The sequence below is a fragment of the Parambassis ranga genome, chromosome 16 (assembly GCF_900634625.1).
Source record: "Parambassis ranga chromosome 16, fParRan2.1, whole genome shotgun sequence".
NCBI lineage: Eukaryota > Metazoa > Chordata > Actinopteri > Ambassidae > Parambassis > Parambassis ranga.
The window spans coordinates 14562128-14842868 of NC_041036.1; the positions used below are offsets into that span (position 1 = coordinate 14562128).

General features: G+C 42.5%; 23 protein-coding genes across 41 annotated transcripts; 3 read left to right on the forward strand and 20 right to left on the reverse strand.

Moving 5' to 3' along the window:
* Positions 1-2113: 2113 nt before the first annotated feature.
* LOC114449162 (uncharacterized) lies at positions 2114-9313 on the reverse strand. The gene is made up of 2 exons (XM_028426596.1): positions 3775-9313; positions 2114-3631 (listed from the first exon to the last, which is right to left on the reverse strand). Exons 1-2 carry the CDS (start codon positions 4463-4465, stop codon positions 2847-2849), a joined length of 1476 nt encoding a protein of 491 aa, XP_028282397.1. The 5' UTR covers positions 4466-9313; the 3' UTR covers positions 2114-2846.
* Positions 9314-14412: 5099 nt separating this feature from the next.
* On the forward strand, positions 14413-18263 carry LOC114448382 (neuronal pentraxin-1). The gene is made up of 6 exons (XM_028425298.1): positions 14413-14425; positions 14770-15548; positions 16241-16742; positions 16886-17139; positions 17541-17720; positions 17819-18263. Exons 1-6 carry the CDS (start codon positions 14413-14415, stop codon positions 18026-18028), a joined length of 1938 nt encoding a protein of 645 aa, XP_028281099.1. The 3' UTR covers positions 18029-18263.
* Positions 18264-19658: 1395 nt separating this feature from the next.
* On the reverse strand, positions 19659-26676 carry cyth2 (cytohesin 2). The gene is made up of 12 exons (XM_028426604.1): positions 26488-26676; positions 24896-25046; positions 24420-24486; positions 24226-24344; positions 24066-24146; positions 23733-23845; positions 23039-23187; positions 22850-22961; positions 22160-22236; positions 21960-22031; positions 21725-21879; positions 19659-21426 (listed from the first exon to the last, which is right to left on the reverse strand). The coding sequence occupies exons 1-12, from the start codon at positions 26552-26554 to the stop codon at positions 21339-21341; spliced, it is 1251 nt and encodes a 416-aa protein (XP_028282405.1). The 5' UTR covers positions 26555-26676; the 3' UTR covers positions 19659-21338.
* Positions 26677-27461: 785 nt separating this feature from the next.
* On the reverse strand, positions 27462-38396 carry sphk2 (sphingosine kinase 2). Its single transcript, XM_028426603.1, has 8 exons — positions 38318-38396; positions 35127-36671; positions 33240-33389; positions 33064-33158; positions 32846-32961; positions 31774-31977; positions 30048-31659; positions 27462-29712 (listed from the first exon to the last, which is right to left on the reverse strand). The coding sequence occupies exons 2-8, from the start codon at positions 35587-35589 to the stop codon at positions 29650-29652; spliced, it is 2703 nt and encodes a 900-aa protein (XP_028282404.1). The 5' UTR covers positions 35590-36671; positions 38318-38396; the 3' UTR covers positions 27462-29649.
* Positions 38397-38749: 353 nt separating this feature from the next.
* rpl18 (ribosomal protein L18) lies at positions 38750-42327 on the reverse strand. Its single transcript, XM_028425359.1, has 7 exons — positions 42218-42327; positions 41506-41592; positions 41280-41387; positions 40639-40737; positions 40416-40539; positions 39640-39709; positions 38750-38881 (listed from the first exon to the last, which is right to left on the reverse strand). Exons 1-7 carry the CDS (start codon positions 42218-42220, stop codon positions 38806-38808), a joined length of 567 nt encoding a protein of 188 aa, XP_028281160.1. The 5' UTR covers positions 42221-42327; the 3' UTR covers positions 38750-38805.
* Positions 42328-43590: 1263 nt separating this feature from the next.
* Positions 43591-47307, reverse strand: LOC114448384 (mpv17-like protein). The gene is made up of 6 exons (XM_028425301.1): positions 47272-47307; positions 46919-47106; positions 46244-46604; positions 43965-44035; positions 43841-43870; positions 43591-43725 (listed from the first exon to the last, which is right to left on the reverse strand). Exons 3-6 carry the CDS (start codon positions 46572-46574, stop codon positions 43591-43593), a joined length of 567 nt encoding a protein of 188 aa, XP_028281102.1. The 5' UTR covers positions 46575-46604; positions 46919-47106; positions 47272-47307.
* Positions 47308-51841: 4534 nt separating this feature from the next.
* Positions 51842-77864, reverse strand: myh14 (myosin, heavy chain 14, non-muscle). 5 transcript variants are annotated; one of them, XM_028425748.1, is made up of 46 exons: positions 77670-77864; positions 74659-74838; positions 73288-73494; positions 72380-72536; positions 71351-71378; positions 70500-70614; positions 69672-69719; positions 69350-69361; positions 68281-68373; positions 68115-68178; positions 67767-67865; positions 67499-67642; positions 67194-67408; positions 66957-67109; positions 66591-66764; positions 66181-66354; positions 65978-66092; positions 65627-65695; positions 64338-64543; positions 64084-64205; positions 63812-63881; positions 63557-63717; positions 62709-62817; positions 62296-62427; positions 61989-62195; positions 61742-61879; positions 61494-61617; positions 61164-61335; positions 60865-61077; positions 60634-60778; positions 60057-60263; positions 59815-59919; positions 59571-59723; positions 59234-59482; positions 59030-59143; positions 58849-58947; positions 58558-58770; positions 58313-58474; positions 58093-58221; positions 57909-57997; positions 57699-57822; positions 57402-57610; positions 57211-57319; positions 56523-56695; positions 56306-56329; positions 54752-54941 (listed from the first exon to the last, which is right to left on the reverse strand). In XM_028425748.1, the coding sequence occupies exons 2-46, from the start codon at positions 74821-74823 to the stop codon at positions 54752-54754; spliced, it is 6180 nt and encodes a 2059-aa protein (XP_028281549.1). In that variant the 5' UTR covers positions 74824-74838; positions 77670-77864. The 5 variants fall into 5 exon arrangements, with proteins under 5 accessions (XP_028281553.1, XP_028281550.1, XP_028281549.1 ...); XM_028425752.1 differs by lacking the exon at positions 65627-65695 and having other exon boundaries at positions 51842-54941; positions 77670-77863; XM_028425749.1 differs by lacking the exon at positions 77670-77864 and having other exon boundaries at positions 51842-54941; positions 74659-74823.
* A 3258-nt stretch (positions 77865-81122) lies between these two features.
* kcnj14 (potassium inwardly rectifying channel subfamily J member 14) lies at positions 81123-84114 on the reverse strand. Its single transcript, XM_028425753.1, has 3 exons — positions 83053-84114; positions 81730-82047; positions 81123-81350 (listed from the first exon to the last, which is right to left on the reverse strand). The coding sequence occupies exons 1-3, from the start codon at positions 84112-84114 to the stop codon at positions 81123-81125; spliced, it is 1608 nt and encodes a 535-aa protein (XP_028281554.1).
* A 14719-nt stretch (positions 84115-98833) lies between these two features.
* uts2r3 (urotensin-2 receptor 3) lies at positions 98834-101533 on the forward strand. The gene is made up of 2 exons (XM_028424633.1): positions 98834-99078; positions 100261-101533. Exon 2 carries the CDS (start codon positions 100316-100318, stop codon positions 101453-101455), a length of 1140 nt encoding a protein of 379 aa, XP_028280434.1. The 5' UTR covers positions 98834-99078; positions 100261-100315; the 3' UTR covers positions 101456-101533.
* A 5985-nt stretch (positions 101534-107518) lies between these two features.
* On the forward strand, positions 107519-113033 carry khdc4 (KH domain containing 4, pre-mRNA splicing factor). Of its 3 annotated transcripts, none has more exons than XR_003671885.1 (14): positions 107519-107662; positions 108087-108270; positions 108407-108535; positions 108625-108704; positions 108799-108851; positions 108948-109126; positions 109300-109511; positions 109638-109698; positions 109931-109991; positions 110108-110394; positions 110563-110706; positions 111188-111269; positions 111369-111454; positions 112330-112387. XR_003671885.1 is itself a non-coding variant. In XM_028424627.1 (14 exons), exons 1-14 carry the CDS (start codon positions 107634-107636, stop codon positions 112560-112562), a joined length of 1848 nt encoding a protein of 615 aa, XP_028280428.1. In that variant the 5' UTR covers positions 107519-107633; the 3' UTR covers positions 112563-113033. The 3 variants fall into 3 exon arrangements, 2 of the variants coding, with proteins under 2 accessions (XP_028280428.1, XP_028280429.1); XM_028424627.1 differs by having other exon boundaries at positions 111160-111269; positions 112330-113033; XM_028424628.1 differs by lacking the exon at positions 112330-112387 and having other exon boundaries at positions 111369-111511.
* A 266-nt stretch (positions 113034-113299) lies between these two features.
* LOC114448385 (NADH dehydrogenase [ubiquinone] flavoprotein 1, mitochondrial-like) lies at positions 113300-116847 on the reverse strand. The gene is made up of 11 exons (XM_028425302.1): positions 116807-116847; positions 115991-116183; positions 115380-115462; positions 115135-115305; positions 114860-115043; positions 114580-114769; positions 114243-114455; positions 113990-114156; positions 113823-113904; positions 113487-113632; positions 113300-113411 (listed from the first exon to the last, which is right to left on the reverse strand). Exons 1-11 carry the CDS (start codon positions 116845-116847, stop codon positions 113316-113318), a joined length of 1566 nt encoding a protein of 521 aa, XP_028281103.1. The 3' UTR covers positions 113300-113315.
* A 330-nt stretch (positions 116848-117177) lies between these two features.
* zbtb7b (zinc finger and BTB domain containing 7B) lies at positions 117178-135723 on the reverse strand. Of its 3 annotated transcripts, XM_028424632.1 has the most exons (5): positions 135234-135723; positions 135046-135136; positions 133359-133460; positions 120265-121325; positions 117178-120164 (listed from the first exon to the last, which is right to left on the reverse strand). In XM_028424632.1, exons 4-5 carry the CDS (start codon positions 121317-121319, stop codon positions 119534-119536), a joined length of 1686 nt encoding a protein of 561 aa, XP_028280433.1. In that variant the 5' UTR covers positions 121320-121325; positions 133359-133460; positions 135046-135136; positions 135234-135723; the 3' UTR covers positions 117178-119533. The 3 variants fall into 3 exon arrangements, with proteins under 3 accessions (XP_028280433.1, XP_028280432.1, XP_028280431.1); XM_028424631.1 differs by lacking the exon at positions 135046-135136; XM_028424630.1 differs by lacking the exons at positions 133359-133460; positions 135046-135136; positions 135234-135723 and adding an exon at positions 122758-123135.
* A 4577-nt stretch (positions 135724-140300) lies between these two features.
* On the reverse strand, positions 140301-151151 carry LOC114448543 (potassium/sodium hyperpolarization-activated cyclic nucleotide-gated channel 1). The gene is made up of 9 exons (XM_028425549.1): positions 150463-151151; positions 146097-146303; positions 145604-145817; positions 145260-145421; positions 144236-144454; positions 143514-143660; positions 143150-143390; positions 142848-143012; positions 140301-142684 (listed from the first exon to the last, which is right to left on the reverse strand). Exons 1-9 carry the CDS (start codon positions 151149-151151, stop codon positions 140301-140303), a joined length of 4428 nt encoding a protein of 1475 aa, XP_028281350.1.
* Positions 151152-153437: 2286 nt separating this feature from the next.
* On the reverse strand, positions 153438-163742 carry pklr (pyruvate kinase L/R). 3 transcript variants are annotated; one of them, XM_028424902.1, is made up of 12 exons: positions 163660-163742; positions 160457-160621; positions 159516-159607; positions 159278-159409; positions 158511-158697; positions 158078-158351; positions 157391-157541; positions 156654-156806; positions 156355-156521; positions 154615-154681; positions 153794-153908; positions 153438-153703 (listed from the first exon to the last, which is right to left on the reverse strand). In XM_028424902.1, exons 2-12 carry the CDS (start codon positions 160593-160595, stop codon positions 153597-153599), a joined length of 1584 nt encoding a protein of 527 aa, XP_028280703.1. In that variant the 5' UTR covers positions 160596-160621; positions 163660-163742; the 3' UTR covers positions 153438-153596. The 3 variants fall into 3 exon arrangements, 2 of the variants coding, with proteins under 2 accessions (XP_028280703.1, XP_028280702.1); XM_028424901.1 differs by lacking the exon at positions 163660-163742 and adding an exon at positions 162544-162658; XR_003671892.1 differs by lacking the exons at positions 153438-153703; positions 153794-153908; positions 154615-154681; positions 163660-163742 and adding exons at positions 154706-156122; positions 162544-162658 and having other exon boundaries at positions 156232-156521.
* Positions 163743-163834: 92 nt separating this feature from the next.
* Positions 163835-168101, reverse strand: cyp11c1 (cytochrome P450, family 11, subfamily C, polypeptide 1). Its single transcript, XM_028424900.1, is given in 9 exon segments — positions 163835-164019; positions 164248-164460; positions 164534-164612; positions 165187-165416; positions 165418-165608; positions 165689-165892; positions 167082-167296; positions 167548-167703; positions 167785-168101. Coding segments are annotated over 9 exon segments (1716 nt in total). The 3' UTR covers positions 163835-163908.
* Positions 168102-169097: 996 nt separating this feature from the next.
* Positions 169098-171280, reverse strand: LOC114448149 (complexin-3-like). The gene is made up of 4 exons (XM_028424903.1): positions 171189-171280; positions 170531-170919; positions 169983-170066; positions 169098-169325 (listed from the first exon to the last, which is right to left on the reverse strand). The coding sequence occupies exons 2-4, from the start codon at positions 170777-170779 to the stop codon at positions 169098-169100; spliced, it is 561 nt and encodes a 186-aa protein (XP_028280704.1). The 5' UTR covers positions 170780-170919; positions 171189-171280.
* A 4448-nt stretch (positions 171281-175728) lies between these two features.
* Positions 175729-180237, reverse strand: clk2b (CDC-like kinase 2b). Its single transcript, XM_028425364.1, has 11 exons — positions 179798-180237; positions 178817-178907; positions 178670-178736; positions 178466-178582; positions 178224-178390; positions 177584-177678; positions 177221-177350; positions 177060-177142; positions 176900-176979; positions 176741-176831; positions 175729-176661 (listed from the first exon to the last, which is right to left on the reverse strand). The coding sequence occupies exons 1-11, from the start codon at positions 179861-179863 to the stop codon at positions 176479-176481; spliced, it is 1170 nt and encodes a 389-aa protein (XP_028281165.1). The 5' UTR covers positions 179864-180237; the 3' UTR covers positions 175729-176478.
* Positions 180238-180748: 511 nt separating this feature from the next.
* On the reverse strand, positions 180749-186341 carry LOC114448386 (meiotic recombination protein REC8 homolog). The gene is made up of 17 exons (XM_028425303.1): positions 186286-186341; positions 185091-185159; positions 184874-185016; positions 184730-184805; positions 184534-184654; positions 184396-184459; positions 183743-183810; positions 183594-183672; positions 183394-183505; positions 183125-183308; positions 182719-182914; positions 182276-182442; positions 182146-182188; positions 181775-181859; positions 181615-181701; positions 181436-181530; positions 180749-180852 (listed from the first exon to the last, which is right to left on the reverse strand). The coding sequence occupies exons 1-17, from the start codon at positions 186339-186341 to the stop codon at positions 180749-180751; spliced, it is 1749 nt and encodes a 582-aa protein (XP_028281104.1).
* A 302-nt stretch (positions 186342-186643) lies between these two features.
* On the reverse strand, positions 186644-196108 carry setdb1b (SET domain bifurcated histone lysine methyltransferase 1b). Of its 2 annotated transcripts, none has more exons than XM_028426293.1 (25): positions 196003-196108; positions 194817-195020; positions 194503-194669; positions 194359-194402; positions 193893-194019; positions 193643-193813; positions 193354-193555; positions 193032-193105; positions 192732-192922; positions 192397-192526; positions 192074-192299; positions 191620-191733; positions 191217-191517; positions 190851-191112; positions 190077-190167; positions 189863-189979; positions 189586-189755; positions 189250-189474; positions 188983-189153; positions 188088-188218; positions 187894-187919; positions 187661-187779; positions 187317-187573; positions 187147-187235; positions 186644-186840 (listed from the first exon to the last, which is right to left on the reverse strand). In XM_028426293.1, the coding sequence occupies exons 1-25, from the start codon at positions 196017-196019 to the stop codon at positions 186723-186725; spliced, it is 3744 nt and encodes a 1247-aa protein (XP_028282094.1). In that variant the 5' UTR covers positions 196020-196108; the 3' UTR covers positions 186644-186722. The 2 variants fall into 2 exon arrangements, with proteins under 2 accessions (XP_028282094.1, XP_028282093.1); XM_028426292.1 differs by having other exon boundaries at positions 193893-194022.
* Positions 196109-198812: 2704 nt separating this feature from the next.
* Positions 198813-209190, reverse strand: arnt (aryl hydrocarbon receptor nuclear translocator). 6 transcript variants are annotated; one of them, XM_028426505.1, is made up of 21 exons: positions 208873-209190; positions 208203-208296; positions 208035-208076; positions 207878-207928; positions 207685-207732; positions 206845-207058; positions 206254-206467; positions 206019-206121; positions 205868-205933; positions 205684-205769; positions 205469-205545; positions 205071-205205; positions 204900-204974; positions 204138-204289; positions 203789-203911; positions 202427-202514; positions 201717-201907; positions 201138-201327; positions 200791-200965; positions 200577-200713; positions 198813-200495 (listed from the first exon to the last, which is right to left on the reverse strand). In XM_028426505.1, the coding sequence occupies exons 1-21, from the start codon at positions 208907-208909 to the stop codon at positions 200412-200414; spliced, it is 2382 nt and encodes a 793-aa protein (XP_028282306.1). In that variant the 5' UTR covers positions 208910-209190; the 3' UTR covers positions 198813-200411. The 6 variants fall into 6 exon arrangements, with proteins under 6 accessions (XP_028282306.1, XP_028282305.1, XP_028282308.1 ...); XM_028426504.1 differs by having other exon boundaries at positions 198817-200495; positions 200791-200968; XM_028426507.1 differs by lacking the exon at positions 208873-209190 and adding an exon at positions 208389-208762 and having other exon boundaries at positions 198817-200495; positions 200791-200968.
* A 279-nt stretch (positions 209191-209469) lies between these two features.
* cers2b (ceramide synthase 2b) lies at positions 209470-222521 on the reverse strand. 2 transcript variants are annotated; one of them, XM_028426510.1, is made up of 11 exons: positions 222094-222521; positions 216414-216587; positions 215787-215904; positions 215565-215683; positions 213514-213571; positions 213236-213286; positions 212653-212745; positions 212090-212218; positions 211488-211594; positions 211232-211385; positions 209470-211008 (listed from the first exon to the last, which is right to left on the reverse strand). In XM_028426510.1, exons 2-11 carry the CDS (start codon positions 216584-216586, stop codon positions 210847-210849), a joined length of 1164 nt encoding a protein of 387 aa, XP_028282311.1. In that variant the 5' UTR covers position 216587; positions 222094-222521; the 3' UTR covers positions 209470-210846. The 2 variants fall into 2 exon arrangements, with proteins under 2 accessions (XP_028282311.1, XP_028282312.1); XM_028426511.1 differs by lacking the exon at positions 222094-222521 and adding an exon at positions 220915-220932.
* A 2769-nt stretch (positions 222522-225290) lies between these two features.
* LOC114447861 (CUGBP Elav-like family member 3) lies at positions 225291-246672 on the reverse strand. Of its 2 annotated transcripts, none has more exons than XM_028424356.1 (15): positions 246124-246672; positions 245848-245877; positions 245203-245456; positions 243606-243688; positions 231402-231450; positions 230840-230968; positions 230660-230739; positions 230373-230528; positions 229808-229952; positions 229366-229512; positions 229213-229278; positions 228380-228481; positions 228127-228270; positions 227784-227947; positions 225291-225446 (listed from the first exon to the last, which is right to left on the reverse strand). In XM_028424356.1, the coding sequence occupies exons 3-14, from the start codon at positions 245345-245347 to the stop codon at positions 227820-227822; spliced, it is 1374 nt and encodes a 457-aa protein (XP_028280157.1). In that variant the 5' UTR covers positions 245348-245456; positions 245848-245877; positions 246124-246672; the 3' UTR covers positions 225291-225446; positions 227784-227819. The 2 variants fall into 2 exon arrangements, with proteins under 2 accessions (XP_028280157.1, XP_028280156.1); XM_028424355.1 differs by having other exon boundaries at positions 228380-228484.
* Positions 246673-248486: 1814 nt separating this feature from the next.
* On the reverse strand, positions 248487-274772 carry adamtsl4 (ADAMTS-like 4). Its single transcript, XM_028424354.1, has 17 exons — positions 274438-274772; positions 272949-273012; positions 270549-271132; positions 269087-269765; positions 259669-259771; positions 254933-255072; positions 254290-254494; positions 253740-253924; positions 252929-253097; positions 252208-252486; positions 251949-252078; positions 251625-251829; positions 251337-251510; positions 251065-251244; positions 250809-250988; positions 250579-250726; positions 248487-250493 (listed from the first exon to the last, which is right to left on the reverse strand). The coding sequence occupies exons 1-17, from the start codon at positions 274458-274460 to the stop codon at positions 250363-250365; spliced, it is 3579 nt and encodes a 1192-aa protein (XP_028280155.1). The 5' UTR covers positions 274461-274772; the 3' UTR covers positions 248487-250362.
* Positions 274773-280741: the final 5969 nt, after the last annotated feature.

Sequence of the window (280741 nt, forward strand, 5' to 3'; positions counted from 1 at the left end):
AGATGTACAACCCTCACACCAACACCTGGCACAACGTGTCCTCCATGATGACCCCCTGCCGCAACTTTGGCATCGAAGTAATTGAGGACCGGCTCTTTGTTGTTGGGGGCTACAGGGGCGATGCCGGCATCTCTAATGTTTTGTACTATGACAGTGACACGAATGAGTGGTCCCAGGCCTGCGACATAGACGTCGCCCGCTACTCTCTGAGCTGCTGTGTGCTTTCTGCTGTTCCCAACATGGCCGACTTCACCATCCCTCGTGATTAGTGATTTCTGCAAATCTTGTATAAATATGAATGAATGAATAAAACTGATGTAGCAATACTGTCACAGTACCTGGCCGTAAATGTATATCATCTGTTTATTCCACTCTTATGCAATCTGTGTCACGACCTGGTGTTTATTTATGGTTTTGTTTTCCTTGTTTTGGGTTTTTAGTTTAATCTGTGTTTAGTTATTGTTATTTTCCTGTAGTTCTGGTGTTTTGTTTCCCTGGGTTTGTGTTTAGTTAGTCTAGTCTTGTCTTGTGTTTCCTGTTTTACTTTGGTAGTCCTGTCCTCCCTGTGTATTGTCTTGTGTTTTACTTCCTGTGTTTTCCCTCCTTGTTGATTACGTGCCCTGCCCTCATGTGTGTCAATTGTGCCTCGTTGTCTTCCCTGGTCCCTTTGTATATAATTCAATTCAATTCAATTCAGTTTTATTTATATAGCGCATATTACAATCAGACATTGTCTCAAAGCGCTTCACAGGAACCCTCCTAAGAGCACTGTGGCAAGGAAAAACTCCCTTTAAGAGCAGGACCCGTCAGCTTAGTTTTGCCACGCAAAGTGTGATTTTTAGTTATTTATTTTGGACTCTGCTATTTTTTTGTATTGCTTTGCCCTCCTGGCTTCAAATAAAAGACTGTTTGGAATTTTTAACCACTTTGCATTCTGCACCTGTGTCCGCTCCTGTGACAAATCCCTGACAATCTGCATGTATGTTTTAGGCTCGCAGTTATGCTGTACACATCTGGATTACTAGACCTGTCCCATCCACCATACAGTATGGTACTGTTTGGGACCATGAGCTCTCTCTCACTTAGTGTCTGTCCTGTCTCCCTCTTCTTCTCCTCCTTTAGCTGTTACGTGCGGTGTAAAAGGAGGACCCAAACGCAGGTGAAGTTCAAGCAACTGAAGGCGAGCTTTATTCAAAAGCCAAGGTTAACTCAAACAATCTTCATCTGAAGACTAGGAAATAAGATTAAACTGAGACAAAGACTTGGACTAAGGAATGAAAAATAAAACAAACAAACAAACTTATCGATGAATAATCCATCCAGGAGGGATGGGAGGACGCGACGACAGGAGAGCCACAACACAGTAACAGCGAACAATGATCCGACAAAGACAAAGAAAAACACAAGGCTTAAATAAGGAGGACGAGACACAGGTGAACACAATCAGGGAGGAGCTGGTAATCAGGGAGAAGGCTAGAGGAGGAGAGAGGGAAGGACTGAGGAGCAGAGAACAGGAGGGAGGAGGAACTGCAGGGAAGACAAGAGGAGCAGAGAAAGAAAGAAACAAATCTCAAAATACTAATAAATAACAAAAAGGATAAACATATGAATACAAAACAAGGAACAAACACAGGATCATAACAGTACCTCCCCCTCAAGGGACGGCTCCCAGACGTCCCAAGAAAGAAAACCCAAAAGTCCAAACTGAGCCAGGAGGGAGGGGGGAGGTCTGAAGGAGGGACCAAACGGAAGCACCAGGGACTAAAGTATCCAAACTGGGCTGGGAGGGCGGGGGGAGGACTGGATTAGGGGTTAAACAAAAAAACACCAGGAGCAAAAGAAACAAAGTCACTAGGGTCCAAAACGCAAAAGTTCAGGGGAGGAAAACGAAGTTCAGGATGGCCTAGTATTGATTTTGTAATTTGTAGATTAAAAGTTCATCCCAAGATGAAGAATCACCAGACTCAGAGAAGGTTCAACCAAAGCTGAGCTTAGACTTGTTGAACAGAACCATTTTGTATACATGACTAATAAACTAATAAACTAATTTAAATCTCTTCATCCTCAGAGCAACTAAGAAGCCATAATGGACTTTCTATGGAGATGTGTGTTAGGTTCAAACCTTAAACATTTGTATTAGACAACCTGCACAAAAGAGACACAGAGAATTAGATATCTTTTTACTTGCAAGGAGAGTGACCAGAGACTGCTCAGTTACAATCTCTCCCGCGCCACTCTGAAGCAGCTCTGGGTTCTCCAAGCCTTTTATTAGTTGGGAACGCCCTAATACATAGTTTACTAAGGGACAAAGGGTTCATGCATCACAAATCTTAGTTTCGTTTTACGATGTCCTTGAACACCTTTAACAACTTCTGTGTGAATGTGTGTGTGTGTCATCTTCGGCCTTTGTTCTTTCTTCCAGTAAAGTGGTTAAACATTAAACATTCTATACATTAAACATTCTATGTGAAGGTCAGGGTTCAACTAAAGTAAGCATACCTTCAAACATAAACACTCATGTGGTTTAAGTTAACTCAAGTAGAAAACACTCAGGTGATTTAGGTTAACTCAAATAGAAGCATAAATCAACAGGGTAAATGCTACTACACACAGTAAGATACTTAAATCATTATGCACACATAAAGAGTAAGATGTAACTCATATAAACTCATAAAGAATCAAGTAAAAGTAGGATAACTTATGTACATTGATTCCAACATTTCCCTCCTGTTTATTCACTTTTACTGCTTTATGTTACATCCTTTAATGACCACTTCTGGTTAAGATTTTCGGTCACAAATTCATACATGCAGTATAAAATGGTACACTCAGAGGGATGGATCATCTCAGTCAGGTAGGAAGACAGCCATGTCTTCGTCATCGTCATCCTCATTCTCCTGTGGAGTTTCTACAACAAAAGGTAACAGAGCATACACTTCCCGCATCTCTGCTCTAACAGGTGCTATGGCGGTGGTTATCATTCTAGTGCACAATGCTCTAATGCAGGGAATGCAACAACATCCACATAAGGTGAGAATAGCGGCAAATACAGCGATAGACATGATGATGGACATCACCAATTGTTTATACTTGCCAAACATGTCTCCAAAACCGTTCCACAGCGATGTGTCCACTCCAGAATGGTCTTTCATCTTGCTGTTAAGGGATTTTAAGCCTTCCAGAGCCCTGGTAAGGCTGCCATCAGCTGCTGTGTTATTCGGAATGAATGTGCAGCATTGGTCCCCAAAGATGGAACAGACTTCACCTTTCTCTGCCAACAACATATCAACAGCAATACGATTTTGGAAAGCCATTAAAGAGGTAGCGGAAAGCTGCTCGTGAATAGCGGAGAAACCTTCTTCAGTTTTGTTTCCTAATTTCTGCACATTAAAGTGGATGTAGTTGATTCGGTCTACATTTTTATTAATAGTGCACCACCAACATAAAACAGATTCAAAACCTGCAGAAACTTGGTTTACCAGTTTATACTCATCTGGGACGCCCCTGGGTACTCCGATGCTGTCTATGTATGTCGGGTCATCACCCTGCCAAGACCTAGTGGATCTCCTTTTAGCTGTATGGATCCAATGATGAGGCATCACACTTTTAACATTCTCAACTAAATCTGTAGCTGAGAGATGAATGAGGGATACAGGCAGAATCAGTGTTACAGAAGCACACAGTCCTGTGGTTTTAGCTGGTAATACATCAAACAATCTGTCATCTCCACACCACCACCAGATGTCGTAATTTTGAACCATTCATCCGTCTCACCATCTTCCTCCTTAATGATGATTGTCTTTGTCCTTGGTTGGCTTCCTGCCACAACGAGTTTACCCTCCGTGTTGTTGAAAGTCGTGTCCTGTCCTGCACTCAGAAGGGAACATAATCGTAAAATCCAGCATGGATCACGACCTGATATCCAGGCACACAAGTATACTCGTCTACAGTTTTCTCTGTCTAAGAGTACATGTCCAGATTTGACCTTCAATGTTACACTGTCTTTAGTGACCATCAGAGTAGGAATGATTCTCTTAAATTCTTGGGCACACTCAGCCCATCCGTAGGAATTTGGAGCCCACTTCAGATCAGTAGATCTAAAAACTGTACCCCACGACCCGCTTTCAACCCTAGGTGACTTACCGTAGGGAGTACAATCAAGGTAAAATGTATGTCCGAAATAGTCTTTTGGCTGTGAACGATGAACTGCAGTCTGAAAGGCGGAACTAGGAATAACAATGGTCTGGCTCACAGCTACAGAGTTGTAACACAAAACTACTTCTGGGTTGAAGTCAGGTTGCTGATATTTTTCTGAGCATGGGTGTACAGGAACAAAGTCGATCGCTCTCTTTTCCTTAGCTGATAGTGTCTCATATCTTTCCCATAACAAGATTATAGTTATAGCAACGAGTCCGATTGCTCCTGCTACGGCTACCATCCTCTTATGTGCTGGGGTCAACACCATTTTTCAACACTCCTAAGACTCCTCCTAAATCACCTGCCCAGAGTGGTGGACAATCTTCACCGGGTTTGAGACGACAGCAACCTATGGTTACGGCCCCCTTTGTAGTCGGCCTTTGCTCTGGAGGTGCCTGTTTTGAGAAGTCACTAATCTACACCAAATACCACAGCACTAACACTACAATACAGAGGATGACAGCAACTGCATACGCTATAATCATAAAAGTTATTTTACTCATGTTTGATTATTTTCTTACAATGAGACAAATGAACCCAAGTACTCCTTTCTGCAACCTTCACTGCTGTGCCAGTTGTTAATAGTACCTGGTACGGGCCTTCCCACTTAGGTGAATGCCAATGTTTCCTCTTTATACTTTTTATCAGGACCCAGTCTCCTGGCTCTACTAGCTGGTCATCCTGTGGGAACATAGAGGATGTATCATCGTTATCGGTCTGATTAATCACCTCTTTTTGTTGCTCCAGCATTTTTCTCATGTAGTCAGCTAAAGTACTTTCATCATCAGTTTCCCACACATTTTTAAAGAAAGGCAATCTGTAAGGTCTGCCAAACAGAATTTCGTAAGGTGTTAGTCCATTTGTACTTGTAATGTTTATGTACAACTTTACTAAATCTAAGCATTTAGTCCATGGTCTGTTTGTCTCTTCCATACATTTCTTAAGTCTATTTTTTATTGTTCCATTCATTCTCTCTACCAAACCTGCGCTCTGTGGATGATAAGCACAATGGTGTTTTAGATCTATACAAAACATTTTGCCTATGTTAGAGATTAGTTGATTTACAAAATGAGAACATTATCACTGTAGATTTTTTCTGGAATCCCATAGCGAGGAATAATGTCCTTACACAAAGCTTTCGCTACCGTTAGTGCGTCTGGGTTTTTAGTAGGAAATAGTTCAATCCATTTTGAAAAAGAATCAATTATGACTAAACAGTATTTTTTACCTTCACTTTTGTTTAGTTCTATGAAATCCATGTGTATGTGCTGGAACGGATAATCAGGTTTTGGAAACTGTCCTCTTTTTGGTCTCAAATTGCCTTGAGCATTATGTTTTGCACATATCAAACATGCTCTGCAAAGATTTTTTGAATAGGAATTGAATCCATATGTTGTGTACTTTCTGGCCACCAAACTCAACATCCCCCCTGTGGAGACATGTGTTTGCCCATGGCTCCATATAGCGGCCCATTTATATAGATTTTTTGGTAGGATTGGTTTATTTTCTGGTCATGTGTATATTCCCTCTTTTAGTTGTGCCCCCTTTCGTTTCCACTGTTCCAGCTCTTGGTTGGGTGATTGTTGTTGCATATCACGTAGTATGTCATGGTTTAAGCTAGTGTCTGACATACTGAAAACATGGATTTCACCCTGCGCGGCTTCTTTTGCTGTTTTGTCTGCAAATGCATTTCCTCTAGAAATAGGATCAGTCCCGTTTGTGTGTGCTGCACATTTGCATATGGCTAATTGTTTCGGCAAATTTATAGCCTGTAGCAGTTCTGAGAGAAGTTTTGCATGTGTTACTGGTTTTCCTGTAGATGTTATCATGCCTCTATTTTTCCAATGTTGCGCAAATGTATGAGTTGTTGCATATGCGTATTGGCTGTCAGTGTAAATTGTTGCTATTTTGTCTTTCATTAAGTTACAAGCTTCAGTGAGAGCTACTACTTCTGCTGCTTGTGCAGAAAAATGTTGAGGGAGTGCCTCTGCTCTCAAAACCTTATCTTGTGTTACGACAGCATAGCCTGTCTTTGTTTTTCCTTTATCATCCTTTTTAGAAGAACCGTCAACAAACAGTGTGTGTCCCTGCTGTAAAGGAATATCCTTTAAGTCTGCTCTGCTCTTGGCTGTCTGTTCTGATAGAGATTCACAGTCATGAGGCTCCCCCTCCCCTTCCGTGGGCACGAGTGTAGCCGGGTTAAGTGCTGTGCACCGTTCTATTTTTAGATGTGGCTGTGAGAGTAAAATGGACATGCAGGATAAGTGTCTGGCCGGGGAGAGAAAAGTCATTTTGGTTTGCAATAATAGGGCAGACACAGCATGAGGGACTTTTAAAAGTAACGGATGAAAAAGTACAATGTCTGCACTTGAAATTACAGCTAATGACGCAGCGATCACTGCTCTCACGCAATGAGGCAATGCACATGCTACAGCATCCAACTTTGTCGAGTAGTAGGCAATTGGCCTGAGTTTATTTCCATGCATTTGTGTCAAAACTGAGGTCATGAAATATCCTTTACAATCTACCATTTGCACAAACTCCTTTTGGTAGTCTGGTAAGGCCAATGTGCAGCTGCTTACCATGGCCTGTTTTAAATTGCACAGAGCATTTTCAGCTTCAATTGTCCACTTAAGGCTGTCAGACATTTTCAATTCTTCCTTATACATCAAAGACTGTAATGGTGCAGTTAATTCTGCGTAATTCGGCACCCAACTTCGGCAATAATTAGTCAAACCTAAAAATGACATCATCTGCTTTTTTGTTAGTGGCTTGGGTGCTTGTAGAATTGCAGGATTGCTTCTGCAATCTCTCGCTATGTGGCCTTCCTTTCCGCATGACCAGCACGCTCTGGGGTTATCAGTTGAGCGTGACCTAAAACCTCCTCTGCCTCTGGCCCTACCGCGTCCGCGACCTCGACCTCTGGCTTGTTGATAAAACACAGCTGCCTCTTCTTCTTCCTGATAGAAAACCAACTCCTTTTTTCCTTTTTTGCTGCTAATGACTTTCTCCGCATGCAGGGCATGATTTACATACTCTGCGAGTGTTCCCCCGCTCATGCCTATATAATGACGATTTACCCACCCACTAATCTCTGGCAGGGAGCCTGAGTGTAAAGCGTTTTTTAGCTGTTGTTTATAAGCTCCATCATCAGCGTCATTCACCTCTAGACCACTGTGCGCTCTAAAAATTTTCTCCATCCTTACTCTGTACTCCTCAAACGGCTCCTCTGGCTTTTGTTTACACCTTCCAATTTCAGTGTAATTTGCTCTCCTTCTATATCTGTTTCTGATCCGGTCTAAAAGCGGATTCACATTTCCATTTAATTCCCTACTCTCAGGAGGATGAATCTGGTTTTGTGCATCAGTAGGGGAATAATTTCCTTTTATATAAAACCAGTCAGGACCTGTCAAGGTCATCCAAATTTGCTGAACTTCTGCTCCATTTAAATGATATGATTGTCGCAGATTTTCCATTTGTGTGATGCATTCCTCAACATCCTCCTTAGGGTGCGGAATCCCCTCAACTGCTTTTTTAACATCACTTTGAGTCCAAGTTCTGAATACTCTAATTACCTCTCTCTCACCCTCCTGGCCTGCGCGTGGATTAGGTAATTCTATTAGAGGGAAAACATCTGTGTCTCCTCTCTCTTGTGAGAAATCAGGTATTTTTGGTTTCGGAGAAAACATATTTTGTATTCCGGTTGTTAAGCCTTTTGACCAGTCTCCTACACTGCCTTGTGAACGGGTTAGCATCGTGTGTGGAGTTTCAAATACAGGAGGTGCGTAGCTGGGCTGTGAAATTTCATTTTCAAGAGGTGTGTATTTGGGCGGCCCCCCTGGTGGCCCCCCTGCTATGTGTGTGTCTGGAGCGGAGACTTCAGCCTGTTGTTGCAACAGCTGTCTAACCCCAGCATATGGCCCAATAAAATCATCATCCTCCTTCCTGTGAAACAGCAATGTCTGTTTCTCTCCTACACTGTCACTGCCTACTGTCCCTTTTCTCTTTTTCTCATCCCTCTCCCGTCTCGCCTTCCTCTCACCCTCCTCACGCTGTCCTGCTATTTTGATCCAGACCTGCGTGTGTTCATAACCTTCTTTTTTCAATTTATTTTTATCATCTTTACATTTGAGCCTAATTTTGAGTTGCAGGTCTTTTACATTAGTAGTTGATAGTTTACCATTAAAACTATACTTTTTTATCCAATGACCTAACGGTTCTATCGCGGCTTCATCTGCCTTTTGAACTATTTTCCAATCTTTACATGTTAACTCATCAATTAACTTTTGTCGGGTTTTGCTTTGCCCCTTCCCCATTTTGATCTAGATGTTGGATCCAGTGGGTCTTAATACCTGCTGTATTCTATCACTGGATTTCTTTCAACAAGATGGCAATCAATAACCTTTTGTGGTAAAACTCACTTCAACCTTTTCAGGTGGAGTTTTCTTGCCTACATGCATCCACAAAGGCTCACCATTTGAGTCTTGTTGTTTTATATGAAATATAATTACCTAGTGGTAATTATGTTTCCATTCACACATTCACTTTCACACCTTTTTGTTCGAACGTGCACTTCACTTTTTAACACAGGTGCCAAACAGGTTCCGCTGTCCTACGTAGAATTTAACTAGTCCTTTTAAACTAGGGGAGTCTACCCTCCTGCGGACTTTTTTACTTGACCTGATAGAGTCTAGAATTGTCAGGGTTTTATTCACTTTTTCACTTCTTCAACACACAGAGGATTTCACCATCCTCTTGTCAACACACAGAGGATTTCACCATCCTCTTGTACTTCTTATCTTTTACTGCGCGCGTCTTTCACACATTCCCCCTTTTTAAAGGAAATCTATACTCACACTCGTCTGTGTCTCCTGGACTTACCGTCAACCATCGGACCCCAGCCCACGAGGGAGGGACCAGTCCCGGAAAGGGTCTCAAGCAGTGGCCACTGTCTTTCTCTGGATCTCACCTCGTTCGCTGGGATCGTCAGGTATCTTGGAATCCGGCTCGAAGGACCAATTAAATGTTAGGTTCAAACCTTAAACATTTGTATTAGACAACCTGCACAAAAGAGACACAGAGAATTATATATCTTTTTACTTGCAAGGAGAGTGACCAGAGACTGCTCAGTTACAATCTCTCCCGCGCCACTCTGAAGCAGCTCTGCGTTCTCCAAGCCTTTTATTAGTTGGGAACGCCCTAATACATAGTTTACTAAGGGACAAAGGCTTCATGCATCACAAATCTTAGTTTCGTTTTACGATGTCCTTGAACACCTTTAACAACTTCTGTGTGAATGTGTGTGTGTGTCATCTTCGGCCTTTGTTCTTTCTTCCAGTAAAGTGGTTAAACATTAAACATTCTATACATTAAACATTCTATGTGAAGGTCAGGGTTCAACTAAAGTAAGCATACCTTCAAACATAAACACTCATGTGGTTTAAGTTAACTCAAGTAGAAAACACTCAGGTGATTTAGGTTAACTCAAATAGAAGCATAAATCAACAGGGTAAATGCTACTACACACAGTAAGATACTTAAATCATTATGCACACATAAAGAGTAAGATGTAACTCATATAAACTCATAAAGAATCAAGTAAAAGTAGGATAACTTATGTACATTGATTCCAACAATGTGCAAATTAGAGTTAAAACTGGTCTGAAAATACAAATGGTAAATATTTATAACATGTAAAGCACACCAGTGACCAAAAATACTTACTGCTTCCAGCTTATTCACATTTGTGTAATATATGTCTGAGGATTTCAACTTCTCTTTTTTATTCATGTTTTATAACTGTGTCATACTACACAAAATACATATTTGGGTTGCCTCTACATTGACTCATAATTGTGCTGTTTCCATAGAGGTGCAGGCTTGTATAATGCAGTGAAAACTGAGCCCACAGTGATTAAAAATATAACAAGAGTAAAAAAACGCCCAGAAACTGCTTTGGTTGAAATGTCTGAAAGGTTTCAGCCTTCTATTTCACATGCACCTCCTGTAGTAATGGATTTGTTTTATTGTACACATTTGATCTCACATTGAAAGATGAAATGCCATTCAGGTGAAATAAGACCTTTCAGGTTCAATGCCTTATCAAACAACACTTCCTTCCTTTAAAAACAGCTTCCTGTCTGCCACCTGCTGGCAACTTTTGAGACCTTTTTTTTTGCATTTTTGTAATTTTTATCTGTGTTTTTCCCCGAAGGCTGTCTCTCTCAGTCTGCGAGGACGGCCTCGCAAGAAGAAAGGCCGAGACAGCAAAGCCAGTCAGAATCCTGGATTGAGAGGATGAAGGTTAGTTTGGTCAAAAGGATCATAATAATGACATGTGGGATTTAATTCACCGTCATTATATGGATAATTCATTTATGTAAGCTGTATAAACTGTTGTGCCCTCTGTGTTTATTTAGATGCTAATAAAACTGTTAGTCAGACCTAGGAGCATGTGCTGCCAGTGGTTTAAAACCTGTGGATAAAATTTCTCTTCAGGGGCCCAGTGGGCTTCAACTTAAATTGAATTGACTTCAGAACAACCCAACCCCTGATCAGTACTGGATGGAGCTCCTCTTTGCGCCAGACTGGTCCTCAGATCAATATCTTAGAAAAAGGACCAAACCACTGCAACTTTTAACTTCCAAGCATAGACTATATAAAGATGGATGCCATAACTTAACATAGCTCCCCAAAACTGATGCCAGAACATCTGAATTGAACAGCTGGTGCAGTATGGGTGATAAACCTCGCCTCTTCCATGTTCGGCAGCAGCTAAAACGAAAGCCAAGCAGCTGGCTCAAAGAACTGGAGGTTAAACAGTGAAGTTGCAGCTTTACCTCTGGAGTACTACACAGACTCTGGTTCCAAGATGGCATCTTTTTCCAGCATGGCAGTGCTGCCATGCTGGAAAATCTGTAGTACTACATGTACTACATGTACTACAAATCTGTAGTTCATAAGCTAGATATTTTGGCCTCACATGTGTACAGTGGGCAGAGGTGGAACTGTGTTGTCCATCTGTATTTACACTCCATGATTCCAAGTTGCAAAACTTGATTACGCTGCACACATAGATAAACTCTATATAGAGTTTAACTATTAAGGGTAAAGCCACGGCTATTCATGAGGTGTGTTCACTCACCTGATCTTACTTCATCACTGCAGACCTTCATAACACAAGCAAAACTGAAACTTTCATCACTTTCATCAAAGCTGAATCAAAGTGCCATCAGTCAGAAGCTGTCTCTCCGCTTCTAAAGAAGTAAGGTGCCATCTCTTACTCCGTCCTCACTGTGTCCTCTGTGCTGTCAGTCAAAGCAGAGACATGTGCTCTGCGAGGTTTTGGGTCAGTAGGTTGAATGTCGGCGTCTCTGTGGTGTTGCATTCTTGGACCTGAGCTGAGCTGTTTATGCTCGCTCACTTCCTCTAAGTCAAACACGTGCCACCAGTGACCTATTAAACAATGAGTATTCACATCTATCACCTCTGCTATCTGATCACATCTTTATTTAACACTCTGAAAAGCAGATATGTGTCTGAGACTGATCTTGCACACAGGGGTTAAAATGTTTTACACAGTAACACACACAGTACATCGTTATTGACAGGGCAATATTTCAAAAAGATATGACAACAGCTGTATGATGATGTGTCCCTGTACCCTGTGAGCAACTATTTGCTCACAATATTCACATCCTGTTAAGACACTTCCAAGAACCTCAGGTCTGTTAATTGAGATGTACATGACGAGGTAGACGAGCCGACGTCACGCAGCCAAGGCTTGAACTTTACCCCCTCACCTTGTTCACCTCAGGATAATCCTGTGGCGGGTGTCAAAAGACAGGTTTGCTTTTTTCTTTTTTTAAACTTTATTCTCAACTGACAGCACTGCTTCTTAAATATGTGGCTTCCATTTTATCCTTATAACTGACACCAGTTCTAAAGTTCTGAAGAGAAAATGATGTTTTCAGATACTGCCTAGTTTGTTTGAAAGTAGTTTTTTTTCCACCACTAACTTTTTATTCCTGTTTATTGAGATGTTAGCAGCCATGCCTGGTATATGCCACATAATGTTGATGTAAGTATAAGTAGCAGGCGTGTGTGTGTATTTTCTTTGACCTTGAAGCAGCCATCTGCTGTCCTGCCGCTGCCTCTCTGGCTGCCAGGTAGACAAGGATTAATCAGGCCAATTACTCCTGTGCTGAAATCTAGGTGACCTGTGTTACGTGTGCAGGATGAGGTGAGACCAACATTTCTGTTTGATAGGAGGTCAAATTAACATAAAAAAATAATATGATGATGAGCAGTGGATTTTATGAATCATTGTTCTCTGAGAATTAGGACAAAGGTAAAGATAGTGAAGAGGTGAAGAGGCCAACAAGTGTGACAGGAAAAGAGGTGTGGCCTTCTGAGGAAAAAAAACATGGTGGAAGAAGAGGAGGAGAGAAAAGGGAGGCAGAGACAATGAAGGAGGGATAGAAAGAGTTGATCGCTCCTGGTGTAAATCTCTCAATCTGATCAGCGTGTGAGGAGCTGGACTGACGCACAGCGTGGAGGCACAAGCTCTAAAGGTAAGAACTCCACTGTTCATTTAACTTTAATGCAGGATCCCCACTGCCACAGTGGTACACATAGTGGTGCATGTGTCCATTTATTATTGTGCAAGAGCAGTGTGTGTTCAGTTATGTTCATGAAGTGTGCTGCTGTATGTACTGTAGAGATGCAAAAAATATGAATATAAAAACAAATCTATAAAGAAAACTTTACATATATTGCATTTGTTTTATTTTATAGTTTCATATAATTATGTTTGTGTTACATTTGAATGACTATACAATAGAAATTCAAAATATTGAAGCATAAAATGCTTGAAATGCATGAAAACTACAGCTCAGGAGTGGTGAATTAAAAAAAAAACCTTTTTGGAAATATGTTCACTTTTAATGATGTGGCTTAAGGAAGGGACTGCAGGGATCAGGCCATGATCAGACTGAAAATGAACCCATTCACTGCTTTAGTGGCATAATCAAAGACATTTAGTATTTTTATCCTAATAATTAATGCTTAATCTTAACAAAGTGTTACATAAATTACTTCTTATTTCTCTGTTAAACTGCCCTTTGTTTTGTCAAAATGTCTTAAACTGCCCATAAGGATAATGGGGTTGCCTGTGATCCTGTAACACGCTGCATTGATGTTAGTTTTCAGTGTCTGAAGGGACATTGTTTACTGCTGTTGTTTTGCTGAGCGCTTTATTTTGTCACAATGGGTTTTGAATTAGACTTATAAGTGCACTTGTCACTTGTTTAAGATGAGACTAATCTCACTACTTAAATATCCACCTTGACCATATGTTGTTTGGATGCTGCTCATCTCCACTGTTCACCCTGGATTACCACACACACACACACACAGGCGTGCTAGCCCACTTATCGCTGAGCACAACTGCTTGCAATTAGGTTAATTGAGTGACCTGTAGGTGGTGATAAACTTAAGGGTAAACAGTGGAGATTGGGTGTGACACTGTTCTGTCCCTCAACCATCTGTCTCTCCTTTAAGCCCTGTAAATCACATCAGCACCAGCAAAGACAGACGACTTATACTAGGTAGTAAAGACTCAACGGAAACATGTTGCAAAGTTTTTCTAAACTTAAACATAAGCATTTATTTTTCTTATTTTGTAAAACTATATATCCTTTTCTTTACAATCTGACTAAATTAAGTGGTCTGTCTCACATAAAACAAACTTATAATTGCCCTTTTCCACTTTGTTTCATTATTCATAAAACACAGTGAATCATGTATGAATTGTAAACACACACACTCATTGGAGAGGCTGGTCAGCACAAGCAACAGGTGGTCAGTGAGGTTTAGCTGCCACATCACGTGTGTGCCATTTCAAAATGCCGACCCTGTATAATGAAGGACATGTTACAGTTACAGAGCTGTCAGCCTCCCTCCACAGTACAGATACATACAGCCACATGGACTCACGTCAGTGTTACCATCCATCCATGATAATAGTATGGCGCTCTCTGTATCATTGAATATATCCTAGTCTTCTTTGTTGGGTTTGGAGGAAGCTAAAAATAATCATTTGTGACTGACATCAAAGCTGGTTGGCGTGAGTATTGTTGGCTGTCGCGGTCAGGATGTCACACACCTCTGATTTGGACTAATCCTTGTCTGGACAGGCTGTGGTAGTTTTGGCACATGGTTCTGCCATGTAGGGTCACTAGTCAGACATACAGCTGAGGCCAAAGACGTCATGTTGAGGTGTTCCACCATCATCACATCCGGCTGAGATAAAAAACATTATAGCCATAGCCAACAAACTGTTGACTTAAATCTTTTTGATGAAGTTGCATCACAAACACTGATCCACAGGACAGGCACTAATCAGTATATAATATTGTATTATTGTCATGTTTTGTCTTATAGCTTATATTCTACTTCATAGGTTCCAGAGAGGCGACGTGCCAGAAGAAACCAAGCTCCCTCACAGAAAAAGGAAACTATACGTTCACTTATGAGGGGACATTTTATGGAAGGAAGTTTGTGTTGTCTCAGTCCCTGATGCCTCCTTCACAACCACAAAGAAGTCAACCCAACCTTCAGCTAGGATCACACATTCTGAAGTGAAGCCTCTGCTCTTCTTGGAAGAACTGGGTTTGGAGATCATGAGAAACTCTCAGTCTCCACATCTGCTCCTGGTTCCTGTTGTGTTTGCTGTACTTTCCCTGTGCCTCTGCTCTGCATCTGGGTCTGACTACGACTATGGAGCTCACCCACGTTTTGTGTGCACCCCTATTCCTGTAGACACAGATCCTTCCTGCTTCCCAGGTGCAGGGGGATCAGCAGGGCCCGGTGGAACGAGCTACCAAAATGCACCTCCTGCCGGCTGGTGGGGGGCGAGTGAAGAGGCCAAAGCCACCATTCTACACCTTCGTGAGAGCCTTGTACGACAGAAGGAGACCATCTTGGACCAGAGGGAAACCATTAGAGAGCTGATGGCCAAACTCTCTCTGTGTGAGGGCCTTGGACGGGGTGTGTCGCCTCACGATGACCACCTCAGCACATCCTTGCCCTTGCACCACACAGGAGTGGCCAGTCACCACACATATGCTGACAACAGGCACCATAGCAACCAGCAGGGTCACCATGGAAACAGCAACTTCATACCAGACTCACCACACTATCCCTCTGTGGGGGGGCAACGATCTGATGGAGGGCACAGCAGCAACAACCAGGGGAAGGATAAACACGTGACACCAGGGGACTTCACATCGTCACCGGAGCAGATGGAGAGGATGCTGCAGGCACTGAAGGAGAGACTGGACAATCTGCAGGTGAGCAACAGCAAGACAGAAGTTTTTAATTTTTACATGCAAAACTATTGAAAAAGAGAAAGAAGTGAGAAAGAAGTCAGCTAATGAATGAGACAGAGGAAGGCTTCTGCCCATATATGGCGTTTCCTTTTCACAGTATTGCAGTCATCACCAGATTGTTTCTTGATGATTAAGTCCCAAAGCGGAAAGTCCACTAATCACTTAAGACAAAGGAACAATGAATTACTTAAGCACATAAAGCCACTCACTCCCTTGGCAAAAGAGTCACTCTGATGTCCCTGAGAGGGAACTTTTGAGGCTCAGAGGTGGAAGTCACAGATGTCAGTTTTTGTGCACTCACTCTCTCTCTCTCTCTCTCTTTCTCTCTGGCCTGGATTGTGACCACAGAGAGATGTCAGGAGCTGTGGAGTGTGTGAGGGGGGGTCTAAGATCAGCAGTAATTATCGTGATCTCCCTTGACAGACTTGTAATCAGGGCACGCACCAGGACAAAGCCTGGATTACCTGAAAGGAAGAGAAGCAGAGGCAGATAACAGGAAGACACAATGGGTGTGGGAGAAACACAAATGCAGATAACAAGAAAAGAATAGTTCATAAAATACTCTGAAGACAGACCAACACATGAGGCCAAACTGTACCAAAGCAGATACATTTGCCTAAATATTCCTCACTGTGTATTTCCATCTCCAACAGAAAAGGAACACGTCCATCGCATACTCCAGCTCTCTGAAGGAACTGCTGCAACGGAAAATTGATGCTCTGGAGCAGCAGCTGCATCATCGCACCGCCGCCCTCAGCAGTCCAAACATCCACCACGATGACCACAGCAACCACAGAGGCGATGGTGAGCACCATGACGAGCACCATGGCGACGATATGCATGACCAAAAAGAAGACCACAATGATGGACGTCATGACGACCACAGGGACAATGGCAGCCACACAGACCATGAGGACAGCCACAATGACGACCATCATGATGCAGACGGTCACGATGGCCATGGCCATCATGAGGAGGATGATGATGATGATGATGATGATGATGATGATGATGATGAAGAGGATGGAGATCACCACATTAATGAAGCAGACAGTCACAGTTACCTTCCACACACAGGATACAGAGCTCCAGGTGCACGGACGGGTTTCCACTCAAATAAACTGGAGATGATGTTCAATCAGCTGCACCACGCAGGTAAATCCTAATAGTCTCCTGTTTAGGAGTAGTTTCAGGAGTAGTTTTTTGTGGATGAAACACAAAAAAAACAAAACAAAACATTTACAGTTTGTGATGTGTTTAGTGGAGATCAGTGAATGATGTTATGCTTCCTTAAACAGGTTCCAACAGGAAGAAATCAAAGAGTCCTGATGGCTTCCAGATCAGTTTCCCAATGAGGACTAATTACATGTACGGACGGATGAAGAGGACCCTGCTGCAGGAGATCTTTGCCCTGACGCTATGTCTTTGGATAAAGGCTGGTGCAGGGCCTGGACTGGGAACACCATTTTCTTACTCTGCACCTGGACAAGCAAATGAGCTGGTGCTCATCGAGTGGGGCAACAACCCCTTAGAGCTGCTGATTGATGACAAGGTGAGGGAGAACAGAGAGCCCCGGCGGTCTTCTCAGAAATATGTGACTATATGAACAAATTAAGATTTTATTGAACTAATTTATGCTTTATTAACCCAGAGAAATAAGGCTCAAGTCCTTTGTTCTATGAGTATTAAATATATTACCTAAATATTAAATAATCATCACAGATAGGATATAAACCTGACTAACACATCTATATGCACAAGAAGAACTGGCATTACTGTGGTCTGACTTCCGGTGCTGCTGTGACATGTGTAAAGTTTTCAGTGGTCTTCAACACTTCCAGCCACCAGAGGGCAGTGAAACTGTGAAATTGTGTCAATTCTTAAGTAGCTTCTGTATTTAAATAATGTCACCAGACATCATATTTACATTTACTTTGTCCATCCTCTCCCCAGGCAGTGACGTTGCCTCTGTCTCTGACTGATGGGAAGTGGCACCATGTGTGTGTGACCTGGTCCACACGGGATGGACAATGGGAGGCCTACCAAGACGGAGTACAGCGAGGCTCTGGGGCAAATCTGTCCCCCTGGCACTCCATCAAACCTGGAGGGGTCTTCATCCTGGGACAGGAGCAGGTAACGTCAAATTGAGTCAAGTTTTTTTTCTACTGGTATGTGATCTTTATGTGTTTTAATGCGAGAAGTTTTTGATCGTCCTTGCTCTCACTCTTCAGGACACTCTGGGAGGCCGTTTTGATGCCACTCAATCATTTGTGGGTGAGATGTCAGACCTGCACATGTGGTCACACGTCCTCAGCGCCGCTGACATCTACAGCCTGGCCTCCTGTGGCAGCCACCTCAGAGGAGACGTCATCGCTTGGTCTGAAACCGAGGTGGATCTTCACGGAGGAGTCACTCGATATCCATTCGACCCCTGTCACTGAAGGGACAGGAGTTAACCGAGGAACTGGATCACATTAAGAATATTGATCATCTGATATGACTGACACTGAAGAACATTTTAACTTTGAGGATGATCACACTGTGGCTCCAGCCTCAGAGTCAATGCCTTCCATGAAACTTTTTCTAAACAATAAAAAGGATTAAAAAGTGGTCTTAGCAGTCTGGGCCTTAGTTACTGGCCATTGTAACAGTGAGTTAGTGTTTTACTAAAGAGGCCGACGCGGAATGTGACATATTGTCATGTTGTTAATAAGATGCTGTCAGGTCTGTGCTAATGTGAACAGGCCTTTCATGGAGCCTGTTGTGGCGAACTGTACATTGTTAGTTTGACTTCTAGATACAATTTCTACTCTGGATTCTCTTTTTAAGGTTTCCACGAAACATACAGCTAATTAACCAAAGAAACTGTAGAATTAAAAAGAAATCATGTTGCTTGTAATTTTATGAATCTATGTATTATAGTCGCTTCAGTTTGAGAGTGATAGTGAGAGTGTTTTGCAGCCTTTGCTGACTTAAAATTCTTTCTTGCCTCAATTTTGTACCAAAACAGGGCTTCTTTCAGCAACTGGAAAAGTTTAATACTTTTATATCTTGTTAATGAATGTTTGTACACACATCACTGACAGCACTCACTTTTTCAACGAATCAGTTTGTAGCCTCTGACTGGTATTTTGTGGAAGTCATTGCACTGTGGAAGAATCTGGCCTTGAATGTATGTTAAATATTGTACAGTATTTAATTTTAGTCTGTTTTTCTTTGAAATGTGTATGAATAAAAATGTTAAAGTTATGCATGGTGCTTTTCATTTATTATGCAGCTAGCAGACCTGCATGAGGTGAAGTGCTGCCCCACCTGTGTGGTAAAAGTCTACATTATTAATTTCTACAAACTATACTGGTAAGAAACATCACTACACTGTCCATGAGATTGAAAAGGACAGAAACACACAAGACGAAAAAGGTCTGTTGATGGAAGCTAGTTATTTTTGAATTAAAAAGTCATATAAAACAGCTGCATGTAAAGACAACCTATTTGAGCTTCAACCACTGAACAAAAGTGCAGTTTAAACAAAGTCAAATAAAATATTAAACAACACACATTCAACATGAATCATCTCTGTTTACCTTTTATTGTTACACAGTAGTTTACTGGCACCAGTGTATTGTGTTTCCTTTTGCTACATTTACAGATGATCTATCCATCTTCACCTCGCAGTAAATACAAAATAAATAAATACAAAATAAACATGTTTTCTGAAAGAGGTGGCTGTGGGGTGAAAGGAATCGGTAACACCCGTTTCATTCTGATGGTTTCAGTGTTCATTCGTTTTAATTTGAATTATTATTGTTTATTTTTGGCAACTTTGCACTTCAAGAATACCCAGAAGGTAAAGGCCTACATACAGTCCCTGTGAAGTATAGAAGCACAAAACATGGAAGTATTAAGCCAGGCCTTTGTTAGTATGATGAAAAGGCATTTTTACACATGTCTATATGTGATCCAATAGTAGGTCACAAAGAAAAGACTTCGTTCAGCTTAATGTAACATGAGATCAACAGATCGGTGACTGGAACTGACCAGGTGATGGTGTTTAGTGTTTTTACAGTTCATCCTTCAGCATATTGCGGGTTATTGAGGGAGCTAAAGAGTATGGTGATTCAGAGTAAAAGCATTTTCTCCAAAATGCTAAAACTGATAAAGTGCAGTAGACAAATACTTTTCCTACCATCTAAAAGGCCAATTCAATACCATGAGTTTATGAACCAAACATCAAGCAAATCTATCACTGTACACAAATCTAAATGGATTACTCATTCATTACATTGTTTTATAATGAATCAAGGGTTTATTAGTGCTCCTTGTCCTGCTGTTGGTTCTTATCAGCATAGTTTCCTCACACTTTAAAACTGAGCAGTCAGTGTGAGACAGATCTCTGCTTGTGCTTAACTCAGTCTGATAAAACTGTTGTTGAATCAGACTCTTAAATATTTTATCCTCAAAAGAAACAACAGTTCAATAATTCACCTAATGCATAATCAACTTCCATATTAAATGCAATTTTTCCAAGTCAACAGGGAACGCTAACACTTTTCAAATCAGTGCACTAGCATGATCGGCCACACATCGGCACCGACAACTGACGTTTCTGTTTGTCACATGCAGTAATACAGTAGCTCGTACAAAAATCTGATCCTAACAAAAGATAAAATTAAAAGAATAAATTAAATCATTTCTATGTATCGTAAACAAATATGCAAACATCTATATACAAAAAGTGTACATTGTAATGAGCTGCCTTTGTGACTTCTTGAGACTCACTATAGCGGACGGACCCAAACAGAGTTCCTATGGTGAGAGTAGTGTTAACAATGTGAGGCATGCTGTAACGTTACATCTGAGGGGACCTGATGGTGTTATTAACAACTTGGTAACAAAGCTTCCAGACCAGTACTATGATTTTCTACTCAGCTATTGCTCGAGCATGTTGAGGACATGCTAAGGAACATAGAACCTGTCTCAGTGAGCTGAAACAAGCTGGTTATTTGAGTCTCTGCAAACTCTGCAAGTAAAGCAACTTCAATAAAGCCTCAGTCAGTCATAATTGAAGGTTAACAGCTACGCTGGCAATAAAAATCCTGCCTTATTCTACAGTAATGATATTATTCTCATATAGTTGTGTAGTATGTGAATTTAAAACTGTACTATAGAAAGTAATGAGCTAGTCATTTGTTTGCATCCTCAAATGAATACAAAATCCTGTTAGTGTTTGAGTAGCAAATTCACATTTTCTCTGGGGTATGCACAATCAAGAAAGGCAATTTCTTATTCAGGCGGCATCATCACAGCTGTTGGCCACATTCACACCAATGCAGATGAATCCCAGAAAACTGCTTCGTTCCTGGGTTTTGAGGACACAGTATAAATTCTCTTAAAATCAGAGGCATACTCCAGCAGTCCTAAGCATTTATAAGTGTAGAGTATTGTTTTAAATGCTCAGCTCTGGTGTGAATGTGGCCTAACGCACTCACTTCACACTCCACTTAAATGCTCAACAAGAAAAGAGTGAAGTGAGAAGACGGTGCGCGTGGTGTGTAACAGCAGCAGTGTAAGAACCAAGAGAACAAGAGGCAGCCACAGGATGTGACTTCTCAAAAGTCTGGTAGACAGGAGAGTGAGGAGTCTTTGTATGATGGAAGAGAGGGCATTACAGGAAGAAGGGCGAACGAAACATATGAACAGGGCCAGGAATGAAGGGTGTAAAGGAAGACAGGCAGAGAACGAGTGGGTTATCTACTGCTGTTCTTCTTTCTTCTTCAGTGATATACGTTTTTTCCTGGCAGCAAGCATTTCATAGAAGGGGTCCACGCTCACAGCAGATCTACACAAGTGAAAGAAAAACACAATTTAGTGAGGAGAAATAAGTAAATGAACAAATAACTCAGAGCTCCTAGTGGGCCATTTCCATAAGGCCCCCATAAGGACTTGGTAACAAGAAAACTCGACATCTGAGAAAAGTGAAGAAGCTGCAGCCGTCATGCTTAAAACACTCCTTCATGTACCGGTGCCTACTCACAGGATGCTCATTGGTCTGGACCACCTGTAGTTCCCTCAGCCCATCACACACTACACTACACCTAACCCACAGACTTTATTCTAGTTTTTCCTCATTTACGTACTTGATGCTGTGGATCCACTCGTCCTTCTCCTCAGGTGTGGGAGCAGATATGCGGTACACCATGTGGTTTCCTTCCACTACTCTTCCATCAGCCTCTGTCTTGCATGCCTTGATCAGTTGACCGCGGTTGTTGGGAATGTACAGCTCAAAGCAGTTCTATTGTTAAGTAAGGAGAAGCACCGTGGGTAAATAATCACAGCATGCACTGATGGTGGGGTAGTAATATCTGTACTTACAGGTTTTCTTGGGTCCTCTACCTCACGGATGCTGAGGTTTTCTAAGGGAATGATACCTCGTGGCTCCTTATCCTGTCAGTGAAAAATGAAGATTTAGAGAAGCTTTCCGAGTCTTTTGCTTTGTGATCTATCCGTTTAATCAGTTTAAAGAAAGTAAGATTATGTGTGGTGTCTGCCAGCATCAGGAAATTGAGACTTACTGTAGTGTATTCAAAGTAATAAAGGCAGTTGTCTGTGAGAATGAACCATCGACGTTTCCAGGTTTTAACTCTTCCCCCTGAAACACAACAACAGGGACAACAATGTGTGACAGGAGAGCAAAACTAAGATTAAAGAGTAACTTAAACAGATGTTCCTCTACAATTAATAATTTCTACAACTTTAGAAATACTACAACTCTGTCTGTACATACCTCCTGAGAAAACAAGCAGCAGCAGTAGAGGGTGGAAATCGCAGGGAAGAAGCAGAGGCAAAAAGAACCAGAGGATTTAGAGACAGAGACAGGGAGGAGGAAGAGAAGGAGATTATATTAGTAACACACAGATCACAGGCCCCGCCATGCAACAGAAAACAATCCGGTTTTAAGACTGCCATTACACGAGAAAGGGCCTCTGGTTCAACATCATGCTATGGCAACATTTAAATGCCACAACACTATGAGCTGATTATTCCAGAAGAAGTGAAGAGGCAGTACACCTCAAAGACAGGAAGGCAGGTTCGTCATAGCACAGAGTCTTAGAAGAGAACAAAGGGCAATGGCAAACAAGACAAATCTCTTCTTTGTGTAAACTTCTGACTCACATACTGGATTTGTCAGTAAAAGATTGTAAAGATCAGTGTTAAAGCTGACATGAAGAGCAAAGGGAAAGGCCTCGCTGCTGTCCTCTCACCAAGTTTGAGAAGCCAGCCCTCTCTGTCAGGGTTGAAGAAGGTGTGCGTCAAGTCGTTGCCGTCATCTTCAGGGATTTTGAAGGGCTCATTTTTGATGCTTTCGTAGAGATTCTGAAAGAGAGAGGGAAAAATAATAAACTCACCATGAATCTCTGCATCTACAATAAGAAACGTGGAGTTGGTCGTACTCTGAGCAGCTCCTCCGGCAGGTCCCCACCCTCGTTGATGCCTCTGTTCATTGAGATGAAACGGTCAACTCCAGGTTTGTCCCTCACGTTGGGATTATGGAGGCTCGTGTTCAGCATGATTATGGCAAATGACAGTACGTAACAAGTGTCTGCAAACAGAAGAAGCATGGAAAAGGTTTCAGAAAAGCTTAATAAACTAAATTTAATTCTACTTGGCCATTCAAAAACATGCTTGTAGGGTTCTGTATGGAGCAGCTGCAGCAGAGCAGATTTCTGGTAGTGCATGTTTATTTTAATTTATTTAGAAATAATCCAATGCATGATGCACTAACTATTTTAGGCATTTCTGTTATCGCTCTTGGAACATTCCTAATTACATATATATGTACACATCACTTTTGTATGTTTAGCATGCTAAGACACTCAAACAATTAAATGAAATAGTAGGTTTTAGTGAAAATATGTCGCAACTCTTACATCAGGTCATTTCTGGTAAGGGGCTTTGTGAGAGTGCACAACTCCTGGCAAGTCACACTACTTTCTGTTTTTTTGTTCTGTAACAGGAACTGGAAGCACACATAAAACGGACCCTGCTGCAAAACAAAGCTCAATGCAAAGAAACTGCTGAAATCTAATATGATTCCAGATAACTGTCTTTAAAATCCAGAGTGTGTACACATGTCTTTATATTTACCAGTGCTCTGGAAGACACCAGGGTTGCAGTGGCAGTATCTTTGAGCAAAGGCCTCCATCATTCTGTCAATCTTTTGAGCTTCACCAGGCAAACGGAAACTCCACAGGAACTGTCTGCAGAAACAGGTCAAGACCAAGAGAACAAATTCTGCATCAACTAACAGCTACACCGTCAGTGCTGTTGCATAATTTTTTTCCTCCCCAACCTGAGGTGAAAATGGGAGAGGGACTTTCCATTGTTACAAGCTCTGCTCACAAGAGAATGCTTGGATGCGTTTCAACAGAGCTGTGTCCTTGGATCATAATAAAAAACAAAGCAACGTGGGCAGTTTACCTGAGGGCCTGGACAAGGTTAAGATCAGTGAACTCGTGGAGGTCAACAAAAGCCTGCAGCACTTTAATGTTGAAGTCATCCCTGTGGAACAACAACAGAGTTAAAATGGTCGATACTGGAAACTGAGAAAAGGGGCAGATGATGCTACAACAGCACGTACCTTTCCCCAAGGTAATCTCCTATAGCGGTCTTGTTGAGGCCTTCTCCTTTGTACAGGAACTGAGCGATGTCCTCTGGTGTGTGTCTAAGCAGCTCGTTCTCCACCAGAAACACAATGCCCTGCAGAGAGCAGAAAGAGTCAGTCACAACCCTGCAAATAAAGAGATAACAAATGTACAGCTACTGATTTATTACTTTTTTTGGGTCCATGTTGAATTTCTTCCTCCCCATTGCCACGTGCCGACTTTTCTGTAGAGTTTTACTGGAGGGAAGACAGAGCAGGAGTTAAGAATAAATCAGAGCTCTTTGTCAGTAACATGGATGGCAAACTATAACGTGTGCTAAAAACACAGAAGATGGGGAAATCCACCATTACAATCTGTATGCATTAGAATTGACCACATTATATATAGTAGATCCAGGTCTTTTGGATGTTCAATGCTAATTTGAAGGGTGCTCTCCACCTAAATAGATATAGTCAGTAACACATCCCCTCTTACACGTGGAATAAAAAGATAAATTACCATGTTAACCCATTTAATCATTGTGTTCTACAGATTTCTTTCATCACATGAATCCAGTTATCTGGAGTATAGTTTTAACTATAAATATAGTTTTAACGTGAGTCTCATAGACGATTTTTACAGTCCTAGTGTGCACATTCTTTTTACCTGCCCTCTGTGCTGGTCTCCAGTCCTTCTACCTCTAAAATCGCCTCTCTTAGCTCCTCCCTGAGCCTTTGGATCTCCTGCAGGAGGACGCCCTTCCTCCTGCGGATGTCCTCCAGCTCAGAGCGCTCTTCTGGGCTCAGGTCTACAGGGACTGCAAGGGAAGAGAAGAAGAATGATCCTATTACTGCTGCAGCTACAGATATACCAAGCAGTATGCCCAAACAATCCAAGTCGAGAGCAACAGTGGCATAAAAACATGTAGGAAAGTGCATTGTTTCTTAAATATCTGACAATAGAAAGGAGTAGAGGAAGTGGAAAGTAACAGCAACGATACGTCTTTGGGAGACGATGCCTCTTAACTCTAAATTAAAGTGTTCCTACATTTAAAGAAAGTGTGTGTGTTTCCCTATCCATCCTCCCAATCTGTTCAATCAAAAAATCAAATCCTTCATGATTTTTTAACCCATGCATGCTTCTTATAACATGTTAATTGTTGTACTTTTTATGTACGCACTAATCACCAAGGCAAATTCCTGGTATTGTGAAACCTCTTCACTTACATGGTAATAAACATGTTCAATACATACTGAGTCACTGTGATATATAGACTGCATGTATAGGCATGCATAATCCATCCATCCAAGCATCCATCAACTACACTCATGCACAGAGACCAACCCAAAACAAAAGCAACTGAATAAAACACCCAGCAATAAAATTCACTACAGGATTCAAAACAAAAAAACAAAAACAAAACAAACAAAAAACAGTTAACATTAAGGTAAATATTACAATTTTTTTCATTTAACACAGCGCTGTTCAACCACTAATACTATCATTTCCAGTACAGCTAGATAAAAAAATAAATTAATATTTAACAAAACAGTCCAGCAATACATCCACATATATCCACTTTTATTGAAAGTGTTGAAAGTCTGCAGTGCTATCATGTTATTTTTGATATTTACCCTGAATTCACAGGGCAAACACAGGACCATGTTTAGCGAGATGTTGCCCTATTTCACACGAAAAAATGCCGATTTGTCCCCATAGGTCGCTGCAGCCGCCTGTGTTCAGCAGTGTCTGGTAGTCTGCAGAGCCTCACAGACCAATGTGTTCACACAACTAAACAAACAGCTGCTCTTTACACCACCAACCACGCCCACAGTCTAGATAAACGCTGAGGACTGATTCACACCGCAGCAGACAGCGTACTAACTACAGTACGACAATAGAAAAATGGACTTTATTACACGCCCTAGTGTAACCCGAAGGCAGGTTATGGTGTTAAATGTCCACCAACGTTAGCTCAAAAGTTAGCTCCTAGCTCGTACTGAGACAATCAATATTTAGTTGGCGACGTGCTAAGCTAACGAATTCGGGTAGCTTGTTTTAACTTGTATGTTGTTTACACGAATACCAACACTTATTGGAGAAGAGCTTAAATATACGGTCAGACATATTCATTTAAATGTTCACCTATTTGATCACCGTGTCACACCTGAGCTAATAACCGGAGCGTATGGCTACACAACTAGCCGCCGTTAGCTAGCGAAAGCCTATGCCAATAGCTACTTAGTAAGTCCACTTACTGTACTCCAGGTCATCCATTTTTGGTGCTTTACTTTTAGGCATAAATAATTCAGAGTCGACTGTCATTCAATATCAGAAAATGGGGATATATGTGTAAATATTTTCTCAAAATTACAGGGAAAGCAGACAACCCTTGGTGTCGAAATGTTGGGCCAGAGACAAAGAAGGTGGCGACACCGGAAGCGGTGTCGAGCTTTGGATCGGTCTACTTCCGGTCACTTGTTTTTCAAAATAGAACTATTATTGGTTGTGATGAAGGTAGCATGAATGCACAATGAAAGCCCTTTCTTTGTTTGTTTCATTTTTGGTAGTTGTAATATACAATAGCAATATAAGAGCTTTATTGAATGTATTCTAAAACCCACTCAGGGAACGTGTGGCTATGCAACCTGTCTGACAGAATCAGATTTCGTTTCCTGATTAGCAGATGATAATTACTGTAGATAATTAGATTTTTATTTTCTAAGCATTTTATAATGCAATACTAGACAGATATGTTTTTTGTTTCTAAATATAAGACCAATTGCCAGTTAAGTTCCCAGAATGACAAGAATTGAGAACACAACAACATAGATCCTGTGCTCTTTTATAAATGTCAGAGGGGACATTTTTCTATAGAAGCTGGAGGTGTGGTTTAAGGACAATAAGAGGGATGGTTCCATTGCAAGCCAGAATTAATGATTAAATGTACGTCCATACTTCTCCAGCTTCTCCTGCGGGGATCAGCTGCTGCTTTCAGGATAGATGAGGTTACAACTCCCTCACCCTCTGAGTCACAAGGCTGCTGCCAAGGTGACTGCCAGATAGCCCTCTATATGTAGGCACACAGGGGCCAACATTGTCAGGTGCCTGATATTCCATTTATTAAATTCTGTGAGATGTCACAACTCACCGTTGAGCAAAGAAAATTCCCTCTTTATTTCAGTTAAACAGCTTGCATCAAATATAGGACAAAAACACAAAAGTGCATTAGCTTGCTCCAGACAACCTTACTAAATTTATTCAAAACCATATATAACTATTAACATTGATTATGTATATTTCATCGTTTTAGTAATAAGTACAATTTCATTACAGGCAGTCCACTACAGACATCTTAATGGCATTATCAACTGAGGTGTTTCACCTCAACACTGTGGTCTACAACACCATGGTCCCAGCTATGGCCATAGACGCGGAAAGTAAACTAGTCTCTTAAACATCAGGTAAGGTATGGTAAACATTTGGCAAAAACTCCATTCAAAGCATGTTTAGATTCTTCTATTTGGTAATATTACAAGCCTCGCCTAGACTTACTAGATTCAAAGTGTTGCACTTACATTCTGGAGCTGTGCAAGCACAGTGTAATTGTGGTAGACCAGCTGCATTGTGCGCTCAAGGAAAGAATCAAAACAAAAAATAACATCCTGGTGAGCAAAATGTTTTACTCTGTTTTCTGCAGTCAGGTTTAAACAGTTCATGATCAACAGCCAGAATTTACAGGCTAATTATACAAAGGCATTGATTTGTCCAGGCATGACTAAGACATACAGTATGTTGATGATGACCCAAGCAGTTGGCACATGGTCTTATTGATTGACACATTGCACATGCTAATGACTTATTCTTTATCCTGACAATTATCAGCAGATTTTATAATGGCAAAATGAATTTATACAAACAACAGTTCCCATTAGGGATCCAAAGTCTGTTTAATTTCAAAGGCGGTTTTTAATTTGCTACTGCAGGCTAATTCTATGCAGTGTGCAAGTTCTCTCTCTCTGATTTATTCCATGATCAAACCTCTTACAACAAAGCACTCCTGAATTTGAGTGTTGTCCCCTCATTTGTCTCGACTGCATGACTTTAAAGTGTCTTAATGATTGTGTAATTTGTCAGTCCTCCCTTTCTAAAGCTATGAGAGTTCCAACGGTTAAAAGATTTTAGTCTATGAATGTAATGTGACACATTCTTTAGAATGTGAACTGACACTAGTGCATTGATTATCTGACTTTGTGTTACTTTTTTGTTCTATCTAAAAGTTACTATGTGTCCTAGTGTTGTTTTCTGTGCTGCTTCAACTCTAGTCGGTGTGCAAAATCAATGCACGGCTGAAGCATGTAAATGCCTACTTTCTCCATCTTTCAAAGACGATTGGTAGTGACATGCTCCATGTCTAAAATAGTGCTGAGGGTTAGGGCTGTGATTCTAGAACATCTTTTGAAGACAAACAGGCTAAAAGCACTGACACAGAAGCTGGCTTTGTTCAGACATTTTTATCTTCAATGTGTTGCACAGAGCGATATCACTGACAGCCTTGTGCATCCACTGACTAAAAAAAAGCAGCCAGATTATGCAAAAATGTCAGTAAGAGTTACCGTTCAACGGTCTCATTGCTCCGGCCCTGAAAAGCTTGATCTTGCTGCTCTACACTGATTTACTGCATGAGTAAAAGTGTAATAAAAGCCATGTTTCTCTCCACTGATGCTTGACAGTGGTCGAGTTGCATGCTAAAAAGTATCTATGTGGTTGATGGACTCTAATAGGTAGACAGAGATTAAGAAGATTTAGTTTCCTTACATAAGATAGAAAAGGCAATGGTACAACAGTACTGTACAGTGTCAGATAAGGCATTGCCCTCAAGGGGCAAAGTTTTAGATGTTTACATGTTTACTATTTAGATATTTTAGATGTTATTTGTTGGCCAGAGTGAATCTTAATGTAGTTTTCTGTCTTTTTGATTTCTTTGAATGTAATCTGATTTCTCTCCATTATAATCTAAGGCAAACATCAGGTAGTGCTTCTCTGCATGCATACTACTATGTATACATCCAACACATGCACTATCTGCACAAAAATCCTCATAAACATTCGATTGTTCTTCCCTCTTATTATCCCAGGCTGTGCAGTTTTCATGCTTCTCAGGGTACGCTCGGCGTAATCCAACAACTGTGCAATGAGGCGCATTTTTCATCCATTTTCAAATTTACTATTAATCCCTGCAGTCATGCTCCAATGATGCGTGGCTTGTGGGTTATCCCTTTCATTAATCCCTAGAAAAGCAGTTTCTGCAATCCAGGCTATTTTAAGTCTCTCACATACCCTTGCAGAGTATAGATGGCAACAGAGATTATGTAATTCAGTAGAGTGCTGATATGTCAATCAACTCAACCAATCCCCGATTAGAATCTTGTAATCTTCACTCCAGAATCTCCAACAATGACACGAGCCATGGAAGGATGAACCTGTTGAGAGATCAGTAGAAAGGTTACTAATGATAACTCACAGTGACCAAAACACTACATCAATTAAAACATACAGTACATCTGCAAAGAGAAAGAGAGCATACATACATTTAAATCATAAACCTTGTAAAATACAAAATACTGGTTTACTACCTATTGTAAGCTATTTTAAATAAGCACCTTCCACACAGTATTTAAAGTGGAACTGTTGTGCCTTTAATGCATCTAACTGTTCTGTGTAATGTGCAGAGGTGGAACAGCTGGGTATGTTGTTGTTTCTGAGCAGCGTGTGGAGCTACAACAGTCCTACATATGTTCAGTTGCATTAATCTGACCTGTGCTTGAAGCGGCCCATATGGCACAAGTTCTCCATCCACAGTAAGTGTTCCTCGTGTAGACAGAGGTTGCAGTCTGAAGGCCCTGCAGGTAACATGGCTCACATACGGTGAGCTGACGGAGTGGTGGGTTCCTCTTTCCATGGCAAAGAACAGTCTCAGTAGAGTGGCTCTAGAGATCCCTGCCCGCACAAAGGTCAGGTGGATCAGCCCATCGTCAAACCTGGCCTGGGGTGCAGCATGGAGGTCAGCCCCAAGGTGAGACTGATAAAGGGCCAGGACCAGGACAAAGTCTCCTTCAATGGTGACCCAGTCTCTGGTGGGAAGAGGTTGGTCAAGGGGGGGTAACAAGTCATCTCTTGGTAGATTTAAAGGCAGTGAAACGAATGGACGGTTCTTGAAAGGTCCTGCTGGTTCGGCAATATCAAAATTAAAAGATGAGGACGGTGTGCGTAAAGATGGCGAGGGTGATGTGGAGTTTGGGGTGTTGGGACGGGGGACGAGGTAGGATGATGAGTGTGGGGAGGCACAGGAAGGGGAAGAGGGGGGTGTGGGAGACAGAGACAGGGAAAGGGAGGGAAGTTTAGGGGGGAGGGAATTAGAATGGGAGTGCTGCAGGAGTGAGAGGGGCCTTGGCCGAGAGGCATTTTGGTTTTGGTCCAGGGTCTTGGGCTTGTACGAGAAGGGTGAATGACGAAATGGAGAGGAGATGGTGGAAGATCGCTCACGAGCAACATCCAGTGGATAAGGTTCTTTCTGGTAATAGGTTCCATTCAGATCCATGTCCTCCATGCCAAATGAAGTGCCAGAATCTGCATCTCCCTCCTGACTGAGAGGCTGGCTGAAGAGAGTGTTGGCTATCTGACTTGAAGGGGCAGAATTCTTTCTTATTGCCTTCCTGGCTTCCTGAAGGCTCTCTGGGTAAGTGATACAACCCTCTTCATCTGCCTCTCGTCCCATGTCTACCCCATAGCTCTCACCCAGTTCTCTTGCATGCAATGCTCCCTCCCCTTCTACAGAACCACCACTGCCATCGGCATCCTTCAACCTATCTTCTTCCTCCATCTCACCAGAGTCTTGCTCTATGGTTCCCTCATCTTCCTTTTCATCCTTGATCCTCGCTAACCTTTCCTCCCTCTCCATATTGCATTCATCTCTTTCATTTGATTCTGAACTTGTCCCCGACCTCTCAGAACATGTCCCTGACTTATTCTCTTCAGCCTCCATCTCCCCCTCCCTTTCTCTCTCTCTGTCTTCTGCCAGACTGCTTGCCCTTACCACACCAGTCCCCCCTCCCCTGGCCCTCTCCCTTCTCCTCTCTCTCTCTCTCTGCCTCTCCTCTTTTTCTCTCTCTCCCTCACCCCTGCGTAGGCTCCGCTGTTCACTGATGCCCATGTCAGAGCATGTACGATGAATCGGTGTTCGGCAGAAACCCTCCAAACCTTCTGTGATACTGCGAGAGAGGGGTCTCCTTGGCGGAGGAGGTGTGGTGTCTGGTGATGAGGTGACGATGGAGGGGGGCAGGTAGGAAAGGCGACCCTTGTAGGATCGAAGAGAGGCTATGCGCACTAAGGTGCCCAAGGTGAAGCGAGCTGAGCCCAGGCCACGATATCTGAAGTAATAAAAGAAGCATGTAAAGCTACATATTGTGAATTAAGTGTCCTGTGATGCATAAGCCATTAGTTAGGCTGTAATGAAAAAACAGCATTTCAAACTTCTCACCCACCTCTCACTCTCAATGTCCACATCAGACACAAAACCCCAGGCAACAGAGAGGAAGGAAAACAGCCTCCTGGGTGCTGCAGCGCGGCTGTTGTTTGAGGGAGCAGGGCTGGTTGTCACAGATACGAGGTCCATGGGTCGGACACCGCCTCGACAGAGCAAAAAGCAGCAGTTCAATAAGAGGGGCTCTCGAAGGCACATGTCATACCTGAAGGAGACATACAAGACAAAAACACCACCTGTCAGTAAAAATAAAGAATAATAAGGACCTGCAGTCTGGACCCTGATCCTTCCAATGCTTATTGCCTGCACTAGTCTCTGTTGTTCATCTTTGTTTTAATTACTATTACTAATCATTGCAATCAAAATCTGACGATATATATCCACTATACTATAATCACAGCTGTTTCCTCTTCCATCATGTTTGTTCTCTGTAATGTATGATGTTTGTGCATGTTTGTTCCTCTCTCTCTCCTTCGTCCTCTCTGTCCTGTCTACCTCTTCTTCTCCTCCTCTACCCGGCTGGCTATCAACAGGAAGGTTCTCCTTATGAGTCAGGTCCTGCTCAAGGTTTCTTCCTGTTAAAAGGGGGTTTTTCTTGCCACTGTTGCTGTTAAGGGGGTTCAGGCTCTGGGTCTCTGTGAAGTGCTTTGAGACCACAATGTCACTTTGCAGAAGCACCAGATGCATGCAATTTTACAATAGTTCCTGTGTAAAAATCTGCCATATTTATATTTGGACCTGCCTTAAGTTTGTTATAACATTTACATAGCTGTATTCTTCGAAACTACACTAATCTGTTCCGTTTTAAAGTGGTTTGGAGTACTCTGCAAAATGGCATTTAAATGTGTGATGAATTTGTATTGTTTAAAAATGTGTTTATTTTTATTTTTAAATGATTTATTGACAACAGCGGTTATCAGCAAGTATAATCTGAGCTGACAACATTGTCACAATATGAAAAAGTAAAACGATGTGAACCTTTCTCGTGGCTTTTTGTTCCACAGTATTAAGTTGTGCTAAAATAATTTTAACTGTAAACACTTTTCACCAATTTAAAGAAGAGATAGACTTACCCTGCGTGGTGATTGATGGAGCCGGCCAGTGCATTCCCAGAGCCACAGGGCAGAATGCCGACAGGTGTTTTTATTGCTTGTTCCCAGTCTGGGCGCTCCATCAGCCCATTAATTACCTACCCAAACACGCACACAGGAAATTTGTATGTAACATTTAATTTCATGACTTCCCACCTTTACAGCCCCTACATTTTAGCCAGCTTAGCTCTGGACCTCACCTCATGTAGCAGACCATCCCCAGACACAATGATGATGCCATCCCACTCTAGGAGTGGAATCTCTCGGATGAGCTCTCTAGCATGGTTCTGACGTTCTGAGAAAAGGTAAATACGTTAATGTCTGGAAGAGTTGTATGATTCATGTGAACAATCTGCTCCATTTTGACAGTGGTTACCTGTCTGAATTAGGTTATAGCTGATGTTAGCCTCTCTGATCATTGGCAGGATGTGGGTCTGACACCACTGCATTGCCTGGCCCCTTCCACTGAAGGGATTGACCAATAACAGTAGTCGCCTGGGACGAGGTAGCAGACTTCTTGAAAATTCTGTATAAAATGAAAAGGACAGCATGAATAAGCTACCTGTGCAGTTTCTGTCCAACACAAATCAAGAGGATCACTGCAATTTCAAAGCCAGCCAGCTGGGACGTAAGCTAAGCCATTATTACAGTGTTGCCCAACTCTGGACTTTGAGTGCATTCACGCATTTGAGCCTCATTTGCAGTGTGTAACCACACCAGGTCTACTTCACATTTCACAAGGTCATTATACATGACCATGTCTGTTAATCATTTAAGTTCAGATACATGTTAAAGGACACATGTTGCATTCTGACCACAGGAAGTAAAAAGAAACATAAAAACAGAAGTACACACATTTTAATGATTGGTTATTTACACCATGGACAGGGAAGCAGTAAAACAATGACACTATTCTTCTTCTCTACTCTGCTAGTAAGGATCCAAAATAATTACGATTACAATAGGGCCTTCACACCACTTGGTGCTCGAGCCCTAAATATGAACCTCTTCTTAAAACAAACTCAACCTAAGATATGTTATGATTTAGATGGACATCAATAGTGCAGAGTAGTAGACACAAGAGCTGCACTCTCAGATAATCCTGGATTACGCAACAAACTGCATCAAAGCAAATTAGCAGGAAAACCAGCAGACTACAGCTATGATGCTTATAAGTATAAAAGTCACCAATAAGTGCTTCATAAATGTTGACAAGGGACTGATCAAAAGAACTGATGAGTTAAAAATCATTGACAGCTTTATCACAAAAAAGGAGACAGGCGTGATGGGCAAACACTAAAAAGGAAAAGGGAGGAATAAAAGGTAGAAGATGTTCATTAGGTGGGTAACGTAAGACGATGGTGGGAAAAAAGTAAAGAAACACAGAAACACTCAGCACTCAACACTCAGGGGAGCCTTGCTATCTATGGGATAACTGAGGCTGTGGCATGCAGATGATGGGAAGGGGTGGCAAGCTGAAGCAGTCCCACCCTCTCTGTCTTTAGATTTGACATTGAATGATACAGAGCATGTGTGCAGGACAGATAAGGGGAAAGAAATAAAAATGTAAAGTTTTAGACAATCCTAAGAAAAAGAAACAAAAGCAAAAATGACTAAAAACATTGCTAAATGTCCTCAATATATATTACAGTATATTATATGTTAATTCTTAGGCAGCAGTATTTTTATCCCTAAAATGCTCAACAAAACTTGGAACTAGCTGAGCTCAGTGTGTCAATGTGTGTCCTGTATAACAAGAAAGGCCCTGGTCACAGTAACATTAGGCTATACTTAGCAAGCCGTTACAAAGGAGGCATAAATCAAGAGTGGAATGTGGCAACATTGTGATGCTTTCTGATGTGACCAACAGGAATGCAACACTTATTGTTGGGGACAAATGTAAAGGATATATATGGCATGCTATTAGTCCTGTTATTCTTCTAAAGTCATACAATCAAACAATTATCAGTAATCAGGGTCCCTTTGTAAACAGCACAGACTGAGGTTTAGGTATGCTTCATAAAGCAAAATATCAAAAGGTTTGAGCTTTTTTTACTGCACAGTATCTTCGAGGTTTAGGACAGTCTTTTCACATTTTTAGATATTTTATAGACCGCAAGTTTAAGATTTAAGGACTAAAACACTTTATAACAGTCCTTAATTAAGTAAAGCAAATAAATGCATAGTTAATTTTCTGTTACAATTCAATACAGTCTTGTTTAAACCACGACATGTCCCTCACACTTGACAAAAACTCACTCACCTGTGTCAGCAGTTACGGTCACACCTCTGAGTAGACATTGCACAGCAGCGGACCACCTCTCAGCTTCAGGCCTGCTTTCTGCTAGATAGGCCCTCACTTGCCTGCGCCGAGACACCCCTTTCCGTCGTTTTCCGGGGGGGTACCAATACAGCACCAGCAGAGGAGGAGCAGGGGAACGAGGGCAGCTGCACCCCACCAACTCTGATAAGGGCAGCAGGAGGCGGGCTTCCTTTCCTGGCCGTGGTGACAGGCGCTGAATATGTACATGTGTGTGTGTGAGGGTCAAGGCATAGTTGGATGCCGGAGCCGGAGTTGGGGAGGCAGCAGGGGAGATCCCTCCTGGACCACCCGGGCTACTGGGGCAGCTGTTATTGTTGCTGTTACTGCCTGTTCCCCAACTTGCGAACTGACCGTGAAGGAGGGCTTCTGCTGGGAACGGTGGGGATGGTTCTGGTGATCGCATTCTCACCGCTCAAGTTGACAAAGTCTTTTAATCAAGCTTCAGTGTAGAATGTTCTGTAGTGAGATTCTTGAAGGAAAATCTGGCAGCTTTTTAAAATCTGCAGTGAAAAGCAATGTGTCTGAAAGTCAGTCTGAGAACTTTATCCCTGAAGGTTCTTCTAAATCATTTTTCCTTTTCAGTGCTTTGATTCAGGAGACGATGTCACAAAAATGCCTGTCCATTTCAGATATGTCTTCATTTGAAAAGAAAAAAAAACTTTTTCCAGTTGAAGGTTTCTTCCATTTAGAGTATTTATCCAGTGAAGATGGGAACTGCTGTCACAGTTAGAAAGCTCCCATCATAGTTTGATCCGGACAGATGTCAGCCTCTACGGTTTGCTGCCAGTTTAAAAAAGTAAGTAGATGATCCTTTCACATATTCAAAGACAACAGGACTTAAAAATGAAAAACAAATGTCATTTAAACAATGTGTTCTTCACAAAGTTTGCATAAGTATAAAAAAATAAGTTTACATTACAACTTAAAGCCCCCTTATTGGATAACAATATGAGGCAGCGGAGCAGCTACTTAACAATGCATCTTCAAATAATTACACAGACAGACAATAGACTAAAACTCTCTGCATACAAAGACATATGCATTAAGAATGGATAAGACAAAAAGCAAACACACCTTGCTTACACAAGGAGGCCACAGCAATCAAATTAAATTACTGCACTGAGAGTTCTGTAAATTTTGTTGCATGGTAAGTGCTGCCCGAATGCCGCAAAGATATGATAACTGCAGCCTGTTCAAGACCTTTGATACCTCTAGTCCTATGTGGAATCTTAGTGATAGAGGCAGACAAGAGGGATGACTGGGTCAATCCCCTAAACAGTAGTGATACATTAAAGAGTCATCCACGCATAAACTCCTTCACATGAGGAGCAACACTACATAAGACAAGGGTAAAACAAAAGCAACAACAAACAAACAAAACAAAACAAAAGACAAACAAGGAGACAGTTCCAGGTGGGTCCTTAGGTTATGTCATCTTAATTTCCTTGAGGTAATCCTCACGTTCCCTCCCAAAGATCTCTGTTCCTGCATGAGGACACAGGAGGACCACAGTCAAAAAGAGCAGAACAAGGCATGAGTCACCTTAAGTTTACTATCCAAATTAAAAAAAATCTGCATTAGAGGTATCATATCTGTATTGACAGGTGCAAAAAGAACTGTGGTGATAAGAGGACAAGATTACAGTGACAGGGTGAAGCAATACACGGTCATGCTCCTTGACCTAGGCTTGTGACTCAGAGTCACACATCCTCAACAGCCTTGCTGAGATTCCACATTATTTTGGATTAAAGGTTGCATGAGACTGACCACAGTCTGCTGGTATTTTCACATTCAGAGCTTTGTTTCTAATGCAATTTGGGGACACGGTGTCTCTTTCACAATTTGAATCGTGGTCGGAGATTTTGCAAATTGCTGACATAACTGGTACTGGATTTAGAGGTTTTGCAACATGCTTATGGACTTAACCATTTTACAATTTCCAAAGAAAAAAATAAACCTGATGAAAAGTAATTTTAAGGTTTAATTCATGAATTAAGGGAGTCTTACCAAACATTAAGGACTAGTTACATCATTTCTGAGATTGAAATCCAGCTGATACAATAAGGTGCCAAGTCAGCAGGACTCAGACCATTTAGCTTTGATAAATCAAAGTACTAGACTATCAATGTAGGACTTCGACAAACCCTAAATTAATAAAGTGGTCACATCTATCAAGTTTTATAACAGACAGGAAACATTATGCAAGCTGTGGTGCAGACAAAATCAATACTTGGCTGATGTCCTGCTCTGATAAAATACACACAGAAAAGGGTCTCACTGATGCCCATTGTTGCACCTTACGTCCTTGAAATGCAGGGCGGGGACACCCAGAAATAATAATATGCGCAGGCTAAATCTGTCCACCACACAATGAGGCTTCTGTTCAGTGACTTTGGGATATTTTTGGTCAACCTGTGGTTACTGTATTCTTTGAAGCCAAGAAAATCTACATAACCGGGCACTGCAACAGACTACCTTAACTGATACCGATTAGATCATTTAAAAGCCGAGTTTTGCCGTGTAACTTTGTGCGTCGTTGCACACCTATCGCTAGCCAGCAGTTTTGACAGGCTGTAAGCTAACTTATTTAAATTTCCACACAGCACGGCCACAATCCCCGAACGGAGTCATTTTCATTAACGTCTTTGCCTCTGACATGACCAACCAAAAACCGGTTTATAGTTATATGAGACGTGTATTACTTTACGTTTAATATTGGTGCTAGCCAGTGTTATGAATACAGTGCCTGTAACGTTAGCTCGTTACAGTAAACTGCTGCCTGACAAGCGCAACACAGCGTTGTCAGCTAGCAGCGGTTAGCAGCCTGCTAGCTGACGTGTAGCCTAAGTTCAAGCTAACTTACAACATTGACATGTTGTCTCGTTCAGTGTTAGTTATAAACATTACAAGTTTATGAAAAAGTGCCCGTCGGCATTTTAAGGCTTGTTTCTCGTATAGTTTGATGACATACCCAAGTTAGCGCAGATAGATTAGATGGCAATGTTAGCTAGCGGGCTTAATGATCCGTTTCCATTACAACGAATACTTGTGATTTCTTTAAAATGAGTACGTAGCAAGCACATGATTCGTAACAGCAAAGTTGAAAACAATACCCCAAAGCACTACATTACCTCATCTTGTCTCCCCTCTCACGACGACAACTAGTCGTTTGCTGTGAAAGCTGTGGCTCGGTGCAGGAAGTGACTGGAGACGCAGCCGCAGCAGCTTTGAGCGGCGGAGAGGAAATCCAATGACGATAAGGAAAACATTGCAACACCCACCGACATTCTCCAATCATTGACAGACCACCGCTTCCTGCCCAAGCCGTTTGTTATCCCACCTACTGATAAATGCTGATCAAAAGATGTGTTGTCTAACATTTACATCAAGACGTCAGTGTGTACTGTAAACGAGTGGATAAGGTTAGAGATACACAAAAGGCTTTTTAATCAGCAGGCCTTTGTCAGCTTAAAATAATGTTACAACCCAATAACAACGTTAATGTCAGTGATAGATGGAACTGAAAGGGTAAGTGAGGAGTGCAATGAAACACTGAAGATGACTCATTTGTACAGCCATTCTTTTATTTGCATTAGACTGCATGGAAAACAAAAACAGACTAGTTCTTGAAGCCACAGCCAGGTCTGCGACCACGGGCTCTCTCGAACTTTCTGCCCTTGGAACGGACGTAGGGCCTGGAAATTGAAGAAAATAAAGTTATTTAACATTTTGAGCTCAATGAAAGTGCAATCAACTTCATATAACAAGGTATTTACATCATTCTGTGTTTTACAATCCAGCTATGTAAAGATCAGAATAAGAGCTAAAATATCTGACACTGCTACAGATTAATCCAACATTTTAGCAAGACTTCCCCTGTGCAGCGACATTTACACGCTGGGCATAGGTGTTACCCTGCAGCACAGTCCATAACTGCATTTTATTCAGTTCAACAGGGGCACAGCGATTGTACCACAACTAGCTATTGCCAAACAGCCGCCTGGAATTTCTAATTCCATTATATTCATTATCCATTATTTTCTAGCATACTTCATTGGTGTACTAACAAATCCTCAGCCCTGCTAGGAGAGCTCAGTGCCAAAAACACACTGCAAAACAGTTAGATTAAGGTTGCATCTACAATAATACGGCTCTCCATCCAGTTGAGTGTTTTAGCACCAACAACAAAAACCATCACATTTTGCCCAGATTAAATAATTTTTTTTTTGCTGCTAAGACAGTCAACATTTTCCAAACTCCTCTCTTTGAGTCCTAAAATGAGTAGTAAACAGCTGTAGCCTAAGAAAGCTGGCTCTGAACTGACAGTCTACCAATTCTAGTGTGTGTTGTAACCAAGCATCAAACCGATTAAAAATAACAGCCACAGTTATGACTTACAACTGTCAACACTTTTTTGTTCATAATTAGACAAACACATTAACTGTAAACATACTTGGTGTGGCTGTGAGGGGTTCCAGGAGCCTTTCCAAAGTGCCTGTAAACCTCTCTGGCTTTGCGGGGTCCTGAAAAAAAATGTCACAGATTATAGAAAGACAGAGCAAAGCAGAACAAATGGCGTACACATCTTTGTGACACTGAACATAAAGAGACGTGCATACAACTTTTGTGACTGGTGTAAATTGTTTTATGATCACTGACCAGTGCTTTGGCCCTGAAATAAGCTCACTTCCTAATTGAAGCAGAACTGTAATGTATGGATTTAAAAAACTAGTTCCCACCCAAGAAGGCTCAGCTCTGCAGCAGTGTTATTACTTTATTATTTATTGTCATAATTTAAGGCTATATTACTCTGTTCTTAATTAATCTGTTCTATAGCTGGCCTGGGAAACATTAGTGCTCTTCCATGTTCTTGAAAAACAAATAACTGAACTTGAACATACAACTATAAATCCTATGATGGCAAGGCATGCTGAATGCTGATGGTCATTTTTCTAAAATGCACAGTTGTACTATAGAGGATCAGAACCAAAATCATGTTTATTGCCATTTAAAGTGAAAAGGTTTCACATTATTAGGAATTTGCTTTGGTGGTTTAATGCATACATAAAACAGTAACATATAATAAGAATGCCGAATAGAAGAAAATAAGAATGTGACTAATCTAAATTTACAAAATATACAAATAAGAACAAAAAATGTGTTTAATGCATGTACACAGAATAGACTATAGGTTAGTGATCAGGAGAAAATATATAGATGTGTAGTTACCTGACAGCAGCACTGTGCCATGTCCTTTGGGTGAAGCCAAAGCCAGCTGGTCAAAGGTCATCACTTGTCCTCCTGACTTCAGGATCCTTCTGCGGGCACCATCAGTTACCCTCAGAGCACAGATCTATTGGAAAGAGAAGGGGACATGACCATTTTAGAGATTGGTTATAGCTTTAAAGTGCTAAAATAAAACTAACATGTATACATACAAGCAAACGCTTACCTTGAGCTTGGGGATATCCTGAATCCTGACATCATCAGTGACCGTTCCCACAACAACAGCAATTCTGTTGTCACGGCCGGGCAGCTTCATCTTACGGATCTTACAGGGAAAAAAAGCAAGTTTAATGTGTTTGAAAACAGGGATCGCACATGTCAATATTACTTCATCCTTTTCCTGATTATGAGGGTTTAAAAAGGACTTGTATTAAGTATGCAACATGACATTATACACAAATGTCGCCTGGTGGTTGGTATAGATTTGGAAATGGCCCAAATCTTTTCACAATTTACAGCACCAATATCAAAGCAATAAAAACACAAACATAATTCAACCTGATTCCAACTAAACTGAAACATTCAGAACAAATTACATGGACTAAAACTAATCACAATGATTACACAATGACTTTCACACTACCGCAAGCAAAAATTCATGCCAGCTTCACATAAGGATCAATATAAATTCAGCACATTATCCAAGGTCATACAAGGCTACTGATGCTGTGGTAATAAATCCACAGCTGAACACAAGCAAAAATGTATATTGCATATCACATAACATTACATAAAAAACTGGTTTCAAACAGTATGAGCAAAATAAGTGTTTAAGTGTGATGTATAGCACGAAGAAATGTAACTAACCAGACGAGAGATGGAGATGGGAGGCCTGTTGGTCCTGCTCATGAAAAGCCTTCTCAAGACAACCTTGTTGAAGGGAGCACTGGTGCGACGGGCCAGGAACCTGTACAACTGCAAGAAACCAGCAGGATCATTAGGAATAACTCAGATTACGCTGATCATTAAATTTACACATTTCAAAGTGATAGAAATATCTCTGCAAATATACAATGCAGTGGTCAACACTTACCTTGACCAAGAGCCTCAGATAGATATCCTGGCTCTTTGGCTCCTTCCTGTGCACCTTACGGTCCTTGTTATGCCTGATGTCAACTCCCTTGAAAAATGAACACATATACATTGATCAACTGAGGAAATAGTCAACACTTAGCATCTATTAGCTTTATCCCAATCACTGGTAATGCTGTAGTGCCGTTAACTGCATCTTAGCTCCCCTGTTATTCTTGTGTTATAATACATTTCACAGTCAAGACATATAACACATATTAAAAGCGAAGCATTTATGTTAGAAGCAAAATATACTACACATGGCCCGAGCAGCTACGTGTAGCAGAGGCCGGTACACACGTTGACACTCTAGCTAGCTTGTCACCAATGCTACCGCGAACAAACCACCAAAGTTAAATACGGCTGAAGTTTAACATTTAGAAACACATATAAATAAACAAACATAGTCTAGGAATTGGTGTAACACATCGCTTTCTAACTCCCCTTTCGAATTTAGCCCACGGCTCGAAGCGGCTGCCTATAGAGCGCCGGTTTCCAACGTAAGCTAGTATGAATTATCAGGTCAAATAACACGAAATCTTTGCAGGTATGCGACGTGAATGGTGTTCAGACCACATAAACAGTTTTACAAGGACTGTGAGATGGTTTAGTTTAGAGGATGAACGTGGATACTGTAGCTATCGTGTTTATAAAAATCTGCTAACAGCACCTACCATCTTGGACTCAGAGCGAAAAGGGAAAAGGAAGAGCGGAGGTCTCGCGATAAGATGTGAGCTGAAATCTCGGGTGTCTGATTGGTTAGAGAGCACGCGCTTCCTGCCGACCGCAGTCAAACAGCTGTGGTAACGTAGAGGTGGAGCCTCTAGCGGCAGAAACAGGCCGTGACAGGAGTCACCAAATGTTGGGACACATGTTTCAAATTAAATGTTCAAATTAAATTAAATTGATCTGTGTGAATTTTACTTATGGAATGAAAAGATAAGATAAGATAAGATAAGATAATCCTTTATTAGTCCCTGACAGGGGAAATTCAGTGTTACAGCAGCAACAGCACAGCTTGATTGCTTGATTAAATACCAGAATAAACTGACGTGAGTACGAAGCTGTTGCACATGATGATCTGGGAGGATGAAAATGAACACAAGGTGAATTAATTTTGATTAATTAGTTTGATTAATTAACAGAATAATAATAACAGAATAATAACAGAATAAAGTGACTTCAGTACCGAACTGTTATTACACATTATAATCTGGTACAGTAAAGATGAAAGTAAAAGTTATTAGTATTAGTAAAGTTATTGCACTGCATGACCAAGTTATTATACAGGAGGAAGTGTGGTCTAAGCTAGGAATGGCTATATATATATATATATATATATATATATATATATATATATATATATATATATATATACATATACACATAAGCTACTTCGAGCAGGCCTGATTGTACAGTCTGACGGCAGCAGGTAGGAAGGACCTGCATAATTGAACATCGGTATTTTTTTCTGTTAAACTGACATATTTGAGCCTGACTGTTACATTAGACAATATTATCAGCCAGTATTGGCCTATCCCAGATATGATGGGATCACTGCTGAGCACCTGTGACTTCATGTTTTCTTTTATTGAAAGAAAGAGAATAAACAACAATCTTCTTATTTTTTTATTTTCCATAGGACTCTTAGGACTTTACAGATCAGGTCGCTCATACTGACAAGATATTGAAAATGGGTAATTAACCATTAAATATAACAACAAATATTTCATTTTTTAAAGGTAAATCTTTACTGTATTATTGTTGAGTTTACTGACCTATAGCTGTAAACAAATGGAAGGAAAACATAATGTAAACAATAAACCTTTACCTGTATGGTTACAAATATATGGCAACAGCTGCAAAGCTATCCTAGTGTGGCAGTAAACAGCTCTGTTGCTCATATTATGTCTTAAACAAAAGTTTAAACAAACTAGAAGGTGTGCAGATCAGCTGATATCACAGAAAACAACATGATCTTATTTAAGATTCTTTCCTAGTTTCCTTAGTCGTTTATTTTCTGCCCTAGGATGCATCAGCTTCATGTCTATACTTTAGTGGAGGGCCTCAGTGTGTGCTTGTGCTGCTGTTTCATGTGACACAGGTAAATTGTGAAAGCCAGCGCGATGCCCCCTAGAAAAGCGGTCCGAGCCACAGGGGGGACAAAAGTAAAGTTCACTGCCTGAAGTTTAAGAAAAGAAGAAATAGATGATGTCATTATGAATGTTTGTCTTTATTCTTTTTGCATTATTCTGACTCACCGTGTGTCAGCAGCAGAAATATATGGAATGTCTCACCTGCATTGTTGACCAAAACACCACTCCAGTCTATACACAGACATTTATAAAGAGAAGGACTTATTACAGCATTTGAAAACACATCATCCTCTCCATCATGTGGTATAATGAACAAAAAATATACCTTGTAAGACGTCCAGAATTTCTGTCTCCAGTCTTCAAATGGATCCTCTTTGTTTTCTAGTAAACTTAAACCTAAAAACAGAGGAATTAAATCATTAAAACCACACATTTACTTTAGATTTCAGTACCTGTTTTCAGAGCTAGAACATGGAAAAGCTTCATCTTGTGAGTCGGTTGCAGTTTGTTTTGACCCCATTTACTGACACTTTATTCACAGATGTAGGAGCTGGACACTGTAGATCAGATTAGCTTGCGAAAACATGAGGGAAAATACACAATTCAACATCCTATAGAGCACAAAGTCTACATTATTGCATAATCATTCAGGAACATAAACATCTTCTACATAATTAACCAGTGCTGGCTGTAATTTGTAGTTTAGTTAAGGCTACATACATGTAGGTCTTTTGAGGGTGATTATGATTTGGTTTATTTTGTTTTTTATTTTATTAGTATATAATTATACATAAATACACTCAACAAAAATATAAACGCAACACTTTTGTTTTTGCTCCCATGTTTCATGAGATGGACTTGAAGATCTAAACTTCATTCCAGATACACAATATTACCATTCCTCTCAAACATTGTTCACAAATCTGTCTAAATGTGTGATAGTGAGCACTTCTGCTTTGCTGAGATAATCCATCCCACCTCACAGGTGTGCCACATCAAGATGCTGATCTGACATCATGATTAGTGCACAGGTGTACCTTAAACTGCCCACAATAAAAGGCCACCCTGAAATGTGCATTTTGTTTCTGCTTTATTGGCGGTCTGGGGACTCAGAACCAGTCAGTATCTGGTGTGACCACCATTTGCCTCATGCAGTGCAACACATCTTCTTCGCATAGAGTTTATCAGATTGTCTATTGTGGCCTGTGGAATGTTGGTCCACTCCTCTTCAATGGCTGTGCGAAGTTGCTGGATATTAGTGGGAACTGGTGCACGCTGTCGTATACGCCGGTCAAGCACATCCCAAACATGTTCAATGGGTGACATGTCCGGTGAGTATGCTGGCCATGCAAGAACTGGGACATTTTGCTTCCAAGAATTGTGTACAGATCCTTGCAACATGGGGCCGTGCATTATCTTGCTGAAACATGAGGTGATGTTCATGGATGTATGGCACAACAATGGGCCTCAGGATCTCATCACGGTATCTCTGTGCATTCAAAATGCCATCAATAAAATGCACCTGTGTTCTTCGTCCATAACAGATGCCTGCCCATACCATGACCCCACCACCACCATGGGCCACTCGATCCACAACATTGACATCAGCAAAGCGCTCACCCACACGACGCCACACACGCTGTCTGCCATCTGCCCTGAACAATGTAAACCGAGATTCATCCGTGAAGAGAACACCTCTCCAACGTGCTAGACGCCATCGAATGTGAGCATTTGCCCACTCAAGTCTGTTACGGCGACGATCTGGAGTCAGGTTAAGACCCCGATGATGACGACGAGCATGCAGTTGAGCTTCCCTGAGACGGTTTCTGACAGTTTGTGCAGAAATTGTTTGGTTATGCAAACCAATTGTTTCAGCAGCTGTCTGAGAGGCTGGTCTCAGACGATCTCGGAGGTGAACCTGCTGGATGTGGAGGTCCTGGGCTGGTGTGGTTACTCGTGGTCTGCGGTTGTGAGGCCGGTTGGATGTACTGCCATATTCTCTGAAACGCCTTTGGAGACGGCTTATGGTGGAGAAATGAACATTCAATGCACGAGCAACAGATCTGGTTGACATTCCTGCTGTCAGCATGCCAATTGCACGCTCCCTCAATGCTTGTGGCATCTGTGGCATTTTGCTGTGAGACAAAACTGCACATTTCAGGGTGGCCTTTTATTGTGGGCAGTTTGAGGTACACCTGTGCACTAATCATGATGTCAGATCAGCATCTTGATGTGGCACACCTGTGAGGTGGGATGGATTATCTCAGCAAAGCAGAAGTGCTCACTATCACACATTTAGACAGATTTGTGAACAATGTTTGAGAGGAATGGTAATATTGTGTATCTGGAATGAAGTTTAGATCTTCAAGTCCATCTCATGAAACATGGGAGCAAAAACAAAAGTGTTGCGTTTATATTTTTGTTGAGTGTATATATGAAATTATAATTTGATCTAAGCCAAAGTCTGTCTCAGATTACAAGTTCTCTTAGAGGAACATTACAGACTTAATACATTGATAAGTTGATCTATAAGAAGAAAAGCAAATCAGACACAGCCATTTCTCGAATAAACAGTGGTTTAAATCCTTTTTGTAACTCACTCACCTATATAAAAGGCACTGATGGTGAGAGGAGCCGCAACCAGCTGATCCACCACAACTTTTCCTGTCACTGCCTTCACTCCACTTCCTGGCAGCATCCTCTCCAGCCCCCTGAGCCAGTGATAGTTGAAGTTGGCATGGAAACAGAAGCCAACAGTTGCCACCCGGGCTGTCTGACACCAGTCAATGCCAGCTGGTTCCTCTGATGAGGATGCTGCAGGTTTTCCTCTCAGCACACTCTGCTGTATGATGTCAGCTGAGGCAAACAGCGCTGTGTATCCCAAGACGTTACCGATGTACGGGTGAGCTTTGAACACAGCCCAGGCCCGGTTCATGGTGAAAAATCCGATCAGAGATATTGGTCCCTGGAGTACAGCAGCACAACAAAAAACAAACTATTCTCGGTTTCACACACAGATGCACTGTATTCCCTGCATGTTACATGTCATGGTGGGCCCATGTTGTGCCTTTAAGATGATTGTTTACATTCTTAGGCATCTGCACTTTATAGAATTTGACAACTGCACTATGTTTACTGCTGTTCATTTACTGATGATGCTCTAATGTAATGTGTGTGTGACACAACAATGACAAATTACTATTGTATTGTATTAATGGTGTTACAGATTGCATTGTCTTATTATTTTGTAGCTGTTTTTCCAATAACAGTCCCACTCACCTTTCTGTGTGACTCTTCTCACCGTCCTCTTCAGTTTAAAGAGATCAAAGAGTCAAACCTTTTTTTCTGATTGGTTCTGCTGGACCAGGAGGAGGAGCAGAGGCAATGCTACAATGGACAGGAGGTCAAAGTTCTGCCATTGCAGCAGCAGGGAATGTGTGATAAACGCTTTATCAGCATGCAGGAATCTGAGAAAATGCCATATGTGAAGTAACTGACAGAGCAATGATCTGCAGTGGACAACAGAGGAATAATGACATAAGTGTGAAATCAATATATTAATACAATGTGATGTATTTCATGTGAACAAAGGTCACCAGGTAAGCCTGTGTCAAACAGTGAGGACAACTTACCGCAGGTTCTTCTGATTGGGCGCTGAAGTTGAAGACACACTGGTAGGTTTGCTGTGAGCCCCCTGCTCAGGAGCACATGTGGTGTCACTATAAATAGAGGCCACTCCTACAGCAGTGGTTCCTCCCAGCTACACTGCAGAAGAGTCACAAAACATTTTTGACTAAAAAAATATTCAACAGACTGAGTTGTGGCTTTAGGAAGATTCAGGAGTAATGTACCGACAGTGACCTGCATGTAAAAAGATACCAACCAAGTGATTTATTATTATTAAGTTTTTTTCATTTTAACTTTTAAAGCAGGAACAAAACATTGTCAGGAGGTGAGAACAGTGCTTAAGTGGAGAAACTATAAAATGACATTCATTTGCAGCACATAGATGGTCCATAAAGAACACTGAGGGGAGCCACACGTCACCAGTTACTTGTTAGTAATAAATCTATTCCATTTGTTCCATCGTACTGAATATAAGTCAGGTCTCAGTCTGAGTAAACAAGATCATTTTTCCATTTCATGGGTTTCCTTAAATATATCTCACCAGTTGTCCACTGTAGGAGCGTCAGGCTGCAGCCATTTTTGAGTAATAGCTTTCTCCTGGTAGAGCGCCTAAACATAATGAAACACTGGGCAGCTGGATGTTTAACAAAAATCTGTGATCATGGTGTTTTGTCTAGCGGATCTTCACCTCTGTTCTGTATTGATTAATTAAAGGATGATATTATCAGTAGTAAAATCACCCCTTTGATTCTGGATGCTGGAGGGTCAGATTTATTCTCTTTTATCCTTGATCCAACAGATATACTGTCTTATTCTGTCAGTAAATGGCCAGCTTTCTGCTCTATGTGGTTAAAACAGGAGGAAAAATATATTGTGAAAATGAACTAAATGTAAAAATAAATATGTGCAGGACACATGTTAAAACATACCTCATTTGAATTCCTTTCTTCTAATCTGGATAAAGAGAGTTTATCCGCCCACCTGCTGCCATAGATATGTAAAATCCTGCACTTGGAAGGTGAGCTATTGAACTATAAAGGTCAATTAAAGCCACTAGCAACCATCTTAGCTCTTCCCTTGGAGAATGTGATAATTAGGGCCAGAGTTTAAGCTGATCAATTAGAGGCTTGTTAACTGCCCCAACTGGTGTTTGTGTCTTCCTGTATTTAACAAGCTGCTTTTGGTGTGGCACACAATGGAGACGTGTGCCCACACTTGCACAAGCGGTTGACTTTCCAGTAATTGCCTCTTTCTTTTCAGAGCCTCTTATCGTGTCTGACTTGCTTTCCCGCTATCAATTTGTCAAGTTGTTTTCCATTCATGCAGCAGGAAACAAAAAAAGAGGAGGATTTGCATTGAGCACTGATGTCACTTGAATTCACAAGATGACCCACAATACATCAACAATTAAGTTGCCACACCTCTCTCTGAAGCAGCCGCCTCTCTCAGTCTTCAGTACCGACGGCAGGGAGTCACACAGCAGGCAGCAGAAAAACAGGTAAGACAGAATTTTAATTAAATTAAATTTTATTAAATTGTAAATAATCTAAAGAGCAATTTACAAATGACCAATCTGTACTAGCAGTCACAGACAATAATCGGTAAATTAATTGTTTTATATTGTTGTTATTCAGATAGATTAAACAAATCTTTAACAATTTCATATGACTACAGATCTTGATTTATTTACACCATCTCTCTTTCAGTGGTGGACAGTTTTGAAATGAATTTTTGTGGTATTTCAATAGATTTGTGGATGTCTCCACCCCACTGATGAAAGGGACATAATGCCACTTTGTCACATTTCTGCACATGTTATAAATGGCATTGTTAAGGATTACTCTAGAAGGTCCTAACCTTTATTGACTGGTAGCCCCTTACAAATAGTTTGTTCTTTCTCCGTTGCACATATAGATACATTTAAATAACTATTTCAGGTCAGCAGAGGTTAAGAGGGGAATACAGAATATTTGTTTGTGCAGCATCTCCAAAAAATGATGTCAAGATTTTGATGAGATGTTTCAGCCAAGAAAGAGCAAGAGCTTTTATTTTGAAGATCTGAGATCGTCGCTCAGATCACAAAAAAATATTTTTTTGGAAATATTGACTTTCTGCAGATGTGCTATATAATCAAGTGTATATGCTTACATCTCTCAGCCATGCGACCATCCATCCCTGTGAGTCTCGAGCCTGGGCTGGAGCGAAGCGTCCACTGGGGTCGTGACCTCTACACGTTTGTAACCTCAGCAGCAGGTCACATGATGAGGACCCTGCAAAAACCCCGCAGGACCAGGCCGTCCAAACGGCAGGTCAACCACCGCCGCTTCCTGCACAACATGATTCAGAGGTGTGTGAGGTCATCAGGAATCACTGCGGTGCGCTAATGTTAAAAGGACTGATACAGCGGGTTTCTGGCAGTGTCTTAAAGCAGTGGTTCACAAATAGGTGGTTACAGCCAAGAAAACTGTGAGGTTATTTATTTATGTTTTGGTGAAACAGGAATCCTTGTTGGGCTTCTTAATTCCATAAACGTAAATCATCTGAGCAAGAAAATTTAGCCTCCTGGTGAATAAACCCGCCGTAGTTTATTCTGTCCGGAGGAAATTACTTTAATTTTTTACATTATTGCACCTTTTAGGAAAATATTTGCAATCTTTTTCAGGGGGCTAGCAGTTTTTCCCTGTTTCTAGATTAAAATAACCAGCTGCTGTACACACATGAGCCTCTGTCAGAGAGCATTTTAACTCCTACTCACCATTTCATCTTTTTTATTATGTTTGTGTAAACAGAAAGTTTACAGACATAGAAGCAGCAAACCACCGGCTGGCCTCGGCTCTATATTTTAAGGAGGGAGATGAAAAAACCAAGCCGGACACACCTGACCAGTCGTCTCAGAGTGGCCATCTGAAGGATCCAGACAAATGCAGTGTTCACTCAGATACTAATGACATCTCGAAGTCCAGGAGTGATGTCTCTGTTGACTTGTATGAGGTCAGTGAAAAGAAGCAACCAGGCTCAGGACATCTGTGGAAGCGTCACCCCAAGTCACAGTCTTTTAGAAAAAACAACCACAGCAAAAGGAGACAGAGGAAGGAAAGCAAAGTGGTTGAATTGACGTCAAAAGACACAGACTTTCCCCATGGGGCAGAGCTCTGTCATCTTGAATATTGCAGTGATGAACATCAACTTAATCCATCCTTAATCAATAACTTCTCAGAAGATACTCAGACTCCCCTAAATGACTCCAGTTTCATTCAGTTGAACTCGAATGTGGACATCTCTCCATCCTTCTCTCCAGAGCTGTCTCCGTTGTCTCTGGACTCTTGTGACTTCTCCCTTCAGATGTTCACAGAGCTCTCAGGCTGCACTCCGGCTCAGAGAGGCATCGCTGACGTCAATGAGGGTCAGTTGACTGACATACTGGACCTCATCAGCATTGGCAACAAGGACTCTGAAGGCTGCATGGATGTAGACGCTTATTTTGATAGTATCTGTGAATGCCAGGGTGACGCTGGGCAGGAGGTCGGCGCTCATGACGTTACATTTGCAGAGCAGTCAGACAGCTTAGCTTTGCAGGACCTGCACTGTGATGGAGGTGAGTACATGTATGAATGTGGATACAGTTGTCATGGAGACCAAGATAGGACCAGCAACTACATCCTGAACTGGAGCGCAGAGAGACAAAATGTGTATACTGCACAGGGACAGTCTCACAGTATGGACATCACCCAAAACCAAGCGCCGGCCTCCATCAGCTGCCACTTCAACACCGCACAGCAGCAGACATGCCAGCAGTCTCAGAAGGAAAGCAACTGTATGCAGGTTAGCTGTGAAAATAACCTACAGTTTACACCTTTTGAAGGTGTTGCTCAGTCATTCTCTGCACCACTTCATAATCCTGAAAACCGTCCTGTACCCACACCTCCTCAGGACGAAGACTGGCTGTTCACTGATATACTGAAAGACAGGAAGTCTCCTGACTACCAGGAAAATAAGGCTCTTATTTATTTTAACTGTTGAGCAGACTGTTGTGTCATTAATTAAGACACTGTGCTAAGACATTTCTGCGACTGGGATTTTATACCCTTGTGTGTGTTCCTGGTTCGATTCTGACTGGGGCCTTTCTGTGTGGGTTTTCTCCGGGTGCTCTGGCTTCCTCCCACAATCGAAAGACGTGCTTGTCAGGTTAATTGGTGGCTCTATATTGCCCGTAGGTGTGAGTGTGACTTTTTATTTGTCTGCATGTTGCCCTGCGATGGACTGGTGACCTGTCCTGGGTGTACCCCGCCTCTCACCCATAGCTGGCTGCGATAGGCTCCAGCTCCCTGTGACCCTGCACTGCAGGACGAAGCAGGTTAATGGATGATGAATGGATGGATGTGACACTTGCACATATGTTACACTGTTTTATATGCAAGTGTCAATCTGTGTATTGATTACAGAAGTATCAAATATTACTGAACGTGAATAAACAATAAAAATCATGTGTGTGTGTAGGTGTGTGTGTGTGTGTGTGTGTGTGTGTGTGTATGTGTGTGTGTGTGCCAAAATAAAACACACACAGACACTCCAAGATCAAAATGAATGACATATATTAAAGTTAACCCCAGTCAGATGTTTTAGAATTACAGCATCAATAACAAAAAAAGGCTAAAACAATAAAACACATTTCCAAAAATGTTTCAAGATCCACAGTAGCCATAAACAAACAGAAAGAAAAAATAACACCTTTGGAAGCACCGGCCTCATTTTCTTGCTACAGGTGAACAGAACACATCTGTCCTCGTTTCAGCAGTTCACACACGTGTCATCAGATTTTGGTCTATCTGAACAGCCGCTGTGCTGTGGGACGTTGATATGACATGTATGAGATTACATGTAGGAGAGACACTCATTTGGCTTAATGCTATGTCGGCCTTAACAGGATAAATTACAACCTGACAAAGCAGATGTAATGTAGTGACTGGTGACACTACACAGGTAGTGTGTAAAGTGCAGCATTTACACAAATAAAATAAAAAAAAAACAGCTTCAAACGAAATCATCTGCATATTGCTAAAACTACACAAAGAAAATTAAAACCCTTTAACCAGGGGTTAAATATATGCCGGCAGTAGTCTTTTTTTGATCCTTCTAAACCTGTCACTAACTGTGGATCATGATGAACCTAGCATGGCAAAAACTGCACCCACTCCACCCAACTGTTGAGTGAAGTATTCACCAGCTAATTTAAACTGAGGGAAGAAGAGAGAGCTGATTACTAGGAAAAACTACCTTGTGTGTGAAGGACGCAGAAAAAAAATAATAAAAACATTCAGAGCAACATTTTGTAATTTCAGCTACACGATCTTCAGCTCTCATTAGTTCCAATTGAAAGGTAAAGTGACGGTGACATTCTTTCGAAAGAAAAGTCTGTTGTTAGGAAAACCTCATTTCTTGGCAAGAATTACATGAAAGAGTCTGTTTGATTAGCCAGGAGCTAGGAAACTTAGCATAACCATTAGAAGCAGATGGAAAACTGTTAAAGCTCATGTATCAGCATGGCTTCAAAGGGTTAATAGATTCATCCTGTACCGAATTAAAGTGCAAGGACATCACATTAAGTTTTAATGGTTAGTTAAACTGTGTTTTAATGTAATTTTATGCAGGTTAAATATAGTTATAACTGGAAAATTTAAGAGGAGTGTTTTGTTGCCAGCTGTTTCTATTTGTTTATGCTAAACTAAGCTAACTGGCTGTTATTGTAGTGACATGAGGATGGTATTAACTTTTTCATGGAAATAAGAGCATTTCCCAAATGGTCAAACTGTGTTTTTAAGCAGCGTCATGTGTTTGTGGAGACAACAGATTTCCATACTCGGAGTTATTACAGGCATAAAAAGGTGGAAAATAAAATAACAAAGAGCTTCATCTCTTAAAAAGTAGAAAATATATGCTGAAGAAAATGGAAAAAGCATCTTTCACAGCAGGGTCAAGAAAGTGTCCACACAGTCATTTTTCATTAGGGTAAACAGAAAAACAACTTCTTTCTATTCTGATTCATAAAAAAAATCATTCCTCAGTGCCTCTGTTGTCTTAGCTAACACTACAAGTAATGCTTTGAGCCAGATGCTCGCTTAATCTACAATCTTCTACACAGGAGCTGTGAGCAGAGACTGACTTTATTCTGCTCAGGACATCCAGCACAGTCACAGGATCCAGCAGCACAAATCTCATCCAGACTCTACTCCGGTCATCTACCTTATTCTACTGCTACTCTACGTTTACTACACATTTAAGTCCCTTTTCTCATCCATACGCCCACCATTTGGTTAAACACAAAAAAATTTGTTTGATCATTTACACAATTAAATCAGTAAAATCAAAACCACAGACAAAGTGTCAAAATGAAGAAAGATGCAGTCGAAAACTTTGGATAAAATGATAAATTAATACAGGTTTTCTCCACAGGTTGTTTCTAGTTAGGATGCTGCTGTAAACAGTCCAGACGTTCTTTTGTTTTTACACCAGCAATGATGAGGGGTCTTCCATGCAAATCCACCTCTGAGCTCTAACACTATAATGTCGACAGAAAAGTGAGCTGTGAATGTAACCCACTTCAGCCTGACATCAGTGTCAGCAGGACTAACATGCTTCACTCCACAAGTCGTACAGAAAAAGAGCAGTAGTCAATAACTTAAGTTCATATTTGATATAAATTATACAAATTTCTGAAGCAATATTTTAAGACTTTCATTAAAGAAACTAACACTACCTACTGCTTTGTCTAACAACCTATTGTTTCTAATCTATAAAAAAGGATTTATCAGCAGGTGTGACTGCACCGCTGGCTGCTTTCTAGTGATATGAAAATGACAGCTTACTGTAATGCATCCCACTTCCTCTAATTAAATGTCGTTTGTTTACAACTTACTTTCTATTTGTCAGATTTCAAAAAAAGAACTGACATTTGCACTTAATACACTCATATTCTCACCTGTTTCACGTGTTTATTTGACCATTCTTATCGACTATTTCACAGAACATGAATATAGATTGTCTTAACACCTCTTAGTAAGTATTTTCACTCTCCTGCAGCCCTTTGAAATCCACGTATTTAGATTATCAAAGAGTTAAACATGGCTTAGTTTTTAAATACCTCCTAATGTAAAAGACATGGCCACCTTGCGTTCTTCTGTACTGTACAGCATCATGAACTCTGATGAGAACAGACTTTCGCCTTGGAAATCTGGAGTTGTTTAGTTTATAAGAAGTGCATTGCACACCTGTAATGTAGAAATTTTCAGTCTTTTTTTATGTTACAAAATAAAAATCAAATGCAGTTGCTTCTTTGTAAAACCTAATTTTTTACATGTTGTCTTCACTTTTTCAGAAAATGAGGCAAAAATCTTAGAGCGTTGTAATGTGGTGTGTGCATACGCCTCGTTCACCCCCCCGAGGAGGCTGAGAGGTCGGCGTGTGTGTGTGCGTGTTCGTTGTGTGTCATCACTCTGTGTTGTTGACGCTGTAGGGTGGCGGAGGGTCCAGGCTGTGTTCTGATGAGGGAGTTGGAGTCCCCGGGAGTCCAGAGGAGGGGGTGGGCGAGGCGGGGGGCTCCTCTGAGTCAGAGTTCTCCAATGAGAGGTCATCAACCAGTGCTCTGCGTCCACGCATGGCCAGAGGCAGCGGAGCACGCCTGCACAAGAAGGAAGACAGTTACAGCACGTCCGGTAAAGACAACAAGCTTGAAAACAGAGAAACTGATTATTACCACATCACTAATAATGCAGTTTTATTACTTTATACCGTACAAAACAAAAGTATTGATGCTGACAGGTGGATTCTGTCACTTATGGACAGAGCCAGACAGGGATGTAGTGATGTACAGAAGGTCACTTCTAACACAGTGGGTGCTTCTGCCACATCTGATTGACCACAGCTAAACTAATGTTTTGCATTAATATTAATGAAAGAGGCACAAAGAAAGGTATCACATCAGTCTGAGCATTACTCTGTAATTTACTGTAAAAATACAATTAAAATGACTGTTTGCTGGCCTGTTTTAAACAGTACAACAACATCAGATGACGTTCAGTCTAATTGATAAATCTTCTAAAGCAGGGGTCGGCAACATTCAGCATTTTCAGCAAAAGAATGCCAGTTCATGTTATTTTGATTAAAATAAATTTAAGTGTTAAGTATCCTTCCTTAATTTCCATTACTACATTAGTTCAGGGTCAGATATAAAAATATATTTTCAAAATAATAGGTTGCTTAATTATTTCGTTCACCTGGCGAATGTGATTCTTGCACCTGAACTTCACTGCATGGTGTATTGTATTTATATCAGGGCTGTAAAGACATCACTTTGATTTTCACACAGGATTAGGAGCTCTCATCTGTGAGGCTCGAGCGATGTTTACTTTTGATGTAGTTCATGTTTGATGAAAAACCTGCTGGTTTCCATCCAAAGATCGAGAGGACTCCAAATGCCTACTTTTTTATGTTATGACATAAGTGTCGGAAATGGCATTCTACGTGTCGAATATAAGTTTGTCTGGTGTCACACACAGGACACAACTGACAAATATTAAAACAAGTGTTATTCTAATGTCACAAGAGCTCATTAATCTCCAAAAATAACTATTACTATAATAAAATACATTAAAATTAAATGGCCATTATTTATTTTAAATTATTTGTATTTTTTCTATAAGCCACAGGAGCTGCAGCAGAGGGATCAAAGAGCCGCATGCAGCTCCCGAGCCGTGGGTTGCTGACCTCTGTTCTACAGAACATGTTTCCTCTTGCTTTGACAGCACCACACATACAGTCAGGCTAGCAGCTATCTCCTGTTTAGAGTCTGTATGCAAAGTTAAGTATATTTATGTTAATCAAAAATTTACCAAGAAAGCAACACTGAACTTTCCCTTTATATAAGCTGCAGATGGACATATGCTATATGTATTGTACATCTACTTAAAGCTTTCCACACAAAGACACACGCACATCACACACAATCATCTATAACAAAAGAAAACATCACACACAGTGACCTACTTATCTGATCTCCATTCGGGGACGCTGAGTGTTGGTGTGACGCAGACAGATGGGTAATGTGTCAGTGTTAGATGGACACAAATGGACATAACAAAAGATCAAAGCAAAACAAAATCATATTAAGTTAATGAGGTGTTAAAAACAAACAACAAAACTGGTGATCAACAACAGAAATAAACTCACAAGCACACACACATGCACTCACACAACTACTTACCTTAGCTGGCTGCGCAGTGATGTGATCTCTCGTGTCATGGTCTGGCTGGTGTCGGTGAGCTCCTCCAGCTCCCTTTGCAGCTTTCGCTTCTGGGCGTTGGAGCGAGAGTTCTCCTCCTCCACCTCCTCCAGCTGCCTCTTTAGCTGTTTCAGCCGGACCATTGACTTATCCAGCTGGAGGAGAGAGGAGGGGAGAGGAGAGGAGAGGAGAGGAGAGGAGAGGAGGAGGAGGGCAGAGTGTATTGTAGAGGTCAGGTTGAGAGCAGAGGAGAGAGGGACACAAGAAGGAACAGATATTTAAAAAGGATAGATTAGAGTGAGAACAGGAGGACCGGAGGGGATCAGGAGTCAGATTAAACCTGGCGGATTATTGCCGATGATGTTTTGGGAGGAGAGTCAGTGTCTCTGTTGTGGTTGAGGGATTTGGTTTTCGGGGTGGAACACATTCTTACTTCCCAGTGAACACACAGATGCCAGGGCGGGATTAGGATTAGTTTAGACTGAGCTGGATAAGTCACTCATTTTGGGATGGTTTTTCAACACTCTCTTTGTGGCACTGAGCACAATTAGAGCAGCAAGCTTAGCGGACATGACCCCCATTAAATGATTACTTAAAGCTTGGTCGCGGGCTATAGTTTTGTATGTGTACTTATTATATATGAGTGGTTGATCTCGGGGTCATTCCTTACCTGCTCTCTGTACTGGTCTGCATGTCTCCTCTCATCTTCTGCCTGCATCATCACCTCCTTCAGTTTCTTTTCTGTCTTCCTCACCAGTTTGTTGGCAATCGCTCGTTCCCTGCGAATAAACAAATGACATGCTCACTGTGGCACAGGCCAGATAATACTACTATTTTTAGTGGTTTGTGATGCAAACTCACTGTCTCTCCTGTTCCACTTGCTCCTCCATTGACTCGATCTTAGCCTCCAGGGCTGCGACACTGAGCCTGTGTTTGCCCCTCACTGCTCCCTCCATTTCTCCGAGCCGGGTCTTCAGCTCTTTGCTCTGCCTCTCCAGCTGCTCTCTGGCTGCCTCTGCCTTCTGGGCCAGAGTCCTCTCTCCCTGCAGCTGCACAGTTAGAGTCTCCACCTGCAGTACAAGCAAAGTGTGGGTTCATATAAATGAGTATGATGAGTAAGACTTTCTGTATGTGTGTGTGTGTGTGTGTCTATCATACCTGCAGGACTGTCTTCCTTTGCCTTTCTGCCATCAGCTCAGAGTTAGTCTGCTCCTCCTCCAGCTCCTCTTCTAGCTGCCCAACTCGGGCTTCTAGCCTCCGCTTCTCTTCACACAATGCGTTCCTGGATGCACACACAGTCTTGATACCAACACAAGTGGACATACCAACCAACAAAACTTATCAACAAAGAAATGAAGTGATACTAACTTTCCAGAACTGCTGTTAACCATCTCATCTGCCATCTCATCTCTCTCCTGCTGAGCCTGTCTTCGCTGCCTCTCAGATACAGACAGCTCCTGCACAGAAAATGGATGTAGACATATTGTTAACTCATAGATAGCACAGTGACTTATTTTAATATTGTCATAGCATTATTAAAACATTGACATACCTCAGTGAGCTGCAGGACTTCTGCTTCCAGTGTTTGGATTTTCTTCTCACTGTCTTTTGACTGTACAATCACCTCATCTCGTGTCAACTTGGTCTCATCTAACTCGCGTAGAACTTCCTTCATTTGACCCTGTGATACATAAAAATTTGTTTTAACAATAAGTATGTTAATAAGTAAATTAACATGTACAAAGTAAGTTTGTGAGTGTGTGTATTTTTACCTGCAGCCTACGTAGCTGCTTCACCGCCTCCTCTTTGCCACGGGTGGCTGTCTCCACCTGGGCCTCGGCTTCCTGCAGCTCTGCATCCAGCTGCTTCTTTGATGACACAGCCTGAGACCGCTGACTCCTTTCCTCCTCCAGCTGGATCTCCAGCTCCCTCACCTGGGACAAGAAGGACATGAACAAATCTGAGTAACTTGAAGAGAGAACAAACTCCACGCCACTTCTTTCCTTCCCCTGTCTACCTGTTTGCTGAGAGCCCTTCTCTTCTCCTCTCCTTTCTCCTCGCTGGTGCTGATCTCCCTCTCAAACTGAGCCTTGAGTGCCTGCAGGGTCACCTCCAGCCTTAACCTTGAGTTCTCCGCCTCTGTCAGCTCCTCCTCCAGCTCCTGTGTCTGAACTCGCAAGTTCTGTGCCTCTGTTTCTAACGTCCTCCGGGTTCGCTCTAGTTCATGGACCTGATGCAGAGACAGATGAGATGCAATGACTCACTCCAGACTGAGACAGAAAAAGAGTCCTGAGAGGTAGATTCTTACATTTTTGCCAACATCATCCTGCTGGTTTACTAGCTGTTCCATTTCCAGGCGGAGCTGCTTGTTGGCCCTATCTAGTTCTTCCCTTTGGTCCTGGGCCTCCTACACACAGGAACATCATCAATGAGACCATCATAATTACAGGTACTGGACAAACATTTGTGTGCCATGTCTAAACATTTACCTGCAGGGCTCGGGACAGTGCCAGATATCTTGTTTCCCTTTCTCTGCTGTCTGCCTCTGCTCTGTCTCTCTCTTCTGCCAGCCGAGCACTCACCGCCTTCTCTTCAGCCAGACACTGACGGGGTTAATAGAACAGAGTTCCAGTCACAGGAAGACAAAGCAGGAATAATAATTTCTATGTGTGAACAAAAAGTGTGGTTCTTACCTGGTCAAACTTCTTCTGCCTCTTTTCCAGGGCCGTGCAGTTCTGTCTCTCTCTCTGCAAGGCCAGCGTCATGTCCTCTATCTCCTCCCTTAGGCGCTCCCTCTGCCTCTCCACCCTCTCCTTCTCTTCCTCCTTCTGTCGCTCCTTTTGAACGGCACTGTCCAGCTCTCTCTGGAGCTTCCTGCGCACCTCTTCTCCGGCTTCGACTGCAGTGTTCACCTCCTCTGACTGCTTGCGTAGCTCTACTAGCTGTGGAATTAGAGCAAAGGAGGGTTCATAAACATTGTAGATATGTTTGTTGAAACACAGTCATCTTCTGCATGTTTCTCAGGTTGACCTGCTGGCTGTGAGTCTGGATCTGCCGACTTAGTTCTTTAGCTCTTTCCTCCTCTTCCTCAAGCCTTTCCATTAGTCCGTTCTTCTCCTCCTCCAGCGCTCGCACCCTTGAGCTCAGAGCCATCTTCTGGCGAGTTTCATCTTGTAGCAGTTCCTACATAGAAGGTGAGACAGAAGCCTGGTGATAAATGTGGATGTTTTGAGTCAGAACTACCAGGGAAGCTGCCCTTTCATGTGCTTATTACCTTTGCATCATGCAGCTGACTCTCTAGGCTGCTGGCCTCTTTAGTGAGGCGAAGGGATTTGCTCTCAGATGAGGACAAATTGCCGGAGAGAGACTCGATCTCACACTGAAAGAGACAGAGTGGGTTTTAAAGATAGCAGAACACAAACCTGCTTCTGTAAGGTTGAAAAACAACAAACAAAAACAGTGACTGAACTTAAAATTAAGTAACAACAATTTCAATGTGCTTGTATCTATTCGCACCTGCAGTTTGTGCAGTCGCTCCTCCCTCTCCTCTCTCTCTCTGTCAGCCTGAGTCAGCCGGGCGTTGAGCTCCTGCAGCTGACTTTCAGCTCTCTTTCGACCCCTCTCACTGTCTGTGCGGCCAGCTTGAAGACTCTTCAGTTCAGAGGTCAAATTCTGCCTCTCTTCCTCCAGTACCGCCTTGGCCTTCTCCAGGGACTGACGTGCCTAAAAGAAAAAGAACATGGATGACACAGTGAGTGTTGATGCCTACTCTTAAATGTTTGTTTGAAAGGAAAATTGCAAATCATCAATCAATCATAAAAATTCAAAGTAATTTCTAGATTACCACTCTCCACATTTTATACTGCTCTCTAGTTCTTCCTTATTTAACTTATGGAAGAGAGAGTTGGGGAAATAATTAAGATTCTTCCCACTCCTTTTTGAGCACTCAATAGTTAATTGTATATATTGTGTGTATTTATATATGTTGTGTTACATATGCAGGCACACGTGTATGTATGGACTATTGTTACAACACTGAATGTAAAACTTTGCTCAAAATAAGTATTGCAAAAAAACAAAAAGTTTCTCATACTCGCTTGCTGTTATCCAGCTGTTCCTGGAGGCTGTCTATTGCAGAGCTGTGTTTGACTCTGAGTTCAGATAGCTGTGACTCATGGCGACGAGTCTCGTCTTCAAGACATCGCTGCAGCTCACTCAACTCTGCCTCACGACGAGATCTGTGTAGATATTGTAGGATTATAAATATCAAATATATCTCTGTGTGCTGGACTTACTTTAAAAAAATCTCTCGTATTATATTAACCTTAGTTCCTGCTGTGCAGCTGTGGTGTCCAGTGTGTCTTCTAGCTCTGTTCTCAAAGCCTCCAGCTCCTCTCCCATGTCTCGTCTCTGTTTCTCTGCTCTTTCCCTCATCCCTCGCTCATTTTCAACTTCCTCCTTGAGCTCAGACACTTGAGACAAAGCCTCCCTCAGTGCTCTCTGAGCCTCAGCCCGACGTGCACCCTCTTCCTCCAACCTGACAGAGTTAGAAAAAAGAAATGAAAATGTCAAAAATCCATCAGAGGCTTTTTACATGAGTGTCAGTGTCTGTTATCCCCTTACCGGCCCTGCAATGTAGTGATTTCTTTCTCCTTCTGAGCCAGACTGCCCCTCAGCTCAGCAGCCAACATGCCCAGGTCTGACAACTGCTCCTGGGCCTCCACTGACTCACTTTCCATCCTCCTCTTCCATTTCTCCTGCTCCAAGCGACCCTGCTCCTCACGTTTCAAACGCTCTGGACACAGTGATGACAGAGGTTACAATCAGGTGACAGAATTGAAAACATTCAAAGTGCTATGCCTGTACACTTCTTCTGTTCCTGTCTGATTGGTTCACCTGAGATTGGGTTCTGTTGTCAGGCTCATGAACTCATGATATCTTATGGACACTTACCTTCTAGGTCAGCAATGACAGCTTCTTGTTTGTTCTTGAGTTTGTTGAGACTTTTTGTCTTCTCCTCTTCCTCAGTGAGCTGATCAGTCACCTCGCACAGACGCTCCTCTAGTAGTTTTTTTTCCTGCTCAGAAAAACATAAAAAACATTTATTTAAATACTGATGGTATCTATGGGTGTTCCAGACATTTACTCACACACACAGGTATGCACACACACACACACACAAGTTTTCACGAGATGTCCACCTTGCTGAGTCGGTCCCGCTGCTCCACTGCAGTCAGCAGGTCTGTTTCTAGACTCTTCACTTTGGTCTCCAGGGTAACTTTCTCCAGCAGGAGGCGCTGTCTGGCACTTTCCTCCTCCTCTAACTGCTCCTCCAAGTCCTGAAAAAAGAAGGCAGTAACATGTAAGTGAACAAGCTGATGTAAAAACGGTGGTCTACATGTAACAATGCCACATGTAGTTTTGACAGAGAGGTGCATCTTTCCTAACCTGTATATTCTGCTGCATTCTCTTCTTCTCATTGGTCAGCTGCACACCCCTTTCCTCCTCTTCCTCCAGTCGACTCTCCAGCTCGCCCAGCACTTCCTCCAACTCCTGCTTCCGACTGGCTAACCTGGCCCTCATCTCCTCTGCTTCTGCAAACAGCTCTGCCTCTGCCTGCAGCTGGTCAGCCAACACTGCTTTTTCCTCCACCAACTAGAATGAACAGATAGAGTAGAAGGAGGAGCAGGAGAGATTAGTGAGGCACTGTACAAATTCAGCCCAGCAGAACAGGGGGGGACAGGAAGCAGTTTACCTGAGCATGCTTCCTGTCCAGTTCACCATAGTCCTGCTCCACACGGGTCAGTTTGTCCTTGGCCTTCTGGAGCTCGGCTTCTCTGACCTGGATCTCCTCATCCTGCCGGGTGACCTGCAGTAAGGGCTTCACCTGGATGGAACAGAACAGACCACACATCAGCATAAAGAAAACCTATTAACACAAATCAACTTGACTTTCATCATCATTCATTTTTCATTGAGGTCCTATTCTTTGTGTTGTCAAGTTAGTTTTTAGTTTAGTTATGCACTTTATTTAACACAAGCTTGACCAACTACTGATTAGAATTTATAATTGAAAATTATTCCTTGGCTTTATGCAGCTAAAATATAAGATAGAGCAAAGTGTTTTAGCCAAGCTACATCTGTGTTGTGATGTTGTGTGCATGGTACCTTAGTAAACAGCCGCCACCACTGCCAGTTCCTGAGTTTGAGGTAAGCGGCACAGTTCCTCTGCATCACCCTCAGAGCACTGAGCTGCTGCTGCTTCTTAAAAAAGGCTCTGATAAAAAAGACACAATGTATCAATTAAAAATGCTGAATGCTTGTAGTTACCTAAAACAAATGATAACTCAAACCTTTTAGCTGTTTTTATACCAGACTACAGCAGAAAATAACAGTGTAACCTGTGCTTTGCCATACCTCAAAGTCATAATAATGGGGGGTACAAATAAAACTCAGAACACTCCAGACACCTGTTTTAAATTCACATTTCAAAGTCAGGCTTCCACAGGCTCTGCCAAATACCTTTCAAAGCCATTGCAGTTCCTGAGTCACTGATAGGGGCTGTCAGGTGATTAAGTATTAATGCTCCTTTAAGAGCGAAATACAAAACTGCCTGTGACAAAGCCATAGAAACCCCACCTGTTAAACATGTTTGCCTTCTTCTTCCCTTTACTTTCTGTTAGTAAAAAAACAATGGCATTTTTTCTTCCAGTTTTCTCAGTCTGTAATATGTGGGTCCATTACTTATCTGTCCTAAAGCAATTTTTGATCTGCTCCTCTTTAACATTTAATTTAAACTTTGTTTTAAAGTTACTTTTGTTACTCTTATGGATAGTGGATGGTTATTTTTAAAGTATTGGTAATGGTTGAACTGTTCCCAGTGAGGAAAGTAAAAAAAGAAAATCAAGAAACCAGTGCAAAAAAAGCAAAAGAAGTTAAAATAACTTCGACAGATAAATCAACAAAACAGTCTGTGGCCATTATCAGAGTCGAGGACTGGTTCAGCGTAGCCTTACTTGCGTGCGAGGAAGCCTCTGGCCACGCTCTGGAAGCGTATGATGGTGTCTGTGATCTTCAGGTCTCTCTCTTCCTCCAGGTGAGCCAGGACTCCAGCTCTGAAGAAGACTTTACTCTGACCAACCCTGTACAGGTTCTTATCCAGCTCCAAAGCATTGATCTATGCAAGGAGGGTTTAAATCACATTTGTCAAACCAACATCTAAATGATTGTTTAAGATACTGTGAATTTACAGCTACTGAGATATTACTTACCATAAGTTCTGATGCCTGTTTGCCATCCATGAAGGTGCGAGGAATAGCATTAGGAGTTAGGATTTCATATCTGAAAGACAAACGTGACTTTGTAAGTGTGTGTTTGAGCAAGAGATATAAGGCCAAGAGTGTGTATGAAGGGTCATTCACAGGTGCCAGAGAAGGTGCTCAAGTGTGTGTTTGTGTGTCGCAGAGAAAGGGAGACAGACAGATGGTTATGAAAGGTGGCTAATTTGGTGTCCAAACACTTAGGTAACAAATCTGTCACACACCTCTGTCTGAACTCCTGGAATGGGATGCGGTTAGGGAAGCCTTGTCTACAGATACGGATCCCTTCCAATACACCGTTGCACCTCAGCTGGTCCAAAACCAGGTTTGGGGACAACTTACCAGCCTGAAGAGGAGAGAGAGAGAGAGAGAGAGAGAGGAAAGAAGCAGAGGGTTAAAAAGAATCAGATGAAAAAAGTGTGACCTTTCCTCTTATTTATTTTAGGTTTTTTCTCTCATTCAGACCCCCCTGACTCACCCTCTTCTCATGGTTGGGGATAATGCAGCGGAGGAAGTTGGGGTTGGTGTTCCTCAGTGTAGCCATCAGTTTGGTGAGCGACTCTTTGTATAGTTGACCAACAGTTCTAAACATTCCCTTCTTTGTCTTCAGTCCTGCTGCTCCAAACGTGACTGGCCCGCTGTTCTCTCCTGATGACACCTGGTCTAGACCTACGATCCTGTCCACTGGAAGACAGAAGAAATCTGGGTCTCAGTGTCATCACCACCACTGTGAGTGTTTCCCAGAGGTGATTTGGCAATTTATTTCTGAGTAAATGTCAGAATGATGCCAACAAATAATGATTTTACATCGACTTTCACAGTTCTGGACAAAGAGTGGCACCAGATGGATTTGGAGGTGCATTGGTTTCAAAGCCAGCACAAACAGCATGTATTTGCACAGCCAGTCTTAATACAATTTGGGCGTATTACTAGTAAAGCTTTTCAAGCTAAACCTGTTAGCTTTGAACATGTCTAGTCATGCATGACTACAGGTTACCTTAAGAAAGCCATTATGATTTACTTAGTCCTGGTCTGACTGAGTGAGGTGTACTGCTGGTGAGGCAATGCAGAGTTTGAATGTTCGTAATGATAATTACGTTTTGTGGCCACTTCATGTACAGACATTTTACAGACACACACATGGTAATGTGACCATTTAGTGGCATCCCTAAACATCAGATATGCTCTATACACTATAAAATGGAATTATAGATAATAATAATGTGATTTTTTTTACTTACCTATGTTACTCTTTCACAAGCTGATCAGTCATATCTACATTCATGATACTATTGGTCCACTAATGACATTATTTTGTTAAACTATGTACATGTCAGTGCTGTCTCTAAAGCAAATTCAGGATCACATTTCTGCCTGCGTGATTTTTTTCAACTGTTGTCCACTGTGGTGATGTGTTAAATTAGTGTTTTATTTGCAGTTGTTTGTGGCACTGTTGTCACAGTTCTGATGTGATCCTGAATGTGTCTTTTGGAACTAATTGAAAGCATGCTGCTAGACATTGTCCAATTTTCTACAAATTAGATGAGAATTGCTTCTGTATGCACAGAAAAAGCAACATCACACAATCACAGCACTGTTACTAAAAGCCAAAAACTTGAAAGCATAATTAGAGAGCAACACAACAACACACTGACACTAAAGCACAAACATCAACTAGAAAGAAAGTAAAAACGGACACAAAAGACACACTACAACCACAAACAACAGAGTAAAGCACGGGTTGGAGTGAGGAGGTGAAAAACCTACTGTCAGAGCCATTAGTCTGTAGTGTGGCATAGGATTCAAAGAAGTACACACGAGGAAGAGTTTGAATATCTGATACAGGAAGAAGCCAAGGAATGAAGGAGCCCACGTTAGAGGAGAGGTAAGACAGGGAAGCACAACAGGAGAGCACGAGAAGGAGAAAAAAGTAAGACAGCATGATAGAGAAGAAGAAGATAGAAGAGAAAAATGCATTCAAGTTAATTCACTTTGCACCAGATAGATTCATTGTTATTTAGATTTGTAATATTTATGATCAGAATGTGCACCTAAAAACCCACAAAATAGCAGATCAGTGTGCACAGCTGTGTATAGACATAAACTGATCAGCCTCACCCTCTTTCCAAAGCTCAGAGACAAAATGATCAGACGACTGGTGGAGGAGAGACGCCACGTTGTCGTTCAGAGGATCCATGTTCTTCACTAACCACTCGTCGGACTTATAGTCCACCTAAAGGTCACACAGCAGAGAGAAGAGCTGAGATATGACAATACTGAAGAAATCTCTATATAAGCTGGGAGCTAAAAGACTAAGATACCTTTCCAGCATAGTGAATGATGGAGAAGTCAGCTTCTCCACGAGGTTGTTTTGATTTGAAGAACTTTGGATGGGTTCCTTGCTCCGCTGACAGCTTCTCTACAAATGAGCGGTCTGTAGCCCGGGGGAACCAGCACTCTTCATCCAGCAGGGCCAGAACACCAGGTGGCTGGGCCTGAGAAAGACAGAGAAGAAGATTGTTTATCAATGACGAGATATCAAAGCATACTGCATTTATAAATATATCATCTTTTTTGCTTGCACATGGATGCAGTGTAGTGGACTGTCAACCTGAACTTGATACAAACATATCTGGGACCTAACATTGGCCTCTAATTTTATGGAGAGTACATGTTGACTGCAAACTTATAGCTTTTTTGCTAAAAATGTGTTTCAGTGTATCTAAGTTACTGGTCTCTCGATGAGGTCGATGCACGGCTGTAAGTCCAGGCCAAAGTCAATGAAGTTCCACTCGATGCCCTCCCGCTGGTACTCCTCCTGCTCTAGGATGAACATGGTGTGGTTGAAGAGCTGCTGCAGCTTCTCATTGGTGTAGTTTATACACAGCTGCTCAAAGGAATTGAGCTGCAGAGAAGGTATTTAGAAAAATAAAGGGTCAATAATTCATGCAATGTGAGCCATAAAAACACCTGAGGCCAAATCTTCACTGTCTTTATAGTACAAAAAAACAACACTCGGACACAACTCGGTCACACAGTTTAAGTCCCTTATAGTTTAGTTTTATCTGTTATGTTTACTGCAGATATCCAAACACACCTGGAAGATCTCAAACCCAGCAATATCAAGGATGCCTATGAAGGAGGCTCCCTGTCTCTGCCTGCGGTCCAGAGCTCTGTTGATTCTGTGGACCAGCCATCTAAACAGACGTTCATATGTCGCCTTTGCCAGGGCCTCCACAGCAAAGTCAGCCTAGAAGAAGAGACACGTACACAGTGACACTCTCCCCTGGGCTTTTTTATGTGCTTAAATAGCTCATAGAGTTTAAAACCTTACTTGTTCTTTCGTCTGGGCCTTCTGCACATACTCTCTGCCAACTTTGATCCTTGGTGTAAGGATGGCCCGGGTGAACTCCAACACATTGATGCCCAGCAGATGGCACAGTTTCTGGGCAGCTGTGTTATCAGGCATGGATGCCTGGTCCTGGTTCTTCTCCTTCATGAACGATATGTTCCCGAACTGGAGTACAGCAGAGATCACCTTCAGCATGGCTGAAAGGAGGCACGACAAGGAGAACAGAAGTGATTTATAGCAAAGATCAAACATTAAGGAAGCAAACTATACTCTCTCTCTCCTCTTACACAGCATCTCCTCAGGGGTGAAGCCCATTATTGCCATGGAATCCATGGTCTGGGTGAAATTGTCCGAATCGCTCTGACCAGGAACAGGAATGGAACCTCCACTCAGAAAGCGATACTCATCAGCAGTTCCAAGCAGCAAGTCAGCTAGAGAAGGCATTAATTAGTACAGAACAAAGAAAGATTTTACAGCATTTCACCAAAGTTAAACATCTTTTGTTATGCAACACTGCATCATTTGATTATCTCACTTTGTTAGACTTCAGCTTACCTCTAGTTTCCTCTGTAGCTCCACATAACAACTGGTAGAAGATGTGAAAGGTCCTCTCTTCCTTGGCCTGACGGGTGGCCCGGGACTTTTCAAGGAGGTCTGAATTTATATGATTATGGACAAATATTGCAAAATACAGTTATCTTATCCCAAACGTGGCTACTACAGTTTTATATATGTGGCGTGTATGGCTGTGATCACAGCTCCCCACAACCATGTAGATACAGGCAAAACCTAAGGCAGGGACAGAAGCCACAAAGGCCCGACCGGTTAGAGTATGCTGTAAACACAAGGAGGTTATTTTGAGATCAACTGTGCATGAATCTTTTTTTTTTATAAAAAGGATACAGGTTTCAATGTTGGCACCGACAATGTATCCCGCCACGTCAAAATTAATACGAATGAATTTACCCTGAAATAAGAAAACTTGGTTTATATTTCTGTCCATTCATCATGTAAATTCTCACACTGATCACAATTCATTCATTGTACATGAATCCCAATTTGCTCTTACAAATCTAGAGGAGTTGTCGTTCTTGACAGTCTTTGCGTTGCCAAAGGCCTCCAGTATAGGGTTGGCCTGCAGCAGCTGCCTCTCCAGCTCGCCCTAGGACACACAGGAGACATGACATCAGAATCAGATACAAGCTGACAAAACACCTCTACAGGGCCTACACACTACAATGTACCCTTTAATCCTGCTCTGTGTGGAGTAACTACTGATCGGTTATGTAAAACACAAAAAATTCATGAGTCATCCTTGAAGAGCAAACCTGAAATAGTATCCTCAACCCTCACACACACACAGACACACACACATTCCCAAAACCCAAAGCCAGGAACAATTGATTCTCAATGTCATTATGAATCCATAATTGGGTACGTAATAAATATCAGGGCATCAATCATAATAATTTTGTTATTGCATGTTTTTCATTAACAGTGAGTAAAAAGACTTGAGAACCACTGCTTTACAGCAACAGCTACAGCCATGCTACACAAGCTGTATATTGGCTGATTCTAGCTAGCTGCAATGCATTACTGCAGTTGTCACATTGCCAATGCAGCATTTGTCGATGCAGCAGCAGCAGCCAGTGACAAGCATCCAGGGAGCTACCGAAAGGAGATGATTATACTGAAGAACTTTTAAGGAATGCCAGCCAGTCAACACTGCAAGCACACACACAAGAGTTTGGCGCAGTAATCGTGACAAAACACCGAGCAAACAAAGTGCGTGGCTGCAGCAACACACCCAAATCTGCACTCATTCATCTGTACACACACAGGTCAGGTTATTAATACCTCTGTAGTACAAATGCCTCTACAAATACCTGTGGCTTTTACAAAGCACAGGGAAGAGGAAACTTACACTAAATCCACTGAGGAGAACCAGAGGAATACTACAATAGCCCCACACTCAGAGGCAGATAAAATCAGATACAAATCAGACAGAAAGCACAGAATACATGATTCTCATTACATATCAAGAGAATCATGTTAGGTCTAGTAACTATCCCACAGAACAGTTTTAATGAAGAAGAATGTGACTCCCCAAATAAACCCCAGGTTTCCTTCATACTCACATATTGAACACTCTGTCGAATTGTGGAAAAATGAAGTTTTAGGAGGGAGAAGAGTGGGTGGATGGATGAACATATGGATGGATAAACAAACACAAAAAATACAAATAAGACAACAATCACAACAACAGGCAAAATAATACAAACAGACAAAATTAAATATACAGTAAGGGGCTTGACTGTTAATGAGGAACGACATCAGTAGAGACAGTTCAAAGGTTACTCTGCTGAGTTAGATAGAATTGCTGTGGGCTTCATTAGGCAGAAACTAGAACAGGACGAAAGCAAAAGGGAAGGCAGGGATGGCAGGATAGAGTTAACTTACCCTGTTCCCTAGAGTACTGCCTCTTGTTAAGGACCTAGAGCCATCCATCTGAACATGCAGGCAAGAGAAAAGGACAGTGCAGAGAAGAGAAGCAGGAGAAACAAGTGCAGGGAGGAAAGCAAAGAATAATGCTGTGAGAAACAGAGGAAGGGCTGACAGAGAAAACCCACTCCAGAGGAGAGATCAGGTCAATATATCGCACAGAACACAGAAATGCAGCAGTATAGACAGGGAAGGAGAAGATGCAGAGCTGTGCAAACAGTGCAGGATCTTGACTGCTCTTTTTATTTCTCATTTTTCATTTGTGCATCCTCAGTTCCCTTCCTCGCCTACTCTCATTGATTTTGAGCTGTCTATTAAAGCAACACCAGTTAAAGACATGGCATAGCTGCATTAGTTGGTTTAATAAACTGACCTGAATTGAAGGTGAGTAATAGTGAGGAATTAGACAGACTAGCAGTTTCCCCTTGGCTTCCAGTCTTTATGCTAAGCCAAGCTAACAATCTGATCTGACCTAATATTAGTCTTAAGTTAATCACTGTACCATTTATTAACACACAAATCATGGGCAGAATGTCACTGACTGAGAGGAACAGCCATGACAAGCTGCATTAGTTGGCTGGCTTACAGCCTTTGATTCAAGTATGGCACAATTTTGAAGCATTCCTACATAAATTGTTAACTTCTGAGAAACATCTTTTATCTTCAGCACTTCTCTAATCCTTCACCTTCTGCATTTTTTCTGTCAGACCCCATCTCTTTTAGTCTTTGTGTTCCTAGACTCCCCTTCTTCTCCTCACATGTAATTTCTTCATTTGTTCAACATACCTGTACAGCTTCCTTGTTTCTGCCCAGAGTTCCACCCTTGTGGGAGGAGGCAACATGAGCCAGATACTGGATTACTTTCTTAGTATTCTCTGTTTTCCCTGCTCCAGATTCGCCTCTGCAACACAGACAAAACTATGTAAGGTACACAGTAAATTGCATTCTTGGTCTAAATGCCCTGTCTTGAAACACATGGTTTTAATTATGAATGGTGCATAACATTTTTTTAAAGCGAGAACACACAGGAACAAGTGGCAAAAGACACATTTATCACAACAATAAATATGGAACCCATGCTGTGCATTCAAAGCCACAGATTTAAACAGAAAGCAGGTGTGGAGGATACAGTCTGTGTCAGTGTTGTTGCTTTTGGAGAAGAATGAAGGAAAAAAAAAGAGCAAAAATAGCAGCTGTAAAAGATCTAAAAGGAGCAGGCGCCTTGTTCCAAATACATGTGACTGACTCAAGATGAACACAAAGAGGAATACTTAACAATGACAGGAAAAGTCTAGCAGGAAGATGTGGATGGACAGACAGCCGGCCCAGTAGCAGGCCAGCCAGTAGACAAACTGATGGGTGCAGACACTGATGCATTCTGGTAGCAACCTGGGATGCTCTGTCCTGACATTTTTAATCATGTCTTATGGATTTTCTGTTCATATTACTAAAAAAAAAATTGTCACATTGAGTTTTTTCTAGAAATTTGAATACTGGTACATTTGTGCCTGCAGGCCTTTTTATAACCTGATAATGGACACCAAATACAGACAGCATCCAAAAACACTACATCAAACACTGCAAGTGTGAGTCCTACAGAGCAAATTACACAGCATTCACACAGCCGTCCTACTCACGTGCAGAGGATTGACTGATCTTCTCTGTCTGAAAGAGAAAAACATCATGAGGTCATATGGCTGACATGACATTATGTATTCTATATGTGCAGATACAAACAGCAAGAATCCTAAAAAGCCTGTTGGAAAGTATGCATTTTTCCCATATTCAATGCCTTGAAAGAAAACACACTGCAGGGTGCTGTATGAGAGGTTGTCACAGAATTTGCCAGCTCATGTTCAACCTCCACCCCCCACTGACTGGTGTTCTAGAAATCTCCACATGGACCCCTCCCTTCACGCTCTAATGTGTGGAATACATATTATATGACGACATGGATGGACTCACTGTGGTCACCAGAACTGAACTGGTCTCTCTAAGCTGCCAAACCACAGAATGCTGGTATTCAATGGGTGGACATTGTTTGCTTATATTTGCCTTTAAGATTCCCACGAGTTAAGTCTGGAAGAATTCATACTGGTCCTACGGGTTTCAATAACTGCTGTAACACACCTGCAACCAACCCTGAAGGGGGGTGTAGAGGGTGGGTGGCAACTATTAGACACAGCCTCATCTGTCCCGTCCTGTTATCTTAGGTAGACACCCTGAGGCAGAGACATTGCTCAATCGACCATTAACTGCTTTTAAATGGTGCTAGGGAATTCTCTGTGTCTCATGGCATGAAGTCAAAGTGACAGTTAGGGCATGAAAAAAATTGCAGTAGTGCATTGTTATTACATGTACAATATGTAGTTCAGCACTCTATGTACTGTTATATCACTAGATCAACTGCTCTTTCCTATCACAACGGAAATGTGTTGTGAAGAATACCATCTTACCTATTTGTGTTCACTTTTAAGACTTTTGATAACAGCCAGAAGCAATGACTATACCACACCTTCAAACAGCATTTGTGGTGTGGCTCAGTGATCAAAGATCACACATGAGATATAGCACCACATTCCAGTCCGGCTGATAGGGAGGTTGAATGTATGGGTTGTCTAGAGGGTCAGAGCCTGATGTAAGAGGTCACAGATAGTGGCGAGTACCTTGTAGCATGCTGCGATAGGCAGCCTCTGATATGGCGTAGATGTGGGGGGGCATTTCGTGGCGTTTTTTGCCTCGATACATCTCCACAATGGATTCTGTGTAGATTGGCAGGTTCTTGTAAGGGTTCACCACCACACAGAACAGACCTGAATATGTCTGAAAAAAACACAGGACAGAAACATTTACACTGACCAACATTTAGATGAATACTTTATTGTCAATAATTTCAGTTGCTGCTGACGTTTCCTGTGTGACTAATATCCAAATGTTATGGATTAACCAATAGAACTCATTTTAATCAGTATCTTCTGATGAGATTAAGCTAACAAAACTCTAAACAGTAAGACAAACTGTATAAAGATGCCCACGATTACGTGTTTTTACACAACACCCATCACCAGCATTACTGCTCTCATGATGCAATTTCCACCTGTAGTGAAACTCATGAAAGTCCTACACATCTCAACTTATCTCATATTGCGATATGCCTCCAACAATCCTTCTCTGTCCCTCAGAGTCCATCACTTCATCATGCATCATCATTCACCCCCTAATTGGAAGTTCAATACTTAATATATATTTAATTTTCCTTTATATTCTTTTACTTAAATATTAATGGCTGGTTCAGTTATTATTGGCTTCCATCACTGTGACGATCAATCAACCCATGTCTGTTCTTTGCACTTTCCTCTCCCCCTGTGCTGCAACAGAAACTGGAGATGCCCCCGCTGCAGCCAACAACTTTGAAAACTGACTCTTCACCTCTTCTACCACTGCATATCAGTTTCACAGGAGGCGCCGATATACTCACAGGCAACAAATGCATGTACACAACATGTACAGGCTGTACGTGTACATGGACTGCACTAGTTTTATGTGTTTATCTCTGTTGTACGTGTGCACTCACATAGATCAAACCAGAGTAGTATCTCTCTCTCAGGTTGTGCAGCACTGAGGCTTCATTGAGGCAGGTAAGGTCAGCCATGTCCTCCACTTTACTGAAGCGTGGGGGGTTCATTCGCTGCACCTCCTCCCTGGACAGAGTTAGCCGCCGCTGGCTGTCTGTCAGCTCCACCTCCACCTCATCACCGCGCTCCTCCCGGATGCTGGCCGACTGGACATGAAAAGAAAAAGAGATTAAATTAGTACTACTTTTTGCAGTCAATGCTGGGTGAAGCACAAAGCACTAAAAACTATCACTTGAAAAGCACAATGTGAATTTGAGAACTTTTTGCATTTAAAAGATGCTTTTTGACAGCCTCAAATCCTTAGAGCTTCCCTACCAGCCACTGCTTTGACCAAAAATAAAACAGCCTTAACTGTGAAAGTAAGTCGTTTTTTGAGCCTAAAGAGTTTTTTTAACTATCATGTATGGATGTACATATATTAACTGTCTAACACTCATGCTGGAATCAGTTGACCCACATGTATAATAGAGCAAGCATTATGTACATATATCTGTAAATGTTTGGCAGAATCTCCCAGTGTGCTTTAGAGTATGAGTGCCATTGAATCTGACAGCAGACAAGAATAGATGGTGACAGAAAAGCGCAGAGAGGACCTCTTGTCACACTGCTGGACAGGAAGCGGTGAACTCAGGCTCTGACCATGTCACAGGACCCAGTCCTGCTACTTCACATGCACAACACGCAAAATCTACAGTGTATGTGTGGGGGTGCATATTAGTCACAAACGGAACTACATGCTCAGAATATGAAACTGGATGACGGTGTATGTGTGTGTGTGTTTGCTCAGTGGAGCCATTCTCAGATCATGAGTGTAAAATGAAGTCAGTGTCTCTGCAACGGCCTCTTTAACATTAGGAGGCTGAAGGAGTGTATTGTTCTATTCATAGAGCTCTTTATGAAACCAGTCCAGCAGAGAGGCAGACTCAAAGATAGGACACTGAATTCATATGTGCATACTGAGAACCTTTAATGAGTATTATACTAATACTAAAGCAGAGTGGAACAAATTAACATCATGGCAGGAGCCTTGTGATTTTGATTAGGCCTTAATGTGTAAAGGAGGTAAAGCATAGGAGGCAGGGCTCTGTTGTTGGGATAAAATTCTCATAAACTATAATGATACACAATGACACACACCCTGTGCTATTGTGCCTCACCTGTGTGACACACCTGTAACTGAGGGCACACACGTAGGGCTAATAATTAATAGGAGTAATACACAGAAAAGCAGGAATGTGAAAACAAGTTGTTAAAAAAGTAGGTTTTGTTCTGATATGTGTGTTCCTTGACCACTTTTCTGGACAGCTTACCTCGAAGCCGTGTTTCTCTGATGGCACCCACACCAGCCTCTTAGCGGCCCAGTCTGCCTGGCTGGCGGCAGAAAACATAGGGCTGGAGGTGGGAGACCCCGGTCCCGCGCCCAATGAAAGGAAGCGGGTGACATCGTTGGCACCGCCCCCCGTTGGCCTAGACATGGTATATTACTGGCACTAAACAAGAGACAAAAATGAAAAGTGAGTAAGTGTTGAACTATTTCTTCCCACAAGCCTACTGTCTTGTAGGAAATGGACTGTATATAAAGCACTGTTGGATGGTGACACTGATGTAATTCTGTGTCAAGACATCTCACACATATAGGAGAGGGGGGAGTAGCACGCAACTAGCCATACCCAGCTGAGATTGGGGCAGGGATGGCCTAATTGAAAGACATAGCAAATCGAGGAAAAGACAGGAATGAAAGACAGACAGAGAGACTGCAGGGTGGATGGGTGGCGGGGATTGAGAAATAGCGAGACATCAATCGACTGAGTAAACTGACATGACAGTGAGAGGGGGAGGGATGGTGAGAAGGAGTGAGGGTGGCATAGCAGTGAGAGGAGTGGATTTGAATCTACTATTAAATGAAAGAAAATCCTTCCACCAGAGACTTGTCTGAGGTAAACCTGCAGAGAAGCCCTTTACTGAGGAGCCAAACTGCTGACTCGCTGTAGGGACCAGTGTTGTGTGAGACGAGGTGACAGGCGCTAAAAGCGACTCTAAAACAGTAGAGCAAACTGCAGTCAGACTGACTGTAGTATTAAAACAAGATGTTTCTAGATTTGATCCGATGACTCTGTGTGAAAGTTCTCTTGATTGTTAGGAAGGAGATCTTATGACTATGAAACTTTTCACAATACTATCTGCTGCTGTGCCACTACTGATTCAGTGATCAAAAAGGTCCCTGTTCTCTGCTTCTAGCTACTTGAAGGGATGGCTGTACTTAGTCTGTGTATTTCCTACAGTGGATGGTGGTCAGCACACCCCTGGTTTGGCAATAGGGGGTCAACAAATGCACTGCAGGATCAGCAACAAAAGGAGTTTGACTAGTATCCAATAAAATTACTAATTTCATCAGTTGAGCATTGTGGCTTTGAATAACACACCACAGCTCAAGTTGGCTTCCATGACGGTATGTCTGGGTACTTCTCCGCCATCCACTGTAGACAATAATGTGACGGTAGTACCTCATCTTAACCTACATAAAAAAAAAATTACCAATATAATATATATATTATTTGTTTGACTGGCTCTAGCCAGACAAAAGAAGAACTCATCACTATGCTTTTTCCATAGATTAAAAATTTGAAAAAAATAATAACTTGATAACGAATTTTATTACTGACGACAAGAATAAGTTTGAAAGTGATGATTGTGAAAATCAATGGAAGAAACATCAACATTACGTGTTAAGAAGGAATGAGTTAAGTCATCTTTAGCAAGCACGGGGATGACACAGGCTTGAGTCTGAGGGAATGTCACCTCTGATGAAACAGGTAGGCCATTGTGCCGGCCTGTCCGGTGACTGTGTGAGCTTCTAGGCATCTTTTCACTTTGCCTTGTCTGGTATGTCATCAGGCCTGATTCCTGCTATGCGTTCTCAGTCTTCTCTGCTCTTTCTCTTAATCTGTCCCCAACCCTGCCGTTACCATACCTGTTACACCAATACCACTGTGGGTGTGGAGTAAACATGTTGACAAAAGACTCGCCGCCACCCAGCCAGTCAGTATGGAAAATATGTGATCCTCAGTGGTATTAAGGACGCTCTGTTAATAATGACTGAGGCTAATATTTATTTGAAATAAATTATGCTGTAACAGCAAAAATATCAATGTGCTGGTTCATAGGTTCAACCGTCTTGGCCCGTGGTTGTTTGTTTAGACATAAAAAGGGGGTCACAAATGTTTGCATATAGTTTTACTGTGGCATATTATAATGAACATTTTGGGGAATATGTCAACAGGTCAGTGAATCCATTTCCTTACTGATATATAAAATGGTATATGATTTTAACAGGTTTGTCAGCAGGGTGACATCATAGTTGTTTGGTCCTTTTAATAGGTTGATGACCTGGCCCAATATTACCATGTTGTCTATCAGACACATCTATCTATTGATGCCATATAAACCCTCAGCAGCTGGTGTAGTGTATGATGCTGCCGAGTCCCAGTGATCAGTGATGTCCCTTAAAGCAAACACACACACACACACCTCAGGTTGTCGCAGTACAGCCTGGACTAACCAGCAAAGTCGTCCTGCAGCAGCTGGACTTGCCAAAAGCTCTCCTCCATAGCAACACCCTGAACACTAAAAACAGCAGCAGCGCACAGACACAATACATTGTGAGTTTGAACTGAGGTCATTCGCTGAGGGGGGTCCTGTGCTGTGTGTGTGTGTGTGTGTAATTAATGTGTGGGTTCCTGCGCGTGATCGTGCCTCACACGGGTGGGGGAGCTGGAAACGCCTTTTCTTCAGCTTTGATGCGAAGTGGCAGAGGATGATAGTGTGTGTGTCTGCGCACATACGCGTGCCACCGGGGGAAGGTGACATTATTAAAGCCATAATTACAGCTGCGGCGTGACCCCTATAAATGAACCCGCTAACTCCGAGCACTGGCGAAGACAACCACACCTATGACATGAACAATCACATGGGCCCAGCCTTTAATTGACTCCGGGAACAGCGTGCATGTAGCAGCCACATAAAACACAGATTTTTACATTCTGTGGGATGTTTTACCACATAAAGACCTACACCTTCAAAATATATGGGTCGTAGTCGTGTTTCTCTTGGCCAGACCTCAGGTCGTTTCGATGTAAGCCGCTTCTTAAAGCCACACAAAGATCAAACCAACATGAAGACCTCTAGTAATGTTTCATATTTAAGCCTCCGCATTTAGGCTAAGCAGGCGACATTAGCCAGCTACACTGAAATATGATACGTTCAGGATATTACACCGGCTATTTACGAGATGGATTAGGGTAAAGGCAATTAAATGTCTTACCTTCAGGTTCCGCTCTGAGTTGAGGTTAAGGCTGCGGTGAGAGGAGAGCACAGATGAGGATGTTTCTCGGTTATTTTCCTGCCTGATAGGTGTGGAGCCTACCGCATATGCGGCTTTTATCATAGCATTGCTCTCTCAGTGGAGCCGCACACACTTCTCGATGAGAATAAAATAGACAGAGAGCACTGAGGGCAAGGCGGAGGCTTCAGCCGCGGAGAAGGGCTTCCTGCCAGGAGACCAACCAGGTTCGAGCAGACCGGTTTCAGACAAGCCCCGGAGAGAAATCACTCCAATGGAAATCTAAAAAACGAGCCGCAGACCCGCCTCATCAATGCTGCGGTGATTTTCCGCCCCAAAACGGGCATGGAAGTGCTGCGGCGACGAATCACGTTAATGGTTGTACAGACAGCTCCGCCATTCACCAATGCTGGCATTCTAGAGGCGGGGCTAAGCGTCAATGACGTATTGAACAACCAATCACAACGCTGCAGCAGGTGCCGTGCGGCAGTCTCGCGCTTGAGTAGGGAGATTTGCGCGCCCTTTGTTTACCAGCGAGAACAGCGAGTGTCTGCAGACACTGATCCGAGATCGGATCTGTTCGGCTGCACCTCCGAACACAACCGACGGGTTTCCTGCAGTGATCTGACTCCAGGAGCGTGGATCGGATCACCCCAGAAAATCCGCCTGAAGCGACCAACAAAAATAACACAAAACGTATTTTTAACACAAGAACCATAAAATTCACACCCATGTGTTGTGAAATATTGATATAGGCTTAACATTTTTTTCTACAAAAATATATACCACTCTAAAAAAAAATTAAATGCTTTATTTTTAACTATTTTAGTTAATTATTGAAACTATTTGCAAATAACTATAGCACCAATATTGTACACTCTGTAATTAAGATTAAGGTTTACTTTATTAATCCCCTGTAGGGAAATAAGGTGATTGTGGCTGTAGCAGTAATTTTACAATGCAGCCCCCAGTTTATTACTTTAAAAATATTTATTGTTTACACTGCTGTCAAACTTGATGTTCTTAACATTCTGGGAGAGACAAGACAAAAAGACATTTCTTCAAAGTCTAATGATGGCAAGGCTAAAAAATAAAAACTGTCCATACAAAATGGAGCAGTAATAAATCTAGAAGTCATTTTAAGAAAACTAGGCATGGAGTGGTTACAAGTAAAGAAACAACCAATAACAACAATCAGTTGAATCCCTGTGATTTATTTGTTTCATTTGGAAGTGCTGTGTGCCTGAGGCAGCTCTGAACATATCAGCAGAGGTTTCACTAAATAAACCAGGAAAGGTAGCTACAGTTGTAATTAGTTTCATTCGCTGATTTATTAAAATATATAGTATTATAATATATTGTGCATTTTACACTATGTGTTAAATGTACTGTAGTGTGCGATTCCCAAGCAAACAGTGAGATGACCGAACAATCTGTCTGTCTGTTTCTTTCCGGGGTGTTTAAAAAGTGTAGTTAAAGTGATGGTGCATAAGTTCAAGTTACATTTCAAGGAAGTGGAGGAGGGTGAACAACATGACCCACCATGCAGCCTATAAATAGAACATGGTGGCAGTGAAAAAGAAGTGTAAGGGAAGACACAAACATAGAACAGCATTAACACTTAATTGTAATAGATAATATGTTTGCAATCAATACGTCAGCCCCACCCAAGGTTACCAGAGTGTAACTAAAAACATTGCGACTGATGCGCTGTTGTGGAGCTACAGATCTTCATCAGTGATATTAGCCTCCACACTTTACTTTAGTGCAAAGTACAAATAACAAGTTCACAGGCTGTGCTTCTGACAGGATGATTATTGGTCACAACTTCATTCATATCATGTTACACTCCTCATACATTCTGTAATTAAACACTCAAACTCTCAGGTGGCATAATTTACTGTAAATTATTATGAGATCAAATAAACAAATACGGTCCTGTGTAATATAACTACAAAGTGCAACTATAGTCTACAGTATAATACAACTAAAAGCTCCTTTATGCAGCATTCTTATAGTGACTACTCAGTTACTGAGTAGATTTACAGTATTATTTGCTGAGAAATGTTTATACTTCAAACCATCTCAAACATTTTGCATAAAAAGTATTATGCAAATACACAAAAGAAATACACCTGAAGCACATTTTAACCTTTTGTAGTTGTACAAGTCCAGTTTCAAAATATCTGGTCTGTTAAGAAGGCACCACCTACTTCATTGTTCCCATGTTATGTGAGAGAAACCAACCATATTACATCAGCATTAGAAGATGGGTACATGATTTTATGAGCAGTAAAATATATATGTTGTTGATTGTCTCAGTCACAGAGATGCTTTACCACCATCATCAGAATATGTTTCCCACTCAGTTCCCCTCAGTTTTATTCTGAGTAGAGGTGGCGGTAACTGTATGTCTATGTTGCTTTTGAAAAAGCAACTAATTTTGCCTAAAGGGTCATCGTCCAAGTGCCCAGACACATTTAAGAGCATAATGTCAACATTCAGTTACCAAGTACTAGAATTCAACTGTAACAAAGCAAAGTGACAGCAGACCGTAAAACAACAGGGTGCTGTAGTAGTAGTGTAGATTGTAGTGCCAGAAAGAATGCATAGTTTAACAGACCTGAACACAGTCAACATGGTCTGTACTAAAAATGCTTCTTCTGACAAATTCCCAAACAAAACTTAAATAATGAAAAGAAATAAAACAATAAAACAACAGGTGAGCAGATTTACATGAAAAATAGAAAAAAGCCAAAAAAAAACAATAATAAAACTGCTTAAAACTGCTGATAGTTTTTAGCTGTTTTTGTTGCTATGCTTTGGTTATACAAGTCCAAGAGTACAACCTTAACAGCCCCCACAACTTCTCCATACTTACCGTGACACAATACCCGAACACAATACATTGAAGTGATAAGTTATACTGGAAATACTTTCCTGAGTAGCGAGTAAACTACTTTTCACTGCACACATAAGCCCCCTCACATCAGAGGTAAGACATTTCTCCAAATTATCAGACGAGTAGTTGCAAGTTGTAGCCACCATGGGGTGCTGCTGCATATCCTGCCAGGCAGGCATAAAACCCAGATGAGGGTGCTGTGGTAGTGATGGGCCAGATGTGAGACTTAACAGACAAGTTTTCAATGCTTCTGAAAGATTGCCAGGACCAATCAGACAACAAGGTCAGCGCAGTAACCAGACATCCCAAAAGACTGAATCTGTCCATTTCCTCTCTAAATAATTCTGTCCTCTAAATTTGCTGCAATTTTGGATTTTCTTTCCTGTCTAATCACTGTAAACAGTATCCCTTCCAATCACTACACTGGCTCAATCTTTTAATCCTGCCTCTTGTTCTGCCCATGTCTACCTGTCTGTCTCTTTCCCTCTGAGGCTTTCAGCCAACTTCCCTTTAAGGCTTCCTCTCTCACATGTTCAGTTGTAGTGGAGATGCTCTGCAAGCGATGGCCTTTGGCCCGGTGTGGAGGGACACTCAGGGCCTTGATCTGGCTCGTCATTAGGGGAGGCGAGCTGTAGAGCCACTTCGTTCTCGTAACAGAATGATGAGCGTGAGCTTTGAATGTACTGCTCAGCTAGCTCTTTAGCACTGCATGAAGGTGTGTTTAAAACTTCATATGTCCGATTGAAAAATGAGTAGTCCACCTGGAAAAAAGAGAGGACAAGAATGTTTAAGTGCTAATGCTGATGTTTCGTCACTTAACACTTGCTACCTTTTAACACAGACTGCCTCTAAGAAGATCCTGTACCTTGTTGCAACGAGGAACAGGAATGTGACAGCTCCTGCCTTAGTTTAGCATGTTATCATGCTAGGATTGAATAACAGGCTCTAAACAAAAGTATCATTGAAGCTGGCAAACCCCTATACTGAATACTTATGTACTTATATGTTTGAGAACTGTGAATGACAAAAAAAAAATGTTGTGGTTATTACTGAAGTGAATATTTGGAGACATCCAATAGATTCCTACTGCAGAGATTAAAACATATGTACAAAAATTAATGGCATTTCCTTCTTTCTGACCTGGTAGCCATCTTTCCTTTCAAAGAGCACTGGTTCAAAACGATGTCCCCAGAGAATTTCCGAAGCCAGATAGGAGCTGCGGCACTGCGTGGTCATGGCTGTGGCCTCCACCATACCCTCAAGTATGACCACCACCTCCAGATCAGAGTCATTCTCCAGGGTCTTTTGGTCAATCTCAAAGAAAGGTGACTCATCATTGATTTCGTGGACAATTGTCACTGGTGAGACCAAAAAGATGCGGTCGGTGCCAGTGTCAAAACCCACGTTGATATCTATGTTGTCCAATGGGAGGAATTCTCCCTCGGGTGTCACCCTTGGCTGAAAGCAGGTTGGAAACAGAGAGCAAAATAAAACTTTCCACATTAGATCTTCATTGACTTATATGTGGTAAGAGTAGGAATGATTTCCAAAATAAAACAAAAGCTACGATAAACAAAATGTAATCAAGTACAATAGAACACTAATTAATACAATTATGATTGTGGCTAAAATGGAATAGAAGTTCACCTGCCTCATCCCCCTCATCTGCTTCACCCCCTCATTTAAGAACATATTTATTTAATACAATTACAAAGCTTTAATACATTTTATAAGGTAACCTGAGAAAAGCGTTGTGAATTAAATGTCTTATCTTGATCCAAAAGCTTAATACGTGGTTATTGTATGAATTTGACTGGGCAAAGTACTTAGTCACACCACTATAGGCTTATCACCCACCCATCCCTTTCTATGGAACAATCCCAGCATTTAGAATTGCATTTCTTTGATCCTTGCAAACTTAATCCTATCTGCCCTGTTTGCACTTTGATATGGTCGCGCTATTAAAAGATCAAATTGTCTGTGCTGTAGCTCCAATGTCCCACAGATTTTGACCTATGCTAGATACACACATACCTTTGCACACAACAATGATGCAGACAAAATATTCACAAAAAAAACAAAAGATGTATAGAACTACCTACACATAGGCAATAGTCTAAGTTAGTATACACAATCATCTAACCCACATAGAGACAGTATACAAGGGGAAATTGAGATGGCAAAGGACAATGGTCCTCAGTTAAAGAAGTGGAGGCAAGTTAATCCATGGTAAATCTTCCTAACCCCTGAGGGAAAATAAAACAAGCTCTCATTACGGTCCACAGAATACAGGCCAGATGGTCTCTGTGCTCCCTCTCCAATGCAACCTTTCTCCCCTCCCTGCAGGCAAAGTCTATTATTTGGTACTTTTTCCTCTTTTCCCAGTCGTTTTTACAATCAAAATTTTGTGCCTGTTTCGTTAAAAGGTTTGTCTGTTTCTCTTTTCACATTTCTTTCACTTACCTTCAGTAGTTGTGCTCTCACGTGCGCCTCTACCAGGTGGCTCTTGCGTAGGTTTCCAACCCTCCACATCATGCAGAGTTTTCCATCCCTCAGTGCCACAACAGCTGTGTCAGAGAACACCAGCGTCTCATTGCGCTTCTTGGGCTTGGCAATCTTCGCCATGACTGCCCCGATGATGAAGGCGTCAATAATGCAGCCCACAATGCACTGCAAAACGACCGCCACCACCGCCATTGGGCATTCCTCGGTCACACTTCTGAATCCGTAACCGATAGATGTCTGCGTCTCTAAGGAGAACAGAAAGGCCGCCATGAAGCTGTTCACCTGGAGGAAGCATGGCTCCTCAACCACCGCCTCTCTATCAGACTCTCCTCCAGTGCTGGCTTCTCCTGATTCTGGAGAGGAACCTGAGCTGGGGTTAAGCCGAATGGAGAGGTCCCCGTGTGCAGAGGCAATGAGCCAGAAGGCAAATCCAAAGAGCAGCCAGGAGAGAAGGAAGGAGAGAGTGAAGATGACCAACATCCAGCGCCAGCGGATGTCCACACAGGTGGTGAAGAGGTCGCTGAGATACCGCTGGCCCCTTTCGCTCATGTTGACGAAGGTGACGTTGCAGCGTCCGTCCTTGCCCACAAAGCGTTGCCGGGGCCGGCGGCTTGGGCGCCTGCTGCGCCGGCGGCTGGTAGTGGAGGGGAAAGAGAATGAATCCTGTTCTGATGAAGATCGGCCTTCCCCTCTCCCCCCTACACTACTGCCTCTTCCACACCTTGGCCCTGAGCACATTCGTCCTGCTCTCACTCCACCTTCTCCTTCTGCATCTCCTCCAGCTGGTCCTCCAATGGCACTCTGCCTCCGTGCATTGTTGGTGTTGCTTTGAAGAGTTAGAGCTTTGCCATTGAGGTTGTGGGTCGGGGAGGGGGTGCTTGGAGTACCTGACCCTGTTGGGCTCCCCCCTGCCCTGGGTGTATCTGCAGCACTCTGTGCCAGCCTCATGACCTCCTCCTCCTCCACTGGCCCATCCACCACAGCACTGAAGCGCCGTTTCACACGTGCTGCTCCCATCATCTGCTACAACGTTGCAGTATTTCTCTTAATTATTAAAATGGTAGAGTCAGTGAAGTAATATGTAGTGCAAACAACACTGTCTTTCAATAAGTCTTAAAGAGAATGCAGGTCCATAGTACTGAATGGTAACCAGAGGATAATACCCTCCAGAGGTGGTTCGTCACTTGTTTCAGTGTCTTTTCCACAAGCTGAAATTCTGTTTCCTGGAACAGTCAATCCTTTTTAATGATTGGGCCCTCAGCAAAGCAGGAGTGGGCTTAAGTTCAAGTGCATTTATTACCAGCCAGTAAGGTGCGCTGAAAAGATGGATGTCAACCATATCCTCAAGACTCCAATTCTATGAGCAGACAAGAAGCAGTAGGGCTGGCTTAACCTGAACATAGGTTACAGAAACATGCAGGATTGGTTCTGCACAGTTCAAAACAAAAGGAAAACCCTGGGGTCTTGGCTCAAGCAGGCATCAAGTGATCGATGCTAAAAACCGGGTAGAAAGATGGAGAACATGGAAACATCTTAAGGATATACAGCCCATAGTAGGCTACCTACAATAACACTTATACAAGACTAAGACTTATACAAGAATGTCAAATTACTTAAAAACTGGACAAAATGGACAATAATTTCCAACATGCAGTCAAAAATTGCAAAGAAACATGCCAGTTCTTACGATCACAGTTCTTCCCAGTTTCACGAGCCCTTGGTAAAGGCATGAGGAAACAAGCAATACAACACAATCAAGCACCTGCTCATTATTTGTCATTCAAATACAGAATTGAATGTGGCATACACAAGTCGGTTTCAACTGGCTGAAAACTTGTTTGTAACTGGCTGTTGTCTTCACAAGTCAATGCCCAACAGGGGGCCCCAGCTGAAAGAACCATGTTTTGTTTGCCATTTCCTGATCGGTCATGTGACTGCTTTAACAATTTCAGATTTTCTCTCTAAGTGTCTACATATCTGATTGATGGCCATTGTCACTTTGTTAAAGTCTTGCTTGTTTGTACTGACTGCTGTATGGGTAATATTGACCTAAACTACACACTGCTGTTAACAATCACCTGCAACAGCTAGCATCTCAGAGCAGACATACCTCATTACAGCTCAGCATTACGGCTGAGAAATCCCCTACGCCTGACGAAAGATGAGAAGAGGGGAGAAAAACAGCAAAGAATGATTACTGATCTCCAAAATTACAAGATTTCTATGGTAGGAAAAGGTAAGTACACAGGTCACCTGGGGCGCTTTTTTTACATTTCTCTGCAGGTCAGGTGCCAAAGTTGAGAGCTCAGAAGTGTGCCACAGAAGGAGAAGTGTTGATAAATAAGATGGCTGAGATAACTGGATTTGTGGATGAAGTCTCTTTTCTGTTTGAACCACATTGCAAAAGGATATGTGAGCACCAGAGATTTCGCTCAAATGGATCTGACTTGAACTACGTTAAAGAATCTTTGAAGCAAACCAAAAGCTACTTTCTAAATAAGCATGCTTTCAAGTGCAAAATGTCGTCTATATATTTTTTCAGTGCAATCACTGTATATCTGGTAATTAAAAGATATGCTTGTATTAGTATTTACCTTGTCAATCCATTTCCAGACCACCCTACATCTTAATCATGAGAAATACACAAAAGTGTATTAAACATGACATCATTTAGCAGCCCGAGGACATCATCAGTCATCATAACCCTGCACTGCTGCAAGTACACCAGAAAACAGCTAAACAATAGACACCCACTGCTATAACAGTGCAAATATAGAAGAAGTCATTACTTTCAACCTGTAATAGCAGAGGGGGACAAAAGTCTACAACAAATAGAAATGGGGAAAGAGATCCCGCCTGAAGTGAGAGGTGACATAAGGGTTCATCTTCACTTGTATGTTGGCCTCCCTTTGTGACACATGTTCATTGAAAGCATTGAGCTTTTACTCTAGGAGGGGGGTGGTAGAATCACATAAGAAGACAAAGGAACAGTCTGCTGGTGGTTTTTGCTCTTCACTGAGATGTCCAGGTCTGTTTTGTATTCCTTTGCTTTAGAACCTTCACGTCTAAAACACTGTTGGTCTTGAAAAAAAAGGACATACAAAAAGAGAATGAAAATGTGAGTTATCAGAAAAACCGATAAAAGAGATACATCATCTTGTTGACAAGCTCATATCTTTAAGTTATAATAAATATGTAAATGGTTTTAGATCACAAGCTTACCAGCAATATTCTGTCTCTTTGGTTTCTTACACTCGGTACCTGGATGTGGGCAGGCTTAACCTGACGGACTCTGAAACTCTGGTGTAAATTCGTCCTGTTGTACCTGCACAACCAGACAGTGAAGAAAAACAGTGAAAACTCAGAGTTTGTTAACTACTGTCTTTTTCTTTAGAGGTGAACTTGATATCATTATTGTCATATACGCCATTGAAATCTGACATGGAGTCTGAAAACCGGTAACTAAACTTAATCTGTTCATCATTCCTGTTATAGTTCAATAAAACATTCCTTGAAGTTTTAAGTGAAAACAAAGAGTTACAAAGTTAACGTATTATGAAAAAGCCACTGATGGATCTCACAGTTCTACATGGCAGAGACCTTTTTCTGGGTCATACTAAGTGGTACAGAGGGATTAATCCTTGAATGGCTTAAAGACAGCTGACAGGAAGGGAGGATTTCTTGGGGAAAATGTTGAGACAGGGACTGAGGCTCAGATGATGGACTGGGATGAACCAGGACTCTGGGTTTGTTGGGAGTGGAGAGGCAGCATATCTTGCTGTGAAGATGACAATCTGTTGTGGATTATAGCCATGCTCGTGACTCCGGCAATCTCACCAATGGTTTTGCTAATCCTCAGGGGACTTACATAACAATCACTACTGTTATAGAAATAAAGGCACAGATATTCCATTTCTTATGGCACTGTCTAAGACTACATGCAAATAAGTCACTGATAATCTAACTAATGTCAGAACTCCATGTTCCAAACATATTAGCAATAAAGCAGCACACGCTTTTGGCCAGTTTCAGTAACATAAAAACACACACATAAAAAAATGTCTGGCTTTATCAAATTCCAAATTCTCTGAATAGTAAAGAGTAGGACAGAGGAACAAGCATAAAACTACTACAATGAAAAAGGTTTGCTCAGATGTACAAAACTGATATATATGACCTCCGAACAAATAAGGAAAATGCTTTAATTGGGTTGTTACACTGCAGAATGTACTAAAAAGGGCACATTAAATTACTGTTGTAGTTTATTCACTAGACACGTTTGTGTAAATACCGGAACAAATCTGAACTCAAACAGGACCAGGATGTTTTCTAACATCCCAATTTCCACAAAACAATAACTGGCAAAGACTGATTCAAGTTCTTCTTTCTTGTCTGTTATTTAACAAATTAGTTAACAGCAGACCTGGTCTTAATGACCTTTGTTGCCCTTTAGTGTAGTTCATGCCACCAAATGTACTAGCTCTCATGTCTGCTATCTCTGTTACTGGGCTCACTTGTCACTGGACAACCGACAACAGTAGCTGGAGGAGGTGATGATGGAAGTTTGTGTGTACACGCAACGTGAGAGTGCACGTGTCCTTGTCTTGCCTAACCTTATCGAGATGAGGTGGCAAATATGTTAAATGACACTTCATGTGTGAGCATACACTGGAGGTACGTGGGACATCTGTTTATGTTAAGTGTCATGTGTGTGATCTGCAGTCCTGCCTTATATGATGAGGGTCGGGCATGGTGATCAGACTATTATTGCCTGTGGGTGTACATGTGATTTAGCAATAAGCAGAAATATAAGTAAATCAACTGTTTTTAGAATTGATTAATCAGATGTAAACATTTGTGTTGGGTGGCCATTCTGGTCAAGTGAAGACGATGACTTCAACTTTGACTTGAGGAAATGCAGCTGTTGAATGATGATAATGAAGCTTAAAATTACACCATCTCTGGTCTATTTTATTGACCAACACCATGATCTGGGTTTTGCATTTGACACTCTACAAACTAGGACATTTTTGCACCTGATTTCTTCACATCAGAGGAAGGTGAAAGGAAGGAGTGAATGCTTGTGTATTTTATACACAGCAAAAGGCCACAGTCATAATTATCTTTACTAGCATGGTCATGTCATACCAGTCTCATATAAGCTGCTATAACTTAAACTATTCCTGGACTGTTTACATTATGCCAACTGCACTGTCTTGCACTATACATCTTTTGCACTCTTACTGCATTGTGCCTTCATTTTGTGCCTTGCATTTTGTGTGTGCTTCATTGTAGGTACACTTTTTTTACACTTTATATTTATCTTAAGTTTTTAGTTATATGTTATATGTTGCGGAGTGAAGAGTAACGCAATTTCAATTCTCTGTATGTCCAGCACATATAGCAGATTTGACAATCAGGCTGACTTTGACTTTGACTTGACTTTGATGGACTTCATTAACTAGAGTAAGCTAAATTAATTTAATCACATTATAAACATATACTAATTTATCCCTGACAGCAGCTAATGATAATGCAAAAATGACTGTTAACATAAAGAAGTGCTTCGTATGTGCTTTATTATGTAGCCACTGATGCTAAAGGGGTAATGGCATTACATCTCTTACCAGTTTAAATCAGCAATTATTTTAAGTACTACATAGACGAAACATCAGTTTATGGTTTGTGTTCCCATGCATGTTTTTACATTTCTGCCATCTATATTTCAGTTGTTTCTTTCACACTGAACCTGTCACCATGCATTTTGTCTCTCTCTCTCGCTTTCTCTCGGAGGCACCGCCCCTGTCCTCTTTCTATCCAGATTATCTGACCATATTAAGGTGTTATGTGGCCAGATTAGGTTTGCAGAGAATATGATTTCTGTATCATTGAACAAACTTCATTTCACAGCCTAACTCTCCTATCACTGACAGAGCTGTCCTGGTTCATATGCTTATGTGGAGTATTTCATATTTCATTAATAGTTTGACAAGGTTTACTGTGTACACTGTGTACAACATAAGACCTGAGTGACCCTCTACATTGTGAAACCACAATGCAAATATGGAGACATCAATACCTCCTATTGATCAATGGAGGTTAGAAATCAGGGCATAGATTGGGTCTTTCTCTATTTTAGTGTCAAAGGGCGCACTGCCAGGTCTATTTCTCACCACTTCTTCCACTGTATGAGCATCCATCTATTCAGATTTACTTCATAAGGTAGATTTTAATGTTCTATGTGGGCAAAGATGCTTTTGCATAAGTTCTAAAGGCAATGCTTGAAAACAAACACATTACCACACTGCAGCGACCTTTTTAGTATCTGATCAATAGAGCATGTTTCATAGCTGCAGCTGATGGTTGCAGAATCCGACTGCCAAGCGGTAATGGATATTGCATCATGAAGATTAAAATCCAACTGAATATTAGATAATATTATAATTGGGCATGACAATATTGGTTAAAGAAGGAGTCATGTGACTTCATTCAGTAGCTTTATCCTTTGAAGGGGCAGCCTTTGTGGTGCACCCTCATATTTCACCTGGTAGAACTGTGGGTAATCCCCTGTCTTTCTGCCTCTCGACTTGACACCATCCTGCTGCTGGTGTTCAGCAACCGCTGGACTTGATATGATCTGACAAAGTTCCATTTGCAGCCAGCCATTACTGGTACACAAAAACTCTTGGGATAGCCAGGTGGATCCTTCACAACCAGGGATAAAAGGAAGACTACATTTCCTGGCTACATTTAAACCTCAGCTGAACCTCTGACTGTTCTGTTGCACACTGTGTTATGCGAGCAGCTGCTAATTTAAGCTCAAGCCACTAGAATTCACACAGAGATGAAGAGCAGGCCTATGAGGAGTATAGTAAACACTTCTCTTCAACTAAAGCACAGACCCCCTAATAGCCAGACAATACTAAAGCTCTCTTGTCAATTTATTTGGTAGATCAATTATACATCTGCTCTCATAATTCTCATAGAAAAGCACAGCATAGCACAGGATCCATAGAATGAGATTTGTATGCATTCATGTTCATGGCACAGCTGTAACGTTGTGAATTACTTAACTATGATTGTAAAATAAGATTGTATCAGCTATTTTTGAGTTGTCACTTAGAGCCATAGTTTATCACCTTCAGTTAAATAATTTGAGCAGCTGTGCTTAGGTTGTGTCCCTGTCAAGACTGAGATCAAACTCTCGCCTCTGGAAACCGCAAACTGGTCCAGCTCCTGGTTAAAATCCATAATCTGGTGTCTATGACACTGTTTTTGTTTTGTTTTTGCGGATTCATGACTGTTCTTAATAAACTATAAAATAAATTAGAAAAAGGTAAAAGTTTGTCACAATTTAGATGCTGCAATAAAACACACACGCACACTCATTTATGAGAACACTTAAAAATAAGAGCAAAATAAGCACTAAGCAATACGCAATAAGTGTGGACCCATCCTGGCACCCAGCCTTATTCCATCTAATTGAAACAGTTCTGCTGCTCTCCCTCCCTCTGCCTTCAGTGGTGAGAGGTCATTGTGTGATGATGAACAAATGTTAATCTGGGGAGTTAAGATGGTGCAGGTTGCAGTGGCCTGGTTAAAACTCGCCGCTACACTTTTTTTCCTAAATACTTTTTTTCTAATTTAGTCTAGGTAAATTTACTTCCCAAGTGGATGCACTGCAACCCAGCACATCATCACCACCAAAAACAGCATTAAAAGGCTCATGGAATGGACACATGCTTGATCTCCAGTTGTAGTAGTTGAAGTAGTGTTAATTGCCAGACAGTTCAAAACATTTTTCCATTACTTTAAACTTTGAGGAATAATCCAATATTCATGGTGCACCCTGTCACTGCTAATTCTCGTGTCCCCAGAGATCTAGATAGCCCACTGCACAAATACACAACATATCATCCCATCTGTTCAGAGCATATAGCTCAAACAACAGCATACTATAATATAACATGTAAAGTGTGTGGAAGTAAAGTGAGAATGCAATGGTCCAAGACAAAGCCCAGGCTCCGGCGACAGGTTTTTAGGATGTAACCAACTGCTCCATTAGCTTGCTCATAACACCCCGTATTATAATACACTGGTGAATCAACTGTTTGCATGTGGCATGCTTATATATGGTTTTCATATATTATATATACTAACATATTAATTTGACACAAACAAAATAAACACAACATTGGCAAAATGTAGGAATTTACCATCAGAGAAATCACATCACATCAAGCATTAATGGAAGAACTGGCTTAAGGATTTTAGAAGATTGATGCATAATAGAAACAAAAACAGTATCTTAGCATGTACTTCATCAGCTTTTCCCCGTTTATTGTAGGTTTGATAATTTTATGGGTATTTATAGCATAGTCAGCCTTTAGCACCCGTCACCTTATAAATTGATACTTAACATCAACCTCCTATATTTTGGGCATTCACAACATACCATACTGCAGTTTTCATTTGTTTCATGTTTTTATCTCCCTTAAATTATATTAGTTAAAAACGCAAGATAAGACATATTCTATCAGATCACAACTCAAAAAAAAAAACCCACAAAAAGGATTAGCGGCAGAATCATCACGGCAGACTTATCTCTGTGGGCCACCCTATCTGCTCAGTGCGCTCTGACATCTCATTATTTGATCACCTACATCAAGGTAAGATTAACCAGCAGCTACTGTCACATATTAAATATTTTTAATATAATTGTAAAACATCAGAAGGAACAACAGTGAGTGTTCTTCTGTTTACGGAACATTAATTTGGCCTGTGACACATTACAAGCTTAAAGCTGACAGAGGTCAGGAATGATCAGACTTTCATGTTCCATTTGGAGCCAGAAGTAAGAACACATTCATAACCCGAGGACAGTATTCTCTCTTCCGAGCTTTTAAAAATAAACAGCATCGAAACATAAACATGTCGTCGATACAAATGTCAAAAAAGCCAATAAAATAATTCTAAACAGAACAGTTTGACAACTTCCTGCGCAGTGAAATTCAGCCAGCACTTACCCCGCACCGACACTCTCCTCCTGTTAGATCAGCACTACGTCACTTTTTAATTTCCGTATTAAAGTTAACGGTCTGTCCATTTCTGTTTCTTTCTGTCTTTTTTTATATAAATAAAAAGCACGGCGCGAGCTGTACTGGCCGTCAGTCCGCGAGCCCTCAGGTCTTGGACGAGCGCGTTCACGTCACGATGCTATCTGTCCCCAATGAGAGACCAGCACGCGCCTCTCCGGAATGCCGGAGTGACCTTGTCATAAACGGCTCGTGATTCATGACATTACACAGAACTCGAATAAAATATGGGACTATGTTAAGAAGTACTACATGCATTATTAGGATTATTTAAGTTTGATTTCATGTTAAAAAGGAAAGAAACAGAAACCTGACCAAAATAGTAGGTTTCTATGTGAAGGTAAATATTTCAAGGCTTCATTTACTGTTAAATAACCAAACAAAAAAAAAGTGTAGGCTAATTGATCATTTACTTGTAAGGTCGTAAAAACGAATAATCCTGGATTTTCTGTAATTTAGCAAAGATTAGATCTGAATTTATCAGATTAACACAAAATGGCATATTTTGGCAGAATTTAAATAAGTATGCAATATTTTCTATAGCCTCTAAAGGACTACAAAGCTAATTTAATGGATAAATATTAATGTAGAGTTATAGTTGCAAGTGTGTATGAAAGGGAGAGAGAGAGAGAAGGGGAGGGAGGGAGTGAGATAGGCACAGACAGAGAGAGAGAGAGACAAAGTGTGTCTGTTTACCGTTTAATCTGATTTAATCTCAGTCAAGGAGCCCAAGAAATGACCTATGATGTCATGAGCTCAGTCATTCAATGGAAATAGGGATCAGAGGACTGAGGGAAAACAGTGATGAAGAGACATCACTAGATGCCAAAATAATCAGCTGCATGCAACAACAAAAACCTCTGTAAACCTGCTGTGAATTGACCTTTTTAATAAAATATGTCAATTAATGCAGCGGATGATTCTCAGCATACATAAACTTAATCAATGTCACACATCTGGACAGTGCATGTCATTTGAAATTGCATAAGTGTTTGTGTAAAAACACTGTTGTATTTGTAATTGACCCATGGAAAACTGTTTGGGAGGAGGAGACAGAGAGACCCAGAAAGAGAGTGACGTGGGAAGGCACGATGATGTCAGACTATGATCAGGAAGAACAACCAGGATGTTATTCATAAAGATGAACATTTATGAAAACATAAAAACACCCGGAATCGTTCACTCTTTTGTTTAACCTGCACGTGATTACAGCAGACATGACACAATCTCTGCATGTTTTAGTAGAGCCAGGCTATAATGCTGACAGAATCAGCTGATTCTATGACACACAGATAGAGAGGTGTTTCTTTGCGATTGCCATGGTTACTTGAATTGACTTTTTTGCCAACTTTAAAGGCACTGAACATGTATTGAAACTGTGTGAGTGCAAACACAGGTCTCCGCTGCATGCTCCGGTCCATCTAAAATCTAAATAATCCTTGTTGGTAATGAATCATGAATAGAATAAAAGAATAAAAATACCTAACAACACTCTGTTTACTGTGAGTGGACCTTTTTATTACATACATGCCATCTAAACTGAAGTGATGCTCATAGACTGTTAAAGAATCCGCGGCCTAAAACAAATAATGAGAAAAATGTACATCTGTGACAAAACTTTCCCTTTTGCTTGTTTGGAAAGTAATGAAGCAAGAAACCACCAGTAGTGAGCCAACATTTCCACTGTTCAGCCTCCATCATGACTTACTTTCACAGACGGGTATTTACAACGATTCATTTACAACAAGACTTTGGCAACTGATACGATGGCTGTTTGACACTTTAGAGGGAATATCAGCGCTTTGCTGCACATCTGCTGAGGCCAGAGAGACAGCACTCACCTCTCAGCTTCAAATTGTTTTTAGGATTCTTTTATTGGTTTATAGTCTTGTTCCTTCTTATTTATCAAATTTGTTTTTTTTTTAATTCTATGAACCCCCTACACCTTAAGTCCTCTGATACTGGCTTTCAAAACCAAAACACCAGGAGGCCTCATTATTCCATTACAAGCCTCGTCTGTGGAACAGCCTCTCAAAGGACAATAATTCACTTATTTACAATTTGAATTCCCTGCATTTATTGGTTTTTATTAATTATTTTGCATCTATGTATCTCATCTTTTAATTCAGGTCAATTTTATTTGTATAGCACTTTACCATTAGAATTGTCTCTAGGTGCTTTACAGAGACCCACAGCCTTTTTGCCCTCTTATTATTTTATAATATATATATATATATATTTATGGAACTACTTCTAACCTCACTAGGTTTTTATGGTAAGGACATTTTGACATTTTTTATTATATTTTGCTTTATTTATATTGCCTTGTTTTAGGTTTTACTTTTGTTTTCTCATTGTACAAAGCTAGGTGATAATCACTGATGACAGTGCTTCATTGGTCCACTTTTCATGAGTTTTGTGTGTGTGTGTTGGGGGGGGGGGCAATCCCTGGAAAGCACTTTATGTTACAAGGCTTATGCACGGAAAGTGCTATATAAATAAAGATTGATTGGAACATGTGTGTTTGCGTGTGGTCAATGCTCCAGTCCTCACTGAGGCATTGCATAATTAGTCCATTATTCCCATTGAATGGCTGCAGTACTAATTCAGAGCCACCAGTGGGCAGGTTGAAACTATTTTTGCATCCACAAGTGAGCCTGCAGTGAAAAAGGACTCTGCCATTCTAAACTAGTGATTAACTAATCAACAACTAATTGAAGGGCTGCAAATTGACCAGGGGCTACACACCTGGTTACTGAGGTTCTAATTACAAGCCAAGATCTCAGATCAGCAGCTGTGCCGACACTAAAAGTTAAAGCTTCACACCTCAGGTGTTTTACAACCAGGAAGATGGTAAAATGGAGACAACAAAAGAGGAGCACAACACGTTTACATAGAAATTCCTTTTAAAGTATAGGCTCATTTGTGCATCTGGGATATAAAAGTGATTGTAGTTTATAGTTCATTTCACTTTGTAATTATTAACAGAAAATCATGTGAATGATATTACCACACAGTCCTGCTTGGTTAGCAGAAGCTCAGTCTCCTGCTGGCTGCTCAGATGCAGGCTGCGATGATAAAGTTCCACATGGGCCTGTGAAAGGCTGAGCTAATTTTTGCAGATGGAGCAGTGGACTCATGCTCAGTGTCATATAACAAGCTCCAGATTTTGTCATGGTCACACAAGGTCCAACTCTACCGCTCTGCGATTTCAGGGGTAAGTGCATATTGTTTCAATGTGTAGTGTCCTAAAGCTGAAGACTCACTTCAGGTGCTGACACAGAACTGCACTGCGTACACAGAAAAAACAGAAAAAAAACATTTCTTAATAAGGTTATAAGGCTACAATTTGTCAATGAATCGTTTGCTTCTAAACAATTATGTTTTCAGAATAAAAAGAAACAAAAAGAATTTTTTTGCCAATCTGAGAATAATGTACCGGTAGATGATTTTTTTTAGCTCTCCGTTTGTATTTTGCTCTGTCCTTATCTAAACACAGAGAGACTACATTAATGCAATTTAAGTAAATTTTAAATGTTGCAAAGCAGACTAATCTAGGGTACACCCACGCTTATGAATGCTCTCACACCGAACAAACTCTCGGCACGAGGCAACAGGAGAAATTTGTTGTGTAACTGCAGACACAGAACGGCAGAAGAGGGGCACAGAGGGGGTAGTGAGGATCAATAACTCATCACAAGTTGCGATTCAGTCCAGTCCAACAACCATTTGTCAAACAAGAAAACGTCCGCCCATTTAATCAAGGCTGCTGATTCTGAGGACAGTCAACCAGCAGGCAGTTTGTCAGTCAGACTGCTCAGAAATGGTAAAGCTAATTAATGAAATGAATGAAGAAAGCAAGGACAGCCAGGAAAAGGTTAGGGAGCTGTAAGTGTGGGGTGTTTGTCATTCTGTGACTGCCTACTGACTGGACATGTTATGGGACTGTCATTTGGGCGTGCTGCATAAATAGATCAAGATATACAGAATAATAAAGTGTGTTTTTTCAAGGAAGTGAGTGTTTAATCGCAAGCTCCACTTTGTTTTCACATGCTCAACCTCTAGTGAACTCACAGAAGCACAAAAAACACCTCAGGGACCATTAGATCTCATGATATCTTAGCACTGCAGAAACCCCACAATCTAACACGTGCCAGTTACGAGACAGCACACAATTAGTATAATTAAATACCTCAGTGTAATGCAGTCCATTGACTTCAATGGAAATCATTTACTTTCAGTCATATTCTGTTGAAGATGACTAGATGGCAAATTACAGCTTACAGATCAGTAAATTGCAGCCATTTTTTCACCGAGTAGTAATGATAATTGATGAGAAAAAAAATTATTTGCAGCAACAACAACATAGCAAAGCTCATTTTTCTGCACCCTCATCTGTAGAGCTTCCACATTTGCATACTAACGATTGATGTACATTAAAGTGACAAACACAGGCACTCCAGGTCAACAACAAAGCCCATAGCTCAGGTAAATTAAATTAGATTGTATAATGTGTCTGCACACACTGGGATTGATGTGTTCTGACAGAGACAAATAAACAGCACTGTACTAAGACCCTGTCAGTCTCCTTCACCCCCACTCCCTTTTCCATATTTGCATGTTACAGTTAAGCAATATCAAAATTCCTGGCTTCACAGTTCATAATTATCTTATTCATTTTGCCACCTCTATGTAAATTTGAGTCGAGCGGGACACCTGATACCACTTCATTAAACCGTCTTGCCACCTTGGCAGTCATGCTGCCTTCTCCTTTTCCATCCAATAAGCTTCTATACCTGTCCATCTCCATGTATGAGAGCCCCCTCCCCTCCCTCTCTATTTTGGCATGCCTGTGCCAGGTATTTGTTCAAATTCCTCACACCCTGTGGGGATAGGTATGTCCCCCCTCACACCCCAGCCCTCTTTCGTCTTTACTGCCTGTCTCATGTCTTATGTATGCCAACACATGTATGAAGCAGCCAACGTGGACTCCCCACCACTAACACGAGATGCACAGCCCACACATTTTACTGGCTAGTCACAACTAAATCATTTCCAAGTTGTTCAGCCTCTTGAAGCTGGCAAACCACAGCTGTGGGTTTGACAACTGCTGAGCCAAAAACAACTCAGTGGATAACAGGCAACTGTAAGTTGCTTTTGATAACTGCTGAAAGACCTGTTTATTCAGTGATGTTGTCTGGAGCCTGGACCAGTTAAACTTTTACTCTGACATGGAAAAATGTTGATACAAGCAAGTATGCTGGATAATTAATTTCCTCTGTAATTTAAACACAAAATCATCATGAGAGTCCCTGTGTGTGTGTGTGAACGCAAGCTAATATGGTATTAGCATTGGGTCATAGTTGAAGTGCCTACGCCACTGCAGTGCGTCATGACAATACCACCGATAGGCTGGCTCGGCTCAGTTTCTACTTCTATCAACTTTGAACTTTTTAGCCAAAAGTCACTTTTGTCTGATTCCATTTTCAAAGCAGCAAAGCAAATCTATTCACAAAGAAAGACACGTTGTGCAGCTCTGATTTACTCATTGTGAGGTAGGATATATTACTTAACATCCTATAATATGTGTTTATTAAGACTTCTAGCATCCATATTAAAGAAACCCCTGAGTTCAAAGGGGTCTTATCTAACATCTGTCATTCTTCTAATGAACCATACAGGTCTTTATTGGTTTGTCAATATTCATTGAGGAACTGTTACTAAAGGTAATTTCTAAAGTAATGCTCAGTGTCTAATGCTTTTGTCTGAATGTGTGGCCTACAAATGAGCACTTTGTTCTTACAGAGTAACAAGACTTTCCTCAGCTGAGAGGTTAAAAATAGAAAATGTTGGTCAGTCATAAAAATAGAAGAACCATATCGACATATTACTCTGATCGTCTTTACTACATTTCCTAGATTTTGCAAAAACTATCCCATTAAAGTGGATCAGGAGTGTTTTTACTGAATAAACCTCCTCTTTATCTTATCCAGGTTTCATAAATCCACTGCTGTAAAGTGGTAGCTTTCAAAGCTTCATGCAGCAGCTATACCTGTAACTTCAACAGCAATGGATTATTTGCCAAAACATGAAGTTATGATACCATTTATGGTCAGAGTCTTGACTTTGAAAGCTGCACAGTGGGTTCATAGTGTAGATTTATGCCTGGCTCAAAGGTATTGAAACCATTAGAGAGCCATCAAACCATGATCAAACGTACTTACAGTAAATCCCCTAAAGTGTAGCTAAATATAAGAATTTAAAACAGACACTAATATTAACTTTATCTGGGTTTTAAATTCTTACACCAGGCACTGCTGTGGACCAGCTTGCTCAGAGTGTTTTTTTAGTCGTAATTCAAAAGCAGGCGAAACAGAGAAACTGTAATTGTCATGTTTAAGAATGAAACCAGCCAAAACCATCAAAACACACTGTTCCCACTATTAATTAGTAAAAAGAGCAATGTATGATTAAGAAAGACACTGCTATAAATTCTGTGGTTGTACTGCTTCTAAAGAATATAAAATAATAATTTACTCTATGGGGGGCAGGACAGCCCCCCTTCAGTCTGTGTCCCATCCCACCCCCTTTTCCACTCACACACACTCCCCTGGTTGACTCAGACACATCAATGACCGAGCTGAGGAGACAGAGAACCACTGACGACTGCAGACAGACACCAGAGATCAGATCACAAAGTATCGCCACAATATTCCAGATAATCACCTCCTGCCAAACAAAAACATAATCCTGACTTTGTTCCAGAGGAGGTCAGGACGTGATTTAAAGACGTAAGGACACCAAGATTTTAAAATGGGAACTGATTTTTTTCTCCAAACAAATCCACGGAATATTATTTTTTCAGCATCGAGGACTAAACTGTTTTAAAGTAAGTTCAATAAAAAATAAATCACTTTTTTTGTTTCATGAGACTAGACATTTACTGTGTGGATTAAATAAACCTATGACAGATGTCCTTTTTAAAGGATTGACAGGGCACACTTAAGGGCCTTTATAGTTCAGTGTATAGGTTTTTCCTCTGGATAAATAGTGGATCTTTGTGTTACTAATTGACTTAAAGATGATTTTTAATGGACTTAATATTTTATCTGAAGTTTATAAAAGTCTGCTAAAATAAAACATTATTCATTATTCATCGATGTTTTATAAACAGATTTTAAATATATATTGGAATAGGTAATGATGGAAGTTGTTTGGCATCTGAGGGGAGCCGGTAACGTATGTGGGCGCAGAGCTCTGCGGGAGACTGCGCCAGAGTTCAACAGTAGCTCTTAACCCCGGTGCCGCCTGGGTCACCATGTGTCACACAGGCCTTTCCTGTCAGGCACCCCGCGTCTGCTTTGATGTCGCTACAGATTACATTTCTCCGAAATTCATCAGTCCTAGCAGAAACGCATTTTTGTGGCAGAATAACAGGCGGTACTTCTACTTTGCTTTAAAATGTAAAGCCGAACATATTCCTCCTCCTCGTGTTTGCGCTGAATCTTTGTTTCCACATCCAAACCGCGAGTGCGTAAAAACGCACGCCATACACGAACAACAACTCCACAGATTAGATTGTCTATGCCGCGTTAGTTTACATTTCTGTTACATTTTTTTGTGTCTCAGTCTAATTGTTGTCCAGCTGTTGACCTTACGCAGGAAAGAGCGTTTCAGCCTAGATTTACAGTTTTCAATCGGAGCCCTCCTGCTCTGAAAATCCAATTATTTGACTAAAACCATAACAGCCTCGCCTGCGCCCCGTGAAACTATAAAACCACTGTACCAACCGAACAGATCTGTGCAGAAACATAAACTATCCAGGCTCTGCTGACATTTTCATTTCTACATGTTTATATGACTTTATTTACTTTATCTGCTGTCAGGATTTAAATATGCATAAATCACATGGTAGCACACTGAGAGATCCAAATCAGTTTGGCAGGTTTGTTGTTCTTAAAAAGAGCCAAGCAAATACAATTTCCTGAATCCGGAGTGAAGAACTAACATAATTTTGTTCTTTTCTCCACCTGTTTTCATTCCATCTCTCTCCTCCCTATCTGTTATTCAGTATTTGAGTCTGAGAAATTTGCTTGCTGTACACCTAACTCTTCAAATTTCCTGTCATGGACCTGTCAGGGTCTTTGCCTCCTCCCTCTCCATACACCTTCCCTGTAATCCCCAACGTGTCTGTGCCCTCCTCCTCACCCTCCATCTCTCCATCACCAAGCCTGGCATCCACAGCTCTCTTCTGCTTGTTCCTCTCTCTCATCTCCTTGCTGGGCATCACAGGGAACCTTTACACTATTGGCCTCCTTCTGAGGCGCAGGAGAAGTAGGAGAAGGCATGGGCCAGGATCAGCATGCTGTCTAACAAGAATACCTTTACCATCCTGCCTTGCCTACTCCAACTCCCCTTCCTCCTCTCCCACCTCCTCCTCCTCCTCTTCCTCTCTTCACCTCCAGGTGCTGAGCCTTGCTCTTGCTGATCTGCTCTACCTTTTCACTGTTCCCTTCATCGTGTATGACAGCCTGGCATCCGGCTGGGCCTTTGGTGAGCTGGGTTGCCGCCTCCTGCTGAGCCTGGACCTCCTCACCATGCACGCCTCCATCTTTACTCTCACCGCCATGAGTCTGGACCGTTACCGGGCTGTGGCCCATCCACTGCACACCTCCTCCTCCAACTCCTCAGGCCTGCTACGTGTAGGTCTAGCCTGGAGCCTAGCAGTGGCCCTCAGTCTACCTATGATGATTACACTGCACTTGGAGGATGGGGAGAACCATGAGGGCCAGCTGTGTGTTCCAGCCTGGGATGAGCAGAGCTCCAAGGCCTATCTGAGTGTGCTGTTCTGCACCAGCATTCTCGGTCCTGGGCTAGCCATTGGAGCACTTTATGCCACTCTGGGCCGGCTTTACTGGGTGTCACAGACCAGGCCTGCTTGGGCCAGTGGAGGCAGCACAGCTTGTCCTCCGCGTGCTCCCAAACCAAAAGTCCTGCTGCTCATCCTGGGGATAGTCCTGGCCTTTTGGGCCTGTTTCCTTCCATTCTGGATCTGGCAGCTGCTGCCTCTCTACCAGCCTGACATGCTACGGACAGTACCAGTAGGAACACAGGTGACAGTGAATCGTATCCTCACAGGGCTGACTTATGGAAATTCTTGTGTGAATCCATTTTTTTACACTTTATTGACTGGAAAACAAAAACGCAACCGGCAGACACTGACATCAGCAAATCAGCTCTGCCGCAAGAGCAGTCCCCTGCAGTAGTGTCTATTGTTCTCCAACAGTAAGCACAATATTTGTGCACATGTATTCATGTACAAGTTCCAAAACAGGCACCAAAGACTGAGCAATACTAAGCAATTCATAGCACTTTGTAACTGCTTGTGAAAGGACAATCTTGAGTTGTCCAGTGCAAACTGACAATCACTGTAGTATGTGTGACATGAAGGTAAACTACTTAAGACTTTGACAACTGATATAGTAAAAAAATTAAATAACAAGTAAGAAGTCATTAAGTGGAAATGACAGGTTTATTACGTAAACAGACTGTTGGGAAAGCATTTCCAGTAAAACCTTAAGCACTTCTGCTTGTTTTCAGTGAAAGAAAGAAAATGTTTGTTTTTGAACAACTGGTCAGGATCTCATTGGGACATTTTTCTGAGACATTGTTTGTTGACATAATGAATTATGTCTACGTGGGTCAACTGTGTTTTATTTTCTTCCCCTGAACCCTGACATATGAAATATATATATAATCTAAGCCTGCATGTTGAAAATGTGCTTTACCGTTATGACTCATGCAATGCTTTGCATGGCCTCAATTGTTGTTGACTGTAACTGATATTTATGCATAATATATAGTCTTGAATAAAGGGTCCACTTTCTGTACTTTGCTGTGTCACTGCGTCTTTAACTGCAGATAACATGTCCTCTTTTGGTATGTAAAATAAAACTGTGGTATTCATGACTGCAACAGTAAGTATAGTATATGTAATAAAAAAGAAAGACCTGAAAAACAACAAGAAGAGGCAACTTTAAAGTAAAGTACAATGTTAGAACTAAAAAATTCAAAATAATCCAGTCCTTTGTGTAAGACGTTTGTTTGTGTGTCTGTGTCAGCATGTCAGCGTCTCTAGGTCTTCCCTGTTCACAGTGGCATGTCTCTGTCTGAATCAAAGGCTGCACTGTACTGCATGGCAAACCCTGCTGCTCTTTGACGCAGATGAGCAAATATTGTCAGACAGAGAGAAGTGAGGATGGAGATGGTTGATAGGACGAAGAAGTCATGGCCAGAGACAAGGTGGTCAGAAACACGGTGGTTTTATGGATGAATTGGGTCTTTAGGATCTGTAGTCATTTGAGATATGGATCGCGGTTCCAGTCTAGGAACTGTTGCATTTCACCTCCTCTAATTTATGTCGGCACTATACTGCTGATATCAAATATAAAAAGGAACAAAACACAAGTTCTTACCATGGAGCATTTTGATACAGCATTGAGAGAATCAGTGCGAGAGAAGAGATTGATGAAAGCATGTTAAAGAGGCGCAGGTAGAAGATTTTCTCATCTTTGCTTTCCAATCCAAATTTTTTTACAAAACAGCCTTCAAGTATGAAAACATGAAGCCCCCCCCCCAATCCATGTTTAGAGAGATTTGCATGAAACTTTGCATGAGAGCTAATGTTGCTTTGAATTAATTTGAATACAGACTGCTGCCACCTGCTGGTGTAGAGACATTTTCTTTCCCACAGAGAGCAGAATGTCCTGTAGTTCGCTGTGGTCTTTGCAGCATATTTAAGTGCAGCTGACCCAGACATAGAGAGTCCAGTGACAAATCAGAAAAGTGGTGTTTTTCTTTGTCCACTCAAATACCACAGAAGGGCCATTAAGGCCTATTAACTGTGTTTTGACAGGGAATTCAATAACGCCTGAGACTACATGACCCCCAGGTAATGGCTAACCTAAATGATTATGCAATGTAATATGTGTATTTGTACATTTGCTGAGGAACAGTACAAACCCTAAGGCTACTCAAGAAGCCTGCTTTACTGTATTGCTAATAGCAACAGGTTGAAGAGACACATACCAAAAGCATTTGTCAGGGGAACTCGTGCGTTTCTCTGCACCATGATGCCATTATTTCTGAGGCTGTAGGGCCCTTCTGTAGTTCATGCTGCCTACCATGTGTTTCCATTTACCTGGCCTGGCTAACTCTGAGCATAACATTCCCACTGCAGTTATTATTCTGAGCCCAGTGCCGTCACACCACAGGGGGCGCTTCTGTTGTGAAGTTAATGCAATATCCATCCAGCCTTCACAGACAACTGAGACCCAAAAGGCACATTTGTCTATTTAAATGGAATTTGGTGCAGACAAAGAGCCAGCTCTGTGTACGTTTGAAAATGTGCACCCTCAGATTAAGCTTGGTGGTTTTTGGACTCCTTAGTCATACCAGAATGACAGAAGATGGAGGGTGTAGCTTCTGTAAAGATGAAAGCGATCCAAGAAAGACACTTAGCAGCAATGTGGATATTAAACCTTAGAGAGCATGTTTCTGAGTCTGCATAGTGGACAGGTTTTGGGTGTCTGTGTATGCTAAACCTCCATATATCAGATGATTAAGTCCTCCCTCAGGTCTGCAGGGATGACTGAGTGTTTGATAAACTTCAAATACATGGTGTTTGGTCAACCCATCCAAATGGATGGAAAATATTGTCTCAGTTGGCAGGCTGGCCGATCTATAAACTTTGTGTTGTTTGTATTGGTAGTTGCCACCACCGGCTGACTCGCTCCAATCATAACTTCTGTCCTCCTGCGCAACAGAAGCTTTCGATTCCATCCTGAGATTATAGGCAGTGTCTTCCTCTTTAGGCCACAGGGAAAACACAAGGACAAATGTTTTCTTTTAACATCATCTACCTGAGGATTTCATAAATCCAACACATGTCAGTTTCCTGGAAGCACCAAGCATCTTTCCATTCCCCGGCCTGCACCCCCTCACCCCGCCCGCCGGGCTCTCCTCCTGACCAGTGTTTGAGGCTGCTGCAGGTGCCCCTCCCCTGGGCAGCCTGCTCAGGAAAGAACCCTGCTGCGCAGACGAGACGAGGCCACAGCCCGGGCCAGATTCATGCTGTGAGGTGTATAAGAGGCTCCCATTCTCTCTAGACACACACAAAAAAGATTCCCTTCACACTCCGCCTTCCCACCACTAAAATTCAATCTCCCCATCTGTTTTCCCTCTCTCAATCACTTTTTGTCCCCTCTACACTTTCTGCTTCCCCTGCACTTCCATACCTCTGCAAAGGCTCACCTTATACTGTATGATGTTAGTGTTTCATATCAGATTCTATAACAAAAACACCATACCGAAATGCCCACTAATTATCGTTACCATTGGCAGCTTTAGTTTACACCAACATCCCTGCTACTGAAATAAAGAACTAGTTTATGATACTCCACATGTTAAAGGCACCCGCAATATAAAAACACAGCTAGTAATTGCTGGTTTGACAGCAAACACTGAAAGTTTGTCACAGTGTCTCTTTGTTCAACCCAAAGCAACCCCACCGTGAGGCACCCTCCGTAAATCACGTCCCTGACTTCACATCTCCGTGTCATCCACCAGGATCAGGCGAGGACCAGGCTTGTGTGCCTTGAAGGCCGGAGGTTACATCAACCAACATACACATTACTGTTCGCACTTGGGCTCTTACTAGGCAAGACAGTAAATATGACATGTCTGCCCCGCTCGCTCTTTCTCTCCCTCCCTCTGTTCCTCCCCTGCCTTCTCCCTTCACAGCACACTGCCTGTAAACAGTCATCCCTGTCAGCTCAGGCGTCAAAGCTCCGCCGACCTCTGACCTTTTGCCACTTTACCCAAGTGAACATCATGGTTTGTCCATGCAGTGAGATTCCTGCAGCTGGGGAAGGATATTTTGCATTTCCTCATTGTACAATATTAGAACAAAAGTCTGGATTACAACAAAAAATCTAACATTATCTGTATATTCATTTCTTAACTTTACAGCTTTTGTCTCATTTGCCCAGACATTCATGTTGGGGTGCTTCGCTGTTAGTCCAATAAAGAAAAACACTAGAAGTCATAAGCTTAAACCAAAGTTATTAATGAGGTAAATGAATGAAAAATAATAATTAATTGCACCCTCATTATTTTATGAATAGGAACAGACCATCTTTATGGTGTTTTTGTTTAAGAAGGGTGCATCTCAAACAGAAGACAACTAGGAGTTATTTCCCTTAGTCATGTCAAAATTAAAATGAAGTGTGTAAATTTAAGGCAATTATAAATAATTTAGGCTGAAAGGTTAAAAAGCCTTGGAATTACTATAGAAGTATGAGGTTCAAGAGTGACCAGTGGTCACATTTAGAATTACAGTGCCACCTGCAGGTGAAATGAAAGAACTGAGTAAGATGTGGGTCATCGTGCATCATCCCTCACACAGTATGCATACTGTGAAGTGGTCTTTGCAGGGTTATTCAAGCATAGATACGTTTTGGATTCCCAGAAAAATGTGTGTTAGGGCAATATATAAACTTCTATATAAACTTCTAGCTTGAGTGGCTCTAAAATTGGAGATCTCAAAATTGCACATCTAAGGAATGATTACTTCTGAGGTTAGTTTAAAAACCGTTCAAATGATTGGGAATCAATAGGATGTTTACTAAACAGTTGTCACATCACAAAAAATATCCAAACCTCAAATAGCACCATTGCACAAACTGCCAAATGCTATAAAACAACTATGCACAATCTAATACCTTCATTCTTAAAATGAAAAATAACTTTCATGGCCCGAGCAATGGTCAGTAACTTAAAATAAACCTTTACAATCAAACCATTTTCAATTTCCTAAAGCACACATGACAGACTCTGATTCTAATCAAACTCAAGAATGAAGAGTTTTACAATCTTTTCAACACCCAACAAGACAGCACAAAAGAAATTCATCCAGGGCTGCTGGTTGTTCAATCTGTTGATCCATGTCGCCCCCACATAGAGCTCTCACCTTCCACAGTAACCTGCACCTCCTGGCCATGTATCTGAGTTCCTGGGTGGTCAGTAACTAAACACCTGTACCTGCAAGACTGACTCTGAGTAACCTTGTACACTGCATCAGCACAGGCAAGGAGCAGGCAGGCATGATGCTGTGGCCTGGCCCTACACGTTTGGCTTGATATTGCCTTTGGAGCCTGTTTAAATCAAAAGACAATCAGAGCCAGTAAGGCACAGGGAAACGCTGCCATGTATGCATTGTTTGTGTGTTGATAGCATGTTAACGAGCAACAAACACCATCTGCAGTAAATATGGAAATAGGACACACATGCACCACACACACGGTTTGCTGAGTCTACTCTCTCTCTCTGTAAACTTTGAAATGCAGCGTGAAGGGTTAGCTAAATGCTAGCCATCGTTTGGCTGCATGCTCTGTCCTCAGAAACTAGAGAAATTAGAGGGATCCCATCACAAATCAAATCAAAACACTGTCGTGAGCCACACATTCAAAAGTTGTGCAAGTACTTTAAACCTACCTTGGTCGTGAAGCAGGTCCGGTAGCTCAGCGTTTTCTCTTTACTGGGGACTTTGATACCTCCTCTGGAGAAACTCGCCAAGACTGGCAAGGGGGTGATGAAAGCAGGACAGGTGAGGCTGTGGAAAACTCACCTGAAGGTTTTTGTGGAAATGTGCTGCTATCTGGCACCCTCTTGTGGACTTGTTGTCAGTTAGCACCGGAGGCGGAAGCCGTATGATACAGAAGCAACAACTAGTGATGGGTTTTCAAGGCTTTGTTGAAGCTTCGACACCTGAGTCAAGAAATGGTTCATTACTCGAGGCTTCAATGACACAGTGCTCGAGTAGGACATCTAGTGGTGAATAAAATGAATTGTGGTGTGTGTTATTGGTTCATGGATTGGGATTTGAATCACCATACACAGTCTCGTTCGACTACACTACATTGTTGAATGATTTCAGGCTGACACAACACACACACACACAGAGTTTTGCCTATGCAAGAGAAACGTGATCAATAACAGTTTAATGCTACGGAATTCTTAAATCGTTTTCATCTAAATAATATATTTAACTCATATTTAAAGAATCTCAAACTGATAAATGTAGCTAATGTATTTCACTATCTAATTAATCTATAACTATATATTGATATATCTACATATAGGGACGTTATATCTCTGAACACACTCAATCCCACCAAGCGATTCACAACCCGAACCACATGACTCGTATGCAGTTCGAAGCACTCAACTGCTTCAAACGTCACCGAAGTGGTTCAAACGTCACTAGTCACGTGACCGAAGCAAGCCTCGGGTGTCAGAGCACTATCCTTAGCAACAACCAAGCTACAGTGCAGAGCAGGGAGGATTTTCGTACCGAGAGAACAAAATAAATTTGACGGAATATTTATGTCATTTTGTGGAACCCAGAACAGCGGGTAAGTATATCAAACGGGACTCTTTCTGTGTTTTTAAGTAGTATTTGACCCACCGTTGTTATGCCTTCAGTTAGCCGGCTTGCTAGCTAATGCTAGCCACCTTATGTAATGATGGCGGTGTTGTCGTGCTGCTGCTAGCTAGCTTTTAAGCTATTCAGGTGTTACCTTCAAATACCAAATGTCTTTCTAGAGTGCGTGTAAATTTGTCGATATAGTAATGATCGCAATGAGTTTAAATTCTTAAAATGAAAAGACCTGAGAGTCCACAGTCTCCCTTTGGCCAGTTTCCAAAACATAAACAATAACAGTGGGTTTCACTGTTGAGAGTGGCAGGTGGTTTTGGTTTAGTGTTGGCTATATTAGCAAAATTAAAGATTTGTTCAGCTGTAGTGTGCCAATTGTTTATTTTCTTCCGTCCTTGCAGCCGCCGCAGCAAATGGGACCAGCCTGGCCCCGGGTCTGGCTCTGCTGGGATGGGGGAGGCTGAAGCTGCGCCCACCGGAGCTCTGGATGCTGCAGCTGCTGTGGCGGCCAAGATTAATGCCATGCTAGTGGCCAAAGGCAAACTCAAACCATCACAAATAGGCACCCCTGGATTACCAGATAAGGTGAGGAAAACGCAGTGTGGATGTTTTAAAGCAACGCAGGGTAACCAGACCTTGTTATTGGGGTTTGAAATATGATGATAATAAGTGACTACACCTCACATCAGTACCTGTACACCTTGTTTCTCTTCCTGCTCAGGCTGTAGGTGTTGGAAAGCCTCCAGTACCAACGAAAGCCAAAGATGACCTAGTGGTAGCTGAAGTTGAGATAAATGATGTCCCAATCACCTGTCGAAATCTCCTCACACGTGGGCAAACACAGGATGAGGTCAGCAGCGACATGGACAAGCATGTTTGACTAACCGAGCATCGCATGTGAACTGCTTTTTATGCGTTTTTTACCTGTCACCTTTGCAGATCAGTAAAGTGAGCGGAGCTGCAGTTTCCACCAGAGGGCGTTACATGACAGCAGAAGAGAAGGGCAAAGCACTACCAGGGTGACTTCTCTCATCTCTGCCTATAAGTATTAAATACTAGTGGGTAAAACTAGAGGGCCTGTATATTAACACAGCTTTGTTCCTACTCTCACAGTGATCGGCCTCTGTATCTGCACGTCCAAGGGCAGACGAGAGAGCTTGTTGACAGTCAGTACTGAATTTCAATCAACTATGATTGAATTGAATGTTTTTTTATGTTGCATAAATCAGCTGATGTTTTTTTTAATTTCATTTTTTCTCCAGGAGCAGTCAATAGAATCAAAGAGATCATCACCAATGGCGTGGTGAAGGCTGCAACTGCCTCATCCTCTTCCTCAGCGTTCTCCCCAAGTGGGGCTTCGGTCACAGTTTACCATCAACAGAACCCACCTCCACCTTCAATGCCTCCTAGCACTCACCATAAACCACACTTTCAGTCAGGGGTAAGAATGATGAAACACATTATGTTTACCGTCACACTTGTTTAATGCAACAAGCAATGTTTTAGAAAAATTGCTTCAACTTATGCTGTTGCTAATACACGGTAAACCAGATGATTTGTAATACTAACAATAACCTACTGTCAAATGGTTTTGTGTTGCCTTTTGTCTCTCAGATGCATTATGTTCAAGATAAGGTCTTTGTGGGTCTGGAACATGCTATCCCGGGGTTTGTGGTCAAAGAGCGGGTTGAGGGCCCTGGTTGTTCATACCTGCAGCACATTCAGGCTGAGACTGGGGCCAAAGTCTTTCTCAGAGGGAAGGGGTCAGGCTGTTTGGAGCCTGCATCTGGACGAGAGGCCTTTGAACCCATGTACATTTACATCAGGTGGGTGTTATCCTGTAAATTACAAAGCATAAACAATCTTTGCTGTAATGAAGTATGCCTCTGTGTTTGTTTTTTTTTTTGTTTTTTTTAACAAAGTTGAACTAAATGCATTTTTTTCCTCTCAAGTCATCCTAAACCAGAAGGGCTTGCAGCAGCAAAAACCTTGTGTGAGAACCTGCTACAGACTGTGAGTACTTTATATCACCACTGACATCTCTTAAAGACTACAGTCTGGAAGACAATATGTTTTATCTCCGATTCACATAGCAGCCTGATTTTTCTGTATTCAAAATCATGTACTACTTATGTGTGTTAATTAACTCATAGTTTCCATAATAATAATGATACCTTACATTTTTGGTAAATTGATATTTTGAACCAGGAAGCCTTGTATACAAAGCTGCTTCTCCTCTTTCTAGGTCCATGCAGAGTATTCTCGCTTCCTTAATCAAATGAGCACAATGATGCCAACGCAACAAGGTACAGAACTTGCAGTTTTTATATGGTTTAGATTTCAGCTAACAGGTAGCATATCCTCAGTCTGCCTTAGTAGAATTCCCTGATAGGCTGATTTCATCTGTGTTTTTTCTCCCCAGGTTTTGCACAGCCTCCTGTAGTGAATGGTATTCCTCCTCAGCCTCCATACTACCCTCCTACTGGATACCAGCCAGGCTACCCCATGCCTGTACTCCCACCCCAGCCCCAACCTGTCCCTCCACCTTACACTGTCCCACCTCCTATACCTCCAGTGTCAAATGCAGGTGTGCCTGCTCAATACCCTCTCCGACCTACTGCTGCTCCTGTTCCAGCCCCCGTTCCTGCACCAGCTCCTGCCCCTGCTCCTGCCCCGGTTCCTGTTTCAGCTCCAGACACTCTGCCTCAGGTAAAGGTGCCTCACCAAACTCTTAATTGTTGTATTTATCAAAGTTGCAGCATCTTGTGCAACACATCTTGCCAATAAAATCAAAGTCAGAGAAGAATGTCATATCCATATCATGAGCACATGCCGTACAACAATCATTTGATAATATTGTTTTACTTCTGTATGCAGACTCTCCCCCCTGTACATTTTCCTACTTCTGCTGCAGCACCGCCCAAAGCACCGCTTTCAGCCGCCCCAGCGAACCCACCACAGAAGAGGCGCTTCACAGAGGAGGTACCAGACGAGAGGGATAGCGGACTACTCGGATACCAGGTGATAAATAGCTCTTCCCCATTATAAACCCATCAACACTCTCTGGTTCTCAGCTTCAGTCATTCTTTTCCTTTCCCCACCTTACAGAGCCATGCTACATTATGCATTTGTTCATCAGCCAGTCATATGTAAGCTGTGCAGTCAGGCTGTTCTCACTAACATGTATTTTACATCATGTGCCTTGTTTGAGAGAGTGTGCTTTCCTCTTGGTATTCACTTACAGTTTACTCATGTATCTTCTGCTAAACCGGGTTTCAGTAAAAGCTATTTTATCTGGTAAGCGTTAAGCGTCTGTCATAGTGGACAAGGAATTGTGAGTGTAATGACAGACCTGTGGTAAGCTAGATTTTATTCATTTTGGTGTAAGGATATATATTATTATATACAAAGTATCAGGACAGGGTTTAGTACAGGATGTCTGCTAATCGCGCCTGTGTGTTTTTCTGCTCATAGCATGGACCCATTCATATGACTAATTTAGGTGCAGGCTTCACAGTGGGCAGCCCAGAGACTGCAGGACCCGCACCTCCAAGTTCCTCTGGCCAGACGAGTGAGAGGAACAGGTACTTTGCTTTTTATATAATTGTCCTAATTTGATTTAAATTATTTGTGCTGCACATAGACTTTTTTTAATTCAACCTGCCTCTCTTTGTGCTCTGCAGTAGGCAGCTAATGCCCCCACCACCCCTGCCTGTGAATGGAGTGAGACCCAAGATGGAAGAGAGAAGGGCACCGCAAGGCCCTGTGGGTAAGGCTGTTATCCTTTGGACTGACAAATCCCTGCCCAAATCCAAATCCACAGTTCTCCACTGTGAACTGTGTCCCTTTATAAGCTTAGCCTCGATTTATTCATAGCCTTAATGTAGAGCTGAGAGAGTAAAGTATAAATCCTTCTCCAGGCTCCTAGACTAAGTCTAAATTTCATGTTTTTCACCGGAGATGATCGAAAAAGCATCTCTGTTAAGCACCATGAGATTTTTATAGTTGGCCCAGAAATTGGAATAATATTATACACATACACGCACTCACCCACCTCCGCCTCAGACTGGCCCTTACCCTTCTTATGGTTCTTACAGGATTCTGCTGCAGTGAAACCTTCAGATAGTGAGACGCAGCTATGACTCTGCACTTTTTCATTGCATTTTTCAGTTCATTTGTAAAGGAGTCAAGTCCACCTTACTTTCCCGTTCTGATGACATCATCAGCCTGCAGTTTGTTTTTCCTTTCCTCACTAATGAGAATCTCTCCTGTTTTTGTGTTTTTCTCTTTTTCTCTGTGTTTTCTTCTCTTCCATGTATCTCTGGGTGATGCTGGATACTGAATGGGGTGGGGCATGACTCGTCTTGTGACGCTGTCCTACCACTCGATTGGACGGCCCTAACTGTCGCTCCCCACCAACCAATGGCTGCTTTCGAATGGCCGCCCCCTCCTCTGCTCTGCTCACATAAACGCTGATATAAATCTAATAACTATTTGTTTCTCCCAACATGTGTTTGGATAATGAACTTGCTGTCGTATTTGAAACACACTGCTGTTGCTGTTGTTTTTTTCTGTGTTTTTTTCTCTCCCTCTTTCTCCACATGCTGTCTGTCTCTTCTTTTTGCTTCCCTCTTCTTATTTCAGAGCCTGCAGTGAAAAGACTGAAAACAGGTTTGGTGGCGTACACTGGTGACTCCTCTGATGAAGAGGAAGACCACCCCTCCTCCAAAGCCTCAGGGCCAGGTAACCCTGGGGGAGTTCCCCCTACCTCCACCTCCTCAGGCTGGACACAGGGCTATCGCTGCCCTCCACCACCACCTCCCCGTGCCAAAACACAGCCTCAGCAGCAGACTATGCCTTTCTGGATGGCACCTTAAACCAGGAAAAACCTAAACTCCCTCATTGCTTTCTGCAGTCTTAACAGGATGTTCACCCAAACTGAGCCTGTCTTTTTCATACAGCACACGAATGCCTCTTGTGTGTTGGTTTTCAGCGTCATTTTCGTTCTTGGGTTTCAAATGGGCATACTAATGTATTGTACAAAATCTGTTTTTTCCCTCTGCACACTTTATAGTGTGTAGAGGAATATTTGCAGGCTGTATAGATGGGCAGATATTCTGCCTTCAGGTTTATTTTGAACGGACTAAAAATTCGGATCAGGCCTAGTTTTAGTGACCATTACATTTTCATTACATCCCAGCACAGCCCCTTTGCTTTTTGTCTGTTGTTCAGTGGCATCATCTTTTCCTAATCTGCTCTTTTTTGTACAGACTGTATTGGACTTAAATGTGGTAAACCTATTCAATTTATTTCATGCTTTTATGAAATAAACTTAATTTATTGCTGTGTTTCATTGCACTTGTCTGTTTTTGTCATAGTTGGCCAGGGGTAAATAGAAGCTAAGACACTGTCCTTTCTGCCTGCCAAAACAAATAATGAATTAAATGAACATCATGCTGCCACGTTCATTCACTCTGGAAAAACACTGCTATTTTTGTAGATTTTAAACTTTGTGAAGAAAGACTTGGAACAACAAGAATGTTTTTCACTTAAACATATGCTCAAAATAAGGAATACAGCAGTACATACATACTGTGCTATGTTATACTTGTGTGTTAAGTTTCACAGTTTCAGATCATCTCGATCTCTGGCTCTCTAGGAGGATTTTTCTTATTGTACTGAGCAATGCGGCTCTCCATGACTGGCCTGAAGTGGCGAATCAGACCCTGTATGCAAGAAATAACTAAAATTAGTACTTAGTACTCTTGAGGTTCAATTTGATTATAGGAACTACAAGATACCTGCACAGGCCAGGCAGCTCCATCCCCCAGCGCACAAATGGTGTGTCCTTCTATCTGCTTGCTGAGCTCCCAAATCATGTCAATCTCTGACACTGCGGCCTCTCCTCGCACAAATCTCCACATCATTTTATCCATCCAGTCCACTCCTGAGACAAGGGACAAACATGTGGAAACAAAAACAAAAGATGAGCACACGCCAAAGTTTCCTCCCACCGTAGTTGTGAGCATATGTACATATTTTAATGGTAGTAACAGCTGAGTCTGGATTCCAGGGGGCACACACGCAATTATAACACATTGCTGATTATAATTAGGATTACAGTTGCTCTTCCTTACCCTCTCTGCAGGGGGTGCACTGTCCACAGCTCTCATGCTTATAGAACTCAACCAAACGTGCAATAGCTCGGATCACATCAGTCTGGAGGGAGAGAAAAAAAAAGACATTACCCATGTTTGTCACTAAAGGTGCTGCGGATAGTGTGATTATTAAAGTAACTGTCTACCGATTTGTCCATCACTATGATGGCTGCAGTTCCCAGGGCAGACTCTGCCCGGACCAGGTCATCAAAATCCATCAAAACATCATCACACACATGCCGGGGGATGATGGGAGTGGAGGACCCCCCTGGGATCACTCCTAATAGATTGTCCCAGCCACCCCTCACTCCACCTGCAGGGGCCACACGAGAGGACAGAGGAAGTTTAGTCAACATTTCATCAAGTAAACCCACATCAACACAGATTGTTAACACATACCTGCGTGTCTCTCTAGTAGCTCTCTCAGGGGGACAGACATCTCTTCCTCCACTGTGCACGGTTTGTTCACATGACCAGAGATGTTGAACAGCTTTGTGCCAGAGTTCCTCTCCCTCCCAAAGCTTGCAAACCAAGCTCCGCCTCGACGACAGATCGTAGGCGCCACGGCAACTGTCTCCACGTTGGACACAGTTGTTGGGCATCCAAACACTCCTTGAGGGAGAGAGAGAGATGCAATGGCAGTGAATAACTGTAATTACAATATAGCTCTATTTTGCAGTTTGTTGAACTATAATTAGCTGTTGTAGGAAGGAGGATGTTGGAGCAAGTGGCTCACCTATGTCTGCAGGGAAAGGCGGTTTGAGTCGAGGTTTCCCCTGTTTGCCCTCAAGAGACTCGATGAGGGCCGTCTCCTCTCCACAGATGTAGGCTCCAGCTCCACGCATAACAAACACATCAAAATGATACCCTGAGCCGCAGGCGTTCTTTCCTATCAGCCCTGCTTTGTATGCCTCATTAATGGCCACCTGTTTGAAGAAACACAAACGATGGCATGAATGTGATGACTACACATTTTACATGTGGAGTGATTATCCTCAGTCTGTACATATGTTTACCTGCAGATTTGATGACTCATTGTAAAACTCTCCTCTAATGTAGATGTACGCAGCACGAGCTCCCATTGCTTTCCCAGCCACCAGGCAGCCCTCTATAAGCTTATGGGGGTCATGGCGCATTATCTCCCGGTCTTTACACGTCCCAGGCTCCCCCTCATCAGCATTCACCACCAGATATTTGGGCCTATCACACAGACATGTCAGCAGATAGTTATGATTGGTGTGGACAGATCAGATTTACTTTATGTTGTTTGTTTGTTTGTGTAGTTTTCTACCTGCCATCGCTAGGTTTGTTCATGAAACTCCACTTCATGCCTGTAGGAAATCCTGCCCCTCCCCTGCCGCGGAGCCCTGAGATTTTCACCTCATTGAGGATCCAGTCCTGTCCCTTCAGTATAATCTCCTTGGTCTTATACCAGTCTCCTCTTTTGAGTGCACCCTTGAGTCTAGGACAAGAGAAGAGGAAAAGTATTTCAGGTCATCAGAAAGTCGAGAAATGGGTTTCACTTTTTTTTTTTACCTCCAATCATGTCGGCCATATAAGTTGGTGAATATCCGGTCTTGGTCGCTCAAAGGACCAAATTTGGTCTTTTTTGGCTTCACCTGTTGAAAGGCAGAATTGGGTGATGCATGAGTTGCTAGAGCAGCCATTGTTTAACTGCAGACAGATATACAGATACAGTCATCTCCATCTCTGTGCTTAGTAATCAGTATTTAATTTTAAAGCCTCTCTCTATGCCTGTATTATTGCACAGCTCTCATTTAAACCTTTTGAACACGAGGCCCTTATTTTGTACTATTTTGTTTAAAATGTAATTATGACAACTTTGTTTTTATACTTACATTTAGAATTAAAAACAATTCCTGTTTAACAGTGTCAAGATTACTGCCATATATTGGAATTAATTAAAAATAGTGGTAATATTTGGGAACCTGTGTTGTATTAGCCTGTGTTGTACCATATTATAAAAGCATATAAAGTCTAGAATATGTAGCATTTGAGAGTTTCAGTGACTCTGGTCTGCTTTCTGGATCCTTTTCTTGAATGTTTTACTACATTACATGTCTTGTTTAGCAGAGAAACTCCACCGTTACACTGCACTGTTAGTTTGTGTGTGAGCGCAGGCCTACCTGTGGCTGCGCAGCAGTGCTGTAGGTCAGACGTGGAGTGAGCTGACGTGCCACAGCACCCCACAGCATCCGTGTGGGAAGCATCCTACTGGAGGCTAAAGATGCTCTACACAACCAAACTAAACTATGTTTTGCTCCAAAGGGGTTCCTCACAGGGACTCCGTTTGACTTCTCATACACTCTGAGACCTTTGCTGCAAGAGGAGTTGCAGTGCAGTCTGCTGGTTCAGCCTAATTACACTAATAGGATTAAAGGCGCACGTCACATCCTGTTCCACCTGCCTGTGTGACATGTGACAGGCAGGCTATCCAATCTAATGCACATAGCTGCACACAGAAGCAGGTGATTGCTCAGGTAATTTTTATAAAGGGATTTTGTGCAGTTTGGACCTACATACATCTAATCAGGGCCCACTGAAAATTAACCCCCTAGCTATCTTAATTGCTAACGTTTATTCAGATTAAACAAATATATGAAAACTGAACTGGGCTTGTCACAGATTAATGTCAGTATAGTGATTGAAAAGATATATATTCAGTCTGTTCACCAGAACTTATGACCTAACTTCAATTTTAACTTTAAGATTCATCACATGGGATTATCTGTGATGATCTGAAACTACAGGACTGTAATGTGGCAGTTATAGGCACATTAAAACAACATTAAAACAAGAGGTGTGATTGTTTTTCATGCTGGCATCCCATACTCACTTCTAAGCACACCAATATGTAAATCTAACATGAACTTACTACCCAATGTAGCCAAATATAGGCTAGATGAAAAATAAAATAATAACATGTAGCCAAATCATGGCACCTGAGAGCTTGATAGTGTAGCACATCACCAACATGATCCATAATACAATCCATATATTTAACAGTAAGGGGTTTACCCAGATAATAGATGTCATATTACAAGGCGATGCCAGTAACTATGTGTGATTGAACTCAGCTTTACAAATAATATGAATACTAAACCAGAGAGGATTAGGAATCCCTTCAGTTCAAAACACACAACAGCGCAACATTGCACTTCACCAAACAACTTCACCTAATGCTCACTTAGGCAAATATGGTGGCTGAGGATGTGAGCAACAGGGTGGCTGCAGTTCACTTAATGGCCACAGGGGTCACTATTAAGACGACTTGCATTTAGTAAAACAACAAATTAACAGCAACACAGAAAAGGCAAGCTTAGATATGTTTATTAATTTTCTTTACATTAACTGAAACGAATCATGGGAAATTAATTTATATCTCTGAGAAGGTCCACTAAAAACTGAAAGACAAAAATGTATCCCTGATAGCGGGGTGTTTACTCTACCCCGTGTCCCTTCACCGAAGCCAAGAAAACAAACAGCACACATGTAGAAACGCACACTTCACAGCTGGCATCAGTTCACCCTCATTCATTCACAAAGCTCTGACTGGGAGTACCAACACCCTTCATGCACAGTCCCAACTGTCATTCCAGCAGGACCAGTTCCAGTAAGGCCAGCAGTTTACTTTCAGTATCTGCCTGTGGGTTTGATTCATTTGATTTTAAAACATCAAATGATATAATACAAAATCTATAAACTCTAATATGGTAAAACTACTGGCAATACATGTGCATGAAGAGTGCCAATCTCCCTACAGCACCAAACGGTTTCCTCCCATTTGATATTTTGTAGAATCACTTAGTGCATTACTCAAGATTTCCTGAGAATAGTTGCAGCACAAAAATCTAAGGCAACTTCATCCCAATATATATACATATATATCTTATATTATATTGACTGTAACTCTGTACTAATATGCAGGGGGGGAAGCATGTATGTGGTTTTAAAAGAAGTCTATTTCAATCACAATTTTAAATGGTACTGAGTGAGTTAATGGACTAGATATTGAAGGTCAGACAAAAAAAGCAAAGCTTGAAGCTCTCAAATTTCATAGTGCAAATAAAGTGGGAAATTAAAAAAAAAACTACATAACAGGGAGCAGCACACAAAGCCAGACCAGCACGACTGCTACAACAGGTTCTGACTACACATTTCAAGAGAAACTGGAAATAAAAGCTGGAAATGAAAATAAAAAAAACTGCTGTCATGTAAAGCCATTAATGGCTGCACCAAAACAGGGCTTTATGTACTGGTCCAGAGAAAGCAGGATGAAAAGTTACATGTTTTTGGTCAAAAAGAATAATGGCCCCATTATACACACTTGTAGCTGATCAACTGCCATGCAATAAGATGTGATACAGTACTATACATATTGAGTTAACAACAGAAAAGCATGCTTTTTGTGTTCCAGTCACATCAAAGGTTTTTTTTAAAAAAAACCCTGATTTATTTGCTCTGTTCCCTTCTGTCTACCCCGACGGATGGAATGTGCCTGGTTATTGCGGAACCTGACGGGGTTAAATGTGCAAAGAATGCATTCGAGATAGAATCGCCAAAAGAAGACACTCAGCAGGTATATGGAGATGTTGAGCAAAAACAAAATAAAGAATTTGAAAGCAATGCAGCTGCTTGTAAGACTTTAGATGTCGAGTAATCTGTATCCAACCCTGGATTTGGTCTTACAAAAATAGCTTCAGCAGAAGAGCCATAATAAATATGAATAAATAAATAAATACAGAAAAGGGCGGCACCTTGTCTTCTTGTCCCCTCGCCTTGCCCCACCTTTTTTTTTGAAGAATCCAAATGAGTGCATTGGAAGAGTGAAATCCACAGCTCCCAGGAAAAAAAGAATTGTCTTCAACATTAATCAACATCAACTCATTGACCCAGACTTTGTCTCTTTTGGTCAGGCATTTAACACAGAGCACTACGGCTCTGAACACTCAAATATGGAAGCTGATTCTTTCTCATGGCTATCAAAACAGTTGGGAAGAATCTCTTCTTCAAACCCAACATTGGCTACAATTCACCTCTTTCCTCTCCTATTAACTTAAGATTTAAGAAATTTAAAAAAAAAATCTTTGGTTTAAGCACCAAATCAAAGCAAAGATAACGCTAACAAGATTATTGCTTACAATGCACAAAACGAGTTTGATCAATTAGACTGCATTTCCACTGCTCACCACCAGAGGACAGCGGGCACACAAACTCATCCCTGTGGTGCAGGTGATACGATTTCTGGACTGCACCTGAGTCAACTTAAAACTAAAATATACATCTTTAAATGTCCTTCCCTGCTGCAGCCCTGGATTTTAGTTTGCATAGTGAAAAGCTTCCCGGTTACCACATGCTCAGCACACACCAGCTAGAAACAAATCAAATCATAACCAAAGAGCTCAAACCTAAAATACATCAAACTGAACAGCAAACGAGAAATAAAAGGTAAAAGACAAATCAAATCAAATGCCAGCAACCACTTAAAATATCTCATAAACCCGTTTTCCATGTTTTTTTCTTTGAATATATATATATATTTTTTTTATTTTAAGCGCTCTCTATATGGAGCAGCAGGTCTTTAGTCCAGCCACCTGAGTGATTTTTTTTTATTGTGGAAGCTTTACCACAAACAAACACTCTCACACATACACACACTCTTTTTTTCACTATTCTTCTTCTTCTGCCTCTTCTTCTCCGATTTCCTCTTCCCCTTCATCGGCCCATTGGTCACGCTGTCGTGGTGGAGAGTGTGGTCTTCCTGGATCTTCTCCCTCGGCCTCTCTGCCTCCTCGCATTTCCAGCCCTCGCAAAAAAAGCTCTGGGTAGCCTGCGAGCCTTTGAGGCCCGAGTTGGGCCAGAGCCTGAAGGGCAAAAGACCGCTCACTCTCCATGTCACCTGTAAATAAGAGTGCAGGGCTGGCAGTGGACCCACCTCCACCATCCAGCACTGTGCGGGGGAGGAACGCAGAAGAGTGGGCCTGTAAAGACAAAGCCTCCAGAGGGTTAGACAGCCCCCTTCTGCCCCCATCTTCTCTGCCGTCCTCCACAAGCTCAGGCCCACGTCTGGGCCGGCGTGTGCGCAGCTCCAGGCAGCTGTGACCCTTGCGGTGACGCTGGAGGTGGTCCTCTCGGGCGAAGGCCTTGTGGCAGAGTGGGCACTCGAATGGCCGTGCCCCACTGTGGAGGGAGAGGTGGTTTTTGAGGTCATAGGAGTGGAGAAACCGGGCAGGGCAGTGTGTGCAGGGGTATGGGCGCTCGCCTGTGTGTTTCCTCATGTGGATCTTCAACTTATCATTGCTACCAAAAAAGAGAGAAAAGATGCAGATGTATAACAAAAACACAACCTGACATATCTAGATAATTTGATATTTGTGTATTTTAGCAGTAGTTTCTGTACCGGGTAAAGCGCACTCCACAGGTAGAACACTGGAAGGGTTTCTCTCCGGTGTGCGTCCTCATGTGTCGCGGCAGTTTTCCTGCTCCGTGGATGATCTTCTGACACACAGGACACTGCTGTGGGGTCTGAGACTTCCGTTTTCTCCCCCCTACCCCTACTGCACCTCGCTCAGCTACAGAGGTAGGTATGGAGGTATGGAGGTACTTCCCATCACCATCACCAAATCCCTCCATGTCATCCTCTTCTGACAGCTTGTCATTCAGCGGAGGGACGGGAGGTTGGTGAGCTATACGGCGATCTTGCAGCCAGTGAAGAAGCCCGCCATTTACTGTGGCCCCTCTCCCCACTTCTCTGATCCCCTTTGGATCCCCATTCACCCCAGATTTGAGGTGTTCCTCCTGCTCGGGGCTGGGAGGTTGGGTGGAGGGCAGGGAGCGAAGGCTATCGGACGCAGGTGAAGGATGCGAGAAAGGAGAAGCAGGCAGTAAAGTCAAAGGCGAAGAGTTGATGTGCGGTAACCCAACTTTTTTCACCTTCTTTCTGTCAGTTTTTCTTCTGGATCCTTTCTCTACTGCCTGCTGTGCCTCCACCATTCTCTCAGTAGTTGTATGTTGTGCTCTCTGTTCCTCAGCTGTCTCCCCCTCTGCCTCCGCTGTCTCTCCCAGGATGTCTCTGCAGGCGTCAGCCACACACTGGATACCCAGGAGCTGAGCCCCCCGCAGCACATCTCTCATCCCTGAGCTGGGGATGGTCAGCGTGGCAGTGTAGGCAAAGTCCAGGAGGGCGTCCAATGCGTCAGGTGCCACACAGTCCAGCTGGCACACACTGAAACCTCCCCCACCCTCACCGCCCCCCTCTTCAGCTCCAAACAGTCGGCGGAAGTAGAGACTGACAGCAGCCATGACGGAGCGGTGCGTTGGGTAGCGTGCCCCGCGGGAGGTCAGGGTGAGGTCACACAGGAGTCCTGTCCTCCTCTGGTCATTGAGGCGGGACAAGAGCTCGTTGCTGTGCTCCGGGAAGGGGATCCCAATCAGACCGTCCTCTCCTGGAGACATCGCCACCTAGGTTAAAGAAGAGAATATCCGGTAAATCATTTTAGCATTAATATGGTCATATTGTCTTTAAGGTTTCTAAAAGAAAGAGATTATCACGCGTCCTTGACAGAGAGCCAGATTTAAATGTTCCAAAGTAAACAGAGTGGGATGACTGACATAAGGAGTTTTCCTTGAAACAGTGAGAGAGGCTTAACAACAATTATCTCCTCCTTACCCACCCTCCCCCTCTAGTTTTTCTCCAAATTACTAAATCAGGCGGCAGTGTTTTTAGCCAGTGAGCAGGGTGTAGGGGCAGCAGGGTAAAAATGTGACAGAGACGACAAACTAGTGGCCGAGGCTGAATATAAGAGCAAGAAGAAGTGATTATCGGAGAAGGGAAGATACCAAACAATTGACAGTGATGATAGGATTCAGGGTTATGTAATGCACTGTAGGTGCTGTAATGAAGGGCAGTAGGTTAATTCTTGTGTGAAACCTTTATAGCATTAGCTAATTGATTAAAATACCTGGACGAGAGAGAGAGAGAGGGCCTAATGGAAGAGAAAGAGAAGGAAGAAAAAGGCAAGTGAAGGAGAGGGAGGAAGTGACAGGTTTCAGTGGGTGAAAGGGGGGAGTAACAGCTAAAGAATGAGGAAGAACAGCAAGAGAAGAATTACAACCCTCATGTGGACTCTAATAAATGTATGCCACTCAAAACGTGCAACAGATTACAACTCACACACACACACACAACCTTTTCAGAATGTAGTGGTGGGATGAGGGTAGAGTCTCATAATAAAGGTCAAGCAAGGACAATATTTTTGCTTATTTCCCTTTGTGAGACGTAACGAGGCCTGGTGGTAATAAGACCCAACAACTCCCTTCTTTGGATCCCTAAGCTCCCACCTCACCCCGTCCACACTATACCAGGTCGACAATATATTTCTAACACCTGAGCAGAGTTGATTTTCCACAAACAACTTGCCCTTCAGATTCCCCCTCCCTGCCCTTCATCTCCCTCCCATAGCAACTGGCAGCCCCCTGGCCATCCAATGACAGTGTTCACACAGTGCCCAGAGGGCTCTGCACAACAACAGTACATCCACCTGACTAACCTGCTCCAAAACACACCCTATTAAACACACATGCACAGTCTCAGGAGCAAGCACACACAAACACACAATACACATGCACACACATTGCGTGACATTCTGTGGCTCCCCCCACCCACCATTGTTAGATTTAACCTGTTATGTGACGATCTTAACGACAGCTGAGGCACATACAAACACACTCCACCCATATAACAATGAAAAAGTCAAAGTACAATTAAATGAACACAGAACTTGCTGATACTTTTAAATGTCTTTAAATGTTTTGACCAACCCTCAAAGTATCCTCAAGCCTTCTGAGGATGAGCTGAAGCACCCAGAGGTCTATAATGTCCAAAATGTCCTACCTTCCCCGTTTTTATGGGCATGGGCACAGTCAGCTGGAGACGAGGCAGCGGTTGTCTCATGGCCTCCATCTTTTCGCTCTTTAGAAGTCTTCTCCTTCACTTTCCTTCTCACGCTTTCTCAAAACCACCTTTTGTTCCCCTTATTTCGCTCTGTGCTTAGATGTCTAACTTAAAGGTCTGGTCTCTGTCAGAAGTCGGGGTTAAGCGTTCATCCTTGGGGATGTCTACCTCTTTCGCACGTTCTGTCACACACTCTCTTTCCTGTTGTATCAAAAGAGGGTGCACGGTGACGACGACAGATTCAGAGATACCCCTCCCCCCTGAGGCGCCTACGCGCCCCCTCTCTCCAAAACGGCCCATTTTCCGAACACTTTCCGATAAACATAATCTCCTTGCCGTCCTCTCCTTGCTCAGAACGAGGCCATCAGGTAGATGGGTTAAAGAGGTTACGGCAGGACTGTGGGTGCTGTAGAACAAAACAACCTCCAGGTTTCAGATGATGCACCTTCACTCAACTGGTTTAGCAGGAAGGAAACCAGACCATGCCACCAAACATATCAATATTTTTTTAAGTCAACTCAAAGAAGTTTAACAACCATGTAAGAACCAAAATCATATTGCCATTATGAGTCATATTACACCCAGGAACAAACATTCAGGTAGGTGCAATATGACATATTACACACAAACTGGTGCAGAAAGCTCTTCCTTTGAAACCCACTAAACATCCCCAAGAGCTCGTCACACAATATAACAAAACCTTACACACATTTTTCAGAACGAAGCAGTTTGAGGATTGTGTGGATGGTGAGGATTTATCTCTACAACTCAGAGACGATTCGCATTGGGGCAACTGATGAAACAGTGTTAATGCCCCCTTAAAACCCTAACATTGTCAGGTTGTCAAATGTGAGAACCTGTATTTGGAAAACTGAAGATCTTCAGGACTTGATGGTGATATTTTAAAAGTTCCAACAATGTTTACTATTTACAGACTTAATTTTAATCTGTAGATCAATCAATAATCAGTCTTTGTTGGCCAAAGTGTACATGCATGACTTGACCCTGCATGCACACAGTTTGTTTCAGACATGGCAACAGATTCCTCATTAGTGGTAATCATTGTTTAAATACACCCACATTAAATGCTATCCGTTGGAAACATGTACGGAGGAAACATAATGTATATAAATACAGAAAATGGCGCTCAAAAGTAGAGAACCATGAAAGAGACCAGAAGAAAAAAAACCCAGCAAATGAAGCAGTGCAGAAAACCGAGACACAAAGGGGTTTTAGGAGGAGCACACGACAATGTTTCCGGCACAGGGGAGAGAGAGAGTGATGAAAAAAAAAACATCATGGGTAGTTGGTGGTTCGAGCTTGTTATTTTAGGCATATTCCTTAGAACACAGACGCATTCGGAAAATAGTAAGATTGCAAAGAAGCTGCAACAATTCCCATCAATTTTCTGTCTGTGACTCACTTAATACTCACACAGCATGACATGCACAACACCAGACACACAAACGGCTCTTATCCCCCCTCCTCGTCACTTTGTTTCTGTTTTTACATTGCTTACCAAGGACACGTCTGCATAAGTTGCTGAATCTTGCAACATGTTGAAACTAATGTTAAAACGGCCCACAGGCAGATACCACAAACACACACATTTTGTCTTGTCACACAAAATACTAGCTCACAAGCAAATGTTCAACTACTGTCATACGTCTTAATTACTGTCATTGTACGTTTATTCATGGTAATCAGGGCTCAGTGTGTTAAAGTCAAATAACTGATATTATTTGCCTTTAGGTGTGTAATATTTACTCTTGCCAAAACATACACTTGCTGAAAAGTGTTTGAACTCTTCAAATAATGTTTCTCTGCATTTAATGTTACAGATGTTATCTTTCCAAAAATTATCTCTCATCTCATTCTTTTTTTACTCTCACCTCCCACTCTTTTTGTCGTCGATGGAGGAATTCACCTCCTTTGCAATGTTACGATTTCCTCATCCCCTGCTTTCATTATGTGCATGCTCTTCCTCTCTTTTAACAACAAAACATTTAATTATTTCTTTAGCTAAAATACTACAAACATTTCAGAAATGAGAATAATCAGCGTTCATCTGTCTTAAACCTGCTGAGTTTCACAAACATAAATCACAAAAAAAGCACAGGTCACACAAAAAGAGAGGATTTACCTCGGATTTGTTTTTACTGATGAGGAAATGGAAACTTAAATCCAAAAAACTTTGTGTGTTAGCCAGGAAAATGACAGTTGTAGGACTGAGCAAACCTGCACACAAAGGTTTTATTCTTCTGTATAAACACTGCTTAGATAATCTGCCGTCTATATCATGAAATCCTACTGTGCACATGCTGTGTGTGTGTATGTGTGTGTGCATTAAGTGGAACTAGGACTGTTGGTATTCATTTTATGGCTTCTTTTTTTCCGTTAGAGGCTGTAAGTTTTCCTAGTCCCCTCTCAATTATATCAGGCTCCAACACTAAGGGGGAAAATATGACTTTATACTCTTCACAGAAAACTGGCCGAGGGAGGAGAAATGCTTTTATGAATTCTGATGTCAGATGTTTTCCAAAGTGCCGGCTCATGACTGTATGTGTCTGTGTTCATACTGACTAATGTGAGCATATATAGGCTATGTACAAGAATACACAGAGTTTTTAGATTTGCATACAGTCATAAATGAAAGTAAATGTGAAAGGTGGTTTTAAGTCAGTTGTGCCTCTAGGTGGGCACAAAGCTCAAATTCAGAATGAAATATAATGCTGATGGAGTTGTACAGAAGCGGGAATGCAGACAAACACACACTCACACAAAATATTGTCATAACCTCAACATAACAAATGATGCTCATCAACCACTGCACCAAAACAACAACAGAGCAGCCAAACAGGTGGAAAAAAAGATTTCATACCATTTCTCCTCCACACATCGTCTTCCTCACCACACTTCTCTTCTCCGTGTGACAGATTTTAGACAGAAAGATTTCTCTTTACACCTCACTTATATTTGGGGGTAGTGAGTGGAGTGTGGTACCTTCACTGAGGAAGAATAAAGGAGGAGGAAATGGGGGAATGTGGAGAGATGAGAGAACACATACAGTACGCCTTCCAAACCAAACCTGCTGCTCTTAGCCCGGCAAAAAATCTCACAGAACTGAACGTGAAACTTTCACAACTGAAGCCTCCAAACTCTCACAGCTTTAAACTAAACTGACACGTGCAGGTCTTCTAATAATGCAGCTCATTACTGCTGGCTGCTAACACACAAAAACTCCTCCTGCTCCGAGTCCCAGCTCCAACTGTCCCCTGTGGACTGAATATTTGCATCCCACCAGGAGATATAAAAACAGATGCAACCAGGGAGAATTTGAATTGTAATTTGAATTTGTCAAAGACAAGACTTGAGACATGATGATTAGAATGGTTTGCACCTTGCAACGACCAGAATGAGTTTTTTAAAAAAAGGAGAAGTCCACTGAGGTGATGATGTTGCTCAGCAGAAGTTTCTTCTTTTATTCAAGAAAGCCAATGCAACTAAGCCCTTCTCTGTCCTTACTGTAACTGGGGCATTATAGGGTGTGTGTGTGTGTGTGTGTGTGTGTGTGTGCACGTCTGGGAGTGATGTATGCGCACACTGTGGTCTTAGTTCCAAGAACACATTACATTATTCATTTGGCTGGCAGAGCGGAGGCCCTTATCCCCTCGCCCTCCCACACCACCACACTCACACTGCGAGCTACAGCAGCAGCCAGTTTGCATGCCAGACCTGAGCACCAACGTGAAGCTGCTGGAGGATTATCAGCTTATCAGCACACGGGGCAAGACATTTGGGTGCATATACATATATGCACACATATATATATATATATATATATATATATATATATACCCCCGTCCCTGAACATCTACCAACTTTTAACATGTAAACACAGATTTTACACAGCTAACATCTGACAATGTTCAACATATATAATAACTGTCCTTAAAATAATAATGAGACAATATTCTGGGGACAAAATATTTGTAATTATTTTCTAGCTGGGTCAAATCACCGAAATTACCATATTACTTATTATTTGGATTTTAATAAAAGAACGCCAATGCAGCTAGTAGAGTATCAATATTATATGTGGATATATATCACCCTGGTCTTTGTGGGGACCAAACCACCAATAAATATATAAATATATATATATTTAATTGTGACTTATATTTAACATTTTTTGTTTGACAGACGAAGGCAGAAGAGGTGCTGCTCCAGTTTTTATTCATGATAATGTGCTGTGGCCACTTCCATTTAATTTTTTTTATTGATTTTATATAAAAAGAAGAAAAACATCATAAATGCGTCACACTGTAAAAGGAAGTATTTTGAATATGGTGTATTGGTGGTTTTATAGTTTAAAGAAAATGCATAAAAAACAATATGTAAGTGCGAGTGTACGTATGTGATATTTAAGCACAGTGAGCATTTCTGTTGGAAAGTGTTAATACTGTACACGTTGCACAGTTATGGTTACAGCCTCCTCCTGCCTGCACTTGTTACTTTTGCTGCCAAAAAACAAACACACAATGCAATATATGTGTGAAACTTTGATATTGTAACATTATTTTATAAGTACTTAATTTACATATAAAGTTAAAAATTCTTTTTTTTTAACAAATGAAGCTATTTAAAACTTTTTCAAAGGAATTTCTGACAACACTTATAACAGTATACACAATGGTATAAATATGAGTGCCTACTTTTTGTCTGTGTTCTGGCATAAATCGGTGTAAAGTTTAACTTTGGTTTGCCAAAGTCAAAGAGTGAGCAGAAAGCCAGGAAGAGAATCAATGTGAGGTGGGAAAAAGGAAAATGGTCTGAGATTTGAGAAGAGACAACAAAAGTAGGAACATGTGGGAGGCATGTTTTCTAAAAACACACATATTCTTAGAAATCACACCAGGAGGGCATGGGGGAAGAGAAACACATGAGAGTAAGTGTGTGAATGAGTGAGGGAGTGGGTGTAGAGATACTTTGAAAGATAAAACAGGGAAGAGTTGAAGACAGGAAAATCTAGTCCCAACCTCAAACAATCTGTGTTAGCAAGGAGACATGAAACCAGAGCAGACAGAGTTGAGTTACAAGGGGAGAGGAAGGGGGGAGCCAGAAAGAGAGAAGGGAGAGGAGCCATGACATGACGACTGGGAGATAAACAGCACGACCGAGCAAAGAGGTGAACACATGCACAGGAAGTAGCAAGAGTCCCTGCAGGTGTATGTGTGTGTGTGTGTGTGGGTGCGCGTGTGTGCAGATGTCTGTGGTAGCAGCCACTTCTATCATTAGCATCACGAAAAGGGAGTTTCAGCCTAAGATGGAGAACATGCACAGATGTGAGAGAGGAGGCATGCTGACTGAATGTTTTCACACTTTACTCTCCCCCTCTTTCAGCTCCTTATCTGGTCAGCAGTTTCTACCCCCAGCCTGCCGCAGCTGTGTGTGTGTGAGCGAACACCAAGGTGTGTGGGCGTTTTACACAGCACACCCTGTGACAATTAATATGCAAGAACTTGTTTTTAACGAATTCAAGTTCAGGAATATTTCCACTGAGAGAAGAGCAAGCGACTGTGTGTGGAAAAACAGATCTGAATCAAAGCACATATTTGTATAATTTAATAAATATATTTATATTTACATCCTAAGCACATAGCGATGTAAGCAGACTGAAGTGATGGGGCATACATATGGAACAAATTGAATGTTAATAAGCTCCACCGTTTGATATTTGACTGAACTCTATGATAATTATCGGCCTTGAGCTTTGTTTCCACTACTGTATGTACATGTAAGTGAGTAGGTGTGTGTGGGGGTGTGTAGTCAGGGTTAGAGTGGGTGTTTTGGGGGTAAGTGATGTGGTTTTAGAGATGGGGATCAGTAAAAATGAGTGATGTGTAGTAGTTACATGGTGTTAACAACTACATTTAAGTGCTGAAGTTTATTTAAATGTAAAGAAAACAAATATGCAGTGGGATCCCAGAAGTATTTGTATCATAAAAATAATTACATTTGGAAAATATTGCAGGAATAATCCTGCACTTATGTTCACTTAAGTCACTTAATGTCCCCTTAAACAAGGACTACACAGTCCTGTCTACAGGAACTGCTGACCAGCAGTTATCTGCAAAAGGGGCAACCCCACCGACCTGTTCAGCCACCTTCGGCGCCATTATCCTGCAGATTTCACCACTGCAGCTGTAGTTAGCACTTAGCACTGAAATGTTGTTAAAGCTAAGTTAATATACACTCATTCATCCAGGTCATGTAATATCTGAGACTTTGAATTCGAACTTATAAATTCAGGAGAATAATGTAACTATGTTATGAGTCCATTTTAAACTCTTGGATTGAAGTTAAGATGCTGTTCTCAGCATTTGTTTGTCCTGGTTACTGTACGTATATGGCAGGGTTAAAGAAGAGAAAGAGCCAGAGATTCAGGTCAGCTAACACTGTTAGTCACACACACAATACACCAAGTTAAAGATGAATTGGACAGACAACTTTATGTTGCCCCAGATGTTTTCTTATTTAGAATGTGGTGCTGAGCAGACGCAAAACTCTATAGAACAATAAGTCTGTAATTGTGTGTCAATTACATTAAGTTGCCAAATCACAGGGAGGGTCACAGCAGCTGCTGCTCTCCTACACAGATGACCTCCCAAGATTGAGGAAGATGTTGCAAAATCACTGGACACAGACACACACAGAAACTCAGAGAAGAAATGTTGCAAAGCTAACTGATCCTGATCAGTTTCCTCTTCCTGTGCACAGTAAAGATGGTCGACCACTAGAACAGATGGAGAGATATATAACAGACACACTCATAGCCAAGCACTAACAGCTTAAAGAAAGATCACACAAACAAATGTATAAGTACATTTTAAGAGTGGTTGAAATAGAAAAGGAAGGCAGCTGGGGGACACAAGTGAAAGATGTGTCACCTTCCGACTAAGCTTCACAGCAGCGGAGGGGGAGGAGACACTTTGTTTTTACTGTAACTACAATCCATGGAATCAGAACTGAAGTGCAGGGAGGGATGAACTGAAACGGTACCTACCAACAAAAGGTCATTTTATTTTTCCCAAACGGGATTATTATTTGGAATAAAAGCCTCTGCTGGAGTTCCCCTCTTATCACTGCACATGAAAGGGGTCACTTTCAGCAGCAATGACTCCCTCTGTCTGCTCATGTTGGGTGTTTATTCTCACTTTCCCTGAAGTGTTGTCTCACTGTACCTATTTATGATAACCCGCCCGCTCAGTGTGTACAGAAACAATGCTTCTGTTACTAGAAAAGCTGAATCACGATTACGATTCTTCAGCCTGAAGCTTTTTTTTTTCCTCTTTCTCTCCTGACTTTACAAGAAGAAGAGTGATGCCGATTGGTTAACAACAGTAGGGCGGCGTGGGCCGTGAGGCTGGTGGTCGAGAGCAAGGGAGGGCTGTCAAATGCTACAGAAACTCATGACTGAAAAGAGGAAATGGCAGATACATAACTTCCTCTATTGACACAGATCGAGTGGGGGCAAGACTCAACTGTAGTAGCAGCAGGCTGGATTACGGACATCATGTAGTCACCCCTCTGCTTCAGTGTGGAGAAACAACCGCCATATATGGTGAAAACATGGCGTTTATCTGCAAGTCAATGGTCATACTCCTGTGCATTTTTATATAACTGGAACTGTACAGTTGCAGTGAATTATTTGTAGGCCCTTACACAATAAGGTGTCAGATGAGCCACTGGTCTGTGGAATAATTCCTCCGTTTTGAGGGAATATTGAGATTTACTCTGAATAATGTCATAAGGAACGGGGGAGGACAGAAAATTGATGCAACGCCTCAAACATTGGGGGCAAACAAAGACAGATCATTACTTCTTTCATCTCACATTCTCACTCCCCCATGCTCTCTCTCTCTCCCCACCTTCCTCCCACTCAGTCAGTTTGCATGAAACTGAAAGACCCATGTCTGAAAAGGGGGAATTTATATGGGCTCCCATGCCCTAATTAAAGCAGTTCCTGGAACTGTGTATATACACACATGTGTGTGTTCCTCCTCTTCTGATAGTCCACTTGATGTCACTTCCCTCTATCTGTCCCACTGGGTCGCAGACACATGGTAGTCACCAGTTCAGCAAAGACATGGTCACATGATTTTTTTTACACCAACTTGCCCACCACACACACACACACACACAAACCTACACTTAAGTTGCACACAAATTCAAACCACGTCATGCACTGCTCCACACCACGGTTTTGCATCAGTAATACCCCATACTTTTGTTTTAATCTATTTCATTTAGCAGGTTATACAATTCTGTTTTCCATGTTTGCAACGAGAAAGGGGAAGAATGCAGAACTGTGTTGGTTTTAAAAGATGTACTGATTTATTTAATACACATTACTAAACCTTTTGCATACTATAGTTTAACTAAACACTACAGGAGCTGCATTAAATGTGATAAAATACATAAATAAATGAATAAATATGTTATGTTTATTTGCTTAAACAGGTCCGACTACCTCCAGACGCTTTCTGGAGAAGTTATGTCATTTTTTTTTGTGAAGTTTTCCCAGAAACAATAAGTAGTAGTAATAATTAATTTAAAGAAATACTACAGTAAATAATTTTTGAAATGTTTTGTGATATAATATCAAAAAATCTAATCCTATTTATAAGTTTTAATTTAATTTACATTTTATTTGTGTAGCATATTTTATAATCAAAATTGTCTCTAAGCACAACCTCAGTCCTAAGAAAGCAGCAAAAGTGTCAAGGCCGAAGTCTTTAACATTAAGACGCCTTGATTGGGGGGAGGGGGTCCTCCAGCAGCCAGGTACAGGAGGAGAAGAGGAGGACAGAAGAGCATGCATCTTACTTTACAGAGAACAAATGTAGTTTGTTGTCAGGCAAGCTAATAAAAGTTTTGTACTTATTTACACCACAGCTGTTATATTGATGGATAATTCTGCCAGTATTTTAAAGATAAACAGTAAACACTGAGCCTGTCAGAGGGGCTGCCTGCAAGTCAGCCGGCAGCTCGGGTGTAAAAATAAAACATGTTTTACAAATTCATAAACTTTTTTGTTGCAGCCACTAAACCACCGTCTGAAGCTAAAGGAGCTGTAAACATTCGAGGATTGCATCCTCTCCTGTGTGTAGTTTAGCCTCTTACAACATCCTCGGGCTCCTGAAAAGCGCCTTTGTGATTATTATCCTAACAAAACCCTATAAATATCATCAGCAGGCACTTGAGTTTATTTTTGGCACTATCACTGAGCCATCTTTAAAAGCCAGCTGGAGTTATAGAGTGTCCACAGCCAACAAACCACAGAGGAGTTAACTTCCAGGTTGCCTATAAAATATTTAGCTGCTTGACCACTCTATTCAGCTCATATTTTTTTCCAAGGACAGGGATGTCTTCAAGAGGCTCCTCCAGCTCCACAAAGACCAAATGTTTGTTGAGGTGTGACCCCAACGCCGTGTTTGTGGTAGGATGGGATCAATAAAACCGATAAAGTGGCTGATATCAGGAAAATTATTCTGAGCACAGAGCCCCATCAATGAATGTGTTGTGTTCTGTTTGCAGACAGGAAATGATTAACCCATCTGTGACAAGGTGTATAAGCAGCCTTATTTGGATAAAGATTAATGCTATGTTGTTATTAATTTAATCTGTGTTGGAGTAAAAAAGCCCTTCACGTTGCAGTTGACATGGTCTGCGATAAGTGCCAGCAATGTTGACCTAAAACTACATGCTTTCAGGTGGCCAATGGGGCAACTTCATTTACCTGACTGTAACTTTGTAAACAGGGCAAAACAGATCATAAAGTAAGTTATGTAATATAACAGTATGCATGGCATCCCTTTGATCGTTTCCAGCTTCAACCCCTCCTCCAAATTCAGCCGCTTCGGGCTCTAAAATTCAACATGCTGACAACCACAATGCCTCCAATCCAGACTATGCTTCACAATCTATGGGCTGACGTGTGCAAAGGTAAAACAGCTGGCATGGTGTGAGCATCCATCTTTAAACCTTTCAGACTCCACACTTTTAAAACGTATGTGCCAGGTAGGTTTCAGAAGAGAAAGAGGCCGTGGCACAGTCTGTTCTGAATAATCAGCTCTGCCAACAAGCTTCTACAACAAGGAACAGAACAATAAGGAAAACCTGCTCTGTGTCATTCTCACCCCCACTACACCTGCATTCTTCACAAACCAATCAGGTATGTAAAAAATGAGAGAGGAAGGAGGGACGTATTTTTATGGTTTTCCAGGAAATAACAATCTCTAAAATAACCCTTGCCATTGCTGTGCCAGATATATAAAAAACCTTAAGTCTGACTTTAATAGGACACCTTGTTAACACAAACTGTATGAGTATGTGTCTGATTGACAGCAGCATCTCTGAGCAACATTTGGAACAGCTATTGAAACCTTTGACTTCAGATGTGTCAGGGTGACTAACACGATACACTGACAGGCCATTTACGTGACAGAGGTTTACACAGTATGGAATAAATGTCCTACCTCCAGTCCATAAACCCAGGAGAAGATGGATGCCTGCTTTCTGTTTCTCTCTCGTGCCGCTCCTACTTGATCTTTGCTCAGAGTTCAGGAGAGGCGATGAACCTGATGGAAAAAGAAACACAGTATTTACAGAGTGACCAACACTGGGAGACATCTGATGCACAAATATCAAGAAATCACACAGGGCTGACTGATTGAGACACTGGTTTCCATTCTGGTTTGTGAAATATGTTAGCCACAGAGCATGTGGATAAACGCACACTCAAGCCCGCACAGACTCACACTGTCATATGATGTATCAAATGTGACTTGAGTGCAGGGGTTCTTGTTGAAGAAAGTGAAAAAAGATAGAAACTGACTGCTTCCCACTTTGACTTCTTTGGAATAGAGGGTGTCCAACAGTAAGTAAGGCTGGGAAAGCCCACATACACAATGTCAAACACACACACACACACACACACACAACGCCTTTCAGATGAACATGATAACCAACATACCACAGAAAAGAGATGGCATGTGGACAAGTGTTTTCTTTTGATTTACCCAGCTCCCTCAGAGATAACCAAACATTGTAGAAAAGTGAAAAAGCACTAATGTGTCCGACTACACACATGGTGATTAAGTGCAAACATGTCAGCTGCGATAAGAGGCAGGTCTGCAGCAGGATGGGGTCACATCAGGCCAGCAGCGACGAGGGATAGGGCACATGTCTAATAATGTTGCAGACAAAGTTCAGGCAAATACAGCTGGCATTACAAATTTATTTCAAAACTTTGATGGCTCTCCCATATGAAGGGAATCATACCGCTACGAGGGAAGCTCAGAAATGCCCTTTCACATGACAGTGGAAACTATACACAGCGAACAAAGGACAAAAACAAAAAAAAGTACCCAGGCTTACTTTAATAAAACTCCTTTCCCTTCTGCTTATGCAGGTTTGGGGAGGATTTCCCAGCATCCTCAGAGGCAGAGAGAGGAGCCAAAAAAATAGCTTCACCTGAGCCTGGAAGGCATTAACTGCCTGCACAGACGCCTAAAGATTTATCCAAACAAGCTGTACCCAAGACAGGGAAACCAAACCCAAGCCAGTTGAGCTTGTTAGGCCGGTCTGTCAGAGGGGCGAGTCAGCAACACCTCTGTAATGACACACACACAAGCCCACTGGCATGACAGCCCTCCCCACCCATGATGCAGGCAGAAGCCTTAACCTAACATTACAGCCTGAGCACATCCTATTGTAACACAGTAGAGTGACAGGATTAAAATAAAACACTGGGTGCGCCATGGGGAGGAGGAGGAGGATGATGATGATGATGATGATGATGATGATGATGATGATTAACAGACCACTGAAGGCAGATCATTTATGTGAAGGAGGTTAAATCCAGCAGATCCACTGAGATGCGCGCACATGAGCAGCGCAGAGGCAGGTGATGTGCGTGAGAGCAGGTTAGGTTTTGGATGTCAGCCGGTGTTCTCGGCTATAATTAGCAGCCGAGTCTCCAGAAATGTACCCGCCGACCCCGCTCACTCTCTCGCTCACCTGGCCGCTGCGCACAGACGCACTTATCAAACACAGGCTGCAGCACCTGCTCCAAAAACAATACACAGCCTCCGTTTAATCTGTGTGTTTATTAAAAGCCAAACGGCAGCGCTCTGAATAAATAGAAATGTCGACGGGAGTTACCGAATACCCGTGACGTGGTTAGTCCTCCCGTGACCCCGATCAGAACCGGGAAGGAGGGAGGAGGGAGGCGATAGGTTGGAGCAAGCCGGGGCTGTCATGGCAAACAGACATGTCATGTAAATCACATTTAGCTTAAAGGTCTCTTCTAGTTTCCTGTCATTTGGAGCACGGTCAGGTGAAGCAGTTACCTGAGTGCCGGTGTGTCACCTGTCCTCGTCGCCTCCCACCCGACCGGCCTCCACACTTCCTGGATTATTCCGTCCCACCCTGCCGACTTCTTCTACTTCTTATATTTCTTTTTTATCCCCTCGGCTCTTCTTCTTCTCCACCGGAGGGGTCAGCCGTCCCGTCGTCCTCCGCTTAAACACCGGGGAGGTTTTATACGTCGTGCGTCGGCGTTTCTTTTGCCGGTCCTCTCCTCTCTCTGCAGACCGCCAGCCGGTTCGCTGGGCTGTTCTGACCCCCTGTCGGCTGCCTCCTCTGGCCCACTGCAACTCCCAGCTCCTCCTTTCTGAGAACCAGGAAGCGGCTTGCCCTACTTACGCCCAGTCGCGGATTGGCTCTGGCAAGGCTGGAGAAGAGACCGCCGGGGTGGGCAGGGCACAGGAGAGGGAGGGAGAGGACAGAGAGGGGTCCGACTCTGGTGCGATAGGCCAGCAGAGGCGTCTGTCGGCGGCGGAGGGAGGAGAGAGGTGGGCAGGTTTGGAGACCCCGCTCCTCCCCCTCCTCCTCTCCTCTCCCGTGGGCATCACCGCGCGCAGGTGGGTAGAGCGCAGCAGGCAGGGAAAGCGGATTGAAGGATATCTGCGTATGCGTACCTGTCTGATGCAAAAGCATTTTGAGTCGAAATGGACTTAGTGTCCCCCCCCCCCCATGACTCAGCAATATTCCCTCAGGAGCCATCTGGAGGTGACCACGGATGGAGAAGTGGAAGTCAGCCAAGAAATAGACTGACAAAGGCTGACAGATGATTCAAGTTAGGCGGAAACCAGTGTGATAAATGAAACTACAGAGGATGTGTCACATCCAATGTGGTTGCAGGCAAAGGGCAACACCATCAGGGACTTTTTTTGTTTTTATAAAAATGACCTTTGGTGAGTCAGTTTAAACACAGAGGCTCAGCTGAGGTGTAAAGCTTATTTATGAGCATTTCTTTCCAGAGAGCACACTGACACTAAACAGCAGCCTCATCCCCCTGCACAAACTCTGAAGTCTACAGGCCTGCTCCCGCTGTTTGAAGTGGTTTGGGAATCACCTCGCTCTTTCACAGCTTGAGTCTCATCCTCCTCTGCTGCTGCTCCCGGGGTGTGTGGTGGTGGGTTTTGTAGTAAGGTAGCAGGAAGTCTATATATAATTCTGTGGTGAACTCAGCCAGCCCACCTTCCACCACCCCCCTTAACCCGAAATCTCTGCCTGTTCTGTGGTTGTGCTACTGCCGCTGCAAAGAGAAATCAAACGTTTTACACTTTATTTCCAGTGTTACTTTGCTGTAAAGCAGCAGGTTCACAGCCTGGGACTGACGGCCTTCAGAAAGGTCCCAGGGTAATCTGGTCAGACAAGGCAAAAAGAAACAAAAATTAACCTGTAGTATTTAATGTATTTATCAGTGGTAAGAGTTTGTTCAGACTATTGCCACATATATGGCAAACAGGTCCACGTATAAGCATTTCTATGTAAATACATGTAAAGGAAATATGTAGAATTTGACAAACACAAACCTGCCTGAGTCCACATAACGCCTGGTTAATGTATATACAGACAAAAGCATTAGTGGAGCTGAGGTTGGCAAGTGGCTGCAGGAGCTCAAGATCTGATATATATATATATATATATATATATATATATATATATATATATATATATATATATATATATATATATATATATATATATATATATGTGTGTGTGTGTGTATTAAAAACACTCTCTGTACAGCTACATCATTTTTGTTCCAGTCTGTAAACATGTGTATTTCTACTCTTTACCGTGGAGGTCTAGAGTCTGACTCGATTTGACTGTGAGTGAAAACCCAACACAAACTGTGCCACAGTTCACCCCGACCCCTGCTATCACATTTAGAAGCCTTTAGAGGACCCCTTTGACATAGTCACCAACTATTGATCATTTTTATTGTTTACTTGTGAAGACATCATGTTTATCTGATAATGCTGTCATAATATAATGCATATTATTACAGTATCCTGCAAGAGTCCAGTAGATGTAGTGAAGTTAGAGGATTCTCTCTGAAGTCTGGTTTATGAAGCATAAAGTGGCCCTAGGTAACCTACAACCGTACAACCGTCCTCCACTTGTACACATTTATCTGTAGGATTTAAGAACTAACCTGGATAAAGAGGACAATACTTTAATGGAAACAGGAGTTTTAAAGCATAATAACAAATACCCTTCAGCTTGATTGTGAATAGGCTGTTACTTGTAATGCACACCTGTAGTGTAATGAGTGGTAAATAGTCATTAGCTCGCTTCTCAATCTGCCTGGCAGGCTAGTTTGTTTATAGTGAAAAGACTTCCTTCTCTGTCTATTTTGGAGCTACAGTGACAGGCAGCAAGTAGACATACTGTTTATCCCCCCACCTCTATTCATGGCTGGTAATCCAGGCTGGTCTGCCATCATTAACCCCTGCCACACTATCTCCTGATTCCCCTGTGGCCTTTCCTCCTCCTGTACCCTCTTCTGCAACAGCCTTTAATGGGCTCTCACACGGTTCTGCAGAGATATATGATTACACAATGTAAATACTGTAATTGAGATGTATACTTATTGTTGGGCTACTTGATTACTAAAGTGATGTCGCCATCTACTGGTCACAGCACAAGCAGCAGGCTTTTTCCACAGAGGCTGCACTAATAAAGTGTAGGAGTGTGGTTAGAAATGCAAGATGTGTGCTTTGCTTTCACAGCCTGGAGCCTCACACCTCCCTCTCAATTAAAATGTAAGAGCAAGTGTTAAACAACATAGATGAACAACCTCAAATAATTACAAATACCTGGCAATCGTCCTTTTAACACAAATATGTGAGACTCAGTGGGGAATATTCAAGCACAGTGCAAATCATGAGTGCACATTCAGTATGTTAATGCCTCTTAACTTAGAGATGTGAAAAATAATTCTCCTCTTGATGCCTACGTGGGCTGAAGGACTGTTGAAAATCTCTCGGTCATCAATGAGTGAGGAGGGGAAATAAATGGGAGAGACAGAAAATAATAGGAAGGGAATGGGGAAGCAGGTGTGTCAGTAAGACTGTAATCCATCCGCATGAAGGTGGATTTTCATTTACTTTCTGTCAAGAGCAGCAGAGGTTTAAGTGCCCCCACATTCACAAGCTTAACCTTGGATCTTAGTGTTCCTGCCCTCTGCTGAGAGGTACAGGATTAGGGTTGGGGATCCAGAAGCAGCACAGTCAGGATGGGAGAACACGGTTCTCAACTCAGACATGAAGCTGCTCTACTGCTCTGCAGTGTTGTACTTGAGTCATCAAACCTCTTGACCTAAATCCTCATAGATCATATGAGTCCAAGTTTGAGTCACCAGGGTCACAGTCAAGGCACCGATTATCCATTACAGTAATCGATTCAAAATAAAATAATAATATCCTATTTATATTTTAGAGAAGTCACAGAAACAACACAAACCGGCAGGGGCATTAAGTAACTGTCCACGTTTTATTCAATTACTGCACTTAAGTGAAATTCCCTAAAAGTTTAGAGGTACCTATCTATAATAATATCAAATTTACTAGACAACTTGTGTCCACTGTCACAATTATCCAACAACCAACCTGTGTGATGATGGTGAGGACTGTGATGTCTGCTTGTTACAGGGATCCAGTGTGCAGCTTTCAGTGTGATGCCGTGGGTGGATGTTGGACATTGTAAGTGGTGTGTTCAGAACATGCAGGTACACCAAGGAGCTAATGTCTGCACACACAAAACAAATTGATATCTAAATTCACTTTATTCTTATACCCAGATGTACACAATCATCATCAGGTCAACATCATCATCATCACAATCATAATCATCAACCCTCAATGGCACACTCATGATCATCACTTTTCTTCTTTTCAAAAGCTAAAGCTGTGATAAATAAAAAATAAAACATTTGGTCCTTAAATATATAGTCTAGGCAACATGGTATCAGGGGTTAAGACAGAAATGCCTTGTTGCTACCCACAGAAAACATCAAACATCACTGGAAATGATGCCGAAACAGTGTCATAGGGTGACAGAAGGATGAGACCACCAATTTAACATGAGCTGATGGCAGCAGAGAGCAAAGTGTCGGGTAAACCGGGAGAAAAGGAGTGAGTCTGTGAGCGTCAAAGAAACAGTTAACGGCCAGAGCTGTGAAATCTGATGAAAGGCAGCTAGACAGACAAGAGATGAAAGACAAAGAGGCGGAGGAGTGAGGAAGCACACGACAGGCCCACAGAGAGGCACGTATTTACAGTACATGGAGCAGTGGGAACAAAACCAAGTGAGCCACAGTGCACAGCAGAGCAGTACCGTGTGTCACACACACACACACACAAAATTAAACACAATTTACAGTTGTCAGTGAATTTTTCTATTGTTCAAAAACTAAACACCACACACCTGGGACAACAAAACTACAAGTGGACTGCTCCTAATTATTCATATGACTTTACAGTGATTTTTAAACGCTTTATCATTATAATTGTTTTTTATTCTGATGAGAAAATATTACACTTTGGTGACGAATGGGAAGCAAGAGGGAGCTGGAGCTGGAAACCTGAAACTGTCTGTTTTATTGCCTGCACGTCCCTCCCCATGGCAAAAAGATTATTTTATTATTGTCGAGGTCATGCCCCTGTTACATTACCAGAGTGAGTAAAATGCCTCACAAGTATTGCTGTTTTCACAAACTTTATTTCTCTGACTCCAGGTGATTGCTTCCATCCACTTTACTGTAGCATATTTCCACTTCAGCTTCCCTGTTTGCTCCAACAATCACTAACACAGATATGTATGTTTACATTTGGATGGTTTTTTTAGATTCAGTACCAAGCACTTAACTGAAAGTCCTTGTCCTTGATTGATGACTTGATGGAGAATCACATGAACACCTGATGTTCTAAGACAATCACATCCTAGAGTGAATGCAAACAAGATGAATCTGTCCATAGGAGATCATCAGCTGTCTGTGTATCCATGGCTCTGCTCATCAGCCCAGGCCACAATACAAAATCTAACATCCTGCAAGAGTTTTTTTCTTACATGTTGGCAGGCAGTTTGTGTCTTAGTCCCTCTGAGTCTTTTCTGGTAAGTGACAGCTGAGGGTCCTTTTTCTGAGGGGAGGCAGTGTTGGAAGGGGCGGCTGCATTTGCTGACTGTGTGGGTGCAATGGGAGATGCCTGAGTGGTCTGGATGGGGGCAGAGGGTGTGTTGACTTTTGAGGAGTGGGTAGCGACACCTTGGGAGGTTGCTGCTTGTTTTGGGGGCTGAGATTGGACACTAGGGGAAGTGGTGGGGGTGGAGGACTGGTTCGGGTTTAATGTTGCTGAGGGTGAAGTTTGTTTGATGGTACGGCCTGAGCCTGAAGTGGGACTTGGAGTGAGGACGGGGGAGGTTTGCTTCACAGGATGAACTGAGAACGTTACTTTAGTTGGGGAGCTAGTACTAGCACTAGTTGGAGCAGGAGTTGAAGTTTGGGTTGGGGTGAGAGATGAGGCTTGTTTTGGAATCTGGCTTGAAATGGGCCCTCTGACTATGGGGGAGACAGTCGGCTGAAGACAAGCTGTTGGAGGTTGGGGTTTACTCAGGGAGGAAACAGATGCAACAGGGGTGGGAGGTGTCGGGGTAACTGGTGTGATGCTTTGAGTAGGAGTGTGGGAGGGAGTAGATGTTCGGGAGCGGGCAGTCTGAGTGGGAGTTAGTATCGGAGAAGGGATTGGCGTCAGGGCGGGGCTGGTGCCAGACAGTGGAGAAGCAGATGGAGGTGTGTTGGATGCTTTAGCTCTGGGGCTCTGGGGATGTGGTGGTGAAGAGGAGACCAAAGAAGAAGGAGGAGAAGAGGATGTAAGAGATGACTTGGTCCCATAAGGTTGAGGTAAGGGAACAGGGGTAGAAACAGAGGATGGAGGTGGTGTGGAGGATGGAGAGGGAGAGGAAGAGCAGGGAGATGGTGCAGGAATTGGTTTGGGACGGGTAGTTGAAGACCGCGGGCTTGTTCCTGCTGACGGAGGGGTGGAACACGGGGGAGGAGAGGAGGAGCGAGAAGGAGTCATTGGGATTGGTTTGGGGCGAGGTGTATGGGTGAGTATATGTGTAGGGGATGAGGGAGTGGGTGCAGGAGAAGGTGTAGCAGAGGAGAGGGGGGGCTGCTTTTGAGGCAAGGGAGGTTGCACAGAAGCAGTGGAAGGTGTGTGTGCAGCTGCGGGTGTGGGTATAGATGCTGATTGTGGGTATGTTGCCATGTTTGCAACCTGTGCTATAGTGGACTGAATAGGAACTGTGGCCTGTGCTTGTGCATTAAATGGCATATTTGTCAGCAGCTGTACTGGAGGGTTAGATGTCAGCATGCCTGCACTGCCTCCTCTGGCTAGCTGCCCTGCCAGGAAAGGACCTGCCAACAAGTTACCACCAGAAGCCTTCCGATGAAGAGGTGGGTGAGGCTGCACTCCGACCCAAGAGCGGTGAGGCAGAGTGGGCTGTGAGGCAGACAGCAGCCTGGCTTCCTGGGTGAGTCTGCCCAGAGCTGGCAGACACTGAGAGCTGTTTCCTCCATGACGTAACAGAGCCTCTTTTGCGCCCTGCTGACTCGCAGTGTTGCTATCTGACTGGCTGCTGGAGGCAGCAGTTGGATTGGCGGCTGCTACCTTGTGAAGCGGTGGAGCTGGCCCTGTTCCTGTTGGCGTTCCCAGTGATCCAGCAATCACTGAGGGATCAGGCTGAAGACGGAGGCTGTAGTGGAGAGTCCTTCCTTGTTGGACAGAGACTGGGACAGAAGAAGCAGGAGTGGGTGGAGTTTTAGCAATAGGGGGTGATGTCAACCCACCAGGGGGGGCCATGGTGGAGGGGGAGATGGGAAAGCCTCCCCTCGGAGACAAACCACCCATTCCTCCCATTGTCATCATCCCAATGAGAGAGCTCACAGAGGGGCGGAGAGGCTGCAATATGGGGGCACGAGGAGGAGAGAGAGGGAAGGATGAGGAGGGGGAGGGGGAGATGACAGGGGAGGGCAGGAAGAAAGTCCCTCCAAGAGCATGCTGCTGCTGCAAATGCTGCAGCTGTTGCTGTTGCTGCTGCTGCTGGTGCATGAGGGCAATGGCCACATTACTGGTGGCAGCTGCAGTCTGCAAGGGGGCATGGACCAGAGGTGCCCATATGACAGGGCGGGGCCGAGGAGACACTGTGCCGCTTCCTCCCATAATGCCGCCCCTTCCTGCAGCGGCGGCCGCGATCGCATCCTGCATGGCCGGCATGCTGTCGTGCTTAACAATCTGCTGCACCAGCATGCTGTCACAGGAACCCAGACCAGCAGCCAGACCACCTCCAGCTCCCGGACCTCCACCACCGCGGCCTCCACCACGACCCATACTGCCTCCCAGAGAACCACCCTGGGATGACTTCCGCATGAGCATGGAGTTCTTCCTGCCTGTGAAGAAGAAGCAAAGAAAATATGAGAACAATATGAGAACATTCATCATGTCAGCTTTTATTCCTGACTTTGAGAAGTGTTTGGCAAGGTCATTGTTGAAGTGACTGTACAGATAAGGTGGTGAAGCAAATGAATATAGAAATCACACTCAAAGAGTTACCAATGCGGTCCAGTCGGTCAACAGCAACAGTCTCGAAAGCACGGCGCATCATCGGGTGTTCCTCTAGGACCTCGTTAAAGCTGTCCACGCTGAGAGAGTACAGGCGGCAGTATGTGTCTGCACGGACGCTGGCTGTCCTCCGTCCACGGGTCAGCAGACAGATCTCTGTTAATGGCAACAGAGACAATGACAAGCGGAGGACATAGAAAATAAGATAAAGGCACCAAAACGGTCTGCAAGACAAATTAACCCCACGTGCCTTCTTCCTCAAAAACTACCTAAACACGCCACAATGTCCTCACCCCCAAAATAGGAGCCGTCGCTCAGCTTGGTTTCCTTGTTGCCACGGGTCAGCACACTGACTCGTCCATGCTGGATGAAATACATCCTCCGTCCAACTGTACCCTCACGAATGATAAAGTCTGATGGCTGAAACACTTCAAAACGGAGCTTGGTCAGCACAGCAGTCACAAAGTTGGGATCAGCGTTGGCAAACAGTGGCATGTTAGCCACCAGGCTACGGCAGTTAAAGCTGACAATCTCCTAAACAAGAAAAAAAAGTAACAAAGAGAGATAAAAATAGGAGTGAGAGACTTTTGCTGAAGACGTGAATACAGCACGTGTGGGTTGAAGGTGTCGTTTTGTGGGTGCGTGTGACTTCATTACCTCTTTTAGTGGCTCACTGAGTTCTCCCAAGATGTTCTCCTCATCAAACATTTTGCCCTGGAAGCGGTGCTCATAGTACTCATGAATCTTTTGGCGGACATCTGCGGGAAGCTTATGGAATGACATGTACTGCTCCACCTGCTTGTACTGTAATGACACACAAGCACAAAACACAGTGAAATAAAAAAGGAAATCAAATCAATCAATATTTCCTTTGAAACGCCGACACGTTGAAAACGTGCCGAACAGAAGCTACAGGTTTATGATTTCTGATATCATCCCTTTCTCACTACACCCACCACACTCAGTTTCAGTAGTCAGGTGTAATGCTGAACAACTGTAATTTTCACATCTACAAATGTGACACTGTGTAGAAATGTTTACATATGAACAGTATTTTTGTTGCACTGTAGGCACTGTAGATGCATTTGCAAGGCAGATGTTTCCTTTCTTAAACAGTTTGAATTAAAGGGCACCATTGTGCTTTAAATAAGTGAAGGCATGTTTCACATGTTACCAGAAGAACTAATTTAGTTCATACAGAGGTTAAAAACAGATCTTTTGAAGACCAAAAAAACAAGAAAAAGAAAAAAGATTATCAATAAAAGATGTTCATCTTTTATTGTTGGTTGCAGCACTAGGCAAAAATTGTAATGTCCAAACTGTTTGAGTACAGGGGGAGACACAGCTGCAGTAACAGATGGACATTTGTCATGTTTCACCTTTTCTTGATACTGTCGTCGGGAGGAGTCCAGTGACTGGATGAGAGCGGTGGCGTGGCCAATAAACATGGCATAGCAGGTGGCACCCACGATCATACTGAGCATGGTGAGCCACACATCAGTCATCCCCTCTGGAGCCTGAGCGCCATACCCGATGCACAACATGTGGCTCATGGCTTTGAACAGAGCATAGGAGTACTGCACGCCCCATGTGTCATTCTGTGAGAAGGAGACAGAGGAAGAAGTTTCAAGTGTTAATTAACAGGCGTTGCAATATCGAACTGTTCTTATTTTAGTCAGGAGCTGTTTTCCATCAGAGACGCTCCGCTACAAGGCTGCAGAAAACACACATATGAGTTAGAGCACTATGCATGATTAATAAATGTTCTGTGTGTGTACGCTGTGTTGTAGGTTACATGTGAGTCCAATTACTAAGATGTTAATGGTCCAGCGGATGAGGGGACCTTCTCTGGGGAAAATCCCGGCATCAGCCTGCTTAGCAACAGTCACTTAGGCAACCAGTAGGACATGAGTCAGCTATACACAGAGCTGTGTATCTGTGTCCATGGGCCGCAAAAAAAAGCCTACAAGCATGAGGTAGAATATCCAGCAGGTCCCCAGGCCTTCCATTGTTTGCATGCATTCACACCTCCACCTGATCTCTGCTGAGCTTTTTAATTAGAGAGTCTTTTTTATTTTTGTAATGATGATACTCAATCTTATTCCAAAAGGACATGTCGCTGCATGAACCAATTAATTCAGAATCAGCAAACCGTGCCTGATATAATCTGACAAACAGCTTCGCTCTCTTCACTCACACAGATAAAACCAGATCTTTTCAGAATCAGAGGTTTGCTTCCATATGAAATAAATATTGCACTCACTGTTCAAACAAGCTCAGATAGCCCTTTGTATGATTAATTTAACTCCGGCTGGAGGCGTCACATCCTCTGTATTGTTTACCTGATAATAAAATCATTCACCAAAACATATTAATAATAACACACTTGCAGTAGAGACTCACCACCATTAGATTCTTGGAAACCCAGCAGTCAGGAGGGAAGTCCTGTAGCATCGGGACCAAAAACTGGAGACAGCCGTCCCAGTGGCACAACAGCAGCATCATACCAATCAGGTTCACTATCCTCACCATGGCACTTGCAAGGTCATACGTCATATGAAAGATCTGCAAAGAGAGAAGGGAGGAGGGCAGATGAGGATAAAAGAGCCTTGATCTACAGCACAGTATCCAAAAACCTGGGTGCTTCTACCATCAAATATTTCAGAAGATGTGTCATTTTTTAAATATTATATGACTTTGAACATCTTTCACATAAGTATTGACTCTGCTCTGTCTCTCTCTCTCACCTCCTCCCACTGGTGGATGTAGCGGATGAGTCTGGACAGGCGAAGCAGCCGAAGCAGGCTCAGGATTTTGGTGAAGCGGACAATGCGCAGGGCTCTGGCCGTCCTGTAGACCTCAGAGTCCAGGCTGTCCACCATCAGGAAGATGTAGTCCACTGGGATAGACGACACAAAGTCCACGAGGAACCAGCTCTTCAGGTAGTTCAGGCGAATTGCCCTGAATCAATGAAAGATGGAAGACTGGTGACACTCCTCATTTGGCAGGCAGGCTTTATGGAAGTGAGCCCGACATTTGTCTGGCGTGAGCAGCCCCTCATCAATATTAACTAGGAACACACTGGAACTTGAACAAAGCCGTGCTAGTGGCTGCTCATCACCTTTTCACATCTCACACACAAATTTGCTTGAACACAAACCGCTGCAGACGACCACAGGAAGCACATTTAAATTTATGTCAGCAGCTTCACTGTATTGATATTCCAGAGCACACACTGACCTGGGGTCTAACAATATCTCGGTGCTGTCTTCCTTTACAATGCCAGTCCTGAAGTTGAGAACCAGGTCGACCATGAAGAGGGTGTCAGAAACCACATTGAAGATGATCCATGAAGGAGTGTTCTCATCTCTGAAGAACGTGATGCCCACTGGCAGGATGATTAAGTTGCCCATCATCAGCAGTAACATCAACAGGTCCCAGTAGAATCTACAGAATAAAGAAAACAAGAGTTTTAACATCTCAACAGGCAGAGCAAGGAGGAAAAAACAAGGAATAAAGGTAAAAGAAAAAGAAGAACGAAGCATCTGTGCTGAGATTGTGTAGAATATAGTTCCACATCATAACCCACTCTGTGAGATTTTGGTAATTTTGTACAGATTCCGCTCCAACAGAGCAGAATACAAACAATAACAACAATGTATCCACCATATTAATGCAAAAAAAATTGTTTGACTGGATTTGAGAAGGAGAATAAAGAAGCTCCATTTGCATGTCCGTCTGTTCTGCTGCTGCATACAGAAGAAGCACAAAATGTATGACTGTCCTCTGCTGAAAATATTCACATCAAAAAGACTCGAAATGATTGCTTGTGTGAGTCACAATGAATCAAACGTTCCGATAAACAGCAGAGGTCAAGACATCCTGACTGAATCATCCTACATTTCCCATAATGCATAATTCCCTGAAGCTTCCTGCCTGACAAATGATCTCACATTTGAAACCTGCAAAACCTCTGCCAAAAATAAGCACTGTGTGTTTGTAACGCTTATAAAACTCCACCAGAAGAACTGACAGCTGATTTTCCAGCTTTATCCCACAGGGAGCAAACTTAACTTCTCTTCAATCGCTGAACCAGACTGCATGTGTAAGAACTTAAGGAACACTAAGAAGTGCAAATTCCCCTTTGTAACAGGGGAGGAGAGACCAGCATGGACCAGTATAACAGAGCAGAGCTGAATATAATTGAGAAACAAGCAGACAGGAGGACAAATAACCTCGGCACGCGTGATCAATCTGTATTTCGTACAGGACATTTTTCTTTGACGCAGGCCCCTCGTAAACATGCTGGGAATCAGTCACGTCACTTGGATTCTGGAAGTGATCAAAGTCTGACAGAAGAGTGGATCCAATCATCTGGAGACGACTGCTGTCATCTCTGTGGCTTTTCTCCTAATCCCTTTATCCATCACCTTAACCCATGTCAGTGTCTTGCTTCTCCCCTCACTGTCTCCCTCATTTATTCTCTCTTTTCCTGTGTCAAAGTACACTCGAGCTCTGTAGTCGATCACTATTGAGCGCTAATTTAGTAACACAACCTCATGGTGTGATGCTACCGCTAGACTGATGAAGATTAAGCATGCATGAGTCATCACTCTGCCACACACACTCAGTGACTTTGTCACTTACACTGACAGATGTATCACTTCATGGCCATAAATACAGGGATTATTTACAGCAACACACACAGCAGCTCTGGAGTGGTGGAGACTTCATCCTGACCTGCAGAACAGGCTTTGATAACTCTGATTATCACAAATCTGCAAATCACATTATACTGTAATACAGATTTGACCTCACAGACAATCTTAGACACAAAATCATTTTGCCAATCAACTGGAATCATGCTTCCAGCTTTTCAGATTATCATCTGAGTGTTAGGGGTGTACTTAGGTTATAATACTTTTATTTCCTCTGTGTTTATATTTCTGGTACATTTTGTGGAAGGAGGTTGCACATTAAGTTTTAGTCCAGCTGCCACAGACCCCATCTTTGTACAAGTCAAAGTCTTATAATACCATGTGACATCATTGTCACCATCAAAACTGGTGATTAGATTCTGGTGATGCGATAATTGTTTGACAATGACTTACAACCGTGAAAATACAGAAAACATAACCAGAAGAAACCATCTTTAAACCTTCGGAATTATCCCTCAGAGATTTGAACTGCACCTGTTTGTAAGCAGGTCTGTGTAGTCCATCTCCATCCACCTTATCAATCACATCTCAAACATCTTATTGGCTGACTAACATCTTGCGCTACATGTGAAATGCTCCATCAAACATTATCCATTATTTCAAAAAACATGATAGAAATGAGGCTTGTAACCTTTCATGAAGTCATTAAAACTCAGTCCACATCCAGCAGGACCACTAAAACACTTTATCATGACATCCTTTGCTTTCAGCACATTTTAATGGTAACTTCAAATGTGCTGTATTTTTTGAGGTCACTTGAATACTTGTTGTCTTTGCTCATGGCTAAATATAGAACATAATTGCACCCTTTTAAAGATCTTTAATAATTATATGTATTTTTATTGTCTCCTCTTGGTGTTAATCCATTATGATGTGTGAGTTTGCACCATACACATCGCTGCACAGTAATCACCCTCTGCCTATCAGAGTTTTCTGTCCTTACTAAGACACGCCAGCCAATTCAAGCTTGAATTTGACAAACGAGAACAACCACACAGACACGAATACATCAGATCCTAATGGAAAATGAATATGCCATCTCAGAATAAATACCTGACAGGACCTGCTGTCTGATCTGCCAACTGTGGACTGATGCAACACCGGGTAGCTTAATGTGTGCAGCACACACACACACACACATAAGAATTGCAAATGCAATCAAAGCTGCTCTCCATGGCCTCATCAGTATTCCATTTTGAAAACAGGTGCTGCAGGATAGCTGACCTGCATCTACCTGCTCAGCTGTCGTCAAACCAAACACTAATTCTACTGTAATTGAGGCCAAGTGTCTCCTGAGTAGCCTGTGATTGGATCCCTGTTTGCACTTGGCCACATGTCAGTTTCCACCAAGTTTCTAACCATCACCCTGTAAGAGACATATTACTATTAACAACATTAACTCTTTCAGCACCACTCATCTCAGCTGACCTCCACGGCCTCTTCTCTCTTGTTATGTATTCTTATAGGTGCAGCCACATCTTTTCTTAATGAGGTGAAGGGTGTGAGAGCTTATCAGGAAACTAGATAATGGCAGACCCACACAGAAGCACACATATTGCCACACGTACGCTCAAAGTGCTTTGGTGCTCAAGGTTGATGCCAGGACAAAAGCCTATAAAGGGGCTTTGGAGGTGATCTGTCTCCTCTCACAGAGTTCCTCCTCAGACGTCGCTGCAGACTACAGGTACTTACCTGAAAAATTAGATGACTGAATTATGCATAATGCATACTCAAGTTGCATAATTTACAACATCATACATAATTGATCACAATTCAATTGTAGATGTGCAATAGGATAATTAGGACTATTAACATCTCTGTACATTTTGATAAATATCATTAAGCACAGGATAGACTGAGATTCAGCTGGGAAAAGGCAAAGCTCCCTCTGTTCCTCCCCACCATCATTCATTGTATCAGCGGCGAGCAGCCGGCGCCATAAGAAGCAGAGTGAGAGATCTTTAAATTGACAGACAATACAAAATGACACTCTATGAGTGAGTGTGTGTGTGTGTGTGTGTGTGTGTGATGAAACAAAAGTGGGCCAGGAGCCTTGGGGATCAAGTCATCCATTGTTGCAGCAGTCTGTCTGGAGAATATGAAGGCTGTCTCTCCCTCCACTGTCCACCTGCGTATAGAAATTAAGCACTGCCATTGTCTGTATGTAAGAATGAGACCAATTCTCTCCTCTACACAACTTCATTCATAAACTTGAAGCTTCTTGATGGGAATACACAATCAGGCGTATCTCTTGCTTAATACCAGCCTCAGTTGTCTTTTTCACCACATTCTCCTGCTGACTCTTCAGCTCAGGTAGCAGAAAAACCATTAAACCCTCATGTAGAGTCACCAGCAGGGAGTGCTGCACTGGGTTTATCAGCTGTCAAAAAACACTCTGAAGCTTTCACCTAATGGAGATGGAAGGCATGTTACACCCCTTTCCTTAATTTATGAAACATTTGTTTTTCTAGAAACACACTTCAGTCCCTGTCACGTCTCCATTCCATCTCTGCCTCTATTCGTCTCCCTGCCAGCTATTAAACGTCATTACATCAATTTTATCTGTCCTTTCACCTTCCCAGCACTTCCTATAAGCCCCCCTGTGTTCTGAGGAACATATTAGCCTTCTGTGGCATTTCTCCCCATTTCCCCTGTTCTAACCTTAATAGGCTGCTGAAAGATCTGTTTTCAGGGTCCTCCCTCTATTTAAGCATCCATCATTATACCTCAAGTGTATTCTTTTAAGTAAAAACACGTTCAGCTTGCTTTGATCCATATTTCTAATCAAAGAACATTTTGTGTATTTTATATACTACAAGTCCCATTTATTTTACAAACCTGTGGGAGCAGGGAGCAGCATGTGTATGTTTGTGTGTGCGACTCCACACCTGAAGTCACTGTAGGGGTGTATGATCCACGATCCAGCTGATTTCAGTCTCTCCTGCTCCTGTGCCACAGCTTTGTGGGATCCGAACATGCGCAGACTGAACTTGTTGACCCCAGGTTGAAGCATGGCTCCAAACTGTCTCTGGATGAACGTGCTCTGGTTGGAGTTGCTGTAGTCCTCTCCGTCCAGCCCCATGCCGAATCCACCCAGTCCAGATTGACCCACCATCTCAGGTGTTCCTGCTGCGGTGGTGTTGCAGGCTGTGGTGGTGGTGGTCTCTGCGCCGGTGGCTACCACCATGACTCCAGTCCCGCTGGAGGAGGTGGAAGCCAGGGCGGCCCGAGAAGCAGCAAAGCCGACTGAGCGTGGAGGAGGGTGAGCTGTGCTACAGGAGGAGGGCGGCGGAGGCGGCAGGGGCACCGGGGTGGTTGGGGTGCCTGCTGTGCGTAAGGGAAGGCCATCCCTGGTGGAGGAGCTCATGATGGAGAGGCGACGGCCGCGTCCACTTGAGGAAGTGATGTCTGTCCCGAAAAGGCCTTTCTCGCCCTCCAGCGAGGCCTGGGACAGCCTGTAGCCCGGCGAGGGCAGGCTGCCCTTACTGCGCCTCTTCGAGTCCCCCCCGTTACGTCGGGAGAGGCTGTCACCACCAGACCCTCCGGCGCCACTCACACCTCCAGCCACCCCGTCCATCCCAAATCAGGGAAAAGGAGGCGTATATAACCTGTAACCCCTCCAGGAAAACTACTGTTTAGTACTGTCCACCTGTCTAGATTACATACAGGTGAGAAAGGCAAAGTCAGAATGTTTAATTGAAGCGAAAGAAAGGTGCTCAGTGTCTGTACTCATTCTCCTGAAGGAGACACTTCACATCTCCGCCGACTCTCCTCGGATGTGGCCATCCTTACCTCAGTGCCCTTGGAGAAAGCCCCATCCAGACAAAAATCCCCACCCTGCTATAGTGCCTTCACTTTTCCTCTTTTCTGTCTGCTTTGTCCTTACAGATGTTTCTCTACCATTCCTCCTTCCTCGTCCTTGAAACGTTGCTCTCCGCCCGAGGCCCTCCCTCTCCTCTCCACAGCCGCCCTCAACGCGCCGACGCCGGTCATATCGGCACCAGACTCCCGGTCTATTGTAGATAACGGCGCTCGACGCTCATTGGCCGTCGGTGTCCTCTCAGTGTAGCCTATATGTCCAGGGTGCTCACCCAATTTTGCCCTTTTCAGCGTACATCATTATGTAAGGGGCGTCTTGGGCGGTGAGATGGTGGAGTAGGAAACATTCATCCGAGGATGAATGACAAGGACACTTCTCTGTCAGGGGGGTGGTTGTTAATGGACATAAGAGACGCACGTTACAGGCACACACAGGCGCTCACAGTCCGAGGCGCACTGATTCATTCTGACACGCACACAGCACAAACATAGTCTGAGACACACACGGCAGCGGAGGTCAGTCCAGTTACCCCAAACCCTAGCCCACGTTTCCACGGAGTGTGTGACACGTTGTCATTCTCAGTATCCGTGCGGGAAACACCTTCATCATGACGAGAAGCGCACCGGAACACGGTGCTGTCTGTCGGTGACTGAAGCGCTCAGACAGCGCGGTGACAGAGAAGAGACCACCGGCTCCACCACAGCGCTAATTCATAAAACTGCTGCCGGGATAAACTTGGTCAGGTGGTGACTATCTGACGCTGGAAATCTTGTGTTCTCTCATCAGCAGGCGCTGCTGTGTGTTCTCACTTCTGCCGACTTTCAATGACACTGTCCAGACCACAGGGTTACGAGTGTCCTTTCCCCTTTCCCCGGATTCAGCGCTTTACAGCTGCTCCAAGCGGCGCGCTCACCAGCCTCCTGAAAATAAAACAACTTGTTGATCGTTAAGACGATTGCTCCTCCGCAGGCTGTCGGCGCGAATGAAGTCCAGCTTTCACTTCTCTCTCTCTCTCTCAGAGGTCGAGCAGGCACGTCCAGAGAGGCGCGCGGCGCATGCAAATGACTTATTAAATAAATAAATGTGTATATAAAGGCCTGGATCTAATCGGCCTGTTGCCATGGCATCCGCACCCCCATCATCCGTCCCTCAAGGCCGCATGCCCGGCCGGCGCAAGACGCACGCATCTCTCGCAGGTAGCTACAGGTCGCGCGTCATCGCCTCTCACCAATGTGGCGAGGGGGTGAGCGCATGATGGAGGGAGCGGTGATGAAATCCAGCCGTAAGGAGACGCACAGAGCGCTGTTTAACGATGGTGAGGAGTCAGGAAGAAATAAACTTCAACCTAAATGCAGTGAGCTTATAGGTGGAACAACATGACATGTTCCTGTTGAAATCTGATGTTTGTTAACGAGCAGATTTCTGTTGATACCACATGATAATACCTCATATGAACCCTAGACCCGTTTAACTTGAAACAGCATACTGCCCCTGTTTTGGTAAGGAGTCTGAATTTTCATGTAGGCTTTTGAATATTATTTGCCTCCTCTTGGAAATATAATGATCAGACTCTCTATGTACTTTGTGAAAGAACTGTTATTAGGCCATCCACAAACATATTTACAGTATCTGTGTCTCTGTAAACGTGGCTATTAGAGGCAGAAAGAGAATGGGATAAACTGTGGGAGGAGCCATCCAAGGTCATTAGAACTGGAAAGGAAAGACCAAAGAAGAATGAAGAGGAGGAGGAAGATGAGGAAGAGGAGGTCTGTAAAAGCATGGCTGTCACTGAGAAAGGATTATTAGTCATGAGAAAGCCCTACACAGGAACAGATATAATTACTTTACGGCAGAACAGTAAGCAGATGTGGCCATGTGGGTCATCTGAGTGTACAGAGGGGATGTAGTCTCTGTGTCTGCTCATGATAGACAAAGAATTGTGAGACAAGTTCAGAGACAACACCCTGTCAGTGATGGAGATATATGAAACACCAGGCCCAGCAATAACAGGAGATCAGCATGATAAAGTTAAGAGTTCAAGTATTATTTAAAGGGAGTCATTACTTTTTTTAATAAACACAAATTCCACATTCATGGCACTGGCTCTTGGAGCAGCGAGTGTTTCCCATAATGCTTTAGCTTTAACTTAAGTGGGTGTTTCCTAAAACATTACTGGCTTCTGAGTCAAATGAGGTGCTGTTTTTATGGGACAGTCACAGCCCTCATAATGTTGGTGTGCCGGGAGCCGGGGATCCAGCCGGTCACCACGATCACCATGTCGCCTGATTTGAAGAATCCTCTTGCTTTCCCTGTGGTAGTGGATAGAAAGGGAAACATGAGGGATACGAAGGCTTAATGCATGTACACACCATACACACACTGACACACAAAACACTGACCTAGGTCCATGCCAAAGTTGACCCTGTTGTCCACGTCGTCAGCCCAGACAGGAGCAGGCAGAGGGTGGTAAAGGACAGGAAACACGCCTCTTAACAGCTGGGACTGACGGGCAACCTGAGGGAGAAGAGAGACGCTTGTTTATATCACATTGAATATTAATTGTGTTTGCTATATTTAGTTATTTCTTGCTTGCAATTGAGCTTATGTGGCACTAATCTCAAGACTTAAACACCCACGATGACTCCATGATAGAGCTGTTGCGGTGGTTTGTGGATGCGCTTGTGGCTCCTTCTGTACCCGGAGTGCCTCATCACTGTTTGTGATGAATTTAACCATGTAAACACAAAAAATCTTACATTGTTTGGTGTTACAAAAGCTACTCTTACATTTGTTTCTTGGGATCCCTGGAAGGGCCACATTTATGCCAAACACTCCTTTAAACTTGTCAAGCATATAAATGATATCAAATTGTTATTAAATGGTTTTTCTCTAGCTCCATCTACAGGCCAACACGTCCTCTGAAACACATATAAATGAATGAATAGAAAAATACATTCATGCTTTCCTGTAGATCTACTTCACTGCACAACACTGTGGGAAAACGACAAGAATACAGTCACTAATAAATACTCTCACTCAGTGACTCCAGTCTGACAACACTGTTTAACACACTGCTTACAACAGACGTGTGAGTAAAAACTGACTGCATCTCATTCTGTTTCGAATAGTGTGACTCACTGTCAGTTGACAGTGTTTTAAAGGGAGATGATCAATGACACAACTCATAGTTGAGTTGTGTCATTGATCATACAGGCTGTACCTGTGGGGTCCTTGTGACTGCAACGATAGGACAGCGAGGGCGGTATCTGGACAGGAGATGTGCCGACCTGGAGAGTAGAGGAGGGACATTACATATTCACTGCATTATTAGGGAGCCTGTTTAATGCTCAAAGACACAGATGATGCAGACTCTGATCTCTACTGTTCATTGACTGAACACCATTCTTCTAACATATATTCTTTTCTCCTCTGTCTGATCCCCCATAGATTAAAAATGTCTGCCTGAGGCCACTGTAAGGCATAAACCTTCATCCAAGGTCACTTTGACTGCTTCTACTTGACATTTTTTTTAAATCAGCTGCACTCATTTGGCCATATTACACATGTCACAGAATACGGTAGGATAAAGTGCAGTATAGCAGTGAATTCATTATTTATACATTTATGCTGGGCACCTATGTATTTGTTTGTGTGTGTGACATGTCAGAGGAGGAGTATTTATTGTGCCAGGCAGGGGAGATCATGCGACAGTAGAACGAGCGCAATAAAACATCATAGTCAACATAAAACTCCACCCCAAAGGAGGCACGGGCAGGAAGCAGCCCTGCAGTACTTCAATCTGTAGCTTTGCTTTGGAAAACGGCTGTATGTTTGCAGAGATGGAAGAAGAGAAACTGGAAGTGAAATGTTTACTCAGGTGGAAGGTCTGATACAGGAATCCATTTATATTATCTGTGCATGCACTGAGGCTCCCCAGTATCCAAGAATAGAGCACTTTCCCTGAGCAGATTGAGGCATGTCTCTGAAAGCACAGACATATCAATATAATAATATGGGCTCAGTGCCATTAGGTGTCACAGTAAGCCATGAGAGTGAACCAAAATCCACAACAACAGGACCTCCCCTGAGTGGAATGCCGCCATCATTGCACTATGGTATGTCAAAATGTCTGCAGTGACAGAGAAAATAGACACATAGACACATTCTGTGATTATTCAAGGAGGTCCATAGGGAAATAGTGACATCACTAGGAGAGAGTGGTCCCTTTCTGGTACGGTGAGATCTTGAATATTCAAAGACACAGCTGATTTGTAAATAAGTAAAAATTATGTCAATGACATTGAATTTTATTCTACCTAAGCAACAATCAGCAGCCTGTTAGCTTAGCTTCGCACACAAGCATTGGAAAGGGAGCAGAAGGTAACAGAGTCTATCTACCAACACCTCGCTTTTGCTTTTTTATTGAAGAGCCTTGATGTTGTTGGTCAGACACTGTTTCAAGGGAAACTCCAAACTTCCAGGATGTTACTAGTCTTATCCACGAACATGTCTGTAACCCTAAACGTTTTTTTTTAAGAGTTTTAGAGGTGCTGCTGGGCCCAACATCACATTCAGACCCAGGTCAACCATTTACCCCTGATTCCAGTTGACAAGGTAAAAGCATAATTAATGTATGTCTAAACATTTAAATACGCATATTTTAATAGCTGCTACTTGGTGGACTGAATTGGATTTCATTGAAAGTAATCCTGATTTGTGCACAACTGTCTAATGCTGGAAAACTGCAACCTGAAATATGAAGTTTGTGTAGAAGTGCTAAATTCCAGATGGCCACAGAGCAAGTCCATTCACACAGGCCACCATGTTAACATGTAACTAAACAGAAGAAATAAATATGTTTAAGATGTCCATAGCTGGAGTCGCTGCACTAGGCTTCTTTAGGAAACATTTGGGTTCATTGAGACTTTATCCAAAGTTAATCCATGGTAGGTATACTCACCTGCCACTGGTGGTCAGGACTATGATAGCTCCAGCACAGCATTTAAAGGAGGATTCCACAGCTCCAATGGCAGTGACCTCTGTGGGGTCAGAGGAGAGAGGAGTGAGGCGGCGCAACTCCTCAAACAGCTGCTGGTGGAAAATGGCTGCCTCTGCCTCCCTGCAGATCTGAGACAGAGCAACAGAGACAGAGAGAGGGTGAGGGGTGGACAGAGAAATAGGGACTTATCAGGGGGCACAAAGTCAGATGTAACAGAATGGACAGGCTGTGTGCGTGTGCGCCAACACACACATACGCACCGAGTGCATCATTGCCACTGCCTCCACAGGAAACAGTCCCTTGGCGGTTTCCCCAGATAACATTACACAGTCGGCTCCATCCAGTACGGCGTTGGCGACGTCACTGCCCTCTGCTCTAGTTGGCCGTGGGTGAGCCACCATGCTCTCAAGCATCTACAAATACACACAGACATCAACTGATCCAAGAAAAAAGCCTTTCTTTATCATTACATGTCAGTTTCAGTGAGTTCTAGGAGAAAAACTCAGGGAGGAGATTCTGGCTTCTGGGATAAATGAGAGAAGATTTAGCCAGAGGAAAGCGAATATGACTGCGAAACTGACTCTATTTTGAGTCTATAAGCAAGGCAGACAGTTGGAAAATGAGATGAGAGCCTAGCATCGCCTGAGAGACTGCATTTAGTTAAGTAGCATCAGCTAATGCTGATTAGTGTATGTGTGTGGGTGTTGTTTGTGGGCTTAAGTTTCGAGTACCAAACCTGCTATAACGCTGTCACTCCGAGTCAAGAGCTGTGGCATAAACAAGATACAGCACTGTGACTCAACATGGCTGCAGGAGTGTCTGTGCGTGTGTGTGAGGGGTAAAGGGATGTGAGCATGAGCAAATGTGTGCATCTTTGAAAATGAATTTATCAGACAAGTGAATGTGTGAGTGCATTATGGTCGAGTGTGAAGGATCTAAATCTTTATTTTATCTGAATCCCTGTGTGTTTGTGTATGTGTGTGTGTGAGTTTCTGACCTGTGTGGCACAGATGACGGGCTTCCCCGCAGAGTTGCAGCGCCCAATCATCATCTTCTGGGCAATGAAGACTTTCTCTGCAGGGATCTCAATCCCCAGGTCTCCCCTGGCAACCATCACACCATCACTCTCAGCTAGGATCTCCTCAAAACTGACACACACAGATTAGGGGGGGTGAGGAGGCGAAGGATTGGTAATAAAAAGCAAGACTTGGACAAGAGCCTAAATAAGAAAGCAATGAGGAGGCAAACTGCTTGTGAATTATTAAATTGTGCTTGAAATTAATTATCTGGACAAAATCCAAACCCATATGTAAACCAGGAACAGCAGGAAGCAGTGATACAAAGCAGTTATAAAGATCACCATCTTTGTGTAAGTTAATCTTTTTTATCTAATCTGAAGAAGCCCATTACATTAGAGGCCCTATTTGAACACTGTCAGCAGGAAGCAGGAGAAATAAAATAATGTGTCAGATGTATTCAGAGGCAGCCGTAGCTCAGACAGCTGCAGAGATTCTGTGTAACATCCAGTGCTGACATATGTCCATCCTTCACTGACAGCTGGCTGCTGGCAGGAGGGGCAGATCACCATCAGTGCTGGATTTATGATTCCTGTCAGAGCCTCATTATGAAAGACTCACTGCCTTCAATCAGATGAGGTTTTTATGAGCATTTTTATGTCACTCACTTCTGAACTCCTTGCCGGCTCTCCACCTTGCTGATTACTTTGATGTCCCTTCCGTGCGGCCCCAGAGCTCGACGCACATCCTTGACATCCTGGGCCGAGCGGATGAAGCTGGCAAACACCATGTCCACACCCTGAGCCACCCCGAACCTCAGGTCAGCCTCGTCCCGCTCACTAACTGCCTGCAGGCCAATCAGGTCACAGCCGGGAAGGTTGACGCCTTTACGGCTGCAGAGCACCCCACCTGCTTCGACCACTGTGTCCACCCAGTCAGAGCCTGCAGAGGTTGCAGTCAGCAGAACGTTATGTAGAGATTTCTTTGTAGGTATACGTATCCCTGTCTTTTTTGGTAAGCACACACGTCCACAAATCTATTTTATACATCTTTAGACTGTGAGATCAATAAGCAGTGGGCGGTCAATCCAGCGGGTTGTACCTATTTCCAATACCCTAAGTCCAATCAGGCCGTCATCAATGTAGATCTTTCCTCCCTTTTGGAGCACTTTGGATATGTTCGGGTAGTCCAGCCAGATAATCTTTCCATCTGTCTTGTCTTTGTCACTCTCTGCTGTCACCACACGCACATGGCTGCCCTTTTCCAGTTCCACCTCCTCTTCTACTTTCTGCACACATAAAACACAAACAATCAGAATCACATTTTAAAACACAAGGAGGTCTAAAGAGACAGCTCATGACTTATATACATACTAAGTATTTAAGCTCACTCGTCCCTGAAGTGAATACATAAATACATGAATTATTTATAATTACTATGAGCTGCTTCACTGAAACTATGAGCTGCTTCACTGCTTCCACTCTCTGTGGATGAAGGGTTAAAAGCAGCTATAAAAGCATATAAAAGCAGTTGGTTAGTATTTGATTAATATGAAAATATATACATGAAAATAACTAAATAATAAATTACACATGTTGACTACAAATAAACTCCAGCGGCATGACTCAGCATGCAGTTCACGTCACGCGGAGTATTTTGTAAGCTAATCAAGCCATGAAGACGTTTCCAACAGCTCCCAGTTATTTGATTTGTTCAGCAAAGCAGACGGCACTCAACAACAACACAAAGACACAACACAACAAGATGGTGATGAAAAGGAGCCGGTGTAACAGTCAGACATATGTTCTGCACCTCTTATGTCTGACTGCATGTGACGGCTTGATTAGGCTTCGACTGTCTGATCTCACCCCTTTCACTAGTCCTGTGCGGATCTCTGGACCCTTTGTATCTAAGGCGATGGCAACTGGTCGATAATACAAAGGGTCAGGGGTTATTGTCTCCACCGCTTCTCGGATGTTTTTGATGGTTTCACCGTGATACTGAAAGACACAGACAGACAGTGAGTCAATAAAAAACTCAATATACATGCATACTGTTAAGCAAAGCAGTACAGAGACAAACAAACATACTGTTTACTGTACGTACTTCATGAGAACCGTGAGAGAAATTAAGACGAGCAATATTCATTCCAGCCTTCACCATCTCTTGGAGTTTGTGGACCGAACTAGAGGCAGGACCTGAGAGAGGAAAGAGTTCAATTAACTTATTATTATTGTTCACTGATCATTTTACAGAGCATCACTTTCTAGTTCCAGCTGACTTTATATGTTCTCTGTGACAAGCATCCTGAACATACAGTATCTGCATAGCCCTGAAATGATCCTAGATCTCTCAGGAGGATGTCCTTGCAGGTAAAGTCAAAAAGACCAAGCACTGGGCCTGATGAGGAGCAGAATCCGCACGGGTAAAGAGCCAATCTGCCATTTTTAAGGTGGAACCTGAGAGATTTCTCTTGTAATTTGTCTTAAATGAGACTTCAGAAAAGAGTAATGCTCCAGCCCACAGACCCACTGTGGTGATGATGGCTGCCCTCCAGAGATGCAGATGTGAACTCTGACACTCAACATCAGCTCTGAATGGAGCTCACCAGCCACCATTTGGACAGATGGTTGCCCCTGTGGATCTCATTCTGGAGGTCTAAGAGGCTAACGTAGGATCTGCATGCTCCATGACTGCCAGGATTCATGTGTTAAATGTAAGAAGGGACCACGTTTAAAAACTAAATGTGACTCCTTGTTTGTTATTTTGAACATGAGATCAGTGAACAAGCCTCTGTCCCCATAAGGACTGGACAACACTGTCTAAAAAAGTCACAGCCTGACTGAGAAACTCTTTTTCTAGCAGACAAAATTTACAAGAGCTCCAAAAAGCCACAGCAAACAATCAAACCCTGCCAACACACTGAGGGCCACCCAGCACCCAGGAGCTGGCTGTCTGACAGCGAGCCAGAGACGACACTCTACAGTTGCCAGAAAACAAACTTGAAACTCAGACTGAATGTCTGTGAGGCCGGTTGTCACACTCACCGATGGTGCAGATTATGCTGGTGTTGCGTGCTGTGATTGGCTCCTGGTCGATGTCCAGCAGACAGAGATGCTCCAGGAAGGTGTCGGCCATGCTGGCGTCCAGCTGCTGGCGCTGGATGAAAGAGTCCGGCAGTGTCATCGTCTCTGAGTAGCGCCTGATGCGAGCTGCAGCGACAGAGAAATGTTGTCAGTGGTGTCATGAAACGCTGCTGCCAACTCCACCTGTGCAAACAAATGAACTAAACACCTCAAACAGACACAACTGTGCAGTTAACAAACAACACGTCTTCTGTGTGTTCAGAGAGGATAAAAATGGCAGCTCAGATATTAAATGTACGCTCAAAGAAGAGGAGGATTATGTGCATAGGCTGACCTGACATTAAACACTGCCTGGAAGGGTCATGGAGATTTACATGCTGACATTCAGCTGTAGTATGAGTCCGTAATATGAAAGCAATACACTGCTGCTCTGCAGATATTCTCTGACAAACAATAAATGGAACTGGAAAACAGACAGAAGGGCTGTTGGTACAGGGGGAATATGAATGTTTATAGGTTGACATTTTCAGCAAATGAAACCAGGAGATTACCAAACCGGCAACAGTTTAACTGAGAAGAACTATAGCAAGCTGAGGCATGCTGCCATTGTATGAGACTGGAATGACAGTGTGGGCCCTGGCGCTGCTGGAAATCCAACTATGAGAGGAATGCACCAGAACATTAAAGTTATGGGCCCAAAAACCAAAACTATGAGCTGAAAGGCTCCAGAACATAGATCATAATTTCATCACATTTTCACACATGAATGATTACCAGCGCCTCTGGTTAAGGCAGAAATGGGCGAAGTCTGGGTATTTACTGATCAGTATTTATCTTTGAAGGCTGTTGATGAGTCCTGCAGGACCTGCAGTTACTCACATGACCACACGGGGCATTGTGTCATTCACCTTAATAATCCAGACTGTTGTTTTGGTCAGTGTCACTAGGTTTGTATTCTGCCTGTCCTCTATCCAAACAGTTTCATCCAGAAATATTCCAAAAAAATGTTACTATGAGAACCCAGTGTCTCCACCACCAGCAGACATCACTACAGCCGAGAGTGCAAACCAGGAAGAGGAAGTGAAGCACATCTCTTACACACAAAGCACTATGGCACCTGCTGAGTATACAATGGCATCCATTTTAAACGATGTCACAGTCAGTCAAGCCTGCAATATCTGACACCACAGGAAGGAGAGAGTGAAGCACATGAGGGCAGCAGAACCTGACAGACAAGGTCGCTGCAGCAGGACAGAAGAAGTGAGAGTAGGACTTTAGCAGATTAATGAATCTAACACCAATTTTGTTTCATTTTCTGCACATCAGCTGAAGTCCTCTGCAGCAACCACACAAGGACAAAGCCTGTGGTCTGCAGAGCAGTGAAAGTGGAGGTGTTGCAGAATGCGCAAAGCTCCTCCATCCTGTGGATTCAGAATCCGTCAGTGTTTTCTCTCTTTCTGACTTTCCCTCCACCTCCCTGTGACCCAGTTCTGCCGCGCTGCTGCACACATCATTACGTGTCCCACTGAGATTCTCCTCTGACACATCCCAGAGTGTACACATGAAAACACACACACACACCTGCAAACACACACAGAGGTTACCTGTTACTGGAAGGCTGACTATAAATAAATCAAGCATCAGGTCAAAGACACCAAAGTTGCATATTATCAGCTTTTCTGAGGTGAACCAGGTGACCTGTGTGCAGTGGGTCACTCTCACATGAACACAGGTCAGTGTGTCTAATCCCAACCCTAAGTAAGTTTGCAGATCTTTTACCAACTTTCCACTAAAGTTCTAATAATCTGAGACACAATGAGACATGATCTGATCCGCGTGTTCAAAATGGCAAATGGAATGATAGAAGTTGCATAATTACTGAACGGCAAATGAGAAAGGATTAAAGATAAAACTCATTAACTACACACACTATCTTTCTCTGACAGATTAACCACTTATCTAAGAGTTACATCATTACAGAGTTGTACAAGAATGTAAAAAAACTGCTTGTGTCAGCAAAAGAAAATCAACAGCTTGGTCTCACTTACCCATTTTGAGAAAATTTTCCATTAAACCCACTACAGGCTGTTAGGGTCTCTGGACTATTCCCTCTGTCCTGTGCTCCGTAACGCTGTGCACTCACCTCTCCCTCTAAGACTTATGTTACCTGAACAAATTCAGCCTCTGACCCCTCGCACCATTTAGAGGGAATCCACACAGTTTGCAACATAATTTGGCAAGATGTTGCTAAAAATAGAAAAACTTCATGTCAATAGACAAGGTGCACTGCGGTACAAAGTGACACTTTGACACGTTACACAATCCTGACCTGAAACTGATGTTAAACCCAGAACAAGGACTGGACATTTTTGCACTACATACCCCTTATTATACAGCATATTATGACTGAATGACACACAGTAAAATCCCAAAGGTCCATTCACAGACAAATAACCAACAATTAAGAAGTAACAAATATACAGCAGAGCTCATTCTAACATGGAATGGAATATTGTTGTCTCCACAGTGAGAGTTTGTGGGTCTGAACATTCTGTGTTCACTCACTGCAGCAGGCTGCTATGTGAGACTGACAAATGAGGTGATGCATGAAGGTGATGTGTCTTCAATGCACTGACACAGTTCACTCAAAGGTTTGCGGCTGAGTGGAAGTGCACTCCGCAGTTGCATCTTTGCGCAGTCATGCACGCAGGCGAAGGTGTAAATCTTTAGCCAAAGCGCAAACAGACCTTTGTCCCTGAGCTGACTGGAGAAAACCAAGCCTGCAGTAAAGCACACGCCCGTGTGAGAGATAATAACACCGCGCGTAATTATGAGGCTGAAGTACAGGCTGCTTTACGCACAAAGAAGTAAGTCAGGCAATATGAAACCGAGAACGCACGAGCCCCGTGCTGCAGTTTCACTATGAAAACCTAAAACTTTCTCTCACGTGACTCAGACATTTCAACCTGGAATACAGTGTTAGGGAAGAATTATGTGTTAACCTGAACACGTAGAGCGATCAGAACCTGTCAGGCTACAAACATAAATAACCAGAGCAGGAGAACAACAACAGGACCCACTCCATCAAGTTTAAACCGCGTCTACAGAGCACAGAGCGTCATGTAACGTTGTAAAGTTTATAACTTTAGAAAGAATTGACCAACCTGCTGGATTCACGAAGCAGAAGACTGAAGGAAGAAGAGGAGGAGGAGGGACAGGCGCGACTCATGTCAGTGAATAATTGATGTGAGTTTTAGCGCCATCTGATGGACACCGCTGTTTTTTAGCGAGCTTAAGGAAAACAACAAGAGGAAGCAACGATTCTTTATTAGTCTCTGTTGTGACTGACAGGTGCATTAAACATCACTGATCAGACATGTTGGAGGGGTGACTGCCTCTTCTGTGTGTTTGTGTCAGAGTTTGCTGAAAGTGATCCTTGGGGGGGTCTCGGGCTGGAGGATGAGAGTGACTGTGGTTTTGAGGTCCTCTGAGGACGGCACGCTGAGATGGAAGCTGAGCAGGATCTAAACAGAGAGGGAGGAAGAAGAGGAGGTGAGGGAGGAGTCAAGACAGACAGGAAGAGAAAGAAGCAGAGCAGATGTTTATAAGGATCACAAGCTGAACTTAGCAGTTGAGTTAAGGCCAACTTGAAGAATTTCTAGTTTTCTACTTTTTTTACTTTTATTACTCAGAGATCTGAAGTGAACTGTACTTTTAAAACTGTCAGTAACACACTGTCTCTCATCACTCACATGCATGAGCAGAAGCTGCATCTCATTCTCAGCGATCCTCCTCCCCACACATTGCCTCGCCCCGAAGCCAAACGCCAGGGAGCGAAACCCCCCGCCCTCTCCTCTTTGGCCTTCCTCTCTGCTGCTGCTCCACCGGCTGGGGTCAAAGCGCAGGGGATCTTCAAACACCTGTGCACTCCGGCCCATCGGGTAAAGACAAGCCTGGACCATTGTCTGAGAGAGATTTGACCAGCAAGTAAATGGAAGATGAAAGTGTCTGCGTGAGAAGAAGAGTCTGAACACTCACCCCAGCAGGAATGTGGTAATTCTGGAGAACAATATCTCTGACTGGATACCGCTGCACAGTGATTCCCACCGGGTATAACCTGACACAACCCAACACAAACAGATTCATGTTTACCAGATGTTGCCTTTGACTTCTCCTTCAATTCCCAGTGCACTCAGGATTATGGGTAATCAATTGTCATTTCATGTACTTGAGGGGAACACCTGTTGATGGAGACACTTTGGATGGAAACAGACTCTCAAACAGCTGCTCCAAAACATAGAGAATCATTTTTCTTGCTCTGTTGGTCTGAAGCAACAATCATCACCTCGGGCTCTGCCTGTCCTGCAGTCACCTGCCTGGTCCCTGCTTTACACGTTTGTGCACTGACACTTTAATAAGAATATATACTGATTCAGTTCACTACTGAATCATTAAACCTGCCGTATGATACATTTAAGCCACACTTTTACATGTGCACATCCTAAGGCAGTCAGTGTGAGGTCAGTTGATACTTATTTTGACTGAGGCACACTCTGAGGTCTCAGGTCAATAAACCAGTGACATTTTAATACTGAAATCCTTGAGAGACTAGGTAGCATTTTTGGGTCATGCTGAGCTCACTAGTGGCAACAAACATCAAATAAAGTTTAAAATAAAGTCTTGAAATGTACCTGAGAACCTCTTTGATTGTTCCTTTCAGTAGTGGCGCCCCCTGCAGCACTTTCTGAGGGTCACCGCCAGCCTGTGCCCACGACATCCTCACCTGCTGCCTCACCCTCTCCTGCACCTCCGGGTTGCGTCCCAGTTCGAACAGAGCAAACTGCAGGGGCACCGCTGTCTGTACAGAAGATGGGATGAGAGGTGACACAGAGAGAGAGAAAGCGAGAACACACAAAGGCACACGTACACACCGTGTCGACCCCTCCAGCCATCAGCTCAGTGATGTTAGCTTTGATGAGATCCAAAGATAGCTGCCCTTTCTCCATGAGTTGCCCAAGAATGCCAGTGTACAGGCCTCCAGCTGCCCCAGCAGGGGGCCCTTGTGCCTGGGAGGATGACAGGCGCTGGTACCCTCTCTGGATTCTCGCCTCCGCTGGAAGAGGTGCAGCACACAGAGTGATGCAGTCATGTGAGATATGAACTAAATCTGACACTCATATGACTTTTTCCTACCATGAGTGAAGATGTGGTCCCATGCAGTGGCGTGCTGTGTCCACAGGGGGGCGCCGATGCGGAGCAGCAGGCCAGGGGGCAGGTAAAGTAGAGGAGGGGTGGTTGCTAGCATTCGCTCCACAGCCCAGATGAACTTTTGAGACTCCAAGGAGGGAGAAGAGGAAAAGAGGCCTATGCGCTCACCGTAGATGACATGGCAACTGGCTACAGGGGGGAGGAAGGGGGAGGGTGTGAGTGAGGAAGAGAGATAAGAGATGGGCAAGCAGAACAAACAAAGCCTTCATGGAATAATGAATCTTAGCTTGACAGTTTTCTAAGCACATAAAAATTCCTGTGCTGTATTTTTCATATTGTTAATTTAAGCTTTGAAGGATTATTTGGGCCTGTGTGTTCATTCTATGAGTCATACATTTATTTATCTCCTCCAAACATCCTCTGAATAAATAAAATTCAAAATGTCAAGGTATTCTTTTATGTCAGCCATAAAATAGAAGATTTTTTTCTTCTGCAACAGCAAAGACATGTTTTCAAATCCGTCTCCACACAGGGAGTCAAAGATGTGCACACGATGTCTCAGAGGAGCTGGCTCCCCTCCACCAGACACCACTCAGCCCGGCATGTAGCATTAACTACACATCAGCGACTGGAATAGAGTTTCTTGCCAGGCTGCTCCGTCTTAGCACCTGGTTTTGTGTGATGAGGTCTATTAATGCAGAGCAACATGACTCAAAGTCATCAGCTTCTGCCCCTTCACGGCCGCATACACACAGATGCAAATGAGTGCCGGGCACACTGAGTCACACGAGCCCTCACACTTGTGAATGTGGCATGTTGCATATAGCCACATGAAAGAATGCTGCAGCTTTGATCGTCTTTGGTGGGGTTTCTATTTTTAAAAGGCGCATGTTCTCCTTGACCTCCTACATCTACGAAATGTTAACGACAGACATGCCTCAGGTTAAAACAAGGTTTGGTTCTCATGCAAAGTGTGAATATTTTAAAATGAAAGCCCACAGAGAAAGAGCAGTGGGTGTTTGCTCTTTAAAGAGGCGATGTTCCATGCAGACTGTATAAATCTTCTGACGTCAGCAGATGTTGAAGCCTACGTCAGCATTTGTCATTTGCAAAGCACTGATAGTTAAACTGAATGAAAGCCTGACAAGAGAGTGATCCTCCCCCTCCCTCCCCTCCCCTCCCCTCCCCCGGGGCTTCAAGGTCGGTCACTGCTGGATGGAACTGAGACATGACAGTCATGGAATATTGGAGCTTTCCATCAAATATCCCATATATCTCCCATAAAGAGAACAGTCAGTGTAAGTAAACAGGAGTTTGTGTTTCAGCTGCACATTCACACTTAAAAATATACAGATCAATGGGGATGGTGACATCCGACCTTCCAGTGCAAAGCGGAAGAGATCAGGACAGGGGTCGATGGTCAGACTGCGTTTCTTCTCCTCTCCTCTCCCCTCCCTCTCCACTCTCGCCCTCAGCATTCGACAGAAATCCCCCGCCACATCATCAAGGAGGGGGAGAAAGCGCTTCACGGCAGCACTCATCATCACCTCCTTATTGAGCTGCAGACGGTCAGCTCTCCACTCCTCACCATTCCTATGGAGACAGGAGTCGAGGGGAAGCATTCAACCCACTTCACTTCTGCTCAGTCCCTGTAAAAAGGCTCAATCTCAGCTTTGCTGTAACTGTAATCTGAGTACACTGGATGGATTACATGCAGGCAAACAACAATTTAGGACAATTATTTATATTTATTTATTAGTCAGTTATATTTATGTATTTATGTATACCTGTTTCAAGGCTAAAATAATTGGTAATACACAATAAAACACAGATGTGCTACTGACTTGAGGAAGACTCCTTTGCTGTGCTTGCGTATCTCTCGGTGTGTAGCCCAAGGCTGCAGAAGCATCCGTCGGGGGTGCAGGCCCTCTGATTTAAAGAGCTCACTGATGTCGGATGGCAGCAAGATGTTTACACTGCTCACAGTGCCCACCTTCTCCCTTCACACACAAAGACTTGAGGATAAACACACATGTAGATGACGGCTGAATGAACACTGGAGAGAACATTTTGTCCTGTACCTGTAGATGGGGCCGAGCGTGTTGAAGGTCCTCTCCATGTGCTTGTGGAGGTTCCGGAAACGATCTTCTCTCCAGAACTTAACCAGGTTGACCCAGCCGTTCCTCCCTGTGTGAGGGATCTCCTCAAAGCGCCGCACCCGTCCATCCACACCCTTTTTCCTAACCTCTCTAACTGCACCTTTACCTCCTTCAATCTTTCCATCCACCACGGCCCCTGCTGCAGACACACAAAGGCTTTTTTGTGGTTGAATCCCAAGAGAACCACAAATTCCTGGTGCTCTGACAAACACAGTCACTCGTATGGACATGCTCCTCATGGTCCGAATGAGATGTGTCCATCCAGCCACTGCAGGACTGGATATTTCCCTCCTCCAGCCACCTTCACATCCTTGAATGTGTTTTATCACACAGATGACCTGATAGGTGGCGATGAGTTATGAATCCGAGTGCTGCAAGTTCAAGAGAAACACAACATTGCTGGAGCCACACACACACACACACACACACACACACACACCAATTAAAGGGAAAAACAGTGTTAAGCTGCCAAAAAAGTTTTTATAACAAGAACAAAAACAAAATTACACCAGGTTATTTGGTGGTTTCTGCTTCAGGTTAGAAAAACAAAACAAAAACAAACTTGGACTAGCATGAGACAATTCACACACAAAAAGTACGTCAACACAAAACAACCAAAAAAGAAAATAACCTAAAATATCTGACTACACATGATAGATACATGTTTGGCTCAGATGTGATACAAATTTCCCATAAATATACAGAATGAGCACATTTCCTGTCATTTCATTACTAGTGTGTGTGTGTGTGTGTGTGTGTGTGTGTGTGTGTGTGTGTGTGTGTGTGTGTGTGTGTGTGTGTGTGAAAACGTGTGGCCCTGAGATTCCTTACTTGTGTATAGATCACCCAGTGGGATCTATATGAGTTAAAGTCTAACTACAGCAGCTTCTATGATAAAAGAAGATGATGCCCCTGCTTTAGTTATACGTATCACATTAAAATACAGCAGATGATAAACATTTGCATACTAAAGCAGATCAAATTTTTTCTTGTATACAAAAAAAACCTCTCAATAAGACCAGTATAACATATTTTATAATGGTGTTTCTCTAATATGTTTTTCAAGTAGTATTTTACATTACAAGATAAACTTGTCAATTAATTCATCATCCAGAAGGAAAAGTGTGAATGTTGTGGTTTCATTGTGACAGTACACAGTAAGCAGCATGTATTAATATGTCTATAAATACTAACAGGACTTAGTATCAATCATCATCTCTGTGTTTGGGTACTGATCACATGATTTTACAAGCGGCCCCGTTTGTTGGTGTAGGAGTGTAGGAGGTCCTGCTGTGCTTCCTCCCTGTGAGCGCTGCTGTGTTGAAGCTGAGGCCTTGAAAAGCGCTCAGCAGGTTGAAGCCATCATCCTTGGTTTTGGTTTTAGGATGAATAATCTTGGAAAGCTCATGGGGGAGCGACACTTTGCCTCCAACAGTCCTCAGGTGGTTTGTGTCCTTGGGGTTCTTAATCATTACGGCAAATAAAGGAGGAGGAGGAGGAGGAGGAGGGGGAGGAGGAGGAGGAGGAGGAGGGTTGAAGGGCCAAGCATGAAGACAAAATTAGAATTTGATTGGACTGGGTCTGGTGTTATGTTTCTCTGGGTTTTATAAAGTAGAGAAGAGTTTAGAAGTTTGATTTTCTAACTAACTGGATTAGAATTGTACACAAAATAAAGAACACAAAATGGTGTCGTGCTTGAAATGTAAAAACAATTAGAGCACTTGAATAGGACGTAATGATTGTATGTATTTCATTCTTATTTAGGATGTTTTTCATAACATGTGCAACATTTCTATCCAGTTTTAAAACTATTTTCATTTTTTTGTCTCTCCACATTCTGTGGAGAAATCAGAACATTAAATGTAGATATTGATGCCATTTTGTTTTCCTTAACTTTGTCTTTGAGAAATTCAGTCATAAGATAATGCTTAATGGAGGTACAACAAATAAACATAACAACAACAATAATAATAATCTTTAAAATATTAAACAGACCTACAATGACACAGTAGACTAAGGTAAAAACTAGAAAGTGAAATAACTTTGTTTCACAGAGAGTGTGGACCTGCAGAATCTCAGTGTGTTTTTGTCAAATGAGTTATTTGAGTTGTCTCACAGACCTCAGACAGACGATATTTTCTCCTGAAGTGAGATCTCATAGCTGCTCTCTGGGCGTTCTTCTGAGCGTTCATTGCTTCCCGCAGCTTCCTGCAAACAGAAATGACACCTGCTCACTGACAGAACTCAGGTAAGGCAGCATCTCTCCAGCACAGCTGATGTGAATTAATTCAGTTCAGTTTAGCAGCTTCCTCTGATGAAAGCATACACAGACACTAACAGACAATAACATCATGTACTGTGACAGCTTCAACAAAAACATCACTGAATAAACACACTAATATGGTTGAAAGCAGGTGTATTACTGCTTCCGTTTCACTGTATTCATTCAGATCTCTACTCAACGGAGGACAATAATCACATTTTCCCCATTTACAAACTGCTGTTAACAGGTACTGTCACAAATGTATTATATATTTTTATTATTATATTTATATGGCATGAAAGTCAGACTTCCTCCACTAGATTTATTGCAGTAGCAGATGATGCTACTTCTGTTTGTAGTATCTAAATGCTTATTGCACCATGTCATAAATGATTCTGTGTCCACTCGCCTCTCCTTCTCCAGGTCTGCCTGGTACGAGCGGATGACTGATGGGTCTTTAGGATGGGCAGTCCAGAGGGGAGGGTTCTTCCCCAGCCTGCCAGAACATCCTCCTCCTCCTCCTCCTCTTCTTCCTCTGCCTCTCTCGTTCCTTCGTTTGGCACACAACTTCCTCTCCTTCACCCGCGACACACAGCTGGCCAGCTTCCGGATGGGCGTCCTCAACGACTTTTTCACCCTTACCACAGACTCCATGATGAGAGGGAACAACCAAACCTCTACTTCCTCAACAGATAACAGGTGCTCATATAATGGTTTCCTCCTTCGGTCATGTTGTGTTGTCCTCACAGCACAGGAGGCTCATGTCTCGCTGTAATAATTCAGGAAGAGACAACCTACCAAGGACAAGGACAGCTGTCAGACAAGGCTCAGACACATGGGCTTAGTAAACCGTCTCTCTCACACACTCACCCACCCACACACACACACACACCTGCTTACAAAGGTTACATACACAGATGAAGTGTTTATCATCTGGTGGAGATGTTAAAAAGAGAAAGATGGAATCCCCACAAGGACAAAAAGTGACAAATGTCACACTAAACATTCTGAACATCACTTGTTACCATTCACATGCAAACTGTCCTGTCCACAGTTTTCTTACCACATGCAGGTGGCCCACAGCATCAAATCCTGATAAAGCAGGCAGCCAGATGGCCTTCACCAGCACTCAGTCAATCCCTGCAAGCTTTCAAAAAAAAAAAATAATCAAGAAGGAAAAAACCTGCAAGACTCTCCTTATGCTGCTGTTCTTTAGCTTTTTGGCACTTACAGAAACATATAACTATTTGCTATCCAGGTTTCAGCCCGTGCTTCCCTCTTTCCCTCCTCCAGACTCACTTCACACTTCACTTCACCACCCCCAGCTCTCCTGTACAGATTACCACTCAGCACTTAATGAGGGGAATCTCATTAGCCATGGCAGGGAATGCACCCGATGACTCACGTGTTTGTGAGGAAGATTTAGAGGCAATGGCTGATGTCATGTTGAGTGACGCATGCATGCATTCACAGGCCTGACATCAGCTTATTTGTGTTACACTTTCATGTGTTTGGGATGGATGGAAAGATGAGCCAAAGATGTGGAAGAGGAAATGAAACAAAGGGACAGCTGGGTGGGGTGGGTCTGACAGATAAGACAAAGGTATTGACATCTGGACTAAAATCTGTTCACAGAGAATGACCCCCCTCTGCCTCCACAAAAAAATACATATCAGTGCAAACCATGCAGTGAAACAAATGCAAGAAATGCTCTCAACAATGTGTTCAAGATTCTCTGAAACCTCTCCTTGTTAAAAAAAAAATTCATGTAATATTTGGTGAAACATGTAAGGGTTAAAAAGACATGTTGCTCACTCACAGCATCTATATAGGAGGTTGAATTCTATCAGTGATTAGCTGTAATCTTTAAATATGTCCAACAGTCCGAATGTAGCTTCATGTACAATAAACAACAACAACCTTGTTGTAGTAGTTTGCTATTAGCCGGTCAGGCTGCAGTTTATCCATGTCTGTCTTGACACCTATAATAAAAGTGTTTGTGATGTCACAGTGTAGTTGACCTTCTGGACATAAAAGGCCTTCACTTCATGAGTTTATCCTGTTTGACATTTTTGTAAAATATAGTCCTAATTTTCGGAGTCACAGTCAGAGTGACCTTTGAATACAAAGTTCTGCTTCATTACCAAGTTCATCAAATCAGTTTAGATGCAGTTACAAGAACAGATTGCCCAAAAACAAGCATCAACATGGAGGCCTAAAAACGAGGCTGTTCTTTCTACTCGCTGATCTTACAGGATTTCTTTCACTTTTTAAACACATTCTACCATTAAAATTAACAACTTCAAATGTATATCTTACATCCATCCATCATCTGAACCCACTTTGTCCTGCAGTGCAGGGTCATGGGGGGCTGCTGGAGCCTGTCCCAGCTATCTACGGGTGAGAGGCGGGGTACACCCTGGACAGGTCACAGTCCATCACAGGGCTATATATAGCAGGGCTCTAGAGTGCGACCATTTTGGGCGCACATGCGACCTAATTTCTCAAAGGTGCAACCAAAAAATATCAGAGGTCGCACTGGTACGACCAGCTGTAAGAGGGAGATACGTTCTCCGCGACTCTCAAAAGTCTCCAGCAACAGACACACATCGAGCCCATATCGTGGTCTCAACCAATCAGAGACGGTGAAGGGCGGGACCTCCGTGTGTGTGTCTTTGAATCTGCTGCGGTCAGCTGAGACCGAACATTCAGAGAAGAACGCGGACATATGCTGCGCAGAGCTGATGCTGTGTAATAAAGCTTGTTCCATACTCCACGAGAACAGAGAGATATGAACAAAGTTCGTTTCGGCCCGGACTTTTTAAAACGTGTGTGCAGAACTCATACGGCCCTCTCACTGCAGCGCGCAGCGCGCACACACACAGACAGACAGGTATTAAAGACGTTTAGTTTAAGTGAACATACAGCGGAGGAGCAGGATTTGTTGCTACTATGCGGGTTTTGCTAATTTGCTGTTGACCTGAATGACGGATGATAACGAGCCGGTCATGTTCAGGGAGGGGGCGTGACGTGCGCGTAGCATTATAACAGAACAGCAGGTCTGAGGACAGTGTTATCTGACCTGTGAGGTTCATCCATGAAGGCTGAGTCACTGACTGACAGCAGTCAGCTGGTTTAAGGAGTTATAGTACATGGTTACATGATGAACGCCCATTTAAACAGTATTGTTATTATCCTGCTATAGTGGAGCATTGTCTGCCAGTATGATGTCTGCATACAGCTAAACTGTAACAGAATGAAAGTCTGTCAGCTGGAGCTCAGCTTTAGAAAGAGAGGAGACAGAGAGGAAGAGAGGAAGAGGTGAGGAAGATGAGAGAAGAGATACTGTAGCTGCATTAGAAATGTGTTGAAGAAAACAAAATATATATTTCAATCACAACTATTAAATAAATAAAGGTGTATATGATTTTAATCATTTTTAATTCCCATTGCCAGATAGATAAGTGAGGAGCAACAGCCAGAAAATACAGAGAGAACGCAAACAGGGAACTGAAGAGTGCTGTAACTTTGAATCTTCATTATGGATTTCTGACAGGCAGACCTGTTGGCTGGTTTGTCCATAATTTGAATGAGTACTATCGGTACATGTATTTATTTATTTGTATTTACCTGTGTTCATTAAACAAGGTCCAAAGTCAGTTTAGGATGATATGTTATTATTAAGCCCGTTCATATTTCCTAGACATCAATTTTTGGACCTCAGTATTTCTAAAACTTTGGCTACAGCCCTGCGAGGCCCATCAGGTAAACAGTAGATGTAGCTGCAGATGATGAGAGAAGATGAAAAGAACTTCTGCGTTAGGATAGGTGTCAAGTTAAGGCCTGATCCATAAAATATATGGACAGCAATTAAAAAACAAACTGCTGTGTGATGTGTGATGTGGTGCACCTAACTTTTGTGCCGGTGCACCCAAGAAAAAAAGGTTAGGCGCACCGGTGCAACCAGTGCAAAAAGTTAGTCTAGAGCCCTGTATAGTAATTATTATATTAATTACACATGATGTTCTTTTCTCTGATAATGTTCCTTTTTAGTACATTTCTGTGGATTATCCCTCACACTTAATTTTGTGCTCTAGGCCCTACTCTAATGCCCTAGTTGGCATTGATAGCACACACACACGCTCACTCACACACACACTTCAGCCCATTTAAAGGCTCTTGACTGCATTTCTCTCTTCACTTCACCCTCTGCTGCCCACACTGCTTCGATTTCTGACAGGTGAGGAAGCTTTAATGCTTTAATGAGATTATCAGGCAAAGACACGCCTCACCCATCCAGCTCATGATCAGCCACAGATCTGGGATCAGTGAACTGAGTGGAGGGCAGTTCAGGTAGAAAAATTGAATTTTTAAAACGTACTTTACCTTTTTTTTTTATTTAAATGTAACTGCAGCAAAACATTATCAAACTTCACAACTTATCTGTATCTATTGTTGTGTGTGAGGATAAATAGAAACTCCCCAGACTTCAATATAAAAGACGAGCAGAGATGTGTGCATGTGCAGGTGTGAGTGTGTGAGAGAGAGAGCTTCCATGCAAGAACACCAAAAAGAGCCACTTAAAGGATTCTCAGGCAGATCAGCATCCAACACGTGACACGTGACAGGCCGTCACTAACACACCCACACACACACACACACACACACACACACATACATGCAGACCAACTCTCAGAAATACTGCTGTCACGGTGCAGTGAGGATTTCAACAAAACCCTGTAAAGTCCATTATCAACACAGAATGTGTGCAACATGTGACCACACACATGGCTGCTGTGTCAATACTAAACAAAAACACACAAGGATAATGTGATATATGTGATTCCATGAATGTAAACAGTATTACTAGTCTGTTGTATAATAAAGTCTAATGACCTGAATACATAAAAACATGTTTGAAATGTTTGCTTTAAATAGAACCAGCACAGGTTCACTCAATTCAAGTTTCCAGAATGTGATCCTGCATTTTGTAATACTGCCTCCAACCTGAAACATGATAAATGTGCACTTGTGTACCACTTTTACTCTGAGTGGACCTACAACCAGACACACATCAATGACAGATACAAAGCAGGGGGCCAGTCAACGTAGAGTAGTGAGTTAATGTGCACTGTGCACACACCAGGCACCACTCCCAACCATACTGCACACAGCTGCACAGACACACACAGACAATGATCCACTTTCCTTCACACACAAAAAGTGTATATAGTCATTGTCATAAACAGCCTAAATTTACTTGCAGTAATGCAGACAAAGATCATGAACACACTTATTACAATGCTCACAAATGCACACACACTCACACTTTAAAAATAAGGTCTCATTCAGTCAGACACACACACAGACACACACTGGCATTAGGCCTCTCTATGCTGTGCCAAGGCTGAAGAGGGAAACTGGTGAGCGCACACTCTCACTCAGCCTTGTGACCCTGCTCTCTGCTGAGCCACACTCAATCAAGATGCCAGCGGAGGGCTGCGAGTCAATGGCATTCACATGAGGGATGTTTGTGTGTGCTGAACCACAATCAAAACATGAAGAACTGATGAACAGGTTGTATTAAGGGACTGACAAAGAAGCCATTTGATACAAATTTAATACAAAACAGTGTAAAGTAACTACACCGAAGGTCTTAAGTAACCTTTCTATTTACAGTATTTGTATTTACAGAACATATCCTCTAGACCTGTTTTCTTTTTGGAACAGATTTTATCTCTTTAAAAGACCATACTACTGAGTTTATATATAAAAATATGCTAGTGCACTAAAACTTTCTTTTTAAACCTTCTTACAACTGCCTGCTAACTGTAACATCTCATTGTGGGATTGTTTACCAAGGGTTAGTAACACTTTGTAGTAACACTCACCAACCCCCTTTAGGATATTAAAAGATATGAAATTACTTATTTCAAGTGAGAGACATTAAACCAGCCTGTCTTGACCACAGCTAATACCAGAGGTATTAAAGCATCTTAGACTGCTCTCTGTGGTGTTTTAACATGAAAGTCTTGCATGTCTCCATTTCCTGGGGACATGTGAGACTTTCATTAACTCGTTAAAAGGGGGTGTAATATGTTCCTTCGACTCTTTGAACCCTATTTTTCAAGTCAGTTGTTGTCATTTCATTTGACACAACTCACATCCTCCTCATTCATGTCCTGATTCAAAGGCTCCTCCTGCCTCTTTAACGTTTCCTTTTTGCACTCAGTGCGTATCAAACAAATTATTTTGCTTCTAACTCTTTGAACTTCTTTCTCTTTCACTAAAACTCTCTGAATGAAATGTAACCCATCATTTGTAGTGAAAGGGTATTTGCAGACCCACATAGGTCATCTGCTCGTGTCAGCACTGTTCCTCCAAACCTGACTCCTTTCTGGATAATGGAGTGGCAGGAAGAAGGGATGGCACAGAGCAGAAGGAAGAGAGATGCGCTTTGATGGCTCGTACTCCAACATCTTCTCCAAGAGATCAAAAAACTGGTGGTGCTCTGTCCCGTGTGACAACAGGTACTTCTGAAAAACATGACAGAAACACTTAAATCCACTCATGCTTTTAAAAATCTGAGATTAGGTGACATATCAGTGAGCTCACCCTTAACGATTTGCATTTGGATTTAACATAGTGCCCAGCCTTGGAGCATTCGTTCCAGTCTAGGCGGCCACGATAGAAATACTTCTGCTTTCTGAAAGTGAGGTGATGTCAGATGAAAATGATTTGGAGTGTTAGACTTCAGTTGAGGGAGTGTGATACCTGCTTCTTTGAATCATTCTCTGAGGAATGGGTCCCTGTATTCTTTCCATCATAGCAAGATGCTCTTTGTTGTCATGAGTCTGTGCGCAAACAGAAGAACAGGTGAAGACTATGCCAACAACTTCAACTCATCCCACTGTCAACATGCTGTACATGAAACCTGGAACAGCGTGAAGCCTTCGTAGTATTCAAACAGGATGCAGCCAATGCTCCACACATCACACGGGTGACTCCAACCCAACTCTGTGAGAGAGGGAACAGCTCCGTTATCATCTACACCTCACTCACAGTGACTCTCCAGGCTACATCCACATCCCTCACCTAGTATGACCTCTGGGGCTCGGTAGTGACGCGTAGAGATGACGACAGAGTGGTGTTCATGGTCAAAGGTGGCGCTGCCAAAGTCAACGAGCCGCACGGTGGTGTCGTTTATTCGCCTTTCATTGCACTTCTACATGAGAGAAGATGACAACACTGGAAATCTTATCAGGAATCTATTAAGTCCACCAGGAGAAATGAACATGAATAGAGATTCTGACCAGCTCCTGTGTGAGTTCCTGAGTAAATATGTGCCCTTAATAGAACATGTGTAGGTGGCTCACAGTTCTGCTCAGAAACATTTGCATCCAAACAACAAACATGTCTGGATTTTATCCTTGAGCCAAGCTCATAAAGCTTACTCACCTTCCCAGGATTGTATATGAGGGAGTAGTCTGAATTGACAAAGAGGATGTTCTCTGGCTTCAAGTCAGTGTGAGTCAGCTTGTTGTCATGGAGAACTGCAGAGGAGACAGAGCAGGATGAGATCTATCAGGAGCTGACGCCCTCCGCTGGTAACAATGTTTGTGTTTGGGTAAAGAGTTAAAAGTCATAATACATTGTGAAAAGCTAAAGAAAAAACAAACATGAGTGGAAAATGTCACAGTACATATCGTTATTTACAACAAAACCTACTCTTTCTGGTTATTTAAACAGTCTGCAGAGTTCTGTTGTTGTGGAAAATTATTATTAATAATAATTGTTCATTGCTGAAAATGCTGTTTTGTTTTACACATGTATTGTTTTTAATTTAAAGGATAAATCACAAAAAAAGTATGAGACTGTAGAAATGTGTAATTAGACTCACACAAAATAAAAGCAGATTAAATACATTTCTATGGCTGCAGATTAAAATCTGAACATCTGAATAATTTCCAGGCAAAGTCACCCTCTAAACATCTTCCTTGGTGTTTCAGCAACGTCTGACAGAAGTACTGACAGAAGTATAAAGTTAAAAAATGAAGCGGTGCTGCTGCATAATTGTTGTGATGCATGTTGGACTCACAGCTGACAGCGTGGCAGATCTGGTGGGCCATGTGGCGTATTTGGTTAATGGGGTATGGCAGGAAGTTGTTTGATTTCAAAAAGTCAAAGGTGCTCAGAGACAGCAGCTCAAAGGAGATGCAGACATGGCCGTAGAAGTTAAACCAGTCTAACATCTGCACACAGTGACTGAAGGGGGAGAGAAGCACAGAGGTGAAAATGTGAATCACTACATCACCCCAGCACAGACACAAAAAGACTCACTGTTGACTGTGTGGGTCTTTCTCACTGATCTTCTCCAGCACGCTGATTTCCAGTTTGGCTGCTTCTCTGTATTTCTCCTGGTTCTTAATGATCTTCAGAGCAATTCCACTTCCTCTTCTAGTGTTAGAGTAGAGCACACATTAATAATAGTTACCCTTACATGGAACATTGGTCCAACTTTAATTCTAAGAAATAAGAAATGACCTGCTGTGGTCCAAACATTCAACCACTTTCCCAAAAGTCCCTTCGCCCAGAGTGTCGACTATCTCGTCTGTCAGCCAGAGTGAGATCAAGTTAAAGGTGGAAGGTTTAACAGAGAATATTGACTCCTGCAGCCATCCTGACACCTACATCTGTCTGCAAGGACGTCCCCACTTTCGTAGATCAGATGACCACTCTCAGTGTCTCTCTCATTGTCGCCTGCAGCTTCACCGCTGCTCCGCTGCAAACAGTCAACCACGTTTAAGACAGGTGGAGCCTCCATCGCCCTTCAGATAAAAGGGGGCAAAAGCCTCCACTGGACATACACAGCAATCAAACTCACACGCACATGCTGTTGTGAAGAACAGTTCACCTCCTTTAGTGACTGTGCAGGAAGGTTGCAGTCAGTCATTTTTGTTGTATTTCTGTTTTAGGTAATTGAAAACTGCACAGTCGGCACTAACTGAGTGAATTGACCACATTTAACTAAAGAAGTTTATGACGTCATGGTGTTCAACCTGCAAGTCCACAGTGCCACTCAGGGATTTGTCCTGACACCGGGCCGTTTCAGGTCAGCATATTTACAGCATTAAAGACACAAATGTCTATAAAAAGCAGCACTTTTCTACAGCTGCTGGACTAAATGTGTAAGGGGTTAAAAAATGTGTTCTATAAATGTGTTTTCTATAATTGTCTCAGTCACAAAATAAAAAATACAGCTGACTGAGGCCGACACTTTCAACATTTCCTCCAATCCACAGCCTGTATAAATGCATCCAGGTTGATCCAGCTGGTCTGAGCTTAATGGAGGTTAGTAGAAATGTCAAATGACTTCTGGCCTCTTTGAGAGAGCTAAGGCTCTATTTCCATCCACATTCTAAGACTGTTATTAATATCAGAAGCCCAGCATGTGAGGAAGTGTGGAGACACTACAAGCACTAAAACATATAAACACAAGCAGTCTGCATGGGACTGCTGTCAGGAGATTGAAGTTAAACAATTATAATTCATATAATATAATTCATTAAACTTCAATTTTGCAACAACGTGCTTGGTGATTAGTCAATCATGCAGATGCAGAAAAGAGACAAAGAAACTGAAATTGCTTGCACAGAACGTGTGGATACTCACAGACAAGCAGAGACAAATGCAGTCCAGAAAACCCTTATAAAGAGAATACAGCTCTGTCTTTCCCATTATACAGACGTGCAGGTCTACTCAGGACAAGCTTGAGTAGAAGAGAGGTGGATGGAGGGCTGATGCACTCAGGTGAAGGAGAGAGGCAGGTGAAGAGGCAGAGGAAACACGAGACAATGAGAGGTAAAGAGAAAAGGCACTGGAGATACAACAACAATATAATAAGAGCAACGGCACAGAAAAATAAAGTTTTGACAAAATATAAAATAGCCTGCAGTGCTGTCAGCTGAAAGAAGCACAGGAAAGACAACTACAACAACACAACCTCAGGAAAAATAAACGGAATAAAAAGTGTGACGCAGACGGCTGAAGTTCAAACAAACACAGAAAGTGACGGACAGAAATGACACGAACACACAGACAGACAGAGAGTCTGAGCTGAGGCAGATGCTAATAATAAACTTTGGTCACAACCCCCTGAGAAAGTCTTCAGAGGAGAATCAAGATGTGGTCGGGACAGAGAAGGAGGGGGGGGGATCCAGTTTCACTCAACTTACTGACTCTTGTCCTTGCACCTCCTTAACCCCTGCAATGTGTTTTGATGCACCTGTCCTGCTCTACATACGACAGATACCTTCCAATATACAGATCATGCTTACGTCACAGAAATAACTGAGATGGCTCATATAAAGGTTTTATGCAGCATTTTACCTACAAAGGAACAAAGTTGATAAAGTCACATTTCCTAAAGAGAACAATGATGTAGTCTTTGCTTAAAATCAGCACAAATATCAGAAAAGGCTTTAAAAACATCAACAAGACACATCATTAAAAACTTCCTCAAAGAATTAGAACTTAAGACACAAATGATGTCATTTAAGTGAACAGATTTTTCAGTTTAAAAGTGAACATGGAAAAGGAGAACCAGATGCTGTTTGGGTGACATCACAGAGACTGAGACGCTTCTTCCCATTCAGGTCCAGGTGAAATCCTGATGTCACCATAAGGCTCGTCCTGCACCGCACACAACTGCCTGGCTGTTAATTTCTCTACGCAAGCACACAGACACGTTAAAAAATAGTACATTTGGTGAAAGCAAAAAGTAAATTAGGATTAGGTTTAAGCTTAGACTCTCCAGGTGTCTGCTTCCACACATAGCGCCTTTAATGTCCCCTCACCTGCTTCCTGCCACCCACCCTGTGTCAGATGATCAATTCTGGTTGCCCTTATACCTCATGTTTGACTGTCTACTTGTTTTTTTTTTTTTACACAGAGTATCCATGAGAATGCTAACTTTCTAGCTGTGCAGCACAGTACATAGAGGTCCCAGGCTGCTGTGTCTTTATGTTCTGTTGGTAACAGTACATTCAAACTGACAGTCTTACAACTTGCTGCTTATAAAACTGAATTATTATTCTATGAATTCTGGTACAAGCCACTATTCACCAGTTACCATATATACAGACAGCAGTAATATTACTCACTACATCCTCATTACTGAAAGCTCGGTCTTCAAAGAAGTGACTCAGGCTTCTTCAGTGTCATTACTCACAGCCCACATATTGATTAAAGAGCTTGCTCTAGTGTTGATACATGAGTAATGGGATGTTGATGACAAGTAAGACTTCTTACCAAGCAGTGTCATAAAGATGCTGCTGACAGATCTGCGACTGGCTTCTGGCAGCAAAATAGACTGAAAGAGTAAATCCTCACTCAGGTCTGGGAACCTAGACACACACAAACACACACGTGTTCCAATCTCCATATCTAAACGAAACAGGGACATGTACTTCTGACTTTTTGATAGTTACCACAGAAGAGACTCAGCTGCTTCTGCAATAACCGGCTGGTCCTTCACCTCAGGGATGTCCAGTTTAGTTCTGCTGTAGATGGAGGACCTGCCAACACAAATGTGTGCATTTAACTGTGAGTGCAGCCACATGCCTGCACTCATAAGTCTTGGTTACTTACTCTTCTATGTCCGATGTAGGGAGGGAGGAGATCTCTCGAGATAACTCCCCTTGGTCAAAGTCTTTCTGTGGCAGTGTAACTGGGGCTGCACACACACACACACACACACACACACACACACACACACATTAAAAGGACCCATATTCATTCCCTAAAAGGTTGCTCTAACCCTTAACCACAAGTGTTACATGCCTAACCTGACCTCTGACCTCAGCTCACCTCACAAAATTTTAATCCTGTGCCAAATGCAGCAGCAGTCAAGCACACCACAGTTTAACACCAACATGCTGCTTTCAGTTTAAATCTCAACTTTGTTTTCATTTGCTTGTTTTCTGTATTCTTTCTTTGCATCATTTAATCTGCATTTTTACCTGAGATATCAAACATCTCGGATTCTGCCACATCACTAGGGACCTACATACACATGCACACAAACATAGTGAGAAAAATTGTGACATTTCTTTGTGCACAAAAAATGCTTCACAGATGTGTTTTCCACACCTTCTCGAGGCTGGGCTCACGCCTCCCCTCCTCAGTTTCGGCCACCTCTATCCGCTCGTCAGAGTCAGTGGACTCGGGTCCTCTCTCCCCATCCTGCAGATCCGAGTCCGAGACAGGCGTGATGACTGCAGCCTGTCTCCATAGAAACTGAACCTCTTCAGGCAAGTCTGCAGGGGAAAAATGGCTTTGTGGTTTATTTTTGAAAAGGTTAGTTGAGTCACGTCTTTTACTAAAAAAGGGGCTGCAGCTGAAAAAGTGGAATAAAGGTTCCAAATACAAGACATTATGTTATTGTTAGGAACAACCACATGGCAAATACTGTCAGTTTGGGAAATCAGTGCAGCAAAAGGAGAAATAATTGTGTAATAATGGTTGTGACAGTGTGACAAAAACACCTGTGTAGTGTGTGTGTGAGCAGAACATTTAACAGGCGTGTTACTGACAGTTGCAGGGGTTGTTGAAGAGTTCAGCAACCCTGGGAGAAGGTGGCAGGGCCAGAATCGGACGACTGGTCTCATTCAGAGGATTGTCGATCTGCTGCTGCAGCTCCTCCTGTGGGAGCTGCGTCTCCTCATCGAAGAAGGTCAGCTGCCTCCTCCTCCTCCTGCGCTTCGTCTTCACCTCTGGAGAAGCCACATCCTGGTGATGGGAAATAAATTAGGGAGGGTCCATTTGTTCAGCCAGAGCTGTATGGAGGCCCTGTCAGATTCCACCACTTGAAGCAGAAAAGCAGGGGTTAAACCCACCTATGAAGGTGGATGTGGTGGAGAAGCAAATAGTAAATATAAATATACAGATGAACCCTTTAACATATTATGTCTATAAAATATAAACTACCAAAGCCAGCACCTCTGTCTCAAGACTTTCCCAACGTTTTTCTTGTTTCTTTGCTGCAGGGGGTGGGGAGAAGAGGTCGGGCATAGGGATGGGGGTGAGCTGGTCTCTAGGGGGTCTGGGCTCCTCCACTGAAGCGTCTTTCTCCTCCAGAGGTGACAGCAATGCATCCTCAGCTGAGACAGTGGTGGGATGCACCCTAAAGAAGGAGAATCACAGTCAGTCTATCAGCCAGTGTTTGTGCTCTGGAATCTGGACTGTGTGTGAAAGTGTGGGCAAGTTACTCAATGCTGGAAACTGTGAGCTCCTTTTTCCTCTCTTCCTCTCTTTCATCTCTTTCTTGTCTTTCCACCTCTCGTTCTGGTGTCACCTCCTCTCTTGGAATTTCCACATCTCCTGTTGGTAAAGGTTTAATGAAGAAGAAAAACCATAAACCACCTTTCTTTCCACCCTTTGTCCTCCATCCCTTAGTTTTGCCACACACCCTCTGGAAAGTGATCCGGTTGGGCCAACAGGATGTCAAGAGTATCTTGAAAGAGGTCATCAAGCTCTGCATCCTCAAACTAAGAGCAAGAAGAAAGATGAGTAAAAATGAATCTGTGTGTTTTCACGTGTTTCATTGAGCAGCTGTACCTCGTCTCTGGAGACAGGGGCTGGCTCCAGCTCTCTCAGAGTGATAGTTTCTGGATGTGCAGTTATGCCTGGAGAATGGAAAAGAAACATTTACAGAGAATTTCTACACTATACATTCCAGCAGGAGGAGAGGACTAATCAAGCGGAAATTAAAGAGCCCATGAAACCCGGCTACACACACTTCCTGACTCTGAGGCAGGAGCCAATTAGGAGGATGTTGTTGAAGGCTCTGTCTGACCTACAGTCTCTGTCCTGTCTGTGTTTCTGCAGGCTGTCCTCCTGGTATCGCTGCACACAACTGCACGTCCCTGGACACATCTTTTTGTATAATTGGGGTTTCTGCCATTTTAAGTCTGTATTTGTTTGATCTTAGTTTCTAGATTCATTTAATTGGTATTTAAAACATTTCTCTCCCTAATGAAGCAGAAATAAATGGGCTAGTGAGGAGGCATTATTGTATCGATGAATAAAGTAACTTTATGCTTTAACACTTTGTGTCCACATCATGATGCAGACAGTTTTAATAACAGGCTTCAGAGACAGTGACTGTTTGGGATCTTTTAATTGCCACGAGTCTAACAGCATCTCTATTTTTTGCAATTACCCAGTGCCCTGAAGAGATCATTACTTATTACCATGTCATGTCATCCTACCAATTTCTTGTGCAGCAGCAACAGGAGGCCCAGGAGAGGCATCCCTCATACGCTCCCAGTTCATCTAATAAACAGGCAGAGTAGATTTACTACACAGCATACAGCGGGTCTGTCCTTACAAATGCACAGATGTGCTACCTGTATCAGTGTGTTGGGACTGGGCAGAGTCTCCTGCAAGTACAGCTCTCCAAATAAAGGGTCAGGAGCTCCCTCTGCCTCCTCCAGCAGAGACAGGGCGTCTGGCAGGACCTGAAGTTGTCTGGAAGAGAGCAGGTGGCTCAGCAGCAGGAGATCTTTTAGACCAGTGTGTGAAATGTTGAGCACCTGTTCTCACCTGCTGCTGACATCCAAGTCAATTTTCTGTGAGGTTTTCTTTTTGAACAGCTGGCCCACCACAGACTGAAGCTCCTCTGCAGAGACACATGTTTAACATCAGGGCCAGTCTCCTGCTTCCTCCAGCCTGTTAAAGCTTTCTTACCCAGCAGAATAGAGCACTGCCGGTGGTAGACCACGATGACACCATACTGAAGCTGGGAGGAGAGGTAAAGCGAGAAGCGGGGTCGGGGCAGGCCTGGTAGAGGAGGTGACATCCGCTCCAGCAAATACTTTATAATGTCGTCACTGCATTACATCAACAGCACCATTTAACATCATGAGGCAACTAACAGTATGATAAAATGACTTACATGACTCACCAGGTGCTTATAACATTGACTTTCAGGAAATCCCTGCGAGGAACTCGGATCCCTTTGGTAGCTACCAGCCTGGAATGTGCACAGGGCATTGACGGTGTCATACTTCACTGATAAAAAGAGAAGTTAAAGAGAGGCTGCAGGGGGGGGAGAATGCAATGAACTGACTGACCTTTGTGGTCTCGTATTCTTATTTTTATACCTGCAGTAAAATCCAGCAAATATACTCTGACAGATTGACCTGCTCGGTTTTGCTTACAAAGATCTTAGCAAGGTGATTAAATCCCAACACACCAAAGGAGTGGTACCAATGCTGAGAGGTAGAGGGATGTTGAGGCTGTGTATTCACAGGAAGCACAAAATGAAAGGTGAAATATTATAAATGTGTCCCAAAGCAGAACCCTGAATAACTCTCCATGCCAAAGCCTCTTATCACGTCATGACGCACGGTGCACCGCTGTGCGTCTGTCAGTCTGCTCCGCGCTGTATAGGCAGTAGAGCGATAAATACCGGCCTTTGGATTGGTTTAAATCTGCATTACACGGCGACTGTGTGCACGCGCAGCTGGATTCACAGACTCCACATGTGGACGCCACGGCTGCTCAGACTGGACAAACTCATAAATAAATGTAGCCTATTTTAAAAAGCGCATTAATACCTCTTGTCAATATGGAGACGATGAATATACTAAAAACAGCAGAGGCGTTTCTGCCCTTACGATCAGAGACTTGACTAAAACATTTAGTTACCATTTACTAATTTATTTAAAATGTCTATAATTGCTTCCTTAAAGTTGTTGTCGGGACTTCAAAGCACTTGCTTTTTTGGGTTGTTTGAAGTAGACGCACCTGGACTTTTTTTTCAGACCGATGGCGTTTAACAGTGCATTTTTCTTTGGTAATGGTGTAAAAACACATAAAAAATGAAGTCCAGCAATAAGAACATGGAAAACAGTATGTTGCCTGCATCATGTGAACTGATGAGTTCAGCGACCTACACTGTAAATGAAAACTGAACATAATGATGATCTAAACTCAATGCTCGAAATGAATATAATACAACCAATTCCGTAAGTATATATACATATTAAATCCCTATAAATTATTTATATATATACTTATATATATATATAATTAAATAAATATATATAAATATATATATGAGTAAATTTAAAGAAAAAAAGAAACTTTTTACTCACCAGATGGTGGAAAAACATCCTGTTCGATGATTTAAAACTGCAGGGTAGTAAAACATTTCCGCAAATGTGCCAGAAAACCAATTAAATAACCGATAAATTCATAGAATTGGTCATTTAAAGCTTCTGGGCTTTAACACAGCCGACTGTGTTCACTGACTGCGGATGAAAGCTTGTTTATATTTGTCTGAGCTTCTGATTGGTTGGTTCTGCCTGTTTGAAGTTTGTTTGGTCGATCAAAGACTCCAACTACATTAAAACATTAGCACTGTGTTTAAAAAAAAATGCTGAGCCTATTTGTTTGCTTGACATCATGTTATGTTTCATGTTCCTTTTTTAATCAGATGCACATGTCTGGTCATTGATGGGAAATTATATTTTATTGTTGATGTAAATAAAATGGATAAAACAGTAAATGACACAGCAGAGGTGTGGTTGGATCACAGCAGTCTTCCTCTGCACTCGGTGGAACCACAGCAGCACAGCAGCACTTTACCCTCCACGCTGCCCACCTCGTAGTTGTAATCCCAGGTCAGCTCTGTGCCGGCTCGGATCCGTCTGTGCAGGAGCACAAACAGGTTTAATCAGTTTTTTCTCAAACCTTTCAGGGAGTGTTCCTCCTGCACCATAGATGTTGACAATGCCTCTCCTATCAGGTCTAAACATTGCACCACAGTGCCACCTTAAGGCAATAGTAATACAGACAACTGCATCAGTGGGGTCTGAGTGCAGAGAGTGCATATGCTGAAGTCAATAGTAGAGCATTTACTGCATGTCCTCCTCCTTCTCTTCATCTTCTTGTTCAATTTCCTATCTGGACTTTTGCGTATTTCATAAAAGAACAAAATTAGTTTTAAAACTCACTTGCTGGCAAAGAACGCCACCCAAGGGAAGCGCAGGTCGTGTGTGTCCACAAAGACATTCTGGACAAACAGGTTAGGACTGCAGCTGTGCTGTAACACAGAGAGAGAACACAGAGACAACATAAGAGACTCCAAATGACATAAAGTGTTTATACCACAATAGATTCTTACATTGAGGTAACGCCCAAGGTTTCCTTCCAACTTGGCATCAATGATGTAGCAGGACTCTTCACCGTCAAAGAACTGGCGGGTGTTTTTTGGAGCGTTGTCTGCGGCTCCTCCACTCTGCCCCTGCTGTCCACTTTTCCCTCCCTGACCACCCAGGCCTCCCCCACCTCCCGGCACACCTGATTTCACCATCAGACTGTGGCTACCTTTCAGGGCGATGCCACGGGTAGATTTTACTGCTACCTGCTTTTTAGTCACACCTGAGCCCGAAGCCAAAGGAAAAGGAAAAAAATGAAACGTGTATAATTTGAACAGATGTGTAGTAAAAACCATTTAGTCTTCTTTACCTGGGGTGACTTTCTCTTTCTCCTTGTTATCTTCAGATCCTGAGCTGATAGTCTGAACATCATCGCTGTCAGAAAGAGTCATCACATCCTGCTTCTTCCCAGGTTCTAACTTTAATTGACTGCACAAAAAACAACATATTAAACCTTTTATTTTCAGAAGTATAAGTGAGTACAATTTAAAAACAGAAAAAAATAAATATTCATTTATGCATCATTAACGAATTTCAACACACCTCTTGCTGTCTCCAGTGTCCTGTGACTGAAAGTACAAACGCAAGGGTTTCCAGTCATTATGAGAGGAAATTATTAAAAAAAATAAAAGCTGCCTTTCACTATTTATCTGGTAATAAAAGATTCAATGACTCACAGCTTTTTCAAAAATGACACACACACAAAATTAATGTTGCTTTGTGCCGTATTAACTTGCCTTCTTCAGCCCCTGGCTCGTCAGCCAAGACGCCACTTTACTTTTGCCCGTCTCCTCTGGCATTGATGGTGGCTTCTCATCATCAGTCCCTCTCGCTGAGGTACTCAATCCATCTTTACTGTCCTGACTCCCTACGGCAGGGAAGAGAAAGAGAGTTTTAAAACTTACCAAATAAACACAAAGGGAACAATATTATAAGAATCCAGGGGGTGGTATATATTTTGTTGTAGAATGTCTACATGCAGTAATCAAATATCGTGGAATATTCCCCATATTCAGACAGGTTGGACTACAAAAGAATTAAGTCTAATATTAAGGTATATTTGTAACTCTCAGGTCAACATGTCAATCATGCTTGACTCAAAAACTGCATTTTTTATTTTCTATATTGGAAAACAAAATCTTAACATTTGATTAAATGTTGGTTAGTTCTAAAAATGCCCATGCCAAAATCCTAAAAAAAGAGTTTCTCTTAACCTTGTCCGTCAAATAAACAGGAAAACCAGGCCAAACGAGGCTGGAGTATCTCATGTTACAGTGGTTACTTTTCAATATCTTTTTCTTCTAAAAACCTGGAATGAAGACCAAGATTGCCAAGAAGGCGCTGAATTTTCACAGAGGTCCACTGAAGAAGAGGGAAGCTGGAGCTGAGACTGCTACTGCTGAGACTGATAAGACCAGCAATGAATGCTGAATGTACTCTTTCCAAATGCAGAGGGAAACCAAATAATAGTCTTAGTGTGAGTGTGGCTACACAGAGCAGCTGTATTACCTGTAGCAAGCATATACAGACACAGGACTGAAGTCAACAATCTACCTAAGCCCTAAAAATCATTATCTGTCTTCAGTGACAGTCTTTCCTCTTAGCTACATCACAAAGATGACAGCAGCTTACCCTCCTTGTTGCCTTTGACCTGACCACGTGTGGTGTAACTCCTCCACACAGAGCTGGAGCTGTAGTAGCTTTCCTTCACAAACGTGTCGTCTGAACTGTCACTCTCCTCTTCACTCTTAGAGTCTTTGTCCTCGTCGTCATTACTGTCACCTGATGAGCTTGAGCTTTGAGCTGTGAGTAAAAAAAATATTTTACAAAAATTGTATGGACAATATTAACTGCCATCAGGAGAGCACACAGCCGAGGTGTGTTTGGATATGAACTGACCCTTTTTGGAAGCCCGGCCAGCAGGGTTAGATGACACCAAAGCAGATGGCTGGATTTTTATCTTGGATACGTCCACGCCACTTCCCTCACTATCTGAACAGTGAGCCTCGCTCTCATAGCCCTCCTTGAAGTTCTCCACGCTCTCTATGTGGTCCAGGTTGGCAAAATACTCATCACCCATCTCCAGACCTTCTTTGTCAGCAAAGTCATCTGTCAGGATTTTACCTGGTAAAGTTGCAGAAAAAGAGGGAAAGAAAAAAAGTCATCGTAATCAGAAACTCTGGTAAATTGGTCTGTTTTCCACCACCCGTTATTCTTTGTACGTATGTTCCTCACCTGCATAAATGCAAACAAAGGAGCCCTTGGCTACGTCATCCAGACATCGGATTCCCCAGCCTTTGTTCTGTGTTTTGAATAGTTGAAGACGGACCTGCAGGCCGTGCTGCACCAAGCGGTTAGTGCACATCTGAGCTGAACATTTGCACATTTTGTTACACTCGTAGATCCTGAGAGAAAGCAGAAAATATGAAAACAAGACAACTAAAATTAGCTCATACTGTAGAGGGATGAGAGTGTGTTCCTTCTGTGTGTGTGTGTGTGCGCAATGTCTGACCCTGTGGGCAGGCACTCCTCTAATCGTTTGTACACATATCCTGCGTTTTGGTTCACCTGGGCCCCTGGTGTACAAGCTGTCGCTTGAAGGGTGAGCTGGTGGCAAGAACATTTGGACCTGTAGTTAAGACAGACACATATTAAAATCCAAACACACATCTTCAGGGGAAAAATGTGGAAAATATAAAAAGTGATGAAGGAGCAACTTCACTCACTTGTCTCGACACCCATCAGTGCAATCACACCCAACCAGGAATTCTGAACTGGTGTTGATGAACACGCCATCTTCAGGAATGCGCTCTTTGCCTTGTAGAGAGGAGAAAAAGGATTCATTAGCCTTACAGTAATCACTGACATGACTGTGATTATGCAAAGTGGGAATGGGCAGTGGAAGGCAGCTAAATGTGCTTTTGGATTCATTTTCTTCTCACTTATTTGTACATCCACATACATGCAGGACGTTTGAAGCTATTGAATGATTGAATAATGAATACAATAGATGATATAAATAGATGGAGCAGCCATCCACTTGTACAGACTTACTCATTATATACAAGTCTAAAAACTCAACTTGAGCTTAAAGAACTGTCAGCCTCAAATCCCCCAGTACATAGACTAAGCCTTTTTTGCAACATTACTGAAAAAAGCAACAGAACTTTTCACTCTCTCTAGAGGTTCAACAGTTATTTTGTGACAGTTCATTGGTACGATATCGATAAATCTAAAATCTAAAACACCAAAAGGATGAATCTAATGCTACTTTGACAGGAAAAAACAAAACTAAAAAGGACTCATTTCTAAGTCAAAAGAGGTCTCCTGATAATCTTAATCCAGCATATGTAGAACTGGAAGATGTTTTGATCCTCATACATTCGCTGTTCTTCATGTATTAAATTTACATTTGTAAAGGAGAGGTCGCCAAAACTTTGAAGCCCCAACAGAATATCAAGTTGATCTCTTGTCTGTAAAAATCTGTATGTGATTCTTACTGTAGGCCACTTTAGGAGGCGGGGTGGAATCGATCTCATTGACACAGGAAAGAGGGATGTCCTCCTTTCCACCAGTGATGTCTGGAATGTAGTAGAATGGCCTTTGTGGTTGGAAGGGCCGATCCACAAGCACATAGGGGTCTAGACAGAACATTTCTAAGAATATAAAGTCACAGCGTGTCTGGAAGAGGTAGTGCTGGATCTCTGGCATGTTACGTAGGCAAAGACCACATGGAGCCTTGTAGATCACATGGAACGACATCTGAGGGGTAGACAAAAGAAAGAAGAAGCGTTAGACAATGAAAAGTGCATGTATATATATATATATATTTAGTTGGTGGTGGTCCTGTTAGTGGTGATGTTTACCTTGCGGTTAACTTTGCGTCGTCCTGTCATCCGTCTGAAATCGTACAGCAAAGGCGTGAGGAGTGGGTTCTTCCCTCTGTGCACATCTGGTTTTGCTGGTCGGACACGATTCAGACAGGCAGGTTGACAGGTGTGTGCCAGGTAAAAGATCCGGTCTGTCGGAGCACGGTAAGAGGGCTGGTGTGGGATGGTGGCAATTGTGTGGGTAATTGTAGAAGTGGCAACCAGAGAGGGAATTTGTCTCTGATATGACTGTACAAACATGGTCGTAGACGTGTTTGGAGCATTAATTGTTCTTCCACTATGGATTGACAACAAAGAGGGAAAAACAGAAGAGATAAGTATAGTACTGTGAACAAAATCATCGTTCCATCAGTTTTCCTTCATGAAAAAGTGAACTCACGTGGAGAGGTTGGTGGAAGTGGAGGAGAGAGACTGCATGACTTTGGAGGCATGTGTGCCTCCCACCCCAGGGACAAACGGAGAAGTACTCTTCTTTGCCATCTGATGTTTATTCCTTGAAGACGAAAAGAAGACAAAACATATCATCAATAAAACCCCCTAATGTAACCCTCCTAAACAACATACATCCTATGTACTGAGTGTGCATTAGTTCTGTATTTTTATAATTAAACTGTCATTATTACTAGAGTTTCTTTAAGAAACAATACTTTCAGACTTCCTCCCTTGTCCTCATGCTCTTCATCTACGAGCTCTCTACAGACAAAAACCTCACAAAAATTATTTTTTTCCTAACATGGCAAGCACCATGACAGGCAAACAACTGGCTGGTATCAATTTATCTTGCATAGCCTAAGCTTTAAAGCAGTATCAGTGAAATGTTTTTTTTCTCTCACTCGATACGTGGAGGCTGTGGAGGCTGTGGAGGCTGTGGTGGCTGTGGGGGCTGTGGCGGCTGTGCAGGTTGAGGGCTTTGTTGGGGCGGCTGAGGTGGTGGACGTGGCTCTGGTTGTGGTGTCTCTGAAGGCTGGCTTGGAACGGGCTGCGGCGTTTTGACAGGAGAAGCTCCAACGTGTCCATCACTGGTGTACTGAACTACGGGGCCTTTACTTCTCAATGCCCCTGGGTTAAAAAAATAAAAACATGAATGAAGCCTATTACAACCCTAAAGCATATGAGATACTTAAGGACATGTGTGGATGGAGGTAAAGTCGGTTACCCATGTTAGGTCTTGTCCTCTGCTGGCCAGCCAGCTTCTTCTCCTGCGTGTTGGCTGTTGTCATCTTCAGATTGAACATTGGCTCCAACCTGGTGGAGCCTCTATAGATCCACTCACTTCTCTTATCATCCTGCACAGGTCACACAGGAAGTTCCCTTGGATTAGGTCAGCTATTATAATCCAGCACATGTATTCAAAATGCAAAGTATTGTTTGTATTACCATAACTTTGTTTTACTTAAATCAACAAAAGTTTTTTTCAAGTCCTGTTTTGCCCAACCGTTCTTACAGTTTTTGTTTAGGGATAATGGGTCAGTTGTTCTGGTGCAGACATACCAAAAAGAGAATCTTGACCAAGCTACCATCCACTTCCTCCACTTTGCTCTTCCACCAGGTACCCTCCCACTCTGTCTTGATTATCTGGCCAACCTTCAGCAGCACCATTGGCCTACTGGGATAAGCAGTGATGTACTCTTCAATGAAGTCTCGGCATGATGCATCCTCTATGTCCTCCCACGTGTGCTTTACTACAAAAAAATACAAATAAAAGGAAATTCCCTTGTTTACTTTATTTATCCGTCTATTATTAGTTGGTGATAATTTAATGAAAGAAAATTATTAAAATGTTTCTCTTACATGGTCGGCAAACAGGGTAGAGCTCAGGCAATGTAACATATGATGCATAGCCGTCATCGAAGAAGATCAGAAACCTGATATGCACGCAAAGGACTTTAATGAACAAACGCATGCAATCAACAATATGAAACTAATTTTCTGAGTCTCAAAGATCTGCTAGTCTTAAAAGGTCATTTTCATGGAGATGTTTATGTTATCACAGAAAAATGCTACAGACAAAATAACAGACACACCTGACATTTTAACATAATACAGCAGCACCAGGGACCAAATCATCCCTCATTATCATATTGAAGAGAGGATTAGAGGTTTGTCCACTCACCTCATACGGTTCTTGTTGTTAGGCATCTCTGCTACTATTCCAGCGTAAAGCCACACCAGGTTGCCATCCTTGTATTTGGCAACTACGCGAGCGCCGACATACAGACTCTCCAGGGTGGGATTATAGTCAAACGCCACGTGATTTCCGGACAGCAGGCTCTTGCCTTTATCAAACTTTACTTTATATTTGAATGTACTAGTTCCTGGACATAGAAAAAAATGTGTAGCATTACAAGTACAGCACACCAGGGAGAGAGAAGTCATTCAATGGAACATAAGAGTCAACATACCCATAGGGTTGATAGCAATGAGGGTGCCTCTGTGCCATGTCTTGGTGCGCTTCTTTCCTAAGATGCTCATCCCCACCTTGATCTCATCTTCTATCATATTAGGACTCGGCTGGGGCATTGACTGAGCTGAAACTTGGGATACAAACACTGCCGGCGCTGAACCTTGAATACCTGCAGGTAGAAAAGCCATTCATATCAGTTATACTTCCACACAGGTATAATTCATATAGCATTAAGTGTGTGTGCTAACCTGACTGAGATGAAGGCTGCACTGGAGATCGGAGCACAGAAGGGCCTGATGATGGCTTGCTGACCATGTGGACCAACTTCTGCACCTGCTGGGAGGTTTTCTGTAGAGCTGCAGAGGCTTCTTTTAACTGCTAACAGATCAAATGGATGGATATTATAAGTTATACTTCAAGAGTCTCACCTAATGTCAGCTCTGCCCAGCTTATATATGAATGTTGACTATTAGTTGTTTGTCAGAGCTACAATACTCCAAGTTTTTCTAACAATCTACCTATTCATTTAGAGTTTTGTTATATTGAAATCAGCCTGATTTATGATTAGAACTTATAATGAGGGTGTAATAATCACATAATTAGGCTTATTATGGACTTTGTAAAGTGACACAGTCCATGTGCAGCTCTCTTTCTGCATACACCACATTCAGGAATAAATAGGATAGAGCTATAAAAAGTTTGAGTTGCTCTCACCACTGGATCTTTGCCCAAAGTGACTTGCTTCTTTGGAGGAACCACTGAAAACAATTCAGAAAAGAGAAACAGATCATTCATCATCTGGTTGTTTTCTCGTAGCATGTATGGAAAGCCCTCCTAAAACAAAGTAGCTGGGCTTACAACAGCCAACAGCAATGACGTCGTCATCGTCGTCATCATCTATCTCAATGACTTCAGAGGACAATACGCCCCCTCCAGCTCCGTCATCATCTGAGCTGCTCTCCCGGTAGACAAGACCGTTCTGAATGTAAGTTGCCTTCACCAGCTTCTCACATTCTAATACAGACCTGAGAACAGACGAGGAGGATGGATGTAAGACACAAACTAGTGATGCAATGCTCCAGACCTGCGTTAGACACCAAGCAACTTTACATGTGTGACTTAACCAGTCAGCCTACAGAGGTTAAACCGAAACATGTTGCATTCCAACTCACTGGTTGGCGTCACTGAGAAGTTTCTCTGTCTTTGCTTCCTCCTCCTCTTTACGCTCCACCAATTCTTTTAATGCTGTCAGCTGTGCCTTTTTCTTCTGTACAATCTCACTCTTCTCCACGGCCTCTTCGATCCACTTCTTCAGCTCATCCAGAGAAATGCCCAGCTCCTCCTCCAGACTAGAGTCCCAGCCCTCCACCTCCATTCTGTGGACAGAATCAGGAATACCCATAAATGGGTTAATTCAATTTACCCTTTCAATTAGACCTTTTTACCAAAAACCACAACCTGTCAATATCATGTGCTAGCATATTCATGGCAGCAGGTGTGTGGCAAGGTTACCGGATGAACCATGAAAGAATGAGTCACGTACAAACTAATTCTCTCAATCCTAAATATTTGCTAGTCTTGAAAAGGGGGAGGGGGATTTTTATCATGGAGTCTAACATCACAGAAACATTAAAGACAAAATAACAGACACCTGTCACATTAACATTCAACAGCACTATGAATTACATAATAAAAATATCATACAATTGAAGGTAAGATTTACTAAAAGCCTGATTACAACATTTATTATCATGTTCCCACTTTACTGTCAACTAGGAACATGCTGCAAACACACATCTATATTAGTGTCTGGCGTATACAAACACAGGGGAAATGCAGAAACATCACGACATTAAAAAGCATCAATGCATGCCAATGGTCAAGTCAAGCATGGCTTTGTTTACAACCACGCAGAAGCAGTAGTTTAGACGGGTGAGAGAAATAACAAGTATATACTTCACACACTAACTGTTTTCTTGTGTGAAAAAAAATGTTAAGTATCTGCATGATTAAAAAGAATAACAGCTCGCTGCTAGTTAGCACAACAATGGACAACTAGAAAAGTCAGAATCCAGTTCAATTATCCCAATAATTCATAATTGCATCAGCCAGTACACAAACCGTTAACTTAAACCTCCACGACTTCGTTAACAATTTGCAGCAGACCTCAAAATACCTAAATGACAACAAACTGAAGCCAGTTGGAGCATGCTAACTCGTTAGCCTAGCATGAGCATGGACTGTGTCTCATATGCTGTGTAAGTGATGCGGGAGCTGAAAACTAAGAGCAATGTGTTGATTGGAATGTTGCTTATAAAGAAACAATTAAACAAAACCTCATTTAAAAGCAGCACTCACCCCTCACAGCTTTCCATCCTGTCTGCTCGCAAATAAGCACTAGCTAGCTACCGGCTAGCTACAATGGGCATGTTTTGCACCCCAGGCTAACACAGTGGGCGGTGTTAGGTCGCTCTGTTGGTGTGCTGGAAAGTTCCGCCCACGCGGGTTATCAATATTTTTAAAACTCCGATCCCTCTAATCGTACATATGAAATAGTGAAATTGCCATTAAGCAAAACATAAAAATATTTTAGCATTTTTTATCAAAGTGTGATTATACCCGCATTGTTTGGGGAGCCGTTATAGTTTTTCTTTTTCTGATTCGCACGCATTTGCACGTCAGTTTCATCAGTTTCTTCCTCTGCTAGCGTTTTTAGGATATAATATTTTCTAACATTACATTTAACATGAGCTCAGCCTTTAAATCATGACCGATTATTATGACCTATAGGCTGTACTCTAATATACCTTCTGTAACAGTTAAAGTAGTCTAAGTCTCTGAATGAGACACTTGATCATAAAGGGAGTGTTAAAAACAAGCCACAGCCAGACTGTAACACAAACTAAACCTAATTTTGAGAATATTAGTGGTTAATTGTGTTGTCAGTGTTCCAGTAAATCTGAGATTTTCTGACCAAAAATCTGAAATAAAGTGTTTCAGGCCGTGACACAATTTGTAATGGTTAACAAGTAATTACTCTTCATTTTGCAAAGCAACTTCTTCCCGAGGCATCCCACCCTGATACAACCCTGCAGACTTGGACCTTACAGAGCAAACCACCGTTTTTGACAAGCCTATAAGGGTTAAATATTTCTGTTCATTAACGAGCAACTTTCACAAGATTTCGTGCAAAAGCTCTAAATCAGAGTGTAAGTGAACATCTGTTTTTCACTGAGAACTATGAAACATCTGTGCTCCATTAGGTGAAAGTTTTTCTTTGCTCTGGTTTTGAATGGAGCAGCTTTGGCAGTATACACTGTGGTATGATGATCAGATGACACATTATGACTCTCTACAGGTTTTTGCCTGCTGTGGATCAACACATTCTGCTCTGAAGGCTGTTGGTGTGATGGGGTTCAGGTGTGAAAAGCTGGATTTTCTTTAATATTCTGCTGTGTGTGTAAATGGTTGCTTGTCTGTACTATGCTGCCCTGTGATGGACAGGCCACCTGTCTAAGGTGTACCCCGCCTCCCTCGCCTGGAGATAGATGGGATAGGCTCCAGCCCACCCCCCATGATGCTGTACTACTGCAGGATAAAACTGTTCTGATGATGGATGGATGGATGCTGCACTCTGCAATGTGTACTTACATCTTTGAAAGGTGCAGATCCTCCTGGTAAATGAGGTTTTGTAAAAAAAAAATCTCAAGAAAATGTTAAGTTTAAAACATGACCTCTCACACTGCAACAAACTTTATACAATACTTTATGGCCTAAGGGACATGCTGTCTGTTATCCCATCTAAAGAGTCTGAACAGCTGTTGTTCCTTCTTGAAAATAACGTCCTTGTGTACAAAGTGAAGGTCTGGTCTTCATCATTCCTCTGTTTCCTCCTCCTGATATGCAGTAACAGAGGTGGCGCTGTAAGGGTCGAGCACCATCTGAGCACAGCGCACAATGGTCACCAACAAGAAAGAGCACAGGAGGAAGAAAAAGAAGAGGGCAAACCCAAGATCCACATCCACGTCCAGCTTAGCCAACGGGACAGCCGGAGGATCCATGTCGACAAATCCAAAGAATCCAAGTTTACTTCACAGGTTAACTCAAATATATCAACAGGTGTTATCCTCAGCTGACACTCACAGAATCATCCACATCGTCCTCTGTACTCTTCACCTCCTTGCATTGACACCTACTGTCCTCCTCTCAAAGATAAGATGGATCAGTGGACACACGGAGCCCCGTTTGGCACCTGTGTCCTCCATGAATAGTTAATAAGGAGTTTGGTAACAATCAGGCCGTTACTGAGATTAGAACACCCAGACAGGAGATTTTTACAGGAGATGACTACTTAGCAGGAGTCACAGGATCTATAATCAATACAGAACACAGTTATCGCACAAAGATGTGACAGCATATGTGTTTTAGAAACTATGTGGTGTGTGTGTTAACCTCTGTGTATATTTAACTGATCAGTTCACACATCCATGTTTTTTCCTGGTAATAAGAGGGGTAGGAAAATAAGAGTAGAGAAAGGTGTAGATACAAGAAAAGAAAAAGAGTTGAGGAAGAGAAAGAGGATATGACACCCTACGGGTAATCCACTTGAGAGGGTTTGGAAACTGATCCTGACCAAAAAAATGCAGATTGCTTGTATTCTGATGCCACTAACAAGAGACTCACACAAGTAACCAGTAAAGTGACTCTATGCAAATAACACTGCATCTGGATAAAAGCCGAGGTGTCCATATGTGTTTAAATGATACTAGAACAACAAGATTTACAGAACACATTGTTACTAAAGTGCAGGCTCAAGATGGCAGAGCAGACAGTAAAACCATCTTAGATCAGTTGTAGCATTAATTCCATCTGTTTTCACCCCCAGGCTGTGAAAAGAGAGGCGAGAAGGAAACTGATCCGAGGAGATACCCACAGATCTGAGACTCCACTGATGCACAGAAAGAGGAAAGAAAGCAGATACAGACCAATCAAAGCTTAGATGTTCCTTCACAAATGACAACACAAAACTGTTTGGATGAAGCAAATACATGCAAGGCTGTAACTAAACAGCCATGACTCTTGCATGAATGTGATCACTCCAGTGCACCGATAAAGCTGTGATGAACACTTAAAGGTGTGTGCAGGTTAAATTACAACCCTCTGAAGTCTTTGATAATATAACAATTTAATACAAAAACAACCTTTCTTTCTCTTTGTTTAAAATTTCATATACATTTACAGTATATTTATATACTTGTGTTTCTGAGTGAAAAAAACCTGGATACAGAGCAAACAAAAAGCAACAACAACAGTCACCACCATACAATCCTCTGGAAGAATAATTATCTACATAGGTTTACATACAACAAAAGTGTGCGTGTTACACACAGACGATTGATTGCTGACAGAAAGGGTTAACACACAAATGAATCAAATCATTTTAGAAGCAGTACATTTCATTCAAAGTTTTCCTAAAAAAAACAAAAACCCTCACCAAAAACCGACCATGTTGGCAAATGTTCAGTCTTAGTCCAAAAGTCAAAAACAGAAGGACAAAAAACTAAAGAAAATATTTTTTTGGACATTCTCACATTGTTTTTTTGATTCCACTTATATCCTGGATACCCTGATCAAACCGTTAATACCAATCACAGAATGGCAATGAAAGGTGAAGAAATCAAACAATAACACCCTTAGAAACCATTTTAAAATAACATTATTCAAGAAAAACAATTAAAATAATGACAAAGAATGGCTTTAAAGCACACAATTCCTGCTTGTTAATTATTGCTGTGTGACTTTTACAAAAGTAGTACAAAAAGCCTGCACTGAAAGAGTAACAAGGTCGGAGACACCCTACAACTTTTAGCCGACAATGTATGCATCCATTTTACAAACACACACATGCATACTGTATATATGTATATGAAAGAAAAATAGACTGTATACATCTCAAATGGGCACCTTGAACTGTGTGTAGCCACTGTAACAATGTTGTAGAAGTACATCATTCAATATAAAGAAAAACTAAATTCAATTTATTGGTTAAGCCACCAATTTACATACAAACTGTACTATAAATCTATAGAACACTGAAGCGCTTGATAAAAACAGTTTAGTCATGCAGAGACATGCTGTGAGTTATAAAGTGAGTGAGATTAGCGTGCCACAGCTGGCAAACAAAAACAAAAATCACCAAAGCTGTATATCCCTGCCATTTCCCGAGAGTTTAAATCAACTGGAGTATTTATCTATAAAGGGTCAAACAGCAAGTTAATCAATGCCTGAGAAAAACCTCCAACATATTAGAATAAAGGCCTTTTATGAGTTTATTTCCTGTGTTTGAATGTAGACATTTTTTGTGCAGTCTATTCAAGTGTGGTTTTTGTGCGTTTTTTATATATTTATATATGTATGTATATATATATATATATATATATATATATATATACCGTATATCACATATCTACAACATAAGTTGTTGAGCTTTGGGCAGTGCTAGCTAGAACTCTCTTAAAATGGCTGGAATATTGTTCAAATAATTTCTTATTCAGTAGCAAAGTCTTGAATTTCCTTCCCCATTTATCTGCAGTCAGATACAGCCCTCCACCTGTAACTGGCTCACAGCTGTGCAATTTAGGCCATGCAAAGCGAGGGAAGAGGCTACTCTCAGAAGCTGGAAGAACAGAGGACCAGGGGAGCAAAATATAAAAACAGTGAGGGTAAAAATCAGTCAAAAAAAACAAGGCAGACAGGTATTGACCAGGTCACTCATTGAATGGTGGGTAGATGGGAATCTCAAAGTCATCGCTGTTGAAGTTGGCAGGCTGGTCCAGCATTGATAACACATCCTGAATCAGATTAAAGAGACAAACAAGTTTATTTAAAGCCTCACAGCATGGGGGAGTTTGAAACAAGCTCATGTCACTCACAGGAAACATATCTTGCTGGTTGCCCTGAGCATGAGGATGCTGCTCCACGTTAGCCTGCGTATGCTGCTGGCCTTGCCACTGAGGCCACACTGCCTCAGCGGCTCGAGAAGGGAACTGTGCCCCGGACTGAGAGCCATCTGAGACGGAGCACAGAGGAATGAGAATGTTTACAAGTTTAACTCCATCAGTCACCCATACACACACACAAACCTACCATAACCGTTGGTGTTGAGGCTGGCACGAGCATTCATTTGTGGGTAGTTTGCATCGCTGGTGGGGGTTGGAGCAGCACCTGTAGGCATCTGGCCAAAAGTGTTGGAGGAGCCACCTCCAAATCCCCCCATGGGGGGAAATGGTGGCGACATGGTTTTAGCTGGCTGAGAAGCTACCTGCTGGTTAGAACAGAGAGAGTAACTCTTATTTACTGACTAGGAATGGTCACATACATTCAATGTATAGACACACACAAAAAACACTGTGGGCAATGGTTTGTTTCCTTGTGAATGAAAATGACAGAAAGCACTGACAACACAAGCCATGATGCTGCTTCCTCTATTTTACCTGGTTATTAAATTGTGGTCTGGCTCCAGCTCCAACCTGAGGCCATCCTCCTGCAGGCCCTCCATGAAGCGGGCTGCTAGTGCTGGAGGGGGTGACAGACTGTGGAGCTCCATTCTGACGAGACATCTGAGCCAGCATCTGCCCTGCTGAGTGAGCTGGCTGTGCCATCTGTGAAGTCATACTGACTGGTCTGCAGAGAAGAGGGAGAGCTCTGTTACCTCATATCACATACTAGGACACAAACTATGACCCCATTATCTGATGTACAAAGAACTTCTGCACCCGCTCAAAGCCATTTTCTTAATACCCTTCATAAAGACTATACATTATGGAGGAATCATAAGCTGGGAGTTCTTATTAGCTGTTGTTGCATATGAATGGACCCTTTGCCAGCTTATTACCTAATCCTCCAAAAATGCATATTAGTTATATAAATATTTTAGTTAACAACTGCAAGATAGATAAGATACCCTTATGATCACTGCTTATGAGAAAAATGGTAGGAAGGATGATAGGAACACACAAAAAAAACATATTAACTTGAGGTATAAGAGAACAATACAAAAAAAAAACTCCTACCTGTATGAATCAGTGGAACGACTAGCAGTAAAATTGTTGTTGGGTGAAGCATAGATCTGAGGGGATGGAGTAGAAGTGGAGGACATGCCCTTGGTCTGATCGGGCCCTTGAAAAAGGGAGGAGTACAGCTCTGGCTTCTCAATGCTCTTGCTATGGTCTGGCCCAGCAGCTGTCACTGGCTGCACCGGCATCTGTAGACAACAAAATCACGAGTAAGGTATTAAATGCTCCAGTTCATTTAAACTTGACAATTTGACTCTAGGTGGCAGCACTCGCTCCAGTGATGGGCACAGTTACTGGAGTTCAGCTTCCCTTTCACTACTGGCTCTTATTTAAGGATTTTTACTACTACTAAATTTGTTGGTGTATACACAAACACGTTTAACACAGTTAACATTGTGAGTGAATGAAGCACCTTTGTCATAACCATTGTTGAAAACACATCAAGACATCAACATTTGAATACCGGAGAGAGTATTACAATGCAGGTTCGGCATCTGAATTCAAGCAGTGAAGGAAGGAAGTTGTGATAATGAAAATCTCCTGACATCCTGATGCATTTTCCTGGTGAGCAAACAATCAACATCCTGCCTGGTTCTATCAAAGATTCTCAAGGGATCCACAAGAAGAAGAAACAAACTATGCATTATTCACTTAGACAACACATGTACAGTAGCTTCATGCGTTCATACACACATGCATGGCCTAACCTGTGAAAGGGTGATTGGTCCTGCTTCATACAGGCCGTCTCTTGTTCCACCTCCCTCTATTTCTGCCTGTTGCTGTTGCTGTAACTGCCTGAAAAGCAAACAAGAGAGAGGGTGTTGAAATGTCTCCAAAAATAGCCTAATTTCCATTTTCATGCCCTCCGCCGCTGAGTGAGAAATCCCAAACACCTGCTGACAAAATAACACTCAGCCCATCACCAGTCACCATGGCAACATAAGGTCAGAGGAGAAGAGCAGAAAAGTCTGTTATACATACATACTAGGGGTGGAACGGTTCACAAAATCCATGGTTCGGTTTGTATCACGGTTCTGAGGTCACGGTTTTCCGTTTGGTTTACATTGTTGAGGTTTTTTTGTACTTTTAACACTCTGGAAATACTATAGATCAGCATAAAATCAGCATAAATTAGGACTCAGTTCAGTGTTTCTCCTACCATTATATTAGGTCAAGTCAATTTTATTTCATTTTAACGTGCCAGATCACAACAGAAGTCATTTAAGGTTACCTTTCCTATAGAACAGGCAACACCTTGTTCCATTACTAAGCAAACTAAAAAGCTGTGTAAATAGCTATGTTGTTATATTTTATGTGCACGGAGAAATGTCATTTGTGTCTTTACATGGTTGCAGGTTTACAAATAATGCAGCTGTCTGTGCACAGAGGCCCGATGCACGTACATACAGACACATACACAGACACGTGAGTGCACATACAGCCGAGCAGGGTCCCACCAGCAGATAGAGAGTGTGTGTTGTGCTGACCATTGCTCATGACATTTTAGTTAATACACTGAACTCCACTGACTACGCTAGGCTAAGCTAACGTTAGTGGTGTCAGCATTTTTCTTATTTTTGCCATTTGATTAAGGTATTTACATCCCGCTCTGTAAGCCACGACGGGACCTGCGGCAGCTTTGCGCTATCTGGATGCAGAGAGGTGTGGGTCTCCTCTCTGCTCTGACTGCTGCTGCTGAAACTGCTGCGTGAAGCTACTGTGCGATCTCCTGAACCGAACAAAACACGCACCCCGAACTGAGACGCATCTACCGAATGGTTCAGATTTTTTTTCTGAACCGTCCCATGCCTAATATATACTACAAGCATGCTATGCCAACTGATGTTAAACCATATTTAATATAACAAGAAACAATAAAACATGCCTCTTTTTAGTGCTGCTATACTATTCAATATGTAGACATGAAGAAAATAAAATCACCCAGAATAGTAATAAACAAACAAAAACAGAAAGACTGTAGCTTGCTAAAACAGCAGCAGTATCCCATGAAGAAGAAGCCCCTGTTCTCCCATGCAGGGGGAGGGTAGTCAGTTAGGTCCTGGTCTCACCTGGTGGCTATCTGCCCTGGGCTGAGCACTACAGGAGGGCCATTTTGGCTGCCCTGACCCAGTGAGGGGGGCATCGAACCCCCAGGGGAGGAGATGGGGGTGAGGGACTCCTGAGTTGAGTTTCTACTGCCCCACAAATATTGATGGGTGCAGAAGAGAAGTTTTGGAGAGTGATCAGTGTGTTGTTCATTAAAAAGGAGTTGTGGTAGGGTGTAAGAGGAACTAGGGTTTCAGGGTAACTGGTAAGCATCCGGACAGAGAATGTTTCACAACAGTCCCATCTTAAGACATCAATGCTTTCATTATGTGGTGCATTTTATTGCGCAACAGTGACGAGTGTGTGACTCACTTGACATTGACATTGGTACAGATGATATACTCAATCTCCTCTGAAAATGGATTCTGAAAAGTGAAGGAGCTGGTTCTCATCCAGATCCATTCTCTTGATTTGGTGTGGAACCGAAACATCACAGACAGTACCTGGCCTTTAAGCTTCATGACCTGAAGACACACACATCAAACATTCAACACAGTCAGCCTGTGGTGTTTTCAGTAAATATAAATATGCAAATGGACAACAGTGGTTAAAGCTAAAACATTTTGCTTCCATTACAAAGATGGCTGAGAAAACAGGTTCTCAGGTTACATGGTAAATAATCATGGTCAGTAATCTCTGTCACACAGTGACAGGGCTTTCCTCATTTCAAGGCTTTCTCAATATGATACAATCTATGGACATCTGTAATAATTTCACAAAGCTAAGCTTAATGTGATATGTATGTGCTAAAGTTGAAAAAGCCTTTAGTGGTTTAGATCATATAGATAAAAGAAGTGAGTTTACTAGACCTACAGTATGCAGCCCTCACATCCCTGCTTGAGGATAGCAATGGTAAACAACATCTGCGGCTATTTGGATAACACAACAATATCTATACACTTAAGTGAGTCGGGCTGCACAAAGGCAATGGTTCTGAGACAAAAGAATAACATATGCAATAAATGAAATGAAAAAAAAGTCTGTGCTTCTGATGCATTATTTTTATCTGTGCAAAGTTCGAGGAATGCAGTAATACTGATTAAAAGGAATGAATTCTCAAAAAGCTTTAATCACCTGCTGGAAGCTGTCTCTCAGTAAGCTTTGATCTTCAGGATGGGCAAACTCTAGAATATTCTTCCCTAACAAATCCTGCAACACACAGCAGACAATACATTCATACAATCAACCACTAATAAGGCAATTACAATCTTGTGCCACAAAGGCTGTTAGGAGATGATGATTTACCTTAGGCTGATAGCCGATAGCTGCCATGCAGCGGTGGTCCACAAAGGTAAATATGCCCTGGCAGTTATGACGAGAGATGAACTCCACTGGTATATTGATACTGTTGAGACTTGTGTCACCAGGGCAACAAGCAACCTGGAGAAAAATGCAAATAAGGGCAAAAATATTGTTTTAATGAAAAAACAAGCAAACTACAACATTGTTTTGAAGGCATTTTCAAAACACTAACACCAACAGAAAAACATACTGCATACAGACAATTGGAAACAATATTTTTGATCTTAGTTTGCTGACATAAGACAATGTACACCTACTGGAGGCTTGAATTTTAAAACTAAATAGTTTTGTCTTATAGGTTCATACACTTCTTCTCAGACACACACGACAGCCAATCATACCTGTAATCTTCCAATGGCAACAAGGCAGTAGCGACTCCCCTGAGTGTTGTCGGTTTCATCATCCCTTAATGATACTCCTGATAGACAATGATGAAATGTAATTACACAGACAGCAAAGTGTAACCAGTGGAAATGTAACAGTAAATTGTAGCCTCTTTGAGCCTGTGACAAGGCAAACATTGTGTACACGTCTGTATATCAGTGCTCAGTTTTACCTGCAGGGGGCCAGGACTTGATATATCCTGTACAGTGAACCACTACATACTGGGGCTCCCCTTCCTTGGCAGCACCCAAACCATTCCTGAAGTGAAGAAAAATTTGTATTAAATACACTGAAAATCAATTACACATGTTTGGGTACCAGTAATAAAATGTACATGTTTGTTTGGTTTTGGTCACCTGTTTCTATTCCTAAGAAAGTTCAGTCTATTCATCGACATTGGTTCCACTGGACACGTGCCACACCTGCAACACATCACCATGTGAATAACGTCAGCATCATGACACACTTTAGATTGGTATAAATAACAGACTTCAGTACATGTCCAACCTCATTCTGCAGATGAATGACCGACGAGCTCCCATACTCATTCTAGCTGACGACTGCTGACTTTCTTTCTTCACTGTTCCTGTCTTCAGGTCCAACATCCTCCCTTTAAAAGACAAGGAAAACACTAAATGTGAGTACAAGTGTGACATTTTTTTTCTTATTCACAAAGGAGACAGGCTTTATCCCGTACCACCGTTTCTTTTTAAATACTCTGTGTGTAGTACATGCTATATACCAGTATTGTTATTCTCTGCAGTAGAGAGCTGCTCCCTGAGTTTTTCTGTGTCATCCGGGTGAAGCTGATCATACAGGGAAGAGCCAAGCCATTCGGATTGCGCCTGGTTGAGAACGGGTGTCAGTGAGTCCGAGACATAAACAATGCGGCCGGACTCGCATGACACCACAAACAGGAAGCCATCAGCTGCCTCCAGGATGAGGTGCTTCAGCTCCTATGGACAGATAGTATCAAATAGTAAGCAGTGGAGATAGAGGTCTATTACAAAGCAAAATTAGATGTTGATTATTTTTCTACAAATGTATGACGCTCGATGGAGTCTACCTACACTAAAGATCTAGGGAATTGCATACAGATGTCAGCAAGGTATGGTTTAAGGTATGGAACGAGCCAATTTACATGCTGAAAAAACAGATTTTATTTTATTTCTGAGCTAAGAGTTCAGTGTGAACTTCACTGTAAGGGACATGTACAAGCAGTACTACCTAGATGGAAATGATTGTCCACAAAAACCATGCCTCCAGAAAAGTTTGATTTTTACATTGTAAGGGTGGTTTCACATTTAACTATTTCTTAACTTTTCTCTGTTACCTGGTCAGTGAGAAAGGAGGGTTTATATGACCCATCTGCATTGGTGTTGCCACTTCCTCTGAGAGACTTCATATGGGACACGGCCATTCGCAGGATGGTTAGTTTGTCTGGTTTCCGTGCTAGTGCACTGCAGGTAGGCACCATGTCTGACAATTCTGTGATGTAGGCAGTCATTTTGTTCCGCCTCCGCCTCTCAATCTCACTGTGGTTCTCCCTGGAGAGAGGAAACCGGGAAGGTGGAAGTAGAGCGGAAAGGAGGGATCGAGATGGGGGAAAAGAGATGGGCAGGTGGACAACATGGAGTAAAGTTTAGAATTAATGTTGCAATGTAAGTATGCAATTCAGGAAGAAGAGGTGGAAACGAAAGAGGGTGAGAGTAATGGATGCATAAAACAATATTGTGTAGTCAATGGTCTATAAAATGAGAGTGAGAAACCAAAGGAGTCTGGTCTTTCAGGGCCAGCTTGTGTGTCAAGAGTAAGTGCAAAAGAATGGCCCTTCACTTCGCCTGAAAGGAGGGGAGACAAAACAGAAAAAGAGGACAGTTGCTAAAGAGGAAGGGATAACAAGTGTGAAAGAAGTCCCTAATTCACATACAGCTTAGCAGTTAGTGATACATAACATTGTGGGAAACAATCAGCTGCCCTGGGCAAAGAAGCACAACATTTTGATAGGCATCAAAACAGACAAGTAGAACAGCATAAACACTGCTAATTCTGAGCTGCAAAAAAGACAATATGCTGGAATTCCAGCTGGGCAGGATAGTATTTGATCCGTGCATTCAATGTCAATATAAATGCAAGCAGGAGAGGGAGCCTTCCACAGTGGTACAGGCCATACCTGGCTAGCTTTTCCTTATCTGCAAAAGTCTGATCTTCTTCCAAAAACCTGGAAATGAAAACCAACCCACTAAAACACAGACCCAAAAGTCACTACCAAATAAAAAAGGAGTTTAAAAGAGGGAGAGCAGCATGCAGGTAATTGCATTGTCCTCCCTCAACATACACCTATTTCTCCCAATCTAGCCCCCTACCTGGCAAAGCGCTCCTTGTCATTGTTGGGACCTCCTGAATCATCATCACACCTGATAAAAAAACACAGAGAAGACTGAGTGTTATCTTAGCTGCTCAGATACTTCAAACACTTCATGGTGCACCCCATTTGTTCTATAGCAGATAAGACAAATATACCTAAACAACTTGCTTCCTTCATCATCATCATCAAAGTCTGGCCTGTAGAAAAAAAGAAACGTGACAAGAAAGAGCAAGAGGTTGTGACCACAGACATTAAAAACCAAAGTAAATCAGTCAGCAAATATACATAATATTGACATATCAGCACAAAACGTTAACACTTACGCAGCTCGTCTTTTATTGCTCCCTTTTGGTACAATCGCCCCGCCACTTGCTTGGGTCCCACTTGCCCCCATACCCAGATTTGGGTCTGGTAACTCTAATAATAACACAGAGCAAGAGAGAACTGCAGTGTAGCCAAGATGACAGCTGATTTCAAATAGTACAAGAAGCACTGAAAAAGAAACTAACTTATCACTGGAGCGTCCACTCAGAGGCCACGATAACATTAACGCACAAATCTGTCGTGTTTTATTTCATGTATAGAAAATATTAAGTTCACTCTGAATACTTTTACTTCGTTTCTAAATGTTGAAGACAGTCACGGCAGCTACCTTTAAAGATACCAATCTGTAAGCAACATTAAACGAATTAGCGAACCGCAGCTTGACCGACAGCTAAATTAGAAAGTTTAACTACGTAGCTCACACAACAACGATACCTTTTATTTTTATTAAACCACTAATGTAGCCTTCTAAACGCAGAGTAGCACGCTAACACTTATGCAATAACCAGCTCGCATTGCTGTGGCATTAGCTTCGCTACTAAGCTAACTTAGCTGATGCTGTCACGCTATCTTCTGGAAACTGTACGCTTACGCTAAACACGAGAAAACACTCAGAAAAGACCAACAGCAGCACAGAGCAATATGATTACTATCACCAAGACGTCTTACCTGGATTTGAAGAGGACATATCCGTGTAGAATAACATAAACAAATAACTTCAGCTGCGCAAAACACGAAACCCCCACACCCCTCCCCCTTGCTAGCAAGCTAAATACTGCTTTTTCTCTTAAGCGCCTTTACTTTGTTTTATTAGCGCCCAAACCAATAACTGATACCACTTTGAAGTGAGCCTGAGATTTCAGACTTAAACGAAGCTGACAAATTAGCTCCTCTGCTCTGTGTTTTCCTGTTTTCTCCCTGTCTATTTAAAATGGCGTTTACCGGAGAACTGGCTACATGCTACAGTTGATCATTTTCTCCTCCTCCTATTGGTCATCACACAGCCAGAGACACATGACGTCGACGACATGTTGGGAAATCTGTGTATTTTCTCTGCTCCAGCTGGTGGTGGAGGGAGCTGCAGGTCAGCACAACAAAAGACAGGAGCATATGACAGGTCATGTACAAACAGCACCACACACATTTATGGCATGGAAGAAGTCATTTATCACTGCTTTCTAATAAATTACAATTAAAAATCATCTATTAAAATCCTAACATTGATTGGAATTAAATGTATAGACATAACAAAAAACACAATAATTGTCAAAGTCCTTTCATTGTGATTCTTTTATCATTAATAACAATACTTAGGCATCATTTAACAAAAAATACAAAATAAAAAAAATAACACTGTAATCAGAACACTGCTGTTTCTTCTGTGTCACTGTGGAAGAGATGTTGCTGGTCAGGTTTAGGATAAAAAAAAGCGATGTGGTGGTGGAATGAAGGCTGAAAGAAAATTCATATGCAAAGGAGTGAGGAGTGAGTAATGAATGAAACAGTGGGGTGGGAGCATGTTCTACTGTTTAAGATCTTTGATGTGATTTGAAACAGGAAAGAAAAGGAGAGGACAACAAGACAGGAGAGCTTTCTTTACATTACCGATAAGGCACTTATCACATACAAAAGCTTTAAAGCACAACAACAAAACTGAAACACTCATTTAATGAATTCAAACACTGAAAAGTCTTTCAAAAAAAGTATTGGCAACACACTGTAAACCTTTTTCATACAAAGAATCGTAGCTAAAATCATTATTTTAGATCAACACGTACAGTTCTCAGCCAGGTTTACACCTATATATATATATAACCCTGGCTATTAGGCAGTGATATTATTTAATCTGGCCCATATTTGTAAAAACTAAAAAATTTGAAATGGTCCCATTCCCATCTGTTTCAACAGAGCAGGCCAGGTCAGACATCTCTGTTGAAAGTAGGAATTTGTTAGAATACTTTGTGAATGGCACACGCCGCACGGGAGAGCAGAGGCACACGGTCCTACTGCATGTTATTACTTTGTATAGGAGACACTGCAGTTTGTGCAAAGACATTGCAATAGCTGAACATTTCTGTGGTTGCATAGACAAAAAAAGGAAATAAACACTTATTGTCTCACCTTCATAAAAACCCATTTCGTTTCTTTAGTAACATACAAAATAACAATAAAGCAACAGAAGTTTAAAGCACAAAGCTTTTAATGGCTTTCAGCAGCCATCAGCTGGTTCTAAGGCACATAGTTAAACATGAAAGCTAAAGTAGAAGCAGCATCACCCTCCTCTTCTGTCTTCTCCTTTTTCTCCTGTTTCAATACAGATTTTTGAAACTATCAAACAACAGCAATGATGCATTTATCTCAGATGACAAAGCCAAAATGCAATGTCCTTTAATGTAGTGTTTATTATCTGCTGGATCTCAGTGCCCTCTACAAGAATGAATGAATGTGTGTGTTCCTGTGTTTAGGTAACAGTGTTGAATTTCCTTAAACACTTGCTGTTCTTGGTTTTAGGGAATCACTTGGCCCCTCCCTAACCTACATCCCTTCTTCTGTCTCTCTCTTTCCTTTTATCCGTCCCTCCTGCTCCCCTGCTGAGGGATATAAGTCCATCTCATATTCTTCTGTCGGGACACGTGTTTGCGCTCACTCCATCTTGCTGTGGTTGTTGTTGTGGACTGTGTGACCATTCTGCACTGGCCCGTTTTTCTTCATGTGGTTTTTAACTTCAGCCTCCTCTTCCTCCTCCTCCTCTTCTTCTGATTCGTCTGTTTCATCTTTGTCGCTCCTTTCATCATCCACTTTTTCCTAAGGGAAAAAATGAGCAAAAGAGTGCAGGGTGAGGAGTGTGTAGAAACACATCATCAGTCAAGAACACTCAAACTGTCCTGAAGCTCTGGCCAGTGTCAAGACTGTCCGGTTACTTTTGCACATTATAGTATTTTTACTTACTACTTACTAGTATTAGGATTATATCATTGTTTTTATATAAATTAAATACAATGTAAAAATATAATATATGTGTGCTTACATTTTTGGTGAGGAAGCGGAGTGCTATGCGAATGATGAGAATAGCCCAGAAGATGTGTAGACACTGTAGAATCATCAACAGTCCATTGAAAAAGTAGTACCCAAAAAAGGGTTGGTATATGGTCACTGGGTATACCCATGTACAGTAAATAATCCTGTAAAGGTGACAGAGTGAGGATTAGGATAACATGTCATACAACAATATGGTAAGTGCAATATCAATATATATATATTGATTAGTGTGTGTGTGTGTGTACCAAAAGGGGAAGATAACAAGCCGGGTTACAATGAAGAATGCAGCAAACACGATGAAGATGTAGTTACAGGCATTTCTCCACCCTGCATAGTTGAACATCTTTGCAGACTGTCAGAAGAAGATAGATAAACGAATACATAGGAACATTAAAGACAAAAAGATTTTCATATCTACATCTTCTTATTTAACCATACTTTCACCCTATGAAAGCCTCCACACTGAATGTCCTACACTTGGCTCGGTTCTGTTATTTGGCAGGTGAGGTGACTGAAAATGGTCTCATACAAACAAAAACCAAAGTCCTCCACGAGGTGGCAGTGTATGATAGTCACAGTATTAGTAAAGCTGCAGCATGCTCAGACTAAACTGTAATATTTTTAGTGGTTGGGATGAGGTAAATACATATCATCCAGTGCCACCATTCACATACACTATATTTACATAATGGTGATTAAAGTTTCCACATTCACCTTCTGTTATTACACCATGATCCAAGATCATTGGTAGTGAAGGAACTTGGGGTTACATGTCAGCTGATTTCAGGCACATGTTTGCTTGCTGAATGAGAAGAATGCACTGCAATGAGTCTTAGGAGATATTTACCTCGAGCAAATAATCAGATGAGTCGTGCACCAGCATGATGAGAGTTCCAGCACGAATGTAGTTTACACACCAGGAGAAGCTAATGAGGAGGATAGTTGCTACATGGTGGACTATCTGCTCCTTAAAGTCCTAGAGAAGGAGATAGGAAGGGAAATAGTAAAAGTATGAAATGGAAAGAATACAAGTGGAATTGAATATTGCAAGTGGTTCTCTGTGTATAAAGCCTGCTTAAGAAGTATCTAGGTTAGACTATTGTGTTAGGGAAAAACATTGTGCCTCTTTTGTAAGAGTTTCCCCCACTGTGCTCAGCTGACCAGGTTGAACAAAGTCCAACACATACAGACACTCAGACACACTCACACACATTCATACACGTGTAACAACAGTCTAATGTCCACCCACAGTCCATGCCAGATGTCACACAGATCAGATTAAGGACTATTTGTTCTTCTGGGTACATATGGTCATGAAGTAGAAACCATAAAAGATAAAGACTTATTTAGTGACACTATAACCAAATTAAATATTAATTGTCACTTCTTGATTTTTGTATGTTTACTTACTTTGCGTTTGACATCAGAAGCCACACTGATGAGCAGAGAGCTGTAGAAACCCAGCTCAATCATGTAGTACCAATACTGAGATGGCAAGAGAGTCTGAAGGAGAGCAGAGAAGCCTTTCATTTCAAAATCCATAGTCCAAATATATCCATATACACAATTCCATAATGGAAACACTAAATTAGTATTTATACTGTAAAAAGCCTTCCAATCGATTAAAATAATAATCTTTAAAAGAGAGCATGTAGGTTAAAACCCTTTTTTTCTAAGAGCCAAAAACCTGAAGGATTATCAGAGAAAAGACTGATTTAGTATGCTTATGATTTGTCTTCCTTGCTATTTTTACAAGTAAAAGATCTGAATACTCTTCCACTGCTGTTGTCCACACCATAACTGTCACACCTGTCTCAGTTTACAGTTGTATACAGTTGTGCCTCAGAACAGCCCTAAACTACACACAGAGATTGTTAAAACCAATATTAGAGTGTTTAGGAGGCAGGGGAATTTTAATACCTTCTAAGACCTTTTGTTTGGACAGAATTTAATAAACAGACACTATGGTGCATTCATTGTCCCAGACACGTACCAGCACAGGAAAGCCCTGCCACATCTCCTTCAGGTCATACAGCCAAGGTTTCTGGAAGGAGAGACGGGATGTGAATGAGACAGCAGAATCCGAAAAGGTGTACAGTATTTATATCAACTGACTCAGCATGCGGTTGAGTCCATACTTCTCCTTCTGACAGTGCTAGAGGTAAAGTTGTCGCAGCAAAAAAAGACTTACGATAGCAGGGATGGTGACGAATAAGCATGTGTGTATTAAGAGATGAAGGGAGTAAAGTTATTGAACTTAGCAGTACTCACATCAATGAGGGCGGCCAGGCCAGCAATGAAAGCAAGAAGGTAAAAGGTAAATCTCCAACTGCAAGAGAACACACACATACAAACACACTTTCTACTTAGTCAATGAGGAAATCACAATAAACATATTGTTTACCTGCACATATATAAATGCATCACAAAACCTCTCACTCAGGTAAGAGAGACTGCATGGAAACATGTGGCTGAGTATGTCAAATCAAGACACAGCAAACACAGCAAAACACGGGCTGATGGACAATCAGCGCATCCACAGTCCTTTCTGTTCTACATCAGACACAGTGAGACATTAACTAACGCTGCTTGTACAGGTGTAGTAAGAGGATTTCACAGAAAACACTGCAGGAGTGACACAGAAAGGCACATACAAAGAGAGAGATTCACCAGCAGAGGAAATGAGGGAGAGACAGAAAGCCTGCTGTCTGCATCTGGACAATAGCTCGATTCAGAAGAAAAATGCCATTATGTTTTATGCACACAGTGAAAGACACACCATAACCATAGAGTGACAATCCTTCAATCACATGCACGTCTGCTCACAGCCACACACACACATTAAATGCAGAATATCTACAGACAAGCTTTAAACAAATTTAAATTTAAATTTAAACATTAATGGCAGTCTGTCCAACTAAGATCATTTCTGCCACCATTGGAAGCTGCTTTTGCTTTATCAAATCATTTTTCACAGATTTGAAGATTTCACAGGTTTGTTTGGTTTGCAAGAAAAATGACATCAAAGCTAAAGGCAGAGATATACCAAGAACTAGGGGTGTGCGATTTGTGATAAATGATCGTGAAGGATTTGAATGTGTCGGCGATCTGCCAGAACGGACAGATCGTTTTATCGTCCATAGTGCACCTTGTTTGCGCAGACGCATGAGTTTTTTTCACTCATCCAACTCTCAGTGCACTTAATGTGAACACGACCAACCAATGACAGCCTCCCTGTTAAGAAGCTATGGCCGAAAACGAAAAGAAAACGGAGCAACTGGTCCCTAAAACGAACTCCACGTTTATGTTCGGTACTGTTTCTGCTGGCAGCAGCGGCGCATCTTCTAAGCCTGTGTGTGTGTGTGTGTGTGTGTGTGTGTGTCGCGGTGGAAGGGCCGCGTGTATACATGTGTATTATCATGTACGAGCCCATCTCTCTGAACATTACCAGCTCGTTATATTCAGGTTCGCTGCTGTTCTGCCGTCAGCAGCTCTTCTACACCTGTGTGTGTGTGTGTGTGTGCAGTGGGAGGGCCGCGTGTGTACATCAGATACAGACAGAGGCAACAGCTAATGACGTCACCAAAACAATAACGCAGGCATTTGATGAAGAGGCTCCATATGAGGACTCTAGTAAACGGTGGACAGAGGTGCCAGCAGCAGCTCCGTTTTTCCTTAGACATGATTCCCATTAAAGTTTGATCATTTGTTCTAAATCACATTGAACTTTAAGAGTTACTTAAGTCTCAATACTGTATTTATTGTTTAACCTTAGGAGGCACACTTCAGTCTGTTTAAATGACTGTTGAATAATACTTTACAGAACTACATTAGTCTTCTTTTTAACCTATTAAACTGTAATTGTTATTTTCATGTGTATTGAAAACTAATACTGAGTGCACGTTATCAGAGTTGTTGTTTGCCTTTAAATTCTACTGATAGTTTTTTGAGAAGTGACAGAGTAGGCTACCTGAAGTCATTTACACAGAAACATGCAAATTAGTGTCAATGTAAAAACAAATCGTGATAAAATCGTGATTTTACCATTAAAGAATCGTGATATAAAATTTTTGCCATATCGCCCATCCCTACCAAGAACCCAGTGCCACAATGTGAATCCTACCAACTGACACTCAATATGACATGGTAGTGACAGAGTGGCATTGTCCTGAGTGCATCTTAAAAATAGAGGGACCATTTTGCCCTCAGAAATGTCCTCATATAGCCGGAGGAATGCACGGGTGGGCAGCTGTTGAAACTTGCTCTATACCTTTTACAGCAGTAAGTGCTTACATATGCTGAGTATCTATCTCTGAATTTACCTGGCTTCTCTGAACTTTTTGAGCAAACTCGGTCTGTCCTGGTTCCTTCGTCTTCTGAACCAACGCTGCACTTGCCGTTCCGAGCAGCCGGCCTGCTTGGAAAGCGTTGTTATTGAAGGCTGAAAGCAGCACAAAAAGTTGGGTTTTAGCATTTCTGGCAACACACACACACAGCAGACGTTTTACTTGATTAATGTGTACTGAAAGTGCCTGGATATCTACCTGAGTGGGGTTTTTGGTAATGTTACAGTAGAAGGACTCCAGTGTGGGGTTGCGTGGGGCTTTGAGCCGCACTGTCTCTTTCACCCCTAGTAGAGAGGCCAGTGGAGTAGCCACCATCCTGCAATCATAAAGTGGAGATTAAAGGCAGAGAAAATGCAAGGATGCAGTCATGGGAACTATTTAAATGTGGAAAATCATCCACCTGAATGAGAGTGAATTAAGTTAGAAAAGCTGAGCTGGAAGGGAATTAAATGTACCTGCCCTATGCAACAAGTATCATATACTGTATGCAGATGCAATAACACTGTTGCTTACACTGTCTGATTTCCTGACCTTCCAGTTGGCCTTTCTTATAATTTACTTAGTGATTAGAGGAAGAGGTTGGGATTCAAACAATAACAGGGAAGAAAGCCAGTTTGAATTACAATAAAACAGGCTGTAATGATGATGTATTTGATTTCCAGAGCATTAGCTACTGGAAACAGGAACACTGCTTTAGGAAAAAACAATACAAGTCACTTAAAATAAATCATGCAACAAAGAAGATAAAACTCGTGTCAATACAGAGGTTGACTGTAGATAGGGATTAGGAATAAGGACAGGAAGATATAGTGAAAAAAGACAGACCTTTCAAAGATCTGACGGATAACGAGAAACACGATGGCGATGGGTAATGCCACCCACAAGTCGCGGGCTTTGGCGTATACCCGCCCATCTCGATCTTCCAGGTCAGCCCAACCCAGGCCTTCTGGAAACCACAGCCGCTCCTGCCAGAACCACTCACTCACCTCCTGCAGCATCCTGAAACAGGACACACAAACAGCCACAATTTTTGCAGGTTTATTAGGCTGTAAAGATAAAGTCTCTAAACTTTATACGTCCTTAAAGTAGTGACGTTTCCCTCCTAAAATCTAGATGTGGTCTACAGGCTACCTTTACATCTGCTATACAGGCCTGTGTGTGTACATAGGGAGACTGTGCTGTTTGCTACCATGTAATTTACAGGATTAGACGATTTTCCTCTCTGTGGAAGCCAGGCAGTACATTTTCCCTTAATGTATATATATCAGAACAGCATGCAGGGAGCTCAGGAGGCCCACATGGGGAGAAGAAATCAGTCCAATGACATTTCAGCAAATCTTTTCCTTCACGCCTTCACCATCAGCACTTAGCTGACAGCAGCTATGAGGGTTTCTACTCAGGAGTGCAGATATGAATATTTTTGCTGCTAAGTTCTGGGAGTGGCACAGAAAGAGTGTAAAACGGTGGATGGCGAGGGAGATCAAACATCTAAAAGATGTGTCATGATTCCTCCATATGTGCACAGCAGCGGGGGCGCCCCCATGTGCTCCATCCCTGAGAGTCCCACGGCAGATCCAACTCCTCTCCCACCCACTGCAGCTGCAAATGCCAAAGCTCTGTAACCACTTCACTTCCACTCCTATCCCCACCCTCCTGCTCCCTGCCTGTAATCAAGAAGGATTCCCTCTTTGGCCCAGAGAGCCAAAACCATGTGTAATGCTTTCCCTGTCAAGACTATCTTTAAAATGTATGGCTTAAAGCACACTGGGATATTAATACTGATAAAGGTACACATGAAGAGAAGCAGTGGTGTTGAAAAAAATCTCTGACCTTTAAGCCAAAAGTATTCTTCAATCAAAACAACGATTTATGTTTAATAAGATACAATTAGTTTGTTTTTCAGACGGTAGAGGAGCATTTAGTTTTATGTAAACTTCATCTCTACTGTTAAATATACATCAAGGCTGTCAATGGGACATGTTGTAGCTCTAGTTCTAATCGGGTCTCATAATTAAAAAAAAGTTCTATGATAAGCTACAACATTGTTGGCATACAAAATCATTTTTTAAATAATATTATTAAAGATTTTTCTTCTGAAAGAGTCTCATGTAAGGTTGGGAGATATTGGCAAAATAATTAATCACGATTAATCGTGGCATTTAGCCGAAAACGATTCATTTGACGATTAATTGATGACAATTGCACTTACATGTTTTTGATTCTCAATTGCCACATTGTTCTAAAATGATACTGACAAATCATCAGTCAAGTTAACTACTTCATCTAACAGGTTAAGCTGGCAAGTGATTAGGCACAAACCAGCCATGTTTGAAATGTATTGATAACAGATGCACAATGCACAAACTGCTTTAACCCTCAGGCGTCACTTCAATTTACCACCCTTTTGTGTCATTGGTGGACAAAAACGTCCACTTCCAAAAAACTGCTATAACATATTTATGCAGAAAAAAATATTAATCTGTTAAGTTTTTATAGCAGTTTTTTGGAAGTGGACGTTTTTGTCCCAGAATGACGCAAAAGGGTAGTAAATTTGTTTCACCATGTTCTGGTGATGTATTTAAAAGATTTAAATTGGAATTCTAAAATGTGTCTAGAGATAGTCTGTTACAAAAAATTGTGCCATATGCACCAACACAGATAAAATGGTGGCCAGGTAAAGAGGCAAAAATTACCCAAGTGGACAAAAAAGTCCCCAATGACGCCCGAGGTTAAAATAATAATGAAGCAAACATTTAAAGTAACTTCCGTCCTTCAAATGTTCTTATCTTAAGGTCACAGAGGAGTGCATATCAACATTAAAATTAAACAGATTATTTCAAGTTAAAAAGGTGTGTCTGTGCAAATGTGACTGGAATATGTCACACACTAGTGCATGTTTTCACTCATACTGTAGAACAGCAGCAGAAAAAACATTACGAACAAACCGGACAATTTCACATTTAAATGTATGTCTGTGCAAATCAACCTGTTAAGTCCTTCCGGCGCTTACTTTGGTCGTAAGGAGCACAATGACTAAATGTATCGTGGATTCTTGGCTGAGTGGAATTCTTTCCAATATCTGCTGGAAGAGACTTCGCTGTGGTAATGTTTTCCTATCTTGCTGTGGCGTCCATTACAACTAACGCTGAGTGTTGGTTGTTGCCATAGTAACATGCATTAATAGCACACGATACGATTTTGCACACGCCTAGTCTCGTTGACCAGAAAATTCTTTTTAGTACAATTGTCTTATGTCAGCAAATTCTTTGACAGAAATCAGGAACTAAATGACGGTTTTATAGACACATTTTGATGTTTCACATCCAGCACTGTTTGTTACTATCCTTGCAAATAATGCAAATTAACTTCATGTGTGACAACACCCTTCATGGAGGCAACCGTAAAGATAAGGCAGCTAGTTGTAACTGCTGACACTGCTCATGAGTAGTTCTCATGGTTGAGTGCATCGGTTATTTTCCAGATCATGTCATGTTAGTCGTGGCCCCTGTTTCCTGTTGCAACAACATGTCCGACTAAGCATTGGGCTTCCCTCCTTTAGCACTTCAGTAGCACTACTTCTTAGCTCTTGTGAGCTCTGCTGAATAGCATGTTTGTGTGCATGTCTGGCTCCATACAAACAGCTGTGTGATCTAACCTAAAACAGATCACTAAATGAGCTTCTGAGCATCAGCACAGATGGTTCAAATGGCTGTGCTCATTTCACATAATAGCAATGACATAAACTGTTAATAAGTTTGTAAACTGTAATCAGACTCATTTTTGGACGATGCACACACAAACAAAAGCAAACATAGGATAGGAATCTTGCAACTCAAACAACTCTTTGTCATTCATAGCAGTATGCTGTGTGTATTTTTAGGATTACTAGTTGAGGTCATCCAGTGAATTCAGCATGTTAAAGCACCTTTTGCCCTACAGCTTTTCCAACACCATATGCCATTGGCCCACAGGATCATATGACCAGACTCTGACCATTGCAATGATCCAATAAAAATAAGGGATGCCTCCGGCGGGGGAGGGAGAAAGGAAGTGCTCTGTCTGTCCCGCTCTCTCTTCCTCACTGTGAATATACATTACAAGCATGTGGCCATTGTAAACAGAGATCTGACTCTGAGATAAGTATTACTCCAACTGCTACTGATATAGTTCATTTTCAGCCTTACGTGAATCCTAACTTTTCTAACCCATGATGCAGTTTTTCAAAAATGCATGAAAAAAATTGAACTAGCCTCAGAAGAAATCCTAAACAGACCAGGATGGAACCTGGTACAGAGTCCAGGAATATTTGGAGAATGTAAACACACTGCCACCACAGAAAGGGAGCACCAGCTTTCCCTATTCTCACTCCATGGATGAATGTCTTATGGAGTTTTACAGTTTGTAAGTCTACCGCAGCAACACAAGTCATGAGACATTGGTGATGATGCTTATTGTGAGTCACTCATACCAGCTATGTTTGTACAGCTACGCATTTACTCACATCCACCCATACTGTACTTAGGATTGCAGCTGATTCAGTCAGGGCAACATGGTGAGGTTAGACCGCTAATACAGCAGATAACTCCACTTGAGAAGTCACAGCTGAGTTTTCAGGTGTAATAAGTCAGGAAACAGAATGACCAAACAGCAGTGAGAATGGAGGGAAATGGTGCTTAAATCATGGCCTTAAAACATTACATCTGTACAGATAAACTACCTTTACAACAAACCACAACTTGAGTAAAACTACAATATTTTTGTATTTTTTGAGTGTTTTTGGTACTGTATGAGGACTTTACCCAGAGCTAATCACCTTCAAAACAATTACTTTGTGCTATGTTTAATAAAGGTTTGGATTATTGAGATTAGTTGAATAATAGGTTAAAAAAACCTGAGCCCTCAAAACTGAATTCCACAGTTGATGATGTGAAATAAATTAATGAAGTATGTCAACCATATATGTTAAACAGACACAGTTTACGCATCACAGTGAATGCACATATTGTGGGATGAAGTGACAGTCCAGCGGGCTGGCATGCTTTTGGCACATGGTTCATTAGCTCTAACTCAGGTCATGCCTTCGTCATTTTGAGTCAGAAGGTTTTGAAGGTGAGTCATGAACATCCTTTAATTTTCAGACACTCTTGTTGACAACAGAAACATTTTACTGAAATACAACATACACTGCAATGAAAAAAATACATGGGTCTCTACATGTTAACTATATTTTGTGTCAAATCCTACAGCATTTCAGTCAACTGTTTCATCACTGTTATCCAGTCTGCTGTGTTTACATTAGCGATCATAAGAAAGTTAACTTCATTACCTTTAAAACAGTGATGAATTATTGATGTGGTGATTCAATCAGTCAGCAGACTGATTAGAATAGCCTTCCTGGGGAGGTGTGAAGGTATTGTTGTCATTCTGATTGTCTACTCCTGGATGGATGCAGGGCAATTCTGCCTTTTGAGTAAGCACAGTTTCCTCGCTCAGCAATCAGTGTTGCCCCTGGACCCACTCTGTTAAATAGAAGCCTAACAGCTAAGGTCTGACTGACTTACTGACTGACACATTTTTAATGCATAGCTGAAGAGGAGGAAATAATTGACACATGAAAGCTGGAGTTTTTTTCTGAATAATGTACCTCTATGTTTCTGTGCAAAAATAGTATTACATATCCTGTTGGCAACAACTTAAATCATCATTTTTAATGAATGATTAATTTTAATGACTGATTTTATGTATAAAAGATTCAGAGAAAAGTAGTAGCCTATCCTTAATGACTGATATGTTACTTGGATACAAAGCTTCGGACCACATGGACACAATTTGTTTACATTGGTTTGACAATGAATATGATAATTAACTAACAGCTTGTATCAAACAAAACAACAGCATTCCTAACAATAAATATGCACAACCGCCTCACCACTACAATAAGAGAGTTTGGTAATAGCTAACTCTTTTTATATTCTGGTGTTTGTTTACATTGTGTTGCTGAAATTAGCTTAAAATTAGCCACTGTAGCTCGCTGAAAACCACAATGGTGGGAGGAGGAGGGGCGCTAAAATACATCAATTCAGTAAATTTAAAATAAAATATAAATATGTAAACAGAACGTTGTCTAACTGACTGTTTGTATGTTGTATCTGCGTCCTGTGCATGTGTGTTAGCTGGCTACAGTGATTATGTGGCCAAATCTGATGCTAGTTAGCAAACTTTAGAAGAGACCCACCATTAAGCCACGCGCCCTGTACCCTCGTGTTGGACAGCAGTGCCTGGCGGTTAATAACGCGTGTTTTTTTGTTTTTTTTTTTTTACAAATCAGACGATAATCTTTGGTGTTAAAAAGCTAAAATGACCGCCTGATTAGAGTAAATTCACCGATGCACCTTCGTGAATGCGTAATGACGTTTGAGAGGAGGATGCGGAGCGTGCATCTGCCGCAAACACTCACGCGCACATAAACGAATACTAGCCGACATGAAAGTGAAACGGTACTTACTTTGGTGTTTTCCCCTACAGAACCTTTCCGACCAAAAACCAGCACGTTGTCTTTTTCCACGGCGTCGCCCGGGTCCCGCCTAGCTAGCTAAGAAACCTAACGGTCCAGCTGAGTGTGTCCAGCCTGCTGGTTGTGCTCAAAAGGGGCGCAGTCTGTCCAGGTTTTAGTATCCGGACTGATTTTTACATGTTTCCATGGAGCACAAACTGTGTTTTTTTCCAGACTAAAATATGGAACTTGAAAAAAAAAAGTACCCACAACACGGAGAATCTGAGTGCTGCAGTGTGAATCTCAGGGTTTTCTTCCAGCTAGCTTTTCTCTGACTCTCGTCGTGTCCTAGCTAATTTCCTCCCCCCCTCTTGAGTCGGCGGGGTCTGTGTGGGTGTCTGGCCGGACAGAGGCGCAGGTCGGGCCGGCTGGGGAGCGGACTGAAGGGGGCAGAGAGAGGGAGGAGTGAGGGAATAACGGAGAGGGAGGGACGCAGATGACGTCCGAGCACATGAGAGAACGTTTGGCTGACACACACACACACACACACACACACACACATCCGCGTTTGATTTCCGCTCGGAGGAAAGTGTTTAATCTTTGAACCATTAGGAGTGTATCAACCAGTAGTTTGCGGTTTATACTTTTTCACGTCTTTATGGTTTATTTCCAATATAGATTTATTTCCTCTATGTTCGTCCTGACCTTTGACCTCTTTGTTATTTGCTTACGTAGCCTAATCTCCTGTTGACTCAATCTTATGTGTCTTTTATGTTTTTTTCTAATAACTAAAAATAATATGATTTATTTTGTATTCTTTATGTGTTTAACATTACTAGCTTTTAAAACCTGTGACCTTTTAAAATACAGAATGAAATCTGTAACGATACAAGAGAAGCATGGGAAATGATCAGGCTGGCTATATGACTTAAGGCCTGACTAACCTTCAACCTGTAAAAGACTTTGCTCATGTGAGGCGAGTTTAGATTACAGGCACTATTCTATAGGAGAATAGATCATATGCTTAAAAAATAATAAATTAATTCCTGATGGAAACTTGTCCCACCCTATAAATGGCACCGTGACGGTCCTGTAATTTTAAATTGCCAAAGTCTCTGTCTGCTACTACCAATAATTAGCATTATAATACACTTTTAATTACTCTGTTCTTATTTAAATTATGTGCTGGTAATTCTATACTCATCCCATGATCCCTGCAGCACTCTCCTCACAACCATGGGGAAGAATCTATTCTTCAGTCTGACTCATGACTGAGTCTGCCAGAGGGGAGGTTGGAGAATAGTGTGCCCTGGATGGGCGGGGTCTTTGTGGTCCGACGGAGGAGCCGGCTCGAGTAGCTCTCCTCTAGGCATGGGAGTGGGGAGCCAATGATCCACTGAGCAGTCTTGATGATCCGCTGCAGTTGTTTGTCCTCGAACGCAGTGCAGCTGGCATACCACGCCGTACTTCTGTAGGTCAGGACACTCTCTATTATGCAGTGATAGAAGTACAAGAACAGTGGTGGAGGGAGTTTGTTTCTCTTCAGCGTTCTCAGGAAAAAGAGACGCTGCTGGGCCTTTTTGATGATATGGGTGGTGTTCACAGTCCAGCCCAGACCCTCTGAGATGTGTGGTCCAAGAAACTTGAAGTTTTTGACCCGCTCCACTTCTTCCCCATTGATGCTCAGGCCCGAGTGCAGTGTGGTCCTTTTCTTTCGGAAGTCAATGATGAGTTCTTTTGTCTTCTTGCTGTTGAGGTTGAGGTGGTTGTCACTGCATCAGGCCGCCAGTGCTTAGACCTCCTTCCTGTATGGTGCCTCGTCATCACTCTTGATCAATCCAACAATGGTTGTATCATCCGCAAATTTGATGAGGGTGATGGGGCCATGGGTGGCAACAGAGTCGTGAGTACAAGACTGGACTCAGAACACAGCCCTGAGAAACACCAGTATTGAGTATTCACCAGAATGTTTATTCTGTAATATGAATACTGCATTTAGTGAGCAACCTCATTTATGGGTTTTCTTGTAATTTGGCTGACAAACATCAGTATATGTTCTTTGCTATATTTAATCTGAAATTAGTTTACTGAAACAGTTGTCTCAAAGAGTGTTTAATTCTGCTGATAGATAGAGAACCAACTCCCATAAATGAATTCACAAGATAACAAGCTTGGCAGGTCAACGAGGATGAGACTGCTCTTTTCTTCTTTTCACATGTGCTTTCTAGTTACGCCACCTTCTGGCCGAAAGATGGATGTGCACACACACACACACACACACATGAATCACAGCAGGTTTTTCAGTATGATACTTTTTATTTAAACTTAAAAAGAGTGTGGATCAAAAAACAAAATTCAATAAATTAGAAATAAATATAATTGTTGTAATAATTAATACATACATTATAATTACTCGATTGCAAGAGTCTGACAGAAACAGGCCCTTAAAAGTTTTTCTCTAGAAAATTCTAAAATCAAAATATTGTAACCCATTTAAACCCCTTTCCCAGATAAACAAAATAAATTGATAAATTAGCAAATAAATAAAAAAACCTCAAATAGTAAAACCTCCCGAATAAAAGTGCAATCCCCCCCTCCCCTGTGTTTCACCTAAAATCTAAGTATAAATTTAAAATAGGTTGGTGATTTCCCGTTTTACAATTTGGAATGTAATATTCTTTTATGAAGATGATGTTGTTACTAGTATAATAATAATAATAATAATAATAATAATAATAATGCTGTGTCCTGTTCAGTGTTTATCTAAAGTAGTATTCTTTTTGCATTTTTTCTTGTTTTTTAAATGCTGCTCTTTGTAAACTAAACTATTTACAGGTCATTAGGATCCTCTCCAAAGTCTCTCTAACCTACTTATTTAGTCATCTTTTTTGTATTTTATTTCTTTTTCTTTTTTTATTATGAAACATCGGTCCCTCAATATATGTCATGTAATAGACATGGTATAGACATGTTAGAGTCTATTGAAATGATATATCAGCAGTTTTCATCAGAACCCTCCATACACACCTGGTCTGAGTTGTCTTAGCTGTACTAAACACCCTGTTCCACACAGACAAACAAAGTTCTTGGCTGTATGGGTGAGATTACGGACATGTGTTATATTTGTGTATTAGCAGGCTTGTATGTGTGTATGTGTGTGTGTGTGTGTGTGTGTGTATTTGTGCATTTTATGTACATATCAGCCTTTGTACCTTTTGAGGTTCAGTGTTGGGAGTGCATATATGGTTGTCTCAGTGTGTGTATGTGTGTTTGTGGCTGCACTCCACAGACGCTCATAGGTAGCAGACAGTCTGAAAGCACAACGAACCCTGGAATTCCAACTCGGTTGGACTCTGCAAGGTCGCCTATAAGAGAGGGAGAGTTGGGGGGGTAGAGGGAGAGACACATGAACAAGGAGAGAGTGACAGAAAGAAAATGTGTTAAAGCTTTCTGCTTCTGTCTGATTTTCACATTTTGTTAAACATGCCCCTCCCATCAAACAAGCCTCCCCTGTAGGCATGACTGCAACTGTTGTCACACTTCTGACAGCAAAGTGCACCTTAGGATGCTCCTAGCTTGTCTCTGTTTCAGTTTCAGGCTTTGAGGTAAAACAAGGAGGCATCATTCACAGTCATAACTTTGTGTCTTTCAGCAATAGTAAATCATGGTGCTTTAACACATACACACAGTGCCTAGATCATGCAGCTCAATACAGTGAAAATGTTCTATATTCTAGTGTGACTGGAAGTGTGTTTCTGGAGGTAAGCGTGTGTGTATGTCTGTAAGCCTCAGAATCCTGCATGTGTGTGTCTTTATGAACATGTGCTGCACTCATGTGCCTCAGATCATGGCAAGCAAACACTACTACCAACATGCATCACTCTCTAGCATCTGCAGTATAGAAATTCTGGGTGATAGACTAATGTAGGGACTGCAGGTTTAAATAGTTACTTTAAAGGTCTGTATTTAAAGTTAGTATAGGGGCCTTCTTGTTATCCACAAGGATTTGTTATGTTCAAGTTGTAGAAATAGATACAGAATCCCCTGTTTTATAACGTCCACTGCCAATTGTTGGTGCCTCCACACACTGACCTGACAGCAGCTACACATTTTCTCATCGGTCAAAGGTTAAGGTTTGTGGAGGACTAACTTTGATTTAAACGTTTTTAACTTTTCTCCCAGAATTCCTATAGTTGAAGACTTCAGTTCTCCAATAAGCAAGAGGCACTTTTTTCCACCATGACAACCACATACCCTTTACCTCAAAACACGAGCTAGAGGGATAGATAGAGGAGACTGGGGATGGAGAAAGGCGAATAAACAATTTGACAGAGTAAGGGGGAGAAGAAGGACAAGGTGAGGACACTGGAGGGGGAGCAGGAAGGAGATGGTGAAGGGGTAGAAGAGGGGACACACCACAAAAGCAGTGATACAAAATGTGAAAAAAAAAACCAAGAGTAAAAAACCAGGTGCCACATCAAACAGTGCAATAAATTACAATCCAGGATTATGAGTTTAGCCTATAAGAGTACAGCTCAACACAATGCATGCTCACCTCAAAATACAGTGTCCCTTTGTCACTCACATTAAACGATCTTGTCTGTCTCTCCTCTAGCCTGCATAGTCCATGTTTTGGACCAGTTTGTGGCTATAATGTGAGCCCTGCATGGCCTGCCTGTGTATACTTATGTTATAATAGAAAATCATCAACATAATTTACTGATTTAATGAGTTTTTGCTAAGCCATATTCCTCCTTTGCATTCCTTCACCAGTCCACCATGGAAACGTCTGAACACCTCTCTATGCAGACAACAATACAACAAGGATTAAACTGTATTACACACTAACAGTGTAACACAGACACATATGTACATAGATGTCCACGCTCACTAATTTACCCAAGCAATTTGTTCAAATGATAATGACACCAAACAGAACACTACAGAAACTGATCAAAAACAAAGCTGCTAAAAATACAGATTTTTTTTCAAATGACCATGTTGTGATCAAGTGTATCAAATATCCAATCAAATCAGTTGATTCTGAGTGCAATCCTGGCTATTAACAGTTATTGATCAGTATGTGCACAGGTCAATACAAAATAAAGTCACAATGCACCAAACACAGTCTGTGGTCACTACAGCAACAGGACATGCAGGTCAACGCATGGCTGGTTGCTCGAGGTGACAGAACAAAAATTGCCAAGGGCAACCAACACAGGCAATCAATCGCCACAGCAACCCAAACACAGGCCAACCAATCAACTTACAACAATGCGAGAGGAAGGGGGGGTCAGGGCTTTATCGGTCACTAGGCAACCATTGCCATAGCGATGGGGTCCTCAAGAATTATGATTTGACGGAAGGATCTTGGGTGAGGTAAGTTGCCGTTTCAGGAAAAGATCACAACAGCAGAAAAGAAAAATAAATAAGATTGTGAAAGAAAATAAAAAGGGAAACAATATTTTAGTATTTCCACTTTTCCTGATAATTAAGATGAGAAGTTGTTTTTTTATATAAACCCAAATCCACATTCACTGAAATGTCATGGCAAACTTTTCCTCGTAGCTTTCAATTAGCATTGTACTGTCAAGTCAAAGTTACCTCGTCCACGTTTTTTTTTACACTACTACTCTACTTTCATCCACCTCATGCCACAACTACTACACCTCACTTCTTTTCACGACTCACCACTTTCTTACCTCTCTTTCATTGTTCTTTCTCCTCATAGTTGTCACTCAATATGGGCGGTTGGCATCTTTGGGCCTTTTGAGCTGCACCTTCAGTCTTTTCATGCCAATCTGGAAGCCATTCATGGCCTGGATTGCAGCCTGAGCACTGGCTGGGTTGTCAAAGCTCACAAATCCTTAGAGAGAGACAAACAAACATTCTGTCACCTTAGTGTACATGCAGAAATGAACACAATATTTTATTAGCCGATAAGGCAGCCCCTGTCTTTTCATCTTTTTAACTTGTCCTTCCTCACACTGATACACCTGTCCTCCCCCTTTCCTCTCCCCTTTTTTCTTCATCTGGGTGTCTCACCGAAGCATTTGCTTTGGTTTGTGGCACGGTCCACAAACACCTTAGCTGAGATGACATTGCCAAAGGGCAGGAACATCTGCAGCATCTCAGAGTCGCTGAACTCCTGAGGCAGGTGGTAAATGAAGATGTTACATCCCTCTGGACCTGACACACAAACACATTAGGATGAAAACACAAACACACATGATAAATGATCTTGACCTGTGAAAACTAACTGATAATTAAATTTAAGTCGGACAGGAAGTATCCTTACCTTCTCTCTGCTGCTGTTGCTGGGGCTGCTGGTGTTGCTGGGCAACCAGGGTTGGCTGCTGGGGAAATGGCTGGCCAACCAATCCGTAGGCAGCAGGGTACGCTGCTATTGGAAGAGACAGACAGTAACAAAATCTGATTGGGGAAAAAACAACAGGTGGCAACATAGTGTCCAATGGAGTAATATCATTTAGACTGAAATGTCCCTTGCTGAAGGTGAAAACTATTAACTGTAACAACGGAATGGAGCAAGTCTGGTAAACAAAGACACTGTTCATCTGTCTGGTCTGCACATTACATCCCCGCTTCACCATGGTTATGAATCACATATACAGATGATGTGCAAGTCATTATAAAATTGGATAAATCATAAAACAATTAAATAAAAGCCCATAAAGTATGTTAATATATTATATTAAGTATGAACGCAGCATATTCCGCATTCACAAGTGTACATCATGATTTAACCTCCGACCTGATCTGCCAGCAGTTGACTGAGTTACACATTTATGTTTTACAATTACAGCACTGAACATAAACTGGAGATGTGCAAGGTTAGGTTCCATGCATTTACTAGTGCACACATACACAGAGATCATTTGTCACCTTGAGTTTCCTGAGCATTTTTAGTTGCTGTAATTATAGCTTAAAGGTCAGTAGATGATATACAGTAGCAGGAATACTATCTGAATGGTGGCAAATGAAATTGTCCTTTAATAAAGCACGACCTCACTGTTACAAATATAAAGGACACTATGTGTTTTTTTAGAGATTCATATCTGAGAAACTCCAAAATGACAGCTAGCTAGTGGTTTAATCTTTCCATACACCAACCTGTGTAGTGTTGCATGCCTGCGTAAGCCTGCTGTAGGGGATCCAAAGCTGCTGCTGGACTCTGAGCTGGAGAAGTGAAATAAAACTAGTGAGGATGAAAATTATAATAATAATACACCCTATCTGTATAATCTTTTGCTTATATCAAAATACCTTGATATGGGTTAACACCGTTAGTGTATAATGTTTCTGTCTGTTGTCCATTGGTGGGAGGTGGCACGCTGCTGTAACCATTCACTCCTATAGGTGGAGGGAGAGCTGGCACAGGTGTTGCTGCAATAGTTGGTGGGGTGTTCGTACCTGTAGACATGCATATGAGAAAATGAGTCTGTCACTTCAAAACTTCCATTGTATCTGTTAAAAAAGTTGTTTCTATCCCCAGCCCCCTATTTATGGGTCATTAGAATCTTGCTATATTTGTCAAATATTGTAAAAATATGAAAAACTGGAGACTTAATCACTTGAAGAAAACTATAAAAGGGAAACTGATTGAAGACTATTATAAAGAGATCCCAACTATAGCTACAAGATGCTCTATTGTACACTGTTCACACTATTCTATCACAAATTTACATGCATGTATATAGTAGCCTACCCGAAGACGGCGTGATGGGTGTAATGGGCGTGGCAATGATTCCATTGGCATTGAGGGCCGCCATCTGTTGCATCTGTACAGCAGCAACGGTTGCCACAGGAGACAAGTACGCTGACTGGGCAACAAGAGCCTGCTGTTGGACAAGCTGTAGACAAGAAGGCAGAGGGAGGAAGAGAGTGGAAAATAGAGGGGAAAATAGGACGAGAAAAAAAGTGGCAGAGAGAGAGAGAAGACAAAGATACAGTTATATGGCCATAAGACAACAAAAAAGAGGGAGAAAAAGAGAAAGAAGAGAGGAAGGGACAGGGAGAGGGAGTGATGGAGGAACAGATGAATAGAGATCTAATTACAAGGCCATTATGTCCTGAGTCAGTGGGTTAATGGTTGTGTGTTGCGGGAAAGCTAATGCCAGATGACGTATGTTCTGTTGTCTGGGTAATAACATTAGCCCCAGTTAGACCACTGATAGCCTTTTCAAACTTATTACATCCTTTCATAAGCACAGCACTCCTTTTACAAACTTGGTGTGTATACGTGTGTGAGGTATAGTGAGTGTTGTGCTTGCCTGTGCGTTGACTGCCTGTGTGTAGGCATTGTAGGCAGGGAAGTTTAGGGTCATGGGACTGAAAATGCCAAGTTGGGAGGCCACCTGCTGCATCCTTCTTAGCCCCCGCTCCTTCTCTGTGTCTGCAAATTTTACCACCAGACTTGATGATGCTCCCTGGGAGGAGAGAGATGTTTTCAATTGTTACAATGTCACATAAAATGTAGACTTCCTCATGCAACATATGCACATATCTTTGTAAGACTATTATGTGTGTCTGCTTTTGTAATCACATGCATTCAACATACAGGCATTGTGCGGCTCCCATGTAAGCTGCTGATGGCAGCTTGGGCTTCAGCATGCCCTTGGAATTTTACAAAAGCACACCCTGCAACAGATAAGGTTATTAAATTACAAGTGCTACTAAATGCATTGTAAATACACATGCATGCGTGTGCATGAACATATATTCAGTAAATGTATTTTACCTTTGCTGGTTCCATCAGGTCCTCTCAATACAGTACACTCATCTATGCTGCCAAAAGGCTCAAACAGCCTTCTGACATCTTCATCACTCTGTTGCTTTCCAAGCATGCCCACAAACAACTTCCTGTCCTCTGAGAGACCAAAGATATGAGGAAGGAGGGGAAGAAATGGGTTACATATCTATTTCTTAAAAGACCAAAGAATATGTTTCATGGAAGCTACCATTTATGTCCACCAGGGTGCAGCATTGACTACAAACAATGACGAAGTAAGCTTCCAAGCATCCCCAGGTTCACTTTCCCACCTCTATGTGATCCAACTTGACACCTACCCTTCTAACTGTCACAGCCTGTCTGTGTATGTGCACGTATTGTCATTTGTTTCAACAATTTTAAATATCTTTAGAAATCGAATAACACTCTGAATCTTTGAACATTTTTAGCAGTGCTGATAAACTCATTCTTATCTGAGGGTTAAGACTGTTCAGGTTAGAATGGATAGGAAATACCTCATCCCATCAAGTGTCTAAACAAAGATAACAAGACATTTGTGTTTGTGTCTCACCTCCTCTGCCCTCGCTGTCAGCTGGTTTCACCTGGATTGGCCTGTTCATCTGTGAGATAAACCAGCAAGACCATCAACACAAGTATCTCCATTCCGTTCACAATACATAGCATTTTTGTCAAACAGGATTCTATTAAAAGTGAAAGAGTACATTTTTAACACATTTTTTAAGTTACTGAAAAATTAAAGATTAGAAGGAGACAGGTGTGTCCCATGCTGCTTTCTCTTTCTCCCTCTTTGTGTTAAACAGACACAATTGTACTACCTCTGATTTCTTTCACACACACTCACACAAGGAGGCCTAGGGAGGGATTGAGAAGTGACGAGATTAAGAATGAAGGCTAGCTGATCTGGATTACAGAAGAGCTACGGATTAGGTGAGGGACAAGAGTAGGCTGAGATAAAGAGAAGGGTGGGAGAAGGAAGGAGGGACATTGTAGTGGGGTGAAATGACAAGTGTGTAAAGGGAACAGGCACAGCCAGCTAAAAATAAAAGGATGGTGAGCAACAGACAGAGAGAGTGAGAGAGACAGAGAGAGGCCTAAGGGACCCTGACTGATTTCGACCGACTGAAAGGGCAGGTGGAAGGCCAAGAGGAACCTGGGGAGTGAATGAAAACATAGTATTACATTAAGAGTAAGTGAGTGGGATGATGAAAGCAGAGCTGCCCCTGAGAGTATGATTCAAAAAGAGCAGAAAGAGAAAGACAGGGACAGAAGAGGAGGGAGGAAGTCGTTACTTGTTCTGTCTAAATAATGTCACGACTACAGAGATCCATTGCCTAGAGTGCTAATGCATACATAAAAAAATGTTTTCATACTATCCAAAAGACACATGAATTTGTGACGTAAAGCTACAAATGGGTATAAGCTATAAACATATGACACATACACAGTGTTCATAGCGAGTGATATTGATATTGAGTGTTATTGCCACGGGGATGGAGTGGGGAGGGAGAAGGGCTCTAGAATAACGGCTGTATAAAAAGAAAGAAATGAAAGGAAGAGAGAGAAGGCATGGATGTTTAAGTTGTTTAACCGTTTAATACGCTCATATTTTTCCATCTAATGTTTAAAATATTGCAACTAAATCACAATATAATTTTTTGATTAGATAATGCTTTATTTAGTCATATTTAGTTTTCTTTACTCTGTCAGCAGTGTAATGTACTAATAATTGTAATGTTATTTAGTTAAAATATACTTTACATTAATGAGAGATTATTTAAAGAACAGGGGAGAAAAACTCAAAGAGAAGAACAACATGAAAGAAACAACAGTGAAGAGACAGAATAACGGAGGAGGAGGAGCAGGGTGTAGGGGGAGGAGAGGGAGGGGAAGAGAAGGAAGAATGGAGAAAGGTCCCAGTGGGGTGTTAAGGCAATGTAATGAAGCTGGTAATTGAGGAGAGGGCAGAGCTGAGAGCGACTGATCCATACATTTGATTAATCAGCTCTTAGCTGTCACCACAATGCTATTGATCAAAAGCAAGGCCATCACACGCACAGACACAAACACATCTGCATGAATGTTCACATAAAACACATGCACACACACACACAAAGTCTACATAGGATGGAATGAAAGCCATTTTTAACCCCACACCTGTATCGACTTCAGCTGTCACCATGGCATAAACCAACATAAAAATACAAAACCTCCGCAATAACCATAGAGTCACACTGTCCATCCATCTATTCATCCATCCATCCATCATATCCCAGTCCAGCTGCTATTGCTGTCTATCCATGTAGCCATCTATCTTGCTATCAGCTCATCGATCAGTCCCATCTTGTCCATTGATTTCAGATTGTGTTGTAGAACAGGCTGATTGTAGCAAGATTTGTGTCCACTAACCCTTTCTCTCTCCTGCTATCCATCCATCACCTATTCCATTTCTTTCTTCCTTAGGCCTGTTCAAGATCACCCTTGTGAACAGACTAAAAAGAAACACCTGCTCGAGGCTTTTGAATCACACTAATGTTATGTGTGTTGTGACCTTTTAGTGTTTTAGAATCCATGAAATTTACAAAATGTATTGAGAAATATAAGAGGAAGAATCTGACAAGATGGAGAGAAGCAGCAGGTGAGAGGTGCACATTGCTGGTACAAAGACAGCACAATAGCATCGGAAAATTGGCATGGCAACCGGCTAGTTGTCATGGCAATCGTATGACGGCACACTGGGCAGGTAAACAAGGATGCCGGTTGCCAAGGGCAACTGCTGTGCTCCTTCAGTAAACAAAAAAATTGTACTGACGACTGGTTTGTTGGCTATGCACTCTCTTACATCACACATTCTCACTCTGAGTAATAAAATAATAAAAAAGAGACGATGAGTAAAAAATGTATGAGAACATGGAGTGAATAGGGCACGAATTATACGTGAATAATGAAGAGATGTGGGCTGTATGCAGAGGCAAAAATAAATGTGAAGAACATTATAATGGAACAGAATCTATGCAGTAGTGGAGTAATCAAAATTCCCATGAGCCCGAGGGTAACAAAGGCAAAGTATAGTCTATGCTTGTCACTCACACTGTACTGTATTCTGTCTTTTCCTCCTTTCCTCTGACACACATGAACAGCCACACACTCCTTTCAAGTCAAATTATCCTCTAATTACTCACGTTCCAATTAAGACTTAATTAACAGTAACCATCTGCAAACACGCGGACAAGGAGCTGGAGTCATAGTGGAGTGTGGTTCAATACATCATGCATACTAAGAAGCCCTTGCTGAGAGAGACTTTTTACATCTCTGAGGAAAGTTAATTCATGAGATGATGCATGAAGGCAAGATATGTGATATATGATCTTGTGTGAGCTTGCATGAGCATTTGCACTCAGTGGAGGCAAGTCCACTCATATACGCATGACCAAACCCTGCATGCATACAGCTCATGCTGTGCATGCTGTGACCACTACACAAATATACACACAGTACATGTTACTTACATATGCAGACACACACATAAACAGTATACATAACACTTTTCTTCTGTCCCAAAGCATCTGCCCCACACAGAAACAAACATACTACACACATACAGTCTTACTCCCTGCAGTAATGCAGAGAGGATTGTGCCAGGATTAGAGGATATTAAATCCATGGATTATCCAATCAAATCGTATTCTACCCCTCCCCCACCCACGGAAAGTCAGTGGAATAAACCATTGCACCATGATATGAGGGAAGAGGGTAGTATGTGTATGTAAATGTGTGTGTACACAATGTGGAACATGGATTCAACTACACTGCTGAATCAATGTTTTCATTTGGTCTTTTGTTTTTTTAAAACACTGAAGGGCAATACTCCACAACAATATATACTGCACAGCACGACAACATACAACTGTGAGTGTGTGTATATGTGCAGGACAAAAAAATGCTTCCACACTCTTCCCCCTTCAAACTCTCACTGGAACACTCCATCCACACAATTTCAGAAGTCCATTTTCCAAAGTGCACAAGAAAAGAAAACTATTTTTATCTCTTCTCCACAATCTAGCATTATTTCTGGTTCTTCCTCTCCATCTATCCTTGACTCCCCTCTTCCACTTTCAGCTCCATAATCCCTCCATACCCTGGCTGATGACACAAGCATCACAGCTTTTTTTTTATCTTTTTCCATCCCTGCTGTCTTGTTCTCTCTCCTCCTTTCTGCCTCTGTACCATTTACCTCACTTTCTTATAATACTCCTTCTCACCCTTTTTTATTTTCTCTCCAACATTACTGTAACAATCCTTACATGCTTACAAACCCATCATCATCAGTGCTAAACCCTTTACGTTAGTTTGGCAGAGTGCCAATCCCTTGAACTGAGCTAAGCAGCAGTACGATTCAACCCATATTTGTGTCTAAACAATGTGTTATATTTAACTACATGAATTTAATTATATACTATAATTCTAAAGCTATAAAATAAGATAAGATAAGATAAGATAATCCTTTATTAGTCCCACAGAGGGGAAATTTCTTTAAATATCTTAGACTGTACATGGTTTGAAGATCCTAATCCTAATTATGATGATGATTCGGTGCTCGGGCCCTAAATATATTTCTTAATTTTTCTTGACTGCTGATTACTTTTAGTAGATAATGTCACATAAGTGTAACAAACAATATTGTGGATGATAATGATGAAATGTGGATGGTAAAATTTTGAACATGAACTCAAACTGGTCATGATGGCAGTAAAGCAGAAAGACACTGCATATGAAAATAACTGAAACCAATGGCAGGATTCTGCCTGTAGATCCTGTTTGGCATTTGATTAAATTCATTGAAATGTGAGAAACAGAAAGAGTGAGTGGTAAGGTAGAGCAGCTCAGCAGGACAGCTCCACCCCACCTCTCTCTATCGCACCACGTTTGGCTTTGCATCCCTCAGGTTACCTAGCAACTTGGCATCTTGCTCAGCTCCGTTGCTTAGTAACGGGGGCCTGCAACCATAATACTCCTGAGTGGCCCATCCCCCTGCTCTCATCCCTCCTTGCTCTTCTGTCTCTCATTCCATTCTTCACACCTGAGAAGTCTGCCCTCATTCTCCTCCACTCAATACTTTATCTAACAGTTAACCCTTCATCAGCTTCTTTTCTGGAGCATGGATTAGCAATATATTCTTTTTGCTCTCCTGCTCTCTTTCTCTTTGTCACTTTCCATAGTAATGGCATGAAACCATGCATAAAGCAGAACTAACTACCCTGTTGATCCGTATAATATTAGGCTGTTTTTGTCAAACCCTGATGAGAAAATTCTGCATGCAGCAGTGGCGCACTCACTGAAATTTGATCCTTTGGATTTAGTCCAACATAATCCAACAGCACTATAGCGGATAACTGTTAGACCTATGCACTTGGACCTTCTTTCTATTTTAGAGAGTGTAAGTCCTTTGGGAAATGAGCTGCTGAATTAAAAAGGCTGCTTAAAGCCATACAAATTCATGATTGCAAAAACCTCATATTCACTAAGATTACATTCAATACAGAGCTGATGACACATTTCTGAATGCTCAGATAGTTACACTGTCAGACAGGATTGCCTTAAAATTAAGTGGAACCTAAATATGTAAGTCAGTTGTAATATATGCTGAATAAAATATAAACAAATACAACTCAAAACATACCTTAATATTGACTTATTGGATTTTTGCATTATAAAAATAAGAATACAAAATGCAACAAACTAAAAATGAATACATTTAAAAACAAATTAAAAATGTACATAGTAAGCTATGATTTAACTGTTCTATTTCAAAAGCAACAGCTCAAAAAGATTATAAGAAAATTCTGTTGCTGTCTTTCTTTACCATTACTGTTTTTATTATGTGTTTATTTCAGTGAAAATAACTCACAGTGGAGAAAAATCATTTTTGAGTATTAAGATTGAAACATGTCAAAGGCCAAACTGATGGCCCAAATATAATGTAAACCAAAGTAAAACCATAAACCTGTCAACCATAAATCCCTTAAGCCATACATAGTAGTATGTACTGACAGCCTTTCAAAACCTAAATCTGCACAAAATGAACACAACCTGACTCTGTGTTAGTCCAGTTGTCCTATTCTCACAGTATTCTATTGTTGAACATTGTCAAATGAGGTGATTTATGGCAACGTAATGTGGTGGCGTAAACCTCCGACTTTACCTTGTGGTCAGACTGAAAAGGCCATTGTTTAGACAGCAGGTTAAAGTGTGGCTGGAGAGGGGGCCTGAGAGCAGGGGTCACACCCCAGGTGCAACTAAAGTCCTGTTATCTCCTTGTCTGACTGACACACACACACACACACTAGTGGCATACTCTGACAGATGTCTCTGTTTAAATTGACAGAAGTACGCCCTGACTCCCTCCCACTCCACCACCCAGAAAAAACCCTTTCTTCCACACACCACCCGCCTGCCCCTTCCTCCATGCTCATTATAGACAACTTTTGTCTTGTTTCCTCCTTCTCTCTAACCCAGCCTCTACTACTCCTCCCCTATCTCACCCTACCCCCTCCCTGTCTATACAGCGCTATTCATGCCAAACCTCTTCATGGCCCTCCTCTACTTCTTTTAACCCCACTTTTCATTCACAGAAATTCACACATTCATTCAGCCCCCTTGCATATGCCTGTTCTATATGCCTGTCTCAGTGCAGACACATAAATATTAAAAGCTGAGACAAGATGTCTGGATTGCAAACTCCAACAAACTCACAATTCCCACTAAAGCTTCATAACACACAGTATAGTGAAGTATTTCTGATTATATTTAAATACATATAAAATAAAGTTGAAACTAGTAGTTCAGTAAAAAAATTTTTTACATTAGTAATGTATGCCCATTGAGGGTTTAATCATCTGCCATACATCTGTCTCATTGTTCAACTTAATGTTTCTAAAATGTGTATAGTTGAGGTATATACACATTTGTTGACTCCCAAAAATGTACCAAAAGTAGCATAATGAGTTGCATTTTGAAATGCGAAAATGAAAGAGTTATTCATTAATTGATGTAAAAAGTAAGTGAGGTTTGCCAGAGATCTAGCACTGAACATCCAAGATGCACATATATAGGCACTAAGGTACATTTTTTCTCCACATTTTCTTGCATTTCCTTGACTATATCTTTGAATCCAATAATAAATGTGTGCTTAAATATCTATGAGTGATATTTAATATAAATCATCTTTTATATCTATTGTTAAATAGGATTTTAACTGACATGCTTTAATTTCTAAATGTATTAATTGTGCACTAAGCAAATGTGTGAATCCAAAATTCATGTGCACACTAAAGCTGCCTGTGCTGTGCGTGAAGATGAAAAACCAAAACAGTCCAGTATCAGATGCAGTAACGATGACTGCTAATTGCAGCTAAACAGTTTTCGTCTTTTTATAAATGTGGAAGCCAGACCCTGCAGAAGCTGGCTGGATTTACAAAACAGATGGTGTGTGATATGGACTCAGCTCAACTTTGGGCTACTTTAGAGATCAGCATCTGAGAGGCACTGATTTGGCAGTGAACAATCATACACCCTGGTAATCATGTCCACACAAACATAATTTTTAAACTGGCCAATATATAAATGTTCATCTGTGTGTGTGTGTGAGAGGCCTTAAAGAGGCAGGCGCTCTCCAGGGTTAGGCTCTTAGGAGGCTATGATTAGATTCTGCCTCAATTTTGTGGTGAAATATGAGGCAGGCATTCTCTCCATGTTGCATGCACAACCAAAACCCCCCTTGGTTTTAGCTCTACCCCCATCACATTCTCTGACTCCTCCTCTTTGTCTCCAGTTCTTTTGCAAACACACACACAGAGAATTGACTTGAATCTACACCTGTCCCTCTCTCCCTTCCCATCCCACACACAGTGAAGATAAAAATAGGGAAACAGCACGAGGGAGGAGGGGGAGCGATACACATCACAAACCCCATCAGGAGGTGAGAGATAGAGGCAGAGCAGGATGAGACCGAGAGACACCAAAGAGAGAGAGAGAGATCTAGGGTTTGTTCTAAATTGAAAGTGCAGCAGTAAGCAGTGAAGGGGAATAGTAAACAGCGCTGCTGACCACATAAATATGCTAAATTAGCCTACAAAGTCGCCCTAGTGGATAATTGCTCATCATAGCTTTGCCCCATAGGGAGGCTGCCTGGCAGGCATCTTAGATTCCACATGGAAACACACACAACATACACAACATGCCCACATCGTAAGAGGGTCTGATAAACACCAATGACAAGTACTTGGGTGATGGGACACATACCAAGATGCCTCTTTATCCCACACCACTATAGGGACAAGTTGTTAAAGTAAATCTCAAATGTATTTCTTGTATTTCTTCAAATCTGAGTTCATTTGTATTTCTTTGGCTGCCCTTAAAGAATGAAACAACCTAACACACATTGTAAAGACATAGCAGCAGCCGTTGTGTATCTTTACTGCATGCAAATAACGTCTTTAATCCTGGGTCAATAAAATGCATAACAGATCCCATCATGTTTGAAAGCTCGAGCAGTAAACCTGGATAGTAAAGCATTTCAATTTATTAGGTCAAGAACACTGGCAAACCATTGAACCCTTTCCTTTCCTATCTTTTGTTATATTAGTGATATTGTCATGTGGTGCTTCTTCTGCCTTTTTAATAATTTATCAGGCATCGTGTGTGCTGTGGAGAGTGCAATATGTGTGAAAGTTTGGCTCTAATCAAGGAACAGGGAGCAGAGTGCTGCCTGGAGAGCAGTGAAGCATGACAACACACACCTGGTAAGCTGCTTATCACACTTTAATTTCACCTACACTGAGATCAGTGGTAGCCTGCCTGCCCAAATAGATGTATAGGTGTGTGTTTGTGCACATGTGTGTGCATGTGTGTATGTGTGTGTGTGTGTGTGTAGCAGTTGTGTTTCAAGTAGCACATAGATAAAGGGAGAGATAAACACAAAGAGAGTGCAGATTAAATGGAGAGAAAGATATAGACAGCAAAGAACAAAAACAGATAAGGGAGGAGATATGGGAGGAAATACAGCAGCAGTAGGCCAGGGAGAGATAGAGCGACAGATAGAGCAGAGGGAGATGTGAGCTTAAAATCTAACCAGGCTGGGAGGGATGTGTAGCCTTGCGAAAGCGTGGATGAAGCAATGATGCTTCTCTGTTTCTAAGTTATTGATTCAAAATGAAAATGTATCATTCTGTGCAGTCTCTTTCACATGGTGAACTACAATGACAAATATAAAATAAAAAAATGAATCCATAGTTTCTGCCAAATTTTGTTTACATAATAAATCACAAAGTTTATCAGTATAGTACTTAATATACACTACAGCTACATTACTTTAAATTAGCATACATTTAAAGCCTTAATAATGACGATAGAAAATTTAAATAAAACCTCCTGTATCCAAAGGTTACCATTCCATCAGGTGCATTTTGCAAAGTGAATGGTGGTTCAAACACTAGGGGGTTGTCATGGCCTGGAAGGAGAGTTTTATGGCTCTGAGACCAGCCCCACAGAAACTGTTTACTGGAGGCAGAGACCTGACCTCTGACCTCTGACCTCAGACACACGCTGTGACACTCCTGCCGCCGCCTCTCTTGACTAACAAGACCAAAAGCAACCAGCAGTGGACCTTTACCCCTTAAAAAGCACAAACTCCTGTGCTGAATGATCAATGCACCGCTATACAAGGAATATACATCATATGTGTAGTGTCACATTGTGTGGAAGAAGTAAAAAAATTGAAAATAAAAACGACTGCTTGAATGAGATGCTTGTTCTCATTATTCCAAACTGAACCCTCTTGCATGCACACATGAATAAATGCTTTAAGGCAAATAAGCACTAATATGTGACAGCTTAACATGAGCGCTTTAATGTGGATGTACACCAAGGAGAATTGCTGTACCACATCACAGCTGTGCGCTTAAGTAGGACTTGCTAGTGGTTCCACTACTTTTGCAATTTGTGAAACTGTAACATCATGTAACTCTTTCTTTCTGCATGCAGTGCTCCCTCTCTGCTTCGCTTTCTCTCTGTGTGTCCAAATCAAACACAATGCTCAGATAAGGCCATCTGTTCATACTCACTGAACTCCCCCTGTACCTGTTCTCATTTTGCAATCTGACAGGCTTGTGAAGATAAGGAAATTTGAGGTATAGTTTCTAGGCATACATCCATGTTTTTTGCTGCTCTTCTCTTAAGTTTCATTTTTACCTTGCAGAGTTGGATCTGTTAAATTCCATTTGACACAGGGGCCTTGAATGTACCATGGTCACCAAACCATTTCTTGTGACCATGGCTGTATTAGAAACATGTCTATATATGAGTGTGTGATGTGTCAGTTCCATTAAAATGGTATGAGGTTTCTGACTTTCAATCACTGCCTCCAATTTACAATGATTCGAAGGTGCAAGTCTTAAACAACCAAGGCTACTACATGCGCACACATTTATATAAATGCACTATGTACACACACCTCGGCCATCCTGCCCTACAGTCAGCCTTCCATCTGGCTATGAAAATGGGTTTGTAATAAAGCTTAACACAGAGTTGGGGAAGGAGAGGAGAAGGCATGAGAAAGGGGAGGAGAGGGTGGAGTGTGAAACGGTCAAAAGGGTCAACTAATCAAGAGGAGGGGAAATGAGATGAGGGGTAGAAGAACTGCAAGGAGGAGAGCAGAGGAGGGATATGGAGAGAGAGAAACTGTCGTTAAGAGAAGGCCTAAGAGGAGCTACCATAAATGACTGTGAAATGAGAATCCAAGAAGGAATCACTAGTGCAGCGTGCAGTGAGAAAAAGTGAAAAAAAAGACAGCAGGATGAGAAGGATACCATGAAATAAAATAGTTGGGTAATGAAGACAGTATTCTGTTATATTCTACTGGTAGAGAGAAAGGGTGTGAGGGGAGGAGTTGAACAGGGATGGAAAAGAATATAGAGAGTTGAAGGAAAATACGCTGAAGAAAACAGAAGAGATGAAAAAGCATTTTTAGGGAGATGGAAGAATAGGACAATGTGTGAACGAGAGTGAAAAATCATCTTAAGACATTTCTAAATCCCGTCATAGAAGGTGAAGCAGGCAGGGAGCGGAAGCAAGGAGGGAAGAGACACACGAAAGAAAATAGATATAGAATGAGAAATGCTGCACAGTGAAATGCTCTAAGATACAGCCACCAAAATAATTGTCATGAAGGGTTGAACATATAGCTCTCATTTACTGATTACTGTCAATCAATAAAATCATATACACATAATAAAATACAATCTACCGGTAAATCCAATATTTGCATATGCATCAGAGTACTTTTTTTCTGAAGATATCTGCCTCAAAGTACACTGAATATATAATTCAGTAAAAAAAAAAAGATGTTTTTCATTAGCAGTCCAGGCGTATTGAAAAACCCAGCAGCACACGATAGCCACACCCTGGATTTAGCACTAGTCTTACTCAGGGGAGTGGTGCTTCTGATTGTTGCGTGCTGGCTCTTTAGTAAATCTCCACCACTAATGAGTATCCTCCCTGCAAATGTTTCCTCTGTGTGGCCAGAATATTTATCACAGTTTATCTGGAAATTTGCTGCAACTGTCTACTTCTAAAACAGGCACATGGATAATTTCCCCTTGCTGCAGCCAGCCTGTTATTGATGTCACCAAAGGGAAAGGGTAAAGTAAAACCCAGTGAAGAAGGTTATGAGGATGAGTCAAAGGACAGAGGACAGAACAAGAATGAGGGGGGGGGCATAGTAGATAGAGGAAGAGATGATTTAGGCAGAAAGGCACCTAATTGGATTAATGTCACGCTGTGTTGGTACAAGTATCTGTAAATAAAGAAGCATTCCCAAGCTACACAAAAAAGAACGCATGATATGCAATACGTATGTATGCAGAGATTTGTGCTTGTGTGTGTCAGAACAACTCCCCTCCCCCAACACCTTTTTCTTCAGGCTCTCCTTCAACAAATTTCTCAGAGATCTTATCAACACTCCAGTTTGCGGAGAGGTTGCAGGAACTGAAACTCTGAGAAACAGAGACACAAGGGGGGCAGAGGTTCATTTACTATTTTCTCATAGCTGATAATCAGAAAATAAATCAGAAATTAGATAAGGCAGGAAACATCCATAGCTCTGTTTTTCTTGGCTAAGCAGTCATGCACACAACTTTTGTTTTAAAAGGAGAGTCCAGGTTTAAAATGTTCCAAACCATGTATTGTAAAATCAGGTCACAGTAAAAAAAATGACAGAAAGGTACAGCCTGAACAGACAGATGCTGCTTTTCTACAGAGCCCGATCCATAATGAACAGTGTCCTACCCAGCACAGGCGTATAACACACGAACCCTCACTAGAGAGACTTGAGAGAAACTGCGATGGGACAAAGGGAAATGGCCACATTAATTACATGCATTCTCTAGGCGGGAGCTATCACCCTAGGATAAAGGAGGGACCACTCAGAGATGGAAAGGCAGAGAAAGACATAGAAATGGAGAAGATGATGCTCATGGAGCCTATGTGTATCCTGTGATGGAGAGTGTTACTAAGGGGAGTTGAACTGCAGCCTACACTGATGTGAGCCAACTTGAGTGTGTGTACTCAAGGTAGATGGCAGTCTCTGTGTATGCAGGAGCATTGGGCTCTGTGATATGGCTGTACATGCTTGTGTGTATTGTTACATAAGTGTGACGTGTGTTTGTTTTGGAGATTTATGTGTTTATGTCTGTGCACCTACCCCTGGTAGTGTTTTCTGCTCATGTAGTGCGCTCTGGGCTTTCAGCGCCGACTCTCTTGCACAGTACGTCAGAAACGCACATCCTGTCAGACAGAAGAGGCAGAGAAAGAGAAAAGGAAAGAAAAGGTCAGTGAATAACTCCACTATTTGTCATTCTCTATCTCTGTCTCTGTATTACTTCGCTACATCACACTGAATGCCAAACACACACTATTGTAAACCATTTGAATCATTCAAATATATCCCTCTCTGACACTTTCCCTGATAACCGGCCTTCTATTTTAAAGGATCGTTGGAAAAACTGTGTGTGACAATTAAATATATAGATAATCATGCACTTTCACTCTAACTGTACTTGACAACACCTTAATGATGTACTCTAGTGCAGAAAAGGACACTCCACGGCACGGCACATTTCAGAACGGCACGGCACGAGTCAGCACACATGACAGCACCACAGACGTGTGCGAGGGGCTAACAAGGCCTTACAGGCTTGCCACTGTCAGGTTCCTGCTCTATACCAGCCACTATGCATGCCTCACGATCACTCCAAATACACTCCGTCCGTTCTGCTATGTGCTGTACCTGTGATTGTGTGTGTGAGGGAGGGGTAGAGATGGCTGGTCAGAGCTGTTTACTACACCTGTCACCAGCACTAAGACAACAAGATTAGCAGCAGGTTAGCATCCCAGTGACTTCTCAGACAGAGATGTACATTCAGAGCACACAATGAAGTAAAGATTTGAAAAAAACAAGAGAAAGGAATCATTCAACACAGTGTACATCTGGAACTAAGGATGACTCAACAAACAGTCAAAAGATAAAAGAAAATATGAGACAGTGGCACAGAAGAAAGTAGAGAATGCACACAGAGACACACATGCATCTTACGGTCCATCTCATTGCTTTTAAGAGGGGCTTACTGTGGCCGTAGGGATTCTCAAAACAACAGATTCTTTCCCCTGTGTCACCCAGGCTTACAGGCCCATTACACTGATTGGAGCATACAGCCTAATCTGGTTCATCTCTGTGTGTGTGTGTCTACATGTGTGCATGTGTGTGCACAAGCAAGTGAGAGAAAAAGAGAAAAAAAAGGAAAGAGAGAGGGAATGTATACCTTTTCTACAACTGTTTCTGTTAGGAATTAAAACCTCAGAATAATCAACATTATTTACTGACCCTTCACTACATATAACTATTGTAAACCATTACATCCTACCTGCATAAAGAACCCTCCTGTGGACTACATAAGGTATGTTCATATACAGTATCTTTGTAAAAATGTAAATAGACACTTAACAGTTTTTTGTCATTACATTATGTTAAAAAAAACGTTTTCATTCACAGTGTACATGCACTAAGAGAGTCCCCTCGCATGTCTTCATCATCTCTCATTGCAGCGCTTACAAGAGATAAAGACGAGAGGTGCTGTGACAGTTTCCATGGATACATGTGACACTCAGTGCAGAGAAAGAAATCGCCCTTTTAGCTGCCTTACCATCACATGTTAGTCTAACTAGTAGGCTATCTATGTATCTGTCCATCTTTTCCAGTCTGTCTGTCTGTGTTTAAGCTGTGTTATGAGAGTGAGACCTACCTTTGTGCATGCCAGTGTATTTGTCCTTAATCACAGTCAGCTCATAGATTTTGCCAAACTGTTCGAAGATTGGCTTTAGGTCCTTCTCCTCCAGATTCCGGGGAATCTGCCCCACAAACAACTTGATGGCGTCTGCCTCCTTCATCAGGAAGAAGTGGAGAGGACAGCCAGGTACAACAACAAGGACTGGGGAAGGTGGCAACCAGATCAGGAGCAGGTATCCTTGGAGAGGGAGGAACTGACGCGAGATGAATCTTTTGGTCAAAGTTGGGAAGGCGAAGAGGAAAAAGAAAACAGTGAAAGATCTTAATAAATAAATAAAAAAAATCTGTGTATATAATAATGTATTATACATGTAACGTTTATTATAATTCAAATTAAAAATGGGAAAAGGAAACAAATAAATCGTTAATTCTGTGTTTTATTACATAGCTAAAAATCATTTGTGTAAAATTAAATATTATCCGGGTAAATAATTGACTATTTATTGCCCGGTCTGATGACAAAGGGGATCGAGTAGCTTCTGCTTAAACAACTGCAAATGTTAATTAGCCAATCAAAAAAACAATAATAGCACTTTTCATGAATAAATAAATAAACAAATAAATAAATAAATAAATAAATTGATATGAGAGCATGCATTACCTGTCCGTGTATAAATGTTGTTCAGGATCCCTACACATAAAACAGAGAAGAAGCACCGTGACTGGGGGTGAATCATTGCAATAGAGCGGTTTCTTTGTTTAGCCAGCTGTAGGTTACAGCAGACACACGGATGTCATGGGGCTCCCCCGCTCTTTGTCCGATCCCCCCTCAATGTACACACACACACGCACGCACATACGTACACACGCACACATACTCACTTACGACAGAACAAACAAAAACAACGCGTGGAAATATATACATTCATACACTTACTGTTGACCGTTGTGCGGAGCGTTGCCCGTGCCAATGAGGAACTGAAGAGGGATGCTCTCCGTTGTTGTCCTCACCGCGCTTTCTCTCTCGCTCCGTCCCGTCCGCCTTCCTTTCCTTCCTCTGGATGGTCCCTGCTCTTTGTGCCTGTCGTGCTCTCCCTCCTCCTCCTCCTCCTCCTCTTCCTCCTCAGTGTACAGATACTCTGTGTTTTTACAAAACCCTCGTGTGTTCCCGGTCTCCAAGTCAAAAAGAGATGGAGGAGAGTCCTGGCAGGTGAGTCAGCTTCAACCCCCTGAAATACCACTTTCTCTCTGGACTATTTCAGGACGAAGCAGAGCTACTTCAGAGTTTTACGTGAAGCCCACTCTTAATTTCTGTTTAATTATGAAGTGTTAACGGGCTAACGAGACGTTTAAATCAAGCCAACTTACAGCCGTTTAAACTCTCTGTCTGTGGGCACAGCCTGTTTTTCCTTCTAATCTTAAAAGCGGTTCTTTTTAACGATTCCTTCTATTTTCGGTTTCTTGTGACGCCTCACCGTCCAACGGCTGTGTGGCTTTTCACGTTTAGTAACTACCGGTGTCCCTCCGCTCTCTCTCCCTCTCTCTCTCTCTCCCTCTCTCTCTCTCTCTCTCTCTCTCTCTCTCTCTCTCTCTCTCTCTCTCCCCCTCCTCCTGCCAGAGCTCGTGACGTACCTCCCGGGAACCGTCAATAACTGTGCTCGACGTACTCTCACGAAAAAAAAATACCAATCGAACATACGTCGCTTCAACACTTCCCTCACTGAATTCCCGTGTATTAGTACTACGTTGTGTTTTTTATAAACACTTTCCTCGGTGGTAAAGCCTTGTAGCTGTAGCGGCGTTTTGCGGGTGACCACTTTTCAGACGCTGCCCGGCCAGACCGTGCGCGGCGCCGCCTATTGTTCTCGCCGCGAGCCCTGGCCTTGGTGCTGAAACGGTGCTTCTTGACGTGAAGCCGAAGCGCGCCGCCGACCACGAGCACGCAGTCACGACTACTACAGCTGTTCACGCCCGAGCCCGAAAATCACGCTCACACCCACAAGAAGTAAAATGTGTGACAGAGGGAGGAGAGTGATCGCTCGGGGTTGGAGCTGGCCTACTTTACAGGCGGGACTTTGGAAGACCGGCAGACATTCAGCTTTTTTTAGGCGGAAGGCTATTCGCTAACCTCCACCTTCCTCATTTTAGAGGCGTCTGCCCAGAAAACGGGTGGAAAGAGAGAGTCATTGGGTTCATGGTAATGTGCTCCAAAAGGTCACCATCTGCCTGCCTTGCCTCGTGCCCTCTGTGAGCACCATAAAACTACACCCCACCCACACGCACGCACACTTGCATGCATATCATCACATCAGGGGCTTCTGACAAACGCAGCACCCGGCAGCACAGACACGCAACGCCCGCTGCGCCCTGAGGATGTGAACGGTGAACAGGCAGCACGCCACCGGAGCTGCTGAGCCTCTGTGCACGAAGAAGAAGCTCCAACTCACGCAAGAGCAGGATGCTGAGGAGGGAAAGATCCGTTACTCAGCGTGTTCTTTGTAATCTGAGAAGCGAGGATGTTAGTTATGTAGTTTATTTTATTATAGTTTGTTTAAGGTTGCTGTTGACTTAAAGCCTTCCAGTGCTGCATGCGTGGAAAAAAGCCCACTGGAGACGAGCTGCAAGTGTAAACAGCACAGTGTTCCTAACTAGGAATGTAGACGGCGTGACAAGTCCACATTTTAAAGTTACAAAAATACATCATACATATTTTATGGAAGTACAGTGAAGGCCTATGTGACATTATAATTTCCCCCCGGATATACAAAAAGAGCAAAGAAGAAAAATAAGAGAAAAGCGCAGAAATACAACACTGATGAAAACAAGCTACAGGACAGCTCTGCAGGCCAGAAGACTGTCTGTTACTCCTGATGTTGGCTGGTTACCTTCACTCAGTAGATGGAAGCACATGGCCTGTTTGATGTACATACTAAAAATCAATTCTTTTTTCCATGTTGTGCTACTTTCTCTGCTCATCTCCACCTGCTGCAGCCCAACATGCTGCTCTAACACTGATGCTTTACCATTACTGAGCTCATGAGGTCATGTATAATAACCTACCTGTCAAGGAACCAAACCAGGAAACCAAACCTTAATACTATAAATTGCATTTTTGCTGCTAATACTTCGGTTTATGAAACAACACAGTGCAACAACTGACCTTGCAGGTGAGTCATTCTTTAAAACCCTGCCTGGTGTTTCATGTAGGAGACTCAATGGTGCCACCGTGTGGGCAAAGGTTGCTACATCATCCTGATGATAACTGAACAAAAAGATGACACACTTTATTTCTCTGTTATTTCAGTTTTATTTAAAGTGAAGCTTTGAGATAATAATCTGTCCACACTGTTTTCTGTCTGCCTGATATAAAAAAAGAAAATGTCTCTACACTGATAATAACAATCTCATAGACTCTGGTGGTAACAAAATCGCTACAGCTTCTGAAAACTGAAAATAAATTACACGTTCTTTAGATATAGATAAATTACTATCCTTTTTTTGTTTGCTTATATATAAAATGTAATTTGTTCTACGTTGGATTCAAGACAAGAATAACACTATCAAAGCCACACACACACACAGAGACACACACAGAGACAGACACGCATGCGCACACAAATATCCACAACTCGCAACAATGTCAAAGGCAACAGTTATATGACAGTTAGATGTGAATAAATGCAGTTTACAGCAATACTTCTGATAAGAAATCTCATTTCTAGGCCGACTACGTTCAGAGAAAATATAGACATTAAAACATATCTGACAAATATACATATTCTCACCTCTTGGAGTGAGCGTGGGTGGGAGGCACCGGGGGGGAATGGGCAACATTTTTAAAAAGCCAGTAAGAAAAAGAGAGTCAATAGTACTACTTACAGACATATACAGAGGATTGATATGCAAAATATTTACTTTAGGTCAAAGCAGAAGTGCCTTTAATCTGTATCTATGCTCAAAGGGCTCTTCTAAGGAAGCAGCTTTCTCCATAAGGTTTCCTAAATCTGACTTTACTAATTCTCATATAGGACAGATCCAGTGTCCTCTTCCAAGAAGATCTTGAAGAGTGGTTCATGGTTAAAGGCCATGTTCTGTATTGTTCTTATTGTCTAACAATGCCCAAAACAAACCACAGGCTGTTTTCTAAGGTCTCCTATCATAAAGTCTTGCAGTGTATTGTAAGTGTTTAATTCATTTAGTCAGTCCTTCATGCACTGAAACCATCTCTAACCTGTGTTCCGCAGATGACATTAGCGTCGAACAAATTCTGGCCCCCGAGTGCTTGACACATGCAGAGGAAGGTGTTCTTGGTTTGGTTTTCATTTGATTTTTTTGACAAAAAAACGGAAGTACAGAGAAACCACAGTGATGCCAAATATATGTCTTTACAAAGACTGAATAGAGACTGTGCAGAGTGTGTGCTGCTTAACATCCACATCAGCAATTCTTGTTTGGGAAGAGTCTCATTTCTGTTTTCCCATCCGGTTATATTTGGTCATTTTAACCCCACTCATTTGGTTCATCTGTCCAAATACTGAATAAGAGGACACTTGGCAAAATATTTTTGGTAAACAGAAGAAAAGACATGAATTAGAAATCCTTCTAGCTCGGCCTGGGGGAAGCCACTGCAGCTCCAAGAGGAGACTTATGCACAGATCTATTCCAGTAGATCTTCAGTACACATAGCTCTACAGTATACACAGCTTATCTAGCACACATGATAATCATTTGTTTAGCACATTATTAGTGGTATGCATGTCTGACTACATCCGCTTTAAGAGCCTGCAGATTAGGAGGATTCTAACAACAGCTAAATCTGCTGCTGAAACACAGCAATGTCCTCGGTGAGCACCTTCAATTACAACCCATCATTCACAGAAATTAGCCTCCAAGAGTGGAAATGACAACACCTGTGTGACAAATTATAAGCACGTATTAAACTGAAGCAAGCTCGGTGGAAGATGTGGTTCTAAATATAAATGCATACAGAGCACTGTTAGGAGGAACCGGCTGCTTTCACAGTGTTTTACCCGAACATTCAGGAGGAATAGCTAAATATTATCTGAACGCCATCAGCCTACTCTAGGCTGTCCTTTTTGTCATCCTCTCAGGGTGATGTGCCCGTATGAATTAACCCTTGACTGCTTGCACACCAGGGCTGCCTGTGTGAGGCTGGTTAGTGCCTCTTGGCTCGCTGGGAGCTCTGGGCACAGGAGGCGCAGCAGGCAGTCTTGTAGTATGAGTAGACGCACAGCCTGGCCTGGACCACCATCACACAGTTGTGACGCCTGTCCCGGCAGTTTTCATCTGTTAGCAGTGGGAAGAGAAGAGAGGACAATAAGGGAAAAACACACACCTCAATACACGGTCTCATTAATTCACACACACCAACCTGCGACCTGTGGGCTGCATGGTATTGTATTGCAGATTTGCTCCTGTATGGGTTTGGTACTGGAATCACATTCATGACTGTGATTTTTATCTGGTGTGAGACAGCGGACCTCCCTCATCTGTACGCCCTTCCCACAGGAGCGTGAGCACTGAGGACAAAAACACAGACACAGAGTGTGAATCATCTGCCCTTCAACATATTTTTACCCTTCCTGTCTGCTCATCTCTCACCGTACTCCACTCTGTTGTGAACCACTGTGGTTGACACTCTCTCATCTCACACTCCTGGACCGCTACAGGCTTGTCTATATCAGCACACTCTGCAGCTGGTACAACAGTAAAATCATTGCCCATCTTCTGAACACAAATGATGTCTCGTCGCTGACTTCCATTCCCGCATGGGACGTTACACTGGAAAAAAAGACCACAAATCACTCAGCACCACCCAGGACGTCAGGACATTTTTATAGTCTTCTCTCCATCCTACCTGCGTCCAGGGACTGCTGTACCACATGGTTGTTGGCTCACAAGGACCCCCGTTACAGGCCCTCATCTCTGCTGGCTTATCCCCGACACAGTCCCCTCCCCCTTCACCCTCTCTGACCCCTCCTCTAGTGAGACACACCACCTCTCTCCTCTGTACTCCAGGGCCACACTGCGCCGAGCACTGCAATAGAGAGATCATGTGGAGGATGACCATCATATGCATACTGTATTTGTCTCCTTATGCTTCTAGGTACAGTGTGTGTATTCACTCACAGTGTTGGACCAGTCAGTGAAATACCAGTTGGTTACACAGGGGCCCATGTTGCACTCCTCACTTCCTTCTGGACGGAGCCTAGAGTTGCACTCCTTCTCATTTACCACACTGCCTTGATCACTGACACACCGCACACTCCTCGTCCTCCTTCCAACTCCACAGTCCACCGAGCACTGTGGAGAGAACAGAAACACAACACACTTGCATTCTGTTTGCAGATACTGAGAGCCAGCTCTTGTTACCAATGTTATGAGTAGATGCCATTCCTACTGGTGTGGTTGACCTACCGTGCCCCAGTCTGAGCTGACCTCCCAGTGGGAGCAGAGGCGTAGCTGGCAGGCCTGTGTTGACTCTGGCCGGGTTAGAGTGGCACAGCGCTGAGGGTGGACCATGGTGGAGCGGTCTCCAAAGCTCTGCCTGCACTGGAGCTGCCTCTGCTGCAAGCCGGGGCCACAGGACACGCTGCAATCCGACCATGCACTGGCCTCCCAGCTAACAAAGAGTAAAGGGAAAGACAGGGAGAGCAGAATTGTTCAGGTTCACTTACACTACAAAATGACTGTTAAAAGTCCACTTTCCCATTGTGAAATTACACATTTTAATTTTCTTACAATGGCGGGCAGGCGTGGGAATTACAAGGCTCCTCCTCAGGCACGGGTTTGGCTGCAGAGTCACACTTCCTGTCTGGCACCTCCTCATCTGTATGGCGACTTACACATTGAATGACTCTATGCTGAAAACCTACAGAGAAAGTGACATGTACTTGCATTCAACAACCAGAAGAGGGAGACATCACACCACTTAGAGTAATCAAGAAATAGGGGCATTTTGAGTATAACATAAGATAGATAGATTAATCCTAAATCGGACCTCTGCCGCAGGAAGCAGAACACTCTGTGAGGCCGCCTGTCCTCCACACAAATGGTGGTTCGGTGTCCAGAGGCACGTCGGTACGAGGTGGGATTCGAGCATTCCTATTGGGTGCGGATCCTCTGGGACGAGACCTGTCAGGTGTCCAGCGGTCAAAGGATGGTGATGAAAACACAGGAGAGGAAGAGGAGGAAGAAGAGGAGGAGGAGGGGGAGAAAGATGGGGCTGCAATAAGAGGGGGAGCGGGAGGAGGATCTTCTACTGACACAGTGAGAGGACCTGGGAAACACAAAAGACCAGAGATTGAGTGATAAACAGCACAGAAAGAGAGGTCGAGTACATGAGGAAGGCAACGAGTCAGACTAATGATGTCATGATGAGGTCAGGGTCTCATGACAGCAAACATGTGGTCTGTCCAGATAGCCTCCCATATAGGTCATAGGCAAAAAACACATACAATAATCACACCCACTTCCCAACAACCACACCCATCCAAATCCACAAACATGTCAATCACTCTCCAAAGATATGTATTACAGCGGCCTTTCCTTTTTTAATTTGGAAGGAATGAACTGGTTGATTTACAATTTTAATTCAGCTTCTAACAAGATGCAGCTATGTTGTACACGATGCTGTCACCGCCCGCCATACTACTACTACTAACATGTAAAAAGTGCAGCAGTGAAAGTGAGGTCAGACAGTTGAGGTGTGATGGACTCACTGCGGAGAGGTGCCCTTGCTGGCTCTCGCTCCCTCTGTCTCTGCCTTGGTGCCTCTCTGGGCATGTCCCTCTCTCTCTCCATCAGTCTCTCCCCCTCCACCTCCTTCTTCTTCTGCACTGGGATGTAAAACTCATAGTCGATGCCAGGGTTCTCCTTGTGGGAAATGATCTGAAAAGGGAAACCAGACCAGAAAACAGGCTATAATACTCCTCTATAATAAGAGGAATGTAGAGTGATGAGCTATAGAATGTGTACTCCAGCCCTGGCAGAGTAGACATGTCTGCAGACACAAATTACATGAACAGAAACAGTACACAGACGATTATTTCTAAAGATTCTGGTGACAAACGTTGATTCACAATGTAAGATAATGTAGGGACCAAAAGAGTTTGCTGAGAGTTATTTTGTTTTATCCCATCATCCCCTTAAAAATGCAGGTGATTCCTGAGAGATCATTTCTTGTTATTTTTACCCCCTCCTGCCCTGATGTTACTGGATATAAAGTTGCACATGGCTCCTGTTCTTTAATAAGATCTTAGCCTGAGGTTAGTGTTGTTATTATTAAGTCCTGGATAGTCAGATGTGGCTCAGGCTCAGCTTTAGTATAGAAGCTGTGTGTATCCCATGATAATGCTCAAGTAATGCAGCCTATGTGTACGATCTTATCACAGAGCAGGAGAGCATAGCCTTGGGCTCAGGACAATGGTATAGAGATGTAAAATAGTCTATGTGTCTCTGTGAAAGATTCTTATCATTCACTTAATCTTTCACTGTCCTAGTTTCAATGTCTTCCTGTGCTCCAGTGCTTACGTATAGCTGTAGCTGTGTTGTGGTGGGTCCTGGTGCCCTGAGGGACTCGCCTTTCTCTTCCTCCCCCTCCGCCTGTGGTCTAGGTCGTGTGTAGGTGAAGGTGGTCCCACCTGCTTGGTACTCTCCTGGAGGGTCAACGGCCCAGCGCCCATTCACTACTGAAGCCCCTGTGCCGCTTCTCATGGCTGAGAAATAAAAGTTATTTTTTCTAAGTTAGACCTTTGTTTAGTCTGGTGAATTCTCAGAACCTCCAGATGCTCAAACACACTCCCAGACAGACAAACACAGACTTTGGAGTCCTGTCTCAAGACAAATACTCACACATACATGTCACACACACGTCACTGGTTCCTTAATAGCTCTAACAATGCAAGCTTTATCTGCAATGCCATAAGATCTACAGTCTCAGTCAAAGCCAGCACACACACTCTCATGTGCCAATTCTCATTCCCAAATCTGCACCTCCCTGCCAACAGTTCACATTCACAGGAGCTGCTAACAGTATAATTCCAGACTTCTTGAATATGTGAGTGCATGAATCTGGTATTACCCAGGTAGTTAGGGCTTGCTTGTCTTTCTGTGATGTTAATGAATGTGGCTCCAGGTGGGATGTCCAGGATCTTGTGGTAACCAAGAGGAACCGTCACATTTTGGAAGCTTCCCGTCACCTTTCGACAGGAGGTGTCCTTCCCACCACACTCTCCACATTTGTCAATCACAGAGCCAGAACCCAGAATCCCATCGCAGCCCTCGGTCTGGCAGGAGAAGAAGGTGGGTGTGAGTGATGGGTAAGACAATAAAGGCAATGTGGGGGTAGGAAATAAAGAAACATTGAAGGAGGGGTGGGGACAGAGCAGAAAGAAAAGCTAGTCCAGTCTTGTTGACATTTCACATCCACTGCCAGTGTTTATTTCACTGTTGTTTGTGTAAATTGGTAACTTGCTCGGATAGATTCCTGCCAGAAGCAGAAGGCTGGAATGAGGGCGAAATCAGAGAGTGAGAGTGCAAATGAGAGAAAGATAGAGAGAAAAGAGGCCCAGGGAAGGGCCAGGAAAAAAACAAAGACACCGTGACTCTGAAATGCCAGGTTTACATCAGCATTCAGACTGAAAGCAACTGCTTCTGGACTTCGTCAGCCACAGATAGACCCAGACACCTGAGGCAGAAATGTCAAACATTTTAAATCCACTCACCAGACATCGTCCCTCCACACACACATCATTGGTGCTAACATTGAAGCAGGGGGTCCCATCTTTGGCACGCTCTGCCTGGCGAACGTAGAATCGATAGCCGGCAGGTCTGCAGGTAAGCTCACACTGCTTGTCTGCACCAACTGCAACACAGAAACGAAATGGTAGCAGAGAATATCTCGCAACATGTATGTTTGTCCTAAGTTTTTGTGACTTGCATGGAGGTTTTTTCTTTCCCTGTCTGGTAAGAGTTGAGAAGACGCAGCTGGGAAATGTCTTTCCATGTGGTCGGGAAACCAGACCACTTAACCCCTGATAGTCAGACACTGTGAGAGCGATCAGCTATTTCCCCTCTTCATTTATACGAGTACACTAACCACTGCACCTTTCCCAAGAGATACAGAATGAGAGGTGTAAATATAAGCTCAAGAAAGGTAAGATTTACAAGTGCAAACCCAACTGGTGCACACAGCAAGCAGACATGTACGTGAAAAGACAGAAGTGAGAGAAGAGAGGAATCACATAAAGAGGACAGAGCTTCAAGGTAAAAGAGGAAATGAAAGTCCTTCAGAGCAAAGAGAGGCCGGGCTGATAGACGAGTGAAGAATACAGAGAACTTCACAGGGTGAAGCAGAGTAGTGACTGGGACAGAAAGAACAGTGTGGAGACGGCAAGGCATCCTGCGTGATCATATACAATAAACTGGGATATATCATATTTATAGGAAAATGTGCTTGTGACTCCCTCCTGCCTTTGAAAGTATTTCTTGCTTCCCAAAATCCTGAACTGTTCCTTTAAAGAAGAAAACGGAACGGCTGGTAACAGCAGGAGGGAGCAGTGACCGGCTCTACTGTTTGTCATTTACTTTCAGGAAAGAGATAGGGGGTGTAACCAGGGTTGAAGGCCTCAGGGAGAGAAAGAGAGTGTGTGTATGTGTGCAAGCATGAAAATAGGCCTAACGCTATGAGCTCATTGCATGAGTAAGAGGCTGGAGATGGATAGGAGGACTTGCTGCTCCTGAGAGTTCAAGGGTTAAAAGGATGAATTCTGTGCTTCGGAAATTGCGACTTACCGTTGTACCATATTTCTCTGAACACAGATGTAACCACTATGTACTATACAAATGTGAACAGTGTTGGCATTTAGCAATTCAACTTGTGGTTGATGTTACAGAAATGCTGCTGAATTTCCATATAAAAACAGTGAGAGTTGTTTCAGTATGGAAAGACATCAGTTTAATATGACATCAAAGGAGCAAAATTAGCTGAAGTATTTCAGTGGGAGGACAGAGTGGAGTATTAATCAACAACAAAAATGTGACCTTTTGTTGGCTTTCTGCAAAACCCATCAGTCATTAACGATGTTTTATTAAGTACATGTCCACGCATCACACACAGGTTTGAGATATCATGATCCACGGCTCTTCGCCTGAACAAATACGCCGAGGACATCAGGGAGTGTATTTTGTCTCAAGTATAAGTGGGAGGAAGTGGTAAGGAGGTCACACTCATCAAGATATTCACCTAGACTGGATGTTTGCACAACTTTGTAGGCAAATGAAGGTGATGTATGACTAGGTACATCTACTTGCTTGTAAATATACTACGGAAATAAAGCAGTAGTTCTTCAGAATGGGTAAACAGCAGCTTCCAGACATTTAAACATTAGACATTTTTTAGAGGCTAGAGACTGTGTCAAACACATTTTTAAAGTTTTAAAATGTGAGATGAGATCAGTTTGTGTTGTGTGAACAGAGCATGCTGTTGGCTCTTGTTGGGACTGTTAACTCTTCTTTTTGATGCAAAGCATTTTTTCCTTAACCGCATATTTATGTTATCTAAAGCTACCAAAAGCCTGACTGAAAATGAAACAGGAGTCCCACAGACAGAGACAAAACAATCAATCAAAGATAAAATTGACTGAGCCATAAAAATGGGAATAAAAATCCCTACTGGACAATTTTTAAATGGATTATTGGTGTAAAAAAGGCATAAAAAAACAAAAGGAAGTAAGAAAAAACACTTTCAGCATATATGGAATCTGTCTCGGGCAACAGAGATAGCAAGTTATTTAGAAACATCAGATATTTTGATCTTTAGCTTTCTCTAATCTGTTAACTTATCATTAATGGGTGTGAATGTTAGTGTTCCTGCTTAGGTGAAATACTAATATACTGTACAATCATGTCTGTGAAAGTAGGGATGAGTTTCCATAACTGACCTCAAATTATGCCAAATGATTTCTCACTTCGTTGGTACCTGCATCTGATGTGCAGAAGGATACATGTAGAAACATACTGTATTTAGAAGGAAAGAGAGAAAGAGAGGGGGGCAGTGTTCCCACCCTCTCTCTCTCCACCCTCGTTCTCTCCATCCGTCTGTCATAGTTATCTTTGAGAGATTAAACTGGAGACAGTGACAGAAAAGAGAGGGGGAGCCACTCATGTACTCTCTGCCTCTCTTTCTGTCCTACCCATGTCGTTCATTCCTGTAGTCATAATTGAGCACATCTCATCTACAAAATATCTTTTACTTTTTCCTTCATATTTCCCTCTCTTTGCTGTGCTCCCCGGCTTCTCATACGCTTCCACGGTCACTCTCTCCCTCTCTGAGCTTAGTGTTCAGACAGTGGAATATATGTTGTCTAAATATACTTCCCCACTATCTCTCCATCTAAACAAACTCCAACAGGGAGAAAGAAAGAGAGAGGCAGAGGGACAGGAAGAGGGGAGGATGGGTGGGCAGAGTGGGGATGAGGCCAGAAAAAAAGAGAATTTTCAAGTAAAACAACACCTGCACGTGCAGCTCACAGGAGGAAATTAGTCAGGACTGAGGTTTATAACCCACGGCCGTGGCTTTGCTGTTTAAACTTCCACTTCCACAAACCGTATGCCACAGCACACTGAAGTGCAGGGCTGCCACCTTGAGAGGTGGGGGGGGGGGGGCACACAAGCTGGCTGCAACATAAATACTAAGTGAACAGATGAGTCCAGCTGGTCGGGGTCTCCAAAGTGTTGATGGAGAGCGAGATATAAAGCTCTGGGTTGTGGCCAATGGGACCAGGCTGAAGTAAACAGTGTGATACAGTTTACTTAGCAGAGTGGAAAGGGATCATCTGCAGCACAGATCGGGTGCATCTGTCCCAGCTGTCTGCAGCCTATAGGGTTTAAGCTACAAACTCACCTCAGGAGCCGATAAATGCAACATTTGGTGTCCTCTTCCTAAAGCTAGTACCATTATTTACCAACAGGTACCACCCTGTATGACGCGGTCTCTGCTTTTCTTCATCTGCCACCCCCCCCCCCCCCCCCCCCGCCTTCAAGGACATGGAGGATTAAAAAAGGACTTGTGAAGGGCAAGACCATGCAGCAGCAGAATTATTGGTGGAAGGTGAAAGGAAAGCCCCTGAGTGTTTATACAGACAGTTTGACGCCAACCCTGGCAAAGACTCTTGGTGCAAACATACAGAATTAATCATTTTTGATTCACCTTGATCCTTAAAATTAACCCCAAGTCTAACCGAGGCATTAAACAGCTAATGGAAAAACATTATCCATCTAACTTATCTTCTGTAGGATTGTAGGTCAGCTGCAGTGTAAGAAACTGGGCACACAAGGACACGTAGCCAGTCTGGCATTAATTATAGGACACTTAACACTTATCTTTGTTTAGCAAAAAAAATCTCTTGTTTCCTGAAAGTAATCCTTAAAATGACTCAAATGTTACTCTACAGCTTTGCCCTGTTTAAGTGGGGAGTCCATCAATACTTAGTCCTTGGTTCTATCCCCAATCTTCCTCTGCTAAAACTGCTCCACACTGGACAATTTCACTTTCTGCCGTATCCAGAAAGCCAAGAAGAAAAAGATGTTGATCTACTTTTGTGTGTGTGTGTATTCTGGTCAGCTGATACAGTAATCACATGTGCAAAGAGAGATACACAAACATAGCCTACAAACTTTTGCAAACTTTGTTTCCACATACACATCCGCTGAGCTGTTCATCTACAGTGCTCCCATATAATAGTGTTAACGACAAATACTATTGATATGATCACACAGCTGTGTTCCTCCCTCCTCTCTCCACTCACTCCCATGTTGGTAATATGTTCAGTCTCAGTGTTTCCTCTCTCTCTCTCTCTTTCATTCCCTCCAGTGTTGGAAAACACAGATAAACAGACACAAATTCCACTGCTCCGAAATGTTGCGCACAACAACAAACACATACGAAAAAAAAAACACAAGCCACACTGTCTCCCCTTGGTCATGTGACGAAACACTTGCGTCTCATCACCTCTCACCTTCTCCCTCTCTTTCTCTGCATGCCTTTATCTCACACAGTAAGAATCTGAGTGCTTAGTCAGAGCTGGGAGGAGAAACTTGGCAGGAGGAGGGAGAAAAAGAGATGCTGGACAAGTGAGGGGAAAAAGAAAAGAGGGAAAGTGTTTGGAGCAAAGAATAAAAGCAGATTGAGTTCCAGTCATTCTCTGTTACTCTTGACTTTCACCACCCTCGACGTTGCATGTAGATGTAGGCCTGCTCCAGTGAGAGAGGGAGGGGAACTGGGCGTGCGGTGGAGGCCAGCCAACGCAAAAATTTAACTCACTCAAACTCATAGTTTTACTGACTCCTTCTCACTCCCTCGTCCATTTAATTCCCCCTATAAGCCTATTATCACATTGTAGCAGCTAAACTACCAAGTGTGTGTGTGCACATGTGTGTGAGTATGTGTTTGCGTCCTCACCCTCAGTGAAAGGCTCCCAGTTGTAGAGGCGACCCATGAACTCCTGGCTGTTAAAGGCCGCACACTGCTCCGCTCTGGAGTCCAGCGTAGCTCCTCCACACACCTGGAGGACAGAAATGACAAGAGATGGACAAAAAAAGTCCAAAAGTGAGCGCCATACATTGAACTACTATGAAATCAGCCAGCTATTAAACTGAGAGCTGTTTCTCTCCCAGTCCCTGGAGAGGGAAGGATGGAATGAGAAAGAGGTGAGGAAAAAAACAGCTAATAAAGAAGAGGAGAATTAACTTGAGATCATGGAAGTAAACAGAAACACACTATGCCATTATACACAAACTCACTCACATGTAGTCTCCATGCTGCTTTTGGCAGTCAGTGGATCTATTAAAAAGCATATGGAAATGATAGATTTTTTGGAAGCGGATGCTCACATAAATCCACAATGGCACTCAGTGCATGACCACGGAACGCAAGTGACTGTGTAAGCACGTGTACGACCCTGTGTGCATGTGTGTATGAGCATATGTCTGACTTCAAGTGAGGTCCTTATGGAGCCATAGAGTGGAAAGGCTTTTAGAATATGTGCACGTAAACGACAGCTGAAACATCAAGCAGACCTGGCTCAGATGTTTTATGCTGTACGGGCTATAACTCACTGAGCATTTCAACCGCTATACTCCCTCTAATGCTACTTTATTCTTCTACTTTTACATGCTTGAAGTGTATGTGTGTGTTTGTGTAAAGGTCTAAATCTATTTAACAATTAAGTTTAGATTATTTTTTTTTAAACAATATATTAAAATACTGTACAAAACCAGTGTCTACACTCAAGTCATGTGTAGGAGTTGTTAACAGATCCACTAAATGCTTCCCCCTCCAAACTCCTCACATGGTTTCATTTAAGTACCCTTTTTATGCCCAGAAAGGAAAAAATATTAAATATCCCAGCTGAAAAACAAAATAAAATGTGTCAGGATGAAGGTGAAGAGGTGGAATTTTCAGTTATTTCCTTCACCATGAATCATCTCAGAACATAACATTTAAGGCTGTTCCATACTCCACAAGAACAAAGAATTTTCTTCTCGCTCACGAGGTGGCAAGAACAAGAGCAACGTTCGTTTTGGCACGGCGTATTCACACTCCATGAGAAGCGTGTGTGCAGAACTCCTCATCCGGCCCTCCCAGCTTCAATACTCCACACATAATATCAATATGAGAAAAGGACATCATGACCATGTTCCTTATGATGTCACAAGGGGCTAAAAACATGGTTAGACTCCTGCCCCATGTTTGCCAATGTACGCATGGTGCCTGCAGGAACTCACAAGCACTTCTAGGGAAGAGGGAGGGCGGCAGCTCTGTAGCCCCTAAAAGCAGGTTGGAGCCACAGCTGGGCGGTATTTGTGTTGTTGTTGTTGCTACAAATCTGTTCAGTTGCAGTTTAAAGAAATGCTCTCAAATCCCATTTACCAGATTGCCAGTAATCTGAAAACTCAATGCCTTCAGGCTAGGCTGTTACAGAGGCATAAAAAATTATATCAAAGCTTTATCTATTGTGAGCAACTTGTGTGACTTTATTGGCGGACTTTTATTTATACTTTAATAAAGTGGGACAATCCTGCATACACATCCAGCTTTATCAGAGAATACTTTAGTGGGAAGTTGCACCCACCCTGCCTTATGAGTTTACAGCCCTTTGATAAACAGCTGGTTTACACAACACACACACACTCACACACTTGGATGCCGCACACAAAGCTCTCAGTCTTAATCTCTGTCAGCTCCACAGTGTTTATGTCTTTCAATCCACCCTCTCTCTGATTCGTTCTTCTTTTCATTTTGATTTTTTCTGGACCTCTCTTCACTTACACAGCTGTCACAAACAGCTGAAAAGTTCATAGTCACTCATCTGGGGAGACAAGAGCAGGGGAGCAGTCTTTACACACACACACACACACAGAGTTCCCATGTGAACCTGCCTCTGCAACAAAGTGTAACCAAAAGACTCTCATGGATAAGATGGCTCTGGCTTCTGAGTTCATTTCTTTCACAGTGCTGTGTTTGTGTGTGTCTGAAGGAATGTATGTGGCCGTCGTGTCACAGGGCACTCATAAGGATCATCACTGGTTTCAGTTCTGTCAAGTGTGAAACTAGCTCGTGAAACTTTATACCGTACAGTTCGTCACACTTTCACACAGCTCAAACAGACTGATTCTTGTGTTATTTACGGCCGACATGTCACAGTTCTGATTTGTGTTTAGGCTACACACAGGGTCAGTGTATGGATGAGGTCTTCAATGAACCGTGTAAATCTGCCTGGTTTTGTGCGTGTGAAGCGTGGTTGGTTGTAAATATTTCTGCAGGACATAAACATGCTAAGCCCTGTTTTAAACTGGATAGTTTCTGTGTCCTAGGGCATGTCTGTGTGCTTAAAAGACCATAAACAATAAGTGACCAACAACCCCAAATACAAGCAAGGACACGGTGTGCAGCTGTGTGACACTATGCACCAGTAAAAAGTAGAAAAAAAGTCTCCATAAAAACAAAAAAACAAAAAAACAAAATGAGTGACAGAGTGTGCACACTCATGACTTTAATTGTAGGAGCACCACAGGGTGAGTCGATTCTCCTCTGCAGAGAGTTTAGGGTCTGTAAAAACATCAGGAGGCTAATGGACTGAATGGAGAGAGGAGCGAGGGGAGGGTAGGTGAGAGTGAAAACAGAAGAGGGGAGTTCACTGGTGTTTCGTGGGTCTGGAGGAGAATTTCTGTGTTATTGTTAGGACTGGTATACAGTGAGTGCAGGGTGAGGAGGTCTCCTTATAACCACCCAGGGGGGCATGAACAGAAGGAGAGGGGAGCAGTGATGTGACAGGGGGGGAGAAAGACAGTGAAGTCTGTGATGACTTTTACAGAAGCAGTGGGATCAGGTTTTTTTCTAAAACACCTGGTTTAACTGGATTTGTTATCTGTTTCGTTTTCCTTTCAATTTCAGAGGTTCCACTTTTTCATAAGTTTATAATAACTTTTACACTTCAGGGAGGCCAGTTTGTCATTTCCTGGAAAACAATGCAAGATACACTAGAGGGCACCTTGTTATTTTGCATCCAGCAAACTACTTTGTCAGATTTTTTATGTCCTTCCTTTCCCCTCAGTCTCTCCTCACTGTCAGTGGACCATGGGCATGATACTACACTTTACAATGCTTTATGTTACAACACCCACTAATTTGTTGTATCCATGCAACTTGATACAAGGCTGTGCACAGACTGGCTGCTAGATAGATGTACAGACAACCAAATGTGCTGGAAATTATGTGACCACACATGAGTACAAACTCTGCCTCATAGAGCTGGATAAGAATAGCTGGTGGTGTTTGTTCCTGGGTTGTTTTTTTTGTTTGTTTTTTGGAGAACTTGCCTCCCTAACTCCCTGTTATTCCAGGAAGCAAACAGGCACGGCTCAAAAATTAGGCAATGAACCATTCCTCTGCAATTCCTCAGATGGCTACATCAGTATGGCTCCAAAGTGTTAATCTCCACCATGTTAAATTTTAGAGCAGAATTAAACATTTTTATAGCTCGCTACTAAAACATTTTTGGTCTCTAGAGTTAATTTTATTCATGACAGCTGCAAAGGGGCTACGTTTTTAGATAATTCACTCAGGGCTCCACTTCTTTGCCCATATTTGTAATTACAGGGAGTTAGGTGGAGTCTGGCACTACCATGATGGTGAGGCCCTGGACCTCTAGTCACAAAACCAGGCTGATACTGTGTGAATCTTTACATTCGGTCCATCCAAGAAACACATATATGAAAAACAGCTTGCAACAATTGGGGAAATCTCTCATATATGTCCCACTTCTCATGAATCTACACAATAATCTGAGAGTGGTGGCGGGGTGAAGTGAAAGATGTAAAAACTGACTGCTACTGAGCGGCAGGTTGTCGGAGTGAATGACTGAAAGGTGGACAGCAGCAGAGAGCAGGTGAAGAAAAGTGAGTGCAGCTGGTGAAAGAGAGGCAGTCAGTGTTTTTGTACGGGAGCTGTGAAAGTTATGGATGTGTTTTACTGCCAGGGAGGGGGGAGGCGGTGAGAACAGGTCTGTGTGCAATATATAGGAGCATGTGAAGTGCCACACACAAGCCAAGGTCCTAATCACACATAACACTCTTATGTGAAACACAAACATCCAGACAAAACTAATGAGTTTTGAGGAGGAACAGATTAGGAGGAAAAGCAGGAACCATTCACCCGAGTGTGTTTCTGCAGGGAAAGCCCAGGTGACACGTCAGTTATTCACCATGCAAGCCTATGCCTGCACAGCTGGCCATACCATCTACAGGTTATGGCTGGCCGGTCATTCCTCAAGCATTACTGCAGCACTATGCAGACAAAACAACTGACCGCTGGCCCCTGCAGCCATTAATCAACACCAGCAGCACTAATCACTGTATGCATGCACACAAACCCACAACATATGTGATTGTGTACACATATACATAGTGGGTTTGTCCTCAGTGATTAACATTCTCTGGCTAATCTTGTGACTGAGGGCGTGTGTTTGTGCTTTGCAGGGTGCCACCCAGCTTTCAGCCTTGACTCCAGGGGGAAGCCGGCAGTCCTCCAGAGGAAACACTGCTCATCGATCAACGGCAGACAGCCAGTGAAGGAGGAGGCCCCGTGCAGCCCGAAAGACATGACAAAAAACACTGTTGTTCTCAGAGGAAATGTGAGTATGAGCTTTGAAAAGAAAAGAAAAGAAAAGAAAAGAAAAGAAAAGAAAAGAAAAGAAAAGAAAAGAAAAGAAAAGAAAAGAACACTAAAGCTGCAAGAGCAATAAAGAACTTTGGTCAAAGGCACCAAAATTGACAATATTTCAACGTTCCACTTTCCATTCTACAAACCAGAGTCTTTAACACACAGTGTTAACTCTTCACTTTCAGAATAATGCCTGGATGCGAGTATGAAAAGCGACACTATTCACTCTCTGGTCTCTCTTTTATTTATTCCCCAAAACCGCACTGGGATCTGTAAAAGAGCTGTCACTATACACAGTAAGCCTGCCGCTCCTGCATTCAACCATCTGCAACTGATCTAAAATGTAGGTTTTGGTCCCTCAATAAATTCCAGTCAGAGAACTGAGAGCAGTGTCGTTTGTTTTTATGGGTTTCATTTGTGTGGTAATCATGTGTTGTTGTTTAAGTTGTGTCCACTGTGAAATCTGCAGGGTTCTGTATCAGTGATGCATTTGATGCAGCTCTGACAACTCGTGAGAGCTTTAATCGAATCAGGCTTACAGATTCAAGTCGTATCTGTCATAATATTTGTTCAGAGGGACTTCAAAAGACTAATATGTCTCTTATATCCATAAAGTCATTGCCTTAAATTTGTAATGCACCTAGTTAATACTTCATACTTACCATATGATTATGGCTCATATAAAAATCCCCCAAAGTAATATCATATTTGCTAAAATGGCTTCAAACACAGCACAGTGAGAACTGACAGAAAGTAAATGAGAAGAAAGGCGGAAAAGGATGAAAAGGAACATGAAAGAAAGATCTGAGCACACAGGAGCTGCTGTAAACAGACCTGCACCTGGTTTCTGTAGGAAAGCAGGTACCTCTGGTTGTTAAGGCACTAAAAGCAAATAATGCAGAGATCGGTCTGAATGAGCCTGTGCTTTGTGCCCATGTGTGCCACAACGTAACACATCTGGACCTATTTGTCACTGCATGGGAACCGCAGAACGTGAGGCAGGGCCTGCACATGCTCATTAGAGCTGAGCAGTGTGGCTCCGTGCTGATAGTCGTAATAACAGATCTCCTGTGTAACAACGCCGGGGTAATGACAGACTGTGATTAGATCATCTGACTCTCACTGCAGATAAGACATGTCAGTGTGTGCCTGCTCAGTTACAGCATCAGCTCCTCAGCTTTCAACTACAGGACTGACATCAATGGCATTCTTTGGTGTGTAGCAACAAAGGACTTATGTGTACTCATGAACTGGATGTGTTTGTGCAGTATAGTCTGTTTAAGAGTGTATGTTTAGTTTCAGACGAGCTGGGCACAAAGACTTTCGTCATTTGAAGTAGTTAGTTTATGTTTGTCCAAGCTCATCTAATCTAGATGCACCGAGAAACAGGTGGCCCCAAGTGAAGAGGCTGGACTCCTGATAGACATTTGTGTGAAACTGTCTTATAATTGGCGTATGAATTCTTGATTTCGCTATGGTCAGAAATGTGTGATGTGGGGTTACAGTGAGCTTGCTGCATCAACATTTAATCAGTTAATCCCCAGTGACATTTGTGCCAAATCTGATGTAATTCCCTGAAGGTTTTCCTGAGCTATGGCACTCATAACAATGGGACAGACCAATCAAATCGTAATAACTCCCATCGCAGCTGTCGCGAAGGTGTGATGTCTAAATGTTCATTCAGGCTATAAAACCATGCAAACCATCCGCTGTGAGCACTCTGCATTAACTGACTTATGAGGACGCTTGTTTTGTGTGGATCAGATCTGCATACATGTCTACTTCCACAAATACATACTACACCATCTCCTGGTGGGTATTTCATCTCACACAGGTGTGGAATGTATGTGCTAGTTGAGACGTTGACTGTAGTGTTTGCTGTGTGGTCAAGTGCATCTTTTGGTCACCACACCACAGTCAGACTGCAGTTCCTGCCCTTGCAGTTGTAGAGGCATTCATTAAGTGTTAGTAATTGTGAGTAAATATTTACTCTGAAGAACACCGACAGAGAATCTAGGATAAGAGGGGGTGCTTAGACGATCTTGGAAATACAGTGTGAAAGACTTCAGAAAGGAACAGACAGGAAGTGTTTTTGTGAGACGTCTGCTTCAGGCCGGTGCTTCTTCTCAAATTCCACCTTTTCCTCCCCTCTCCCTCTGACAGAATAACTTCTCCTCTTGTTACACTCCATACTCTCACACACACACATGCATGCACACTTAATCTCCCTCCTCGCTCTCATGCATGCAAAAACACACACACTTTTCCATAAATCCTTCTCTTCTTGACTCAAACTTCCTTTTGTCTTCCAGCAGAATCTTTTTGTTTCTGTCTGTTGTCCATCCCTCCCTTTACACCTTAAGTCTCCTCCAACTCCTTCATCCTCACACACATTAGCAAGGTCCCTCCACAATTTTTCTCCCTGTCCTGCCCTCCAGCTCGCCCTCCCACTATAGTATGTGCAGATTTTCTAAAAACAGTGCTCTCTTTCACTGCTACTTAACTGCGTCACATCCTTTTACCAGCCTCCTCGGCTTATATCCTTCTACTAATGCTTACATACATACACACACACACACACACCAGACACAAATACTCTCACACATTCACCTTTGGCCCTTCTCATTTGCTCTGTCCCTCTCCTAGTTCCCCGTTTGCTGCAACGCAACAGTAAAAACACACATGTACACACAGCCAATCACACTTGTGATGGGCCTCAGGCACGCCATGTTATGACAAACACACCTAATACATAATAGGATGTGTCACACTCAGTCTGGCTCACTCCCTAAATCACACACACACACACACACACATATATACAGAGTACATACAAGCCTGGGCAAACTCTTGCATTCACCAGGACTTGAAACCTATTTTTAAAAGCACAAAAAACAACAATCTACTGCAGGAGAAATGAAGCTAAAGCAGAGGCTAATGTTAGGTAAATATGTAACCCAATGAGTCAGGCTCAGCCATCACAGGACTGCTATTAGCACTGCTGGCACGCACAGTGCATGTATTCTGCCAGCTGCTAAATCTGTTTTAACATGGGGACTACCAAACGCAGACAGAAGGAAAGAAAAGAAGAGAGGGAAGGATAAAAGACAACGAAAGAGGCTGCCAAATTATCTGAGGAGGGAAAAGTCAAGGGTTCCAGAGTGCCAGCCAGGCGCCTTAAACAAGTGTCTACTTCCACTTGATGAGAGCCATGTTGTAGATGTGATGTGAGACAGGGGAAATAGAAAAGCGTCCTTGTGTGTGGTATTTGCTAAACCCAATCTTATCGTCTCCCTCTACACTCCCACTTAAGATAGACCTGCTGCAAGTGGCTTGATGGAATAAATAACACAGTCACATGTCAATCTGTGTATTTCTGTCCTCATGATTAGAAAATCATGTTTCCTTCAGTTTAGTTTACCTGCCTGTTTACCCATCACCGGCATGTTTAGGTGTTTTTCATGATAAAATTACTAGCAGCTAGACTGCTAGTAGTTATGTCTGCAAAAAGAACAAAGACGTAAACAGGGCCGCACATTTCTGGGGTAGAGAATGGGTTTTAGTGCTTGCTGGACACACATATCAGACAGCAGAGAAAGCATTTAGAATTTGATCCATTGCACAAAAGATATCCACAAATCAGCCATTTTATGAAATGCCAGACTACAGTTGGCCACAGAAATATATTTGAGCTGAAATCTATGACTTTCCACATGCTGTCGCCATCTCAAGGGACCAGATTTGATTGATCGATGTTTTAAAATAATGGCAACAGCAGCTGAAGGTTGTGTTGAAGCCTGCTGTTAATTTAAAGCAGCCATAGCAAAAGGTGGAAAATGAGCAAGTGCGCCAGGAGTGATACTACCAGGCTGATGCAGATGATTTTGATGCTTGAAAGTGTTCCCATATGTGAGTGCCTACGTGGACGCATCTTCCCAATAGATCCTTAGGAGAAATACCTAATCGCTCACTTTGTAGTTAGGATACTTTATCCCTGATATTCACTCTGGACCTCCCATGTAATTGAATGTAATCAGGCACTACATTCCCATTTCTGTGAAACCAGATTTATTGCGAGGTCGACCTCAGAATCTCACCTGCGTGTTGAGAGTGAGTTGGCCCGTCTGTGTCTGGCTGCTCTTCTTGGCAGCGTGTATGGACACTTTTGCTCCTGATAAAGCTCTCACTGTGCTGCATGGAGCGGTATGGAGCAGGTCACAACCCCAATCATCACTACAGGTGCCAGATGGGACATCAATACACAAAAACACTCGAGGCCCTGGCACATATTTATATTCAAGCAAATGTGCAATCACTCACAAGGATACTCAGCGCAGACAGTTTGCTGCACAACTGAGGTGTGTATTCTGGTTGTGACCCAGAATACACACATACCTTGGGGTAGCAGAGGTACGAGAGGGACGTTTCCATCTGAGCGCTCATACACAAGCAGCCAGTGTTGGAGGAGGGGAATGATGCACCTATCAAATACACTCTGACTTGCAACTCCTCAGTTTACAGCAGCCTAACTGCTCCATTCAGCACAGGACATGCATATAAATCAAGCCTGACTGCACGACGTAAGAGAAGTAGACTGAAGGAAGCAGAAGAGGCATACAGAAGCCAGTGAGATCCTGATAAAATCAGTGGGTCGTACCTGTGAAAAACACTTGCGGTACTCCTTCTCCGGCCCTGAACATCTGTAGACCCGTGGAGCTCCTCCTCCTCCTCCATCTCTGCCCGACTCGACTCCCAGGTGAGAGATGTGCGGGTGCTGTAAGGGGTAGATGTTGCCGGCAGGTGGGGCTTGAGGGCTGAAGCCTGGGTGCAGCTCCCTGTCCCTGTGCACAGGGCTGTGGCGATGGAGAGGAGGTGAAAACTGTGAAGGAGAGTGCGGCCGTGAGAGAGGAGAGATGGGAGGAGGTGGAGCAGTGACCGAGTGCCAGTCAAACCGGTGGCGGTTACTCAGGACAGACGGTGATGAGGAACGTGAGATGGAATGAGAGGGTGGGACTCGCTCTCGGCTCCTCCCATGCTCCGTGTGGGTGTGTGATGGTCTGTCCACATGTCGCTGCGGGCTGGTAGGAAACGCCTCTTCTGTAGCAGGTGCATCAGTGCTCTCCTGCTCTACATGCCTCTCCTCCTCCTCCCTCCTGTCACCTCTTTCTGCATCTTCATCAACAATTCTCTCCTCTTCCTCTTTCCTGTCGTCTTCAGCTGGTGTTTCCTCTACAGTGCCATTAGATGTGTGACGAACGTTGCGGTTGGGACGATGCAAAGGCAGAGAGAAGGGAACCCTGCCATATCCGAACTGACCTGGACGGATGGAGGAGGACCTGCAAGTCAAAAGAAGGAAATGAAGAAAAGGACAGAAAAGAGGCAGATACAGAGAAAGCAGAAAGGCAGCATACATTTATTATAAGCAACTTGAAGTCAGCAGATAGTGCTGAGTGGGCTGAGTAATGTAAGGCCAGTCTGAATGATAAAAACCAGAAGTAATGATGCAATAACACTGCAGATACCAGAGGAGAGGAGGGGAATAACTCCAACTCCCAACACTCAACCCATCATAACAACCCCTCTAATGCTTAAACAATGTCAGCAGTTTAAATAATGGCACCTGGATGGATCCTCAGTATGTAGTGCTTGGAGAATTTTCTTTCATTCTTGTGATCCTTGTTACCAAAAATAAATGTCTATTCAACTTGCCCTTTCCTAGTATTTTGTGATGAGATAAACATCGTTTCTTTTTCTGTTTCAAACTTGCAGCCTGTTGTTGCTCATCTCAACAATTGAGTTCTGTTATTTATCCAAAACAAAGTGCCGTTGCTACTGCCAGCAACGCAAAACTCACTTCCTTTGTGCTTGAGACATTTTCCTGTGAAAATGAAGTCAGGCTGCTGAGCTAAGCATATGTAAAAAGTTACATTAACTGGAAATCAGGTACAACATGTCTTGGGCAATGTCTCTACTAATTCTTACAAAACCAGCTGTGAAGATCAATTAAAAACCCACCAACATCCACCCAGATCTGGCTTTTGTCCGCAGTGTGAAAAGAGTGAATCATCTGTCTTAAGTAAATGAATGAATCACTTTTTAAAGTCTCCAATCTCACTTACCTCCTTGTAGACCCTCCCTCTCTACTGGTGGTGACCGACCTCCTGCTGCCGCCTCCCCCAGCTCTCGCTGCTCCTGGATTGGTCGGCCTCCTGATGATCCGTGCTGGCTGGTTGTAGCTGTGTGAAGGCGTGTGGTAGGGAGATCGGTAGACAGGAACAGGATCTTGATTAACTGGTGAGAATTCTGGTTGATAAAAAGGAGGCGACCGGCTGGTCTGTCCCGACACAGGAGGTCCTCCTCCTGCAGCAGGCGTATTCCGATACAGAGACAATCCTGGGTTGTGACTGTTGGGGAATGATTGGGATTGATACAGCGAGTGTTGCCCGGGGTAACGAGGAGGATAGTAAGGGCTCATTGGTGACATAACAGGAGTTCCGATGCCACCTGGCAGATACCCCGCCCAGTTGTGCGGAGAGTGGGAGAGAGGAGGGGTCTGGGGAGGTGGAGGTGGTAAACACTTCCTGCTCCTCTCTGAGACACTCACACCGCACGTTTGAGGGCATTCTGACCACTGCCCCCAATCAGACCACACGCCCTCTACAGGCTCCGCCTCAGCCACCTGTCTCGACCTTCGACCAGCCACCTGAGACACACACACAGAAACAGTTAATGACACAACTATTACAATTCAGCCTTACACTTAATCAACAGGTTCTCAACTTCTTTTTTTCTAGATTTATTGAATGATTTGTTGACTGATAGAAATTTAGAATAACATTTTTTATCCAAGACTCTGCTGCCGGCAAACATACCTTTAAAAGTTTCTTAAAAAGGTGCAAAAGTTAAAAGACTTTGATGAACATGTATTTTTCTTTCCTCTTTGAAAAACTGTGCTAAGTAAAAAGGTCAGGACCTCCAGTGTTTAAGTGCTCTGCAGTAGTACTGCACTGACTGTAATTGTGCTGTAAGAAGGGGTGAAAAACTGCAACCTCTGCAGTATTTTAACGAAGCACTGAGTATTAATGTTGCCCTTGTACAATTAGACATCACTAGAAGGACTTTTTTTTACAGTAACTGAGTCCACTGATGAGCTGGAGTCTCGTGAGTTTCCTCCCTTTTGAAGCCAAAAAATAAATCCCTGAACACTCAGGCTCAGAAGAGACTCGGTCACCTGCCAGCAGCCCAAGAGCAGATGGATAAATTCATTGGAGTTGGTGTCATTTTACCACAGCACAGCAATGACAGGATTTGGCTGTACATTTGTTTGTATACATAAGCATGTGTGAGTGCGTATGTAAGGGTGCCAGGTCAGGCTTTGATTTCTTCCTCTGCGGTCCTAGATAAATGTTTCTCCTCTCATTTCATAAGTGAAGCGTTGGCCTGGTTGGCAGCTCGGCAAACATGCAAGCTGAACAAAAGTTTCCATTGAGAGTCAACCAAAACACAAGTCCTGTGCTCCACTCCCACACTGTAAAGTACATGTGTGTGTACATGGGCAAGTAAACACACTGTATAAACTGTTTGTGGATGGGTGAGAGAGGGCAGGTGTCTTCTGAAGCCAGTCCAGCTCCACAGCAGATAAATAAGAGTCCTGTCTCTGTCTGCCGTGTAACAGTGGGAGGGTGGAAGAAAATGAAAAAGAACAGGCTGAGGGAAGTGTATGTCTGTGTGTGTGTGTGTGTGTGTGTGTGTGTAGATATGAGGTATGCTCCGTCATAATGAGTGACATCAAACACACAGCTGCCACATAACTGGGACCATTAATGAGCTCGGGGCAGTGACCCCACAGCAGCTCCCACCAACCTCTGCAGCGACTGGTTAAACTCCAGCAACACTGTGCTACCAGGCACCGACCAGACAGGAGTGTAGACATGAATTATGTATTTTTTAGATTTGATAACTATTAGGCAGACAGACACAATTTGGGCTCACGGAACAAAATTATATGTTCTCTCCGATCTGCAACAAGCTTTTTCACCATCTTCTCTGCTATCATGTTTAAGTCCTGATCTGACTGGCAGTTTCACAGGCAGATCCTTACTATCTATCAAGCTTTTTATCTTCCTCTGTAGTCACTTCAAATAAATCAAACTGTGCAGAGCCATCCAGCTAAACTAAATTAAGCATGGCTCTGTGTTTGCTATGTTTGCAACATGACATCATTTGAGAAGGCACTGAGGTGGCCATAACAACACAAAAACACCACTTAATTGCCTCAGGACATGGTACTTTTTTCAGTTTACCTTCTGTTATGGCAGCAAAATAGCAGGAACTTCTTGTTTAGTTTGGACAGGAGGGACGTTTTTTTTGGGCCTGTCACTGACTCTTTCAATGCACACAGAGAATGGGCATGTAAGCGATGCCTTAAGACAGACTTGGAAAATGTCCTTTAACTGCGGGCACTTGTCACCCCTGGATACTAATGCTTGTTAGTCTAACTTGATGATCCAATGACTCACCTTCTTCTTGGCAGCCTTGGTTACGGAGGTCGTGACCACCACAAAGCCCCACAGCACATAGAGCCTGCAGGGAATAAAGAGCAGAGGGTGAACTAAGTGGCAGATATACATGGGAGTTAAAGGATGAATACGGTCTTTTATGAAGCACATAATTATTCCATGACCTAAAGCTGAAACGGCTGCTGTGTGATATTTAAACACAGAGACTTTCACTCTTCTGTGCTCAATGACCGTCATCTTGAACTTTTTCCTTCAGTATATGTTTATTTTTAAAACTGCATTAAAGGTGATGAGTGAACACCTTATCCAAATCTTCCAGTGACTTCAGTGTACTTTAGTGACCAGCACTTTCTTTCCCACTACAGGTGGCAAGTGGGCTCAGAGGGGAGTGAACAAGAGTTTCTTTTTCACGTCAAGGCTCACAGGCAAACATCTCAATCAACCTGGGAAAGCCTGGTGGGTGCTAACAAACTAATGGGTTTAAACAGCCAGCATGTTTTCCCTCCGCATGCCTCTCTCTGGGACTGTACACACCCCGAGGATGCGGTTTTAACACACACACAGACACACAACAAACACTCAGACAACATCCAAAATCCACTTGTACCTAAGGTACTGATTCAAAGAGGTGGTTTTGAAGTCCTACAGTTTTGTAACTGCTATTGGCCCACTCCATGCAGAGCTGAGCAAGAAACGATTGTCAGAAAACTACCTGAATGTACTTTAATGACTTATGAGAGGGCTTGAAGTGTGAAATATGTCAGATAAATGCACTTGTTTCAGCAGAAAGTCAGCCTGTCTGCAATTATCACAACATCCACCTCTTTAAAACAGAACAAGTGCACTGGAAACAAGTGGAACATCCTCTCCACATCTGCCGAAATACGATATTAAACTACTTTCCTAAGATGGCCATTCACCACTCACCACCAGAACCAAACCATCACCGCAATCACAAGTCCGCAAGCCACATGTAGTCAGGGTAATTGGTCCCTTCTTCCCAGTGTGGTGCACCGCCGCGGTCTTTGGAAGCTTCCCCACACAAGACTACACAATTACGCACAGACAAAGGTCCCGCACAGTCCGACACAACAGAGCCGCTCAGGCCGAAGTAACGACCCCCTACCCGAGTCCACGTTTCTCTGGCCGCTACAGTGGCACATTGTAGAATAAACTTAGAGCAGCGGGGACGGGGAGAGAGGGAGAAGGAGAGATTTACATCTGGAGAAAAAGTTCCCAAAAAATCCGCCCTCGGGGGAAAAGGGGAACACTGAGCTAAACCCAGGCGCCTTCGGGTAAATTCCTGTCCTGCACAGCGCCCAGTGCGCAGCAAGAAGGCATCGTGCGTAAAACCCAAAGCTCCACAAAAAAACAGCTTTCTAAAAACTTCTCCCACAGTCACCACAAACACCCAGACCGCGCGGTCGAAAGATGTAAACACCCATGTGGTGCTGTGTGTGAGGCAGCGGGGTGCGAGCAAAACATTTACCTGAATAGTAAACCGAGCTGCATGCTCCAAAGCGTGTCCCGCACAGTTCTGACTTCGCACACCGATACTGATTATCCTGAGTCCAGTTCAGTGGTCTGTTTCGGTCCGTGCAGTCCTGAAAGAAGAGTGATGAAGTCCTGTGAGGGCTCCTGCTCTCTCTCTCTCTCTCTCTCTCTCTCTCAATGTCCCCTTCCTCCTGTCACAGTCACTCCCCGTGATTTCTGGAGAGTGGGAAGAGTTCCGTTTCTCTTTCTCTCTCTGTGGCGTTCACTCGACTACTTTTTTTGTGGGTCCTTATTATAAACTTGTGTGGCACAGGAGACAGGAGAGAGAGAGAGAGAGGAGACAGAAAATGGACAGATTACACAACTCTCTCTCTCTCTCCCACCCTTTCACACTCATAGCCATACTCTCCCCCTCTCTTTCTCTCGCACACACATACATGCACTCACACTGGCCCCTGACTAAGCTATAATAACTCTCAGAGCCGCTTTCTTAGTTGCACAATCCAACATAAGAATGGTCCATTGTGCTTGGTCTCACTGATCAGTAGTAATGATCTACTCATTGTCAGAAACAGTCCTGAGCTGGCAGCATCTGCATCAGGGTCACTTTACTGGAGAAGTTAAAAACATTATTATGTCAATACAAATAATAAAAACAATGTTACATGGATGTGCATGGATGAAATAAAACTGTCTTCTTCCTGGCAAAAAAAGATTTGAACTGATGCAAAAATAGCTGGTTGTCCTCATGTCTAATCAGATCTAAAAACGAGAAACCAGACATGCTCCATCAATCTGGATAAATCCAGGCACAATATATGCCAATATGCCTCTTCTGAACATAAATCATGACTTTCTGAGTAAGTTATGAACTCTGCTCAGCTCTGAAGATCTGAAAAGTGGTTGATTCTAACTTTGGATCCACTAACCTTTGCAGTCAGCCAGCAGCTTTCTAAAGCAGAACAGGCCGGCCAAATAGCCCACAGGGGGACAGTTGGGGGTAAAGAGTGACACAAAGGTGAAAGAAGAAAAATGTGAAAACAACTCACAACTGTAACATACAGTACATTAAACATGTTTAGTTGCATTAATACGGGTTGGTGTCTCTTCTACTGATTTTTCTTTCATGATTTTAAGGGTGTCAGGAGATAGCCAGATTATTAAAAGCTGAAGAAAACACATTTTTAATGGGTAATATTGTCGCAGATATTGATATGACATGATGGTTTGTAAAGAAAATATCTTATTTTCTAGCTTGGGGCACTTTTTTAAATATTTTTTCAGCATTCTGAATCTGATTTACATTAGTTCTGGTGTCTTTTATGTCCCCTAAGGCCTGGGCATAGTCACATGACACAATGACAAAAAACATCCTTATTCTTTCTTTAAACAACAAAAAGGGGGGAGAGCTGAAGAAGAGAACGATCCGATCAGACCAGACAGTGCAAAGAGAAATGGACTGTAATACTGACTTGATGCTTGATACAAGTTTAACCTGTATCTTCTTGAACCTCATTAACATTTCACCAGTGCTGAGACAACGTGGTGGAAATGTGAGATGAACCAATAAGGGGAATGCAGGGTGTGTATGTGGTGAGTTATGGTTGAACACATATTAGCACACCCACAGCTTGAGACGCCCCAGGGCCAGGCAGGCTGCTGCTTTTCTTGGACAGGCATCCTACAACACGGACAAGGCGATGGTGACAGAGATTAGCGACTTCAAAGCCATCAACTTAACCACATTAGAGACAGAGCTCATGATCTGATCTGTCAAAATAAAAAAGTTAATGCAAAAGGTGGACCGAGGATGATGAGGGTGGATTCCAGAGTTTAAATACGCCTATGGACTCAGTAGCTTAGGGTGTGTTTGTGATTAGTGAAATGGATATCTCTGTACTTCTAAGCACCATGTCTATCAGTAACTACAATTAGCAAGAGGTCATTGCCATGGCCACCAGTGGCCCATGACCACTTATAGCCCTCTGCTCCCCTCCTCCCTCTGTCTGCCTCTTTCCTCTCCTATCTCCTTGAGAAGCAATAACTTACATGTTGGCCTGCTGACACGCACCAGCAACCACAGGACCCTGATTAGCAAAATGTCGGTCTCAACTAGTCACCACAACACAGAGATGGTGTGTGTGTGTGTGGGGGGAGGTCTATACGTAGCAGCAGAGCTGTTATTTGTCTCGGCTGGCTGATCTGAGTAATAGCACTGCAGATCAAAGAAGCAGGGCCCTGTGGGAGTGATAAATCTCTCTAAAAACTTTTTTTGCATGTACACACACCCTGCCTCTAGAAAACACACACACACACACACCCCTGCCTGAGGCCCAGACACAGTAGGTCCATGACCCTTTTACTGTAAAGTTAATGAGGCCTCTAGACTTCTCCAGACCTGGTGAGGAGCTGGATGCCTGCAAAAAGAAGATCTAAGACAAATTTAAATAGGCCAAAAAATAAAAGGAGACCACGGGCAAATCAGCTGTGCTCATGTTATGCTTTTCCAGTAACGATGACAGAGAGGAGCTCAAACTGATTACTAACAGAGCTAAAACATGCTTCAACAAAGATGTATGTGGTCACAGTTGCGTGGGAGGGAGGAGAAGATGTTGCCATCCAGGATTATGTGGTTATCAGTTTATCTGCTGGTTGGCCCATCAACTGAAACATCTCAGATGATAGATTGACATGTCCAGATGTTCATGGTGCTCAGAAGATAACTCTTAAAAGAGCAATTTGTGAGATTGTTAGTTTTACAGAAGATGAGAGGAGTCAAAGAAAGAACTAATCATCAGACCATAACTTCATGTCTGAGATAGTGCAGTGATGTCTACTGTTAGCATGTAATACTACTGTAGTATCTTGTTTGGCCTTAATCCAACATAAGAGATAAAACAGGCGTCAGAGCATCTGGTGTTTAGTCCAGAAAGCATCCACTGATCAGCCTGTATGATGTTCTACTGTGTGAATACATGATCTCAGTTCAGTTCTTGGGGGATCTTGGGGGAGCTGGATGCCAGGGGCACTGATGACTGCAGCACTCAAAGAGGCTGGGGGCCTGTGCTGGGCTAAATCACGGCCAGCTGTCCGTCCCATCTATCATCCTCTAAAATGTCTGCCACTCTTTGGTGTGGTCTGTCCTAACACCTTGTTCTGGGGAGGCTGGCTTCTTTGCACAACTCTGGCTTCATGTTCCGGGAGCATACCTCATGTTAGAATGAGTATGTATATCAACAAAACTCCACTTTCACACAGCAGAGATGAAAGCAAAACAAAGAACCAATGAAAGTTTATTTTTGTGAAAAGGTTTTCCATCTCTGGGCTGCTCCCTCTGTTCCTCTGGCTCCAACTGTGCCGGCTGCAGCACATATGAACATCATATGAAAGTATGTTGGCACATACCATCATGAATGCTTTCACACTTTGCCTGTGCATGTCACACATTTTGAAAAAAGGTATGTTCCAGGCTAAAGGTATGCAGTTCAACGCACAGTACACACAAGTAAAACACATTCATGTGGGCAGTGTCAAATCCAATCTGGGCTTACAGACACAGAGCCATGGACTGAGATCTGTGGAGGCCTGGTCTAACAGTACTGACAGCCTGAGAAGCCTCCAGTACACAGAGAGAGAGAGCGAGAGAGAGAGAGAGAATGACAGACAGGGACACAAAGAGAATGAAAGAAAGGCAGCAGCAGAAAGGGGATGAAAGGGAATGTGAGAGAAAGAGGTAATGGCAGATTAGACAGGAACGGAGCAAGTGTAAAGGAGAGAGACAGAGAAAGAACGCAGGAAGGGGGAGTGATTTGTCTGGCTCAGATGGAGTCAATATTTGCTCCATTCCACCAATTTTGTGCCAGGGTCCAGATCAAAGCAGGGCATGCGTGCACTAAAAAGGGCGCCATGAGCCAAAGGGAGAAATCAGCTGACATCTTAGCAGTCTGGTCTGAAACTGAGCCATGAGTGATACTATTTCACTGAAAGTATTTAAGTGAAACTACACACATGGCTCAGGTTACTAAACACGTTAGGTGGGAAAATTACATTAAAAAAAAACGTGAAGGGTTGAAGAGGGAGGTGAGAGGGGTGGAGCTCTCTAATGAGGAGATACAGTCGTCACTGGCGAGACAAGGACCTGAGAGCAAGTGTGAGGTCAGCTCAGTTGAGCTCTAATTGGCTGACGAAACTGCTGAAATAACCTTGTTCCAATTACCGACACAAAGAGCCATTCAGAGAAGCCACTGGGTCACATACATACACATAACATCAACAAACAGGATTTACGTCTGTGTGAATAGGCACGTATGGTATGGCTTGGCACAGCGTGGCCATATTTGGCACAGAGAGACATCGAGATGTAGAACGGAACAAAGCAGCCGAGTTTACAGTTCACTGAGTGTGGAATACTGACAGCCTGCATGTCTATTAGCTGCTGCTGCTGCTGATGGTGTCCTCTCCTAGAACAGACAGCTCTTCCTGCTCATTCACAGACAGCACTAAAGATCACTTCAGCTGTGATCATTTTTAAACGCATAAACTACATATGATGCCTAAAGATGAACTCCTAACACTGATCGGATCAGAATAATTTGACATGGGAAAACTTTTAAAAACGCCTTTTGAGCTAAATGCTAATCTCAAGCATCATACGCTCAATATAACAACATGTGATAATGCCACTTCTAGCAATTTGCATAAAATCTTTCTTTACTTGAACAAAACATGTTCTCAAACCCTGATATTAACTAACAAAAAACTTAGATCAAAAAGTCTTCCTTATGCAAATACTCCCAGCCAACTGTTGTGTTGAGGGGCCCAGATGTCTACACAACAGAGACGCAAGACTGCTTCATAATACTGGACTGGACTGGGAGAGAGGCCCCCTATCATCTGAGCTGATACCAGGCACTGAATGGTGCACATTCCCACACACATTTGCATTTAACGAATTAACACATAACAAATGATACAAGGTGAATTTAAGAATCTGGGGCCCTGCAGCACACAGACATTATCTGAGGACCGAACACTATGAGAAGCTTTATGTGAAAGACAAAAAAAGGCAGGAGAGTTACAACATGTAAGAAATGTGTGTGAGAAATGGTGAAACATGTTTCAAAGTTCAGTTTTTAACAGCTTAAACAAACAAGGAGTGTTAATTTGTAAACTTTGGACTAAATCTTCTGTGCTGAGTGGCAATTTACGCACAGAAATGAGACCGGGTCCTTTTCTCAGGGCCGTGACACAACGTGAGCATCGGTCAGCATCCATGGTGCTAGGTCTGGAGGTGTTTCCACCACCGTGGGTCCCAGTCAAACCCAAGATGGTGGTGTGTTGGATCAGCAAATCAGTAAAATTCCTTAGTTTACAATGACAAAACAAAGTACTGTCACCTGCTGGTTTGGAGTGTAATTTCTCACACAGAGAATGCGCAACCAATGCCACAGTTAGTACAAAAAAACAGAATGTATGGAGAATAATTATGAAACTAATTTACTATAAACTCTTGCAACATGTCTCAACCACATCCACAGCACAGCACCCCTCCCTTTACTTTAGCCGGGAATGACCCGACTGAGCCGGCTCTCCTTCCCTCAGCAGGTTTAAGTTTCCCCCGAAAAGCAGGAATCCTGAAAACAACCTGAGGTCAAAGTCTGAGGTCAGCCTCTCCTCCTCTTACTCCTCCAAGGCCTCCCTGCACAGCGCACTGACCAGAGATGTTTGTTCAACATGCACAGCAGATTAGTGCACTAAACATCAAAAAGTGTGCACTGTTTCAACTATAGTGTTTCACAAATGTTGTCTTTGCAGCTTCTCATGATGTGTGTTCTGTGATTAGTTATCATTCCCATTCCTCCCACAACCAGAAGGTTTTTTCTGTTTGTTTGTTTGTTACATGCACAAATAAATCAACATCAATCAGTTGTCAGTTTTGATCGGTTCGCCTGCATCGTGGAAGATTCCCACACTGGATTTATGTCTGCTCTTAGTTTCATGTCAGCCCTTTTTTTATTGCCTCTTGATTTGCTAAGTCTGCTTGGTTATTTTGCATCTTGCAAGCAGCAGAAGGAGACATCAGAGAACGTGCGTCTTCCAGATGTCGCTGGCACAAAATCATGCCAGAAAATGTAAAACTCTGAAGCCTATCACCATAAAAACATTTACAGCAAGTGGCTGTGACAGCAGAATGACAACAGTAAATATTTGTCAATTTAAAGAGGGGCTGATTTATTGTCCTTTCTTACTAAACTGGCCTGAGAATCAGCATGACCTCTGACCCTCCCTTGAACCCATAA

What these genes read in the sequence shown, in the direction of transcription:
- LOC114448382 (XM_028425298.1), top strand. An exon ending in CAATCAGCTGCACCACGCAG is followed by an intron (nt 16,743 to 16,885) that starts GTAAATCCTAAT and finishes TTCCTTAAACAG; the next exon opens with GTTCCAACAGGAAGAAATCA. An exon ending in AGCTGCTGATTGATGACAAG is followed by an intron (nt 17,140 to 17,540) that starts GTGAGGGAGAAC and finishes TCCTCTCCCCAG; the next exon opens with GCAGTGACGTTGCCTCTGTC.
- setdb1b (XM_028426292.1), bottom strand. An exon ending in CTTTGGGCAAAGATCCAGTG is followed by an intron (nt 194,023 to 194,358) that starts GTGAGAGCAACT and finishes TTGATCTGTTAG; the next exon opens with CAGTTAAAAGAAGCCTCTGC. An exon ending in GTGGCGTTCTTTGCCAGCAA is followed by an intron (nt 186,841 to 187,146) that starts GTGAGTTTTAAA and finishes GCTCCTGCACAG; the next exon opens with ACGGATCCGAGCCGGCACAG.
- pklr (XM_028424901.1), bottom strand. Translation starts at nt 162,565, where the DNA reads ATGGAAAATTTTCTCAAAATGG. An exon ending in CAGCATAATCTGCACCATCG is followed by an intron (nt 159,608 to 160,456) that starts GTGAGTGTGACA and finishes TTCCTCTCTCAG; the next exon opens with GTCCTGCCTCTAGTTCGGTC. An exon ending in CCGTCATCTGTGCCACACAG is followed by an intron (nt 156,807 to 157,390) that starts GTCAGAAACTCA and finishes GTGTATTTGTAG; the next exon opens with ATGCTTGAGAGCATGGTGGC.
- khdc4 (XM_028424627.1), top strand. Translation starts at nt 107,634, where the DNA reads ATGTCATTTTGTGGAACCCAGAACAGCGG. An exon ending in TGTGGAACCCAGAACAGCGG is followed by an intron (nt 107,663 to 108,086) that starts GTAAGTATATCA and finishes CCGTCCTTGCAG; the next exon opens with CCGCCGCAGCAAATGGGACC. An exon ending in GGCACCGCAAGGCCCTGTGG is followed by an intron (nt 111,455 to 112,329) that starts GTAAGGCTGTTA and finishes TTCTTATTTCAG; the next exon opens with AGCCTGCAGTGAAAAGACTG.
- uts2r3 (XM_028424633.1), top strand. Translation starts at nt 100,316, where the DNA reads ATGGACCTGTCAGGGTCTTTGCCTCCTCCCTCTCCATACACCTTCCCT.
- LOC114447861 (XM_028424355.1), bottom strand. Translation starts at nt 245,347, where the DNA reads ATGAAGGAGGCAGACGCCATCAAGTTGTTTGTGGGGCAGATTCCCCGG. An exon ending in CACAGGCAGTCAACGCACAG is followed by an intron (nt 229,953 to 230,372) that starts GCAAGCACAACA and finishes TCTTGTCTACAG; the next exon opens with CTTGTCCAACAGCAGGCTCT. An exon ending in GCAACAGCAGCAGAGAGAAG is followed by an intron (nt 228,271 to 228,379) that starts GTAAGGATACTT and finishes TTTGTGTGTCAG; the next exon opens with GTCCAGAGGGATGTAACATC.
- clk2b (XM_028425364.1), bottom strand. Translation starts at nt 179,863, where the DNA reads ATGGGAAAGACAGAGCTGTATTCTCTTTATAAGGGTTTTCTGGACTGC. An exon ending in TCATATACAATCCTGGGAAG is followed by an intron (nt 177,351 to 177,583) that starts GTGAGTAAGCTT and finishes TCTCTCATGTAG; the next exon opens with AAGTGCAATGAAAGGCGAAT. An exon ending in CCAAATGCAAATCGTTAAGG is followed by an intron (nt 176,662 to 176,740) that starts GTGAGCTCACTG and finishes CATGTTTTTCAG; the next exon opens with AAGTACCTGTTGTCACACGG.
- LOC114448149 (XM_028424903.1), bottom strand. Translation starts at nt 170,779, where the DNA reads ATGGAGTCTGTGGTAAGGGTGAAAAAGTCGTTGAGGACGCCCATCCGG. An exon ending in ACCTGGAGAAGGAGAGGCGA is followed by an intron (nt 170,067 to 170,530) that starts GTGGACACAGAA and finishes GTTTGCAGGAAG; the next exon opens with CTGCGGGAAGCAATGAACGC. An exon ending in GAAAATATCGTCTGTCTGAG is followed by an intron (nt 169,326 to 169,982) that starts GTCTGTGAGACA and finishes GTAATGATTAAG; the next exon opens with AACCCCAAGGACACAAACCA.
- cers2b (XM_028426510.1), bottom strand. Translation starts at nt 216,586, where the DNA reads ATGCTGCAGGAGGTGAGTGAGTGGTTCTGGCAGGAGCGGCTGTGGTTT. An exon ending in TTACCAAAAACCCCACTCAG is followed by an intron (nt 215,684 to 215,786) that starts GTAGATATCCAG and finishes TGCTGCTTTCAG; the next exon opens with CCTTCAATAACAACGCTTTC. An exon ending in CTTGTTATCTTCCCCTTTTG is followed by an intron (nt 211,386 to 211,487) that starts GTACACACACAC and finishes TCACCTTTACAG; the next exon opens with GATTATTTACTGTACATGGG.
- myh14 (XM_028425749.1), bottom strand. Translation starts at nt 74,823, where the DNA reads ATGTCTAGGCCAACGGGGGGCGGTGCCAACGATGTCACCCGCTTCCTT. An exon ending in ACTACTCTGGTTTGATCTAT is followed by an intron (nt 72,537 to 73,287) that starts GTGAGTGCACAC and finishes TGTTTTTTTCAG; the next exon opens with ACATATTCAGGTCTGTTCTG. An exon ending in GGTGGCGGCTGTTTACTAAG is followed by an intron (nt 62,428 to 62,708) that starts GTACCATGCACA and finishes TGTTCCATCCAG; the next exon opens with GTGAAGCCCTTACTGCAGGT.
- sphk2 (XM_028426603.1), bottom strand. Translation starts at nt 35,589, where the DNA reads ATGCGATCACCAGAACCATCCCCACCGTTCCCAGCAGAAGCCCTCCTT. An exon ending in TCCATCAATCACCACGCAGG is followed by an intron (nt 31,978 to 32,845) that starts GTAAGTCTATCT and finishes TGTCTCCTTCAG; the next exon opens with GTATGACATGTGCCTTCGAG. An exon ending in GTGGACATTGAGAGTGAGAG is followed by an intron (nt 31,660 to 31,773) that starts GTGGGTGAGAAG and finishes TTATTACTTCAG; the next exon opens with ATATCGTGGCCTGGGCTCAG.
- arnt (XM_028426504.1), bottom strand. Translation starts at nt 208,909, where the DNA reads ATGTTATTCTACACGGATATGTCCTCTTCAAATCCAG. An exon ending in CCTCCTTTCTCACTGACCAG is followed by an intron (nt 206,468 to 206,844) that starts GTAACAGAGAAA and finishes ATCTGTCCATAG; the next exon opens with GAGCTGAAGCACCTCATCCT. An exon ending in CGTTCCACTGATTCATACAG is followed by an intron (nt 201,328 to 201,716) that starts GTAGGAGTTTTT and finishes TCTTCTCTGCAG; the next exon opens with ACCAGTCAGTATGACTTCAC.
- LOC114449162 (XM_028426596.1), bottom strand. Translation starts at nt 4,465, where the DNA reads ATGGTGTTGACCCCAGCACATAAGAGGATGGTAGCCGTAGCAGGAGCA. An exon ending in CATCATTAAGGAGGAAGATG is followed by an intron (nt 3,632 to 3,774) that starts GTGAGACGGATG and finishes TTCATCTCTCAG; the next exon opens with CTACAGATTTAGTTGAGAAT.
- LOC114448384 (XM_028425301.1), bottom strand. Translation starts at nt 46,574, where the DNA reads ATGAACCGGGCCTGGGCTGTGTTCAAAGCTCACCCGTACATCGGTAAC. An exon ending in AATTCTGGACGTCTTACAAG is followed by an intron (nt 43,871 to 43,964) that starts GTATATTTTTTG and finishes GTCTGTGTATAG; the next exon opens with ACTGGAGTGGTGTTTTGGTC. An exon ending in TGTTTTGGTCAACAATGCAG is followed by an intron (nt 43,726 to 43,840) that starts GTGAGACATTCC and finishes CTTAAACTTCAG; the next exon opens with GCAGTGAACTTTACTTTTGT.
- rpl18 (XM_028425359.1), bottom strand. An exon ending in ATCTGAGGCTCTTGGTCAAG is followed by an intron (nt 41,388 to 41,505) that starts GTAAGTGTTGAC and finishes GGTTTCTTGCAG; the next exon opens with TTGTACAGGTTCCTGGCCCG. An exon ending in CCATCTCCATCTCTCGTCTG is followed by an intron (nt 40,738 to 41,279) that starts GTTAGTTACATT and finishes TTTCCCTGTAAG; the next exon opens with ATCCGTAAGATGAAGCTGCC.
- zbtb7b (XM_028424630.1), bottom strand. Translation starts at nt 122,826, where the DNA reads ATGGAGGCCATGAGACAACCGCTGCCTCGTCTCCAGCTGACTGTGCCC. An exon ending in TGCCCATAAAAACGGGGAAG is followed by an intron (nt 121,326 to 122,757) that starts GTAGGACATTTT and finishes TCTTTAACCTAG; the next exon opens with GTGGCGATGTCTCCAGGAGA. An exon ending in TGTGGAGTGCGCTTTACCCG is followed by an intron (nt 120,165 to 120,264) that starts GTACAGAAACTA and finishes CTTTTTTGGTAG; the next exon opens with CAATGATAAGTTGAAGATCC.
- LOC114448385 (XM_028425302.1), bottom strand. Translation starts at nt 116,847, where the DNA reads ATGGATCATGTTGGTGATGTGCTACACTATCAAGCTCTCAG. An exon ending in ATGAGTCATCAAATCTGCAG is followed by an intron (nt 114,770 to 114,859) that starts GTAAACATATGT and finishes TTCTTCAAACAG; the next exon opens with GTGGCCATTAATGAGGCATA. An exon ending in GAGCTGCCTGGCCTGTGCAG is followed by an intron (nt 113,412 to 113,486) that starts GTATCTTGTAGT and finishes TCTTGCATACAG; the next exon opens with GGTCTGATTCGCCACTTCAG.
- LOC114448386 (XM_028425303.1), bottom strand. Translation starts at nt 186,341, where the DNA reads ATGTTTTACTACCCTGCAGTTTTAAATCATCGAACAGGATGTTTTTCC. An exon ending in ACCGGATCACTTTCCAGAGG is followed by an intron (nt 183,506 to 183,593) that starts GTGTGTGGCAAA and finishes CTTTACCAACAG; the next exon opens with GAGATGTGGAAATTCCAAGA. An exon ending in GTGAGCCCAGCCTCGAGAAG is followed by an intron (nt 182,189 to 182,275) that starts GTGTGGAAAACA and finishes ATGTGTATGTAG; the next exon opens with GTCCCTAGTGATGTGGCAGA.
- adamtsl4 (XM_028424354.1), bottom strand. Translation starts at nt 274,460, where the DNA reads ATGCAGCTCGGTTTACTATTCAG. An exon ending in CCAAGGCTGCCAAGAAGAAG is followed by an intron (nt 271,133 to 272,948) that starts GTGAGTCATTGG and finishes TGTGTGTCTCAG; the next exon opens with GTGGCTGGTCGAAGGTCGAG. An exon ending in GTGTGGAGGGACGATGTCTG is followed by an intron (nt 254,495 to 254,932) that starts GTGAGTGGATTT and finishes TTCTCCTGCCAG; the next exon opens with ACCGAGGGCTGCGATGGGAT.
- LOC114448543 (XM_028425549.1), bottom strand. Translation starts at nt 151,151, where the DNA reads ATGGACGGGGTGGCTGGAGGTGTGAGTGGCGCCGGAGGGTCTGGTGGT. An exon ending in TTTCCAAGAATCTAATGGTG is followed by an intron (nt 144,455 to 145,259) that starts GTGAGTCTCTAC and finishes TCCTTCTCACAG; the next exon opens with AATGACACATGGGGCGTGCA. An exon ending in TCAGTGAGCCACTAAAAGAG is followed by an intron (nt 143,391 to 143,513) that starts GTAATGAAGTCA and finishes TTTCTTGTTTAG; the next exon opens with GAGATTGTCAGCTTTAACTG.
- kcnj14 (XM_028425753.1), bottom strand. Translation starts at nt 84,114, where the DNA reads ATGATGGGAGCAGCACGTGTGAAACGGCGCTTCAGTGCTGTGGTGGAT. An exon ending in TGAGAGCACAACTACTGAAG is followed by an intron (nt 82,048 to 83,052) that starts GTAAGTGAAAGA and finishes ACCTGCTTTCAG; the next exon opens with CCAAGGGTGACACCCGAGGG. An exon ending in AAAGGAAAGATGGCTACCAG is followed by an intron (nt 81,351 to 81,729) that starts GTCAGAAAGAAG and finishes TCTTTTTTCCAG; the next exon opens with GTGGACTACTCATTTTTCAA.
- cyth2 (XM_028426604.1), bottom strand. Translation starts at nt 26,554, where the DNA reads ATGACAGTCGACTCTGAATTATTTATGCCTAAAAGTAAAGCACCAAAA. An exon ending in GAGACCAGCACAGAGGGCAG is followed by an intron (nt 24,487 to 24,895) that starts GTAAAAAGAATG and finishes TCTTCCCTCCAG; the next exon opens with TAAAACTCTACAGAAAAGTC. An exon ending in TGGTGTCTTCCAGAGCACTG is followed by an intron (nt 23,188 to 23,732) that starts GTAAATATAAAG and finishes TTCTGTTTGCAG; the next exon opens with ACACTTGTTACGTACTGTCA.